The sequence below is a fragment of the Ctenopharyngodon idella genome, chromosome 12, assembly GCF_019924925.1.
Source record: "Ctenopharyngodon idella isolate HZGC_01 chromosome 12, HZGC01, whole genome shotgun sequence".
Classification (NCBI taxonomy): Eukaryota; Metazoa; Chordata; class Actinopteri; order Cypriniformes; family Xenocyprididae; genus Ctenopharyngodon; species Ctenopharyngodon idella.
The window spans coordinates 16,514,122-16,802,479 of record NC_067231.1 but is presented as its reverse complement, the minus strand read 5'-3'; the positions used below and the strand labels follow the sequence as shown (position 1 = coordinate 16,802,479).

At 37.2% G+C, this 288,358-nt stretch overlaps 5 protein-coding genes and 2 long non-coding RNA genes across 30 annotated transcripts; 2 read left to right on the top strand and 5 right to left on the bottom strand.

Annotated features, from left to right (window-relative positions):
• Nucleotides 1-40,726: 40,726 nt before the first annotated feature.
• Nucleotides 40,727-74,514, bottom strand: LOC127524212 (uncharacterized). Of its 2 annotated transcripts, XR_007933019.1 has the most exons (4): nucleotides 74,381-74,514; nucleotides 73,569-73,872; nucleotides 64,763-64,889; nucleotides 40,727-41,673 (listed from the first exon to the last, which is right to left on the bottom strand). It is a non-coding gene; the product is annotated as an uncharacterized LOC127524212 (long non-coding RNA). The 2 variants fall into 2 exon arrangements; XR_007933018.1 differs by lacking the exon at nucleotides 64,763-64,889 and having other exon boundaries at nucleotides 40,738-41,673.
• Nucleotides 74,515-87,086: 12,572 nt separating this feature from the next.
• asb3 (ankyrin repeat and SOCS box containing 3) lies at nucleotides 87,087-97,208 on the bottom strand. Of its 3 annotated transcripts, none has more exons than XM_051915055.1 (9): nucleotides 96,571-97,208; nucleotides 95,571-95,729; nucleotides 95,355-95,467; nucleotides 94,847-94,979; nucleotides 91,084-91,261; nucleotides 90,647-90,853; nucleotides 90,285-90,554; nucleotides 89,985-90,118; nucleotides 87,087-87,344 (listed from the first exon to the last, which is right to left on the bottom strand). In XM_051915055.1, exons 1-9 carry the CDS (start codon nucleotides 96,767-96,769, stop codon nucleotides 87,187-87,189), a joined length of 1,551 nt encoding a protein of 516 aa, XP_051771015.1. In that variant the 5' UTR covers nucleotides 96,770-97,208; the 3' UTR covers nucleotides 87,087-87,186. The 3 variants fall into 3 exon arrangements, with proteins under 3 accessions (XP_051771015.1, XP_051771017.1, XP_051771018.1); XM_051915057.1 differs by having other exon boundaries at nucleotides 95,355-95,461; XM_051915058.1 differs by lacking the exon at nucleotides 89,985-90,118.
• Nucleotides 97,209-97,897: 689 nt separating this feature from the next.
• On the top strand, nucleotides 97,898-102,507 carry chac2 (ChaC, cation transport regulator homolog 2 (E. coli)). Its single transcript, XM_051915059.1, has 3 exons — nucleotides 97,898-98,422; nucleotides 98,561-98,596; nucleotides 99,174-102,507. The coding sequence occupies exons 1-3, from the start codon at nucleotides 98,288-98,290 to the stop codon at nucleotides 99,549-99,551; spliced, it is 549 nt and encodes a 182-aa protein (XP_051771019.1). The 5' UTR covers nucleotides 97,898-98,287; the 3' UTR covers nucleotides 99,552-102,507.
• On the bottom strand, nucleotides 101,140-134,789 carry psme4b (proteasome activator subunit 4b). 4 transcript variants are annotated; one of them, XM_051915052.1, is made up of 47 exons: nucleotides 134,269-134,787; nucleotides 131,651-131,791; nucleotides 130,981-131,097; nucleotides 129,658-129,711; nucleotides 126,711-126,755; nucleotides 126,235-126,384; nucleotides 126,042-126,105; nucleotides 125,881-125,955; nucleotides 124,653-124,775; nucleotides 124,458-124,550; nucleotides 121,234-121,499; nucleotides 120,441-120,627; nucleotides 120,195-120,284; nucleotides 120,033-120,097; nucleotides 119,800-119,950; nucleotides 118,034-118,132; nucleotides 117,879-117,948; nucleotides 117,730-117,797; nucleotides 116,673-116,888; nucleotides 116,394-116,551; nucleotides 116,139-116,234; nucleotides 115,435-115,490; nucleotides 115,263-115,319; nucleotides 115,091-115,146; nucleotides 114,869-114,967; nucleotides 114,721-114,783; nucleotides 114,158-114,253; nucleotides 113,935-114,066; nucleotides 113,612-113,821; nucleotides 112,689-112,825; nucleotides 112,557-112,610; nucleotides 112,331-112,460; nucleotides 111,153-111,234; nucleotides 110,855-111,008; nucleotides 110,695-110,761; nucleotides 110,477-110,602; nucleotides 109,255-109,407; nucleotides 109,052-109,156; nucleotides 106,724-106,815; nucleotides 106,489-106,620; nucleotides 106,101-106,395; nucleotides 105,854-105,982; nucleotides 104,752-104,907; nucleotides 104,497-104,659; nucleotides 103,796-103,929; nucleotides 103,541-103,679; nucleotides 101,140-102,525 (listed from the first exon to the last, which is right to left on the bottom strand). In XM_051915052.1, exons 1-46 carry the CDS (start codon nucleotides 134,463-134,465, stop codon nucleotides 103,545-103,547), a joined length of 5,538 nt encoding a protein of 1,845 aa, XP_051771012.1. In that variant the 5' UTR covers nucleotides 134,466-134,787; the 3' UTR covers nucleotides 101,140-102,525; nucleotides 103,541-103,544. The 4 variants fall into 4 exon arrangements, with proteins under 4 accessions (XP_051771012.1, XP_051771011.1, XP_051771013.1 ...); XM_051915051.1 differs by having other exon boundaries at nucleotides 124,458-124,775; nucleotides 134,269-134,789; XM_051915053.1 differs by lacking the exon at nucleotides 129,658-129,711.
• A 2,181-nt stretch (nucleotides 134,790-136,970) lies between these two features.
• Nucleotides 136,971-213,989, bottom strand: svila (supervillin a). 17 transcript variants are annotated; one of them, XR_007932965.1, is made up of 42 exons: nucleotides 192,905-193,108; nucleotides 188,245-188,305; nucleotides 187,605-187,690; nucleotides 184,079-184,139; nucleotides 183,404-183,552; nucleotides 182,486-183,170; nucleotides 181,681-181,764; nucleotides 175,147-175,923; nucleotides 173,861-173,895; nucleotides 172,365-172,429; nucleotides 171,314-171,450; nucleotides 170,430-170,510; nucleotides 169,172-169,457; nucleotides 164,363-164,762; nucleotides 163,137-163,371; nucleotides 161,798-161,927; nucleotides 158,720-158,764; nucleotides 157,822-157,890; nucleotides 156,396-156,446; nucleotides 155,568-155,736; nucleotides 153,660-153,755; nucleotides 153,470-153,556; nucleotides 153,177-153,354; nucleotides 152,820-152,992; nucleotides 152,002-152,157; nucleotides 150,026-150,162; nucleotides 149,072-149,219; nucleotides 148,785-148,930; nucleotides 147,374-147,549; nucleotides 146,863-147,010; nucleotides 146,536-146,729; nucleotides 146,370-146,452; nucleotides 145,440-145,588; nucleotides 144,767-144,872; nucleotides 143,955-144,162; nucleotides 143,736-143,869; nucleotides 142,688-142,843; nucleotides 142,329-142,472; nucleotides 140,098-140,219; nucleotides 139,145-139,300; nucleotides 138,742-138,804; nucleotides 136,971-137,799 (listed from the first exon to the last, which is right to left on the bottom strand). XR_007932965.1 is itself a non-coding variant. In XM_051915047.1 (42 exons), the coding sequence occupies exons 4-42, from the start codon at nucleotides 184,084-184,086 to the stop codon at nucleotides 137,713-137,715; spliced, it is 6,411 nt and encodes a 2,136-aa protein (XP_051771007.1). In that variant the 5' UTR covers nucleotides 184,087-184,139; nucleotides 187,605-187,690; nucleotides 188,245-188,305; nucleotides 213,825-213,989; the 3' UTR covers nucleotides 136,971-137,712. The 17 variants fall into 17 exon arrangements, 16 of the variants coding, with proteins under 16 accessions (XP_051771007.1, XP_051770996.1, XP_051770994.1 ...); XM_051915047.1 differs by lacking the exon at nucleotides 192,905-193,108 and adding an exon at nucleotides 213,825-213,989 and having other exon boundaries at nucleotides 138,742-138,762; XM_051915036.1 differs by lacking the exon at nucleotides 192,905-193,108 and adding an exon at nucleotides 202,076-202,148 and having other exon boundaries at nucleotides 138,742-138,762.
• On the top strand, nucleotides 193,162-198,947 carry LOC127523897 (uncharacterized). The gene is made up of 2 exons (XR_007932966.1): nucleotides 193,162-193,279; nucleotides 194,759-198,947. It is a non-coding gene; the product is annotated as an uncharacterized LOC127523897 (long non-coding RNA).
• A 9,759-nt stretch (nucleotides 213,990-223,748) lies between the features above and the next one.
• On the bottom strand, nucleotides 223,749-247,395 carry jcada (junctional cadherin 5 associated a). 2 transcript variants are annotated; one of them, XM_051914666.1, is made up of 5 exons: nucleotides 247,217-247,395; nucleotides 237,288-237,482; nucleotides 232,969-233,450; nucleotides 226,854-230,887; nucleotides 223,749-226,178 (listed from the first exon to the last, which is right to left on the bottom strand). In XM_051914666.1, the coding sequence occupies exons 3-5, from the start codon at nucleotides 233,319-233,321 to the stop codon at nucleotides 226,144-226,146; spliced, it is 4,422 nt and encodes a 1,473-aa protein (XP_051770626.1). In that variant the 5' UTR covers nucleotides 233,322-233,450; nucleotides 237,288-237,482; nucleotides 247,217-247,395; the 3' UTR covers nucleotides 223,749-226,143. The 2 variants fall into 2 exon arrangements, with proteins under 2 accessions (XP_051770626.1, XP_051770625.1); XM_051914665.1 differs by lacking the exon at nucleotides 237,288-237,482.
• Nucleotides 247,396-288,358: the final 40,963 nt, after the last annotated feature.

Genomic DNA, 288,358 nt, shown 5'->3' with positions numbered 1-288,358 from the left:
GTCAGTCGATCATTACAGTAAAATAAACTCAGGTTTATTTTTCAGGTTGTTCAGAACCCCAACAAGAAGCAGAAGAGTTTATTTTATGATAATAAACAGCTGGTTATTGTACATATTCCTCAGCTACAGTTTCTACATAAACAAATAAATAAAATACATGGACATGAAATGATGACTGAAATACAAGGAAATGTACTGTCAGTAATACAGCGTTGTCTTGGATAATGGTCATTTTGCAGAAATATTTCACCACTAAGTTCCATGACTGACCAATCAGAATCAAGTTTTGTATTAATAAGTGCAACAGTGTCCACCCACCACTATTCAGCTGCCTTGGTTCTAGAAGAATTTTCCTATTTGAATTTGAAGAAGAAAAAAATTCTGTTTTTCTGAATTCTGTTATTCTGTTTTTTAAAATAGTTACAGAATAAGCCATAAACAAACAAACCAACTACAAGGTAAACAGTGATGGGTAGTAACTGGTTACATGTAATCTGGATTACATAATCAGATTCCAAAAATTAAGTACCTGTGATTACATTAGGCCTATATTATGTTTTAAAATACTCCCAATTAAGACTACACTTTAATTGATTAAAATGTTATTCTCACAATGGCAATAAATCATTCGTAACTACAATTTTTGTCATGTAATTTGGAATCAGTAACCGACAATAAGTAATCTGTAAGTAATCTGAAAGTAGACTACTTTGTAAGTAAGCTACCCAGCACTGAAGGTAAATTATGACACTACAAAAAGATAAAAGGTACAAGACTACCTAACGACTGTAATGGAGAAAGAACTACAATCCTGTAAAACATTGTAAATGACACACACACAGGTACACATCAAGCGTAGTGTCAGTTCTGGCAGGTCACATCAGTCAAGCTCCCATCAGCTGACACTTACCTGATCTACGTCTACCTATAGGGATACGATGCCTATCATAGCATCCCTAGATAAGGTCCATTAAAGGGTTAGTTCATCCAAAAATGAAATTTCTGTCATTAAGTACTCACCTTTGCATCGTTCCAAACCCGTCAGACCTTTATCTTCTGAACACAAATTAAGATATTTTTGATGAAATCTGAGGGTTTCTGAACCACACACAGACTGCAACATCATTGCACGTTTTGAGGTACAAATAGGTAGTAAAGACATTATTAAAATAGTCAACGTGACTACAGTGGTTCAACCCTAATGTTATGAAGCGACGCGAATACTTCTTGTGTGCAAAACAAAACAAAAACAACGACTTCATTTGACAATTTTGAACTATTGTCATACGCAGTTGACGTAGTGAATACAGTGCAGCGCTTCCATGTTCTACGTCCAAATGCCGACTCATTATTGGCCAGCTCCTGCGTAAGCATCACACGCATGAGTCGTGCTGCTCACGTGTACAGAGTCGGCCAATACTGAGGTTCAGACGAGGTTCAGACATAAACACGGAAGCCTGCACTGCGTTCACTACATCAACTGCGTATGACAACAGTTCAAATTGTTATAATAGTCATTATTTCTACGCACAAAAAGTATTCTTATCGCTTTATAAAGTTAAGGTTGAACCACTGTAGTCACATGGACAATTTTAACAATGTCTTTAATACCTTTCTAGACCTTAAAATGTGCAATGAAGTTGCTGCCTGTGTGTGGTTCAGGTACCCACAGATTTCATCAAAAATATTTTGATTTGTGTTCAGAAGATGAACAAAGGTCTTACGGGTTTGTCACGACACGAGGGTGAGTACTTAATGACAGAAATGTCATTTTTGGGTGAACTAACACTTTAAGGATTATCAGCAGCTTTATCATGTTGCTCAGGAGCTAATTAAATGCTGAAACTCTCCAGGCAAAAAACAGTCATCCCAATATGAATCCAAGCAATAAGGGATTTCACGTGAGGGACATGTTCCCCACGCGGAATCTGCATTGAATGAAAGTTTGTTGACTCTTGAACACTTCTTTGTTCACGAAATTTCACAGAGTTTAGCTAACATGACTGGGCCTTTCTGGTTGTTACGGACAACATGATTGTTGCTTAAGACTTTCCGGTTTATATTGACAACATGCTTATTGCTTTTCAGGTATTGGCAACATGCTTGTTGCCACACATGCAGGTATGGCCTGAAACCTGAATAGCCTACACCAGGGGTCGGCCAGAACATAGTCAAAGTATAATTTAAGAAATTAATTGAAAAATGCAACTAGAATTGCCTGTGACAGACTGTTACAGTGTCATTTGTAACTGGTAGTGAGCTGTTACTCTGTGTTAAATCTTGTAGTAGGACAGTAATTAACAAAATGCCACATTTGTGTGGTGGTGTCCAGGTTTTACACTGGATAAATGAATAAAGCAGAGTAGTGACACGAAACCTGGCAAGTATCTTCATTCACCAACTTGCAACACAGACCGCCTTGCACATATGTGGGAGATGCGGAATGGATAAAAATAACTTGAATAAGCCCATTAATGGCATGTCAAAAATAATCTATCAAGCTATCAAAATAATCTGGCTGCAGCCACGGGCCAGATACTATTGCTGACGGGCCAGTTTTGGCCCGTGGGCCACCTATTGCCGACCACTGGCCTACACACTACAATATGAGGACTTTGGGTCCTCATAATGTAGGTCAAACCAGCACACACACACACACACAAACACACACACAAACACACACAGAGTACTCGCCTGTAAACATTGATTTTGAGAGCACATTTTCTAAACAAAACAACAAAATTATATTAGTGAAGAACAGCTTATTTGGATTTTCAACAGACCATCTAGAATTCACTTTAGCCAACTGACAAGAGCTTTGACTTCTTGATCAATTTCGCTCCAGCTGAGTGAAAGACTTTACAGATCACGTCTTTTGTCTTGTTCAATAGCACAAAAACGTGACTATATATAGAAAGCAAATAGGTAAACGACATCGGACCTGTTGGAAACATGACAGCAAAATAATTGGCTGTTTTCTCAAGTGATGTCAAAGACTTTCACACTGAACTGAGAAAGAGTTCTGACAGATACCACATTCTCCTAAACAAACACCATAGAAAGCATACAAAAATAGCGATACACAACAGAAAAAGGGTTGTTTGGTTTACTGAAGAGCTAAGCTGCATGCTCGCCTTCCATATTAGCTGACATTTACATAGTATTATAGATTTTGGCAAGTGTGGGAAGTAGCTGTTATCTGGGTGCAGAACTGGCGGTCTAATTAAGATAAAGTGCTCTTGATATTTAACAGAAAATCCTGCACACATTATAATTATGCCACACATCTACTTCACTGTTACAAATAATATTTTCAATACAGTTTGTTTTGGACTATCGGTGAAGAGTTAATTTAACAGTGGCTTTATGAGACCATTTGCTGAAGACGGTGTTGATGGTGCAATGGAAGATTATCACAACAGCTTTGCTAATCTAACCCACAATTCCATTTTACTGCATGCAGGTTATTTTCCTTCACATTTATTTAAACGTACCATTAGCTTTCCTGTATTTAAAGGAACATCTCCCTGAGGGGTAAGGTGATGTAGATTTTGTGTGACAGGGGCTGCTCAGCACTGCTTTTTTTCTACCGAACACATCTGACTGTGAATCACACAGAGCGATGTTTAGAGGTAAACGGGGAATTCACACAAACATTTTCATTTCGGGAACAAATGATTATAATTTACCTATTTTAGCATGCAAAATGCAAATGGGGGTATCAAAGACTCTTAAAGGGAGTAAATCCCTTGGAATCTGCTCTGCATAATGACAGTTATTTCTTTTTCCGTCGTTAATGGCAACGGCAGAATAGCGTGTGATGTTTGTGTATGCAAGGGAGCCACGATCAGAGATTATTTTGCGTATTTCTCTGCCGAGAGGCTAATCAACCAACAGAAACAGGGAGTCAAATAAGGCAGTGAGTGTGAGGCGTATGTACGCGGGTTGAGTGTGCGAGAGCCTGTGTCAGGAATACAAATGAGACAGAGCCTTGTTTAAATCTATACCGGTTAACGGTTCTCGCGTTCTGGCTTCCCGAAAGCCGAACAGTCAGCAAACAGCTCAGTGCTAAAAACAACAACAATAAAATAGATCTTTTTCAACTGTAACATGATGTGAGAGTTAATTACATATTCAAATCCTCCACATCTATCATCTTCATTGGATTCTAGCTGTATTTTGTTTGTTAAGCAATCATTAGTTTAATTACGTGCAGATGTAGAGTAACCACTGTTTTATTGGGCTTGTTAGTTTAGTTCAGAGATTACAAACACAGCGTGTGGGTAATATGATACAAAAGATGCCAAGCAGAAGCCCGAAGATCCCTCAGTGTATGGAGGAATAAAGAGACTTATTTGCTCTGATGTTTGTCTGCTCTATTTTACTGAAGTACTTTCTCAAATTTCAGTTGCATCAAAAGCTTACATTACATCTAAGAGAGGGTGGTGCTGCCACTATACGATAGGCTTCCTCATCAACATTTTTTGATTTTAATACAGCTTTCTTACTGCTGCTTTCCATTTATAAATACACAGTAAGAAAAAAATCTGACATTTTCTGTCAGGACATTATTTGTTACGTTTACATACTATTTCACATAAATGCTGTTTTTGAACTTACATTCATTAAAGAATCCTTTAAAAAAAAAAAAAAATTAAAAAAAGTATTACGTTTTCAACAAAAATATTTAGCAGCACAACTGTTATCAACATTACTTAAGCAATAAGGTACGAGAGGCTGTGCTGTATCGTGAATAAGTCACGGCTGAAGGGCGTTGTGCAACCTCTTCAGCCTTGACTTATTCACGATACAGCACTAGCATCGAGTATCTTATTGCAGTTACCACAAAATACAAATATTAAAGCCAAGAATATGTAACAATGAAGTAAACTCTTACTAAAAGCTTTCCTTCTGCCGGAAAAAATAGTCCCTGACCGTGAACAGCAACAGAAGTTAAATTTTCACGCCATTAGTTGGCGGCAAATACTGCCTTTATGAGTGTGTCAGTCAGTAGCGAAGACTTTTATATTGAAAAGACTGAATTGTTGTGAACACGGAACAAGATGCAACTGACAAATGCTTTGATTAGCACTGTTAGTCACAGGAAAACCCCTTAAATGTTAAAAGGACAAGATATTGCAGCGGACATTTAAACAGATTTTTTATAATGAACATAGGACTGACCTGAAGGAAAACGCTAAATCTGGATGCAGGTAATAAACTCGCTCACTCTATCTTTTTCTCACAACACTCTTCTACATAATACAGGAAGCTTCAATGAACAATATTAATTGAGAAGATACATTTTATGTGCTAAGAGTGGCTGCTAAGGGTGTTATGTAGTGATACACAGAATCGTTGGGTGAAGCGGTCATAGCCGTATTTTATCGTGAACAAAACAGCTATTGACCAATCAGAATCAAGGACAGGAACTAACCGTTTTATACTAAGAAGAAGAAATGTTTATTATATGTATTATAAGGATCATGTGACACTGAAGACTGGAGTAATGGCTGATGAAAATTCAGCTTTGCCGTCACAGGAATACATTTTATCATTTTTGATAGTTTATTTTTTAGTCTATTACTGTGTACCTAAAACTTTTGGCAACAAAAAAAGCAATTTCAGAATATTTCCAGCGCTACTGACAAACATTCATATAGTATGTTGAACTTTTTGTGACAACATGCCTCAATAGTGAAGCATGTTGTCACACTATATGCGGCAAGTTGTTGCAAATACGGCATGCCATTTAACAGCCTATTATAGGCTTTTCAGTATAAAAAAAAAAAAAGATAAAAAAAACATTTAAACAGTTGAAAACATGTGACAACCTCCCCAATATAAATGTGAAAAATGGTAAATTTTGACATCTAAAAGAGCCCCAAAACTGCAGTAATGACTCTCTTTCTTAATTCAGCCCTGTGTTGCTCACATCCATTCTGCCTGTCCGTTCCTTCTTTATGCCCTTAATCTCCAGTGTGCTGTGTGTTCGATAAGGAGAAGTGGCTTGGTGTGAAGAGACTGGCTCTGCTAAAAGGAGAGGTTAATAAAGGGGCCAAGCCTCCCCTTCCATTCAGTGTCAAAGGCCCTCATCTGTGAGGAATGCCCAGCTAAGATGTTTTAACCGAGAAAGCAACCGGGAAAGAGAGAGAGAGTGAGTAAAGGGAGAGAAAGAGATGAAGAAATTCGGCCATCTTACCATTAACACAATGAAGACACCTCCTTCAGAGTCAAGATGTCTTCATAGATCACAATTTGTTTGTTCACCTGTTTAATATACAAATCTAATCTCAGGAACCGCTTATCAAAAAGAGCATGACTGAAAGGGAGAAAAAAAAAAAAAACTACTATATATGGTTCACCGCCTTTCCGAATCAGAACATAGTGGCTAACAAATTAAACCAATGTGGTTGAGTGCAATATAAAATGTTCCTACATATTCAATGCAGTTTAAAGTGAATGAAGATAAATGAGCACATTTAACATGTCAAGCATTTCCCAGCCGAGACTTCTCATGTCTAGAGGTGCCTTTTGATTTATCATAGGTTTCGGCTGCAATTTAGATTCGACTGCAGATCAGCCATTCAGACAGGATCAGAATGAATCAACATGTAAAAAGACACATGGCGCATGTTTACATGCCTGCATCCACATATATGCACACAGCAATAAGTCATCGCATCAGTTAGAAGCACACCTTGCCGTAGGTCGGAAGCCCAGAGGTCTTTATTATAGCGTGTGCTCATCATTACCATAACAACTGTATTACTAGAATAATCCTCTCCAGGCACAGACACGAACAGCTTTTCATAATCTCACTAGGCTTGGCGTATCTACTAGCGCTACTCCAAACTCCAAGTTTTCCCTCTCTTAATGAACCTGCCTGTTATTGAGGGGGAAAATTTTTTTTAATTGACTGAATCCATTTTTCCCCTTTAATTCTGTGTTTAACAGTAATTAACTAATGTTCCAGAAGGCATGCTAAAGTAGTTCTCTGATACCGTACTAGACCGGTAAACAAACCAAAATTTTGCTAACCAGGGTTAAAAAAAATAAAAAACAACTCAAATACAATGCACCTAGGCATGCAGGCTGCGTCTACAAACATTTGTGAAAGAATGGGTCGCTCTCAGGAGCTCAGTGAATTCAAGAGTGGTACCGTGATAGGTTGCCACCTGTGCAATAAGTCCATTCGTGAAATTTCCTCACTACTAAATATTCCACGGTCAACTGTTAGTGGTATCATAAAGCAATTGGGAACAACAGCAACTCAGCCACGAAGTGGTAGGCCATGTAAAATCACAGAGCGGGGTCAGCGCATGCTGAGTCGCACAGTGCGCAGAAGTCGCCAACTTTCTGCAGAGTCAATAGCTACAGACCTCCAAACTTTGTTTGGCCTTCAGATTAGCTCAAGAACAGTGCGTAGAGAGCTTCATGAAATGGGTTTCCATGGCCAAGAAGCTGCATCAAAGCCTTACATCACCAAGTGCAATGCAAAGCATTAGATGCAGTGGTGTAAAGCACGCCGCCACTGGACTCTAGAGCAGTGGAGACGTGTTCTCTGGAGTGATGAATCACGCTTCTCTGTCTGACAATCCGATGGATGAGTCTTGGTTTGGCGGTTGCCAAGTGTAAAGTTTGGTGTAGGGGGGATTATGGTGTGGGGTTGTTTTTCAGGGCTTGGGCTTGGCCCCTTAGTTCCAGTGAAAGGAACTCTTAATGCTTCAGCATACCAAGACATTTTGGACAATTTCATGCTCCCAACTTTGTGGGAACAGTTTGGGGATGGCCCCTTCCTGTTCCAACATGACTGCGCACAAGTGCACAAAGCAAGGTCCATAAAGACATGGATGAGCGAGTTTGGTGTGGAGGAACTTGACTGGCCTGCACAGAGTCCTGACCTCAACCCGATGGAACACCTTTGGGATGAATTAGAGCGGAGACTGCGAGCCAGGCCTTCTCACCAACATCAGCTCCTGTCCACTACAATTTGGAGCGGTTAAGGCCTGGGTAAAGTTGAGTGCACGAGCCTTTCAAAGAAACTCCTTTGCCCTTGAGCGTGGAAAGACGCGTTCAGCGCATGCACACGCGCACCGTCCGTGGTCATAAAAATTCGGCTGCACGTGGCGACTGTTCAGAGAGTCCAAGCTAGTCCGCAGTCTAGTAAATGTTTCATGCTTGCCTGAAGAAACACCGTGAGACAGCAGAGACTCGGACAATGCAGTACTGAACAATGAACGGTCCATGCACGTGGATTTGGATAAAACAGTTAATCGCTTTGACGCTGCCATTTATCCCTTCACAGTGGCATAGAGCGGACGGGCATGCAGGGCTATTAAATTATTCTTATTATAATCATGCTACTTTTATTATTAAATTAATATTGCAATAAATTTGCCCGTCGATATCATAGGGCATCACCGCATAACCGACGCGCTGCGAGGATAATATATTAGTTAGATAGCTTACTCCTCAATTAAAAACAACTTGTTTAACACTAAATACTTCTGGATTCACGAAAAATACTCTTTTTTTTTTTTTTCACTATAGGCCACAAGAGAAATTAAGAAAATAAATTAGATTCATCTCTCATTGTCTCCAAGAGGATATGCGCCGTTAATGCAGCGTGCCAAAAGCTCAGTCAGTTTTTACTTTCATTTTCTGTAGTAGTGAACTAAGTTTGAGACTTCTTAACCGGCATAATTCTTATGCAAAGTTTGCACATTGTTTGTGTGATATCCACCGGCTCGCCTTCATGGTTTAAAAAGGAAATATTTTCAATATTGCGATGTGGAATTTTTCTTTATCACCAGTTGCTCACAAAATGATGGACACTGATTCACATATCGTCCGCGTCATTTCCCGTGATAATACAATTAAATAAATGAGTAAATAAACAAGTAAACTTAAACTTGTTTGCTTACAATTTCTGCGAATAATTTGCTGATGCAGGTACAAAAAGACGTTTTGTACCTGCAAAAAAAAAAAAAAAACCTTGCCCCCCCTAACTCGAGAGTCAAATGTTGCACATGTATGTATGCATGTATGTATGTATCTCAATCATACTAAAATAACACTGTTGCAAACACTCTGCAGACATTTACAGAGCTCATCTCTAGATGACTGACATTTTTTAATAAACACTTGTTATACTATATATGTCTGTCTTAATTAACCACAAAAACAGCCTTCGAATCTCTTCCAATGGCGGGCGGCGAACAGGCTCATGGGGGAGATCAACAAATGAGAATCTAATGAAAGTGTGAGCTGCCTGCCTTCCCTCAGCCTGGGGACAAAAGCACGAAAGCCCCGAACGCTCTCAGTGAGCCGCAGCAGGAGTTAGAATGCAACAGTGCGGAGTATTTACTTCAAAAAGCTTAATTAGGTCCAAACTCAGTGAGCCACCATGGTAGAGCTGGTACCAAGGGAATAGAGCCTACGCCTGTGCGATTACTTCCTGAGCAGAAGGAACGAAACACCCCACAATAACACTGACAAGAAAAATGCCTCACCCTGATTGGACAGGTGACATCACAAAGACGTAGGAATGACATCAGTGAGTGTTACTATGAAAGATGTGGTGTATTAGAAGTCGCACGGATGGACATACCGCTGATCGTTGTGTGAAAGTTAGATTCCAAGGGAACTGTGGGTAAAGGAGGACAGATTAGCATAGTGAACACTGCAATGCCCTCTACATTTCATCCTGTACCTATCCTCCTGGACCTGGACTCTATTAATCATATTTAGTTAGATCACTTCCCCAGAGCATCTCCATCCCAGGAGGTTATGAGCATGAGAGCAAAGGTGCAAATCTACATTAGACCAGGGAGAGTGTAATTATAACCTAATGATAGCATTTATACAAAATGGAGCATTATGGAAACTATTGCAGTGAATGTAAAGAGTCGGCATCTTTATGTTAGTATGACATTAGCGGATTCATTTTAATATTATTTAATTAGATATTCTTAGGGGGAAATTGTGAATATTTAAATGCAATGGGTCAAAGTGTGAAAGTAGAGGAATTTTTCACATAAGCACCCATTACCCCACCCCCACCACCACCTCTGCTCTACTAGAAGAGAGGATCAGGTGGTGGACTTCCCGTTGAGAGACAGACCCATATGGTGCCACACATCAAGCCCACAGACAAACAACTTACAAAATGTGTGGGTGTGCAAGGATATGAACATTTCTAGATTAGACCAGGCAACTGCATCATAGGCATAGATCTGAGGGACAGTATGACATGACTCTCTCAAGAAACCCTTTATTTGCACCTTACAAGACCAGCCAGATATTTCCTTTAACTTTAAGGGTAAACACTTGCTACCTTGTTGCTCTTGCTGATAATACAGAGATTTCTGATCTTGTACAAATTGGAGGTGAGCTGCATTGATGTTGGAAAGTTATCACTGTAGTGAGAAATCTGAACATTTCTATACTGCTGGTCAAAAGATTGGAATAATTGAAATAAGTCTCTTATGCTCACCTATGCTGCATTTATTTGATCAAACTAATTTTTATTTTATATTATTTATTTATATTATTAATAACTGCTATTACTTATTGTTAATGCGTATTATTTTTAATTATTAATTATTAATAATTAATTTTCCACATTTTTAATAGCATAATTATTATTTTTTTGTATATTTTGTATAATTATTAGTGTACAAATGCACCCGATTAACCCTCAATTAACATATTGGTGTAATAGGCAATTCTTTTACTCTGCATCAAGCTGATGTACTGTGTTTTTCAGTAACACTATTTTAGGGTCTTTTAACTAGTTGCTTATTAGCATGCATATAACTAGAATATTGGCTATTTATTAGTACTTATTAAGCACATTTTAATGCCTTATTCTGCATGACCTTATTCTACATTCTTAATCCTACCCAGTACCTAAACTTAACAACTACCTTACTAACTATTAATAAGCAGTAAATTAGGAGTTTATTGAGGGAAAAGTCATAGTTAATAGTTTATATGTGTTGCCTATACTAAAGTGTTACCAAAATTTCCAGTTTGCATGACTTTCCTAATGTCCCTGATATTTCCAGGATTTCACTGACTGGGAATCTTACATATAGCTCTAGTCTAGCTGCAAAGTCCTTGACTGGCAGAAATAATTGCTAATGAAGCAGTCAAATACAGTAACTATCTAAACTTTCAATATCTCTTTTTTTTTTCCACTTGGATGAACAGAAAAGTGATCAAATTAGCATTGCAGATGGCACAACAGGGTCACAGGTGGTTTATAATAATGGTTTAGTAAAAGTTAGACTCATTTTGAGAGTGCAGCGCAAATATAATATAGTTATAGGCAAATCAGGCAATTAAGCAAATGAAGCAATGCAAGAGGGAAGGACAAGACACTTGGCTCAGATCCACAATGTCACAATTGCACAAAAAACAAAGAAGTTTCCAACATCCATTAGGACAAACCTGGACCTTACTGATATCATAAGTATTATATTTAAATGTTTACTTAATATTAGTATAGTTAGCTTCACTTGTTTGATTTAATGACTTAATTATGATTAAAAAAAACAAAACAACCTATACCACTAATTGAAGCCATGATAACTGCAAAGAGACACATGAATTGATGAACCCTCTCCCACACACACACACACACTATCTCAAGCATTTCATGCGAAAAGTTCTGAGGGCACGACAACCGTTTTAGATGTCTCCCCCATCATAAGGAGGTTTGTACAGAAATGTCAGCATTCTCCATCTCCCTGGATAAAGTGTCATGCCGAGATAAAGCAGTAACTCCACCTACCTCTGATCTATGCCGCTGTTTCTTGCTCTCAACTTCAAACAGCAGCATGGCCCCTGAGGAGGCTGTGTGTGGCCTCTGCATGCCTCAGACCCTCTTGGCCCTTCTGGCCCCTGCATCTTCCCCAGCACTGTCTCAAGAACAGAGAGACAGAAAGCACAGAGCCCACAACACCAATTATCTAATGGGGTGCTAGAGGCCCTGACAAAACAGCAGCAGGAAGCATCGTTTTTCTTCCTTGTGCTTCTTTCACACACTCTCTCTCTCTCTCTCTGTCTCACTTATTCCTTGTCTTTCTGCCAACCTGGGCAAGGGGCTGCTGTGCCATTGTGCTCCAATCTCACTTCCTGTTCATAAAGCTTGTCTTCTATCCAGCTATTTTAAAACTCTAGCTTGTCAAGGTACAAGCTACTCATAATTTCAATAGTTAAAGGTGCAATAGGTGATTCTCTACAGAAGCATTTTTTGTTATACTGGTTGAAAGTCTCATATCCTGATAGAAATCATGTTAAACGGTCTAAATGTATTTTTATAAATATATATCGGTTGTGGAAGGCGTATGACCATAAAATGTTCATCCAATCATTATATTCGGTCCCAATGAAATAATACAATGTCCTACCTGTCTGTCAGCTTTTAGCATTTACTCTCTTTCGAGTCCCATGGGCAAAGCATGCTGGGAAATAGAAATCCCAGTCCAGTTTCAGTTAAACTTAAGTTAGTTTAAATTAAAAGAAATGAGTTCATACAACTCAAAACAATGAAACAGTTCAGTTTACTTGAAATATGTCAGTGCTGTGAACTCAAAAGAAAAAGAAAGTTCTAAACACTCATAACAGTTAATTTAACCGAACTAATTTGTTCAATTTAAGTTTGTCCTACTCAAACCAATTAAGTATTTTGAGCACTAGGGTTTACAGTGAATCGTTGTTAGGTTCGGGTTTGGATTGAATGTTTTTGTACAACTTCGTCATCTTGTACAAATTATTACGACTTTTAATGAAAGTGAGTTGAATTTCAGTGCTGTATTTTTCTAACACCAAAACATTAAGGGGTTTTGAAAGAATAAACAATTAGGGTTATAGCAATAAATTAACAAATAAATTTGCACCAAATGCTGCTAATAAAACTAAAAACCACCCAACTGAGTGAAAAACAATAACAAACAGCACAATTAAATACATTTATTAAAAAAAATAAATAAATAAAAAAACGCTACACAAAGAGTGAATGCATATTTTACATTTTACAAAGTTTTAGGACAGCATGTTTGACTATAACCTTGACTCAAGTTGCATGTACAATAAAACGCATCATGACAAACAGCAATGTAGCATTGTGTGATGTGACACGGTTACCTGTTAGAAAAAGTAGCTTATTACTGAAAAAGTTAAGACATTTTGAAAACTTTGCTGAAAAATGTTTTTAGTTAATTGGTTCTCAACACCAAGGCCCATTATACACAATATTTGAATATGTGATTTACTAGATGAGGATTAGGGATGTTTTTTTGTTGTTGTTGTTGTTGTTTTAATTTATTCACAATTTCTACCCGATGAAATATTTCAGAGCTTGGCATTACTAGAATCATGTAAATTCATCATAAAATGCCCATGGATTGTATTAATTTACATGATTTTTCCAGGTCTTTAAATAAGTTTTAAAATATTCCTCAAATAAGTTTTCCATGACAGTGAGGAGGACTCAGGTTCTTCTATGATGGGGGGAGGGGGGGGTGTTGAGGGGGTGATTTAAAATTAAAAACAGCTAGTGAAAAATATTTTGAGACCCCCTTGGAAGGATGCTGTGGTCCCCTAGCGGGTTGAGAATCACTGTTTTAATTTGTTATTCTCAACACTGCTCCCACCTTCACCAGTCACCCATTAGTTTAGTCAATAACAGCAGTACTAAAAAATGAAGTAAAAAAACAGCACATAAAAAAAACGATTACATTTATACATGAATCATGTTAATGATAACGCGTTTCAACAAAACTTTTATAATAAAAAGATATGTCAAGACACTTTGTATTCAGCGAATAGTCTGCTCCATAGACTGACTGCTGTTTGAGTGGATAGACAATATTAGCAGTATTTGTCCATCTTCCTGAAAACGTTGCTCAGACACGTCTATTTTTTGTTTTCCCAATTTTTAATTTTTTTTATGTACCATAATCATGACTGGCTGTGACAGACTGAAAGGAATTTAATTGAGCTAGCATTACCCTCGTGCAAATTGCGGAGCAAAAAAAATTAGCACAGGCAGCAGTTCGCTTTGGAGATAATTCATCAGAAGATGAAATGCTTAATGCAAAGACCGTAATTTGTAAAGATAAACGTGCATTTCCTTCTCCACGCACTTTCACACAGATTTAATAGAGCTGACAGCGCAGGAAAAAAAAGAAATGGGGAAGTGGGGGTGAGGGAGAGTGGGAGAGAAGATAAAGCCTCTATTTTGCTTCTCCTGCCGTACATTCACCGCTGCTTCTGCGTGCTGCAGAGAGTGAACCGCTGACACACGCAATGAGAGGAAGTGAGAAATTTCACTGCTGACAATGGCCAGACTTGTGATGTATTAACAACGTTTTCACCCTCAACATGTTACTATTTCAGAGTATTCAGCACCACTGTACAAACTAGATAATGAAGAGACAGATGTAAACATATGGATACATAAGACATAGGCGTATTTACGAAGCAAATTCTACGAACAAGGATACGGCGAGATCCTACAGGTCTTTGACAGGGCGAATGAAGTTGTCAAAGGGAAGCCATTTTGAGTGCTTTCTCTCCCTTTCTTCAACATTAACCATTGCCGCCCTCCCTTTTCCCTCTTTTCTTTCCCTTCGGAGAGAACCTGCTCTATGATGTTTGCTATGCACGCCACAGCCGTGACAACGTCTCAATAGCTCAGTTCTCCCTGATGATCAATGGTGTGTCAGAATGACTAACTGAATTAGCTGAGGAGGTATGCCATGTTAATCTCCATCAAAAGGTCACTTTGAATATGAGCATAATTTGCTCTGCGCTGGTTTTGCAGAAAGAAGGAGGAGGAGGAAACTGAATCACTGCTTTTGGTGCCATTCTATTTTTTCTTTAAAGGTCTGAGTTGTGACAAACCGCAACAAGTCTGCGTTTCCTTGTCAACGGCTCAAGATAGAGCTCGGATCTCCAGTCAGTATTTATTTTACTGTGTCATTCTGAGACATATTTCACAGCATGTGGTCTGAAGATTAAAAGCAAACATAGGTTGGATTTCTTTTTGTGTGTTAGCATGCTAAGCTGCTAGAGGGACCTCCATTTGACGATACTGTTATGATATAAAAGCAATGGTATCAGATAAACTTTTCGAACAAGTACACGTTATTATTATTATACTATTCCATATACTTTTATAATAATAATAAAGATATACCTGCACTGCTTTTCAAAACAGAATTACATTATCCTCTTAAACTTAGATCTAACCTAAGTTTAAACGGTTAGTTTACCCAAAAATGAGAATTCAGTCATTAATTACTCACCTTCATGTCGTTCCACACCCGTAAGACCTTCGTTTATCTTCGGAACACAAATTAGGATATTTTGGATAAAATCCGATGGCTCAGTGAGGCCTCTATTGTCAGCAAGATCATTTCCTTTTTCAATGCCCAGAAAGCTACTAAAGACATATTTAAAGTTCATGTGAGTACAGTGGTTCAACCTTAATATTATAAAGTGACGAGAATACTTTTTGTGTGCCAACAACTTGTTTCAACAATATCTAGTGATGGGCGATTTTAAAACGCTGCTTCATGAAGCTTCGAAGCTTTACAAATCTTTTGTTTTGAAACAGTGGTTCGGAGCACCAAAATCACGTGATTTCAGTAAACGAGGCTTCGAAGTGTTTTGAAATCGGCCATCACTAGATATTAAGTCGCTATTTTTTATTTTTTTTTTGCCGCACAAAAAGTATTCTCGTCGCTTTATAATATTAAGGTTGAACCACTGTACTCACATGAACTGTTTTAAATATGTTTTTAGTAGCTTTCTGGGCATTGAAAAAGGAAATGATCTTGCTGGCAATGCAGGCCTCACTGAGCCATTGGATTTAATCAAAAATATCTTAATTTGTGTTCCGAAGATGAATGAAGGTCTTATGGGTGTGGAACGGCATGAGGGTGAGTAATAAATGACATTATTTTCATTTTTGGGTGAACTAACCCTTTATCATCCATGTTCTGTTTGGGGTCTCAGAGCCTCCACGGCCTTTGTAATATCTTTAAAAAAAATATTTAAAAAAAAGTACAATAAAGGATCAGGTTTATACTTCAGGTCTTTTATCTTCTCATTAAAAAATAAAGGAGAAAAAGAATGCTTTCATCATTTCTCACCCTCATTTTCTTCTGTGGACCATGGAAAAAAATATTTTGAGAAATGTATCAGTATTTTTTTTTTTTTTTTTTTAAATAAATAAATTTGTAGTGTGCACACATCCAAACTTGGGAAGGTGCTTGGTCAAAAAATAAATAAATAAATAAAAAATCTAAGATATGGAGAAAAAAAAAAAAAAAAAAAAACCTGCAAACAGCTTAATCAACTTCCATAAAATGTTAATATTTTACAATGTTTTGACCAAACAAAGTTTTCAATAATTGGTTTATGTTTTTTTTTTTTTTTTTTTTTGCTAATTGGATAGCTGGTTAGTTTGCTGAACGCCTATGACTTTTAGCAGGTGTGAGTGTTTACTACGTGAATATAAAATGCCTTCATATGTGTTGCTCTTATTACCTGACAATGACCTTGTTTGGTTGAAATATTGCAGTAAATTAAAGTTTTATGAAAGCAGATGAAGCAGTGTGCAGGTTTTTCTTTTATATTCCGCAGAGAATAAAAAAGTCATACATGTCATTCATGATGGCGAGTAAATGATGCCAAATTTTTTTGATTGAATGATCTCTTTAACTTGATAATATGCTTTGAATGTTCTTCTTGAAATGTTACTTATGTTTGGGGTCTCAGAGACCCCAGATGTGTTTAACTAGGGTCTATTTGACCTCAAACAGACATAATGTTGCTATATTGGATATTGGTCATATTTCCCAAAAGTTACATGTACAGTATTGGGGCTCTCTGGGACCCCAAATATATAAAGATGGTATAGTCCACCTCAGCAGAGCATGACAGTTAATGAATGTTTGAATGTTTATTATCTATTGTGTGTTGACAGGTATTTGATTGCCCTGCACAAACAAGTCACTGCAGATCTATTAAGATTGATTATAATATTAAATAAATTATTTGCTCTCTAAATCTTGTTTTTATAATGTCAGTGAAGCTCCCGTCAGGGTTCAGATGCTAATAAATCACACATAAAGGTTACATAACCATTAATAACTATGTCATCAAACTGCATATATTCAGTGTGACACAGTCAAATACATCAGACTTAAAATAATGAGCTACATCAGGCAGCTCTTTATATTTTCAAATAATGGGATTCCAAAAGCCTTGAAGGCAAATTGAAAGATCCTGTCAGCTCACAGTCAGCTGAGGCTTATATTCAATCTACTGCAAAGTATTAAAAATATAATCACTAATGAAAGTATTATTGGTGCTCAAGGAGTCATCTTATTAGCGCTTAAAATGGACTTGCACTTATTCTGTTCTAATTTGACTGTAGGTAACTATTACTACTGGCGGATTGTGTGTGTGTGTGTGTGTGTGTGTGTGTGTGTGTGTGTGTGTGTGTGTGTGTGTGTGTGTGTGCACGCACTCTAACATGGACTATATTTGTGTGGTTCATGTAGTTTCAATCCGCTTGGCCTTGGTGTGCATGCTTTTCCATACAGAGTGAAACAAAGAATATTGCTAAAGGAGAGAGCAATGAAAAGGGTTACAGTTCATATACAATTCAGAACGGTATTATAATGGATAATTCACCCAAAAGTGAAAATGATCCCATGATTTACTCACTAAACTACACTAAAGTGCAGTTTTGTTGTCTGCTGCTTTAAATTCTCAAGTTCTTTAAAGCATGATTTGCAGCCAATGTTTTTATCATTCATCAGCTGGAAAAAAATGGTTCTGAAAGTGATGCCAATGATATCGTTCTTCTGTGCCGTTATCGTTATAGCTGCGGTGTGGACTCTGCTATTGTTTTATATTTAGAACAATTTTTAGAACTATATCTTTATTGTTATTTTTATCATTATAGTTATCGTCCTTGGTGTTAACAGGCCTTTGGTCAGTGCATCATTAATGACCCAGAAATTGAGAGCAAGGTATACAACTGGACTTTCAGGGGTGTTTTAGAAAGAAAAAGAAAAAGAAAAAGAAAAAAAATCAAACTGACTTTTGACTAAACTCAAGGGTCAATGTGAAATTTGTAAAAAAAAAAAAAAATATATATATATATATATATATATATAAAAATAAAGAAAGTATTTAGGATGGTAAATAGGACCATATTTAAAGATATAAATAAAAACAAAAACATCTTCCTCTTTGAGAGTGTTTTAGCAGCTTGATAGAAAACATGTTAAAAATTGCACACTTCGCACTAAGGTAAAAGAACAAGATGATACCAAGAAAGAAAAAAAACTCCTAGGGATTGTGTGTGTCTGTGTGAATGAGAGACAGAAAAGGACAGAGTGAGAAACACAATAAATTGCAGATTCTTATCTGCCTCACAATAGTGTTATATATATATAACAAAAGTATCGACCACAATACCAAGTCGGTACTGAAATTTAAAAAATGTGATGCTTTGAGCGCTGTTGGGCGTGATAGACGCTTTCAAATTCAAACACTTCCACGTGCTTTCAAACACTCCCGTGCGTCGATCATTGTAGTCAATCACAGACATATCTGATGAGCGTGTGAACACAAAGGCCAATCCGAGGTGTTTACGAATCTGCTCAACAAAGCTCAAAGCATCACATTTTTAACATTTCAGTAACGACCAAGTGTGCGGCACAAGTCCTGGAAAGTGAAGTCAAAACCTTTCAATCACCCCCAGGTGGCTGGATGCAGTATAGCTCATAAACTCCGCCCTCTCCATGTAATGCAATGGGACGTGAGACAAACTAAACAATCAAATTACACTTCAAATAATTTTTTTTTTTCCAATTTTAGGTCACTTTAGGTATCTTTTATCATGCTAATGTAAATTCAAGTGTTCGTTTTTTTAAATAAGTTTGGGTTTAGTTATTTGATGTATAAAAATGGGGGGTTAACGTCATTATTGACAGCTGAGATTGACAGCTTCTCTGAGTGAAGTAGTAACTGAGGCAAACTGACTTTTTTCAGGAGGAGATTGTTTAACTGTTTATTTCATAATGAGTTGTTCTGCAGTAAACTGTACTAACCAATTCTGCAAGAGTGTGGGCAGGCCTTAACTACTGTGCAGACTCGGGTTCCAAGATGTCAGCATCATATTTGGACATTGGCGGCTTCACTTCTCTATAATGGAAGAGAGTGAAGGTGCATTGTCCATATTTTTTACAGTCTAAAGGTACTGACCTGGTATCGCGGTCTATAATTTTGACAACACATATACATATATATATATATATATATATATATATATATATATATATATATATACATATATACATATATATATATATATATATACATATATATATATACATTATATATATATATAAAATATAAATGATGGCATGATCTTTGGTTTGACATCTCATGATTAAACATACAAATGAATAAATCCATACATCATGCTGTTCTGTCATTTAGTTTCATGTGAGACAAAGGTTTGGGAAGATCTGCTCAGACTGTGTGCTGTAATTTTACTCTTCCATCAGAGAGAGAGAGAGAGATAGAGCGAGAGAGCGAGAGAAAGAGAGAGAATGAATTCCTGCTGGGGCTGCTGGGGACAGCAGGCTGGCAGACGCAGCACGTTGTACTGTGTTCTCTTTCATGGTTTTTAATTAACAGCCTGGGAATTTCCAAATTCCGGGGGAAAAGAACTTGAATAAATGAACAGTTCTGTGAGACAGCTGTTCTGCTGTGCCACAAAGTGAGAGAAACGGGGAGGTGAAAAACTCTATAAATATGCCATGCACATCAATCAGCATATTTATCTTAACATGGGAAGAAGCACAACAGTCATGTCAATAAAATTGGGCTTGGTTTTATTTAATATTCAGAGGATTATGTCCATTCTATCAATTTAGCTTCAAAATTGCAGGTGGTTTTGAGAGTCTTTGCCATAGTTGAAAGTACGGTATTGGCAAAGCTAAAACAGATTATCCTTTTGGAATAAAAATTGTCAAAGACAACAGAACATAAAATTTCACAACATTATGTGTGCTGATCACAGACGATCAGCACGCCTTCAACATCAAATGAAATATTGTTGAAATACTGTATCTGTAGAGAAGGGCTGTGCATAAATGGACAAAAAAAAATTCCCCAAATGCTTAAGTATGCTTGCCGAAAAAAAAAAGACTAGGAAACCACTGGCTCCTAAAATATATATATATCCTAAAATTTGACATAACAGAAAAATGATTCACATTTCAGTGAGGGAGTCAGTTGTGAACTCATTAATGGAACTGAATGATCGATTCCCTTACTGAATAAGCCTAATTCAAACCGCAAGCTCATAAGCAAGTGTGAGGCTTCATGAATCTATTTGAGTGAATCATTAAAAAGAACCAATTCATTGGAGTCATAGGTTGTCTGTGAATCAAACATCACATACACCTCACAAGATTATATCTGGCAAAACCACTTTGTTAGGGATGCACACAAAGTTGTCTTGACAGTCTCCAAAGGCCACTAGATTTGAAATTATTGTCATCATAATAATTAACAATCATTTTAGAGATGGGTGATTTCTATTTATAATCCAACATAGTGTGAAATAATTAGTTGGCATTTCAGTTAATATCTTTGTCATGTAATTAGCATTTAAAAAAAATTAAGGCATGAACATTATCATGTATCATGGTGCATAATGGTCTATAAGAATATTTAAATTTTGTTGATTGCTCGCTTATGAATATTTCATCATTTTAATGGCCATGTCTTTCAAAAAGCAAAAGAATAAAAATGGAAAAAGTAACAGCCACGTAGTAAAGAAGGATATTAAACATAGCTGCTTGTTCCTGCCAGTTTTTCATTTCACTTCTCTACATGTCAACATTACCGAACAAACATGGTAAAATAAGACAGGGCTGTATTGAACGCATTGACTAAGGTTTGCTATGACAGACCTCTAGCTTTGCACCGAAATGAAAATTCTGGGCTGAAACTGAAAATGCTTTGCATTGTATTAATATTAGACTTTTTATTGAAATTCCATCATTTTTTAATGATGATTAAAAAATTAAATTAAAACAAAAAAATAAAAATAAAAATACAAGCCACACCTTTATTGAAAGTAACACTAAAACTGGATAAAAAATATATTAATATTAAATATCAATATATTATTCTTTATTTAGTTCTATGCAACAGAATCAAATTTAAAAGATTTATTTTTTGACCAATTATCCAAATAATGTTTAGTCCTACAAAGCTATTATTATCAGAGCATGTGAGCAGAGCGTAACGTGGAGTGGATCAGGGAACGAAAGGATAGCATCATTTTACCAGCGTTGCTCTGTACGGCTATACCACAACAACAAGAAGTAGGGCAATTGCAAACAGAAACAAGTATACTACGACACATAGAAATTTCACGTTGGTGCGTTATTTGAACGGACTTTGAAACCTGAGTGCTTAACACTGTGGGGCGGCATTTATTTTTGGCCGTTTTTCTCTTTCAGCGGTCGAAATTTTGGTGCATCCCTAGTTTGCTATGCAGCCTGTTTAATGGTTGCTCTTTTTTAGTCCAGGTCTTTTTTAACCCACTCTTACACACTTCCCAACTAACAAGTCAACCAAAATACAACAATCTCTGAGAAATGCCAAGAAAGAAAGAAACAAGCCAAGCACATTTGTGTGCAGACATGGGTGGAAAAAGATACGGCCAATATGGCCTCTGTAAACTGCAAAGTGATTTGGAAGGGAATTAGAAAGCTAGCTAGCTAGTTAGATACATTGTTAGATTTGTGGTTCCAAATGGTCATTTGCATTGGCTTGTCACTGTAAGACTCAAATATGAGTTGTGGAGCATCATTTACTACTTTGCCACATTTTAAAAGTTTGAGGTTGGAAAGATTTTTTTATGTTTTTGAAAGATGTTTCTTATGCTCACCACTCACCAAAGCTGAATTTATTTGATCCAAAATACAGTAATATTGTTTTTATTCAAAAATCATTCTAATATTCTAATCTGATGTTCAAGAAACATTTCTTATCAATGTTGAAAACAGATATTCTGCTTAATATTTTTGTGGAAACAGTGATACCATTTTTCAGGGTTCTTGGATGAATAGAATGTTCAAAAGATCAGCATGTATTTGAAATAGAAATCTTTTGTAACATTATAAATGTCACTTGTGATCAATTTAAAGTGTCCTTGCTGAATAAAGGTATTCATTTTTCTTTTAAATGACTGAACCCAACCCTTTGAACGGTATATATACACACAAAGTGCATATGTGCACAGTGGCTTTTTTCAAATCCTTGTGACAAAAAAAAAATTCTGATAAAAAGAGCAATGTCTAATGCAATGAGAAGGGTCTTGAAAAGTGTTATGAAAGTAATTTGAGGAGTTGAAACTGATTGTATAATGAGTTTTAATGATTATTCTTCCATTATATTTTACTCAATTCCTAATTTATGATTATGTTGAAATCTGTAATGTTGAAATGTTCTGTGTCCTGAAAAGGTCATGGGTTACTGCTTTGCAGGATTAATAATGTCTATCAAATCTACAAATACTTACATGATTTAAATTGTGTAAACTATAGTGAATAATCGGGCAGGCAACTACATTGACACTGACAATGATATGAGTGTAAACAATGAAAATGTCTAAGAATGTTATTTATGGATCACATACAGTGGGTACGGAAAGTATTCAGACCCCCTTAAATTTTTCACTCTGTTATATTGCAGCCATTTGCTAAAATCATTTAAGTTCTTTTTTTTTTCCTCATTAATGTACACACAGCACACCATATTGACAGAAAAACACAGAATTGTTGACATTTTTGCAGATTAAAAAAGAAAAACTGAAATATCACATGGTCCTAAGTATTCAGACCCTTTGCTGTGACACTCATATATTTAACTCAGGTGCTGTCCATTTCTTCTGATCATCCTTGAGATGGTTCTACGCCTTCATTTGAGTCCAGCTGTGTTTGATTATACTGATTGGACTTGATTAGGAAAGCCACACACCTGTCTATATAAGACCTTACAGCTCACAGTGCATGTCAGAGCAAATGAGAATCATGAGGTCAAAGGAACTGCCTGAAGAGCTCAGAGACAGAATTGTGGCAAGGCACAGATCTGGCCAAGGTTACAAAAAAATTTCTGCTGCACTTAAGGTTCCTAAGAGCACAGTGGCCTCCATAATCCTTAAATGGAAGACGTTTGGGACGACCAGAACCCTTCCTAGAGCTGGCCGTCCGGTCAAACTGAGCTATCGGGGGAGAAGAGCCTTGGTGAGAGAGGTAAAGAAGAACCCAAAGATCACTGTGGCTGAGCTCCAGAGATGCAGTCGGGAGATGGGAGAAAGTTGTAGAAAGTCAAGCATCACTGCAGCCCTCCACCAGTCGGGGCTTTATGGCAGAGTGGCCCGATGGAAGCCTCTCCTCAGTGCAAGACACATGAAAGCCTGCATGGAGGACTCCAAGATGGTGAGAAATAAGATTCTCTGGTCTGATGAGACCAAGATAGAACTTTTTGGCCTTAATTCTAAGCGGTATGTGTGGAGAAAACCAGGCACTGCTCATCACCTGTCCAATACAGTCCCAACAGTGAAGCATGGTGGTGGCAGCATCATGCTGTGGGGGTGTTTTTCAGCTGCAGGGACAGGACGACTGGTTGCAATCAAGGGAAAGATGAATGCGGACAAGTACAGGGATATCCTGGGCGAAAACCTTCTCCAGAGTGCTCAGGACCTCAGACTGGGCCGAAGGTTTACCTTCCAACAAGACAATGACCCTAAGCACACAGCTAAAATAACGAAGGAGTGGCTTCACAACAACTCTGTGACTGTTCTTGAATGGCCCAGCCAGAGCCCTGACTTAAACCCAATTGAGCATCTCTGGAGAAACCTAAAAATGGCCACCAACGTTTACCATCCAACCTGACAGAACTGGAGAGGATCTGCAAGGAGGAATGGCAGAGGATCCCCAAATCCAGGTGTGAAAAACTTGTTGCATCTTTCCCAAAAAGACTCATGGCTGTATTAGATCAAAAGGGTGCTTCTACTAAATACTGAGCAAAGGGTCTGAATACTTAGGACCATGTGATATTTCAGTTTTTCTTTTTTAATAAATCTGCAAAAATGTCAACAGTTCTGTGTTTTTCTGTCAATATGGGGTGCTGTGTGTACATTAATGAGGAAAAAAAATGAACTTAAATGATTTTAGCAAATGGCTGCAATATAACAAAGAGTGAAAAATTTAAGGGGGTCTGAATACTTTCCGTACCCACTGTACATGCTATGTGTTAAATGTCACATTATTTGCAAGTTACATGAATGCTTCCTGTTAATGTCGCTTGATTCTGTCTCAGTGTTTTTCTGAATCAGCAAATACACGGCATATACAGTCATGTGAAAAAGTTATGACACCCTATTGAATTCCACGGTTTTCCGTATCAGGACAAAATAAAAAACATCATCTAGTGCTTGGCAGGTCTTAAAATTTGGAAAATAAAACCTCAGATGAACAATACCACATGACATATCACACCATGTCATTATTTATTTAGCAAAGCCAAGATGGAAAAAACATGGGTGACAAAGTTAGGACAACCTGTGATTCAATTGCCTGTAGATCCACTTTTAGCAGCAATAACTTGAAGTAATCATTTTCTGTATGACTTCAACAGTCTCTCACATCATTCTGGAGAAATTTTGGCCAGCTCTTCTTTACAATGTTGCTCCAGTTTATTGAGGTTTGTGGGCATTTGTTAATGCACAGCTCACGCCACAGCATTTCTGTCAGGATGAGGTCTGGACTTCGACTGGGCCAGTGCAACACCTTGATTCTTTTCTTTTTCAGCCATTCTGCTGTAGATTTGCTGGTGTTCTTGGGATCACTGTCCTGTTGCATGACCCAATTTTGGACAAGCTTTAGCTGTCAGATGGATGGCCTTACGTTTGTCTCTAGAATACTTTGGTATACAGAGGAGTTCATGGTTGACTCAATGACTGAGGTGCCCAGGTCCTGTGGCTGCAAAACAAGCCCAAAATCATCACCATTCCACCAGCATGCTTGACTTTTGACTTATGAGGTGTTTGTGCTGATATGCTCTTTTGGTTTTCACCAAACTTGGCGCTGTGCATTATGGCCAAACATCTCCACTTTGGTCTCATCTGTCCAAAGGACATTGTTCTAGCAGTCTTATGGTTTGTTCAGAAGCAACTTTGCAAACCTAAGCCGTGCTGCCATGTTTTTTTTTTTTGTTTGTTTGTTTTTTAAGAGCGAAGAGAATTTCTCCTGGAAACCCTTCCAAACATGCCATATTTGACCCATCTTTTTCTAATTGTACGGTCATGAACTTTATCATTTAACATGTTAACTGAGGCCTGTAGAGTCTGAGGTGTCGTTCTTGGGTTGTCTGCAATTTCTCTGAGCATTAAACTGTCTGATCTTGGGGTGAATTTGCTGGGATGTTCACTCCTGGGAAGATTGGTGTCTGTTTAGAATGTCTTCCACTTGTGAATAATCTTCCTCACTGTAGAATGATGGACTTCAAATTGTTTGGAAATGGCCTTGGAACCCTTCCCAGATTGATGGCAGCAACAATTGCTTCTCTAAGATCATTGCTGATATCCTTCCTCCTTGGCATTGTGTTAACATACATCTGAAGGCTCCAGATGCTCAAACTGCCAGAACTTCTGCTTTTATAGAGGTGATCACACTTGCTGATGATCAGTTAATCAAAGGCATTTGATTAGCAGTTCCTGACTGTTACTTACCCTCTTAATTCCTATGTTAACAGTAAGGGTGTCCTAAGTTTGTCACCCATGGTTTTTCCATTTTGGCTTATTTCTGCTAAACAAATAAAGACACGGTGTGTTATGTCATGTGTTGTTGTTCATCTGAGGTTCTATTTTCCAAATTTCAAGACCTGCCAAGGACCAGATGATTTTTTATTATGCCCTGATACAGAAAACCATGGAATTCAATAGGGTGTCCTAACTTTTTCACATGACTGTATATAAGAGTGTGTAATCTTTTCAGGAAGTCTATTTGTTGTTGTGACTCAGCTGACTCCCAGCCATGAATAAAACAATTTATCCAAAGGGCAACCTGGAGTGATGGAGCACTAAAGAGAAGGGAAGCACCAAAGATTCTAGCAAACACTTGCATTGATAGTGTCTTCTTGGATGGGGCACCGTCCCCCAGGTTGGGTTAATTCCACCTGTGAAACAGGTGCCTCAGGTCAGATAAGTAAGTTAGAACATTTCTAAACTCAAGTCATTTTTTATGCAATTTTAAACGCATCTAACATCATTTCATGTTAGATACATTAACATAACAGAAATACAGAAGTATGCTCTTTACATAAGTCTTTGCGTTGCAGAAGCTTTAAATGTACCCAACTGACAAGGACACGGTCACCTTACAATCAACTGTGAATCAAAATAACTATTAGATTAAAAAATCCTCAGTCTAAGAAATTACTAGCTATTCAGTTTGAAGTAACTTTTAAAAGAGGATCTGCAATTCAATAAAACATGAGAATTGGTTGAGAGTCTGAATACTATCATTTGTAAGATACAGTGGGCTCCAAATCTGAGACCACATTGAACACCTGTGATTCAAAATCTAATTTAAACCTGAAAACAAACCAAATTTTAGGAATTTATACCAATTTTTAACCAATTTATAATTTAAAAATCTGAAATGTAAATAATCAAAAATCTCTAGCAGTCACAGAAAGTGACATTTGAACCTGTCTGAATATTTAGAGAGTTGAAATACAGCCATAACCTAATGCTAAAGGCATACTTGGAGTCATCTTGGCTAAAAACACTAGACTAGTTTTTTTGAATTGTCAAAATCCTGCCAGGTTTTATGCTCCTAATCTGCCACATTGACTTTGAAGCATAATTTCCTTACAACTCATATGATATTGATGTTTGTGTTTGCATTTTATTCAGAGCTTGGAATCATTCTGCATTACTCAGCTCCAACACTCAAAGGAAGAACCTAATGCAGTTACTTGCCGGTTTGTAGTAATGACAGAAATAGTCTGAATCTTGACATATACGTCTACCAATCAACAGACAAGGACAGTCCCTTCACTTTACAGTCTCCACTACACAGTGAGTCGCATGATGGATTGAATTTAACCTTCCTGCTGATTTCTCTCCGGATGTGACAGGACAATAAAAGAACTGTGTTTTCTAAAAATCATAGACAACAAATCAACGACAAAAACAAGCCAAAATTGGATTCCCAAATATATTGCTGAAGCCCACTCTTGAATTACAGTCAAAATTAAGTATTGCACTGTGCCTTTAACAGAAAACATATCAGTGAAATAGTCAAGGGAGCGCAATAAACCCAGTGAGGAATATGGAGAATTAACATTCAAAGCTAGTCTCTGACATTCAGCGAGCACTTTGGGAGCGAGTCTGGCTTTTTTCTTTTTCCATGTGTGCAGGACGCAAAGTCTGAGCAAACAGGGCTATAAATAAAATGTTGGGAAACTGCCACCCTACTTACCGGCTCCTACGGGCACAGCTATGGCAGCTTTTAGCTCCTGCAGAAGTGGAATTTGATTCAGAGGGCCGAATCCTTTAAGCAGAAGTAGTAGTAAAGCTAAATCAAATCTTTTATTTATCAGGCTGTTGAATGCAGCAGGACAGGAAGTCAAGAGGTCACAATATACAGTGTTTATTTGCAGCCGTGTGTCAATTGGAGCCTGCGCTTCTTACTGTGAAAGAAATACGAGCCCAGGCACAAGCCGTGTACCGTAAAGCAATCGCAGGAAAGAGCCGCTCGACATTTTGAAAGGTGCTTTGTGTGTGTGGTTGTGTCTGGTGAGCTGACTGAAGCATGCTAAGTTTTTATTTTTGCCATCCTTTTCTAAGCTGTGATTCATGCTGTCTGGAAATGATGACCAACGCTGTCCGCAACACCCTCGTACCTAGAATCCCGATCCCTCCATTAGCATGTCGATGTGCCTGTGTGTGTGTGTGCATGCTGAAAAGGGCAGATATGGTGGGTGACAGGATCTGTCTGGTTGGGAGGTACACCTGCCTTAGTGTGTGAGAGAGATCAAAGTTTCCTCCATCGCTCCTCATAAATCCCACTCACATGTGTCATCCTCTCCTCTCATGCAGCAGATTTCGACATACAATAAAACCCTCATGAGCTCCACTGGAATATATTAAGTGCTACAAGTTGAAGTCAGAACTTAGTAATTATCTTAATTGTTTTTTTAATGTAATTTTGCTAAGGTCATTTGAAACTTTTTTTTCCCCACACAGACTCTCAGAAAACATGGTACAAAAGCTGTCACTGGGGTGGAACCCTTTCAAAGGACCATTTAGGTACTAATATGTATACTTTAGATAATATGTACCTTATGTACTTATGTGCTTATATAATATGTACTTTTCTGAGTGTATACATGTTGTTGGTGTTGCCAAAACAGTCATGATTTAGGTTATATGCCTAAAATGACCAGGAACCTTCAATAGCTTTTTTCTATTAGTAGTGTAAAAGTAATGCATTTACTCTTATCATTTACTCACCCTAATCTCCTAGGTTTCTTTTTTTGTGGAACACAACATAGGAATTTTTGAATAATAATACTAATACTAATTAAAGCTGCAAGCAGCGATGAAAGGGCCCTCGCCAGGCCCGGATTAACACAGTGTAGTGCCCTAGGGTGACTACATTTGAAGTCAAATTGACAACAGCGTCACATATTTGCTCAGATATAATAAATAAGCCTTACCTTTACCTTTTTGTGCACGCAAAATCGTTAATTAATGCTGCCATCACGTGCTATTGGAATTATCGTAAATATGAGCTTCCTAGGTAAAAATTGCACATTTACATATATGTGTAATCATTTGAAGTGTATTGTATGTTTTATACACAGCGAAAATTGCCTGCATTTCACCGAAATTACAAAATCGTCAGCAACCGGACTATCTAGATAGCATGTTTATTTGGTTGTCAGTGCATGGGACACTACATAGGCCTATAATTTTAAGATTTTCCCAATAAATAGGCAAGAATAAACCTGGTGTCCTCCAAGAGTCCTATTCATCCCAACAACAAAGCAACTGAATGCAACAATCATGTAATCATGATTACTTAAGTGGGAATTATGAAATTTCCGATAGCACGTCAAGGCAGCATCAATCCCCAAGGTCCCCTCACTAGTTCGGATTCAATAGCCAGCAGGGAAAGTGCAGACAAGTGCGCTTCTGTCTCTTGGTTGTCCTGAGTTCATTCTTCACTCTTTTAAGTTGAGAGAAGGATCTCTCGCCCTCGCAGTTGGTAACGGGCAGGGTAAAGAACAGTCTGAGTGCAACGAAAACACTTGAAAAAGCTTGATATTGCAGATACTTTTTAAAGGTGACTATGTGTTGTGATATTTTCTCTTTTTTTAAAAATTTACATTTCGCACAACCGCTAAGCTGATGCTGCCTATCCATTTTGATTGACTCCGACTGGGAAGGGGTAAATACACTGTGACCTGACCCAATCACGATTCTTTATATGCATATATTTTATATTATCTCTGTATATATTGTATCATTAACTGTTCATTTTGTATCCGTATCTTTCCAGCAAAATAATATACAAAACATGAAAAAAATTAAAGGTCTAGTCATTATCATAATCACTTGGCTGGTGCCCCAGGGCACTCGCCCAATCCCGTCTATGGATAATGCGGCCCGGGCCCTCGCACCCAGGGCCACCATCACCTGGTGGCCTTAGGAAAACAGTGAATAGTGGGTGACATGCATGTAAGCGAGTAAATATGGGAGAAATATGGCAAAGTCATTTAGACGTGCCACACTTTCTGCTGCCAACAGGTGGCACTTTGACTACAACTGAATATTGCCATGTAGATGACTTTAGGCCAGGACTATTATCAAACGCTAAGTTTGGAGCAGATCAGACATTGCATGCCTGAGTTACAACAACTTCCTTTTTTGTGGCGTTAATTGCATACATTAACACTTAGCCAAGTGTTGCATGATTTAACGTGTTTCTAGTATGTTTGGTACTTCATGGCATATTTAAATGTGTTTCTGGGAGGGAATTACAGTGCAAAGCATGCCATTTCCTGTTGCCAGCAGGTGGCGCTATGACTAACTGAATATTGGCATATAGATGTCTTCAGGCCAGGTCTCACTCAAAAAAATTCATTGTTGGATTTACTTAAAAAAGAAGTGTCAAGTGGTTCCACGCAACTATATTGAGTAATCTGTACACGTAACAATTTAGTTGTATGAACAAAAGAAATACAAGTAAAGCTGACAAAATTTCTTTGAGTAAATACAAATCATTTGAATGTCACTGTTACATAATATTCATATGTGCAGTTTACTTAATAATGTTATGTTTATTACGTAAGGTGAACACATTTATTGAATTAATTTACCTTAATAAATGATCTATTTTCTCTACAAAATGCACTTAAAAAAAGAATTAATTGAACAAACTCAATTGAATTGAGAACAGGAATTCCATATAAGGCTCACAGCCTAAACACAGGCGACACTCTTTTGCATAATGGTAACCACAAAATTCAAAAACATTACAGAAACTCCTCTAAATGTTCAACATAACTGCACATTAAACACTAACAAACTAACAACATATTTCCCTTTACTGAAAAAACACATGAAATAACACTTTAATCCCTTAATTTACTCTCTTAAAGCAGTCCCTTGCAAAGCATGCTGGGAACTATGGATCTCTACAGTTGTCAACATTAATTTGTGCGTTTCACTCAGCAATGTTAAGTTGACTAAACAAATACTTAAGTAAAGCTGACAATACTCATTTTTAGTAGAAACAACGCAGTTAAATTACGTTCATGTAGTTACATGAGTTTTTTAAGTAATGTTAACAAGGATGGTTTGAGTGAAACTAACAACAGTGAAAGTTCATTTGAAGTTTGGGGCAGATCGGACATTGTTTGCCTAAGTTACAACAACTTCCTGTTTCATGGCGAAACATCGAATTTTGTCAGGCAGCCACGGACACGCCCTTCAACGAAAACTCAAGATCTTCGCAATTTCACGTCGCAAAGGCCTTAAGATCAGACTGACCAAATATGATGTTTATCTGATAAAATCATTAGGAGAAGTTCAATGTACAACTCTGAAAATGGCAAAAAATAAATAAATAAATAAATTTTGCAGAGAAAATTCAAAATATCTCACTTCCTGTTGGGTTTTCAGATTTTGCACTCAGGGACTTTTTTGTAGGTATTGAGCTGTTACATGTGTCTACCGAATTACATACCTGTATGTGAAACATAGTGTGAAGGGCACTTAATTGAAAGTCTTGTGCACTATATTTAAAGTTTTCTGACGATTGTTTTGTGTGAGGAACAGAATGAAATTTAGGTCGCTATTCACTGATAATCTTTAGTCCAACGAGCCATTAAGCGCTGCATTGCATTTGAATTTATGGGTTGAACTTAAGAACTGGATCAGTCCAACTCATGAACAAATCATTCAGACAATCATTCAGTTTTTGTGAACTGAATTAATGGACTGACTCAAAAGAATGACTCATCTCAGACATTATGCTTCTTAACATTTTTTCTCTTGGGAGGTAGAATAAAAAAAAAGGGAGGTAGAAAGTCATACAGGTTTGAAATGACATGAAGACAAGTAAATAATTACTTAAGCCTATTTTCCTGATTCATACCAATACATACTAATAAGAAAAGAGAAGTCCTTCAAGCAGTAGTGCTTTGGATCATGCACAGGTCTGGGCCAAGTGCCACACCCCCTGCCCCGCCCCATCAGAGCATGACCTCATTCCACCAGCAAGGCTGCCACCCTCTTATCGGGTCAGCGAAAGCCTGCCGACACGTTTTCACCTCATTCAGCTTCAGTAAATTGAATTTTAAAATACAATCTTCCCTCCGTTCGATATTGATGTGGTGTGATTTTTTTCCCTCCCCCTACTGGAGGAAGGGTTGAGTGTATTTCATATGGGATGGGAGGCTAGAAGAGGGGAGGGGAAGGAGGAGGGTCGGTTATGACACTGTGCATCTTACCTTCACACACATACACAACACATGGTATATGGCCTCACAGCGGATTCTACTTAACCTTTACTGTTCCTGAGGTCAGGCTTTAAATTCACCTTTAAAAGAGCACAATGGCAGCTCCGACAGGGCTCATGGGATTTCTGTCTACAGGGCAGGCCTGCGTTTATTTCATCCAGTGCAGGATGTCACCTCCTGCAGGGGGTTTTTTTCCTGCAGAAATGCTGCTGGCCAGAGTTATTTGCGGCCGTGTGATTGACTCATGAATCTGTTAGATGGGAACAGGCCGAACAGGCTACTCTACCTCACACTCCATCAATCAGAGACAGTGCAGGATCCCTAAGCCGTGTGCGTTCTGTGGGCTTTCAGTCAAACTCACACATTCGTACAGAGGAAATTCCCAACTTCACGAAGGGTTGGAAACTGAAAACCAGTTCTATTTCTAAAAAAAACAAAAACAAATACTAAATAGATGATTTTCTGTTCATCCACAAATCCGCCGATGTGTACAGGGCACCGCAATAAATACCCTGAAAATGTTTCCTGCACTGCAGTGCTATTGTATCTACAGCATCACAACCGTAGACGTTTTAGTTAGGAGTGCCACAATCATTTTTTTTCAAGTTTATTTAGACAAAATAGTATAGAAATAAAAATTAAATTATATTCATTTAACAGTAAATGTAACAAATAAAATTAGGCATCACTAATGTATAGTACGAATAAGAATGGATATTCATTTTGAGATTCAATTCAATTCAATTCAATTCACATTTATTTGTATAGCGCTTTTCACGATACATATCGTTTCAAAGCAGCTTTACAGAGAATGCATATCAACAGTACAATTTGGAGACTGCAGTTAGCTAATAATGTAATAATTTAGGCGATTAACATACAATCACTGTTAGCAATTTAATTGGAGGTAGAAGCAAAGAGCTCCTGGAAAAATGAATTACATATTAACAATAATTAGGATTTATAGAATGTGAATGTGCGTGTTGATCCAGATGTTGCATCTTCTGAAGTCGGCGCCGTCTCTTCCAAAGTTTTAGTCATCTGAGGTCTTCTTAAGAGGCTGGATCCAAACTAAAACTGATGTACTCTCTAGTCACCTCGGGACGGGCGTCCCGAGGTAAAACAGAAAAGCAAATGGAGAATAATTAGCATAGCTGCTGTTCATAACATTAAGCAAAGATAGTCATGTGCAATTGATCTGATATGAGATGGATTATGTGAATGCTTGGCTGAAGAGATGTGTCTTTAATCTAGATTTAAACTGGGTGAGCGAGATTTACTAAAGATTATTATATTATACACCACTACCAATAAAATGTTTCTGATCAGTAAGATTTTTTAAAAGAGATTATGAACTGCTTTTTTTTTTTAAAAAATATATAATGTTCTCTGAGGACAACTTGTAATTTGATTTTTACAAAAAATATCATAATTTAGAAGTAATAGGCTATTTTCTATCCAGATTTTGACCCTCTCTTTGAAACACTTGATAGGCGTGTCGTATTCAAGACTTGGAAGTAAATGCTTATTGCTATGATTGGGTAACAGTTTTGCATATTAAAATAATTTTCAGCGTTCCCCGCCATTACACAGGTGGAATAATTTTGAAAAGTTCTGATGTTGAAAAATGGCAACCGGTGAAATTCGGCAATACACCTCAAATCAGGGTTGTGCAGCGGAGCCAATATCTGTATCTGTAACAATCTCAAAACTATTTGTATCTGTATTCGGATAAAACTGGAAGTGGCCAGGGCTTTAACCACAATTACTTGAGAAGACCTTATGTCTAAATTTCCTTCGCAGTTATTGAACAAATGTGACTTGTATAACTCATAAAATAATTGTAACATTATTGTAACATTTATTTAAATATCTTCTAACTGTCAGAGCCGATAGCCTTGTAGGCAGTGCTTCGAGATGTAGTTCGGTTGTGTTCCGAGTTTGAGCCCCAGCTCAGGGACCTTTCTTGATCCTGATAAATAAGTATTTAAATATCTTCTAATTAAAACAATAACACTGTTACATAAAAAGAAAAATATATATTTGAACTTTGTGTACAGAGTTATTTCAGGACAATCATCCACAATTTCAAATAAGAGGATGTCGGTGTCTGTAAATAGCTGATTAGAGAACATGGAAGTTGAAAGAAAATAGTCAGTGGTTGAAAATTGCTCAAATTGCTTTACAAGTCTTGGCTGTGGCAAAGTTTAGCTACTTGGAGTTAATGAATGTACCATTGCTTGTCGCACTGTCGTTCTTATATTCATCGTTTATCATTTTCAGTAAGGTGAAAATGGTACATATCAAACTATAACAGAAAAAGTAATAGTGACACATGGTAAAAACGTTGTGTGTTGCGATATTACTGTCGGATTCAATAGTCGACACTGCATCATCTTTATTTTCAGTCTCTCTGAAAAGCCTGCATCAAACCGTCTTGTTTAAAAACAAATCAGGCAATAAAATTAAATGAACAAACAAACATGCTGCATCCAAATTCACCTACTTATACTATGGACTAACAGTATGTACTGTTTTTGAGAAGAAAAAGTACATACTTTTGAGTAAGTAGCAAAAGAGTATGCAAGCTTTGGGACATACTACTTCACCATAAGTGCGTCTTTAACGGACGCCCTGTCGCTTAGTTACATGCAACCTGTAACCGTTTATACTGCCCTGCCAATCATCTTGTCACAGTTAAAATCCTCCACATTCAATTAAATTTAATTTCCTACCGTTTCGGAGAGAAATGTAGTCGCACATTGATCTGCCAGTCATGGGTCTTTCATGCAGAGAACTCTCCTCATGTTTGCATAATGATGCATTTAAAAGTTTATTGACCAAACGCATTGTTATAAAAGTTCACAATGCTGTTGCAAAAGAAATATGTGGATAATATTTAATAAATATCTTTTCGTCAGGTTAGGTACTGATTATTAATCACTCAAACCCCTTTAACTTAACCGCTCTGTTTAACCATCGGTCTCGCACATCGTCATGCTTGTAGTTTTTTAACACTTTTTATTTGTGTTTGTAGTTCTAATCGAATCCTCATCCACAGCGCAATGGGTTGTGGAAAATATTATCCGTTAGAGTGTGAACGGATCTGCACTTCGGATTCTAACGGGAAAAAGTAGACCATCCGGGTATCTTTGGAACACTCATTTCAACATACTACGATTTGGAACACACTAATTCTAATTTCAAATACTATTTAGGACAGATAGTATGCGAATTGGGACGCAGTAACAGTGTCTTACTGATGCGATCTGGACCTTTGTTAAAAATAAAGTTAATCACAACTTGGCACTGCAAAATATCTTGTAATCCTCAGATGCATCTTTATCGTTTTGTTGTTTGAGTAATCCTGTGTTTGCTCTTTCGTATTTACTCACCTCCTACTACATGCGTGAAATGGTGGGCGGAGCTAAAGAGGTAATGATGTAGAAGTGGGCATTAATTATCTTCTGCAGAGGCGGTCTTTTGTCGCACTACAACGTTTCACTTAGACAAAATCCAAAACTAGTTGTTTTGGCAACTTGGTTTCAATAAAAGTTGTTTTTGGAAAAACAAGTATGTTTTGTTTTTTGAAATTTACAGGATGTTTTTATAGTACAATGATTTTCTCTGTCCAAAAAAAAAAAAAAAAAAAATCAAGGAAAATTTGATTTCTCAATTCATGAGTATTTTTTTTTTTTTTTTGAGTATTTTTAAATCAACAAGGATGCATTAAATTGTTCAAAAGTGACAGTAAAACTATTAATAATGTTACAAAAGATTTCTATATCAAATAAATGTTCTTTTGACCTTTCCATTCATTAAAAACCCTAAAAAAATTTTTTTTTTTTTTAAATGATCATGGTTTGTAAAAAAATATTAAGCAGCAGAACTGTTTTCAACACACAATAATAATAATAATGTTTCTTGAGCACCAAATCAGCATATTCGGATGACAGAATGATAAAAAAAATGCAGCAATGTCCAGTGGCAAATAAAGCCGACTGTGGATCGTTATAAACACAGTATTAAAAGTGAGAACAAAAAGGCGACCTAAAAAAAAGACACATTTCTTAAAAAAAAAAAAATCAACCAGCTGTGCAATGAGCTGTGTGTTTGTAGTTGAACCACACCTGGACTTGAATGTCAATGTGTGCGAAGAATATAAAAAAAAAATAAGAACAATAATAATAATAAAAAAAACCTTCTTTAAAAAAATATATTTTATTGGTATATAAAACGAATACTGAATGAACAAATGAACGAATGAACATATGAACTAATGAATATCAGCTAATAAGCGATATGGTATATCGTGCATACCATGTTTTAGCAGAGTCTGCATTGAATGTGAATGTGAGAGAAAGTCACCATAGATAACACATCTTTTATATGCAGCCAGAAACAAACATCCAGCACAACCAGTGTTATATATAATATAGTTATGATCAATTATATTCTATAACTATACTACAACAAAAACTAAATAAATGCTAAGAAACCATAACTGGATCAGAACCAGAATCTTTTGATTCCTGGCAATTTTCACATGATGGCAGTGAAAATACTGAAACATTTTCTTCGGTTCTGCTCGCCAGACCTAAGCTCATAAATATCAGCCTTATTTTGACAGCTTCATTACCATATAATTAGTTCACGGATGGCCCATAGCGGTATTAAGTAACACCACACTGTGGAAAAGAAAGGATCTGTTGTTCTGGTCCATGTCACTTTGCTGAGTCGCTACCTTTGCAGAAAGCCTGCCGTCTAGTCTTTGCGTCATGCCAGCTCCTTAAGTAGGGAATAAGTGCCCAGTTATAGCTCTGCTTTACAGCAATACATGTCTGTTGGGGAATAAATCATTTATTGTGATTGGATGAAAACAGCACTATAGACATCTGCTTTAAAGGGCTTAACGGTCAGACTGCCTCTCTCCGTAATCAGGCCAGAGTACCATTTCACCACTTACCGACACAGAGCAGGCACTTGTCTGCAAGAGCCTTGGCCATGTCCAGAGGCAAATAAAGCTGACTGTAGATCGTTATAAACACAGTATTAAAAGTAAGAATAAAAATGGCAAACGGAACAAGACACGAAAAAAAAAAAAAAAATCAACCAGAAAAATCAAATGAAATCACAGACCAAAGGTCTGAAATATCTCACACATAGCTCTGGTCTAGCACTGAGCTGTGTTTTTGTAGTTGAGCCACACCTGGACTTGAATGTCAATGTGTGCTGTGTGAGCAAGCCATGCGTCGAATGAGGGGCATACAGATGAGGCTGCTTCTTAACAACCACAGATAATGATGAAGAATGGTCTGCTTCACAGGGTCGTAAAAGCACAAGGAGCTTTAGAAGCGCCGATAGCAACCCCAGGCAACCATTCTTCCTCCTGCTGTCCATTTCTTTCCATACTTAGCATGCAGGAGATAATGAGTCAACACATCTTTCTGAAAACAAAGAAACAACTGTGAGTATGATAACCAAGATCATCAGACTCTCAGAGGAGCGCGGCATCACGGCTAGACGTGCAGATTGTACGAAATTATCCAAATGGCTTGTGTCAAAGAGAACAGATGATGACGGATGAGAGATGGATAATGCAGACAGATATGTTAAAAATGATCTCCATTTCACAGCTCACATATTAAATGCAAACTCGAAGTAAACTCAAAACGCGAGTATTGGCGCTCATGCATTTCTCTTTTCATTCCACATTCCTTTCTGCTGTGGCTTCCATTTAATACATACATTGAATGCTCTTTCACCTGAAGAATACAAGGCCAGAACGTTTCTCACATGTATTTTATTCCTACACTCACCACAGCCCTGATTTATGCCCGTAAGGCACTGTCACCAAGCTCACCACTGAGCTCCACATCTTTGAATAAAGAGGCTAAACTAGGAGAAGACATGCATAGCAACAGCAAGGTCACCATGGATGAATCCTTCCTACATTATTAATATGAGCAGAGAGAGGAAAAAAAAAAAAAAAAAAAAAGTAAAAGGTGTAGAATATGCATTGAAATGAAATCATGAATGTCCTTAAGCTTCAAGCAACACAACCTTTACCTAATGTTCTCCTGGATTAAAGAAAAAAAAAAAAAAACCTTTTTTTGCTCAGGTCCAGTTTTCAGTCTGATGCAACAGCATATTCATCACCCAACTGATCTACCTCACAGCCCTTTGATTGCATTAATTAAATACTCGTCGCCAAGAGTCCTGATTTTTTTTTTTTTTTTTTTTTTTTTTTGCATCAGGGTCATTTTTGTTCTTTTTCACAATGTCATCTCATTACTGGAAATTCTTGTGATGATTTGCATATAAATTATTACATCTGTAACTACCCCGCTTCCCTTGGTCAACTTCACACACACACACACAGACGTATTCACAAAAGAACTTCATTTTTCACTGATGAAGTGAATCCATTTAATTACATTTTAACCACATGAGTCGTGTTTAGTTACTTGGTTAGTTATTCCGTAAGTCAGTCACTCTGTTGAGGGTGGAAAAAAATATGTTAATCTGGTGTAAAAACAAAATATAAAAGAGAAATGTTTATGCCACTGAGTGCACAGCAAGAATCACTTTCTTAATCAGCATTTTCCCCCTAAAATCCTTAAAATCAATTTACTGGAGAAGAAAAACTGCATAAATATTAATTATTGTTTTCAGAGAATTTGTCTTGTTTTTTGTACCCCATTGGCAATTGTTTTTCTTGTTTTAAGCATAAATGAGCTTTATGCCTAAAACAAGAAAAACATACAAGAAAAATACACTTAATATAAGTTAATATTCTCTAAATATGTCAGTTTTGATTCAAGTCATTTTTTATTCTAAGGATGTTTAGATATTTTAGAAAACCAGTTATGTCCAATGTCTCAAACCTCAGTTGCAGCTGCAACCCAAGCTACAAAAATATCAAAGACACACACATTAAAAAAAAAAAAAAAAAAAAAAAAAAATCTCCTGATGTTCACTGTCTTTGATATCTAGGAGGGAGGTAAGACCACAGAAGAGGAGAGGTCATACACAGGAGGGAAGCCTCCCACTTTTGATGTGTATATCAGTTCATTTGTGTATCAGAGTGTGAAAGAGCCAAAAGGAGATGTTCTGTTGAAAAGAACCAAAATGACTTGAATGGATCTAAATCCACGTCCTCCAACATCTATATACTGATTTGGCTTGCTGCGGTAGTCGGTGTTACCAGTGTCGTTTGCTTTTTTTTTATAGAAATAAAAACCATTTATTTTAGTTGGATAATGGATGCTACAATTATAAAATGAAAGCGTCTGCTCTATACAGCATGAGCTGCACAGTGCAGCAGATCCTTAGCGTCATTGACAAATATCTTTTCTTGTGAAATGTACAGTCAGTAAGGGGAGAGTGGGGTAAGATGAGCTAGTGGGTAAGTTGACCCACTCCCTGTATCTTGGCAACCGTACACTTTTATTGTCATGTGACCGCATATTTTGGAACCACCCATCATTTCTGCCAAACTGTAAAAAGGAGAAGCACATGGGAGGAGTGGAAGACATCCATTTACTTTAAAAACTGTTTTTGGCTTGTCAAAGTAAAATTTTAGCATACCAGATGTAATAGCTGTTACATCAAAGCAAATTTGTCCCATCTAAAAATATTTATGATGCATATTGGTGATTTAGTAACATAAAACCATGCAAATCATTTAGCTAAATTAGCCTGAACTGGTAAGCTAGCCAGTTTTAGCTTTTTTCCAAAATGGCAGCTATGGGGCAAAGTGTGCCAAATGTTGTGAGGTAAATTGAGCCAGCATTTTAACTTGGCTCAGTTAAACTTGAATCAAGTTACCCCTAACCTGGGGTAAACTAATGGTGCTTTTCCACTGCATGGTACTACTTGGCTCGGCTCGCTTTACTTTCAGTTTGCTTTTCCGTTGCAGGTAGTACCGCTTCGAAGTGGGTGGGATTGTAGACTGATCGTATAGTTGCGCCGCCTCTACTGCCGTGGATCTGTTCCTCGTCTACCAACGAGTCTGAACCTCATCTACTGACCACGATACAGCCTTTTTTGCGTGCGAAAAAGTCTTTTAAACAAGTCATTTCACGAACAAATGATACTGCGGTGGCTTTTACTGACTATTTAAATCTAGCGTGCTTGGTGTCTCGTGTTTCAAATTCAATGACGCTGGTAATGACGATTCTCTCTGACCAATCAGCGATCTGCAGTGTTTACACGTCACATTTAGTATCGGTCCGGCTAGCCTTAAAACCTCAACCGAGGTGGTATATTTAAGCGAGCCTTACCATTCCATACCGAGCCGTCCCATGCAGTGGAAAAGCGCCATAAGCCACAGGAACAGTTTTTTAAGTCGTATTTTTAGAACCCTTTGTCATAGATGTATTCTGATCATTTAAAATGACAGGAAACATCCCGAAATTGCTTTAGATACTTTCATTGTACTTCTACCTCACTTTTGATTATCTTGAGGACCACATAAGTAAAAAATGGCTCATCTTACCCCACTCTCCCCCTACCGCCACTCCGTAGGCAGTCTGCGTAGGGCACCAACTCCTGGGGTGCACCATCGCCACCCCCTGATCAAGACCACAAATTCTAAAATGAAAGCAAAAAGCGAGCACACATTGAAAAGCGGTTTTTGCCACAAATTTATTAAACTGTGAGAAAATTTCCTCACCGTGACATCTCTAATACTGACACACTAGGCTCTCATTGATTTCACTCTCACACGTCTGTAAGCCAAAACTCTGACCCTAACTGTAACCATAACTCGCACTTTGTTGTGTTACATAAAGTCTGGTCTATTTTGTAGTTTATTCTGTCCAAGAACCACCCACTTAAAACAGCGGCAGGTGCTGCCACAAAAATAGATTGTCACCTAAAAAAAAACAAAAAAATAAACACAGGAGGAATTAGCAGAACATGCCTATCAGTATTTCTATTTGCCCAGAAGACAGATAAAGTGGAATTTACAATTCTGCTTGCAGGGCTTGACAGTGCAAGAATTTCACTCACATTTGCATCTAAAAATAGTCGCAGTACTCTGCAGTAAGTCTTCTCTCAATCTCCAATGAAATTAACAAATATATATTTCTCATGTTATAATTTGTTATAATTAAATAATACATAAAATATACAATATTCTCTGGACAAAAAACAATCCACCCCATGACTTTATGCTCTATCCTATGCTTAACATTTACGTTCCTAATTAAAGATATGCACATAAAACAGCCTCTGCTGGAGAAGATAAGAACTAGGACTAATTAAAGTGATATTTTGAAGAAGAAAAGCAGGAAGCAATGGCATCTAGAGCAAAGGGTTCACAACATGACAGGCTGTGAGATCTGCCTGTGGACGGACTGTTCCGCAGTGTTTCTGCGTCGGAGAGCGCAGGGCAGCGCAGTGACACAAGCCATCTTGTATATTCACAGGACGGTCCATAGGGAAAGACAGAAGAGACAGGAGACAGGGATTTGGTTCACTGGCAAAGTGGAATTCCAGAGCTTAATGGGCCTGTGTAAAAAAAAAAAAAAAAAAAAATCAGGCTGCCATTCAACAGACAAGTGGAGCGTTGGAGAAAGAGGGGGGAGGGTTTTAGCGAAGGGATGAAGGAAGGGGTGGGAGGGGCGGAAAAACCTAGTACATACAGTGAGCAGAATACAAATTGGAGAAAGTGGGAGGAGAACCATTAAATGGTCATTAATGTAGGAAACAACTCTAGCCAAACTTTTTATTGCACGGTTTATGTAGTCTACAGTCATAACCATTTATAAAGCTCGACATCAATTGCTAATGATTGTTCTCTGCAGATTAGGGACGATGCATGAAAACCACAGAGTGAAACTAACAGTGTCCCTGAACGCACAGCCAGACACCTGAAGTCACATGTCTTCTCTTGAAAGAAGCTGTTTTGTCAGGGTGCGGTGCGGAAAGAGAGTGAGGCAATGAAAAGGTAATGTTCTTTACCAGCTCCCTCACGGATTGACACAAACCAACCCGAGAGACGACGAGCATTCAGAGCTGACATTCTCGCTCTCCCTGTGTCCAAAGAAACGTACTTCCCTGCTCCACAGAATGCTAAAAGAGTATGTCAAACAAGTAGGATATCCAAACACTCAGTATTCATGACACAGTATGTGAACAATACCCGGATGATGAACTGCATCTGCTGAGATTCTGAAGTGTGCAACCAGGAGACACTTCTCTATCCCATAATGCCACGGGAGCCGTTAGCCGAATTTCTCTTTTCAAGTGCTATAGGTTCCAAGAAAGTGGTTACTTGTGGTTAAAATGTACTTGTTTAACAACATCTTAGTACAAAATTTCTGCATCTGTTGATTGTACAGTGTAAGGCTCTACAGTGCAAGTCGCATTTGTAGTCCATGTGAACATGTAAAAATGAACGTGTTTATTTTTTACGTGTGCAGCTCATTAACCTGTGTTTTCAGTATGGACGGTAAGGTCGCTTATGTGCATTTTAAAAATTGAACATCCTTCACGTCTTCCCAATTTGTAACGAGAATTGTTTAGAAATTGGGTTTCAAACAATGAGAAACTTATGGTCTCCTTGAGGGTTTTCACCAAAATAAAAGCTCTATGATTTAACAATTGAAAGCAAAGAAATTAATATTAATACATAATTAATACAATTAATATTACTATTCTAAGTTTACTGTTGAATAATAAGTAAGGAATAATGTCCAGCCGGTTGTTATCTCAGAAACCCCGACAGGGTGATCAGGACTTGTATCAGCCTGAAGGGGTTTATTCTGAGATAACAACTGACTGGGTGTACATTATCCCGCTTATTACATGGCTACTTGCCACATATGTAAATAATTAGGCACAAAATATTGATCCGAGTCTAAATATTTTATTAGCTCTTTAAACGCAAAGCTACCGCGGAGAGTGCAGTTGCTAGCGCGGCAATTTCAAACTAGATGGACATTTAAGGGATATGGTACAGTTACGGTACAGCACTTATTAAACGGCATATCACGACATAAATAATTATGGGGATAAGAGATATTGATCTGAGATGAAACTGTTTTAAAATCGTACCTGTTTGTTATCTTATAATCCAACAGTGTACAAAACAATAGTCGCAAAATTGCAGCAGCTGCGTTTGTATGAAACAAGAGAGTGCGAGTCCACGATACTGGATGACATAATTAAATAACTGTACACAAAATATTGATTATACTAAGTTAATATTTTATTAGCTCACCAAACGCAAAACTTCGACGAAGAAAAAACGTTCTTAGCAAGCGTATAACGCTGCCGACTTCAGTAACCCGGATGAGCCTGTGACATCTGTTTTCAGCGGTTGTGATAACATAACTCCGCTGGATGGCGCGATTGACCAATCAGAATCAAGTATTCCACAGAACCGTGTAATAATACAGAATAATATAATAATAATATTTATAATAAAACATATATTGTTATTTTATTTTATAATATTATTATGCAATTTTGTTTTACAGTACAATTATTACTAAAGTAATATTTCTTAACTGATTTATTTCATAATTTATAAATAATATTTTTGATTATATTTAATATTTTAATTTAATCTTTTATAATATAATATATCTTTTATAATATCTAATATCTATTCTCTATATTCTAATATGACAAAATAATTGCATAATACAAAATATTATTTTGTATTCCATGAAAACAATTGTATAACGCTATCATTGGAGGTGTACAGTATATATTGCATTTACATTACTATGAACTACTCAGTTTGACTGATATATGTAAATGAAAGTAAATTATGAAAATCATAATTAACCCTTTAAATTCCCTTTAGTACTACCTTCACTTTACATTTACATTACAAGTGCTGACATGCTAAATGTTATGAAACTAGTTACACAACTGTCTTTATGGGTTTCTGTTATTCAACAGTATCTGGTTATCCATTATACAACAAGAAACAATATGGGTTCTGTTGAAACACTGTAACGGTAATTTAACACCACTAGTAGATGCTTTGACATTGCCAAGCTTTAGGTCAGCAGTCTTTACAGAACAGATATAACTTTATTAGTTCTGGAGTGGAGGATACTAGATTTTCAGATATGGAGGATGGCAGCAAATACAATCATAGATTGAAGAAGTGGAGACAGAGAAGGAAACCTTGAGGGGAACTGATCATATCTCTGTTGTGTGCGCATCCAATGATGTGGTGCTTCTACCTGTTGGCACTGATTTATTAGCCATGGCCAAATAATAATACGTCGATAACTTAAAAAAAAATATATATTTTTAAACGATTGAAGTAATTAATCACAATTAATTTCCAGTATTTATTTATTTTGCTGTACATTTACCTCCACATAACCTTACATATTTTTGGACTTTTAAAATGTAGTGCATTTAGTTGGAATGCACTTACCATTTAACAATAAATAAATAAATAAAAGAAATTATAAACTTTAAAAACAAATTGAGGTTTATGCGTATAACACCACGGAGAACTGGCTGTTCTTTTGGGTTACGTGAAAAAGAAAAGCTTTTAAAAACATACTTTCTTGCCTGACAGACTCCTATTTTGGGTCATTTTCCATGATCATAAGTAGTTTTGATACATCTGAAGGGTCTTGTGCCATTCTCTGACATTTTTTAGGGATGTATTCTCCCCTTCATCAATCATAAGCCAGCTACCACTATCATAATTGCTGTAATGTGCACACTAAGAATTTTCTCTTTTTTTAAAGTCAACTCAACTCATACTGTACTGTAGATGTGTGTTCCATTTTCACAGATGTGTAAAGACAAGAGTGATAATGAATTTCTTGAAAATACCTTTAGACATCACCGATATTGACATCCTGTGCTATTTACATTGATCAAAGGGTAACACTCTACTGATTCACATAATTTCATGACTTCGAGAGACCTAAAAAAAAAAAAAAAAAAAAAAAAAAAAAAAAGGCAAAAAAATGTACTCTGATTTAATAACAATATATGGATTATTTATTAAAATAAATGTAATATTTTAATGCTTGATTATTGTAATTTTTTAATCTACTCATATTGCACTATTTTCCATTATAATTTGTTTTGTATCTAGTATTAGAACATTTCTGTCTTTTTCTGGCTTTTATTTATAGGAGTGAGAAAAGGAGACAGGAAAAATCTGGGAAAAGACCCGAGCTGGACCCATAATCAGGTCTCCCACACATGCAACACATCGTAGCACATTCAATACCCACTAGGCCACTTCCCCAACAATGTTACAATGTATGCTGTAATTTGTGACCTTTTTAAAATGGTAAAATCAAACATAAAAGCCCCCCAAAAAATTGCACGCCTTATTGTAAATTCACTGCTGTGACATGTTTATCCAGCAGGTAGCAAAGGAGCAAAACAACAGATCAACATTGTGTCAAAGGGACGAGTCCCAAAACTCATACATTTAATAGGAGAAACAGGATTTATCAGCTCTCCCAGCTGTGAGAGAAATAGTGTTAATCAGACTCTGCCAGTGAGAAAATCCCAACTTTTAATTTTAGACAGCTGTTTTTAGCATATTTAAGCAGTGTTGCCAAGAGCAAACCAAACAGACTTTTGGTGAAAAGGGCTTGCTATTTTAGTCCTGTACTGTTCTGCGGTGATGGCTGTGCTTCTAAACCTCATTACAGTTATTAAAGGAGTTCTCAGTCTTAATCCATTCCTCTCCTTTTTTAATTAAGTTTAGCATTACTATGCATGTATGTACCATGCGTTTAATTGTTTAAAGGCTGGGAAACATTAGTGACTTAATTATCAACATATGATCATATTATAAACAGAACGCAAGAAATCCGTGCAGGGACTCAGCTTATATTTATCATCGAGTTTTGAAGAACTACATAAATTATAATACTAATCCTTCTGTTCTTGTTATTGTTCTTGTTGAAAGCAGCAGATGGAAATAAAAATTCTCAACAGACATGTAAAGCAAAAATACCCCACATAGTTAGCTTTACCAGCACATATTACTACAATTTGCGTATAAGTCTTCAGAGGGATATTTGGTATGCGTATTAAACAAGAGAACGGCAGGCAGACATTACAAACCTAAAGCTTTTCATTTTCACCCAAACACTCAACAGAATCATATTTAAAATATGTCTTAGGAAGTGCTTCAAGTAAGTGCCACTTGGGTATAAATGAACTTAGGCTGCTCTCCACTTCTCATATGAGACAGCTGTCCAGGGAGCTTTTCTCTTTGAAAGCTTACAGGGAGAGGGGTGACAGAAAAGCTGAGAGAGAAAAACATAGACCCTGATTCATTAATGGTTAGGGTGAAAATATATCAGGGCTGATCTACTAACGTCTACTATCAAGGATTAAGTGTTTGAGATGCATACATCTCTTCAAGTATGTACATATGCATATACATATGAATACGCATACATGTACAGTATACTGTTCAAATTTTGGGGGGTTGGTAAGTGGCTTATGCTCACCAAGGCTACGTTTATTAGATAAAAATACAAACTCAAAACAAAACACTCAGGACACTAAGGGTACATTTAGAGTACATGACAACAATGTACTAAAAAAGATTTTCCTTTGTGTTTTTGGCGTACATACGACAATGTTGTCTAAAGGATTTCCATTCACACAGATCCGCGAAAACGACTAAAAACGCTGTATTATGCAGCAAGGCCAGTAGTTGGCGATGTCACTTTGTAAAGAAACACGCCTATAGACTGAACACATAATACGCACACGCATGACATCACCGTTTTCATAAATTCACGTTTTTGTAGTTTACACAGACAATAACAGTATCGTTTTCAAAAACGTGCACTTTGGAACACGTTTTCAAAAGTTAGCATTTTCAGGCCCCCAAAACACAGTTGTCGTATAAATGAATGGTCAAAACGCATAAAGTTTTCAGTTTTTAGGTGAAATCTGTGTTGTTTAAAAGGCCCTTAAGACTGGCAAAAGACATGAACAAAACAGCCGGTATACACGTGTGAGAACAGACAACTGAACCAAACAAAACACAGGGCTTAAATACACAAACTAATCAATGAAACAAGCATCAGGTGTACAACATAATCAAATCAATGAGAAACCAAGGAAACAGACTCAAAACACAAGAAACTGAACTAAGACATGCTAAACTCACCCAAAACAAACAGTGGAAGAGAACATTCGTTACAATATTCTGATTTGATGCTAAAAAAGCATTTCTTATTATTATTAATGTTGAAAACAGTTGTGCTGCTTAATATTTTTTGTGGAAACCATGATATATTTTTTTCAGGATTCTCATATCATCAGCATCATCACTAAATACTAGTGGTTAAACGGATCAAGCCCCACGGTTCGGCACGCATGTGATTCGCGGATCAATTGCAAGTTTAACCGCAATAGAGTGAAAGGTTATCATTTGCACGTGTTTTGTCTTGCTAGTTAAATAGACATTACAACTACACATTAAATAGACATAAAACCATTCCAACGCTAAAAGAGCCAAAAGAGGGTTTAGTTCGGTATCGCACGCCACGCTGTTATCGGTGTGCACACAGACGCACATACACAGAGAGAGAGAGAGGCGCGTTACAGATAGCTCGCAAACTCCAAATTGATTTCTCTTTCGCGTCCTAAATGCACTTGGATGGACACATACACGCATTATGTCAGTCAAAATACCCCTCTCGGCAAGTATTCTCGTAAACACATTCGGTTATGTCTTAAGTGAACAAGGTGAGAATTCGGATGTGTATCTATCGGATGTGTGCGTGCATGGGGTCTTACTCTTAAAGTGACAGCAACCTATAAATACCTGCTGTTGTCTTTCATGTAAATCAAACAACATAACACAGCTTTAACAAAGATTAATCTATATTAAATTTATACAGTGTCATCTTACATTTAATTACTACATTTCTGTACATGAAAATTAATACTACAGTTAGACCTTATACTTTATTTTTAACTTTATGATGTATTTATCTATGCTTGGAATTGGTGTACAGTATTTGTTCTTTTTACAGTCTGTTCACTTGCCTTTAATAATGTATTAGTTAGGCTAGTAGTTTCTGCTGTGGTATCGGAGTAGTTAAAGTGGGCTAAGTAATAAATGGAAAGTTACCCCCCACCCCCCCATTTTTTTTTTTTTTTTTTGTGCTGATCCGAAAAATGGTCCGAACCGTGACTTAATAACCCTGATATGATCCGAACCATGAGTTTTGTGATCCGTTGAACCACTACTAAATACCAGGTGGTTTTAATAAAAAAAAAATATATGTAAATATTTCTGATATACAAGTTTGTATATCAATATACAATGTTTGTATGTATGTCATCATAAATTATCATACGTTACCACTAGGCCTGAACGATGCCTCGATTATTAAAAATATTTACAATTAATGAACTGCTGATATAAAATTAAGAGACGTTATCAACAGCATAATGATTTTAAGTTAATTATTAGTTTAATTATGCTTTTTGTTTGCTTATAAAGTTTTCTAAAAAGCATGTCATTAGATTTTTGCAATCGCGTCTCTGATTTAAACTTCAGTAGGGAAGAGTCAAGTTTTGATACAGCGATCCATTTGCATCACCACTTAAAAATGTTTTACTTTAAAGGGATAGTTCACCCAAAAATGAAAATTGTGTCATCATTTACTCACCCTCAAGTTGTTTCAAATCCGTATACATTTCTTTGTTCTGCTGTACACAAAGGAAGATATTTGTTTGAGATAGAATGTTTGTAACCAAGCATATCTCACCCCCATTCACTACCATAGTATTTTTTTTCCTAATATGATAGTCAATGGGGGGCGAGATCTGCTTGGTTACAAACATTCTTCCAAATATATTCCTTTGTGTACAGAACAACTTGAGGCTGAGTAAATGATGACAGAATTTTTATTTTTGGGTGAACTATCCCTTTAAAGGCTCAGCCATTTGTCATTTTTCATATATTTAAGCGTTTTAGAGAAATTTCATAAACTAATATTGAGATAATGAATATCATCAATAGGATGAAAAGTATTAAGAGACATTTCTCTTGATAAAATATTGCAAATCAGCCACCAATACGCCAGTGAAGCGAGCACACACATTAGTGTCCTTTATCTGGTGATGTTAGTAAATCATGGCCATAAATGCACAGAAGGAAATCAAGATCATTCAGACTGAAAGACTGAAACAGGGGAAAGTGGACAACAAAGAGGAGAGAGAATGATAAGTGGAGCATTATACGTGAAGGTTTGTGTTCTGTGTGATCAGTGGTGCATTAGACAGAGGCAGGCAGGAGTGTTGAACAGATGTGTGACTTGGCCAGGCGTAACTGATTTTTGCTGTAATTAATGAGCCCTAACACAGCACTGTTCAAGAGACTTCTCTCCTTTCCTGAACCAGCAGCTCTACATCAGGCTTCAGATGTTACCATGGTGATAAAGGTAGACTCTGTTCAATGTCCATTCATAGGATCATTGCTGGCCACTATTCAGGCTTTATGCTGAAAAACCAATTCAAGAAAGTGAACAAAAGACTGTTTATGATTGTCATATACTGTATTTTCTGTCTGAATGTAGCCTTTTTGAATAAGATTTATTAAATAAATAAATAAATAAAAGTTTTGCATTCATATTTTCTACCTCTCTCCACTACACTAAATCTTTCAGCAGAATTTCATGCTCCCACGCCCTTGCTTTATGTAATCTCCTTTATTTAATTTCAGCTCTAATTTGTCGTCCCTGCTTCATTACTGCCTGCTCTGCTGGTCGGCCAGAATTGTTTTCCTTGCTTTGGTCGATGGAAAATGAGAATGACTTTTGGAGGCAGACTGACATTAGCATCATTCAATATTCACCAAAGGTCTCTCTCCACAGGAGGGGAGAGAACTGGCTGAGAACATTACTGACTCATTTCAGACATCTACCCTGTTTTTTTGCTCATGTCGCCCACCAAGAGATTCTTATCACAATTTTGTGGATTTAACCCTTCTCTAGATCATGGCTTACAGAATTATTTTGGGTTCAATACAAGTCAAGCTGATTCAACAGCATTTCAACACACTAAGAAAAAAAAAAAAAAAATGGTATATGATTTCCTTTGAAACAATTTACACTCAGAAATTGCTAGTAAATTTCACAAATTACTCCAAAGAAATGGCAATTAACACATTGAATTCAACATGAAATGTTTGAAGTAGAAAGACTGAAATAGCATTTTGTAAAAGCAGAAATGTGAAGCTTACAATTATAAAAGCACTTACATTAATTATTGTTAAAACATTTTTTGTATTATCTAAGCTGAAAAGCTGTTTAAAACAGTCATTTCAGAATTTTAATGTCAATGGCTTTGCATTGTTATAGCAACAAAGTTATAAAATTGGCTATAGCTTTACACAGAAAAGGTTAGTAAGATTTTTAGTTCATAAGATTTATGATAGTGAGGTGATGGCCGATTTCAAAACACTGCTTCAGGAAGCTTCGGAGCGTTATGAATCAGCGTGTCGAATCCGCAGTTTCACGTGATTTCAGCGGTTTGACACGCGATTCGAATCATGATTCGACACGCTGATTCAATATGCTCCGAATCTTCCTGAAGCAGTGTTTTGAAATCGGCCATCACTAAATAATTCGTTATTTTGTTTTTATGGCGCACCAAAAATATTCTCGTCGCTTTATAATATTAATATTGAACCACTGTACTCACATGAACTGATTTAAATGTGTTTTTAGTACCTTTATGGATCTTGAGAGAGGAAATGTCATTGCTCCCTATGTAGGCCTCACGGAGCCATCAGATTTAAACAAAAATATCTTAATTTTTTTTTCCCGAAGATCAACGAAGGTCTTACGGGTGTAAAACGGCACGAGTGTGAGTAATTAATGACAGAATTTTTGGGTGAACTAACCCTTTAAGGTTAAAACTCATACCCCCAGTTTCGCAACAAGACTTAAGCTAGTCCTAGACTAAAATGCATGTTTGAGCTGTTTCAATGGAAAGTAACTATCTTAAAATATGCCAGTGTTATTGTTTTGTCTCAAGATGCACACCAATAATGTTTTTTTCTAGGGTACATTTATAAAAGCCACTTAAATACCCTAATTGACCTAAGGTTTAATCCTGGCTTAGTTAAGCCCTGTCTGTGAAACCTGGCCATAAAATGCACTCTGCCTATTTTAGCTAACCCATCTAGTTCTGGCTGACATTGTCTGTTTATCATCTGTCCTTGAGAGGGTCTATATACGTTAAGTCAAAGGTTTAAAAGAAAGCAAGGCTTCATGTCAAAAAGGCCTTCGTCCTTTGCTACATCACATGTCATTATCACAGTGGAATGAAGGTTTAATGGCCTCGTAAATGATGTCAGTGACTAGCATTGTCATTTTTCCCCGGCTGTCGAGCTGGACAGAGTCCACACTGGCACACATGCTCTCAGCATACATCTGCTGTGTGCAACTGGCCCATTAGCGCAGCCCTCAGCTAGAGGTCAAGCATCCCATTCTGGCCACAAAAAAAAGGGGAAAAAAAAAGAAAAAAAGGAGTACAGCACAGACACATGGCCTATCATTCTGTGTTAAAGCTAATTAACACACACACTCTCTCACACACACATACACACAAATACATACAAGCACAGGGAAAATGAGTGTGCACAAATAACTACATCAACTAATTGAATGTACCCTGTCAGTTTTGTGTCAGGCAACATATACATTTATTTCCACAATACATTTATCAGTCATGGCAAAAAGGATTATGATGTGACATCTTTAAATGAGTTTTTTCCCCCATTTAAACCAGTCATATGGTGAGAAATCAAATTTCTCTGTCCCTTTCAAAATAAATATTCATTCATTATATACACACTACCATACCGTGAATTTCAGCAGTCATTACTCCAGTCTTAAGTGTCACATGAAATGATCCTTCAGAAATCATTCTAATATGCTTATTTAGTACAAGAATCATTTTTTTTTTCTTATTCACGGTTGAAAGCAGTTGTGCTGCTTAATATTTTTGTGGAAACCGTGATACATTTTTTCATTATTCTCTGATAAAGAGAAAGTTCAAAAGAACAGCATTTATTTAAAATGTAAATTTTTGCATCTTTATACTATAAATGTTAAAAAAAAAAAAAAAAAAATGTAAACAAGAAAAGGGAAGCAATAAATGGAGAGGGCCTAGCTAAAACAAACAAAGCAGCAGCTTACTAATAGAGGGAACTTCCTTACTAACTAAAAACAGTATTAAGCATTAAGTGCACAAAAAAATTGTCACCTACTCCCTACAGCTTCCAACCATTAAACAAAAAGATACAATCGCTTAAAGCTAAAGACATTTGACTCTGTTGAAAATGATGTTATAATGTTACTCTGTGCATTGTTACTCTGACACGTCCCAGATCCTTGGTTTAAAAAAAAAAAAAAAAAAAAAAAATCACGATTTTCTCACAATTTACAAATAGTTGGAAACATTTGGGATATTATAAGTACTCAACTGAACAAAATGTATAACACTGGCCTAGTGGTTTTTGGATATTTTACTGCAAAAATTGTACATAATGCCTAATATACTGTAGCGAATAAATAAACGTGGGTAGAATCTCACTAGCTGTATCACAGCAATACTAGACAAACGCAGAGTTTACTTTCAACAGGAAAACACACAAGTTTTCACATTCTACAGATTTCAAGATCTCTCAACACTCCGGTAGCCAACAATAAGAAAAGGTAACACTTATGGGCTAACTCCCAGCAGAACATCACACAAGTTCTCACATTCAACAGAATTAAGGATCTCAAGGCAAGTCTGAAGCAGGGGAGAAGTGAACCTCTCTCCAACACTAGCTGTGTCTCATTTCAAAGGCTGCATCCTCCGGAGGTCGCATTCGAAGTTTGCATACATCATTGAGGCTGTATCATTTCATAAAAGAAAGTAGGAAACTCTGAATGCGACCTTCGAATGCGCCCTTCTTTCACAGGAATTCGGAGGATGCATGAGGTGTATCCTTCGCTGCTGCAGATAGCCCACAATTCTTTGCGTCACTGTTAACAACCTTCATTTATTTGAAAAAAATTAATAAAATGGCGGCGTTGGCAGATGTACATACAAGCGAAGATGTGTTTACATGTAAGTAGTTTCAAGCTTGTTTTTGTTTTAAACTTTGTTCTTCTTAATATCCTCCTCCTTTGTCTCTGTAACAGATATCTGTTGTACATACACCAGTTCCTCAAGCATTAACCAAAATAAAACAAGTAAATACATTTTCTTTTCAAATTACTTTATAAATTTATAAATAATTTTCACTCATTTGCTGAGAGCGCAACGACGCTGCCATGAACGCATTGGCATGGCAACGTGATACTTCCCGTTTCCATTCCTGCCTGTGTGTCCTACGAAGGACGTCTCATTTAATTCTGGTTAAGGACACTCCTTATACCACATCCTTCACAGGATGCGTCCTCTGGAGGATGCAGCCTTCGAAATTAAATGAAATGAGACACAGCTACTGTTTCTCCTGCTCTTTTATACGGTTTGGTCTCTGCAGCACACTCTCAATGATGAGCATCAGCTGTGGCCAATTAGTGACTACTAAGCAGGCAGAGTGAGAGAGACAGAGAGGAAAGTGGAAAAAAAACAACAAACACACCTCAATCATGAATATTAATATATTACGTCCAGAGGCCGTAATGTAACACAATGAACCAACAAATCGTGCGGACATCATTTTTGTCCAGGCTGTCATACAAAGAAATTATGAACATATGCAAAAACGAGAGAACCAATGAAATATTAATAACTGATTATGTGCTTAAAGGTGCAATAGGTGTTGTGGGAAAATGCTAACTTTAGCCTGCTAGCATTGAAAGCATAAGTCCCACCTTCCCTGCAAATCGCATCCAAAGACACGCCTCCTCCAAAACATATGAACACGCACAGACCAGAAGCATAACAACCAGAGACAATGTTACTGGATTACATCATGTCATTCACCGGTGAGAAAACTTTACAGTACATTGAGTAACAGTACTACCATAACGAACGTAAACAATTTTTTAAAAACTAACTGGATGCAGCAAATGGATATGTTGGACATTTCTAAAGTGACAGCTGTTGAAAAACTAGCAGCTTTGAGCACAAAATAAACCACATCACTGTCTTTATAACCAGAAAGGTGATAGTATTTCAGCAAAAATACCATGTAAACATTGCCAGAGTATCAAGCGAAGGAACAAGAACAACACAAAACTATCTTTTGTGCTAAGGACGGCATGCACAATACCCGCAGGGAATTGAAGCAGGAAACAAGACGTTTTACTCATTGTCTGTAGCAAGACTCAGAAACAAATGGTCGAAACATCTGGTGGTGGTGGCCTTACGAATCCATGCACCAAAGGTGTGGATGTTGTAGTTTGCTTGTAATAGTTCCCGATTAGATGCTGGGTGCTGCCGTCATTGAGCTAATTAGTAAAGGTACACAAACTGCATACGCTACATATTATGTGTTACTATCAAAACACATCAAAATCGAATAATACCATGTACCTACCTGTCCAAAAGAAATACTACAACCATGGCATCACCTTTCAGACCCTTTGACTCCCGTAGTTGTCTCCAGCGTGGAAAAGCAATGCTGATATTAATTCAGGGTTTTAGCTCTTTTATGATCCAGCCTTTTTTTCCTGTTGTAGCCCTTTCTAAGACAGAAAGACCCTTTCTGTCTTTCTTTTGGTCGATACTTTTCCAGTGCCATTTGTTGTCGGTTCAGAAGGAAAGTTAGGTTGTTGCTGTTTGCCTGTCATTCTCGCGGACCAAACGCAATGATTGAACAAACATTTTATGGTACTACGCCTTCCACAGTCGATATACATTTATAAAAAATACATTCAGACCACTTCACATAGTGATTGCTATCAGGATCAACCAGCATAACAAAAAATGTTTCTGAAGAGAATCACCTATTGCACTTTTAATGTATACTTTTTCCTGTGAGCTTTTTGTTTTTTAATGCTTTTTTTGCATTGTAAAATAAAACCTGTAGCTCTAATCTGACAATAATTTTGTGTTTCATGTTTTTATTCTTCCCTCATATTTAAAATACTTCAATTTAATTTTTTTCTCTCATATTTTGATGGTTTCATTGAACTTGTAGGGTCATTAAAAACAAACATTCCCTCTGGATATCACTTTTGGCCACTGCTGTATACTATAAAAACATCCAATAACTGTAAGACTTTAAAACTTTCTCCCCAGTGTGCAAAAAAAGACCATAGATTGAAACTAAGCTGACAAAAATGTCTCATTCTGAAATCCTTGGAAAAACCCTGAAATTTTATATATAACTGCCCACATTTACATTTCAACACCACCTATTTGGTGTTCAGAAACTTGGTCTGTCCAGTCATAGTAAGGAAATGAGGAGGAAGTATTATTCCCAGAAGAAGCACCAGGGGAACTAATGAATACTGAAATGTGAAAAAGTCAAATTATGTTCCTGCCTGTGTAGAACCTGCTGCTGTACATATCACCTAAAGGATTCACAGGGTTAAGAAAGAGTGGCTGAAGTTTATTTCTAAGATGGTACTTTAAAGGCACAACAGCAAAAAAAAAAAAAAAAAAAAAGTCAGGAAGATGATGGAAAATGGTAATGAAAAACTAAATTATGTAGGTACAAAAACTTTGCAATTTGCAGAAAACATTATAGTGGACATTATAGTAGACAAATGCTAAAAATGTATGATGGCAAGTCCAGTATTTGACAGTGTGACTGCATATGAAGAATGATGGTCCTCACGGAAACATAAACCACAAAAACTGAAATACTTCATGACACAGCAAACATTGGACTGGCGCTTAAGTGCTAAGTAAGCATCTTTAAGCAGCTGTAATAGATTGAGATTTTTTACGATGCTACAAATACAGCAACCTATTGATGATTTGACAGTAAGTGTAAGAAATGCATTGAGAAAACTGATTTCCCGGTGAAGTATGTGACCAGTATTATTATTATTGAAGGATTATTGATATGTTGACAAAAGGAACATAGTCAGATGTAATTAACAAGAGAGAGGTGAGAGAGCGGCTGACATTACTCTGTAGGGTATTGATCAGATTAGACTTTAGTTGCATGTTTTGTACAGAGATACCATTAGTCTACCAAAGTATATAATCTGGGCTATCTGCTATATTCTAGTGATAATTTTTTTAACTATTTGTTTAGTGATTTTCTTTAAGGTCTGCAGTTGGATCCAAAAGTCTGAGACCAAACTGAAAATTTGAGAAAGTTGATGTTAAAGGGTTAGGTTCACCCAAAAAATGAAAATTCTGTCATTAATTACTCACCCTCATGACGTTCCAAACCTGTAAGACCTTCGTTCATATTCAGAACACAAATTAAGATATTTTCGATGAAATCCGAGAGGTATATGACTCATCCATTCTATAGACAGCAATTTCCAAGGTCCAGAAAGGTACTAAAGACATCGTTAAAACAGTCGACGTGACTGCAGTGGTTCAAACTTAATTTTATGAAGGCAACGAGAATACTTTTTGTGTGCAAAAAAAAAAGACTTTATTCAACAATCTCTTCTCTTCCCTGTCATTATCCTTACATAGCTGCCATGGTAAGCACGTGTTTACGTCCGAATGCCTGCTCAGTATTGGCCAAAGCTGATCACGTGAGCAGCACGATGCATGCGTGTGATGCTGACGCAGGAGCCAGACCAATAATGAGTCGGTGTTCTGACGCAGAACCTGGAAGCGCTGAACGTAAACAACGTATGAGAATGACACAGAAGACAAGATATTGTTGAATAAAATCCTTATTTTTGTTTTGTTTTTGCGAACAAAAATTATTCTCGTCGCTTCATAAAATTAAGGATGAACCACTGCAGTCACATCAACTTTTTTTAACAATGTCTTTAGTACCTTTCTAGACCTTGAAAGTGTCGGTTAAATTGCTGTCTATGGGAGAGTCATATACCTCTCGAGTTTCATTAAAAATATCTTAATTTGTGTTCTGAAGATGAACGAAGGTCTTACGGGTGTGGAACGACATGAGGGTGAGTAATTAATGACAGAATTTTCATTTTTGGGTGAACTAACCCTTTAAAATGAATTCGAAATCTTAAAGATTTTGCACTATTTCTAAGTCACTAATCATATTTTGTGATATTGACTTTCATTCAATAAATGCAATGTTTCACTCAAGTTAAGCTGATTACATAATTTACAATGAAAAATTGTATACTGAATTAAAAAATAATGCTAATTTTCACTAAAGCATTTTTGCTACTTCACTAAAGCACTTTCACTCACAGTTTATGGACACTATCATACATACACACATAACTGTTCATTTACAAAGTCCGGTTCTCTAAGTTGTATCCTAAGAATATATTTCTGTTCTTACAGTGAACCAAAATCTTTTCCCTGGACACTTTCAGATTTAACATAAATTTTCCTCTCAGCTGTGCTCCTTCCAGAAGAATAATATTCATGAAGAGCTTCAGTGAAGAGCTTCAGGGTTTAGGCCTAGGTCTTGTCATAGCATGGAGACAGCACTTGTCAGAGTAACTTAATTACATTTGATGACGGATGTATCTCTTTGCTTCTATTAGTAGACCTTACTGCTGCATTTGACACTACAGATCATAATATCCTTTTTCAAAGTTTGAGAAGTACTGTATGTCAGCATTTGCTTGCCTGGTTTATATCTCATCTGTCAGATTGAGCCAGATGAATTCACTCTTTTTCTTCTTCTTCTTCTTCTTTTTTTACATTAGCTGTCAGTAATAAGGACATTATAGGCTGGATGACCAGTAATTTTCTCTTCCTCGTCTTTGATAAAACAGAATTATGAGTCACTAAACCTAAATAACATTGAATAAATCTCACTAGGTTCACAAGTGCAATTTCTGTTTTGATGGTTTCATGTACTACAAGGCGAGATGTCATAACTGACAGTAATTTAAAGGTGCTCTCAGTATTTTCCCTCATTTTTACACAAAGAAAAACCTGACTACTTCTAATAAAAGCAGTAATAAAAGCAGTTAGATCACTTTTTGAGATCACACGACCAGCTGAATACTATACTATCACACAACATAAACCAAAAACACTAAGTGCACCTTTAAATGTTGAAATGCCACTATAACAAAGGAAAAACATCCTTAAATATTAAGGCCTATAATTAAGATGAATGTATTTTAATTGCATATAAAATTCCCATCCATTTGGATTATACATTTGTCAGTACATAATTGAATCAAGTAAAAATAAGATTTATGTAATAGTACTAACAAACTGAATGTGTTTTAAATACACAATAACCAGGATTATATATTTATCAGGAAAAAAAAAAAAAAAAAGTTTAATTCATTTTATGTACATTTTAATTCATTTAATTACTTAATTTTTACTAATTAAATCTTCCTTGTTCCACAGCCTGACATCAGTGTGTATTTTATAAACTCTAAATGTATTGTTTTACTGGTGCTTATGCGTATTTAAATGTCTGAAACCTTAAAAAAAAACATTGTGGCTGGAAACACTGCAAAAGCCAAAGCGTGAAAGCACAGTTGCCAGTTATGTGATGTCGCTGAACGTTCTAAATCCCATATGTGGGACTGTACACCCAGGGGCACAGAAATAAAAATCCCATATGTGGGACCGTACCACTCAAAGGGTTAAGGTTGAACCACTGTAATCACAGGGACGATTTTAACGATGTCTTTACTACCTTTCTGGGCCTTGAAAGGAGGGGACAGAGAGCTCTCGGACTTCATCAAAAATATCTTAATTTGTGTTCTGAAGATGAACAAAGGTCTTACGGGTTTGGAACAACATGAGGGTGAGTAATTAATGACTGAATTTTCATTTTTGGGTGAACTAACCCTTTAAGGGCTTTGAATAATGATCAAATAGATGCAAAAACAAACAATTTCTTGATTTTTTTTTTTTTAGTGTAGCCAAAATAAGGAACATGGTTTCACTATCTGATTTGGAGTAGTGAGACAATACATTTATAACTTCAAATTGCTAAGTATATAATGTACTTCTGACTGGATGCTCCATTGCATCCATAATAAATGGTCTAAAACAGAGCAGCCTTGAAGTTCTTGAAGATCCATAAAGTTTTAGCATGGCAGGCCTATTTTATCCACCCTGCTGGCTACCTGTTCAGCCTCTTATTGACTTAAAAATACTGCTATTGACATGTTCAGCTCTAAACAATCTAGCCCCAGTACCTGAGAGATCTCCCAAGTCTTATAGCCTTTTGCACCCCCTACAGTAACAAAATGCAGGTGTTTTATCACTACCAATAATAGTGAAATACAGAGCAAATGAAGAGCCCTCTCTTATGTGGCTTCTAAACTTTGGAACAGCCTGAGAAGCCACACATCCGGACTTCCCTCAGCACTCATGTGTAAACAGTAATGTATCTAAACAGTGAATGATGCTACTCCAGTAACTCAATGCATCCCTGCAGTGGAATCTGGACTTTTGGCTAGCTCGTCTCATCTTCTACTCCCCTAACTGCAGGGGAGTCTAGCTTGTTCATTATCATTTGGCTAGCATTACAACATTAATGGCTGCGTACAGTATCCTCATTTTATTTTTCATCCTCAAGTATATACTAGTCAGTATAGTGCCTGAGACAGATCAGACATGCAATTATTTGTTATATTTAATAAATAGTCTGCAATACCCCTCACTCAACAAGAAAACTAAGCCCGACTGTCGGCTTGGTGTGTCACAGCCCTTAAGAGTTTCTGTGGAAATACCTGCAAACTGCAACTAACACCCAGATGCAGATGTATGTTAATTTACATTAGATCGCTAACTCTGTTACATATTCATATAATAATCTAATAGAAGTTTTTATATCTAATATAATCCAATTTCATATGCAAAACATCCTGCAAGAAGTCAAATGATCAGAAACTTCTCTCCGAAAGTACAACTCCTTATTGGCTCACACACCTCCTTAGGTTGTGACATCCTCATGCTTTAAAAGATCAGAAGGAAGAATTAGAAATTCTGATGTGAAGACAAGGATGCTGAGCTAGAAATCTTCGAAGAACAACTAAGTTTGCACCAGGCAACGGCCTTGCCTTTACAATCAAAAACCTTCTGCAGCAAGCCGGTTCTCCCTCATGAATACAACTTCAGCAAAGATCAACTGGAACCTCAACAAATTATATCAGAGTATGTCAAGTACATCAGAGTTTGTCTTTTTATTTGATACATTAAATATCACCTACCCCTTTTCACAAAGGTGTGTTAGAAGTTAGAACTAATAAAATTGATGTTTCCTTCAGTCTGTTGGTCTGCTGAATATCAAATACTGCATAATTTCATGCTTTTATTCTTTACTCTTCAGCTTTAAACCTTATATATTAAACTGTGTGTGTGTGTGTGTGTGTGTGTGTGTTAGAATAGTTCACATGTTTAAAATAGTTAAAGTTTTGTTTGTATCACAGTCACACTTGATGTCGTTTGTTGTTTTGCTCATAACTTGGGTACCAATCACAGCTATACTATGTAGTACTGAATTGTGGAGTTAGACAGTTTTTCACCATTTTTGCGTTCAGGATTTTTTGGCAGGCCTGAAATCATGGCTCGACGATGCACTGGAGCCACTGAGCATGGCCCCGCCCCTAACACTATAATAACTAGAGCGCATTAGCATCAGTGGTTCGGCCGCTCAATCATTCACGAGTTACTGTCATTACTGTTAGTTACTACAGCCTACAGTTTGCTAGCTAGCTATGCCTTCGTTGAGTAAACGCATATTACCTGGTTGCGATAATTTAGAAAACAGCTTGAGGGAGCATCCATTCAGGTTGTAGCAGTATTTGACAGTTGAGAAAGGCGGCAGCTTTCCAGCGAATAGGCGTGGTTTCAGCGCAGACAGTGGACATGACCCTAGCATTTTAGAGCAGAGAATACTGGTTATTTTTTCAAGATTCAGTACTTATTTTATTTACTTGACTTTTTTTAATCATTCAAATTTGGCTGGGTGGTTAATAGCGCATTTTTCTGTGGTGTAACAAAGTCAGAACATATTTAATATTGCTTTAGATGGACTTTAATGGCGTTTTTCCACTGCATGGTACGGTTCGGTACGGCTCGCTTAAATAGTACCACCTTGGTTCCAAGCGAGCCGTACCGATACTAAATGTGACGTGTAAACACTGCAGATCACTGATTGGTCAGAGAGAATCGTCACTACCAGCGTCATTGGATTTGAAACACGAGACACCAAACACACTAGATTTATAAATAGACAGTAACAGCCACCGCAGTATCATTTGTTCGCGAAACGACTTGCTTTAAACGACTGTCACACGCAACTTGAAAAAAGAAATGTCTGTATCGTGGTCAGTAAACGAGGTGCAGACTCGTTGGTAGACGAGGAGCGGATCCACAGAAGTAAAGGCAACTATAACGATCAGCCTATAATCCAACCCACTTTGAAGTGGTACTAAATGCAATGGAAAAGCAAACCGAAAGTAAAGCGAGTCGAGTCATTCCAAGCCGAGTAGTAAAACGCAGTGGAAAAGTGCCTTAAGTGTTGTGACTGGATCATGAAAATGAACTTGAGAACCGGATTGGTCTGATTCCTTAAATCATTTAGACGGTTTTGTGAAGTGGATCAACAGATTCTTTGAAGAGCTGGAGCAAATGTCAAGATTTTCAGTTAAGAACAACTAAATTTCTCTTTTTTTTTCTACTTTTTTACATATTGTCTGGGCTTTTGGAGACAGGCCGTTATGGGAGCAAAGTGGTGGAAGTTACAAAGTGGCATGAAACACTTACAGCACCATTTATAGCTAGAGCCACTGACCTCAAAAAACAAGGTACTTTGGGTTTAAATAAAAAAAGGAAGTATGCACTAAAGAAATTTACACATGCCTTTCTAAAAGAAAAGAAAAAAAAAAAAAACATCTACTAGGCCAGTGGTTCTCAAACCTGTCCTGGAGTACCCCCAGCCCTGCACATTTTGTATGTCTCCCTATATCTGACACCCACTTCAGGGCTGCGTCCGAAAACTGGAAAATGCGGCCTTCGAAGGACACGTTTCAAGGTAGGAAGACATCAAGGCATGTCCTTCAGTTCCTGTTTCCTGAGATACCTTGATCTGATCGATTTTTGAAGGCAGCATAGATGTATCCTTTGCTGCCTTTGATATCCCACAATTCTGTGCTTGCCATTCTGTGAAATTTGAGCTAGAAAAATAAAGCTGGCATCCGAAAGATGCGTTTGCTGGTCAGTTTGTGTGTGAATGTATGTTTTTGGCCAACATTTTCCACTTTTGATGTCATTTCTAGCGAGAAATTACTACTGTAGTAATTAAATATTTGTTTAGTTCTCACCAAAGCTCGCACTATTTTGCGGTAGATCATTAAACCGTTACACTGCCTCAAAAGTCTGTCCGAAATCAGTTTCGTGAGGTGCCTTCATGCACAAATGCTGCCTTATAAGTCATTGCCTGATAGGGCAGCGAGGCTGCCTACAAGTCAGCTGCCTAGGTTTTCGGATGCAGCCCAGATCTTGCAGTCTCTAATGAGCTCATGAGCTGAATCAGGTGTGATAAATGAGGAAGACATACAAAATGTGCAGGGCTGGGGGTACTTCAGGACAGGTTTGAGAACCACTGTACTAGGCAACCACCAAAAGAAACAATAATGCAGAAGAAATACATCAATGGGTTGAATACTTTTAACTGACACCAGTGACAAAATCTACACTACTTCCCAGAATAAAGGATCCTTGTGGTGGAAGCTTGAGATGGTGCCAGAATTTTCCGATACAAGATGGCACAATCTCAAGAGAACCTCATCTGAAGGATAAGCATGCACTAGAAAGTGCCAGCTAACATTACACCACCCCTGAGCTTAAGACTGCATGACTCTGTTCCAAAACCCAGTGAACTGTCTATGTAGGCAGTATTTTGAGGCATCATAGGACACAAAAGCTGTGCCAAAAGGCATGGAGCATAATTATGCTGCCTTGGGACCATCACATGTATAATTTACAGAGAAGGCAATCCCACAATCCACTGCATGTAGACAGTAAGGCAGCTCACTAGGTTTTGGAACAGAGCCGATGTCTGATCTTTCAGGCAGGTTTCACAGAGGGTCTGCCAACAGCTCTGCCAGACCTGCCATTCAAGGTTTTGGACCAGCTATTTGTGGACCACCTCTAGGTCTTCTGTCCTTCTTTCAAAATGTTAAAATCAAACAAAAACATGAACAAGCTTAGATGACTGGTACAGCCAATCATCTGTGCATTTAATGCTTTCAACCACAGCAGTCCCACATGAGCAGCCATGGAATACAGCAGTGGGCAGGTGTTCTCTTGGATCTGTCTCATTTACAGTATCTCCAGCCTAGTGCAGATGCTCTTTTAGATGATCATCATTTGCACCACCTTATGGCCACTTCAGTTTATTAAGCCAATTAGGGAAAATAATGTGCAAAGGGAATTAAACGCATTACACTGTTAACTGTAATGAAGTCTTATATGCTATTTTAAATATAATGTCTCAGATTTTCAGAATTGTTGTTTACTATTGCTGCGATCTCATGTGATTGAGACGATGTACTGTAAACATTATCAAACAAGAGAGAGAAACTTTTGAATGGTAAAATATTCACTTATCAAAACAAACAAAAAACTTACTAAGTCATAGGGATATGAAAGACTTGTAAACAAAAATGTTTAATCTTTTAAAATAGTTTAAATTTTTGAAAATTTTAGATATACCATACACACAAGACAATGTTTCACACAATCAGAGGGTTTCAGGAAATCTAGTGGTTACAAGAAGCTAAATGTTTATTTTTCAAGAAGCTAAATGTTTATACTTGTATGGAATTCAGCATAATATATCCTTCAGACCCTTCTGTCCCAACCTCGGCGTAATTATCACAAAAGGTACCATTATAATGCCCGTACATCATTAAGTGAAAGATATTTTCATTTCACAGCTAATTATTGGCAAGTATGGGAAGTTGATTTAATTTCCTGAGGAATAATATTCTAATTGGTAAAGTAGTGTGATTCAATGTTCGAGGTGATATTTAAATGAGGAGGTTTTATTAAACCTGAAGCTTAAACTGAAGCGAGAGCAGCAGAGTGTGTGTGTGTGTGTGTATATGCAAATCGACGTCTGAAATAATGTAATTACGGCAAGATGGTGATCTGCTCTCTCTCTCTCTCTCTCTCTTTACTCTAAATCGGTCAAAGTTTTCCCCCGAGGTTGACATGGCACCTCTAACAGGCGGAAAGTACCGCAAGAGAGCATGGACACCTCTGCCCCGCCAGAGGGCAGCTTTCTGTTCGCCTCTCGAGAGGTCAAGTGTTGAGTTTTATGTGACCACACAGGCCCAGTTTTCAGAGCGTGTCCATGACAAGCTGCGCAGCCTAAGGGAAAGACCAATGGTTCAGCCTCATACTTATGACAGACTGTGGAAACAGTACTTTGCCGAAAAGTATCCTGACTTCCTCTTCCAGACGTCACTTGTCTGTTTGCCAGACTGACAGATACTTTATGGAGTGACCAGACAACAACCCGATGCCTTACAAGTTGGACTTATTTTAGGGTAGATTACTTTACTTATCTTTAAATCAGAGTGTCTCCACCACCCTCTGCTGTGCTGATCCTCAGACTGTGCAGGAGGATCTGGTGGGATTCTGTGAGTCACAGTGTGCGAGAATCACACCACTTTCTTGGACTACATCAACTGTAGGACAAAAAGGCAGAGAAAATGAGGGATACATGAGTGGGAGTTTATGATTTTATTTGCACAGGCAATTAAGGCTATTTTATAAATTCAGATGCTTGTTTGTGTATGACTGTTTCCCCTATGTAGGATGCATAATCGTGAACTCCTCTGTGGCCATCTTGATGGAGGTTGTTTAATGCTGGCTGGCTGAACATTGCTGCAACTATTTAAAGTAAGAAGTTGAAAAGTTCTACATAACGTCACAGCGTGTAGAGCAACGTGTGATGACTGGAGAACATGCGACAGTGAGATGTAATGGTTTATAAATAAACTTAAGGCTGTCGCACTCCAAAATGGCCAGAGTTTTATGCACGCTTCAGCACAGACACATACTACAGTTTGAGAGCACTGTAGAAAATGCTTCTACTTTGCACTTTTAATCTTTTTTTTTTTTCATTGCAAATTATATTATGAGCATGACAAAGAGTGAATTTGAAGATGAATTGAAAAAAAATTCTGAATATGATAGCTTTAAAGTATTAGATCACTTCAGAATAAAAATTTCCTGATCATTTACTCAACCCCATGTCATCCAAGATGTTTATGTCTTTCTTTCTTCAGTCGAAAAATAATTAAGGTTTTTGAGGAAAACATTCCAGGATTTTTCTCCATATAGTGGACTTCAACAGCTACCAACAGGTTGAAGGTCCAAATTTCAATGCAGCTTCAAAGGGCTCTACACAATCCCAGCCGAGGAATAAGGGTCTTATCTAGTGAAACGATCCGTCATTTTCTTAAAAAAAAAAAAAAAAATGTATATACTTTTTAAACACAAATGCCCGTCTTGCACTAGGTCTGCGATGTCCCACGCATTATGTAATCATGTTGGAAAGGTAACGCATGGCGTAGGCGGAATTACAGTGCGTTTACAAAGCAAACGTGCAAAGACTAAGTCAAACGTCCTTTACAAAAAAAAAAAAAAAAAAGAGGTTAAACAACGATGTCGGACAATTTTGAAGTTGGAGGAAAAAATTAAATGGAGTTTTTTGTCCTACCGTGGTACTTCCGCCTACGTCATGCGTGACCTTTCCAATGTGATCATGTAATGTGTGAACACTGTGTGAAAACAGTATGTCCGAACTCACAGTATTCATAAAACAGCAAGTGAAAAGGACCCAGATGACCTACTAATTCCAGCAAGATTCTGAACTGCGGATCTGATGGACACTTTACTATCCCATGAGGCCACGGCAGAGGATTTGTGAATGGCAGTGAAGCAACGCAACTGACGCTGGTAGGTCACTTGACAATTACAACATGGCAAATATAGTATGTCTGGATTTCAGTCTTACAACACACATTCATAGTATATAGAACATACTTTTTGCGGTCAATAAGTAATTACTTATTCAAAAGAAGTGCCTACTCAGAGAGTATAAGATTTCGGATGCAGCCCATGAGTTCAATTCCCGAAAACAGGAAATACATGAACTGTATAGCTTGAATGTAATAGTCACTTGGGATAACCAGTGTCTGCTAAATACATAAAATGAAAACTTACATTATTTTTATATTTTTCATATAAAAAAAAGTTATTTCATATGAATTTTTATAGAAATATTACATTATATTTCTATATATATTTTAAGATATATATTTAAATCTCTAGCTTTAAATTACATTTAAACTACCAGGGGCCAGTTGCATAAACTTGCATAAAAGTCACTATATTAAGACTGTCTTAACAACTAGTTTGACCAACTTGCAGTTAACCAAGGGGTAATCAATGTTATTTTTCAAATTCCAATTACACCAATCTACCTTTTTATGTAACAGACTTTAAAAAATTAGAACCACTCTTCAAGAAAAAAAATAGTGTCTTAACTTTTAAGACTAGTCTAAGTGGTTTATGCAACCGGCCCCAGACTTTCAGTGTGGACTTCAGAGCCCCACTGTACCTATATAATAGAATAATATTCCAATATAACAATGAAAATTAGGGATGCACCGATAGCGATACCAGTATCGGTATCGGCCCGATACCAAGCTCATGTACTTGTACTCGTAAAAATACCCCTGATGCCAGGGCTTGACATTAACACCCGTCAACCCGCCAAATGCGGGTAGATTTCAGCTGTGGCGGGTAAGACAGCCACTCCCACTAGCCACTTTGGCGGGTTGAATTTAATTTCAGCTTACAGCCAATGATCGTTGAAGATCGTCCTATCACAAAATTACAACTCAATTAACGTTACAATTCTTTATCGATTAACTTGCTGTTAGTGAAGGCGGGATAGGCGGAATCACGCTGAATGACACAACAGAAGCGCTTTCTCACGTGCGCTCTCTCTCGCGCGCAGAATAGTCTGAATAGTCAAATACACGCACACACAGATGTAAAAATGTCCGTCATGTGGAGTATCTCGCGTGAATACAGTCGGTTTATGGCTTAAATGGACGAAAACATGTGGGTAAAAACTGGATGTGTGTCAGTACGTCCATGCATTCAGCAGCCCAATTAAATACCTGTCTGTCATTAATGTTAGTCAAACAACAAAAATGTTAAATAAATGTATACATGTTAAATAAACCTACTGTATCTGAAAAAAAAGGGTTTTTTTTTTATTTAATTGTTTTTGTAATTTGCTTCTTTGTTCTTTTATATAGCCTAACAAAAATAACTTATAATTTATCATATTAGCCAATGCTCATACTGCCCACCCCTTGCCCACCTGTACATACCAGCTGATATACAATGTAGTCTTGATTTGGGTGGTCAATCTGCATTTGAAAGTTTGAAAGGGTTTTATATCTTCTAATTAAAGTAAAATGACTCAAAATCAAGTAATTTAAGCATGCCAAAGTCAACTTTAGTCATATACAATGTAATTTCCCAACAGCAAAATTGTGGCCAGTGAAAGTGCTGAGTGGCTAGTAACTTTGGAAAACCACTAGCCACAGTGGCTGGTGAGCAAAAAAGTTAATGTCAAGCCCTGCCCGATACCAAAGACCGATACCTCACAGAATTTGCCGTGCAAAGAAACCGGCGGCAGCAGCAGAAACAATGCCAGCCTCAGAGGTGTGGAAATACTTCAAAATTAATGACGCGACACACACATTGCGAACTGCATGCTTCCAATCACAATTCGTTATCGATTAGTGAAGGCAGGACAGGCGGAATCGCTCTCTCTCTCGCACGCGCTCGCTCTCTTTTTTGCGCGCAATCCCAGTTCTCTCAGACAGCGCGCGATCAGTTCTCCTTGCGCCTGAATGGTCAAATGCACACATAGTTGTCAAAATGTCCATCGTGTGGAGTATCTCACGTAAATACAGTTGGTTATGGCTTAAGTGGACGTAAACATTTGGGTGAAAACAGGATATGTGTCAGTATCCATGGATTCGGTCTTAAAGAGACCGTAGCCTATATTTGTTATATATGTTAATAAAACAACAAAATATGTTAAATAAATGTATACATGTTAAATAAACCTACTGTAAAACAAGTTTATTTAATTTGTATCTCCATAGTATTTGTTGTATTGTTTGTAATTTGTTTGTAAATTTCTTTTTATATACCAACAATTATATATATTGGTAATTATGCCCTTTGAAGGTTATTGGACACTGTGAAATTTGTTCTTTAAGTTTGTGACAAGCACATAAAAATTATTACTTTTTTCATTTGAGTAATAATAAAGAGAGATTAGAGAGAGAGAGAGAGAGAGAGAGAGAGATTAATAAATGTACAGGCATCAGTATCAGCGAGTACTAGAAAAAAGTATTGGTACTCATACTCTGTCCTTAAAAAATGGTAACGGTGCATCCCTAATAAAAATCATAGAAATTATAAGGAATACATTTTTCTTCAATCCAAAGCATCTAATACTGAATTCAAGCGATATATTTTATATGAGAATCGAACCCATTACCTTTCTGTTGCTAGCGCTATGTTGTACCAAGCTGACCAAAATGATGTAAGAGAGAAAACCATACAAGAACCAAATACTGAACTAGAATCACATAACATACAAGAAATACGGAACAGAACGGCTAAAAAAAAAGGTCACACCTTTCTTCTATGTTGGTCTGAAGCCTTGAAGATGAACCATCCATATGCTCCAATGTTTTTACAGTTTTACTAAGAAATCACTGGGGCTTTCGGCCCACACTCACTGGATCGAACAGGCATTTGACCAGGTCGTTTAGAGTATCCAGTGGACTGGGACAGAAATCGAAGCAGAGTGAAGCTATGAACAAAAGAAGGGTAATGACTGCAAGAAACGCACTGACCCCAGACATGCACACAAAAACACACACGCATTTCAACTTTCTCTCACACGCCATAAACTAAAGCTCTAAATAAACCCGCTAATGGATGTTTTAGTCATAGTGGATGTGGAAATTCAGAGGACCTCCTCAGTAGTGCCTAGCTGATGAACTCCATCAAATACACCTCCGGCAAATCTATGACAGCACAAACGGAGGAGAAGAGAGCACCTCTGCTTTCCACTCATATTCCGAGGTGCTGTTACCATGGCAACAGCCTCCTAATATCCTACGGCAAGGTTTCCACGACAGGCTCTCTCTGCACCCATAATCAAAGGCACATATTTGCTCAGTCAAATCTAGATCTCGTCCAATCCAGCTGTTCTGTAAACATCAGTGATGACACACTCTGACTTGATGGGTCACGGCATTCACTTACACATTAGCATATTTTCAGGGGGGAGCAATGAAGACGTCAAATGTCAGATAAATGTCAAAATGCAATAAAATATTCAGCCTTTAAATCTTTCATTTGATGCAAAATGAGAAGCGTGCTGGCTCCACTCCTGCGGTGTAACCGTATTATCTGTAATGTGTTTGAGATATTTAACAACTGAAACACAGGGCAGAATTTAGTGCGCACAATTCCTGCAGAAACACTTAGATGATAATGGTAATTACAGAGGCGGAGGTTCATATTGTTGTCGCCTATGTACCCTCAGCAGTAATGCCCTATGCCTCTGCAAAACATCAAGGAGAGCGAATCAATGCAGTTTAAAGTGCTTTTAAAGGGATAGCTTGATCTGTCATCATTTACTCAAGTTAGGGCTTTCTCCAAAAAAGGAGACATTTTGAAGTAGCGTTGTCAAAAGTACCGGTACTTCGGTACCAAGTCGGTACTGAAATTTTGAAAATGTGACGATACCAGCATTTCTGTAGTACTGGGAGTACCGAGTATCCGGGTATGTTCGGTACCCACTGATAGGGCTGTGCCAGTGTTTTATGTGAACATGACACGAGTGAAGCACAAAGCTTTGTTTACAGAAGAAAAAGGCTAATAGGTTAGCAATTAAATGTGACATCGCAGCCATGGAAACATTTTGGTTCATGCCGAATGACAGATGTACGTGAGTCCATACATTTAAGCTTTGTCGGCTTTGTATTCTGTTTTGCAAATCATGATCTGGTCACCCGATTAGCAGAGAATTTAACAATATTCCATTAGTTATTCCAGTGAACATGGAATCTCTGTTTCTTTTCCCAAATCTTCATTAACGCAGGGGATTATAAACGTTTCTTCTTTCATTCACTTTTAATTAGGCCTATTATATTCACATTCTTTACTGTGAGAAAGTAGAAAAAGCACCAGACAGAAACCTTTTTGCTTGCACGTCAAGTTCTATTTGTGCTTGTTATTAGACTTTATAAGGCGCGTCAAGTTTATTTGTATAGCGCGTTTCACACCATCCAGTGATTTTTAGTTTCTCTTTCTCTGGCAGCGCAAAATCAAACATAGCCTTAATGTCTGATGATAAAACTCGCTCTTCAGACCTTTTACAACAAGTGTCAGTTGCTTGTAACATCAGAAGATAACATGAAGATATTATTAAAGAGAAATGGTCTCTTTCCTGCTTGTGTCATTTACCCACATCCCCACATCCCTCTCAAAGCGCAGAGCGGTAGGCTATGACGCATCTTTGTGTGGAAATAAAAAAACGAATGTTTTTTAGAATAATACTTAACTTTGTTATTATTTAGGTTACCATTATTTACTGATATTTATTTCATAGTTTTACAGGCTTTAGTGTGTCGTTTTACTGAAGGAATAGCTAAAATAAACACACACGTCGGTTTCAAAATGGATGTTTGAGCATTTGTTCAGGCCTATTTATTTTTTTATATTTCAAAATTTATTTCATTGAGGTATATATACACACACACCAACATACACACACGCTCCAAATATTTATATGTATGATTACCATCACATTTAATATGTTTTTAAAAATAGGCTACTTAAATAAAATAGTTCGAAAAGATTTTCCTGTGGTACCGAAATTGGTACCGAGAACCGTAAAATTTTACTGGTATTGGTACCGACTACTGGAAATTTGGTACCGTGACAACACTGTTTTGAAGAATGTCCATGCTGCTCTTTTTCAGACAATGAAAATGGATGGAGACCAGAAAAAAGACACAAAAAAACACCCTAAAAGCATCATAAAAGTACTCTATATGACTTGTGCACTATATTCAAAGTCAAAAACAGAATAAAAACTGAAGTCAATAAAAGCTCATTCACAAAAAAAATCTTGCTGGGCACAATTTTCTCATGCATTTGAGCATAATATTTTGTAAATAAAGTAGTAAATTTATGCTTTTTTGCTCAAACAAAGCACTCGAGTCACTTCATAAAATTAGGGTTAAAAACCAGTGGATTCAAATGGATTACTTTAATGGTGCCTTTTTTACTACCTTTCTTGGGCTTGGAAGTGGTAGTTGCGTAGAATCTCAATGGAGGGACAGAAAGCTCTCAGATTTCATTAAAAAGATCTTTGTGTTCCTAAGATGAAGGAATGTCTTACGGGTTTGGAACGACATGAGGGTGAGTAATTAATGACAGAACTTTCAAAAAAGCAGCTTAGGACTCTTATATCTCACAATGGCTTACCATTCTCTATATATCTCCTTTCATGTTTTACAAAACTCAAGTTAATTAAATAACACTAAATTTTAAATGAAATCAACTCTGCTTTCGGCTCTTATTTATCATAAACTGTGTTCATTTCACAGACAAACTATATTTTCACCACAATATCCTGAAAGCTGATTGACATACTAGAATGGAAAAACATATACACAGTGACACGCTGTGGTGCGAACATGTTGTTTAGCTGTGTTTTAGTCACACTGCCAGGCACCACACGTCTAAAAAGCTTGTCTATGAAAAGGTTTAATAAGCATTCCCAGCTGATGATGGGGACTCTCTGTGGTGGTCCTACGTTAGTGTACATGTATGCATTTCATCAGCAAACCACATCATGTTGAGTGAAGTAAGGCATAGCATTAAACTGATTTCACATGCAGGCACTGCCTGCAGAGTTAAATACCCTTAGTAACCTTGAATAACATGAACATACACATAACACAGTACTTCAAGCTATAAACATACCATTAGCTGCTATTACATTAGGTCAGATTCCACATGGTGCCAGAAAATCATTGAGAATATTACTCACTCTGTGCCTTCTGGCACTGGAGAACATTTCTGGCAAGGGTTTCCTACAGATTCTTTTTTTGCAGCGTAGGTACCCCCTTGCACCCATTTTTATAAATGTATAAATATGTACATACTGCTCTCGGGCCCATGGACAGCAGCTAATGTGTCAAAACACAATCATATGAGAAAGTGGAAAAGGAAATACAAAAATAGCCCAAAAGGACAGCTGTGCCTCACCAAGACTGACCAGCAGCTTCATAAGGTGAGCAAGTACTCCAAGCCAAGATTTCCTGTCCTTTTCAGCTAGACTTTTCAGCTTTAGAAGTCTAACCTGAGCCGCCTGTCACCTCGCGCCCACCCCGGCTTGCCATCATTGCAATGCACCCGACTTCAACATAGCGCCTAAGAACCTTGTGCATACTATTCCCTTGACAAAGACACTAGAGACTCTGTCATGTGAATTTTTATTTTAAAGTGGCTCTCCTGGGCATTTTCACTCTTTGTGCTCATTTTCATTCCCTGCCACATTATGTAATACAAAAGCTGATTTCTTCAGTGCCTTAAGGACTTTCAGCTCTCTCTTTAAGTATAATTAAAGAGATATACTACAGGTCTCCTGATTTAAAAATGTCATTACTAGTGTTACCCCATTTTTGTGGCCAAAAATGAGAATTATGCTGGTAATTTCTGGAAATCACTTTTTCTTTGATGTCATTCAAATGAATGTTTAACACCTTGAAGGAAACTGCACTGAGAAAAAGTGCTCCAGCTAATGAAAAAAGCTTTTTTCGATAAAACAAAAAAGCACCAGAAAGAGCAGATCAGGTACATACATACATATATATGCATAGGCCTATATATCTTTCAATATTGTTAGTTAAGTTTCCCAATAATTGCATCATTCTCAGATGTGAATGAATAGACATTCCCTGTCTATGCAGCTCCAGGGACACTTACTGCTACAGTTAACAGTTAGAAGATGTTACTTATTAAAGCAACTTGGCAACATAGCATCCCTTATTAAAGAAAAGAAAAACAATTTGCCAGAGCAAAAGCACATTTCTGTGATGCTACATCACTGGAAAAAAAAAAATAATAACAAGACGAATACTTCACTATAGATACGGCTTTACACAATAGATAATGCTTTACAATTAACTCTGTGAGATAGCTACATAGCAATTTATCTGTTTAATAAAATACCTACTCACCTGTTGAGTAATAAAAACTCCATCTCCGCGTCGCAAAAGCCAAGCCAATGTTGATTCTCATTTTATTACAAGCTCTGTCGCGTTGTCTTTTTGCCAGCAGACTCTTCTCTGTTCGGCGTTTATTTCTTTTTTCAAACGGGCGATTCCCCGGAGGTTCGAGATGCTCCAAGTCAACTTTCTGGCTCATTGTGACAACAACTAGCCACTGCCCCATGCATGCGTCAAAGTATCCGGAGCAACTTTTCTCAACGGATATGACACACGCATTACGCAATTTGATCCCGCAAAAACCATCCCTGCAGATCTAAAATATAAACACTCATAAACCATAGTGAATCAGGGTCAAAGACAAAATACGTTTTGGAAGGATTGATGATTGGCTCGTTTCGTTAATTTTGAAAAAAAAAGTTAGGCTACATAGTGTAGAGACAGATCAAAGAATGTGATAAATAACAAAACAACAACAATACAGAATAAACATAAAAACAAACTAAGTTAACATTTGGTCGGTTACATGAATTTAAAAAGATTTAGATTTTTTATTGTTTTCATTATTTTCGTGTTCTCATGCTTCGTGTGCCCATTGCTTCGACGTTTATATTCTAAATAATATTAAGTATTCTATACACGTTATACTGATTTAATATTGATAAATTATTGTGGTATAACTGTCCAGCTTTTATGATACAAAATGCGACAGCTACAGTAGCCTAATATATATTGCGTCAGTAGTAGGCCTACACGTCAAACACGGAAAAAATCAAAACGAGAGATATCGACATTAAAAAAAAAAGTAATGAAAACGTTCATACCTATCAAATCATGTTCGTTTGTCAGGGCCAGGCTTCAGTAAACAACGTTGAGTTTTTTTTTTATTACAAACGAATTATCCTTTATGTTTAATTTCCACTTTATGATAGATGATGAGCACGGCGGTCAAACATGTCTCGTTCAATTCCTCCAGAAAGCCAGAGGGCGCCCTTTAAACAAAAAAACAGCCAGATATGAAACATTAATGTGCGGTTATCATATTCCCGGTGCAATTTTTTAAGGCAAAAGTTCAGCAAAACCTAAAACAATACAAAGTTTAAAAAATAAAAAACCCTGTAAAATGTATTAATATTTGAAAACATTTTAATGTTTTAGGCTATTTATGTTGTTTTTATTTTTTAACATATTTCTTTATTTATTTTTAGTTAATCATCTTTTTGTTTTGTTTATCCTAATGTCCCCCCTGGCTGTAAATCTTTAATATCTATATAGGCTATCTCTGGTGCCATATTTAGGTTGTTTCTTTTTGTGCTCATAAAGCCAGAGCTAGAAACATTTTGACAGATGAAACATGAAGCCAATAAATTACGATTGCAAAAATGTGGGGGTTATTTGTTGTTGTGATATTAGCTTATATTATAATAAATTATGAAATATAATAAATTATACCATATATGCTTCATTAATAAGAATCCACATAAGATCAAAATCAGAGTTTTGCTCACATCGTGATTATATTTTATCAAAAAGTTGTATTAACACAATAAATACAGGATGCATTCATTTGTTTTTATTAGAAAGACAATTGTTAAGGGAAAATGGGTAAATCTTGAGTGGAATCAAAAGAATCTACATTGACAGGTAAAGAAAAGGATGGAGGAGTCAGGTAAATAGATGCAAATGAATGATGTGGGCATTACTGCTCAGCGTGACACCAGGCAGATGTTTAGGCTTAGGCAAAAAAAACAAAAAAAAAACTTAAAAAAAATCACATTAAATGATTTTTGACAATATTATATGTTTTATAAAACTCAAGTTACTGTATAATTCTCAGATTTCAAAGAACATGGAAAGACGTGACTTTCTCAATTGTGTGTTTCTCATTTTTTGTCTAGAAAAATATATATATATATATAATTTTTATACATATCAATGTGCTTTAGTTTTTATGTCTTTATTACTAACAGTTTGAGTAACTGAGTCATGTGTAGTCAGAGGGATACATGAGTGGGAACCATTTTATTTTGGGAATGTCATTAATGCACTCCTAGTGAGTTTGTGAATTTTTTACAATGAATTTGGAAACTCACACAGTACAGAAAAAATGTGTTATTTAACAGAATGTGTTCTATTTCTAACTCGCCAGCTAATAAACAGCTTTCTTGGAAAGAACAAAGTTATTCATGCCATGTGCTGCTGATAAACTTTTTTATTATTATTATTTTCATATTTTGTCATTCAGATCTTTGATATTTCCCAGTAACATGACCGCTTTGACTTCTCTCTTGCCATCTATGCACCTACTGTACATCAACAGAAGAACAAACCTATTTTGAATAGGGATTGTGGATTGAAAAAAAGGAAAAGAGCTTGTGTTACAGAATCCATAATTAGAATCTGTTTATTTTGAGGTAGAAAACATTGAATTAATAATACTGGATCCTGCATCAGTTCTATTGGAAATGTTTCCTTTGGCCTTCCTTTGGAATCTTTAATGTTTCTGTCAATCAGAAACTGTTCTTATGCAGGTTAACCAGAGCTATAATCAATCTATATCCATCTGGCACACTTGTCACATCATGTCATAAACTGCATTTTACATTATAGCATATTTAATACATATGCAGCTCTACTCGTTTTCTTTTAAACCACCCTTAAAGTGCTGTAACATAATTATAACTCTGGCCTTCTCACTGACAAGTGAGGACAAAGCTGAGAGTGCAACTGGGCAGAAGCATTAAAATCTGGCACAGATGAAGGCCATAATTTAACGGATGATGACAACTGATTGTGCAAGGCTTCTGAACGACAAGTTGAGGTTGTTTTAATGAGGCATGATTACAGGGTTCTGTATTCCTCTCTCTGTTTCTTTTGAGCATCTCCATCGGAGAGCCTTAGCCCCCTTGGCAAATGTTGTATAGTATATTTATCACCTTTGAAAACCAACAACGAGCTTGGTGATTTTCCAACAGCTAAATATGGAACGCAGGTCAGTTTTCCTTCTCTTGACTGCCAGTTTTAAGGTCCCAGGTCCATAAAGGGGCTTGGTAACACCATAAGGAAGGCCATAATAAACCACATTTCCCACAGTGCAAAGCATCAAAGACTGGTAAAAATGTGGCATAGTTCAAAATGGCCCACTCTTCTCTTGTAGGATGAAAGTAATTGCTTCAAAGGTGTTTGTATGGAGGGGCTGAGCTGACTTCTGGAGGGAATGTCACCATGGCAACAAGCCCAAGACGATGACATTTAGAATCAGTGATAAAACATTAAGCAAGGAATACAGCAAATACAATTACCAAGATAACATTTGTTACATTGGAGGCCAAAGGCAGGATTTGGATCTTTCTACAGTTAAAAGCACGGATGCAGGTTGCAGAGCTGGCGTTTTTGCTTAACGGCCTTTCAAAGCGTCTCGCTTTCATCAGAGCCCCGCTCCGAGTCTGTGAACGGCTTGCTGGGAGCCAAGTTGATTTTCTGCCTTTGACTTTTAGAGGACCTTCAGAAGGCTGCAGTCACACTTTAGCAATGGGTTCCCTCCTGAGGCTAGTCTCAATCAGGCAAAGCTCTGCGCAGTCCCTAGGAACGGCTCCGTGAATTGCTGTTCACCCTGAAGGACCGTGGCTGAGGAAATCACACTAACCGAAGACAAAAGACACGGGCCAATATTTACACAACACTCACATGCGACATTCCCAGAGGGTTCTTACCTGTATGTTTTACCGTTTATCAAAAGGGAACAAAAAAAGCTTTAGAAGATCTTTTGGGTATAAAACACATTTATTAGTCCCTGCAGTAATTGTAATGCGGCACACCAAAGAAGTCTGACGTGAAACGAATGGAATGAGACTGACATCATGAGGTCTATTATATCTTAATGGCCGATGTTGTCAGCAACAACAATGAAAGATGGATGATTGCACTGTGACATCTAGTGGCAACCGGTTGATTGATGGCCTGTCAAACTGGAGATTTCTCATACACAGTTCATGTATGTCACCCATCAGTCTTTTATCGGCATTATTGATTAACACACACGGCAGACAACAACTATCATCCACCCCACACATGTAATTAAAAATGATGGTAGTCACATTTGCATGTATAAATCGATAATCAAATTGATATATTTGGCTATTAATTGCTGTTAAGCTGTGTAGTGCCTTAAGGCAAATTCATGAGCAAACAAGATGTTTCCCATAAATCAGACGATAATAAGCAGACAAACACCACAACAAAAGCTGATCTTCACAAACTCTACAGGAAGTGAGTCAGAAGACACCTTTCAAATTAAGGTTGGAAGTAGCGACAGATCATTTTGTGATGTACAGTACATCCAAATGAAATGGATTATCAAAAAAGAAAAAAAATTGTAGGGTTAGAAGAACTTGGTTCTGTTATTTAAATGGAGGTAGATCTGAATGTCAGCTAGCAGTCAGTTGTAAGAAAGAGAAGAAAGATCAAGTTAAGTCCACTTAATAATCCTTAAGAAAATCTACCCATTTCTAAATATTCTGAAATTGATGAGCCATGCTCATTTTGTGGTCTTTTAAAAGAAACAGCTGCCTATTTACTTTTGATTGTAAAATACAGTAATTAATAAATATGTTCTATTATTTTTTAGCCCTACTTAAACCACTTCTTTGTTCCTAAAGATATTATTTTTTATAATGAAAACCCTGATCATTTAGGCCTATCTTATGAATATGTTGGCAACTTCATTATATTGTACACAAAATTTAATTCATTTGTAAATCTCCATTGTGTCTTACATTATTTATTTTCGATTTCAACTCTCTAATTTCATCCTTATACGCAACAACAAAAATAGTATTTTTTTATTCTTCATGAGTTTATTTAAAGATGTGATTTAACTAATAATACTGAGTTTTACGTCTGTGTATGTGAATCTATGTGTTTATTCTATTTTGATCTTATGTTGTTGTTAGTGTTTTATTGTTTTATTCTGCAACAAAAATGCTAATAAAATAATAAAAAATAAACATTTCAAATCAAAATTACAAATTAAACATTTAAAAACGAAACATACACACATTCTTTCATCTTCAGAACACAAATTAAGATATTTTTGATGAAATGCGAGAGCTTTCTGATCCCCCATAGAAAGCAACGCAATTACCAATTTCAGGGCCCAGAAAGATATTAAAGACATCGTTAAAATAGTCCATGTGACTACAGTGGTTCAAACTCAGTTTTATGAAGCGACGAGAATACTTTTTGTGCGCAAAAAAACACCATTTTGAATCAAAATTACAAAGTAAACATTAAAAAAATTAAACATACGCATAGAATAATTGTTCACAATAACACAGAGATGCATTTAGAAAATAGATGGGGTGAATATCCATTTCATGCCGACTTTAAAGTAACTTATAAGAAGAAGGACAGGAAATGAAAATGTTTGTGGCAACAATACAGTGGTGTAATGTATTTGAGTAATTAGTTACTGTACTTAAAGGAATAGTTCACCCAAAAATGAAAATTATATCATAATTTACTCACCCTCAAGCCATAGGTGTATAAGACTTTCTTCTTTCAGCCAAACACAATCATGTTATATTATATAATATCCTGGCTCTTCCCAGCTTTGTAATTGCATTGAATGGTGCCCGAGTTTTTGAAGCTCCAAAAAGCACATCCATCCATCATAAAAGTAATCCATACGACTCCAATGGGTTAATAAATGCATTGAAGTGAAACGATGGGTTTTTGTAAGAAAAATATTCATATTAAAAACTTTATAAACTGCAATAACTGGCTTCCAGCAACAACCGTACATGCGTTCACAAGAGAGTTACGTGGTTTTTCGCGAGAGGCATCATTTCTTACCCAGAGCCGGCATCATTTCACCCATTAATAATCGCTTTTGAATTTCGCTCGCATTCAGCAGGGAGGGTGTATAGTAACTCGTTTGGAGGGGCATGGCTACGTCAACATCATACATCCTACGTCAGGGTCAGAGGTCATCCTTCCACCGGAACTCAACTCTCTCGTCAATGCGCGTATGGCCATTGCCAGAAGCCAGTGATTATAGTCAGAAGGCATTTATTAAAGGGTTAGTTCACCCAAAAATGAAAATCTTGTCATTAATGACTCACCCTCATTTCATTCCAAACCCGTAACTCCTTTCATCTCCAGAACACAAATTATGATATTTTTGAAGAAATCCAAGAGCTTTCTGATCCCCCATAGACAGCAACGCAATTAGGCCCAGAAAGGTAGTAACGACATCGTTAAAATAGTCCATGTGACTATGGTGGTTCAACCTTACTTTTATGAAGCGACGAGAATACTTTTTACGTTTGTAATGAGTAATGACTCGTTACATTTTGCATGGCACCTAACTTTTTCTGCAGCAGTTTATTTCTGCTACAGAAGAAGTGATATCGCCATCTACAGGGCATTGAAGGTACTATATCTTGTGTATTTTGCCCTTGCTCACCCAAACTTGTCAACAAGGATACTTTACACGAATATGAGTGCATTAGTAGGTATAGTTGCTGTATCGCAGGTGTTTCAGATACGAGATGAGGACATGACCGCAGCCGGTGATTAAGCCGAAACCAGCACATCCAGTGCAAGTAGGCATTGACTTTGAGGTGTTCAGTTTTATTTCGACTTTCGAAAATAAACATGTGATTTCTCTCATCACAAATCAACAGTTTCTTGTTTTTTCACTGCCACGTCTCTTAGGTGTTGAGGACTAGAGCCTAAATTCAACACAAGTAAAATATTTAAGTACTGTTGAAATCAGATACTCTAAGACTGTTACTGAAGTCATATTGGAATTGGTGTCTTGTAACTTGTAATGGAAACATTTTCGCAGAAATGTAACTGTACTTTTACTCAGGTATGGTTTTCATGTACTCTTTACACCTCTGCAGCAACAAATACACTGTAAGCCGGAAATGATTTAGTTATGGATGAATTGTAGAAGTTTAGATTGTTATATTTCACATGCTACTGTGTGGTTAATAAAAGACTTGTGATTATCTCAAATGGAACTGCTTCATAAATGGATACAAAGTAAAATACCAAGGACAAGGATGCCTGTGGCATGCATAAGTAATACCTGCACAGATTAGAAATGGGAGAAACTCATACTTTGATGGTTTGAAATGGTAAGGCATGTTAATTTCCTCTTGTGAGTAATACTTCTTTTTGTGCAACAAAAAAAAAGAAAAGTGAAAAGATTTCGCCTCCCATGGGGGACGTTCTTTCTCAAGATGTTATTTTTGTTCAAATCTCAAAGGCTTGCAGTTAAAGTTTATGAGGGATTGAAAATGGATAATTAGCATTTAAATGATCTAACACTTGTCTTTTTTTCTCCATCGCGGCTGTCACTGTAACCTTCTGTGATGCGCTTTCATCAGATAGCACTTATGTTCGTCTGGCTGGGGAGCTGACGGGGTCTGTGACTGAGTTAAGTCTTCTGGTGTGGAGGTTGCCAAGAGGTCATTTCTTATGGACTCGCAAGTTGTTGAGAATAAGCTTGATAAGAAATGACCGACTGTTCAAACACCGAGATCACATATGAGGTTAAAACCGATTCTTTGCCTGGGGAACTAGAGCAGAGGCGTATCATTTCAGCAGGGTCACTGCAGGTGTCGAGTGACTGTGGAGATTCCTAGCAAACAAAGCACGTGAAGTGTGAAAATTCACCGGTTTGCCTGTTTAATTATTCAGGGAACTCATTAAGAAGAGTGGCCTGCTTTTAATATAGGTTAATTAAAATTTTTATTTCCGAGTCTTTGATAAGGCTGATGTACTCATGCAAAGACAATAACGCACAAAATAGATAAACATGAACGGCTGGATGGAGAGTATAGGACCGTGGAGGATTAGTCTGCGGCCGGAGTCTCTCTCTCTCTCTCCTTACCTACTGAAGTAATCTCCTCCATCTTCTCTTCTGCTGGGCTCTGTACCTCACTGATTAACACAATGTCTAAGTGATTGACTGCAGTCATTATTTAAACGGACATTACCTCACCAGGGAGGTTCAGATTTCTCTCAATCAGCAACTTCTTCACACAATCAGCGACTGTTTCACACCTGGAACACCCATGTGATGAAAGTACCGATCCACACCAATTATTTCTGCTAATCTGCTCCGGTAAGTGAGGACGATGCGGAATACACAACTGACTGAAGTGTCTTAAAGGGATTGTTCATCTATAAATGAAAACTCTGTCATCATTTACTGCATTTCATTCTTCCGTGGAACACAATATGAGATGTTTTGCTGAATGTTCAAGATGCTCTTTTCCATCTAATGAAAGCAGACAGCGTCCAGATGTCTAAAATGAACAAGCACACATTGTACACACACTCTTGCACTATAGCCTGGAGAGCTGGCGATTTCTGGCATCACGAGCGACAGCAACTGTTGGCGATGCAACAAAGTTGAGACGTGCAAGTGAAGCAAATGAAGAGTGACTTTTGGGAGCAACAAAGCCCCAACAAAGCAACATGATCCCATTCATTTTCAATGGAGGGCTGGAGATTTCCGGAGACACGAGGGATAGTGATTGTTGGCAAAGTCCGTTTCAAGGAAAGTTTGTTCACTCGGGCATCCAAGACCAAGTCCTATCTATTTGAATGGGGGAATCCTGAAATCTCAAAAAGTTCTTGGTGAGCTCACAATTAAATAACATATTTCAAATCGGCAACAAAATCTGACATGAACTGTTCCATAAATGTTGTTTCTTATGCTCAAATAGCGTTAAAAAAAAGCTTATTTTTCAGGCTAGACGAGCCAATGCGCATGTGCAGTCCTAAGCACGAGTCTCAGGTTTCTATGGGAACCGGAGCTTCTAACAGCAGCTGCAGTAAAGCAATGACTTTATGGCCACGTACACACTGCAGCTAAATTCGGTTGTCAGTTCACCTTTTAGTGCTTAATCGCGTTCTGTACACACACAGTTCAGTCAAATACGGGAGTGACAACCGCATTCTACAACCGTATTGGCCACGTACACACTGTAAGTTTCTTCGAATGCGGCCTTCAAAAGGATGCAGCCTCTAAATTGTGACCCAGCTATAGCCCCTGTCCCAAATGGCACACTTCATATGCACTTTCGGTCTTGTGGACTTACAATGGCTGCCGCGTGTGCATGTCCGTTAAGTCCATGTCATTTTAGGTTTCAAAAGTGTGCTCGCGAGGGCCCTTTTGTGGTTGAAATGTGCCCTCGATGCGCGCTTTTGCCGAGCCCACACTGAAGCGAGCTCTGCAACAGACTTCTTCCCGACAGTCAAAGCGGCGCTACGTAACAAAAGTGCAGAGTCGTAGGAAGACCGCGAGTGTTTAGGGTTCCATTTGACAGGGCCATAGTCAGTGTTCTGAGATGCGTGTTTAGGACTGTGTATGTACATTGGCTGCTTGGTTTGAAAGTGACTTCTGTGTAAGCCGTGTGTTGCCTAAAGTACATCGCTATACTGACTGAAGGCTGAATGGACCTTTTTAGGTGCATTTAAGGTTATTATGTAATTACCGTAATAAGCCTTCATGTTTTTCCAGTATTATTTCTCCACTTATATCTCAAACCTCATTTACATCTCATTCTATGTGTTTAAACTCGGCCACATGGTCAAACTGAATGCATACTACTGTTTTTTCATAGCTTTATATAGCAGAAATAGTATTAGTACGCGGTTCCAAATTCTGCAGTAGTCTTTTGACTAAAATCTCCTTTAAATGTAGTAAATATTTTGTCATGTCAAATTCATTCTTTTTAGTCAGTTTTAGTATATAATTATAGTATATAGATGTATATAGATATTATGTAATAGTTCACAAAAATATTTTTGTTTTAGTTAAACTTTTTGTCGCTGATGAATGTATATAAAAAAAATTAGCTAAAAACATTTTCATTAGTAATTTTGTTGACGAAATAAACACTGCATGTGAGAATCAATTGCATTTGCTGCCATTGACGTCAAATGTGGATTGACAGGTTCGAGCAAACCCATTGGGTGGCTTCGGAAGATGTAGAATATACTGTATGGACCACTTTTAAGGTGCTTTTTTGGCAGCTCCTGGTAACAAAATGGTTTCAATGTATGCAAAAAGAGCAGCATGAACATTTTGTCCAGCATCTTCTTTTGTGTTCCACAGAAGAAAGAAATAAAGTTGTATGGGATTGGAACAGGTGAGTAAAAAAAAATTTTTTTCCAATGATTCGTGAACTATTCCTGTAGCAAAACACTTCCAATCACTGAAAACATCACGCACCAACAGCAAGTCTTATATCAACACTGCAGTTCTCTTCTATTCCCTGAAACAAATGTCCAAATGAAATGGCCCATTTCCTCTGTCCAGATTACTCCTGACAAAACAAACACACTGACACAAACACAAGCAAACGAATACATAATGACCTGTTTGTGAGGTGGCAAAGAGTAAAATCAATGAGATGAGACATGCAGGACCTGGAAGATAAAACAACAAATTGACTTGGAAAAACACATTAATCTCATGTTCAGTGAAAGCAAACAGAAGCCCATCACCCTTGTTTATTTCCTTGGAGTATGTTAGCAGTGGGTAACAGACTGCACAAATGCAATAAGATCCAGTACTCTTCCATCAAAAAGGCAAGAATTATCTAATCATACTGACGAAAATAAATCATCCATACAGCATCAAAGCTGGACGATTCCCAACAGGTGATGTAATATGCTGAGGCAAAGCAGCCTTAATGCTTTCGTCCTTACTGATTGAAATCTATACAGTATTAGCACGAATACGCCTTGTATGAGATGTTCTAGAAGGTCTAAAGGAAAAAAAACTCCCCTGGTAATATTTTAGCAGATATTTCCCTTCAGCAGGTCGCCAGGCAACTGTGTCCTCATGATTCAGGTCCATGGTGAGAATAGCACAATGAGGCAATGATCAGAGTTCTGTTTCATAGTTGGATGTTACACTGAGAGCCATGGTCAACTACGGATTTTGTGTAATTAACACTTAGAGAAGCTTATAGAATTCTTTAACACATTTATGAAATGCCTGAGCACATGAATGTGAGATGTACCATGTGATTAAACAAAGAGACAGGCAATGTGCAAATGAAATTTGCTCCACTGTGATGATTTTCCCGAGAGCTCAAAGCCTCAAAACCCTGAGCCACTCTGGAATCAACAAAATTCACAGTATGAAGGGTGGTGGCTGCTCAACAATTCGGGCTTTCACTCCAAACGGGTGGACTGGCTTAGGGCTGCACGTCACACTGGCTTTTTATAGAACGTGCACCACATTTCAGGACTGATACATTTTAGATTATGTTGCATCAATTATGTACGTGCTCTATTCTAGACTTTGTTCCTCTGTGCTGCTGTCACATTTTAATTAGGGAGACAAATCAAAGGGGTTATTAGAGCCTGGGATTTAACATTTCTGTAAAATTTTATTGTAAACACCAGATGGTACATGCAATACACACACACACACACACACACACACACACACACATATATATATATATATATATATATGGGTCAATGACGTGATGAATCATTTTTTTGTCCAAAGGCCTTAATAATAATAATAAAAAACAAAGACATGATATCCAAAGTATGTAAGGTAATACAACTAGATCTCTTTTATTGAATCCAAAAGGTTTTAATTATATTTTGCTACATATAAAGGTATTTTAAAGATTTTGAAGTGTCAAAAGGTCATTCGGTTTAACCGTCCAAAGGCCAATACAGCCATTTCATTTGTGATTAAAATATCTTAAAATGTAATAAATGTATATATTTTTTATTCTGGCATGATTTTATAACATTATATATCAACTGGAATTAAAATTACGTGTAGAAGTAGTTGCTTTGTTATGAGAAAGAATGTCTGGAAAAATTAATTTCATTGATGTCATTTGGAGTAACCAATATAAAGGGACCATTTTGGATCAAGTCATGCGGTCAATATCATGTGACAGGATGTGGCATCATTCAGACACCTGCAAAGGACCACATGGTCATAAAGCAAAGTAACTAACTCTCTCTTAACTATTTGAAAAAATTCATGTTTTCACTTGCTCATACACGTGCCAAAACATCAGGTCATTCGCTACAACCTCTATAAAACATGGAAAATGTTGTAATAGGCTATTTTAAAAACTTGTACTAAATATAAAATGTTTGATTGTTCTTTGGCTAACTAGCTAGCTTGCTAGATATCAGCCTGTTAGTCATTCGGTAAAAACGAAATTGTGGTTAAACCGAATGACTTTTTTTGGTGACAAATTTTGTCCATCTTGTAAAAAATGACCAAAGCAGTGTTAATTGATTATAAAAACCACATAATCTCATTGTTAACACTTAATAAAACTTCAAAATAAACAAGGTTTGAAAAACAATGAGAAATTATATTTTTACTCTCTATATTAGAAATGTGTTATATATTTTTTTCTAAAAATATATTATAAAAACTATATCTCTTCAAAAATGAGGTTTGAAAAATAAGAAATTAGAGTTTTGCTTATACTTTTTATAAAAAAGAATGTGTGTGAAAGAACGACAGAAAGTCAGTCAGTCAGTCCTTTGGCTGAATTTCCAAAGCCTGATTGCTAATCAAAGCCGAACTGTTGGACCTGAGCTTACCTGCAGCACAAGAAAAGCTTAATGCACATGATTACTGATGTCTTGCCTTTCCAGAGTCTCCCACAGAGAGGTGGCCTGATTGTCTAGAACAAGGCACAGAGTTGCTGAGACACAGCCTCCGGTTTGCTCTGAATTCAAAATATCAGGGAGGGAGCAGAAATGGCTCCCCTCTTTCGTGTCAGGCTTCTAGGTACTGTGACTGTCAGTTATCCGTGTTCTCCCCCTGCTGTTTGTACATGGTATTCCAAAAGAAACGGCTTGGAAATAAGGAACACCTTGATGTTATATAACAGGATTTTTTTCTGTGTGTGTGTAATGCAATAACGCAAGCACCACGTGGTCTATCCGTAATTAATGTTAAAGAGGTGAAGACAATTTGCCAGGATATGTGAGCTTTAGAAAATAATAAAAATACTGGAACATTGACGTCTGTGTGAAACAGATTAACTGTCTATTCATAAAAGTACGACTCTATTCTGAAAGCAGCAGGGGGTTGAGAGCATCACGCAGCAGCGATACGGACCATTTTAAATTAACAGCGAGCTTTTGATGGTGTGCTATGGGCATTCCTAAAAGGTAACATAAAATGTTAAATAAACAGTATGACTAAAGGCAGATAGTAGCATCTCCGAATGAGTGTGACTGCGTTGGCAATTAACATTCGAAGAGAGTATGCGTCTTTCAGGCAGAGTGACCTTGGAGGCAGACAGAGAGGAGAGCCGCTGAGAGAGAGAGAAGATAACGAGGCAGACCAAAGACACGGAGCAGAGGTGAATTTCAACATCAACTCAGTATGAAGGCCAGCTGTGTAAGAGGAGAACCGAACAGTGAGGATAAATTGGTGAAATTCTCCATTTGTCCTCCCACATTTTCTAAATATCAAGGTAATGAAAAGAGCCAGAGTCCAGCTTCATTGAGCAGTCATTAAAATTTTATTAACATTATATACAAAATACTGCAGTGGAGCAAGTCGAGATAACTTAATTAGCCACAGATGACAGTCAGGCCGCTATGTAAGCAAGCCTGAGACGTCGCTGAACTGAAGGTAGTCCTGAAGCAGTGTGGGGATGGGCAGCTGTTGTATGAAGGAGGTCTTAGATAGAGCATTGCTGCCCACCGATGCCCGCACTGCCAGCCTGCACAGATGAGTGAGGGCAGGGACTGATTCTGGAAACAAGAGCAAATGGTTACTGAGCTGTGGCCACTTACCACATCAGATGGTACATCTATAGAATAGAATATAGTTTTATACAGTTGCAAGAAAGAGTATGTGAACCACTTGCAGAATCTGTGAAAATGTGAATAATTTTAACAAAAAGGAGATGATACAAAATGCATGTTTTTTTTTTTTTTTTTTAGTACTCTCCTGAGTAAAATATTTTACATAAAAGATGTTTACATATAATCCACAAGACAAAAAAAATAGCTGAATTTATTAAAATAACCCCATTCATAAGTATGTGAACCATTGATTCTTAATACTGTGTGTGGTTACCTGGATGATCTACGACTGTTTTTATGTTTTGTGATGGTTCTTCATGAGTCTCTTGTTTGTCCTGAGCAGTTAAACTGAGCTCTGATCTTCAGAAAAATCCTCCAGGTCCTGCAGATTCTTCAGATTTCCAGCATCTTTTGCATATTTGAACCCTTTCCAGTAGTGACTGTATGATTTTGAGATCCATTTTATCACACTGAGGACAACTGAGGGACTCAAACACAACTATTAAAAAAGGTTAAAACATTCACTGATGCTCCAGAAGGAAACATGATGCATTAATAGTTAGGGGTGAAAAATTTTGAACAGGATAAAGATGTCCAAATTTTTCTTATTTTGTTTAAATATCTTTTCTTTTTTTTTTCTTCTTCTTTTTTTTCCATTTAGTATTGCCCTTCGGAAGCAACAGAAGACACTTAAGTGTTTGCCAGAAGACAAATTAAGTACAATATTCCTTGATCTTCAAATTCAAAAAGTTTTCACGCCCTGACTCTTAATGCATTGTGTTTCCTTCTGGAGCATCAGTGAATGTTTGAACCTTTTTTAATTGTTGTGTTCGAGTCCTTCAATCTGTCCTCAGTGTGAAAAGACGGATCTCAAAATCATACAGTCACTGCTGGAAATAGATCAAATACACAAAAGATGCTGGAAAACTGAAGAATTTTTGGAGGATTTTTTTTGAAGAATATTGGGCAGTTTAACTGCTCAGGACAAACAAGCGACTCATGAACAACCATCACAAAACAAAAAAAACAAACAGTCGTGGATCATCCAGGTAACCACACACAGTATTAAGAATCAAGGGTTCATAAACTTTTGAATGGGGTCATATTTATAAATTCAGCTATTTTTTTTGTCTTGTGGACTTTATGTAAACATTGTTTATGTATAATATCTTACTCAGGACAGTACTAAATAAAAAAAATGACATGCATTTTGTTTGATCCCTCTTATTTTCTTAACTATTCACATTTTCACAGATTCTGCAAGTGGTTCACAAACTTTCAAGCAGCACTGTATATTTATATAAATAATATACACAATACATATATACACATATACACACACACACATATATATATATATAAAAAATACATAACATCATTGGTTAGATGGCCCCGTGTGTTGTGATTGGTCTACTGCTTACAGCACGTGTCGGAAACTTAACTCCCATTACCATATCTGAATTTCCGCTCCCGAGGCTTCTTCAGCACTTGCATACATAGTAATAAGAACAGTCCTCATCCTTTGGAAGTGCATGCAAATAAGTTTCACAGCAAAAAAACTGCATCTTCTCGACATGTCGACAACACGACATGTTGCTACAACATGTTGCTCCTCAGCTACAACTACAGCGTTTGAGGGTCAAAGCAAACGTTGTTCACGTGCAGCCAATAAAGACCAAAGGCTGGCATTAGCAAATTTGTTACAAACCTACTTAGATTTGTTGCGGAAGTGAGATTCGTTTTGGCAGTTCAGAATCAATCTTTTCTTTTAGGAGACAATAACTTTCTCTGCGTTTCCACTGCAGGAACTTTCCCCAGGAACTTTGGAGTGGTACTCGGTGTGTTTCGACCAAAGGGACCAGGGTCTAAATGAAGTTCCGGGTAAAAATTTCTCCCTCAGAAAGTCCCTGCTCATGAGGTAGTACTTTTTCAAGTTCAGAAACTTTCAGGGGTGGGACTTGGGCACTGAACATTTTGATTGGTTGTTCACGCAGCATTTTATTTCAACCACCATTTTTGAAAGTCTGTTGCAGTGCATGCAATAAGAGTTGTTTGCTATTCGAATCAACACTGGAGTTTAAAAAATATGACCAATGGGCCAACGACAAGGTTCAGGCTTTATTATGCTTATATGCGGAGGACGAAATCCAGGAGGAACTAGAAAGTCGCGCGCTGTCCTATGTCGCTGGACTATTTGCCTAATCTTCACAGAACTTTAGACCACGATGCAAACGCAGACAACAACAGGTCTGGGGAGTTCCTGGGGCAAATTGTTTTGGGTATTATCAGTGGAAATGCGGCTTTTATTTGTCGTGCACTTTCATCTTTAAAACTCTGCAGACCTTTTACATTCACAAACAGCTATATTACGCACTGCATGAAAGGTAATATTCGAAAAAGCACAATAGCGTCACTTTAACTGTAATGCAGAAACTCGTCAGGAAACTTAATGGACAAAAGGAAATTAACTATTTTGCTTCATTTCATTTTACCAACAAAATAATTGTGAATATACTGCAATATATTGTTGAAAAACACCTGATCAAGGTCATAAAACCCACACATACACAAGTGTACAGGTCATACCAAAATGCTTCCGTGGCGTCCAGGTGCCATCTGTTCGACGGTGAGAGAGAATCTGAAGCATTGCGGAGGGCAGAGTCTTCCAATTAATGAACTCCAGAAAGAAATTAAGCACTCTGTTCTCAGCTTCTTCAAGCCTGCACCCAATTACAGCATAACAGGCAGAAGTGAAGAGCTTAACACAGTGGTTTTTAACTCTGACGTTAATAAAGCATGATAATTTATTAAAAGCCATGCATGGTGAATCCACTCATGATTAAAATAAAAAACCGTGTGGCACAACAACCGCAATGTGTTGCTTACATTTTGTCCTGTAGCAGCAGCATGGGGTCCATTCCTGCTTTGAGCAGCAGGGGGAGCCAAAAAGAGGCACTCTGCAGCTCAGCAAGGGCTCTATTGGCCAGCTCTCCGAGTCGGTCACCCTGAGGGAGGCCAGCATGCTCCAGAATCAAGGGCAGGTGCTCTGGTACATGACCCTGTAATGCAAAGGCATAGATGCCCATGCTCACATGGGCCCCTGCTGCCAAGAGCATCAGAGTGATCTCACGTGTCTGGTGATACTCACTGTCTAAACTGAGAGACAAATGGGGGGGAAAAATGTCATACTGTCCAACTGATTGTGTTTAAAATGAAATGCAGGGCATGAGTGTACATCTATGTCATACTTCCAAGAGTTGCACCACAGAGCCATGTCCAAAGGGCAGCTGTAGCCAAACTGTCGACAGCTCTGGGCGTCTGGACTGTAGCCCTTCTTTAGCAAGGCCCGAAGGCTGTCCGCTTGTCCGCTAAGTACTGCCAAGTAAACTGGACTGACCTTTCCTTCACCCCGGTCACATTCTCGCTCCGTTACCGGAATCAGCTTCTCTAAAATGCTACACAGAAAGACAAGAGATGAGCAGCCAGATTAATCCAGTATAGCAAAAATGATTTCATAAAGGCCAAAGCTACACTCTCAACATCTTCATTTAAAAAGTACAAAAGGTTAGCTTTCAAATGTTATTTATATTATACTAAGTAATTGTCACATTGTGGATCATTTTTTAAAACAAGGTCTTCATAAGCAATTGACAGACCCAGTAAGTCATTGACTGAGCTGCCGTACCTAAGCCGACTGAACTGGGCCGCAGCATGGATGGGTAGCTGCCAGCAGTCCTCATTGCAGTACAGGTTGGGGTCAGCTCCATGGGCCAGTAAGACCTCCACACACCGTACGTGGCCCTCCTGAGCGGCAATGAGCAGCGGTGTGGCCAGATCGTTTGCTTGGCAGTTCACATTCGCCCCTGTGGCAACGACAACCTGTGCTTAGGTGCACGTTCTGATTTTGTCGAGTTAGATGCATTCCTGGGTCAACATATTTTGTTGATCCTGGAACAACATTCCTGTCTAAAAATTTTATCAAAAGAGGTTTTTGCACTGAATAGTTCTAGGAACTCAGTTATAGGAACTAGCCACTAGGATAGTTCCCCGGGAACTAATTTCTCCCCTGGGCCATGTTTTTGGTTGCATTCGCACCGGGAGTAGGAACTCTGAAGCGGCCGACGGCGGCGTCTTTAAGCGCGGCATTTACAAACGCTAAAAACCAGTGAATGGAGGATGCGGAGATCGGAGCTGTGTTTATTGAGTGTCGTGTGTTTCAACAGAGATGGAATGTAAATGGATAATCTACGCGACTGAAAGAGCAAAAAGTGGGGCTAAGAGATGAAATCTCCTATGACAACTTTCAGTATTGCATATCATCGAGGCGGAGAAAAGAACACAACTCTGCAGACAACAGGTAAATGTCATTATCACTGTTTTCCATATTCGTGAAGTAAATATGTTTACACAGCTTTTTAAAAATGCCGGGTGTCGGTGTTTGACATGCGTTTGACAAATCAACATACACTTACGTCACTGATAGTTCCTATAGTGCTGGTTTAGACCCTACTCTGAAGTAGGAGCTAATTTAGTTCCCTCAAAAGGAGTTCCTAGAACTAAAATCATTCCTAGTCCCTGCAGTGCAAACACGGCAAAATCCGGGTACTTCAGCCAATAGTTCTAGGAACTATGAAAAGGTTCCTCCGGTGCGAAAGCCTCTATAACCATATCCCTACCCCTAAACCTAACCCTACCCATATGTTATCCCTAAAATCAGAAAGAGATGATGTGAATAACACGGATGTAGAAGCACCTAACCCTGGTTGTAAGCCTAAACTTGGCATAAACTTGGCCCTCAAATCTGATTTGGTTGATTGGAATGTTGTTCCAGGATCAACAAAGAACATGGTGTACTTGATGAAATCAGGTTCTGCTGCTTAGGCAACCAAACTGTAATAGATGATTGCAGTGTGGCTTTGGCTTTCTTTATTTAATAGGGTATTCACCATAACGAAAAATAATTTAAAAAAAATATAGTGTTAATGCCAAGTTCCTAGAACAACTCAGTAAGAATGTACTCTTTGTATTCATGTTGGTTTCATATGACTTTTATAAACTTCTATATGATTTAAGATAAATTTTAATTTAATGACTATAAAATGTCAAGTAAAAAGTAAAACAATTTCTCTACACCTTTTACAAAACATGGGATAAAAATAATTTGACAATTAAGATTAATTAAATGTGATTTACTGTCAGATAAGTTTCAGGAAAACAAGAAAATCCATTCATAAATAAAATAACCAATGAACAGAATAAGAACAATAAACAACGATAAATAATCATAGGCAGAGTGCGTGTAAGGCTGGTAAAAGCTTAGTCTTCCCCTGGCCACGGACTTGAGACTAGCGTGGAATTTTCTCACTCCAACTGCCTGCTGCTGCTTCTGATAGACCATTTTGATGTTTGCAAACGGCGTTGTGTGGCCTGGTAACAGAAAATGACAGTTCTGCTGCAGTAGCGGTCTATAGAAGCCACGGAATAAAATAAAAAAGGTAATTTCGAGTATATATACTGCATTTTTGAACTTTTTCCCTCAGAATTGAGATATAAACTCACAATTGTGAGTTATAAAGTCCGAATTGGGAGATATTTTTTTCTCTTATGGGGTATATGTCGAACATCATCATCTGACCAAACCGGAAAACATGTCTCATCGCATCTGTTTGTCTGAGAAAATGCTAACAACAGAATGAACTGACATTGATATCTATATACTTTTAAGGTAATCAGCTAACCTAGCTAGTTGTTTTTATTGTGAGAAGAAGAAAAATAAAAACTTATGTGATGGACATTGGTTATGCTCATCTGTCTACTTTGAAGGCATCTTGAGTAAAACAGCTCTATATTTAACAAAGCACATACAAAAGAACCTGTTTTACAGAATACAGAAATGGATCTCGCCAGTTTTCCTCCACTTGTTACCACTGTTACCCTTCTGCCACCACAATGCATGCACAGCTGCAAGTGATGTAACTGTGACGTCTACTCCCAAATGGCCAATTGCTTTTAGAGGGAAAAGCTCCCCACAACTGTTGGTCTAGGATCAGTTTTCTCTATAATAATAGCATATTTGTGACTTGGCAAAGGTTCCCATGAGTGTCTGTGTTTGCGCTCCAGAGTACATCAAAGGTTTCTATTTACAACGTGTTTTTGCAGCGTTGAGCAATGTAGCCAATTGATTTCTTGAATGAAATATCCAATCTTTAAGTTAGAATCCACTTTTTTTTTTCCAGTGTTCTGTTTTTTTTTAACCAGATTGTTAATAAAGAAAATGTTACTTGAATCATATTGTAGTTTTTAAGTTGACTAGTTAAACAGTATAAAAAAAATAAAATAAATAATAATAAAAAAAAAAAAAAATCGAAAACGTGAATCAGTCCATCGTTCTGAAAAAAAAAAAAAAAAAAAAAAGAGATTTTATTTATTTGCCGTATCGCCCAGCCCTATTTGTGAGATTGCGTCATCTCGATGAACTAAGACAGCTTTTTAGTGACTGTAAAGGGACCGCTCTTTGCACGATTTGTAGGCGATATATTATCAATTCAGAATTTGAATAAACTTTTGTTTCTCATCTTTGACCAGCAGCCACATAAACGCTGTAAAGTGTCGGGAGTGACATCTGCCAAATTAATCTATTTAAGCTATTATTATTGTCATGTATGCATGATTTAAATTAATTTAATCATATGATGGCAAAGCTGAATTTTAAGCAGCCATTACTCAGTGTCAGTGTCACATGATCCTTCAGAAATCATTCTAATATGCTGTTTCTGCGCTCAAAAATGAAATATTATTTTGCTTCTCTTCTTTTTCTTTTTTTTTTTTTGGAAACATTGATACTTTTTTAAGGATTGTTTGGTGAATAGAAAGTTCAAAAGAACAGCATGTATCTGAAATAGAAATATTTTGTAACATTATAAATCTTTACTGTCACTTTTGATCAATTAAATGTATCCTTGCTGAATGGAAGGATTAAGTTATTCATTTATTTATTTAATATTAATAAGCAGCAAAGCAGTCAAACTTTTAATGAGGCTCTTTTCATTATGAAGACATTTTTAAAACATTTGACATGTGAGACTTTTTTTTACTTTATGCCACCCCTCCCCCACCACCCAAAGTGTGAACATGAATTTTAATTAAGAAATTAAAAATGTGCTCTCATCATAGAGGACTGTATTCAAGTCTCTGTATGTTTGAATTTAATTTTTAATGCATTCATTAAATACAGATATGAACAAAAAAAAAAAAAAAGTCATTGACCTGCTTATCTGCCTCTGAAGAATGTGTCACTGTAAATAGCACTGTGGATACAGTAGTGATAGCTCTAATGTTGCAAGAGTTAACACTGAACATTGACCAAAGCATGTAATGTACAAAAAGGGAAGCATATGACTGGCTAAATGCAGTTCATACAGGATTAATCATTAAAGAAGTGTTCTCACCAGCATTTGCAAGAATCTCTAAGCATTGGTGATGTCCATATTGTGCAGCAACAAATAATGGTGTGATCCCATAGTCATCCACTGCCTCCAGAGAGCACATGCTCACCAGGAATCTCACAATCTCAGTATGGCCCTGGAAGTGTTATTTACAGATATTTATTTCCTCAATTTCTTGATGAAAGATTGTGATAACTGCTTCAGATGTAGGATTTAAAAGCTTGATTAAATTAGAACACACATAATAGCCTTGGGCTTTTATTTTTTGAAGTGTAATTAAACATTTAGAAGTATAAAACTTATTGATAGAGGTATAAATGCAAAAGAGTAATAACAGGCAACATAAATAATAATTTATTGATGTTCTAAATAAGTAACTTGATGATAAGCCCTTACACTTAAAGGTCGGTAAGGAGAGCTGCATAAGGTATGTGAATGTAGTATTTGTGCATGTTTCCAAAACATGAATGCTTCATAAATCATGAATTAGAATTGTAGATTAAAGAATAACCTTGTAAACAGCTTGATGGAGACAAGACCAGCCGGAAACTGAGTGAGTCCCGTTGACTTCTGCTCCATTTTGCACCAGCAGCTCCACCACATCTTTGTACCCACCATCTACAGCTTGGAACAAAAAATGAGACAAATATATAACAAGACTCCAAAGACGGAAAATACACATGGTAAACATGATCTGTGATGGTGATCCTAGGTACTTTGGGTTTACCTGCAAAGAGGGGACAAGAGAGCTCATTGGTTGTCCTGTTAATGTCCGCACCACCCTTTATAAGCCACTTCACTGCCCGGAGGTGTCCATTCCTCGCAGCAAAGTAAAGAGGAGTCTCTGAGTTATGTGTCAAAGTGTTGACATAGTCTTCGCAATTGACTGAAGTAAAGAGGGACATTGAGATAAAATGTATATCGTACAGTTTAATAATTACACAAACATACTAGTGTCAAAAGAGCTCTGATTGTTGGTCTTCAAGGGACAGTTATTTTAACTACATTTGAATATATGCATATTTAAATCACATGAATGGGATTTGAAAGCTACCCTGCCATACAAAAACCAAAATACAGTACTTACACCAACACTGGAACTGAGAAAAACAAGAAAATATTGTCTGTCCAATGAGGGGAAGATTTTAAGGACTAAAAACTGAAATTTCAGTTTGTTTCTCACACAAAGCTACCATAATACTTAGAATATGGCACACAAGTTGTATAGAGAAAAGTTCTCAAATATTTATGTTGTTTGTCAAGACTGACAACCCCAGTCCCCAATCATTTTTACTTTATGGAAAAGAGCAGCTTACACATTTTGCCTAATATTACCTTTTGTGATTTACGCAAGAAAGAAATTCATACAGACTTGGAATCATACAGGTAGCCTAAATGATGCTAGAATTTCCATTTCTCTGTGAACTATCGCTTTAACGTCTAAACAAGTAGCTCTATTTAATGGTCCACAATGCAACTTTACACAGCTGATTTGAGGCTGCTCTGTGCCTGCTCAAAATTCCGTGTAAAGACGTAATGTTGCCTAAAAGCCTGTTTGTTCTGACCCACCTTAGGCCCTAGTATAAAATTATACTATTAAAATTGCTGTGTAAATGCATTTATGCTACATTTAAACAGTCATTAAACAGTCTTGTGTAAAGACACCTAATTATCACTTCAGAAGCGCTTCTGTACCACCTTTACAGTGTAAATTTGGAAGCTCTTACCGGCTGCAGGGAGGAGCAGCCGCACACACTCCGCTGATCCAGCCGCTGCAGCCTCATGCAGGGCGTTCCAGCCCCGGTTATCTTTTACGTCCACAGCGAAGCCTCTCTGGATGAGCTTCTGCACCCGTCGACCTTTCCCTTCCCGGGCTGCCAGCGCGACGGCTGAACAGGTGTCTCCATAGCACTCCGTGAAGTCCATCGATTATTCCCCTTTAAACACAACACTATCCCTCAAACATTACTAAAATAGTTCATTCTATATTATTTAGACACAGTGGCGCTAGGCTGAGTGCAAGTTGACAAGTAGATCTTGAATTACACCCGCCTTATACTGCAGTGCCACAGGTTAAATCTCTATAACGCAGGAAGTCAAGTGCACACTAGGTTACATCGATAATTATGATAAGCTGGGCAGATAACGGTGCTTTGATTGCAAAATAACGAGTTAAGTGCTGTACCACTTTAAGTTTACTAGTAATCTAGTTCATTTTCCCACTTTGAATGTCCACAAGACAACAAAAAGATAAATCGAAAATCATGATGCCCTTCTAAAACATCTGTAAACACGTAAATGTATGGTGACAGGATCCACATTCTATTCGTTTTGGGACCGAGTATTTTTAACGGAAATTCCGGCGATGCTGTTTTCTGATTGGCTGTTTTAGGGCTCCGGCTGGAACAAACGTGTTTTACTTTGCGTTCCGTCTATAAATAAATTAGCGGAAATAATAATAACAGTATTTAAAAAAATGTCCAATATTTCTTTTGGCATATTCTCAATTGATCCACCCACTAAACCGAAACCAGACACCTCCTTAAAACAGAAAGGGAGGTAATATTCAAGAACTGATAGCTAGCCAAGTCATTTTTTGTTCATTATTCATCATTCAACTCTTTAACTAGATATAATTACGTATAACAGCAACATATAAAACAAAGGCGATGCAAAGCATTGCTTATCTATTGAACAAGCAGGGTTCCAACGGTCAAAAAACCTAGAAATACCATTTTAATTTGTGTAATATAACAGTAAATAAGTAAAAGTTAATGAATAAACGAACGAACGAATGAACAAACAAACAAATAAATAAATAATGAAAATTTCGATTTAACTATTGTAATTTGGAGCTCTACAGATTTAACTTCCTTTATATAAAGAACAATTATACCCATAGGTGTTTATCAAATTGCTACAACAGCTATTGTTATTAGCCTAAAAAATCTAAAATTACTACAGTACTGTATTAAATATGTTGGTGGATATTCTGGTTACCCTGATAAGTTTTTTGTAAGGGTTTAATTTTAAAGCCGGTAAACTGGCTTTTATTTTGAAAAATAATATCTTCCATTATCCAGTTTATTATACCTTCAACTAATGGCGTACAGATTTTAACGTTGATATTTATTATTTTATTATCATTTTTTAAAGAAACCATATATAGACAGTAAAACACTGTTTATGGCAGCTTGTAATCAGACGTCAAGAGATTAAACTTGACACGAGGTATCTTTGGCTGGATCTGTATGTATCTGCCCTTGTCAAGTATGTGTTTCTTTTGTTTATCTTCAGCAATGTTAATTACTGTTTTACGCTCACACCTATGCCAACATATCTAACCAGAATCGTCAGTGGAACGCTGGCATTTAAAAAAAAACGGTCAATCGATATATAAGTGGAGCTTGTGTTCAGACACACTGTGAGCTGGCAGCCGCAAACATGTGGGTTTTTGGTTACGGATCTTTGATTTGGAAAGTTGACTTTCCGTACGAGGAGAAACGAGTGGGCTTCGTCAAAGGTTTTAGTCGCAGGTTCTGGCAGGGAAGTACGGATCATCGAGGGGTGCCTGGAAAGGTATGGACCCGATTATTCCCTATCAAAGTCATACGAGTTGAATCAACAGCAGGTGCCTAGTCATAGTGACCTTTAAGGATGACAGAGCACTTAACACAGTACGATTAACACTTTTATTTCTTATTGATTTTATTTCAGCCTGGGCGAGTGGTGACATTAATAGAGGATCCTGAGGTAATGACTGTCAACCTAATAAATACTGCTAGATTTATACGGCCATTCAACTTTTTTTTTTACTCTTTTTCTATTGCATTGGAGGCACAAATGTTTAGATATTTTGTTTTTATTAAGACATTAGATTAACATCATCTAACAGTAATTAAACTACATTATAATTACCGTATCCAGTACTGGCTAGATTACTTACAAATCGTAGTCCATTACTGAATACAAATTACATGATAAAAATTGTAGTTAGTAACATAATACATTACATTACACATTTTAGATAATATAATTGGACTACTTTTAGATTACTTTTGACCTAATGTGTTCATAACATTGATTTGAATTTTTGCTATCAACATTACATCATGTCAGGGTTTCCCAAACTAGGGTTTGAAAAGGAACTGCACACTGTGCATATATTTGTAATATTTAATAATAGCATGTGAGATGTACATACATTTCATTTCCATGTATTCATTCAGTAGATGTTTTTATCGAATGCCAAATCAAAGTTACACAAGCAAAAAGAGAATAATCCAAACCATTCTTTTTTTTTGTGTTTGCTCACTCCTTTTTCCTCTAGGGTTGCGTATGGGGTGTCGCTTATAAGCTGCCATCAGGCCGAGAAAAGGAAGTGAAAGAGTATCTCGACTACCGAGAGAAAGGCGGGTATGGTGTGATTACAGTTACGTTTCATCCCAAAGATGAAGAACACCAACCAATGCAGGACACATTGCTCTACATCGGATGCTGTAACAACCCAGATTACCTTGGCCCAGCGCCTTTGGAGACAATTGCTCAGCAGATAGTGAAGTCCGTAGGCCCCAGTGGCAAGAATACAGATTACCTGTTTGAGCTCGCCGATGCCCTCAGGCAACTAGTTCCTGAAGACTTCGATGATCACCTGTTCTCTTTGGAGCGTCTTGTGAAGGAGCTGCAGGAGCAGAAGGAGATGGAGTGATCTGCTATAGTCTATGTTGTCCTCAATCTTCTGAAGAACTCGGGAATTTAGTTTTTTGCTCATTTATCAACTATATTGACAGCTGATGCAAACTAAAAGGGATTACCTGGTAAAGCGTTAGATAAGCATTATTTAAACTACTGTTCTGTTTTTTTTTTAAATAGGATTATTTACGGCAGTTTCTTTACTGAACATTTTGATCTACACTTGATTTTGTGACATTTCACATTATTTGTCTTGTGTTAAACATTGATACACGTATCAGGTACATAAATCGATTTCAGTTTTCAAGTCGTTACGTCCATGAAAAGGCAAATGAAGGGATGTTAATTTTCAGAGGCCGGTTTATTTTACTGAGGAAACTTGAATATGTTACAAAGCCATTTCTATTTATTTCTTAATTTCTTACCATCCTTACCTCCAAATAAGCCATGGCAGGGTGAATCTCATGAATATGTTCACATCATGTTTCAAAAAAATAAAAATAAAATAAAATATATATATATATATATATATATATAAAATGAACAAACTGACATGTTCTTGGGATCATTAAGAATTATTTTTGCATTGTGTAACATTTTATATATATATTTTTCTGGTATGTGTGGGTTCATGGGTTCATTATGATTATGTCAATGCAAAAAGTTTTCTTTCATTAAAAACAAAACAAAAAACAAAACTATTTGCCGGTTTTACAGACAAGGCTTAAAGGGATAGTTCACCCAAAAATGAAAATTCTGTCATCATTTATTCACCCTCAAGTTGTTCCAAACCTGTATACATTTCTTTGTTCTGCTGTGCACAAAGGAAAATATTTGGAAGAATGTTTGTAACCAAACAGATCTCGCTCCCCCATTGACTACCATAGTATTTTTTTCCACTACTATAGTAAATAATGACAATTTTCATTTTTGGCTGAACTATCCCTTGAAGACAGTCTTAACTGAAAGCAACATGCACTGACATATCATACAGATATCATATTATACAAATATGTCAGTGCCATTGTTTTGTCTCAAGATGCACACCAGTAATGTTTTTTTTTTTTTTTTCTTCTCTCTCTAAGGCACGTCAATAAAAGCTATTTAAATGTAATAATTGAGGCCTAATTCCTGGCTTATTCCAAGCCCTGTCTGTGAAACCAGGCCTAAATGGTAAAATATTTTGGAATATATTAAACAGAATTTGTGAGATTCACCCAATTTACCACTTTATTTATTACTCTACCACATGTCTGTTGTTGTACTGATAACATTGTGTACTAGATATTTATTGAATTTACTACAATGTTTCAACTGCTAATGTCTCCAAGAGTCTTTGTTTATAATAATTATACTAGCTAAAGGAGCAATGTGTAAATTGTAGTGACACCTAGCGGTGAGGTTGCGAACTGCAACTAACGGCGCACACCCCTCCCTTTCAGAGAAGCTATACGGTGGCCGTCTATGAAAACATAGTTATGTATATTATATTGCATTTCTGTCTATAGATCCTCCCAAATTTTACACACTGCACCTTTAATAGATACTTTGACATATTTATTGAGAGACCCAGATAAAAAAAAAAAAAGAAAGAAATGACAACATTGTGGGGAAAACAATGTTTGTATTTTTAATTTGTTAAAAACAATAATACATTTATTGGCCTTGAGAGTAAAACAAAGCAAACATCTAAAAAAATAGAGAAAAATCACTGCAGTTTTGGCACTAAGCTAAATAATGTTTCTGTTATGTACACTCCCGAATGTAAAACAGAACTAACCTTGGTAGAACCTGAAGCCCTTCCTGGCGCTGTGTGTGATTCAGAGAATAATCTAAAGGCTGAGGCTGGAGTAAATTGTGACAGAACAACAAAAACAATCCTGGTCACTTGCCAATAAAAATGGCTCAAAACATGATCCACCCAGTCATTATTCAGTCAAACTACAAACATGCACACTCAAACCGACATGCATATGCATACGCTGCCTTTCTCCAACACGCACAATTCTCACACTAGATCTGGTCAGGCTGTTCTCGCTAGAAGACGCGTCAGTCGTTTATGCATAGATAAATGCATATGTACAATACATAAATGCATACATACACAAATACACAAACACATAGGACAAAAAAACAAAACCCTGTTATGATGGCAAGTGAGCAGAGAGCTACAGGACAAAGTCACAGCAACCTTCCGACGCACATACCACAATAGCGTCACAGTACTCAGACTTGCGTCCTCATGTGATGATAAAAAAAAATTAGGGCTCAGCCCGAATCTATTCTTCATCGACTTACTGATGCCAGTCTAGCGTAGAGCAACCATAGCCAACATTTTTCCAAAGAGGCGCATGCCGCAAGTCGAAAAGAGGCTCTCTCTATGTCACTCAACCAAGAATCACATGCTGCTAGCTGTAAAATGTTTAAAGACAACAAAATGCTAAAAGATGAAAAATAATCCAGTGAAATGCAGTGACAATTCTAAACAATGGATTCAATCACTGAACCATCTTAACATGCTCAGATCGCTGAGAACCTCTAGTCAAAAGAACATGACGGGGGCTTTGGAGTTGGATTTATGGGGCAACCCGTAGGCATTCTGTCCTTCATCACGCAGTTAATGTCAACACAGGATTAGAGAGGGAAAAAAAAAAAATTCTATCTGTACAACAATATTACAGACTGCAGGCCGTACATCCCTGCGCTGGTAAACCTTAAATATTAAGTATAGTTGAAATGCAAAAATATGGGCTAGATATATACATACAAACAGTACGTACAGAGTATATTTCTTAGTCATTAAAATCGCTCGCTTCGCTCCATACGACTCCTTCATGCCTATACGTCTGTTCTGCTGTAGATGCTGAGATCCTGAGCGTCTGTGTCCTCCCGTCACATCCTCATGAATGCAGAAGATATTTTATTTGAATATAAAGTAAAAAAAAAAAAAAAAAAAAAAAAAAAAACTAAAACCTGCAGAAACTGTCAACCTGAAATGAGATGGATAAAATATCATCAGGTCACGATCATGTAATTAAAGGGTTAGTTCACCCAAAAATGAAAATTCTGTCATTAATCGCTCACTCTCATGCCGCTCCAAACCCGTAAGGACCTTCGTTTTTCTTCGGAACACAAATTAAGATATTTTTGATAAAATCCGTGAGCTTTCTGACCTCCGATAGACTGCAAAGTTATTACCACTTTCAAGGCCCAGAAAGGTAGTAAAGACATCGTTAAAATAGTCCATGTGACTACAGTGCTTCAACATTAAAGTCAAAGCGACAAGAATACATTTTGTGCACAAAAACAAAACAAAAGTAACGACTTTTTTGAACAAGTTCTTCTCTTCCATGTCAGTCTCCTATGCTGTTTACATTGTAAACGCAGTGCAGCACTTCCGGGTTCTACGTCAGAATGCTGGCTCAGTATTGGATGATGCTGTACACGTGAGCAGCACGACGCATGCGTGTGATGCTAACGCAGGAGCAAAGCAGGAGCCAATAATGAGCCAGCGTTCTGACGTAGAACCCGGGAGTGCTGAACTGTTTACGTGAACAGCGTCAGAGACTGACATGGAAGAGAAGAAATTGTTGAATAAAGTCTTTTTTTTTTTGCGCACAAAAAGTATTCTTGTCGCTTCATAACATTAACCACTGACTGGTCACATGAACTATTTTATGGATGTCTTTGCTACCTTTCTGGGCCTTGAAAGTGGTAATTGTGTTGCAGTCTATCGGAGGAACGAAGATGAACGAAGGTCTTTCGGGTGTGGAACGTCATGAGGGTGAGTAATTAATGGCAGAATTTTCATTTTTGGGTGAACTAACCCTTTAAGCCTTTTATAGACTATGACAACAGAACAGAACATATTATTACCAGAGTCAAAATAAGCATTTCTGTGTTTTAAAACCTAGTGAGCAGGCAAACTAGACAGTATTTATTGGGCATCACAGGATTAACTTCCTAGGCAGGTGGTTTGCTTAAATGAGCGTCTTTGTAACATACCAGTCTATGCATAGTAGCAGGGTGACACAAGAAGGTCTGTGAGCACCACGAGCTGGTCGTCCGTGAACTGCTGCTTGTGCTCCAGCCAGTTGTCGTGATGAGTACGGCGGAAATTAGACAGAGTCTTTTTCACGGTCATCTAAATCAGACGGAGAGAGGCTTGTATTGATTTTTGTTAGATTTAATGGGCCCTAAGAGCGAAGCGCACAAGAGGGACACAGAAAGCAATTGTGTTTGTGGTGACGAGCCGTGTACCTCGATAGGCTGCGTGTCGTTGAGGTGTGCACTGAGGTCCATGAGGAGCTGAGGCATCCAGGTCGGGACATCATATGGGCTGGATAAGATGCAAGCGCTGAGTCCCAGCACTCCGGCGTGACGCCGCACCAGATCTGAGGATAGATGAACGTGGATCAAGTACAGCAAAATACACAGCAAAAAAAAATCTTTTTTTCTACATTCTCACAATTCTGACTTTTATGTAAAAAGGTATAAAGTCGTGCGAGAAAAAAAAATCAGAATTGTGAGAAAGTCGCAACTGCCTTTTTTTATTTTTATTCAGTGATGAAAACAAGCTTCTATACACTACTGTGTAAAAGTTTGGGGTCAGTAAGATTTTTTTTTTTCCTTTTTCATTTTTTTGGAAAAATAAATATTTTTTTCGGCAAGGACACATTAAATTAATCAAAAGTGTTTTAGTATATCGTATAGTATAGACAGTATAGTATTACATTGTTACAAAAGATTTTTTTACTTAAAAAAATATGAATAAATTATAACATATTTAATAATTATTGTTTTATTTACAGGCTTTCGTGCCTTTTTGTGACAGGGAATGGGACTGGACTCGGATCGGACTCGTACTTAACCGATTTTGGCTCTTAAATTCTGTGCTTATAAAAGCTAATGACACAAACACAGCAGTTACAGCCCTGCATGTGATGACAGAGGGATCATACCAACTGAAGGAATGGTGTCCATCACAGAGCCCAAGTCTCTTTTCCTCTTTTTGGGCAATCTGGTTTTGCATAGAGCCTCAAAGTGAGTCTGCATGGAGGCATCCATTGCCAGAAAGTTACACTGCAGGAAGCCGCTGAGAGTGGTGGCAGCCATCTCTCTCACCTAAGGCACAGAGATGCAAAGAGATGAAGGTTTAATGAACAAGGGTGCATAAAACTGAATAAATGATGATGCCAGTGTTGCCCAGAAGGTACCTCCAGCTGCTCATCCTCCAGTAGCCTGATGACCAGTGCTCTTACGTCTTGAACAGCCTGCTCGGTGCTCAGTATTGTGAACAGATTATAGAACACCATTATCTGGAGGTACGTTAGCACTGAGAATCGTGCATGCCAAGAGCTGCTGCCAGCGATCTGAAAATGTAACAAGAATCTTATGATTTCACAGCAAACAGTTCTCACTAGAACTGGGTGATATTGGTTGATTGGTAAGTAACTAATTTTAAAATAAATACATTGACAAATAAATTATATAATAATAAAATCTTATTCTTTTTATTATCATTATTATAGGGTTTTTCAAAAGTCTGAAAGCATTTTAAGTTCTTTTTTTCATTGCAAATTATAAATTAACAATTGTTATTTTTGTATTATTTACATATTAAAATTATATTTATTAATATTTTTAATTAGCTTTTTTCATATTTTCAATTTTTCTTCATTTTATTGTAAGTTGTAGTAATTTTGTTATGTGCATTTGTCATTTTTATTAGCTTAACATTTCTATATAGCTTTAATTTTTTACTTCAGTTTTAGTTTCAGTAATTTTAGTTGCTGTGGAGTTGATTCAACTCATCAACTAGCATGTGCCATCATGTTAATCTTTTGTTGAAATCCAGCGTTGAATTGATCCGTGTTTGTGAAGCAGTCTGGCGTAAAATGACGGCATGGCAACAACACCCTCTGTAGTCCTTAAACAGAGAATTCTTTAAAAGAAAATATCTCCCTTTGCATTGAACTTTGAGCATCATAACTTTGCAGATGTTGTTTATGCTCTAATAGCAAAATTACACACTAACTAAAGTTCAAGAGTGAAATCATAATCAACCACCCCTTTAAAAAAAGCAGACTTAATATATATCTATTTTGGGTCTTAATTATGTAATTAATTCCAATTGACATGGTTACATGTGACTTCTATTCCGACTGTGCTACTATTCCAATTACAGTGGGATTATTAGGGTCCATATAAACGCAACTACTGAAAACAATTTGAGTGAAAAATGAGTCAAGGTCAAATTCAGCCTTCAAACTGATGTCCTGTTATGTGGGGTTGTGTCTAGCATGGCTTAGGCCTCACCTCATGTAGCACCGTCAGTACCAGAGGGATCTGCTCAGGATAGAGGAGACCCTGAGACATGAGGGACAGACACGTCTTTGCATCTCTCTTCAGCTCATCATAGCTGTCATCGTTTTCTACGGGAGCAATCTGTAGATGGAGAGAAAAAGTCAGCAATCCACTTAAGAGCACTCCACACAAATGGATAAAAGATGAGATACAAAGAGCACACACTAAGATAGAGATATATAGAGAGAGTATCTGAAACCTTAAAAAGCAGAGGCAGCAGCTGTAGTTGCTGAGGTACTGGAGTAGAGAAGGAGCGCCCCGCACTGGCCATCAGCCACTTTAGAACCGTTTTGAGGAGTCTAATGGCCTGTGTCCTCTCGTCCTGCTCTCCCACTCCGTTCTCTTCCACCACGTGGTTCTGGATCTCCTCGTCCCCCTCAATCAGGGGCTTCAGCTGAGACAAGATCCTTTCGGTAAACTCAGCAATGTGTGGGGACTTAGTAGGGTGAGTGTATGGCAGTGTGACATCAATCATGAAAATGTACGTCAGCACACTGCAAGTGAAGAAATCATGACAACAGAATCAGTGGAACTGCCAGTGTATTTTTAGACTCCAGTGACCGCTCTGACCTCAAACACAGACATACCTGCCGATGCGCTCTCTCACATTCTTATAAACCTGAGTGAGTTTGGGCTCCAGGTAACTCAGCAATCTGTGTAGCAGCTCTGGGACCCTCCACTCCTGCTGTGCCAGACCACCCTGCAGAACATACAGGTGGCTACAAAGAGAGATAGAGACTATCAGGGTAAATATCAGGTATGCATTTAAAGCCTTAATGGTGTCAAAATTGGCCCATGAACCTAAACACAATATACACTTACCAGGCATCTACAAACGATCCACCTTCCCCACTGAGAGGACACTCCATCAGCATCTCGAGAAGCCAGTGTAGCTTTCGTGGATCTCGGCTCTCCTGAAAACATCAAACACCAACAGTTAGTTGTTCTCATAGCTTCTATAGAAATTAAAGGGTCACATAAATTATGGTATATACAGTATATATGCTTACCAAGGCTGCATTTATTTGATGAAAAATACAGTAAAAACAGCATATATTTTTTTATTTATAATTAAAATTATATATAAATAAATATTTTATATATAAAAATAATATATTTTTGTTAAATATATACATGCGTGTATTTATATATACATAATAAACATACACAGTACACACACAAAAAAAACATTTTATTTTGGATGTGATTAATCGCGATTAATCGTTTGACAGCACGTATATATTATATATATGTATGTATGGTGTACGGAAAGTATTTAGACCTCCTTAAATTTTTCACTCTTTGTTATATTGCAGCCATTTGCTAAAATCATTTTTTTTCCTCATTAATGTACACACAGCACCCCATATTGACAGAAAAACACAGAATTGTTGACATTTTTGCAGATTTATTAAAAAAGAAAAACTGAAATATCACATGGTCCTAAGTATTCAGACCCTTTGCTGTGACACTCATATATTTAACTCAGGTGCTGTCCATTTCTTCTGATCATCCTTGAGATGGTTCTACACCTTCATTTGAGTCCAGCTGTGTTTGATTATACTGATTGGACTTGATTAGGAAAGCCACACACCTGTCTATATAAGACCTTACAGCTCACAGTGCATGTCAGAGCAAATGAGAATCATGAGGTCAAAGGAACTGCCTGAAGAGCTCAGAGACAGAATTGTGGCAAGGCACAGATCTGGCCAAGGTTACAAAAAAATTTCTGCTGCACTTAAGGTTCCTAAGTCAAGTCAAGTCAAGTCACCTTTATTTATATAGCGCTTTTTACAATGTAGATTGTGTCAAAGCAGCTTTACATTGATAACTGGTACATTATTTGGCTGCACAGCAGCTCTTAAAAGAATAGTGTCAATGCAGGCAGATCAAAGCACTGTTGAATATCAAATGTCAAGTCAAATGTCAAGTGGCCTCCATAAGAGCACGGTGGCCTCCATAATCCTTAAATGGAAGACGTTTGGGACGACCAGAACCCTTCCTAGAGCTGGCCGTCTGGCCAAACTGAGCTATCGGGGGAGAAGAGCCTTGGTGAGAGAGGTAAAGAAGAACCCAAAGATCACTGTGGCTGAGCTCCAGAGATGCAGTCGGGAGATGGGAGAAAGTTGTAGAAAGTCAACCATCACTGCAGCCCTCCACCAGTCGGGGCTTTATGGCAGAGTGGCCCGATGGAAGCCTCTCCTCAGTGCAAGACACATGAAAGCCTGCATGGAGGACTCCAAGATGGTGAGAAATAAGATTCTCTGGTCTGATGAGACCAAGATAGAACTTTTTGGCCTTAATTCTAAGCGGTATGTGTGGAGAAAACCAGGCACTGCTCATCACTCCAATACAGTCCCAACAGTGAAGCATGGTGGTGGCAGCATCATGCTGTGGGGGTGTTTTTCAGCTGCAGGGACAGGACGACTGGTTGCAATCGAGGGAAAGATGAATGCGGCCAAGTACAGGGATATCCTGGACGAAAACCTTCTCCAGAGTGCTCAGGACCTCAGACTGGGCCGAAGGTTTACCTTCCAACAAGACAATGACCCTAAGCACACAGCTAAAATAAGACCTAAAAATGGCTGTCCACCAACGTTTACCATCCAACCTGACAGAACTGGAGAGGATCTGCAAGGAGGAATGGCAGAGGATCCCCAAATCCAGGTGTGAAAAACTTGTTGCATCTTTCCCAAAAAGACTCATGGCTGTATTAGATCAAAAGGGTGCTTCTACTAAATACTGAGCAAAGGGTCTGAATACTTAAGACCATGTGATATTTCAGTTCTTTTTTAATAAATCTGCAAAAATGCCAAAATTTTTGTGTTTTTGTCAATATGGGGTGCTGTGTGTACATTAATGAGGAAAAAAAATGAACTTAAATGATTTTAGCAAATGGCTGCAATATAACAAAGAGTAAAAAAATTTAAGGGGGTCTGAATACTTTCCGTACCCACTGTGTGTGTGTGTATATTATATATATATATATATATATATATATATAAAAAATATATAGAGAGAGAGAGAAAGACCTTTTTCCCTGAAGTCCATTTATAATGTTTTCATAATCATTTACTGTTGGTTACAAGTAGCCATTCAGGTAGTGAATTATGTGCCATAAAATTTAAAGTAAAGATCTGTGACACATACGCAGGCAGTTGCCACACAGGTACCCCAGTCAGCGTAGGTCTCAACAGTAATATTGGACAGTGCTGTTCGCATCAAAGGAATCAGGAATTTCCATAATGCCTCCACCTGTGTGTGAGAGAGAGGGGTTTCAAACATGAATGTGGCAAAACATCTCAGTGGTTCCCTAATTTTAGCGTATCCCTCGTACTTGCAGCAAGGCTCACCTTCCCAAAGCTCCAGTGCTTGCTGCCTCTAACCAGGCCTGCAATGATCTCAGCCACACAGCGCTGGGTGCTCTCATGAGAGTCATCTGCCAGCCGCTCCATATGAGGCTTTAGAACAGGCAGGAAGGCATCACTGTAGTTCCGGAAAAGTCCCTGTGGGCGTTGAATGAGAAAGCAAGCCATCTGTATTTTGTAATAATTCGTACAGCAGGTGAGAGAGGCAGGTTTATGAGCTGGTTAAAATGCAGAGATTTGCAAAGGTAGATGTGGCTGGGAGCACAATTGTATTTACTGCTCTCCACAAATCATTTACTAAATGCGTCCTCACATTCTGTGCGATATCTTACAGCAGGGGAAACTGCAACAAAACTGCTGAAATCAGTGAGCATAAACAGGATGATAACGATCCAATAAACGCTAAATTTTAAATGTTTTCTCTTTGCTGGGAACCCAAAAATAGAAGCCATGGGAATTATGTGGGGATTGAACATATCCTTTCAACTATCTTAATGTGCTTATGTATGCACTCTAGTGCAGAGGACACTGTAAGCAAATGTCCAGGACAAACAGTGGCTTGTTAAAAGGATGTACAGACACATCTAAAATACTTCTACAGCTTACGTCAAGGCCATATTTTAATTAGAGCCTGGTATGAATCATGTAACAACTCAATACATTGAAATGTATCATAATATAATTATTGGGTTGTGAATGAAACATCTTCACACTGATTGCAGAGTTCACACATTAAAATGACCTGAACTGTAAGAAAATATGAATGAATGCACATCAAAAAGTAAAGAAAATTGATTGAATGAAGGAGCAAAACCAATGCAAAATTGAGATAAAAAGATATGCAATTTGTTTTGGCACAGCATTACTTACAGTTCTAACCATATATACACATTACAATTCAAAAGTTTGAAGTCAGTAAGGTTCTTTTTTTTAACAAAATTAACATTTTATTCAGCAAGGATGCAATAAATTGCAGCCTTGGCGAACATAAGAGAATTCTTTCAAAAACATAAAAAAAATATTTTTTACTGAGCTTAAATGTCAGAAAAATATAATATGTATGTGCAGGTTAGATTATACTTGACTATTTAATATAACAAAATTGTCTCAGTTTCATTGTAATTTAAACTATTTTGTTGATTTATAACCAACTGCTAAACTGTACTTTTATTTCCACATCATGATTATTGTCTTAAGATGCTGGTACCTTGAAGAGACAGAAGCGACGAGGATTGAACTTGTCTTTGCCCTTTCGGTCCTCAAGGGACAGGAACTCAATGAGCTGGTTGATAAACATGGGGTCTGTGAAATGGTCATAGATAATGCGTTCCCTCTGTTGGAAAATAAATGTTTAGCATATGTAGTTACAAGTTCAGCAGTAAAACAAAATGTAGTGAAGTACGGTTGAGATCTGTCCATGTATACCTCACTCATGTTCTCAGCTACAAGATCCTTGGGCTGCTCTGCTGCTGGGGCATATACCATCAACTTCCTATGAGCAAAGAAATAGAGAGAGTGAGGAAAAAAGGCTTGAAGCACAGATTTAGAGTGAATCATACAGTGATCAGAGGCTGAGAGTGTTTACTTTGGCCAGCAGTAGTAGCCCCAGTGTGTCTTTTCTACAAAGCAGAAATTGTCCCAGTCCTGCTGGGTTTTCGGCAGGCTGTCACCATGGTACTGAAGCCAGTCGTTTCCCAGCCTGTCTCCTGCCACCAGCCCCTCCGGCTCGGTTACTCCACCTGCAAAGCACCACATGTGTAATTAGCTCCTTCCACAGATACTGAAACCTTGCAGATGGACCAACAGATGGATGTGAAGTGTAATTTAATCATCTCCTCATTTAATTGTACTATTTATTTGTTTTCACAGGGATGTTTACTCACTTATATCGCAAGGACTAACAGGTATTTTCTTGCGTGTTCTCTTCAGCTGTTTCAGTATGCCTGCCACAGCAGCAATCGCCATCTATATTAGCGAGCATTGGAAGCAAAACCAATAAATATACACATTACACAATGGTTTTAAATAAAACAGAGTACCATACACTACCATTCAAAAATCTGGGGTCAGTAAGATCAAAAGTGACAGTAAAGACATTTACAATGTTTCAAATAATTTCTATTTCAATAAAAACTGTTCTTTCTATTCATCAAAGATTACTGGGGGGAAAAAACATGCATCATGGTTTCCAAAAAATGACTAAAAATGCTGTAGTTGCCAGCAGCTGACAATGTCACTTTGTAAACAAACACTACGCCCTTATAGACTGAACACATAATACGCATGAAGTCACCGTTTTCACAAATTCACGTTTTCTTTTACACGGAAACGATAACGGTATCATTTTCAAAAACTGTACTTTGAAACCCGTTTTCAAAAGTTCGCATTTTCAGGCCCCCAAAGCACCCATTGTCGTGCAAATGAACGGCCAAAACACACAATTAGTTTTGTGTCATGTAAACAGTACCTTAGAATGATTTCTGAAGGATCATGTGACAATGAAGACTATTACTGTGATGGCAAAGCTGAATTTTCAGAAGCCATTACTCCAGAAAATTCATTAAAATATATTTTCTCACCTTGAAATTATAAGGTTCTGACATTTTTGTCAAAATTGAGTTATTCACCTATTGTTATTCTGTGACAACTTATTTACATTATGTGATTTTTTTTTTAAGTTGTGTACATTTTGGGACTTTTTTTTTTTTAAATAGGAGTATGGAATGCAAAAAATTGAAGCTCAGTATCACAAAACTGCTCAGAATGCAGATAGTACCTTATAATTCCAAGGTGGTGATTTAAATCTAAAACAGTTTGAATTATAATATTATTTCACAATATTTTTGTTTTTTACTGTATTTTGATCAAATAAATGCAGCCGTAGTGATCATAAGAGATTTAAAAAAAAAAAAAAAAAAAAAAATTAAATCTTACCGACCCCAAACCTTTGAACGGTAGTGTATATTGGAACAGGTTGGATAGATAAAGGATAACAGGAATAGATAAACCCCTGATATATATGAATTGAATACAACTAACAAAATAACAGCATTCTACCAACCTTGCGAACAACAAGCGCATCATGGTTGAGGCTCTGTACAAAGAAGAGCACCGCAGGAGCTGGGAGAGGATAGTCATCTCTTAGCAGTAGAGACAGGAAGCCAATAGCAATGTGCTCAAACTTCCAAGGCCTGATGACAGACAACATATTTACAAATGAGTGATGTTTTTATGTGAACAGTTTTGTAAAAACAATGTAGCACTTTTAATCATTATTTAATACTTACAAATCCCTGTCATTCAGACATTCCAACAGATCTCTCACAAGCTTTTCATACTTCCTGGAAGACGGAACAGCAAAGATTTACTACACCATGTTAAATGAGTAATAAATGTAAGTCTGTATGTGTAGCACTTACTGCTCTGCATCCTGGTTTTTGTCTTGTTGAAGTGCCAGCCCTTGCTTCAGTTCCTGATCTGTGGGAGTGCCCATGTGTGGAATGGGTTGGCTTGAATCGGTGATGCACCGGCCTAGAAAAACCGCACTCTCAGGTACCTACAGATTCATCCAGGGAAACGTGAGTCTTACGAAACAAGATTGCTGTAGTTTTATACCATTTCTGCAAACTCTCACAGTCAAAAAGTTCCCTTGTCTATTGTCTAGTGTTGTGATGTATGAAGCACAGCTCACACAGCTGTGCTTCATACATCACAACTTTTATACCAAGCAGCTTTCCGTAGGTCAATGTAGCAAATTTGTTGACCAACTTAAACCAGTTGTGAAACCTCCATGGGGAAATCTTTTCCCACTTAAGCAAAATTCCAGATCACATTGATTTCTATATAAATTATTAGATTTTGAACAACAGTAAATATGACTACATCTGAAAGGCCTTGATATGCTTCAAGCAAAATCAAAGAATTAACTAATGTGCTGACATTTCGAACAAAATCAGGCCAAAACGAAGTTCATTTTGTGTTCATTTTGGGAGTTCGAAGTGTCTTGCCAAAGTGAACTCTCAGGAAAAGTTCGCTCCAGCTGCAAAACACCTTTGTATTACCACTGGTCTGTAACGATAATGTAATAGGAGGTGTGTGCTGAGGCGTTCTATAAAAAATGCTTGCCGTTTTCTAATTTTTGTTGTGTTTATTTTGTTACTGAGAGGAAAGCGTGCAGCACATATTTACATATTCATCTAAACGCCGCTCTCAGCAGTGTGGGCTTCATCAGATGTTTGAAAAAGAACTCCGCCGTGAGTATATCTGGGCCTTAAGAGTCTGAATGACACACTACAGTGGCAAGTTTATGTCCAAAATGTACAAAACAGGTGACGCTGCTCACAGTAAAATCGATGCCGATGGTTTCGTACTGCCGGTGAACTTTGTCTGCGAGGTCATCAAAGAGTCTGACGATGGACGGCTTCTCTAGTGACATAGCTGAGCTGAGGCCTGAGCGCACTATGGCAGGCCATGTCTGACCGATGCAGTCCCAATCATGTAAGTTAGCAAGGCACACTCCACAATGGTTCCCAAGCAAGCAGTACAGTGCCCCCTACAGCACAATGAGATAAAAACAATGGTATAAAGTCAAAATATATTAGACAAATGCAGGTGCTAATTATAGAAAGCAAAAATTATAGAAAGCAAAAATTATAGACTGTGGACCTTGAACTGCTGTTGGGTGACATCAGTTCGTGTAGGCTCCAGTAGCTCCAAGACACGAGGAGTAATGTCTCTGCAGCAGAAGTTATAGGTTCCTAAAGCTGTGAACAACACATTTTGGGCCTTGCTGCGGACCTGAGGGGCCAAAAAAAATGAATGTCCAGGAGTACATATCAAATAAAGGGGATGATTTTAATGTAAAATTTGGTGGATGTGGAATCAAGACCTGGCTGTAGGTGCTGGTGGAAAGACGCAAAAGGTCCCTCAACAGGTCCTGATGAACAGTCTTGTATTCACACCCCTCGACCAACAACTTTCTCATCTAAAAGTGGAGAGCAGAAAAAAAAATTAAACTTCCAACTAGGTGTGTTGCAATATACTGTATTGACAATAATTATAATAATCAAAAAATGAAAAATGTATCATGTTAAACTACACATAGGACAAATTAGTACTTGATTCTGCACCAGTAACTATATGATCCAACACAGTAGGTGGCAGTATTAATGTTGGTTGCCACCCATCATAAAAAAAGACAATGGCACAATGATTACAAATGTTGGTGCATTGGCCAAACAGCAGAAAACACAAGATAGTTAAAGATGAATCTGACTGGTAAAATTATAGGGTTTTTTTTTACTTCAAAATTTTTATAGATAGCCACCATAGTATTGTTTGTAGTATTGTGAAATCTTTTGGCCATGATAATAGTTTAGTGAAAATCTAATATTGTGACAACCCCACAATATCTATTACGTGCCAATTCCCTATGCCAGGTTATTAGCATACCTCATGCTGAAGAAGAACTCTGTCAATCAGAAGAGCTCGGATGTGCTGTTTCTTCCCATGAAGCTGGAGAAAATAAGAAGATTCATAAGACAATTATACATTGAAAATATAAAATGCCACAGGAGATTTCTCAGGCCCAACTACATACCCTGTTCTCCATAGACTTCTTTACCAGGGTGAAACTCTTCCAACGAGAGTCAAACTCGTGTTTGTGGGAACCTTTGAAGTGCATTAAGTCACTGATGATCTAAGGGAGACAAACAAGTGTTAAACCCGGAAACTGGCTAATAATTGCTATATGATCCGATACAATTAACAGCTTAAAAAAACAATGATCCACTCATTTTGCTCAAATATCTACTGCGCTCACCTTGATAATGGCGAAAAGGGATTTGGTGTCATCCTCTGAGCGCTCCAGAATGTAATCTACAAAAGAGAATTAGAAGACGCATGGGGTGACTGTCTCAAGAATTATGGGTAATTATGGTGTAGTTTAAGTGAGATTTGTTTGCAGGTAGGTGTGGTAAATGAGGAGCACTCACGAAGCAGCTGTCTCATCACTTTACAGATGGCCTCGCGGTAGTTCTCTCTGGACTTATCTGAAGAAATATCAGCAATGCCTTACTGCGACGCTCTTAACTGTACATTCATCACAACAACACGAAACACAACAGGTTTCATAAGCAGTTTCACCATGATCCAGTTGTGGCTTACCATAGTCAACACCAATGTACAGCTTTGTTTCCTCCAAACTAACCATGCTGGGAACACTACAAAGAAGAGAACGAACAAAGCAAAAAAAAATTATATTCATACTGAAGTACTACCATTTTAACAGTTGGGGTCGGAAAGATTTTTTTTTTGAAGATTTTTTTTGTTTTTGAGTTGTCATTTATTTTATCAACAATACAGCACAAACAGTTATATTTTGAAATATTATTAGAATTTAAAATAATGATTTTCTATTATAATGTATCTAAAAATGTCATTTATTCCTGTGAATAAACCATTACTCCAGTCTTCAGCGTGACAAGATACTTCAGAAATCATCCTAATTTGCTAATTTGGTGTTTAAGAAATGTTTCTTATTATCAATGTTAAAAACAGTTGTGCTGCTTAATATTTTTGTGGAAACCATGATATATTTTCTTTCAGGATTCTTTGATAATTAAAAGTTCGAAATATCTATCATTTTTTACCAATTTTGCCAAAAAAAAAAAAAAAAAACACACCTTACTGACCTTAAAAAAAAAAACCTTACTAACCTCAAACCTTTGCATGGTATATATTTGAAATACTTTTAACAATTAAATGCAAAAGTTTAAACAATCATGATTTAATCAGTGCTGTGTATTTCTTTGCACATCCACAGTTTAGAGGGAACATTGTTCTATATCTCAGTGGGTTATAGGACTTACAGGCCAGTGACTGTGGTTCCATCAAGAGGGGGCAGCATGCTGCCAGCACCCAGCAAACAGTGCTGGACTATACACAGACTCTGAAGAACATCATCTCTGTTTAAAAAGCAGAAATAAGTCAGCATTAGCAAAACCAATTCAAAAAAATTATTCAACACTGTTAAAATCAATACAATACTGAATGATGTTTTTTTTTTTTTTTTTCCTCTCTCTCTCTCTCTACCATTATTACAGAGTGCTTGTTTGATCTCTGACCTGCTCATGTCCTGCTCTCCCTGTGCGTATCTCTGCAGGCGCTGAAGCTCGGGCTGCAGCAGCAGGTCCAGAACATAGAACACAAATGCCGTCTCCTCTGCGCTGGGAACGTGCCAGCGGATCTCCAGGTGCCAAAGGTCCCCCGGACGACCCCAGTCCTGTGGAAAGAAAGGAGGAAGAGAAAAGTCATGGGATCAACAATGATCCAATACATTTGAGAAAACAGAAAAGACATGTGTGATCAGAAGTCTACACATATGTTGGACACATTTGTAGTACCTTAATGGGCAAGTACTCTTGCAGGGGCCTGTTGAAGCCACCAGGCACACTGCAGTAGTCTGTGGGGTAGGTGAGGGCTGTGGAACGCAGGATATGGTGCAGCAGGTTGCAGGCCAGCGTGTAGCCCTGCTTACAGCGCAAGCGCAGGGTCAGCTGCAAAGTCTGCACCAGCTGTGCGCGGTACGGGAGGAGCTTTTCTCCATCCACACGAGTCACCTAAAGAAAGATCAGTGAGAGACTATGAGATACACAACAATCATCTTCTTGTGGCTGTCTTGTAAGGTGACTGATTTGAAGCACTTTTTATAGGCACTGTCTCCATTAATGCTCCATTAATGCTCCCAATGTAAAGTGCAAGTGAGACAAACTTCATAGTTGAATTTAGTTTAAAGGGATAGACCACCCAAAAATGAAAATTCTGTCATCATTTACTGACCCTCATGTTGTTCCAAAGCTGTATGACTTTCTTTCTTCTGCTGAACATAAAAATATATTTTGAGGAATGTTGGTAACCAAACTGTTTGTTCCCATTGACGCCCATTATATGAACAAAAATATAATGGAAGCCGATGGGAACCGAATGTTTGGTTACCAACATTCTTCAAAATATATTCTTATATATAAAAATAAAGTCACACAGATTTGGGTGAGGGTGAGTAGTGCCAATGTAAAGCTAATGACTTAATCTAATAAGCATAAAATCAACATCATACAGAAATACTGGGTGAAACTGTATTTTAATTAGATTATTTAACATCAGTATTTAACACAAGCATAGATAACATGCTTATATTTGTAATTTTTTTTTTTGATTTTAATGAAAACTTTGCAGTGCATTATATGATTGATTTATCCACTTATCCATGAAGAACATATGTGATGCTGATCCAAATTATCTTAACAAGGTATATAGTATTAATGCCTACTGTTAAAAACAGCCTAAGAGTCAGGACAGAGGCTACGATGCCTAAAAATGTTGCCTAGATAGGCAGCTATCATGATTTTGGAACACAGCTTAAGATCTTCAATGTATAGTATGATATAGTGTTGTGTTCACCTCAGACAGCAGCTGAAGGCTCCAGAGCAGTTCTTTATCCAGTTCTTCCTCATTCAAAACATCTTCATCTGAAACACACCAAATCTCAAGTGAGGATGGTGACACACACTCAAGATGAGACAAACAGCCATTTATTTTCTTGTACGTACTGGCAGTTAGATGAGTAATAGCGCTACAGCAGTGTGGTACAAACAGCCTGAGAGACTCAGCAGGGTGACACTGAAACAAAGCACAGGAGAGTCAATCAATGCAGTCTCACAGTCTGGTATCTGTCTGCACAAATTGGAGAAAGGGGAAGTATTACCTTAGCAGCTGCTCTGCACATGTCTGCCACCATCCTGCCTGCAACACGAGTCTCAAAGATGTTGGTGGTGGCAAAATTGAAGACTTTCTCAAGGGCCACCTATAGACAGATAACACCTTATATAAGTCTATTTATGTGCATGAGTATTTCCAGTGCCACAGTCTCAAAAAAAAAAAAAAAAACCCACACTACTGTTCAAAAGGTTTGGGTTTGGTAAGATTTTTTTAAAATGTTTTTTTTTTTTTTAAAGTTTCTTATGCTTACCAAGGCTGCATTTATTTGATCAAACATACAGTAAAAATAGCAATATTGTGAATTATTACATTTTAAAATAATTCTTTACTATTTTAATATATTTTGAAAGGTAATTTATTTCTGCATTGGCAAATCTAAATTTTCAGCATCATTACTCCAGTCTTCAGTCACATGATCCTTCAAAAATCGTTCTAATTTTCTGATTTGGTGCTCAAGAAACATTTCTTATTATTATCAATGTTGAAAACAGCTGTGCTGCTTAACATTTTTTGGAACTTTTTGTGAATAAAAAGTTCAAAAGAACAGCATTTATTTGAAATAGAAATCTTTTGCAACATTACAAATGTCTTGATTGTCACTTTTGATCAGTTTAATTTATCACTTGCTGAATAAAGTATTTCTTTAAACAAAAAAAAAAAAAAAGACACCAAATTTTTGAACAGTAGTGTACATGGGTACTACAAAATAATAGAGAGAGTCAAAACAACTGACTTCATGCAAATACAACAATGCAGTGCAATGTGCTGTCAATTTTGACTGATCAATTAGTTGAGACAACTGGTGAATCAGTCTATAAAAGTCACTGAATCACAGACTGATTCAGTCGGACAACTCACTTCTTCACTAAATTTCAGATTATTCACTAAGCCGCAGATTATTATAAGCCAAAAATGTTAAAAACACAACAGTGCTAAAAACATCTGTTGTCATAAATTCTATATTAATTTTTAAAAAATGCTATTTAAAATTTGCAATGGCGTTTTTCCACTGCGTAGTACGACTCGGGTCGGCACGGTACACCTTGGCTCGCTTCGCTTTTCCACTGCATGATACAACTCGGCCTGGCAAGGCTCAGCTCAGTTAGTTTTTCCATTGCGGTTAGTCCCGCTTCAAAGTGGGTGGGATTATAGACTGTTCGTTTTAATTGTGCCACCTCTGCTGTGATTCGCTTCTCAGCTACCAACGAGAGGAACATCTGCACCTCTTCTACTGAGCACGATGCAGCCATTTCTTGCGTACGACGGTTGTTTAAAGCAAGTTGTTTAAAAAAAAAAGTCATGCAAACAAAAACTACGGTGGTTGTTGCTGACTATTTAAATCTAGCGGGTTTGGTGTCTCGTGTTGCAAATCCAATGACACTGGTACTGTATCTGCCTGTCTCTGTTGATGTTGCTATTCTCTCTGACCAATCAGTGATCCGCAGTGTTTACATGTCACATTTTAGTATCGGTACAGCATGCTTGGAACCTCAACTAGGGTGGTACTATTTAAGCGAGCCGTACAGAGCCATACTATGCAGTGGAAAAGCCGCAAAAAGTGAGCCGTACCATGCAGTGGAAAAGCATCAAAGTGAGCCGCACCGTGCCGTACCATGCAGTGGAAAAGTGCCATTAGATTAGCAAAATCATTCTAATTACTAAGATACGACAACAGACACTTCTACTGCAAAAAACAGTAATATGTGTAAAAAATATTAAAGTGTTAAATCCTATTAAATGTAATAAAAAAACCTTGAATATCTCCATAGAGCACTGTGTCAGAATGGTGCTAAAAGTGGATGAAAGGCCCAGCTCCACCAGACTCTCCAAATGAGTCATTTTCTCTGTCTCCGTCTCCTCGCGCGTCTGCTCCAGAGTGCTGCTGTCAATCAATGCAAAACACCTACAGACACATAAAATAGGGCATAAGCCATAAAAATACAGTGTTTTATACTTTTTGAAGCACACACAACTGAATGACTCACCTGTCCATAAACTGCAGAACAAAGTCTTCGAACTCAGCAGAAGCCGAACACAACTCTCTCTCCATCTACAAAAAGTAAAAGATTTTATGACCAAATACAGAAAAAATAATTATATAAAAAGCTCTGCAATGGGTCTTTTTGCATATTATTTCAGAGCCTCACCTCTGTCAAGTCATTCTTCTCATGGAGGGCTGATGAACAGTCCACCAAAGGCACTAGAGTAGTGAAAGTAGCAATGAACTGGAACGTAATCTTAAAAAAAAAAAAAAGAAGAAGAAAAAAAAAATTCAAGATTTTAAGTCAAATATGAATATTGTCATATTTTGGGTGCTTTATTTCATTAATTGTTTAAAGAATACCATTGTTTAAAGAATACCATTGTTAATGTTTATTTCACTGTTTACCCACCATGCATTTGCTGAAATCATTAGGGTCAACACCAGGCAGTGCTCTCATAAGCAGGGGCAGGACGTGAGCGGGACCTTCGGGATAATGTCGGCCACCACTGAGAAGACTGCGGGCCATGCCAATCATGCAGCTGAGAGTGGCAGTAAGCTGGTGTGGCTCCGTCAGTGTCTCCATAGCAGGATACGTCCTGCAGGGGGCAGCACATTCACACATTACACATGGTGGCTTTTAGTTCATTCCTCCTTTGGGAACAGTCCAGCTCCTGCTTTACATTGGATTTTAAGATGACTGCTTACAAAGCCTATTTACAAAGATTGGATTTGTAAATCCTGACAGTGAATAAAAGAAGCCACTATATGGGCTGATAAAGCTTTAAGACTTTTACTTATTGATTTTTATACTGCAAGTCATAAAACTAAAACACTTACTTTTTAGTTTAATTTTAGTTTAGGTTAACACTAAAACAAACAAAACTAAGCATATATTAACAAAAACTAAAACAAAATTAAGCATATTTTAACATTTAATAAGCTATACATTATTATTATAATATAATATAATATAATATACTAATAAATGTACCAGAATATAAAAAAAAAAAAAAAAAAGAAGAAGAAAGGGTGAATTTATATTTGCATATGCTGTAGCTATTTTTGCTGGTTTGGCATTTAAGTCATCGTCATTCTTCTCAACCCAACCTTTTTATGTAAATTAGTCTGATTAGTCAGTGCTATTTGCTTGATATATTAGTGCCTACATGCCCTGAACAGCTCCAACAGTTCCACACACTCACTTTTCCAGCACAGGTGGGATAACCAGCTCTGGTCTCATCAGGGCAAGGTTCTGTAGGGCCTGAGCTGCGTCCATGCTGCCCGTCTTGCTGAACATGGCCATCAGTACTGGCTGTTTCATGCTCTCCACAAAGTCTGTCACATCCTGGTCAGTGAGTCTGTGATTGGAGGGAACAGGGGTGATCCAGCAGGGTTTCTTATAGCGCTCCCGATGTAGCCGTCGAACCACACTGGCAGGCAGACGCTGTAGAAGCTTCATCAGCTTCATCTGGAGAACAAAATAAGACATACACATGAGCTTGGAATCACTAAGAAAAGTTTATTATTGCATTAAGATTTTCATCCATAATGATTTCATTAGGATTTTCAGATAAAGTTTTGTCCCATGTTTTCTCTAGCACCCACAATAATAGTGATACACTTGTAGTTTCAGATTATTCATGGAAAACCTTGTCTAAAATGTCAGCAGCATCCCAGTCTTTGCTTCACTGTTGCAGATGAAAGTAGCATTTGGCATGTTCTGTTCAATTTCTGTTCAATTAACTCTGGTTAGATCCAGTGTGTGCTTTCTTCCAAGACAGTAGTGCTACTCATGCAAGGAACAGCCTTCAGAACAATAGACTACAGGTTTTCTAGAAAAATTGGATTCTTTTGGTCATTTTAAAACTAAAACTGGACTTTAGAAATTCAGGTGAAATCCATACATTAGCATCTGAAAAATAACCATTGCACTGGGCTTTTCACACTTCTTCAAATACCACAAATGTCTGTCAAAGTTTTCGCTAGTATCGAGATTTTAGGATGATCTCTAAATGACTGTAGAAACAGTTTAGCTGCTAAAAATAGGACTTTGCTTAATTTTTTTGTTATTTCAAAGTAATAATAATAAACTAAACTAAATTTTCTGAGATATGTGCTGCACATCATAGAAGACCATGTTATCATCTGTTAGTCTTAATCTTAGGAGAAAACTAAATAATTTTAAGCTTGTTTGCGCTATTTTCATCTTCCGGGTTTAAATTCATCTTCATGTCTTTGTCACAGGATGTGACATTTTCACATCATTTTTACCTCATAGTACATCGATAACTAATTTGTGTCTCATAATTATTCATGAAACTGCATGTCCTGCATGTCATGACGTTTTGCTTAATTATTCAAGACAGCAAGTGTTGATTTCCTATGACAGGCTCTTCAAACAGTGAGATTGCACACAGTAAGTGAGAGATGCATTAATGGATCAAAAATGAGTGTTTGTTTTTGCCATGTAGGAGATTCTGCATCGCATAAGTTCTATAGATCCTGAGTCTTCGATGCAGAGGCGATTCATCCACACCATGAGTTTAACCGGTCTTTACGGCCCCATTACCATTCAAAGAGCGTATAAAAATGCAGCAAAATAAGCCTCTAAAGTTATTGAAGATGAAACAGCACGTTCATATATATTTTTGATGCAGAGTACAAAGGCAGAGTACAAATGCATCACAGGATATGCATGTATTTGTGTAATTTATGGAGAGCTTACAAACCATGTATAATATTATATACATAATATAAATATCATATATACAGTCAAACCAAAATTTATTCAGACACCTTGAACATTACATTCATTATTACAGTTTATTCACTATAGTTTAAAAAAATGGTAATAAAATATGACAAGAATGCAGAGTTAAACTGTGTCAGAATAAATTAATCTTAATTATGTCAGATAACACTTAAGCAAAACATGGTCAGATCAAAGTGTCTGAATTTTTGGTCCCAAATTATCATCAATTTTATTGGTAGTCCACTGTATGAAGAATTTTTGGGTATGATGTGTCACAATTTACTTTATTTTGCTATCCTCACTTACATAAATGAACTATAGTGTCCTGCACCCACTAGTAAAAAAAAAAAATTATATTGTGTCTGAATAATTTTTGGTTTGACTGTATAATATAATAATGTTCATTTTGTTGCTTGTAATTGTGAATTACAGCATGAATTTGTGTGAAGCTTTGATGCTTTTAACTCAATGAGAGCAAAATAAAACAAAAGATGTTGTTGTGTTGTCAATTCCTCTTCCCCCTCCAATCCACAGCTTACCACTCCCACTTATGTATTATTTTTCAAAACTGTGGAGAGAACTAACTGGTGCTGAAATAGGGGGTTTCATGACCTTTTAAAAAAAATCTGGCATGCATTTTTATTAAACCATTAATAACAATGTTTAAATGATGCTTGAGGAAGCAGAAATGTCAATATCTTTCAAAAACATAAAAATGTTACTGATTCCTAACTTCTGAATAGTGATGCAACCAAAAATATTCATCTGAAAGAGCAAAAAAAGAAAAAAAAAAAGTTTGCTTTTGGCTAAAATAATTTGAGAGCAGTTGCTGAAGAACTAGTTTATCACCTGAGAACAGGACACTGAACAACATACTGTGTTCACTTACCCAAATTTATTATTCAAACTTTATTTTCGGTTCCAGTTTTCTTCACACTAAATGAAAACTTTAATTTCAAAATCATTCGCCGCATAACTACTTTTAAAAAGTAATGAAGCATAAAGGCATAAAAAGGCTTAGTAATACTACTTCCTTCTGATAACAACACTCTTGAATAACATCCGGTTTCAAATATGGAGTTAAGTAATTAACTTTGCTAACTACCCTCATGATTTTGTATGATACTTTACGGAGTCATGGGTAACACTTTATTTTAGGGTCTTTTAACTAGTTGCTTATTAGTATGGATATTACTAGAATATTGGCTATTTATTAGTACTTATTAAGCACATATTAATACCTTATTCTGCATGACCTTATTTCTACATTCTTAATCCTACCCAATACCTAAACTTAACAACTACTTTACTAACTATTAATAAGCAGTAAATTAGGAGTTTATTGAGGGAAAAGTCATAGTTAATAGTTTATGTGTGTTCCCTATTCTAAAGTGTTACCGAGTCATGAGTGCAGAAAAAGGACGCAGGTCAAGGATGACAGATGGTCGATAACTGGAAAGTTGTTACTGGTGTTTCAGAAGTTGGAATGTAGAGTGACCTCACACTGTCTGAGGACCATCTGTCACTACATATCACACTCATACACGTAAACATAAAGCTCAACTGACAACACACACCGCAGACAGTTCTAGACTGGATTCAAGGAGTGGGCTGGACTTTGAGGAGGACAAAGGGAGCAAGATTTCGCATTGCACCATATTGTTCTATTCTTACCAGCCAGCGCCCGTTGTTTGAAGGGTGGTAGAAGGATGCTATACTACTGAAGAGCCCATTAAGCTGTTTCTGGGCCTGGTTCTGTGGGCCGCCCTGAAAAAGATGACAAAGAATATTACAGAGAGTGATCTGCAAACAAATGTACTCTTTAATAATTAACCTATTTATAGGAGGAGTGTGACTCATGAAACTTACCAGCATGGAGGAAATCCAGAGGACCACGTGACCAATATCATAGGAGTTGGTCAAGTATCTGGGAACGACCATTTGGCTGGTGCCAACAGGCAGATTGAAGCTACGCAGGATCCTGGTAAAGATCTGAAACAAGACAACAAAGTATCAGTATACAATGCTCTGATGTCTTTAGATTATCATCTATAATAAGGTTCAAAATTTTGGGGTCAGTAAGAATTTTTTTGGGGGGTATATTTTTACAGACTGTTTTCTACAAAAATATTAAGCAGCACAACTGTTTTTAACATTATCTATGTTTCCATTCAGAATTTTGAATTTAACTTGTGCGTAAAGTTGAAAAAATCACATAAAACATTTGCGAATAAAGCAGCGTTTCCATCCCATGTGTTCAAGAGAACAAAATTGTCACTTCCTGGGAAATTGGCACAAAATATCAGTAATAAAAATGGAAGTTGCTGCAATCGGGGAAGCCACTGTGGCTCTTTTTTCCTACAACATAAATGACTTGCAACTCAGAGCACGCTGACAAAACGCAATAAACGCTGTCATGATATCCTGTGTTTGGATGCCTCGTGTTTGTGAATGCAATCATGTGAGATGCTTCTGGGAGGTCATTATGACAAATCATTCTGATGACAGACTTTAGCCCTGGCATTTCAGAATGAGCAAACCAACATTTGAGATGCTGTGCAATAAAATTGGTCCGCTGGTTAGTTCAGTTATCCAATCACATCTACTGTGGAGGGAAAGTCAACAGTTTTTTTTGTTGTGCATCGAGGGATTAATTCGGTAAATTTGTTTCTATCATAGTTTACGCGCATGTCTTATCAGATATTTTTTATTTATTTTTTTTATGTGCATTTTTAGAATTTATATGCATCTTGGCGTTTCAATCCAGCCTTTTTTTATACCCCAAAATGCACATAAAAATAGGTGGAGGGAAACATAGCTATTGATAAAAATGAGAAATGTTTCTTAAGCACCAAATCAGCATATTAGAATGATTTCTGATGGATCATGTGACACTGAAGACTGGAGTAATGATGCTGAAAATTCAGCTTTGCCATCAGGTATATTACATTTTAAAATATATTCAAATCGAATACAATTTTATATTTCACATTATTACAGTTTTATCTGTATTATTGATCAAACAGACGCCTTGGTGAGCGTAAGAGACTTTCAACCCCAAAACTTTGAAAGGTAGTGTATACAAGCAGGACAGTACCTTGGGAATGTAAGGATCCCAGTTCACATAACCAATGTTGTCATTAGCCAGACGTGCAAAAAGATTCACTAGATTCTGTAAGAGGAAATAGAGGATAGAAGGCTGATGGTGACATAATATTATGCACTTAACAAATGAATTCAGGAATGAGAAGTACTTACACCCTCCCAAGCGGGCAGGTTTTGTACTGAGACCCAGAGATCCATCAGTTCATCAAACCATAACCTAAAACACACACAAATACTCCTTTTACCCAGGGTCATACTTGTTGGCTGCACTTTACGAATAACAAGTAATTTATTATTAGACTGCAACCCTCTTATTTCATTACTAGGTTGCAAAAGAGAGTCTTACTTGAAGCCTTTGTGATGCTGTTCTGGGGGCATGATGGTGGGCAAGAAGAGCTCAAAGTAGCCGATGGCCTTCTGCATAGTGACATCAAACGGACACAATAACGGTCGCCACTCATCAAGCATCTCCTGTGTAGCAGACTCAGGGAAATAACTACGCACACACACAGACACACAAACAAACTTAATGAGAACAAAATCACATGCCATTTTCTCAGATCCATGGTTATTTATTTGTTATGTGAGCTCTTGCAAAACGATGAAAAGTGGTTGTTATATGAACGAAACGGTATAATGTGTTAAGATGGCTGTAATCGGCTCAGTGTGAAAGCTGTGGGCTTGTCTAACAACGTCCTGATTACACGATTCTTTCAACAGCACAACGGAAAGCTGATTAACACAATGTGCAATTTCTTTGTGAAAGGGGTCGAACATTTATAGGCACATTAGTGAATGACAAAGGATTGAAAGAGAACTCACAGTCTGCAGCTCTTGACTAGTGTCTTCAACACATTCTCAACTGAGCTAGAGGGAGTGAACAGGGGAGAAACAGAAAAAAAAAGAAAAAAGAAGTGCATTAATGTAATACGAAAGGCAAGGCTCATTTGAGGTTGAAGCAAAAGATGCGATTAGACCACGTGCAAAGCAGAAACCCAACTACAGTACATTTTGTGAAAGTGTAAATGAGAGATTCCCAACACCAGAGCCTGGGCACATGAGTGCAACATGCCAGGTTATCAGGTTCTCCTCGTCCTTTTTATAACTGAGCTCAAAAACACTGAATACCGACACGCTGCATTAACAGCCAATTCAAATCAGGAAGCTGCTCCTAAATACATATTTATTTTACCTTGTTAAAGTAGCTGCTCCTTAATACATATTTATTTTACCTTGTTGGCCAAGTTGTGTGAAATATTGGCTGTGGATTATGACTTTAAGAACACAATAATGGCACTAAATGCTATAAATAGGGAAAGGTCAGGATGGTGGGATAGTTAATCTGGACAACTAGCTTAAAAATCCTTTTTGTTTTAGCTTTGATATTTTTGGCTGTGGTGATCTTGAGTCCACAGTATTTTTGTGAGGAGTGAGGACTATCATAGTATTGTACTATCAAATGTTATAAATATTTAGCCAAATTATTTGTTCGATATCCATCAGTAACCCTATTGGATACAATATATCCTATAAGGACTCTGTGTTTTTGAATTCATTCTGTTTTGCACTATGAAAGTTGTATTTTTAAGATTGCTTGTAAAAGTTATGATTTGTTCAACCTGCATTCTGTTCCATTCTGATGTGGTCGATCCAGCTGCTTATTTGAATGCAAGAACACGTCCCATATGATGAACGCCTCCTTAAAATGCATAAGATTGGGGTCTACTAGATCTTACTCACTGCTTTCTTAAAGGGATATTTCACTCGAAAATAAATTGTCATCATTTACTCAATCCAAACCTGTATGACTGACTTTATTCAGTGGCACAAAAGATATTTTGAGAAATGTTTCTGCTTTGTTAACCATACAATGGAAGTTACAATGTTGTTTGGTTCCCATAATTCTTCAAAATATATTTTTTTGTGTGTGTATGTGTGTGTTCCACAGGAACAAAGTCATACATGTTTGCAACGACTTGAGAGTTAGTAAATAATGAAAATTTGTGTTTCGTGGACTATCCCTTTAAACAAGCTTGTCTAACAGTGGTTTAGATAACCCACTGACTAGTTGATAATTAAAATATGTTGTCTTCTACATCCCTAGTTCTAAAAATACATCCCCAGAGAAACCTAGCAAGACACGGCAGCTGTTGATCTTCCTCTCAGTGCAAGTGTAAACAAACACCTTCTACATTCAGCACATTCTCTCATTTCGGGCGAGATTAAAATAGAACACAATGATACCAGAACCCAAGGGGAAAATTGGCAAAAGTTGGGTGACCTTGCTCTCTAAAACAGCGAGCCAAAGTGATCTGACCCACATATTCAGCCTGACCTAAAAGAAACAGGACTTTTCAGGAGTTACATTTCCCAAAAGCATTGTAAGCTTCACCCAAAATGTATGGCATTCTTTCTTCTTTGGAACATAAAAGATGATATTAAAATGACTCAGTGTTTTTTGTCCATATAATAGAAGTCAAAGGACTCCAATGTTGTTTGGTCCCCAAATTTCAAAATATCTTATTTTTGTGTTTTTAGTTGAACTGTCCCACTATACCATTGGTACCAGTGATCGTTAGGGCCAAGTCCACATTTGCAGCAGCGTTGCTTCCGGAAGTATACTTTTTCCATTCATTTTTCCCATAGGGATATTATAAAAGTCTTTGTTAAAGCGTTATAAGCTATGAACCAAACCAACCAACTACAAGGTGAATCACAACATTACAAACTTTTATTTAAAAGCAAAAAAGTATTTGAAAATCTGACAAAAAGACAAAGGTTATAAGACTGTGTACTTAACGGCTTTAGTGAGGGAAAGAACTAGAATCCCATTAAGCATTTCAAATGGCATAATCAAATTAAAATCGATGATGAAATATAAAACTATTCATTTAAAAGTTGTTGATTATATCAACGGAAACAATGCATTTTAAGTTCATTGCAAAACATGCTGTACATACACATTTAAGTGCTCTGACATCATTGCTCGCCACGACTCTCTGATTGGTGGAATTTTCTGTACAGCATCATGGGTAATGAAGTTTTTCACCACGAATTCAGCTGTTAAACAATTAAAAATAAGTTGAAATAATGCAAACGGATGGCTTCAACAAAAGCATATACCACTGATTAACAACCTCGTAGCTCACAGTTTGTAGTTCTTTACAGGTTTAGAAGTTACTGTTCAAAAATCACTTTGCCTATGGAGAAAATGAGTGTAGTTTTTACTTCCGAAACACAACTGTTGCATTCTACAGGCTTATGATGCTTTTGGGAAAGACAGCCCTGAATTTTCTTTAATATAAACCCTTCGCCCACCTGTGAAAACAAACAAAAGATTCCTAGATTAACAGAATGAAGTCACAGCGATGAGTCTATCTCATTCCTGGAGGAGGTGTGCTGGAGAACAGTTATTTAAAAAATCTATTTTGTCACTGTGCCACTATAGTTTGTCAGGAAGTTTCTTTAGCCTAAATATAAAGAGATGACTGACACCTCTGAGTCACCAGGAATCATATTTGACAGACAAAGATGAATTATTAGAAACTTTAAAGGGAGCACCTGATCTGTTTGTGAAGCATGTTATTAAGTGGATACGACTAAGCTACTACAAGAACAAAGATCATAAGTACAAACGCAGGTGTAAGCTGTGGTTGGATTTGTCATTTAGATCGTTGATTTGCTTTTAATTTTGGAAACATGCAATTAAACATGAGCGACTGCCCTTGGAAAAGTACAGTGCAACATGTAAAACACGGGCTGTGCTTACCGCTTCCGCACAATATTAAGCATTTTTTGTTTAGTTGAGGCTTCTGCTCGATAACTGAATGTGAGAAAAGGAAAAATGCATAAGCCATCGCTAGACATACCAATAACATCAATCTTACACTTGTAATTGTTTAACAGTAAGGCTGGGACAATAAATTGAAGCATCGCGATTCGTGGATCGATTCTGAGATTTTCTGAATGCATCGCAACTTTCTCTTGAATCGATTCTAAGCTTAGGTTTTAACAGCAGATGGTGCTCTAGGCTAGTTTTTAACCGCACGCTCAAATGCTCATGAAGAAGAGCGCTGAAGAGTGCTTGTGTGTTCTTCTGAGTCTGAGAATGTACCTGCACCTCAGAATGCTTTTATGACACAAGATTAATTATAAACAGCCCACTGCAAACACCCTTGTAACTTGCTTAAACCTTTTCGAAGTTTATGAATGATTATTTTATAGAAGGTTCAAGTGGTGTGTCAAAAGAATTGAAAACAAGCAGAGTACGGGTGTTTCTAAAGCACACAGTGCCTTCTGCTGTTAAAAACTAAGCTCAGAATCGTTTCGAGAGAGAAACGCAACACATTCGGAAAATCTCAGAATCGATCCAGAATCATTTCTCGATTCACAATGCATCGATTTATTGTCCCAGCCCTATTTAACAGGTTCTTCTAAAAAAATACTGTGTGTTAAATGCATATGGTTGTGTTACGAGAGTCAGCAGTGCTCATTAAAAGATCCAAACTAAAATGTGGAAAGATAAATATAATACAAGATAAAGCAAATTGCTAAATGTTAAGCAGCATCAGGGTCCTCATTTTCCATGAACCAAACATGGCACTGACAAGTTTCCCCCCCCCATGACCTCACCTTGCCCTGTACAATGAACCATGTGTCATATCTATATTCACCATACAGAAACACTTTCCATCTCTGCAAATAGAATATGAAATCTACTTTTCACATTTTTTGTGATGATTTTGAGGGGTGAATCTGCTGAATGGGTTTAACTGGTAGCTGAAAACAGAATCAAATTAGCTAAAATATTTAATAAACAAACTTTCGATTGTGGGTCAAGAATTTGTAAAACTTTGTAAATGATGGCCAGATGGCAAATTTCATGTGGGCCTGATCATCAGGTACCATGCTATAAAAATATATATATGCTATTTTATATATATATATATATATATATATATATAAATAAATATATAGCATGGTACACATACATATACAATGTTCCCTGGACATTAGACTTGTAAGCATAGTTCACAGCAAACTTGAATCAGTGAGACATAGATAGAAAGATGAAAAAGACAGAAAGGCCTACTTTGGGAACCAGTTTAGACCAAGATGCTCTGTTTTGGAGTACAGGATACTCTCATAGAGATCGTACAAAGGCCTCCAAGGCAACTCCAAATCATCCCGGGACAGCAGTTCTTTCTTTCTGTATAGTAGAAAAGTGTTTTCAGAAAAATTACATTATAACTAGGGGTGTCGATTTAAAACATTAGCTTAAAAAATTATGCATTAATCATGGTCTGGGGCTTGTGTTCAATTATATGGAAATAAAACCAAAAATATATTCTCATCTGCCACAATAAACTCTTTGAATTATCTTAATTTCCTTTCTAATTAGAATTATTTTGAATAATTAAAGGTGCAGTAAGCGATTTCTGAGAAACGCTGTTGATATTTAAAATCATCAAAACAAACACGCCCCTGCACAGGCGCCTCCCCCATCATGAGTGGACACGCCCCTTATTGCTTATTGGCTACAAGTGCACCTCCCCCATCATGAGTGGACACGCCCCTTATTGCTTATTGGCTACAATTGTGTTTTGGTGCTCGGTTTGATCCACTTTCAACAGCGTTTCTCAGCATTCACTTACTGCACCTTTAATCATGTAATTCATGTATATAAAAATTTTAAACGCCTGACAACAAATCTGCTTCGCTATTCTCAAATATGTAGTTTTGTTAGGGATGCTTTTACATACTTCAGCAAGTTGACAAGGAGTCGTGCAAAGCTCTGCATCATGCTGATCTCCAGCTTGGGGATGGTGACCAGCTCGTACAGAAGCTTGATGAAGAGCACATGGTCCTCCTTGCTGAACTTCCTCCCGTACAGCCGAAGGTACCTAACAAGGGGCAGAGATCATGTCATACAAGTGGGAAACAGAGAACAGGAGAGGGACAGAAACAGCATGATTCACAAAAGAAAAACTTGCATATTCTAGAACAGTAAGTAGTCTACAGAAGGCAAGGCACACCATTTCTAAAATAAATCGTTACTTCATTTCAAGTTTATCTTAAAATCATCACAATTAAGCAATGATAAACAACCCAAAATGAAAGTGGGCATCCACCACCCCAAAACAACACATATTACAGTGAATGTTCAGAAAGCATAAGGGGGAGAAAAAAAAAAAAACTTTTGTTTGGGAGGGAAACACATATGGCCATAAGTTATCTGTTGGAGCAATTCTGACCTTATCACGAACCATGTACGCACAACGACATGATCATGAGACAAACAGAGAGCGCTGTGAGTCTAAGGCTGAGTCAGGCTAGCATGGCACAATTATTGAAAGGGGTCATCAAAATAGATTATATAAGAGAGCCTTTAAAAACACTCAACTAAATGTTAAAAGCTCGCACTTATTCCATTTGAGCCTGTTTGTTGTATACCAGTTTCCTTTTTACCTATTAAACTGTAGCGCCATGGCAAACAATATGTATGGGAGAGTATACATACATATCCACATACATATATATATATATATATATATATATATATATATATATATATATATATATATATATATATATATACACATACAGTACAGTGCAAAACTCTTAAGCCACCACCAGCTTTGTTGTTTTAGCAATGTTTAAATGACCATCCATATTTATTTTTTGGTCTTTATTACAATACAAACAGAAAATATGTACACAAAATGTAAAAAAAAAGAAAAAAAAAAAGAAATCAGAACAAAATGGCTTCTTTAGGCAAAAATCAGTATTTAGTGTGACCTCCTGGACCGTTTGGGGCCAACTGAAGTCCACTATAAGGAGAATAATCTGGGAAAGTTTTCATTAAAAATCTTAATTTCTTTTCGACTGAAGAAAGAAGGGCATTGACATCTTGGATGACATGGGGGTGAGTAAATCATCAGGAAATTTTTATTAGAAAGTGGACTAATCCTTTAAGTGTTAACAATGAGATTATGTGGTTTTTATAATCAATTAACACTGCTTTTGTAATTTTTTTTACAAAATGTGTCACCAAAAAAGTCATTCGGTTTAACCAAAATTTCAGTTTTACTGAATGACACTATTGGTTATACCAAATGTCTAAATGATGACACATCCTGCCAGAAGATAATGACCGCATGACTTGATCCAAAATGTTCCCTATATATTGGTTACTCCGAATGACATCAACGAAATTAATTTTTCCAGACATTTTTTCCTCTTTTTCTCTACACTTCAAAATCTTTAAAATACCTTTATATGTAGCAAAATACAATTAAAACCTTTTGGATTCAAAATAAAGAGATATAGTTGTACTACCATACATACTTTGGATGTCATAGCTTTGTTTTATATTATTATTAAGGCTTTTGGACAAAAAAAAAAAAAAAAATGACCCGTCACGTCATTGACCAATATATATACATAACCGCTCAAACTTTTGAGGTCTGTACACACTACTGTGTACATAATATTAATGATGCGTATATAACAGACAACTTTTTCGCCTTTGCTCGCTCTGCACTCAAAAACGAACATGGACTCAATGATGAATCACTTGAAACCATTGGCGAATCAATCTAAATGAAGCACAGGAGTCATCGGTCTGAATCAAACACGAACCACTCACTACTTCACTGAATCGGCTCGAATGACTCACTGTCACTGAACTGCAGATTATAGTACAAATGTTATATAGCATGCACATGAAACTAATGGAAAACGTTGTGTCATCAAATAAAATGAACCATAAAACGTAGTCATGGGGCATTTTAATCGAACAATATCCCATTTATCTGGCCTTTAAAGAAGCTCTTAAATAAGGTCCCATACTTCTGTGTCTATGTTCAACACGGTGAAAACTGATCGTGAATCACTTTTCAATTGTCAAGAACACTTATTAAATAGACCGTAATGAATAAGGCAAACTATAAAAGCATGAAATAATATGCAATCAGGTAAAGTGTCTTTTCAAAGACTCCATGTCCAACCACTAGTTGCAGTGATGCATGTGGCAGCTGCTTATCCAGCACTAATGTTAGCCTCCGTTAGCTGATTAGCTTAAAAATGAGCTTAACAGTCCCACATTTCCTGCCTTTTACCGACTGAAGCCACTCTGACAAACCAGACCAACGTAATATTACGTTGGATATTATGACAGGTCATTATGGAGTACTACCAGATGGATATGTGATGTTTACATATGAGCAAGGACAGCCGAGTGACTCAGGTAGCACTTAGCCTTTAGCTCTAGAGCTAACGGCTACAAGCTACCGGAGTCACTCAGCTGTCCCTGCTGTTTATTAACAAAACAGATTCAATTACTGCAGCAAAGCCATTTTTAAGTCTTGAATATACTCACGTGGAGAGTTTCCGTGTCCAAAATAAAACTCCTGGCCATAACTCACGGAGCTGGACAGCCCGACCCAAGTTCCCTTTAATCTGGGCCAAAATGTCATTGGATTCGCGGTCTAGTTTATCTGCGTACGGGAGAAGTTTGTTGTAGACGATCTCTTTCTGAGGGACAAAACCTAATATCTCGGCCTGCTCCTTTTTCATATTACGATTCCCAAAATAAATATCCTCTTCTGACGTGTTCGGCTTATTTCCTTCCCCTCTTGACAGAAGTTCCCGTGACAAATCTTTGTTTTATTCACAAAATCCGATACTTTCGCATAAGTGCCGTTATTGTGGAGCGGGATTCTGATCAAAACTTGTTACTTCGACAGATCTCTGTCTTTCTGACCTCTGGTGTTAAACACATTAGCTTCAATCACCTACATACAGAAGTCTCCCCTCACTCTCTTGACACATATTACGAGTCACACGGACAGACACACACTCACATACACACACGCTCAACCTCACATACATACACACCGGCGGGCGCAACAATGAGCCATGAGCGGCGCGCCCCCTACTGGTGCTCACCTGCACATTCAGCAATCACAACAAGGCCCGTGAAAACGTTCAAAAGTGTGAAATGAAATTAAATAAAATAAGATGTTTTGATTATTTCTTCTAGCTTATATATGTTAATAAAGACTTTTTGTCTCTACCCTCTAACTTTTCACATAGTATTAATGTTTTTTTATTAAAATAAATTGCTGCATTTATATTTTAGGAAGGGAGTTTGTAGTATTTTCGCAGTTTTTACATTAGCTCATAGTGTACAGTACATGTGAGCATGAATCATTTAAAAAGAACTAAAGTTTTTGAGTGTGTCACTGCAAAAACCATCCCTTTTTCGCTGTTTCTAAAATGAACATGTATTTTAACCTAAGAAATGCTGGGAACATCCACATAACACAAGCTTTGTTTGTATATTGGGCCCTTCACTTTGTTTAAATGGTTTATCCGAGGCAATGATACTAACGAGATAACTTAAATCCGCTTTGGTTCTTTCCTTGTGCGCTGACCTAGTGCGCTACTATTCACTTGATCTAGTGTCATGGCAGAAGAAGGGAAGAGTGTTCTGTGCAGTCACCCTTCAGCGGCCCTTTCTTAGTTTGATCATGGGCGCCCAGTTGTACAGAGATGTGTGCATTTATGTGCCTCAGTGGGCCTTCAGTCTCACAATTTAATGCAATTTTTCCCACGTTTCATCAATCAAGTGATTTCCAGTTTCTCACAGATATTTAATCTTGACTGAGACCCCAGGGTGAATGAAAAATGATCATATTCATGGCAGCAAAATATGAAAAGATGCTACATTCCCACAGCTCCTTGTGCGACAGTTTCATCAAGGTCATTTATTACCTATCAACCACACACCCTATGTCTTTTCCAACCAACAGGAAAATTCAATAAAGAAATTCCAGCTAATCAGGTGCAGTGACCTTTTAGCATTCAGCCAATCAGATCCTCTGCCTGGAGGGTTATTGCATTCCAGGTAAAGCAGATTTGTCTGCCCTGATCATGGGTGTTGTTAATGAGATTCTGGATTAACAGGCCCACTTGCCAGTCTCTAAAATATGGTGCTGTGTCAGTTGTAACAGAATACAGCACCCGAAATGACCATTAATTGAATGCATAACAAATAAAAGAATAATCACATGCTCATTTTTTTTTTCCAGGTCCCCTCCAAGCTACTATATGAAATCACACATACCTTGCCAGCTTGTATACAAAATGCATGTTCATGTTATGATCAAATGTGTTAATACAAATTGTTTGCAACTATTACTAGCGTACAATGGTTGTACGCTTGCTCCGGAGTTGTTTTCTTAGATGTAGATATGTCATTAATCCTCAGTCGGACAGACAGGAAGCGGCTCCTTGGCCATACAACATGTTTAGCCTTGACTTTGATTGATCATGTGACTTGTAAATCCCACTTGACCCAAGTTCAAAGCCTTCACTTCCAGTGTCCCAGTTGTTCTCTTGTGAACTAATATGGCAGTGCTCATTTTTGTTTATTTGTAACTACTTTCAGTTTGTGCCGTTGATCATGGGCATTCCTAATATAAGTATAGTGATTGATAGAAGGAAGATTGACAAGATTTAGCCGTTAAGATTTAGTTGCAATGAAAATGACAACTTATTTATTCTATATAGAACTATTGCAAATGTATTTTTGTTAATGAGCATCAAGGTTTCGAACAGAAATAAGGCAAATTGGATCATTAAAAAAAGATAATGAAAAGATATGTACTCTTCCCCACCCCATATAATTGGACGTTCTGGGATGATGCAATACTAATCACTCTCTCACTTGTGGAACAGTAGTGCCCTCTGCTGGTCTTTCTAATGTTTTTAAATATGAATATTCACGGAGCGCCCCCTAAAGGGACATGGTAGGAAAAAAATACGAGATGGGAGGAAAAATGTTGTTTTAAACTTTTGCGTTCCCGCGAGAAAAACTTCAGGTTCCTATGAGAAACTATACGTTTGCAAAGCAAAACTATTGGAATTATAGCAAACAGTATTGGAATATAACTTTTCTTCCCATTTCATTCTTTTCCATCACCATGTCCATTTAGGGGATCCGTAGAAAGTTTAACTAGGCCTATTCATTTTAAACGGAAGTGATTTAAAATTAAGGATAAACCACCAGACAAAGTATTTATTATCTACATTATACAGTGTTTATTTGCACCAATATTTATTTATATCACAAATATGTCTTCAAAATGCAGACTAGCATCTGTCTTTATATAAACTGTACATGAAGGCAAGGCACTATACAACGCATAATAGAAAGAGATTTTCTCTTATTCCACAATTTCATTCAATCCTTTTCAAAGAGACACACACACTGTATAGATATACACTCTCCCATGTACACACACGCAGGGTTCTCAAGTTCAAGCATCTGTCTGGAAGGTTAAACACATCTTGAGGTCATTTATGAGAGCAGATATGAACGTACTTACATAAAGTGCTCTTTTGAGCTTTCTTGCATTCAGATAATTACTAAAAGGCTTTTATGTTAAACTGGGCAGTGCATGTTGGATGGTAAATGGCTTCATGTGGACACAGAGCAACGCAAAACAATAAAAACGGGAGGAAAACAAGCTGGAAGCACTCAAAACATTCAACAAAAAAAAAAAAACAATCTCACTAATTCACTGATAGAAAAAAAGAAGAAAATGGGAAAAAATGTGCTACAAGAGGCTGGTAAACCCTTGCCAATCTCAGTCTTTTCTTCTTCCACCAGCTGCTTTTCACCTGCCTGTGTGGTTTGACACAGGTAGATCTTCTTCACTTGCGCTTGTCCCGTCTTAATCAAAAGGAATGAAGGTCTCCACTTGCAAATTCAATCCCAATCAGCAGTTCCAATGCAGTCAGATTTCCTCTAGTTCCTTTAAAACAATCCTTTGGCTTTCTTCACATTCACTTGCTTCCATCCTGGCAGTGCCTCATATTCACTTCTTGTCATCTCCAATGCTTTCTGTAGAGAATGTAGACACATATATACATAATTTTAGGGATAAGGATTTAATAAAAACATGCAGATGACATACAAGTGTTGAATCACAGTCAGGACTCTGAAATGCTGAAAATATGGATGCATGATCACACACACAAACACAACAGCTGTAGGATATTGGTTACAGCCATTCACCAATCCAAAGTACGCCATATTTGTTATCAGCCGATATTAAAATAAGGTACGAGTCAATGTTGGATATTTAATTGTTCATGCTCATTTCAAACTGAATATCATTTTTATACATGATACATGTTGTTTATACATTGTACATTATAAATGTTGTGATACCCAAATTCACATGCATTTTAAACAATTGATTTTTTTTATAAAATTTATTTAGACAATAGTATAGATCAGCCATTTATTGGTTATTGGCCATAACACAAAAATAATTACTGGCTTATTAATTTTACTATCAGTGCATGTGAAGACTGAGGAACACACAGTTTGAGGTCAGTAAAATTGTCTGTTATGTTCACCAATCAGAAACTATTATTATTATCACAGTTGGAAACTGTTGCGCTACTGAATAGTTTTGTGGAAACAGTGATAAATTTTTTTCAGGATTGTTTGATAAATTGAAAGTTCAAACCAAAAAATTGAAACAGAAATCTTTTATAACATTATAAATGTATTTACTGTCACTTTTAATCAATTTAATGCATCCTTTCTGAATAAAAGTATTAATTTCTTTGACCCCAAACTTTTGAACCATGGTGTATATTATCCTGCATACAATATTTATCAGATACACTATAAATCTTAATAAAAGTGAGACCTATCAGTGAGCTATCAGTGGTGAACGGTGACCAACACACTGCTAGATAGGGATGTGATACACACAGTGAGGATGCAGCATTAGTGGGAAAACACCAATGTTCCTCATGAAACAAAACTCACCTTCCCAGAAGCCCCTACACCCTGGCATGTGAAGGGAAAAATTAACCTCAGTCAGACGCAAGACTACACCAGCAAAAAGGGGAAAAGCAGAAAGATGCAGGGAGAGACAGGTTAAGAGAGGCAGCTTGAAGACGACATAGTGGGAGTAGAAGGAGATGAATGAAATAGATGACAGGAAAAATGATAAAATAAAACTAGATGGAACTGAAAAGACAGAACATATGAGCAAACACAGGCAGACAGATTTTACAGAACAGATACAGTTAAGTAATATCCATGTACAATGCCTGAAAATCACATAGTTCTTTAATAATGCATCCAGAATGATAAAGTTAGGCTAATTTACACAACTTAGAAAAAGCTAATGAACCTTAAACCTCAGTGTTAATATGATTTTTCTCACCTCAAAGTCCTCATCTGATAGGTAGATCTCAAGACGTAGAGGGTCAACACCTTCTGGTAGGGGACGGGCTTGTATATCAGCCAATGGGTAAATGGTCTTGCAGAGTCTAGTCAAGACGTCTTCAACAAGAATGATCTGATTACATACTTCAGCCTCCTGTAAATCACAGAAAACAACATAAAGATGAAGTTTACTGATTAGAGAATTGGTGTTCACCATGAGACCAGCATCTACAGTCATCATTTACTCACCCTCATGTTGTTCCAAACCCGTAAGACTTTCGTTCATCTTCGTAACACAAATGAAGATCTTTTTGATGAAATCTTTGAGCTTTCTGTCCCCTCCATAGACAGCTATTTAACTACCACTTTGATGCTTCAAAAAGTTCATAAAGAGATCGTAAAACTAATCCATATGAATTGAGTGGTTTAGTCCAAATTTTCTGAAGAGACACAATCGCTTTATATGATGAACAGATTTAATTTAGGCTTTTTTATTCACGTATAAACGTTTATCAGCTCACACATTAGTTGTGGTAAACGGAAGCTCAAGAGTGCTTGCTTGATGCGCGAAAACCAATAAGGTTCATTCTTGTGTGTTATGCAGCATGTTTGAGCTTCCGCAAGAACCAAAGAGGTTTGTTCTCATGCATCAAGCAGGTTCGGTTGAGCTTCTGTTCATGTTCGCTGATCAGTGTTTATATGTGAATAAATTCCTGAATAAAAGAACAAAAGTCGTACAGGTTTGGAAACAAAGAAGGTGGGTAAATGATGACAGAATTGTCATTTTTGGGTAAACTAACCCTTTAACCTGTAGGTGACTATCACTAAAAGTGTAATAAAGAGCTTGCAGATGTTCTGTTCTTTGAACCATATTATTGTAACTCAGGAAAAAAAAAGGAAAAAAAGAAAAGAAAAAGAAAATTGGAATGTGCATTTAACTTTCTCTCTCACCTTCTCTGTGATCTCAGCAATGTCCTCTCTGTGTTCCCAGCTGGGAAACATGTTAGTGAAGGTAAGAGGCTCAAGCCCTGCGTGGATCAGGTATGATTTTGGAGTTTTCTTCTCATTTTTTTCTAAAAAAACAAAAAAACAAAAGCAAAGACAATCGTGTTATTGCATTATTCTTTTATTGTTTTGTTTTAATAATACTGGAATTAGAATTAAATTACAATAAAATAATAATAAATAAATTAATTATACAACCAAAAACATCTACAGTAATAAAAAGATTACTTTTTATTTTAAATTTTTATTTAAAAATTACAAACCCGATTGCAAAAAAGTTGGGACACTGTACAAATTGTGAATAAAAAAGGAATGCAATGATGTGGAAGTTTCAAATTTCAATATTTTACTCAGAATACAACATAGATGACATATCAAATGTTTAAACTGAGAAAATGTATCATTTTAAGGGAAAAATAAGTTGATTTTAAATTTCATGGCATCAACACATCTCAAAAAAGTTGGGACAAGGCTATGTTTACCACTGTGTGGCATCCCCTCTTCTTTTTATAACAGTCTGCAAACGTCTGGGGACTGAATTTGCTCAGGTTTAGGAATAGGAATGTTGTCCCATTCTTGTCTAATATAGGCATCTAGTTGCTCAGCTGTCTTAGGTCTTCTTTGTCGCATCTTCCTCTTTATGATGCGCCAAATGTTTTCTATGGGTGAAAGATCTGGACTGCAGGCTGGCCATTTCAGTACCCGGATCCTTCTTCTACGCAGCCATGATGTTGTAATTGATGCAGTATGTGGTCTGGCATTGTCATGTTGGAAAATGCAAGGTCTTCCCTGAAAGAGACGACGTCTGGATGGGAGCATATGTTGTTCTAGAACTTGGATATACCTTTCAGCATTGATGGTGCCTTTCCAGACGTGTAAGCTGCCCATGCCACACGCACTCATGCAACCCCATACCATCAGAGATGCAGGCTTCTGAACTGAGCGCTGATAACAACTTGGGTTGTCCTTGTCCTCTTTAGTCCGGATGACATGGCGTCCCAGTTTTCCAAAAAGAACTTCAAATTTTGATTTGTCTGACCACAGAACAGTTTTCCACTTTGCCACAGTCCATTTTAAATGAGCCTTGGCCCAGAGAAAACGCCTGCGCTTCTGGATCATGTTTAGATATGGCTTCTTTTTTGACCTATAGAGATTTAGCCGGCAACGGCGAATGGCACGGTGGATTGTGTTCACCGACAATGTTTTCTGGAAGTATTCCTGAGCCCATGTTGTGATTTCCATTACAGTAGCATTCCTGTATGTGATGCAGTGCCGTCTAAGGGCCCGAAAATCACGGGCATCCAGTATGGTTTTCTGGCCTTGACCCTTACGCACACAGATTGTTCCAGATTCTCTGAATCTTTGGATGATATTATGCACTGTAGATGATGATAACTTCAAACTTTGCAATTTTTCTCTGAGAAACTCCTTTCTGATATTGCTCCACTATTTTTCGCCGCAGCATTGGGGGAATTGGTGATCCTCTGCCCATCTTGACTTCTGAGAGACACTGCCACTCTGAGAGGCTCTTTTTATACCCAATCATGTTGCCAATTGACCTAATAAGTTGCAAATTGGTCCTCCAGCTGTTCCTTATATGTAAATTTGACTTTTCTGGCCTCTTATTGCTACCTGTCCCAACTTTTTTGGAATGTGTAGCTCTCATGAAATCCAAAATGAGCCAATATTTGGCATTTCAAAATGTCTCACTTTCAACATTTGATATGTTATCTATATTCTATTGTGAATAAAATATAAGTTTATGAGATTTGTAAATTATTGCATTCCTTTTTTATTCACAATTTGTACAAATGTGTCCCAACTTTTTTGGAATCGGGTTTGTACTTTTAGCCAGAGAGTTTAAAATCATGATGTAACAGAAATAGCAACAGAAAATGTCTTCCTTATTGAGCCTTATATCTGAGTGAAACTGAAAAAAGAAAAAAAGAAAAAGAAATGTAGGATGGGAACTTGGTTCTATCCTTTGTTTGTTGATTGAAAGGAGGCAGATATGATGAAAGCTTGCAGTCATTTGTAAGAATGGGACAGGGTTTAAGCTGACTAAATGATTAGACGAGTCCAGCGTACGTCACCAGAGAGATTCACTTATACACAATATCACTCTTGTTTCTTTCCTAAAAAGATCATTAAAGACAAGCATGTTTTTTTTAGGTCACCTTTGCTATATTGGAGTACAGTTTCCATGGCACACTTCCTATCAGAGTCCCATCGTATGCGAGCTGATCCCGTGCTCTCACTGTCCTGAGGCCACCAGCCCTGCCACAGGTAAACTTCATGGTGATTATCCACCAAAAACAGGGCTGAAAGACAGTCAAACACAAGAAGCGACATCATGATACTGCCACAACCATACCTCATGATTTTCCAATGAGTGTGAAGAATCAAGTTTCCTTAATACATTATGCATGTAATGAGTGTAGGAAAGCCTAATGAAAATGTAACTGACACCCATCCAGAATACCTAGCAGTTAACAAGCAAGTTACACCAGACAGAACTCTTAACAGTGTTTAACACCTGGCTGAGTAGCTGTATACAAATCCTCCTGTAGGAAAGGCATCGAGTTGACCAAATTTGGTTCTCTGGATGGATACGCAAATTCCACTGCCACAAACTCTCCTGAAGCACTGCTTAACTGGAACAGCCGAGGAGTGAAGTTGAACTTTCCCGGATCTGAGAAACAAGACAAAACACAAATCCAGGGTATCTTCAGAGTTTTTTAAAATCAAATTTAAGACCTTTAAAGTCTTTAAGACCTTCACAAATAAAATAAAGTATAGTTATATATAGTATAAATATTATTATATTATCGACCGATATTGGATTTAGCTGATGATTTTTAAGAAAAACAAAACTGTGCCGTTTATGTTAAACTAAATGTTGGATACAGTTTATTGTGTAAGCAATATACCGATAAATACCCAGAAAAAAGTATGTATAATGCTTAACTTTTAATTATATACAAGCCTGAAATACACTGGGACTCTTATTTTGAAATGTCTACGCATTACTACTCCCAGCTGCTCATTTAAAAAATATGAGGGAGATAAAATATGCAATCTTACAACCATCTAAAACATTACAATATAAACACCAAAATAAACATAGTCATAATTCATCAACAGAAGTTCATAAGCAATCACTTGACATAAATGTGAGCTTTGAGAATATGCAACAGCGCCACGCTTTTACTTTCAAACTTGCAGCGCTCACATTTATTTAAATAAATCATAGCCTTTTGAAGTTCACATTTGGCTGTATAGTGATTCCTGTTTTTCCGACTACAAATTTAATACCTCTTAAAATAATATTTAAAACTTTTGTACCATGTAATATCATCTAAAACTTTTTATGACCTTGAATTTGATCAAACTGAATTTAAAGTGCCTCTATTATGTTATTTTAAAGGTTCCTGTTCATTAGTCTCTCTAACTCCCTCCTTTCCGAGAGCTCCTCTCTGAGAAATAGGTGCACTTTAAGACTTTTTAAGGACCCTTGGGAACCCTGTAAATCATCTCCACATCAGCATGAACACAAACACACAGATGCACGTTTCTTGACTCACCCTGCAGCATGCAGTCATACGCCTTTCGATCTCTCCTTCCCAAGGCCTCCCAGAAGCCTTGTGGTTCAGCTCCCTCATCACACTCCTGGATGGACACTTTACTGCTGCTGTGAAGCCCCGCCTCCAGAGGACACCTGGAATCCAGAAAGTCTCTGTCAGTTCACGTCGCGCGTTTATGTCAAGCATCGTTGGTTGGTTTGTTTGTAAGAGTTGACTCACTGCTCTTTGATTTTGTTTGCAGCGGTACGGCCCACATCACGTGTGTGCGTCTGTGCCTTGCAGCCGTGCCACAGGTACATGCTGGCTTTAGGGATGTTCAGGAGGATCAAAGAGGTGCGAGACCGTAGGCTGCTGCAGTGGCACACCACCTCCAGCAGATGGCCCTCTATGGGTTTCTCTCCTCTCACACAGTATAAGCGCCAGTCATCTGCACATTAAAGAAATAGGGTCAAGCCCATACAAGTGGTAAAGACTATAGCTACGGACACTTGGCATGTGCAAAATTAATATTGGGTCATTTAATTACTGTATTTGCATTATTGTAAGGGTAGGTTTAGGGTTGGGGTAGGTGTAGTCGTTAATAAAACACAATCTGATAAGTAGCAAATGAATTTACTGTTATTTTATCGTGAAATTTTGCCTCTCTTCTGGCCATTGCTGTACCCCTTTTAGACACAACCTATACATGTGGTGCTCACTGGAGAGCCAAATGGGTCAAATGTGGAGCTTGAGCTAGTCCAGGTCCACCTCTGTGGATCCAAGGGGTAGAGTTTAAACTAATTACAGTAGGTTTAGAAATAGGGTTAAGGGTGTGGTTGGAGCTTCTAGCTCCACCGATTAGGTCTAGAGAAGGGGAGCTGGATGTTAAGCTCCACCCATTGGCTGTGCAGCGAGCAGTCTCTCAGTCCATAAGTTCAAAATATGATTTTCATGATGTATTTGTCTTTTGATTTAACTATTTAACTAATCTAAGAAGGTTATGGAAAAATGATGCAAACTAAAAATGTGGTAAAGTTAGCAAAAGAGATTACTTTGTAAATTTTCTTCCTCCTCTTCTCTCTTTCCAGCATGAACAATCATTCCTCCATTGAAGCACTGTAGGAAACAAGGCGGCTCCTTTCCCTGCTGTACCTGGACCTGCAAAATACACATATTAAACAGATTATATATTGTTTTTATGCTAATATTTTAGCTTTTTACATTACTGTTAAACTGATAAAAAAAATTATTGAACACTACCCATTTAAAAGGTGAGTTCATTTACATGTTTTTTTATAAGAAATGTATACTTTCATTTATCAAGAATACATTAAATTGCCATCACAGGAATAAATTACATTTTAAAATATATTGAAATAGAAAAAAACAAATTTATTTTAAATTATAATAACATTTCACAATATGATGTTTTTACTGTATTTTTGAACAAATAAATGCAGCCTTGGTGAGCATAAGAGATTTGTTTTCAAAAACATAAAAAAAATCTTACAGACCCCAAACCTCTGAATGGTAGTGCAGGAAATGCTTAAGAACATCCTAAAATGAGTATTATTCTTTCTTTTTTTTTCTTCTTTCTTTTCTTAATGCCATGCCAGCTTCTAAGGCTATATTCATGGCGAGAGAGGTTTAGTTAAAAAACTAAATAAGATGTTTAAGATTCAAAATGAGTATTATAATAAGTATAAAATAATCCATAGTAAGTACCTGAGCACCTCTCTCCTCATCCAGCTCTACAGTCATCAGTGCTGATGTTCCCTTCTCATTCACCGTGGAGTTACGACCTTGCCAGAAGAAATAAGAACATTTCTCTTTCCCTGGACCGATGACCCGTTCTGAATGCAGCCTCTTGCCAACTGCACCAAAAAAAAAAAAAAAAAAAAAAAATCAGAGTTTTGGATCATGGGCAGTCAAACAGCCCAGCAACAACATGTTCAGACACACTGTATCTTATGGTTTTATACAGTGAGTGATCATATGAAAGTATATGGTTTATGGCTGTTTATAGATGATTGTACAGTGGGGGGGGGACAGTGGAGAATCAGACCATGGATAAGCAGTTTATTATAGAATGAGCATAAAATATTAAAAAGGTGGAAATAAAGTGTCCAGAAGATGAAGTGCAACAAACAATCCTCTCTCCTATGCACCAGTGTTATTTTAGTATTATTTATAAACTTTTAGTATTTATTCACATTTTTAATCAACATTTATTTGTATATTTCATTTTAATTTTAGCTTAAGTTGGAGTAATTTTGTTGTGCTTTTGTAATTTTTTTTATATATATCTCTATCTATATCTCTATCGATCTATCTATATCTATCTATCTATATCTATATCTATCTCTATATCTTTATCTATATATATATATATCTATATTCAATTTATTTTTCTTCAGTTTTAGCAATTTTAGTACATATTTAATTTAGTTACCAAAGCAATGTTTCTAATTTCTACATTTTTTTTTTAAATCTAAAAATCAATCTCTCTCTCTCGAGCCAGGGACCTTGTTGCTGTGAGACGACAGTGCTACCCACTTTTTAGCTTTATTTCAATTACCTTAAATGCTTTTTAACAGTTTTACTTTTAGTTAACAAAAACAACACTGCTATGCACACCTTCAACATATAACTCACCAGCTGTGCTGATCATATACTTCCATTTGACAACGTATGTGTCCCCTTCATGGAACTGACCAATGCTCTGTTTAGGTAATCGACTAGAACAAGTAAGAGAGACAGTGTTTGTATATAAAATCCATTCATTTAATAGTTTTACCATACAAAAAATGATTCATCCTACCTGTAGTCAAACTCTAGAATGTGCCAGACATCAACAGACAATGTGCTGATCTCAAAATTACGCCCCTCATCACCTTCCACCAGTCCATAACCTCGTCCGACATTGACTCCATCCAGAACGGTCTTGACTGGTGTCCGTACTGTTGACAACATCAGTGACGCATCATAGGGCCGACATTCCCCGCTCCGAAGATCCTAAAGAAATTAACCAACCCATTCCGTTTTAAGATTTGCTACATTTTTAAATATAATCAGGAGTATCTAATGTATTAATACTTGCTTTTCAGAAAAGAAAGGTAGAGATACAACTTATTCTGTGCAAACTTACCTTGTTTTCAACAACATGTGAGTCACCATTCTTCTTAGAGGATTTCTTGGTGTCACTCCAGTCCAAAAACTTCTCTTTAAAAAGAGTAGTCTCATTGTGCTGAGTTAACCTGCCAAACACAGCCCAGTCTGGTCGTCCCTGGCCTTTCCTATTAAAAACAGGTTCAGTAAAGACAATAATTATTTTTATTTCATAGAGATTTCATAAAAAGCAAGGATAAAACTTTGTGAGAACAGAACAAACCCATTAAAAAAACATGAACACAGCACTCTTATTTTAGGAGTGTCACATCAGGTCTCAAATTCCGCTGGCAACTCAAGTCTGTTTATGAACACTGAGATTACTAAGCTGTTGTTTTGACAGGTGTATCAAGTTAAGCAACAATAACACACTTCTGACCTGAGAGGCCTCTGTGAATGAGCTTTAAAAGGTCACAAGTGCCAAAACTTGATCTATGATAGAACAATAGGCATCAGCAGAGCCTCAGCACATATTTAGCCCTGTTTTGTACCTGGGTATAAGTGCGTTGCACTCTCCAGGGTCCAGAGGATTAATATCACAGTTGGTGTAGTCAAAGGTGCCATTCCACAGGTGCTTTGCCAGCTGAAAAGCCACTTTTCTCTGTGCCAGCGTCACCTCCTTACCATGCCATACGTAGACCTCGCTACCAAAATCAAACACCAGCACCTAGATGTCAAACAAAAATAAAAAGTTGGTTCACAGTTGAATTAACATTTCCCTTACTTTAGTTTATATTATATAGTAAAGCACTTAGCAGAGTTGCACAATATATTGCTGACCATATTGGTATGCAGGGCTTGACATTAACGCCCGCCAACCCACCAAATGCAGGTGGATTTCAGCAGTGGCATGTAACGCAGTCACTCCTGCTAACCACTTTGGTGGGTTAAATTTTATATATAGCCTAAATATACATTTTTCAATTGTAGTCTTTTAAAAAGGCATCTGAAATAATAAACGAAGAGAAATGTTGTCAAAAATGTTGATTTTTGATACATATCAATACTGAAATACGCTTCCAATACTCATTTTCCGCAGAATAGACACATTATACCAGCTGCGCTTTCTCGCTCTCTCATTTCTCTGACAGCGAGTTGACACACAAACCCGTCTCCCCTCACTCACTTGTTTCATTTGCTCCGGATGAATATTGTTGAGGTTACAGGGTTTCATTTCGGAGTGGGATCCTGCGTATTGCACATAATTGTACTAATTTCTGCAGATTTTGTGCTCACACTCAAAGTTTGTGAGCATAAAGCCGCCTCTCAGTACTGAACTGAGTTGTTTTTCGCTGTTTACATCGATTAAACGGTCAAAAACACACAAAATAATGTCAAAATGCCGTCTTGGCGAGTATTCACGTAAACACAGTCAGTTATGTTTTAACACATGTGTATCAGTATATGGATCCATGTGTCAGGTCTTAAAGTGACAGCAGCCTAATATACCTGCTGATTTATGAGATAATTATAAGATAATAAAAATATCGACTGTATATGGCAGTTTTTCCCCATGGTTTCGATGTCAAAATTGTGGCCAGTGAAACTGCTGAGTGGCTGGTAACTTTGGAAAACCACTAGCCACAGTGGCTGGTGAACAAAAAAGTTAATGTCAAGCCCTGTTAGTGTGTAACGTAATGTAATTTTCAGATATTAGCCTGAGTAGGCTGATATTTGAAGAAAATATCAGGGTTATTTTATTTTTTAAAAATCATACCAAAAATTACTAAATATTCTAAAGCAAGTTATTCACCTTTCCTACTTCAAGTATGCAAAACTGTAGACTGTATCTTGATTAAAGTGTAAATAAGTTTAAATTAGTCACAATCAATCAATAAATCAATCAACCAATCAATCCATCATTAATCAATCAATCAATATGTATGTATGATTTTCAAGTACTTCTTTAGAGTTAAGCATGGAGCAGCGAGGGACTCGACCCCAGTAGTCATCATCAGGAACAAGTTTGTCCTCCATGAGCCTATAGATGCAGTTGGTTTCTACGACAGCAGTCTCATAGAACTCATCTTCCTCAGGAGTGCCAGCAGCTGTAGGGTACAGATGGCCATATTAAGAAGGACTGCAGTAAGTAAAGGTCATTATATGACAGCATTCCTTATTATTTTGCTTGTGTACAAAAATAAAACTGTTCAAAGAATTGTCAGCAGATGAGAACTAGAATCTCTCACCTTGATAATTGGCTTGGCCGCCGAGAATCTTCCAAAACTCTTTGGCAGCATGAGTGTGAGTGTTGGCACCTTCCTCAATTGTCTGCACATATGAGGCTCTGCATCCCAGGTCATGCTTGGTCTGAACGAATGTGGCCAACTCTGCAGCCTGCACGATTGAAGATTCAAACACAAAATTTTCATTTGCACTATAAATATAATGTCTGTACATGTACAAAACTCATCATGCTCATTAAATTATTACAATAAAAAAACTTTTCTATACGTTTAAGACAATGAGCATCACATTATAGTAAGGTAAGATGGTAAGATGTAGGTCAAACTCAGAGTTCAATGACCTGCAGTCTAGATTTAACAACAGAAGAAAGTTGTGTGTGAGAGAGACGCAGGAGCTTTTACAATTCATCTCCTGCTTCCTGTACAAAAATACATTTCCTGTGTGGTTAATTCTGTTTATTTCCTGCACGTGGGGGACTCACCAATCTATGAATAGTACTGAAAACACCAAGGCAGAGTACAGGATATGACATGTTTAAATGTAACAAAATCCATTGAGAACCAGAACATAATTTTGATATGGGTGACTAATATTGACATCTAGCACTAACAGCTAGTGTTACTTTGGTGTTATTTATATACTATTATAGTATTTATTAATAGCTTGAATTAACTTTATATTTAATAAATAATAATTAATTTATAATAAATTTATTTATATATTATATAATTTATTTATAATAAATAATATTTAATTGTATTTAATTTAATATTATATTTTCCTTTTTTTTTATAAGCTATTGTCATTTCTATTTGTTTTTTTTAAATAGTTTTATTTAGCTTTAATTAGCTTTAATTAATTAAACAATAGCAACACTGCTAACAGCTAGAGATTAAGCAACGTTAAAGTGATAGCGTGATGTGTGTTTGTTGGTACATGCAGCAGGACACACTCACTTTGGCCTTCTCGATAACATTTGCAAATTCTCCAATCCAGATGAAGCAATGATGGGGTGTGATCAAGAGGAAGCAGTCACCACTGTTCAAAGAGGAAGCTCTGGGCTCAACCAGTCTGGTCTGAACGTGCCGACGACCTAATTAAAATTCATTAAAAAAAAAATCAGGATAATAACAATGTGCATCACAACCTAACCCCCTAATGTCAGGAGAAAAAACAGAAAAAGTCCTTTGGCTGTACAGTATTATCTTGGTTGAATTTCAAACTCAGAAGAGAATTATGTTATCATACAATACAATATTATATTGTAATGTTCTGGTAAGTAGAACATTACTACAGTTGGACATAATATGCTGTTGTTCTTGGACTGCTTGCATGTTGTTCTCAATTAAACCTATCTGGTTTCTTTCTCTCTGTTTTGATTAAGGGAAATGTAGAATGTTGTTTTGGGAACATGCAGGTGGGGTTAGATTGAGAGGGATGCCTTATGAGGAATTGGTATCTACAATTCTACAACAGCAGTCCCCATAACAAAAGCAGCAGGGGCCTCATATATAAACGCTGTGTACGCACAAAGGCATTGAAATGTGCGTACTCAATTTTCCATGCACATATTGGGATTTATTAAAAATAAACTTATCGTAAATGTGTACACACCGTACAGGCACTCTAGATCATGTGTACGCACTCTTTTACTGGAGTGAGCGAAGTAATGAAGTAAACAGAATGATTTTAAACTCTCCTTAAACTCTCCTCTACTTTCCATTTGAACATTTCCATTTCCACATTTAGTTAAATATGCCACTAATTTCAGTGCTTAACTCCATTAATGAAATCATTATCCAGAAGTTACAACATTTTTTACATGAATTTAAATAAAAATGTGTAGTGGATGCACTGCTTTTGAACACTTTTCCTGTGACATGCTAAGTTTTAATGGTTTGTGAGGATTGATAAGATATGCACATTTTTAAAATATTTTGTCAGTGATGTGCCGAGTCAGACAATAATTTACAATGCAAAAATAAGGCCTATCTGTTTCCATTAAAAATATGTAAACATCCTAAAATATATGTTTACCTTATGGGCAAACTTTTAAAGATTTGTTTAAAACAATTAAAAATATTATTTGACCCGTGAAAATAGAATGAGAACAAAAATAAATAATCCATATCTAATTTTTTTTCTAATGTCTTGTACTGTTAAACATGGTATCATGTGGATGGGATTATACATGAAAATGATGTGCAGATGACTTACGCATAGTAGCTGTAAGCTCCATATATGGTTATTTTGGGGAGGAGACGGGGTGGAGATGCATAAACGCACAATCATCTGCTGACTGGGTTTTATAAAGGGAATTTTGCACAGGTTCTGAATCTAGCTTTTGTGCATATGCACTTTTAGGATGAAATCTACAGAAAGTTTTACACATGAGGCCTCTAGTCTAGTCATGAGGACAGAAGTTCTCCCTATTACTTTTAAATAAACACCACCATTCATGGCTGTCTCACTGCCAAATAAGTACATCTCTACAGGAACACAGATACAACACACACTATGGCCACGTTCACACAGCAACAGAATACGGTTTTTCAGTTCTGCATTTGGACTGAAATGATAAGACTTTTCAGTTTTACAGACAATGCCATCTTTGATATTACACACTCTCGCTGTGGTTACTGGTAAGAGAACCCGTTGCATGTTCATACAGACAGTATTCGAGACACTACAGTAAGTTGCTGTTTGAACTGGACATTTCAAGACTCACACCTTTAAGTAAACGCGGTTGTCAATCCCAAAAAATGACAGTGTAAACGTAGCCTATATGGCTGGCTTCTAATTCATATCAAACATACTTCATATCATAAAAGCTGTGCCCAAACAAGGTCAGAATGGATGATGAATATTGTTGACCTCTAAAAGGAGCCCTCTACTTCTATCACAAACAGCTGTTGTTGTCACTGTCACTCACCTTTGACCTGTATGAGCATGAGTTTTTTATAGGGCATGGCACTGTTGTTGGAGCTCTGCTCAGAGGCATTCACACTTCGCAGACTCACACTGCTGAAGTTTTCCTTACTGGCCAACCCAGCAAGAGCAACCTCAGAGAAACCGCTGTTCTTATTCACTATGAAAGAGAGAACGAGAGAAAAAGAATGAGAGAGCGCAACAGTATGAGCTACAGCATACCACAATCATTAACTACTGTTAATTACATTAGGATTGTTTTGTGTTAGTTTGGGTGGGTTGTTTAAGCCAAATTAATTAAGGCACTGATTAATTTGAATCCCTTTGCAGAATTGTATCTTTTGTGTAGAAAAATATTTCTAATTAAAAGTTGCTGTTCATAAGTTTTCAACCAAGTAAAATAATTTTCTAGTTTTATTAGTTGTATTTATTGTAAATAAAATAATTATGCTGTTATGCTAATTGACATCTTCATTGTTGTTTTTTTAGTGCCATAATTATATATTCTCCTAGTGTTTCATGAATGGCTTTCATGAATGAACACGGAGTGAGCCAAAATGACATTTATAGACTTAATGTAGAAGTACCCATTCATTAGAGTGTCAGTTTTATGTATTCATTTAAACGTTTACACAATGAAGACATGACTCTTGTCAGCATCACACTGACTAAACAGCAGGAAACTGAACTGAAATGTAGGTCAGATACACTGGCTGACTGAAATAGGGTCCCAACACAGAACTAGATTATAAATGTGTGAATACTGGCAAAATGTGCATATACTGTGTTCATGAACTGACTACTCCAACTCTTATCACTAACTCTTTTCCTGTTTCATCCTCTTGCTCTCCAGAAGGCCGATGTTTAGCCTCTGCTCTGTGTATTCGTGTCTTATGTCCTCCCGAACAGCCAGCATTTTCAGAGGGTTTCTGGATGACTGCACGTTTCTGTTGGGCCGTACCGCCCGCTTGTGTTGCACCATCTCTGAGGTCAACCTAAAAATACATACCAGAGACAAGTTATCAAATAATGTTTCAGAGCTAGTTCCTCAATCTCAGTCTTGTTTATTTTCAAGTTGTAAATAGAACACTTAACTGTCAATAAGACAAAATATGGCTGGTTAGTTATTGCTACAGAGATGATACTGAAATCTAATAGCCACACTTCGTTTGGCTTTACCTGGGCAGCTCCACTCCAAAGATGTCATCAAAATCATCGTTGATTTCCACTCTGCTGGTAATCTTGGCTATATCCTCTGTGTGTCGATAAAACTTATCGAAGGTCTCATCATCCAGAGTCATGACCTCTTTAACAGACTTCTCTGTGACTGCAATTGTGGCCTCCTGAAGTCCTGAAACTAAGAAATGTATAGGAATACATATATTAAGAATAAACTGAATAAAATATTAAGCTGATACAGAAGAAAATATTTCATCTCTAAGGTTCATTACACATTTTCTTATGATACCAACCTTTACCATTGAGACGACCAAGGAATGACTCCAACTTTTCCAGCTTCTTATCTGACTCCAGCTTCATGTCTTGTCTGACTTCAATCTCTACAGAAGAAAATACAGCAGTGATAAAAAATATATACTGACAGACATAGAAGAAAGAGGACAGGAAATCTGACACAAGCTGAGTACAAGTATGGTTTCTCACCTTCGTGTGGCTTTGAGATTGTATGGGAGGCATTCTTGTTTTTAGAGGACAGAGGGGACTGCACTGGATTTGTGAGAACAGAAGGGGCTGCCAAGCCTGGGAAAGAGAAAACAGAGGGGAAATTTTTCTTAACTGCTCATTGTTACAAAGCAAAACCATTTTCAACATGTTTTCCACACAGTACAACAAATACATCATAAAGGCTCAAACTGTGTCACTGCAGTGAAGCAATTATATATATATATATATATACACATATATATATTATATACAGTGGGTACGGAAAGTATTCAGACCCCCTTAAATTTTTCACTCTTTGTTATATTGCAGCCATTTGCTAAAATCATTTAAGTTCATTTTTTTTCCTCATTAATGTACACACAGCACCCCATATTGACAGAAAAACACAGAATTGTTGACATTTTTGCAGATTTATTAAAAAAGAAAAACTGAAATATCACATGGTCCTAAGTATTCAGACCCTTTGCTGTGACACTCATATATTTAACTCAGGTGCTGTCCATTTCTTCTGATCATCCTTGAGATGGTTCTACACCTTCATTTGAGTCCAGCTGTGTTTGATTATACTGACTGGACTTGATTAGGAAAGCCACACACCTGTCTATATAAGACCTTACAGCTCACAGTGCATGTCAGAGGAACTGCCTGAAGAGCTCAGAGACAGAATTGTGGCAAGGCACAGATCTGGCCAAGGTTACAAAAAAATTTCTGCTGCACTTAAGGTTCCTAAGAGCACAGTGGCCTCCATAATCCTTAAATGGAAGACGTTTGGGACGACCAGAACCCTTCCTAGAGCTGGCCGTCCGGCCAAACTGAGCTATCGGGGGAGAAGAGCCTTGGTGAGAGAGGTAAAGAAGAACCCAAAGATCACTGTGGCTGAGCTCCAGAGATGCAGTCGGGAGATGGGAGAAAGTTGTAGAAAGTCAACCATCACTGCAGCCCTCCACCAGTCGGGGCTTTATGGCAGAGTGGCCCAACGGAAGCCTCTCCTCAGTGCAAGACACATGAAAAAACACCTGAAGGACTCCAAGATGGTGAGAAATAAGATTCTCTGGTCTGATGAGACCAAGATAGAACTTTTTGGCCTTAATTCTAAGCGGTATGTGTGGAGAAAACCAGGCACTGCTCATCACCTGTCCAATACAGTCCCAACAGTGAAGCATGGTGGTGGCAGCATCATGCTGTGGGGGTGTTTTTCAGCTGCAGGGACAGGACGACTGGTTGCAATCGAGGGAAAGATGAATGCGGCCAAGTACAGGGATATCCTGGACGAAAACATTCTCCAGAGTACTCAGGACCTCAGACTGGGCCGAAGGTTTACCTTCCAACAAGACAATGACCCTAAGCACACAGCTAAAACAACGAAGGAGTGGCTTCACAACAACTCCGTGACTGTTCTTGAATGGCCCAGCCAGAGCCCTGACTTAAACCCAATTGAGCATCTCTGGAGAGACCTAAAAATGACTGTCCACCAGCGTTTACCATCCAACCTGACAGAACTGGAGAGGATCTGCAAGGAGGAATGGCAGAGGATCCCCAAATCCAGGTGTGAAAAACTTGTTGCATCTTTCCCAAAAAGACTCATGGCTGTATTAGATCAAAAGGGTGCTTCTACCAAATACTGAGCAAAGGGTCTGAATACTTAGGACCATGTGATATTTCAGTTTTTCTTTTTTAATAAATCTGCAAAAATGTCAACAATTCTGTGTTTTTCTGTCAATATGGGGTGCTGTGTGTACATTAATGAGGAAAAAAAATGAACTTAAATGATTTTAGCAAATGGCTGCAATATAACAAAGAGTGAAAAATTTAAGGGGGTCTGAATACTTTCCGTACCCACTGTATATATATATATATTATATATGAATACGTGCATTTTTCACTGACCTTTTTTAACCATACGGCCAGCCACTGTAAACTGAGTGGAGTCATTGGCTGCTCTGTAACCTTTGACCTTCCACGCATCCTCTTGTGCGGTGATGAGTTTCATGCGTTCCTGAATAGACATCTCTACTCGATCAATCCGCTGGCTCTCCGCAACCTCACTTCCCATCCTCTGAGATGCCAAAGGAGAAACTAAATTAAGCATCTGAGCATTTACATCATTGTCAGGGCAACTTTTTTCACACTTCTGCAAGTTTAAATGGTAACACTTTATTTTACAGTGTCCTTGTTACACGTTACATGTAGTTACTATAGTAATTACAATAAATTGTGCATAATTACATGCAACTAATCTTATTCCTAACCCTATATTAAGTGCATGTAGTTAATTATTATTACTCAGTACTAAGATGTATAATTACACTGTAACACGGACACCTTAAAATAAAGTGTAAATAATTAAATATCTTTACCACTTTAATCTAAAAAAAAAAAAAAAAAAAAGTGATGCTTAGTGAGAAACAACACCTTATAAGAGATTTAGTCAAAACAATAAATCAAATACAATTGTGAAGTGTAAATTAACACATTTACACACTGAGCTGTTTTCCTAATATTAACCAGCAAACAAAACTAAAGGCCTAAAATAAACAGAAGTTTTATATATAGCCAAAATAGCTAGTAACGGACTCCAAAAAAGACACCCCAAAAAAAAAAAAAAAAAAAAAAAAAAACCACAAACACACAACATATATTTACATACATTACAACAACAGTCTCAGTGTTGTGTTATGGAGGAATAGTGGATGTGTGTTTGGGGGTGAGAGGCACCTTCCGTCTCCAGGGGTGACGCTCATCCACCTGCACGGGCAGGGGGGTAGCCTTCACACGGAGGGAAGAGCAGGAAGACAGACGGGAAGAGAGAGGGATGAGAAAAGAATGGAAAGAAAGGATGAAATGTGAGAGGATGCATCCTAGACTAGAGAGGCTATTAATAGAAAGAGGAAGATGATGCTTCACTTGAGACCTCACCGCTGTCCTGTTAAAGACTCCTCATTTAGATTTACAGTCAATAATTGTTTTTTTATAATTATATAGGATTATATACGCACCCTATATGATAATGAAGACGGGTAGAGTTACATACAAAGCAATTGAAAGATCAAGAGTTTCCAAGAGTCAGAGGGACAGTTCACCCAAAAATGAAAATTATCCAATGATTGACTCTTATCCAATGAATGCCTCTCACGTTTAAACAAATAGGGCTGGCCAACAACTCAAGCTCCTCTTCTCTTGTATTGAAATCCTCAGATATTTCTCTTTAAAAATTCACGTTTTAGACTTCTAATTCATGACCGGTGTTTTGTTTTGCTCTATCCTTAGCGTGTGGTATTTTATAATAACACTCAGATTGCCTTTGTCTGAAAGAAGATAGTCATATACACCTAGGATGGCTTGAGGGTGAGTAAATCAAGGGATAATTTTCACTTTTGGGTGAACTATACCTTTAAAGTTGTAAAGATATTAAAATAAAGAAAACAGACAATGTTCAGAGAGTTTTATGGACTGAACTTCAGCCACTTCATGGAAGAAGACAAGAAATTGTCAAGACGACAAGAACAAAGCAGTCAAGGGTGCTTATCAAATTAAATCAAAGAAATACAAGAATTTAATTTCTTAGACTTCAAGAAATACTGTAAGAGTCCTACAGACTAATTAAAGAGAAAATGAGTAAAAATTTTAACATTTTGTTTTAAATACCTTACGAAATATGTACAATGTAACTGTAATTTTGTGCATAATGATTTAAGTGATATATGTACATAATATAAAATATACAGTGAAAAAGTAACAATTGTTTATTTAAAGCAAAAAGTATGTGTACTCTCATACTAGTTTTTTAAAAATAGTGAAATGATTTTCCCAGAAGCCTGTGCTTGACATCACATTTGTTATCTTTAAAATGTCTTTTTTTTTAATATAGTTCATTTTTGTTACCATTTATGTACATTAAATTTATGTTACCTGTAAGTATAATATACAGTGAAAAAAAAAATACAAGTTTTGAAATGCCATCACGTAATGCTTGAAACACTGTCCTGTATTTTGTATGGTGGATTTATGGAAACCTAACAGTTTTTACCATTAATTTAATAGGATTTTGTACAGTGTAGAAATTAAAAATGGAAAAAAAAAAAAAAAAAGAGGCGGGTTATCAGTATCAGAGAGCTTACATCGGGTGGGTGTTCTTGCTCACCTTGGGGAGGATTGCTATTTGATCCAGTGGTTCAGATGCACATGAAAAGGAGGAGGAAAAGACAGGATCCTACAGGACAGAGAGGGGAATCAAGACAAAAGATGGAGAGGCATATGACAAAGCAGGAGGGAATGAAAAGGAAGTCAAGAGACAGACATCCGGTAGGTTACAATGGTCTAGTCTTAGACACATTGCCACATCTAAATAACCACAGGACACATAACATCAATGTCATTTGCTAGAATGTTATGGCCAAATCTAGAGTACAGCACTCAACCACCAACCTCGTACAACCACCCTGAATCTGATGATACTCAAATCATTCTACAAACTATCTGCTGTCAATCAAGCAGCTTCAAGAGAAACCACAATGAAAAGTGCAAGAGAAATTGGTGGGCAGATACAGTATTATAAATAAATATATTACAGCTCATAGTTTAAATTTTAATCAATAGAAACTAATTAATAGAAACTAAAATTGGGAGTAAAATTTAAAGCTAACTGACTAAAGCTACCTAAAAGGCTGTAGCCTATCTATAAGAGTGGTTGAACAAGGAAATTAATACCACACCACAACTGTGAAGTCACCACAGGGTAAACTGACAAAACCACCAAAACGGCTGTTAAAATAAAACAGAAAACACTTTTTGGCATTGCAATATTCATACCGTCACCATAGTAGCAATGTAAGAGGACCAAGCAAATAAAATCACCACCATATGCAACTGGCTCATCCTGAGTTGATGACAAGGTCAGGAAAACCAGGACAGCACATGGACATCACCATTATTACAAGGTCAAGGATTAATTAAATAAAAACACAAAATCATAACCCTCGTACACTGGCAATACCCGTGCTAAGCATGTTAGCATAGCGGCGAACGGCCAACAACCTTACCCAGAGTTGATCAGACACAGCAAAGTCATCTATCATCCCATCATCCTAGAGAAAGGGGTGAAATAAACAGGGGAGAAATGACCCCCTACTTAAAGCTTGGATATTAAACTTTACATTGAATCTGGTTACTGTGAGGAATAAATAAGATGCTAACTGCATTAATTATAAAGAATATAAAATAATAAATTGATATTATTGCAATCTCATTTGTTAACTCAGTATAAAAAAAACTGTATAAAATGTAAAAATGTCTTTAAAGTCAATAAAACAGAAGTAGCGACATGAATGATATTAATAGGGGGAAAAATGCAGGGCAGGTTCTATCCATCAGTTGTTGATTGGATGGAGGTAGATCTGAATGCAAGCTTGTGTGTCCTACTCGCACCGCTTCAAGAGGGATTCAAACCAGTGTCACCAGCATGGGAGGCAGCCACACTAACAAGGAAGTCTATGGCATCAGTCGCTAGCAGCGTCTCTTGAGGACAGGGGAGTGAGGTTTATCTGCACAGCTCTTTACTAGCTGGCCTTAGTTACACTTGTAGTCGACCGTAAAAAGGGTGGGGTTTAAGCAGAGTAAATGACTAGAAGTCTGGCATATATTACCAAAGAGAATTCTGTCGCTACACCGGAAGAACGAATCATATTTTAATTAAAAATTATGAGGTTAAAAAAAAAAAAAAAAAAAGTAACATTCATTGATAAATCATTCACAATAAGATCAATAACATTTAGAAAATAGTGCGGATTTTCATTTCATGCCAACTTTAATTTTCTCTTTTCCTTCATTACTTAAGAAATTGAGATTCATTACAAAATCTGATCTGCCAGATCAGCAGCTGAATATTGTATATAATGATAGCCAATTCCCTTTTCTGAACTAGCATATGGTAAGTGATACATTACAACACTCACAACCAGCAATTAAGTGACTGAAAAAGTCTTCAGAATAAATCCAAACAGAGAAAGGCACGTGAAACCTCACCCCATTCCCCACTGCACTAGAGAATTACTATCAAGCATGCAAAGATTTTAAACTTTTTTTTATTATAATAAATAATATTATAACAATAAAAACACAAAAACATTCAGTAAAGAAGTGAACTGGGAGAAAGACAGATCCATGCAAGTTAAGAACACATACTGTATCAAACATACTAATAAACCAGAATAATATTGCTACAAAGATGATTATACACATGCACGATGACCAACTGACCCCTACTATCCCTACTAAAAACAAAAAAGCAAAAAGATCACCTATTAATGCTCTAGGACTAATAATATTTTCTGATGTCAGTCACTATAAATTAAGGGTCCATAAGTTATAGTCTAATTTGATCATTTCCAAACATGATAAACAATGAAACAGTCACAAAGTCTACACCATTTAAATTAGGGATGCACCGAAATTTCAGCTACCGAAAAGTTTCGGCCAAAACAGATATTTTCGGTTTCAGGCCGAAATGATATTGGAGGGCCGAAATCAGTGACCATAACAGACGTTTAATTAGAGTTTCTCCGATGACAAAGACTGTGTTCAGCATCTATTTTGTGCACACAATGTGGATAAGCTACAACAGTTAAACATGTCAGCTGTGTGGACACTAGCTCTGGATTTATTTCTTATTGGTAATGATAGTCTTTGTTGTTTCTTGTTGATGCACTGTGTTAACAAACCTTTAAAAAACATTTGCAGCGTGCCTGCCATCCAATAATCGCAAAAAGCTTAGTTACTTTTTCTACGAAGCAAAGTCTCAACTTTAAAATTCTGTCGGTTTTTACGAAATACAAACAATAAATGTAGTTTTGGACCTCTTTAATATGGCGTGACAGATCGCTGTAGCGCAGTTCAAGCAGCAGCACAGATCAAGCGCACATGAACAGATAATCTCATCTCCTCTTTACTACATCACAGAATAAACATGGGTGAACATCAGAAGGTATGCTGAAAGATACATTACAACTTACTGGATGAATCCTGTCTCATGTAATCGCTCAATCAGTGTTTCAACTGGAGAAAGACGTCAACAAAGCAGCTTATATGCTATGCAATGTCTCCTATCGTCATATTTACCTCAAGAAAGCTATTCAATGTCCATAAACTCATTAGTTAGCTAGAAAAAAAATAACTCTAGAGAAGAGCATTTTGCTAAATAAATGCACGGTATTAAATATGCATAATATTTTTACCTGTAAGAGTTTATTGTCTATTACAGTTTATTGTCACTTAAATGTTTAATTTTTAGAGTTATTATAAAGTGAATATAAAAACTGCCTTATGTTCAATTTAAATGTTTGTACAACTCAGTTTTAGCTATTTGAGTGTTGACTATTAAATAAGTTTGAACAAATATATGATTAATTTATTATTTATTTTCGGTTTTCGGCCAAGTGCATCCTGCAGAATTTTAATTTCGGTGCATCCCTAATTTAAATTAAATGTAAATGGGGCAGCTTGCACTGAGCAAACAGAATTAGTGCAAATTAGTGTTCTTGAGAAACAAATATTGTGAATACAACCAATGTACCTCCAGAAGAACATGCAAATAGAAAGGACAGAACAGAGAGAAATGATACAGACAAAAATACAAAAATAATGGATAGCACACACCCTTCTCTGTTTAGAGCAGGGATGTCCAAACTCGGTCCTGTAGGGCCACTGTCCTGCAGAGATTAGCTCCAACTTGCCTCAACACACCTCCCTGGAAGTTTCTAGTATGCCTAGTAAGATCTTAATTAACTGGTTCAAGTGTGTTTAATTGGGGTTGGAGGTAAACTCTGCAGTACAGTGGCCCTCCAGGAGCAGGATAGCACACCCCTTGTTTAGAGTTACTCAACTGCACAAAGTCTATTCTCTTCTGAAATGCTGAACTGTGCAACAAATGCAAACAAAATGACTTAAATCACACAATTAACCAGTTGCATGATATTTGCATCGCCTAGAGCTGACAGTACAAGATGATATACAAAAAACCTAACACAACAGCTGTTCAATACGCATAATATACGAAATTAGACAATGAACAGTGACCTATGACCTGTATGGTCAGGTGAGACAGTTCAAGGTTCAGAGGTTACCTTCTTGAAGCTCTGCTCCACTTCCCATAGCTGGGCGTGTCTTTCAGACACAGCAACCTGCACCACATCCTGTTTTTTATTTATCCTGTTCCTCCAGTCTTCCTCTCCACTCTTCTTCAAGAGAGCCAGTCTGCAAGAGACAGAATAATATGAATTCTTGCAGCCTTCTTAATTCCTAAATGCATTGCCTTGTGAACACATTTGAGTTTATGATCTAAAAAAATATTTAAAATGTTAAATGCTTGAAATTAATTTTGTAGATGCATTTGAATTTATCCTACTTTTGAATTTCTTCACAAAAATATTTATTTACATTTTAATGGATGAAAAAGACCCGATAGTAAAGAAAAAAAATGCCTATTTACGGTATGCAATTTCATAACTATAATAACTTTGCTATTATTCTAAAATAATGGTAAAACAAATGATGGTATATCCAAAAAATGGTATATTAAATAAATAGGTGTGTTAAAACTTTTGGATTGTATAACCAAATTCTGAAAAACCATGACAAACAGACAATTATATTGTAAATATATCTCTGTGGAAAAATAAACAACAACAACAACAACTAACAGGCATTTTTCCTGCTCATTCACACACATTTAAGTTCCAGTGTGGGTACATATTTGTATATGCATACAGATGAGTGGCTTTCATCATGTCATTATTAATCAATTTAACCAGCTTGCATCAGCTTGCTTCCTATGGCAGCAAACAACTGCCCATCAGTTACACAATACTTTGATCTCGAAACTGGACACAGCAGTACAGATCTGACTAAAATAAACAAACAATCCAATGAATGCAAATACAGACCACAAAATAAAGTTACACTGAACTGTCCCTCTTCATCTGTATGCTTAATATCAGACCACAACACAAGGATGCAGTCAGGCAGCACAAAGACATTACCGCAACATCATTTCTATCAACAGTGAACTATTTTTAAGTCAAAAATGTTGTATAAGGACTTTAAGCATCTGATACATTTCCATTTCTAATGTAATTTTTATCCTAGCTCTCAATCTAAAAGGAAAGGACAATGCGCCTATATTCAATTGACATATATTCAAAAGACAACCTACTTTCCACAAATAGAGTCAAAGTGGAACACACACACTCTAAAAAGTCTAAGCCAGCCTTGTTTTATACAATTTTCAATGTTTTGCTTTATACAAAGATGAAGGAATAACTGTTTTCAATATACATCTATAGTTTAACATACATTTTCCTATTCAAAGGACCATACAATCATAAAACATTCTGCTGGCTGACTTCCAAAAAACCCCCAAAAAAACAAATCACAAACTATATATCACAACTTTCATACACTGACCTCTCTTTGATGGACATCTGCCTGGCAGACATGATGTCTGAGAGTTTTTCTCCTTCCTCTGTTTTAAAGTCCGTCTCCTGCTCCTCTTCTCTCCTGTCGTCCTCTAGAAGGTGTCCGGCTGACACTGCGTGTGTCTGTGCGTGCGCGTGTTGTGCAAGAGAGCCGCTCTGTAATGAGGATAAGCTGTGTGATACAGCTGCCGTGGCACGTACTGTGGCTGTGTGCACAGGAAGATCTGTTGAACACAGACACAGGAAAGGGTTAGAGCAGCTCCAGTGATACGATCAGCCCAGTGACAGGCGGAGCCACGACAGACACCCACAAACAGCCAAACTTTGTCACACACATTCAGCCCTGTCAAGAGCTGATGCTCACGTAAGCATGTGAATACACACACAGTAATGAATTGCTAAACAGGAAGTGAGTGTCAGTTTCAAATCATAAAGGGAAGCTTTGTTGCTCATGCTGTGCACCATGTGGCTTACACAGACATCTTTTGGTCTTTACAGAGGGAGAAAACTTAAAACCACCAGTCTGCATGACAGACACAAAACAGGAAGATGCCACAGAAGAGACGCACATTACATCCTATCCACACCTATCTTTTTGTAATGTCACACTGATATCAGCACAGAGCACATGTCCAGCTGACTCTGCAGGAAACCATCATAACAAGCTATCTCTGATAAAACAAAGTACATGACTGTATGAATTGTAGACTACAATGGGGTAAGATGAACTTTAATTTTCACTTAGCCACATGTAACTAAATGTAAATGTTTCAATGTTTTTTGTTGATGGAGATTTGCAGGCACAGTAATTAATTACATGCATATTTTTTCCTATTTTAAAGTGGAAAAGTAGAGTTAAGACACTTGGGGTAAGATGCAGAAAAAAACATATTGAGCAAATATCTGATGATATTTGGGGCCTAACATTAGGGGCTCATCTTATAAGTGAGGCAAGATTAAATTAAAACTAAATAAGCAAATGTTTCCATAATATAATAAATATAATATAATATAATATAATATATTTAAATTTAAATTAGGTCCTGTTCATGCATCTTTGTATACATGTTACTATTTACCAGTAAATCTTCACACACTGCTCTTATGAGAGCATCAAATGAGTGACTAAGACATGTACAGAAACAGGTCGAGGAGAAAAGATAATAAAAGTAATAATTTAAAACACAATCAAACACACTGTCAAAATTCCTCTACCTGACATGGCTGCCTTTGACTTGTGCTCTCCATCTGTTTCTGAAAGGTCTTGAGGGGTCACCAGAGCCTTATTGTGCCCTTTAAGCTCCTCCCAGTCTCTGGCCGGCTGAGCGTGTGGTGTCTGTTTCATGCTCTCTGGAGAGGGTAGCTTCCTCTTCCCCATGCTCAATACCAGCTTCTCTCCTTGGGTCGCCGGGGACACATCTGGGCTCTGGTGTGTCTGGATCTCTTGGGCAGGTTGAGGGTGGTGAGGTGGGGAGAGGGTCTGCTCATAGTAGGCAGGGCCAGATACACTGGACATGGTCAAGTGGATGTCCCCAGCATGTTCAGTGGAAACAGTGGAGGATCTCAGGGCTGAGGAAGAGGTGGACGCAAAACGAGCTCCACCCGCAGGCTGCAGCTACAAGAGGACAACAAAAGAGAGGGATGGAGGACAGGAGCAGATGGTATTATAGGAAATAGAGTAGAAGGAAAGGATGGAAGGATTTGAGAGTGAACAGTGTGAGAAAGAGAAAGAAAGATAAGAGCAAGATGGTAGGTTGAGGGGAAAGTGAGAGGGATGGGATGAGATGAGAACAAAAAGTGAGTCAGCATGGGTAGGAAACAGCACATTCACCAACAGTTCATCAGAACACATGTGTCAATCATGCTGACTAATCAGAAGCTGACTTAGTGCATTTCCTGTAGCTGAAAGACAGGCATCAAATCAGCCAATAACAAACCCATTCACAAAGCCATGCCTTTATACACTGAACCCAACTGTTCCCATCAGGCACTCAGAAACAGACACATTGAGTTACAGACACGATCAATAACATTTCAACTCTACTGTGTCAGCAGAGCATTAGGCAGAGCTGTAGTGTGCATTCAGAACAAGATCACTGACTTCCAAATGAAGTAATCATTCAGCAAATTACGCTGACACATTTGTCCTGCTCTCTTAAAAACACACAAAACCTCCCACTCATTCATTGGGGAGTCTTCACAGGAAATGACATCAACTGAACCACAACAGACTTCCCAAGAGAACTGCTTGGTCATATTATGCATGCAGTGTGACAATTTAAATATTCATGTTATAGTAAAGATAGTAAGGAACAATAATGCAGAGGGGATCAAAACCTGACATCACTCTACACTCTAAAAATTAACTGTAAAAAACAACAACAAAAAAACCCCAAAACATTTACACATTAAAATATAGTTTTCCATTGAAACAGCAATATACCATAAAAAACAATGCATTCTGGGTAATATTATTTGTCATTTTCGAGAAAGAAACCTATAGGTTACCTTCTCGAAAATGACAAACATTACCCAGAATGCATCGTTTTTAATAGTATATTACTTCTGTATATTACACTGGATTCTTGGTAATATTAATTGTCATTTGAGAAAGTAGCCTTTAGGCTTCTTTTCTTAAAATGTCAAATATTACTCAGAATGCATTGTTTTTATGGTATAATAATGATTCAATGGAAAACGGTATTTTACCGTGTAAATTTGTTTCCTTTTTTTTACAGTGTATATACAGTAATAGTAATTTTTGCTCTTTTTTTTTTTTTTGGCTGGTGTATATTTTTTAGCTATGTGGTACTTATTATTATTTAATGTAGCAGACAAATTCTTTGAAAATTAAAGGTACTTGTTTTGATTGATTTTCTCTTTTCACTTTACGTTTTTATTTACGTTTTACTTGATTGACGCAAACCAAAAAAATATATGATTGTACACAAGAAAACTTTAATTTAGGGCATTTTCAGGCTTTGTTCTGAAACAGAGATGTAAATTGTTACAATGTAGCATTTTCTTATTAGTCCATTTTGCTTCAACATTTTAAAGCATACCCAAAATGTGTTTATTCAAATCACATGGTATGTAAAACTGTCCTCTAATTGGTCCTGAGAGGACACCTGTTTATGTTATGAGAGTCCTCCCATCACATATATCCAAATGTACAGTGTATAAGCCTTGATTCTTGTTCAAATTAGTAAGTTACACAGTACATGTAGAGTATATATACACATTCACACATACACTGTCACTTGCAGTGCCTTTGTACCTTATTTACCCCTAAATGGTACATATTAGTATCTTTTGAAAGGGTACTGCCCCAGTGACTGCTTTTGTACGTTTTTTTTTTTCTGATATATAAATAAAACAACACAGCATCATCCCAATTATCAATATGTCATTACCACAATCATTAAACAAAGACAAAACATTATATCTGTTAACATTTCTCAGTTATATTTCAAAAGCACAAAGACTGCAAAGCCTGTACTCAAGTTACCAGCAATCTGGAACTACACTCATATAGCAGCACACCAAGGAAGATAACTGTAAGGATAATGATAAAGATATAGTTTTAAAAACCATTCTAAATTTAAAAGAATAAAAGAGTCCACACAACCACTATAACAGCACATAGAAACAATATCAATGGAATGGAATCACTTTCAAAACAATTTTTTTCATGCTGATGAATAAAAACAAACAAACAAACAAACAAAAACAAAAAAAAACATTGGCAGCCAATCAGAATCCATCCTGCTTTAAAGAACTCAAGCATTTAAAGCGGCAGACGACAGAGCTACAGTGCAGAATGTTATCGTGTGTTGGTGTAGTTATTATTATAGTTATCTTTATAGTTAGCATTCTTGGTGTGAACAGGCCTTTAAAGACTTGGGGTTGTACGATTTACATGTAGCAAGATGCTTAAAAGAAATGCCTGAATTCAGCCTACTGGCACATAGGGACATATGCTGAAGCATTAGAACAACTGCTTCTAAAACACAGGACAATGGTTTTACTGCAGGCAGTGTAAAACCTTGGGTTCTATGAAACATCTATGATTCTAGAGGACTCAGGCATCCTCACATGTTCCAGATCACTCAGATCCTCTGAGAACTCCGATTCCTCGTTAAACATCTCAGAACCAGAACCATCCTGCATCAGAGACAAACCCTTTTAAATGCTGAATCATGTGTGTGTCTGTGTGTGTAAGAGAGTGAGAGCCATGTCCGTTGTGTACCTGGCTGTTGATTGTTCAATCGACAAAACATTAAAAACAAAAATTGTGAAAATTTTTCGGAAAGACTTTTTTCAACATTTAAGCTGTAGGGATAAACTACTTTCATCATCCCTCACACACTCATTTTCACTTTTTATACAGTCAAATTTAAAATGAATTGCGCATTTAATGAGATTAGACTTTTTAATTCCTGCTTGAGAGTTTCTTAAAACATTCTGGATATCCACATTAACTAATTTCAGAACATTAATTAATTAACTTCAGTTTAGACAATAGTTGCATCCAAATATACATACTTCCCTACTATAAGGTAGGTGAAAAACAGTATGTGAAAAGAATCCACAGTATTCATAAAACACAGGCGAAAAGTAGTGAGGCCACAGGATAGGATTTGTGAATGGCAGTGAAGCGATGCAACGGACGCATGTAATACGTCTGGATTACATTCATACTATATAGTACTATATAATTCATACTATTCATACTATTTTCATACTATCATACTACATTCTTTTTAATGGTTATGACGTGTTAAAAACAAACAAACAAACAAAAAACTATAGTACTTATAGAGTATGTGATTTCAGATGCAGCCTATGACTTCTTAATCCTACTGAAAATCCTTTGAACTTTTGTTAGGCTATGTCAGTTTCTGCCTGACTTGCGTTGGAGCTTCATTGTTTTTGGTTGTCTTTTCTCTTCACCTCCAGTATTTAACTGAACTATTGGCCACTAAATGGCCAAAAGTACACTCTAAAACATTTTGGCTTGTTTCAACCCAAATTTTGGTCAAATATGTACAAACCCAGCCACTGGGTTAAATTTTTAAATGAACTCTCTGGGGTCCGGGGTCGGCGGTCGCACTGGCGATGCCACTTCGTTTTTTTCTTACCAGTGAAAGAGTCTCAAAATACTCCGTCGATTTTGGACATACAGATAAGAGTTATTCATCATTCAAAACTGTGAAATGTCTTCTTTTATTTGTGTACACGCAGTAAAAACAAAATATTTTTCTTCTATGCAAAATAAAGAAAACTAACATGATGCGTGATCTTCCATCTCTCTTTTAATGAAGTCCATTCTGATACTCCTCAGAAAATGAACTGTAACTTAGAGAACACTTTTCACACAAACATGAGACATATGTCTAAAGAAACGTTGAAATATCAGGTTTTAAATAATGCAAGTCAAATCGAAAACAAATAGTCTCTGTTTATGTAATCTGTTTGAAAAGAGAGAGATGTCAGTCATTCACGAGTCACTTCATTATCCACTAATGCGGCCACACCCACGGAGAGCGCGCATTATTCAAAGGCAAATTCTGAGGCGATCCATGTAAACAGTCAACGATGCCTGCTTTTTCATCAAAAAAAAAAAAAAAAAAAACGCATCAAGTATAGTCAGATTCATGTACTTTTCATCGTTTTGAGATGCGGTGAGGAATAATGCTGGAAAAATTTACATCAGAGAAAGAGAGCCAAGGATTGTGAATGGTAAGTTCTGTATTCTTAAATTCTTTACTCTAATCGCGATATAGACTATATGTGAATATTACATTTTTAATCCACAGGTTGGCTTTGTCCATATTTGACCCATTTTGGGTCGAAACAACCCAGCATTTTTTAGAGTATGTGCACACCCAAACACCACACCCATAAGTGCTTAATTTCATGATTTATATTACATGAGGAGTAAAATGAACTGATACAATTCTTATTTGAGACATGAATAAGCATGGTTTAATTGTTGAATAAAGGGAGAGATATGGTATGTACCTGTTCAACCTCTCCAAGTGTGATTGGCTGAGTCTGGTACCGGGTGTTACTTCTGCGTGCACGAGTGTCTCCTCTGGCCCGAGGGCCATGGCTGGATGGCTGTGCTAGGCGATTGAAGAGTGCCATCTTCTCTGCCAGAGTGAGCGTGGAAAGGTCTGGCTCCTCTTGGCCATCCTCCCCTGGAGATGCATGGTGAGCCCGATCCGTCTCCGCTCCCTCCTCAGCCAGCCGAACCTCTCTGGCCTGCTCCCTCACCATGGACTTTTGCTGAGACGATGCCTGCAAGCTGTATGACATCCACACCAGACTGCTCAGGAATACTCAGTGTGTTTAATATGAAATTCATTATATCACCTGTAAGGCTGGGTGGCATGACTGTATTTACCATGTGCAATAAAGACAAAACAACACAAAACAACATCATTTTATCAAGTTACATACATTTAAATTGAACACACATGCATGGACAGACTACACAAGCAATAGTGAATCATGTAACAATATGAATAAAGTAGTGTAAATTTAACCACATGCAGAAAAAATGGCAATATTTGCTCATTCAGCAATCCATTTATCCTCACAAATGAATAAGCATAATTATCTTCATATTAAGATTATAGTAGCATATGCAGACAAACATGTCATGCAGTTTATACAGTCAATATGTTGCTGATGAAGCCAAAAACACAAAAGTGGTATGACTCGAATCCTTTCCAGCAATGTGTTATAATTTCACAAGCCATTAACACCTAGTTTTGATGGATTCTTACTATTTCATAGCTAAAGCATTACTAACAACTCCCCCATGTATACAATTCAGTAGCTAATATAATATAAAATAATATCCAGATGCTTTACATATACTGTAGTGAAGATCAGGATCAGTTTATTTGTAGTCATGAAATAGTGGATGTGCTAATTCCCACTCTTAATTCCAAAGGTAAGTTTAAGCATGATAAGTGTTCTGTGTTGGCCTGGCAGTACCACAAGAGGGTGCTGCTTCTTAATTTCATTTGTCTTCCTACATAAACCTCAATCTTTTGACAAGCAAACTTATATAGACACACACTACCCTTCAAAAGTCCATCATGCAGGTGAGATGGTTGAGCACTTTTCTTGTGGTGCACAGATCTACAGAGATTCTCTCAGCATGCTCTCAATGACAATCATTAGTACTGATAAGTGTGACTATGCCTGTATTACACACACACACACACACACACGCTCATCTGAGTGTTTACATGTGTGTTCTGAGTACCTGAATTTGGTCACAGAGCTGTTGACTACAGTGTGACTAGGAACACGTGCTACAGAGGTTTGGCCAGGGTGGCCAGGGACACTTTAAACCGCACAGAGGAGGAGGGAAAGAAACAGAGACAAAGGAAAAAAACTGAAGGAAACTGAAGAAAACAGATCATAACTATACACCACATGAAAGAAAAAGAAGGGATAGACATATGAAGGAAAACATAGCATTGAGAAGAATGTACATACTGTATAACATCTTGTTCTGAAGCCATATTAATTTGTTGATTGACACTGTTCAACATTTTAGTGGTCAGTAAGATTTTATCTTTTGAAAGAAATGAATACTTTTATTCAGCAAGACACATTAAATTGATCAAAAGTGTCAGTAAAAACTTACATTGTTACAAAATATTTCTATTTTATATAAATGCTATTCTTTTGAACTTTCTATTCATTGATGAATCCCCCCAAAAAAAAAAGTGGTTCCAAAATATTAAGCAGCACAAATGTTTCAACATTGATAATAAGAAATGTTTCTGGAGCACTAAATGAATGATTTTTGAAGGATCATGTGACACTGAAGACTGGAGTAATGGCTGTTGAAAATTCAGCTTTGATATAACAGATTTTAAAATATATTAAAAAGAAAGTTATTTTAAACTGTAATAGTATTTCACAATATTACTGTTTTTACTGTATTTTTCATTAAATAAATGCAGCCTTGGTGAACATGAGATTTCTTTCAAAACAAAAAACTAAAAATCTTACTGACCCCAAACTTTTGAATGGTAGTTTATATCTTGCCAGATGTAAACATTTAGATTTTTTTTTTCTTTCAACTTAAAAATTGCCTCACTTTCAATATCTAAAAGGTCACATACAGTGTGAACTTACGTAGCAGCAATGACCACTTCCTCTGAGGTGACTGGCTGAGTGCGGGAGCGATCCTGACCTCTCCTCAACCTCCTTTCAACGGCAGGATTACGGCTCCATACCTTCAGAACTGAACCATCTGAAGTCTTCTCCAGCTCCTAAGAAATAGACTTCATTAGAAATAGCTTTACACAATAATAAACTTAAAAAAAAAAAAACATTAAAATATTGCATTTGACTTTAAGGAATTTAAGTAGCTTGTTCAGGATATCAGATCAGAAATTTTCCTTCTGCTCAGGTTTCTACTGGACTCACAAAATTGTTTTTGGTCACATTTTCTTCTTTCTTAGTATTTGGAGTTTCAAATATCATATTTCAGGAATGTGCATGTGTGTATGATTTGAGAGTTGTGGGGTAATGGACTGAGGTGTGTCCTCTTTACACACTTCTTGGAATGCCAAATAAATAAACATACAGACAAGTTCCATTCCAAAACCAAGAGAACTGAAAGCTTAGGCAATAGGCTTTATGCAGAATATCACATGAACAATATCACATGAACAGAAAACAGGACTCATCGCATCTGTTAATCGGAAAAACTGTTAACGGCAATACGAACTGAGTACTAGTACTGAGAGCTAATTCTTTTTATTGTTGGCATTTTATTTGATTTAAATAGGTTAGTGAGAAGGAGAAAAATAAAAAACTTTTTGATAATCTGCATATGCAACAGACATCCTCATTGCTCACATTTGAAGGTATATTGAGTAAAACGGCTCTATATTTAATGAAGCATACAAAAGACCGGAACCAGAAGGGATGCGAACTGTTTCACAGAATACGGAAGTTTGTTGTGCATAACCTTGATTACGCACCAATGGCATGTTCCAAACCCAGAGGCTATTCTTATTGTGTGCTTCACATTTGGGCCGATATTTGTGTGGTATGCATGAGTGACCATTGGTGGTGTTGATACCAATGAAGAGTGTTTCAAATAAATCACCAGCAGAAAGAGAAGCAGCCCTCTTCAGGGTTTGGAACAGAAGTACAGACACACTCAAGCACCACATACCCTGAAGAGAGAGCGCTTGGCAGCTACACTCAGTTTTGCTCTCTCATCTAGCTTCTCTTCATCCACTGGAAAAACAGAAAGTAGAGAAGAAAAAGAATGAGTCAAGCTTTTTCATGAGAAGTATTTCATTAAACCCTATGACTTTCAGAGGACAACACAATGCTAAACACATGGTAGAAAGATTACGCAAGCAAGTTTCAGCTTCTTTACTCTAATTTCATGAGTTTAACCTTAAAAGGCACAACAGTGCAAAATAAATGCCGTACATCTACCAAATGCAATGTATTACATTCATATCCGTTTTAACAAAGCATAGCATGATCTATATATTGTAACACTGAAAGGGGTCTCAAATTCATCATTTAATTTTTAGCCAGAGGTCCACTTACAATGCTGAATCAGTTAAGTTACACTTTTCATAGTACACTTAATTGTTTATATACAAATGTCAGGGAAAACAATGACTCTTGAATGTTTTTTTTTAGTTTTTTTTTTTACATATTTCTTGAGGCATTGCCTTGAGTAACACACTACTGTTCAAAAGTTTGGGGTCAGTAGGATTTTTTTTAAAGAAATTAATATTTTTATTTAGCAAGGAAGCATTTAATTGACTGATAGAAGTGACAGTATTTATAATAAGTAATTTTTTAATATTTATAATGTTACAAAAGATTTCAATTTCAAGTAAATGCTGCCCTTTCAAAGAGTCCAAAAATGTTTTCTACCATCGATAATAATAATAAATGTTTCTTGAGCACCAAATCAGCATATTAGCATGATTTCTGAAAGATCATTTGACACTGATGACTAGACTAATGGCTGCTGAAAATTCAGCTTTGTCATTACAGGAATAAATTACATTTTAAAATATATTAAAATGGAAAAGTTATTTTTAATGGTAATAATATTTCACAAAATTGCTGTTTTCACTGTATTTGATCAAATAAATGCAGCTTTGGTGATCATAAGAGACTTACATTAAACATGTGAATGGTAAATATATTTGTTTCAGTGAACACTTGAACATTGCAAAGCAAATCGACATTGCTTACACATACAGTAGGGCTAGAAAAGCAAAGCAGTACTAGTTTTAACAGTTCCAGAGGCCCTAAAAAGTAGGTCTGTTGCTCTCTGGAGTATTTATGGATACTCCGCCAAACTGCACAGTCAACTGCTTCTGTTTAGAATTATATTTAAAGTCACAGAGCCATGTATCCATAAGCTTTTCCAAGCGAAAATGTTTCCCAGTTCAGACTCTGATTAACACATAAATTATTGTATGTAATATCAACATGTCTGTTTATACTACTGCGGTGCACAGATATGAAACAAATGCAAAAGTTTTTTTAATGTTTTGGCTTCATCCTGCCCCATCACATAATAAATATAAGATAGCATCTAAAGCTTGCTAGAGTGACTTTCCATTTTAAAATGGCATAATGTTGAAAAACAGATTTTGTAGTGTATGCAAAATAACAACAAGAAAAAAAACTTACCCTCAGGGCTCTGTGGTTCAGGGCTTAGGCAAGACCTAAAGAGAACGAAAATTAAAGTCTTACTAATAAAGTCTTACAATTAAACAGATTGCTTAAGATTGGAAAATGATTATGTCAACCAGCTGATTTGGAAAAAAAAATGCAATAGTATGAGCAGACAAATGCAGCAGCATATTTAGGAAAAAGAAAATCAGGAAAATACGCAAAGCAGCTAGTGGGAAGGCGCAGAAAACACAATCAGAACTGCTTAATCCACAGCGTTAGACAGAATTATAGATTTCGCCACATGCCACAGAAACAGAAGAGTGGAAAGAAAAAAAAAAAAAAAAAAAAAAAAATACAAAGAACCTTTCATAAAAACCACTGACCAAAGATTTGGATTAGAATCCACTACACATAAAAACATTATAGCATTTTATATAGTACGTCAAAAGCTCATTCTAATCAGTGAATTTGTAAATACAGTGCAGTTAGAAAAAGAAAAGTACTTGTCCTGACACAGGTTTCTGGGTTATTACCAGGTTAAACAAAAACATTATGTATTAGATTACATCAAGGGTCATTTTAATATGCACTCCAATCTAACTCCACAATACCGTGCATGAATCTACTCATGAGGCCTACCGGTCCGACTGTTCACGTTCAGTTGATGTGATTGGCTGAGTTCTAAACCTCTCAGATGTCTTTCTATTCTCAGTAGGACATATATACCGCAAAGGGCGACGAGATGACCGATCTTTGACTCTCTCACTTCTCCAGGGTGCCTCTGTGACCACAGGCAGCTCTTCTGCCCTATTACGTCACAAAGTATGACTGAATGAGGCAGCATTGAAAAAAGAAAGTTGCATAGGCATGACATAAAGCGCAAAACGCTAAAGCTTTATGAACTATTCATATGAGCATCCTCATAGTGGGTTAAATTAACTACTGAAAACCCTACAAACATCAAAAGTGGTTAATTATTCTGTCAGCACATTTAGCATAAACATCCAAAATTGTCTCTACAAAAGACAAGGATGCCAAGCAAAGGTGAGACAAAAGACAGGCAGAGATGGTTAATTATTATTGACACTGCGCACTAGACAAGCTGAGCAGCATGATAGCTGAAGGAACAGAGCATTAAATTCTGCTGGTCGACTCTGAATGAGCGATTCCTCTGTTATATTACACATCATTTTCCTTCATTTAATTCTCCGAGCAATTACATTATGAGATTTTGATTGTTAATCGTCAATGTTAGACAGGTTAGTAAGTCGATACATAACAATAAATGTACCACCACCTACAGCTCGGCTTTCCGGGGACTCGCAACACTTTCCAGGTAGGTGTGGCGGAGTTGGGCTACTGAAACCCTGGCATCATGGGATGGGTGATCGCCATTGGGCACAGCCTCTCTGACTGGGTCCTGGATAGGGTTCTGTTGAAAAACTGTCTTTTGGACATTTCCAACATCCAGGGGTTTGGATGAATTTGGCATATATCTCCCACTCGAGGTCTGAACTGGGGCGTAGCAGATAGCGTCAGCCCTTTTATGGGCCTCTCGAGCTCTTGCTTGCATAGACTCTGTGGCCTGAAGACGGGACACATGCTCTGTGTAAACTTCCCGCCTTGACCGACCTCCACGCCACCCTCTGGGGTCATCTGCAGCACCCTCGCTCCTGATGCCTGGGTTTATCTCCACGTTGTCAGCACTTCCACGGCACGGGTCTTCCGTGCTCCGTTCTTTCCGTCGAACCTCAGAGGGTAAAACGGCCTTCCTGCTCCGCAGTAGCCCCTCTGTCCTCACATCCTGTTTTCCCTCTATTTCAAGTACTTCCTGAAACTCTTGTTTATGCCTGGAACCAGATTCGCTACCCATAGAAAAGTAGCTCTGGCACCCCAGGTCATGGCGTTCCTCTTGTCCAGGGTGGGTCAGCCGCTGTTTGGCTGGAGCCTCAGCGAGGGTCCGATTGTGAGGGTGATAGCGAGGGTATGACTGGGGAAACTGGTTGTACGCAGGTACCTCTGTTGTATGACCCCTGTGAAATGGCTCGTCACGGGCCAGTTTCTCCCTAACTCGGATTCTTCAGAAGAAGAGAAAAGGATTGGTTAACTTAGAATAAAATGAGTTAAATATTCACTGACTGTGCAAAAGAAAAAGACAAAAACCAAACTGTTTTACGGGCCTGGAAGTGAGTGAAAGCGAAAGAGCCTGATCCAACCAAAACAACCCTTAAGCCACAGAACCAGTTGAAGCATCTCAGTATGGTTTGTGCATATTAGAATGTGGTTAAAAAGCAACCTTGACAGTGTTTGGAATAAAAAGACACTAATAGTCAAAGTGGACGTCTTCAGTAGCTGGAATAAGGAGAACCAGAATCAAGTAGCAAAACACAAGAGCCATGATATCCGAAACATATTGAACATACATCATATTGAAACAATCTCAAAATCGGGGTTATAGTCAAAACAGCCAGGGTAACTACTTGATGCCAAAGATTGTTAAATATGATGTTTCTTATGCAAGGGACCCCCATTTCTATAATATAAAAGCAGCTGTATTTTCATGTATAATGAGCCATTTATATTGTGTGAGGAAAATACAAAATAAGCGAAAATATAAAGATTAAATGAAGATTTAAAGAATTAAATAGCTTTGATAAGTGGTTTTATACTATTTATATTCATATTACAAGGCCAAATGAAATTCAAATATTTCATGGGAAAGTACTATCTGTAGTCTTTGATGTATAAATCTTAAGAGAAACAGTTTCAGCTTAAACAAAATATTTTTTCTCCCAAATATTCTGTGGACCCCAATCACCTTGCAGCATCCCCAGAACGCAGTTTGAAAACCCCTTCTTCAGATGACAAATGACTGAAAATCCAACAGATTGGATTCTGCTTGGAGGATTATGCATAAGTATATTTATGATCTGCAGCAAAAGCCTCAAACCATTTTCAGCATTTTGATACATAAAGGAGACTCAGTTAATTTCACACTACACAGCGTTTCGTTAGAGAAAGATGAGAGAGGTTTGCTGATAAACAAGCTTAGTTTGCGATGACTGGTTCTTTAGGTTTAGGTCAGCAGAATCAATGCTCTCAGCAGGGGGAGGCAAAAGACTTTCTCATCCAAAACCTTTTGCAGTTTGTGCACTAACACTGAAGTGAGACTTAAATCACAAAGAAACCTCCTATAATGCTTTTAAAAGATGTCTGTTTATTTCAGGGTTACTCTCTGTATCTACCTCTTCTTTTCCACCCATTCACCCAAGTTAAAACTCGATTTCCATCAGCTCAATACTGTTAAAAACAGAAGTTAAGCAACCCAATCATACTCTACACATCACATCCTTTTTTATGAGTTGTATCCCACACTCCTCTAGCTGCTAAAAGCTGTTTCTCATGACCAAATCTTGATGGCTGCCATCTATACACTCACACTTCAGTTTTACATATGGTAACATGCACTCTGCTCTGTTTAAGTGAAAACATGCTCTGCACTCTGTAATTGTTGAGTCATGTGAACTGTTTTCAACCTCCTCTAAGTGGACTGCATTTTCAAGACTAAATTAGAAAAATGCCTGTAACAAAATGCAGCCAAAAATGATGTTTGGGATATGGTTCATGAAGAGGGGGAAAAAAGTGGTTGAGCTGTGCAGTAAATGCAAATATAAAGACAGAGGAGACGCAATTTCTGTTTGAAGCTATGAACATGATATTCTTTTAGACATATGCAAGAAAGATCCAAAGGGGAACCAAACACAGGGCTTTTTAAATAAATAAATAAATGATAATAAACTAGATGATAAACTCAAAAATCATCTACATCTCAAACTTGATCACTATAACAAAAGGAAACTGTATTTTTGTACTTTTATTTTTAGAAGGTTATGCTAATGCAAATACTCTGCAGATTCAGGGGAGGAGGTGGAGATGGAGAGCCCATGCTTCGCTTTTTCTCTCCACACATCTCTTTTATCTATGTCTGGGTTTGTCAAAGTCAGCAGACATTAAGTGACAAGGAACTGCAGAGGAGGAAAAAGCCGACATAGTAAATAAACCACTAGACTAGTAAAGTCTGCGGAGGAACTTAAAAGAATATAAAGTACAGGAATGAGAGAATAGGGGCAAAAATAGAGAGAGAAAACTGATGCAAAATGGGAACACAATTTGCGTGTGAAATAATTCCCAGAAAATGTGGCTCTGGTGTTTTGCATGACTAATCAAGTTATCACGCTCTCCATTTGGCATATTGAGCTAATGCAGGCTGAATGATCTACGTTTACATTCTTGTCGAGTTTCATGACTCATAGCTCAACAATTCTCTCACCACAGTATCACAAACACAAACTCAAGTCACGCTTCATTCAACCAGGTACTGAAAAGCAATATGAGAACAAAACCTGCCATATAGGGATAAACCACAAACACACACACACTCCATGTCATTGGACAGTGGACTGTGACTAATGTATATTAGAAAGAGTTAAGGGTAAATTGCAACAAAAGCGTCTGAATGCTCAGTGATCAAATTCAAACCCACACAGCACTCGTTAACAGTGTGGATGGGATGGGTGATAGAAATGTGCGCGAGGATGGCCATTTTGTTACGAGATGATGGGCCCGACTCAAAACCACACCCTGAGCCCTCTACCTTGCTGGTTCAAAAGTAATACATATCATAACATCTTTGCATAATATATTCACTTCTTTTTAAATGCACTACCATTCCAAGTTAGGAATGGGGTCAGTAAGATTTTTTTTAATATTTTTGAAAGTTTTTAAAATGTTTTGAAATGCTCAACAAGGTTCCATTCATTAGATCAAAAATGAAGTAAAAACAGTAAAATATACTCTAGTCTTCTGTGTCACATGATCCTTCAGAAATCATTCTAATACACTGATTTGGTGCTCAAAAATATTTCTTATTATTATCAGTGTTGAAAACAGTTGTGCTGCCTAATATTTTTGTGGAAACCGTGATACATTTTTGATGAATACAAAGTTCAAAAGAACAGCATTTATTTGAAAAATACATTTTTTGTAACATTATAAATATCTTTGCTGTCACTTCTGATCAAATTAATGCATCCTTGCTGATGCATTAAATTAATCAGAATGAATTTCTTCAACCCTAAACTCTTTGAATGGATGAATGCATATATATGAATGAACGGTTCGGTACGTACAGTTGAAGTCAAGTTTACATACACCTTGTAGCATCTGCAAAATGTTAACCGTTTTAACAAAATAAGAGAGATCATACAAAATGCATGTTATTTTTTATTTAGTACTGTCCTGAATAAGATATTTTACATAAAAGATGTTTACATATAGTCCACAAAACAAAACAAAAATAGCTGAATTTATAGAAATTATCATGTTCAAAACTTTACATACACTTGATTCTGAATACTGTGTGTCATTACCTAGATGATCCACGACTGATTTTATGTGTTGTGATGGTTGTTCATGAGTCCCTTGTTTATCCTGAGCAGTTAAACTGAGCTCTGTTCTTCGGAACAATCCTCCAGGTCCCGAAAATTCTTTAGTTTTCCAGCATCTTATGCATATTTGAACCCTTTCCAGTAGTGACTGTATGATTTTGAGATCCATCTTTTAAACATTTAAAAGATGGAAAAACTATTAAAGAAGGTTCAAACATTCACTGATGCTCCAGAAGGAAACACGATGCATTAAGAGCCGGGAGGTGAAAACTTGAATTTGAAGATCAAGGTAAATTGTACTTAATTTGTCTTCCGGAAAACATGAAAGTATTTTCTGTTGCTTCTGAAGGGCAATACTAAATGAAAAAAAAAGATATTTAAACAAAATAAGAAAAATATGGACATCATCCTTTTAAAAAGTTTTCACCTCCCAGCTCTAAATGCATTGTGTTTCCTTCTGGAGCATCAGTGAATGTTTGAACCTTTTCTAATAGTTGTGTTCGAGTCCTTCAGTTGTCATCAGTGTGAAAAGATGGATCTCAAAATCATACAGTCATTGTTGGAAAGGGTTCAAATACGCTGGAAAACTGAAGAATTTTCAGGACCTGGAGGATTAACAACAACCATCACAAAACATAAAAACAGTCATGGATCATCCAGGTAACGACACATGGTATTCAGAATCAAGTGTATGTAAACTTTTGAACGGGATAATTTTTATAAATTCAGCCATTTTTTTTGTTTTGTGGACTTTATGTAAACATCTGTTATTGGAAATAGCTTATTCAGGACAGTACTAAATAAAAACTAACATGCATTTTATATGATCCCTCTTATTTTGTTAAAATAATGAACATTTTGCAGATTCTACAAGGTGTATGTAAACTTATGACTTCAACTGTACCTCGGTATTGAAGTCACGGTTCGGTACAGCAGGGGCGAGAAAAGTAAACATAAAACTGCTCTTTTTATATTAGATATAAACATCAATACTCAAATAAATAAATAAATAAAAAACCATGTAAATTGCACAAGGCGGGTTTTGCATTAACCTCTAAATATATAGTGCATATATTTAGTGAAATTCTCTCCTCTAGAGTTCATTTCTCTAGTGAACTAACATGCAGTGGACACTAAATGACTTGCCTGAGGTAAATGTAATACTACGTGAGATATTATTCTCAAGCTGTTTTATTGATGTCTTACTGTAGTTGAAACACTGTTTGAAAGATTACATGAAACATATCTATGCATAGATCGTCTGTTCTTCTGCGCTTTTTCCTGTTGTGGCGGTCATAGATATGTATACATAGATACTACAACGACTGCTCCAGACATGTTTGCGAACCAGCCATCTTGCAACGGTCAGCGTGTCGTCACTCACAGTAAGAATCAATGATGCACACAACATTGCACAGCTTCTGGTTGTGAAACCGCCGAGATTTTAATTCCCTAAGAAATCGGATAACCATTCACAGCTGAGAATATGTTGGTTTGTGTTTTTATTTGTATTAACTCAATATTACAGGTTTTTACTATGGCACTTTTTAATGTCTATTTTTAGTGTCTATGGTTGCAGACACTCAGTCAACTTGCTTTCGAATGTTCACAGACCGGCTTTGACCGTTCCAATATGGCGGACGGCTGTATAGCGGCCCATTGAAGCGGCCACTAACAAGGCATCTATGTATACATATCTATCTTTGCTTTAAGAAAACAGTTGTATTACCGCGTGCGCCCTCTTCTGTATTCGTCGTCTGACTGTATGCACCGAACCACGACGTCCGTGACGTGACCGTTCGGGATGAATACATGTACCGTTACACCCTTAATACCTTTATTTTATATTAAATTTTTTTTAAAACACCTTTTTAATTTTTCTTGTCATTGGCCTTTCTATCAGAATCATGAATCCATGGTTTGAAAACCCTGGACTACAGCAAGAGAGAAGAGTCAAAATGGAATTAATTTCATCAACTTTCTGATGCATATTATTTACAAAAATGGCAAGAACTGGCTGACATTGCATGACTGACTAGCAATTTCTTGGAGTCAGTGTGCATACTGTTTTTATTAGCCCTTTGTAAAACCAGGTTGCTACAATGATCACTTCCAAATATTTGCTTAATTTACAACGTTGTCTCAGTCTTCCAAGCTAAGTGTGGTCCCTAGCCAGAATAACCTGTAAAGTGGAACAAACAGACTATAATCCAATAAGCCAATAGAAAACACAAGGCTCCTATCATATTGTCATTCTTACCTCACATTCCAGCAAGGACGTTTATAAGACAGGACTTGAGGGGGTTTGAGATAGGGCCATGAGGTTAGGCGGGACCACTGTTAAGTGAAGGGTGTCAAACACACCCATAAATCCCAAATGTATGGTACCTGGAAGGCCAGTTGATTGGAGAGAGGGTGTCTCCTTCTGAATCAGTCTGAAGTGACCATTGGTTGGCTGACTGGCTACGGGAGCTAAATTAGTTAAGAAACACCCATGAGAGTGAGCCACTCAACGGTTTATGTGTGTGTGGGGGAAGAGGGGGGAAAAAAACTTAAAAGAAACCAGGATCCTGAAAAGAGAGTAGGGCCTCAAATAAGTTATGAAAATTGAGACTGGCTTGCTGGGAACTGGGTTTTAAAGGCCAAGTCCTCATTTGTTCACATTAACTAACCAATCAAACTTTATACTGACATTATGAATGTGTTCTGGGTCTTTCCTGAATATCATTCTTTATCATATTCATTTTTAATTTTTTTGGCTTGGCTTAATGTTGGGAATTTTAATTCAGCTGGAATCTTTTGTTGCTTAATTTGGCACGCACTTTAAACCCAAAGCGTCACACAGAACACTGACCCATGCCATAAAGAAACAGCTGCCAAAGGACAGTAAAGGTCAATGCTAATGGATAATGTGTCATACTGAACAGAGCCCACCCATCTTAAGGGAGTTAGGAGAACACTCCTAACAGTATGCGAGCCAAATCCTGCAAAATGCCGGCTTTCTTTTGGGGAAAATACCTGTGAAAGACAGATTTAGGGGAATACCAGCCAACATTCTTTCCAAAAAAGGAAAGAATAAGAGAAGAAAATTAAGACACTGACATATTAAGATACTACTTGATGACTGTAAGATGGAGAAACAAAAAAGAAGAAAAAGAAGAAGAAAAAGAAGAAACAACATGTTAAGACTCACCCGTGTCTTTGAAGGATGTTGTGAGCCTGCTGCTCAATAAACAGATCACCAGGAGATGCTCCCTGTTTGGGAGATGGCATCATGGCCTTTCGGCCTGTATTAGGCGAACTGGGAACCCCCATCGCTCCTGGTTCCCTCCCTGGAACCCTGGCAGACCCTGACACATCCATATATGCAGATGGGTCAGGTGCAACCCCTCCACTTCCATGCAATCTATCCCGCTCTTGTGCCCTCCTCTGGTTCTCCAGATTCATCATCCTCTCGCGCTCAGAGATGGAGTCTGTGCGTTCTCGGCAGTACTCTGGATCGGTGTGAATGTGAGAGCTAGCCCTATCTACATGATGGCTGGTGGTGTAAGCATTATGCTCCACCCTGTCTCCTCCTTCTACCTTTGACCTGTGTTGTTGGTCGGAGCCTTCGGGCTCTCTGGAGGTTCTGGAGTAGCGAGCGGTATAGTCGGTTTCTGTCTCCTGATCCAGAGAGATGCCATAGCGCTCTGCTAGTTGACGGCGCCGTTCTGCCTTGTAGCGAGCAATCCTTTCAGCTTTAGAGTCCGGCTCTGCCACATGAGTGGAGCCAGTGGTGTAGACAGACTCCGGTTGTACCATGTGGGTTCTGGACTGAACCTCTGCACTGTGCGGATTGGGGAAGTTTGGGTCATTTTTGCCATAGTGCTGAAGAGAAACTACGATGAGAGAGACAGGAAGACAATGCATAGTTTACACTGAATCCATTTGCCTAAACCTTAAGCTAACTTTAAGTAACCAAGCACCAGCTAATCAACCCAAACCTATCATCACATGTGTTGATATGCACCATATAATTTTTATTATGTTTAGTTTATATTATTTCTCATTCATGTTATAGGGGAGTGAACAAATCTATTCAAAGTATAAAAATATTAAGCACATTTCTCACCTGTACAGGGGTCACAGGTGTCTGCTGCACGGGTATATCTTGGGGTGTCCTCCTCTAGCAGTCGATTGGTTACTAGACCGCCACAACCTGGGATATTTTGGAGAACTTCACTATCGATTCCCTCCAGACGCCGTGCAATTCGCTCTTTCCTATAAACAGAAGTGGTACAGGATTAATAAGGATAATTCTCAATCTGGGATTTTTTTTTTTTTTTAAATGAAAACATATTTGCAATTCAAAATATATTTTATTTTTAACAAGGCTTCATTTATTTGGAATTAAAAAAAAAAAACAAAAAAAAAAAAAAGTAATACTGTGAAAAAAATATTGCAATTTAAAATAACAGTTGCTATTTGAATATTTTTTTAAAATGCAATTTATTCCTTTGATTACAAAGATGAATTTTCAGCATTACTCCAGTCTTCAGTGTCACATGATCCTTCAAAAACATTTATTATACATTAATTATTTTGGGGTACGTAAACTACTTTAAGCTTGATGAAGAGCATGCAGCTTGAAACGTTGTGCGTGTGTGGTGAGATGGAAATTAAAGTGTTTTTTTTTTTTGGCAATAACAGCGTGCAGATAATTTTGTGATTTTGTTATTCTTGCCGGACACCTGCAGTAACTGAACTTTGGCTGTGCATGCTTTGTGAGACTGATTTAACTTCTCACCTGTTCATGTCCCAACTCTGACTCGTGCTTATACTCTCAAAACGCTTCCTTAATTCTGAGACTAAAGAGAAAAAGAAAGGCAAAGTGATGGATGGGTAAAAGAATGAGAGACAGAAGGAGGAGGACAAACAGGATAAATCAAACCATTACAAATAATGAAAAAATCATGTATTTGTGATATTTCTACTCAAATGTAAACCAAAGCAATCAGAGCTTACTGCATACTGTAAGGTGCACAATGTTTCACCCCACATGAGCACAATTTAAAGACTGTAATTTTACATAATTCAGCTTTGCTGTATTTAATACCAAGTCATGTTTCATGTTATTACACTAACCCTGCAGTCTAGTAAGTATAATGCTATGCCCTTACAGTGAGACAATTCCAATAATAGTCAAGGTGATGAAAGTCCAGTGTGTTATCTGAAACAAAAGCTGCTTAGACATCTAACATTAGCTAGGAGAATGGCTGACTGAGTTTCCACAAAAGCTAGCCAATCATATGTGCATAGTCGGTGAGTGTTGTTCCAGCAGTATGGAAATATGACACTCAACTGTGTCCTGTCACTAGGTGACCAGAGGGGACTCATCATGGGCTAATGTGTACACATGGTTCCAGTGCTTCCTCAGCTAAAAGCAATTCAAAAGGGATTCAAAGCAAAGATCTGGGTGGTGCAAAGAAAAGGGCAGGATTTCCCTTTCTGTTTCACATAGTCCAGTAAGGCTGAAGTGCAACTAGCTGTTTAGCTTAAAGGCACAATATGTAATTTTTGCCACTAGAGGTCACGTATTCAAAACAATAACAAAGCCGTAGCTTGATCACGGTGTGAAAGAGTGGGGAATGATAGTCGTCTTCGTCTTCACCTCCACTGGCAATGGAAATCAATCCGACGGGACTCACAAATCATGTTAATGGATGAGGTAATGAAACAGTTTTATAACCATTAAGTTTGATCACATGATTTTATTTCATTCTAATAAATTAGCCGCAAGTAACGTAATGTTTAATGCTAAATTACTACTCATACATGTTACTTTATTATAGTCTAATTAAATGGTGAGGAACGCAGCACAGTTTTACATGTTCAAAACAATCATACTAAAGTATATTTGAACGTACCTACAGCATTTGAAAAAAGGCTGACTTACTGTTTATGTATAACACATACTATATTACACTGCCATAGACTTGTTCACCACTTGTTAAACATTGTCAGGAAATGCCACACTGATAGTTTTTCATGAGACTCACTGTTGCCATGGTTTCTACGGCAGTAAAAGCAGAAACCGAGGATAAAGTGGACATGATGCCATTGACAAGCAACGCAATGAGGAGGGATGTTACACTGGTTAAAACTGCAAATTTATCTGGATTTAAACATTGTTGGAAACTTTTGGGATAATGCAAGTACACAAGTGAACAAAACATAACACTGTGCTAGTGGTTTTTGGATATTTTAATGCAAAAATCTTACATACTGTGCCTTTAATTCTATAACAGTTCATTGGAAAGATGTGTACAATTTTCAAAGAACAATTCATCATTCATTTTATTTTTATTAATTTAAAGAGACATTTACAACGAATTGAAGAAAGCACAGCATGAGTGTGTCCAGGTTGTCATGTTTTAAATCAAGTTCCACTTGGAAAGGGAGGGAAGAATAAACAGCAGTGTGAATCTGACATTAGAATGACCTGATTCTAACAAGCCAGGATTACACAACACTAAAAGCTGCATGCCAGCAAAGTGAATGCGAAACAAACATTTAAAAAAAAAAAAATAATAATAAAAAAAGTACAAAGTTTTTACCCAAGACTAATCACTGTCATGAGCTTTTCTGAAAGGTTAACACCTATTGTTACCTCCATATTTATATTTATATATATATATATATATATATATATATATATATATATATAAACAAACAAAAATAAACAAAAGAGAGAGATTAACACTGTTGACCTCTGATCAGATTGTATTGTGTGCGTGTGTGTCTGCGTGTGTCCATTCCCACAATCCATTTTACTTTCATAACAAAAAATATTTTTCAGACTGACTTGATTTCATCCATCAGGAATTAACTGGGTGGTGAAAAATATTATGTACCAGAATGAAGCCAAACCAAATGTAAGTTTGTTAGGAAATGTCTTAATACCTATTTCACTATAGGGTAAATATCCAATAGCATGTGTAGCCTAATAGTGACATCAGCAAAAGAGAAACTAAGCCAAAGTTTTTCTTTTGAATAAAATGCACAATGAATCATTTACAATAAGAAAAGGAACATACATTGAGAAAGGAAATATGGTCAGTTTTGTTTTCTTTAAGCATTATTTTATCTATAAGAGTTAAAAACATCATTAATGTCAATAAAAAACAACAAATCTAATCAGAGACTGACCATGTATACTAGCCTAGAGTGGTGCATGGATGACGTCAGAACTCAGAAGACTAAATCGCTACTGATTCCCTCGAGATTTTCCTATGGGGTTTTATAATGGGATTTTTCAATTTATTAGTAAAATAAGGTCTGTAGTAAACGTGACGATACTGTTCTACAATGTAAATTACACACACCCATTCTGAAAACACAAATTTTAAAGCAGTTATGTTTATTTTTGAAAATGTGTGTTTCTAATAAGTAACTAGATAAGAGTGTAAGTGTGTGCAGTTTACGTGGTAAAACAAAACGTCAAAGTATCGTCAACTTATGTTTACCACAGGCTTGATTTTACTCATAAATTGAAAAACCCCATAGGAAAATCTCAAAGGAAAGACTAGCGAATTAGTCTTCAGATTTCTGACATCATCCCTGCGCCACTCTATTAGCATCATTCATAAAACTAAAAGACAGAATGTGATTTAAAAAAAAAAGCCTTTTAGAGCTTACCAGAAGCAGGCTGCTCATGCGAGAGTCCCACAAAATCCTGTTCAACCATTTTTTGGACTAGCTTACAGCACAAATACTTTTACAAAATATCTTGGCACTGTCTTTCACACAACTATCACATTTTCAGGCCAGTAAGCAAGACAACTTGCCCAACAACAGGTGGCCCCTAGCAGACCAAATATAGGTCATCAGCGTCCCATCCCCCCAACCCATGTGTCCAGCACCCATCAAGACAATGCTAAGTGAAATAACATACAGTCTTGAAGCAACTTGTGAAAAATTTGATCAAGGCACTATGACCAGCATTACAGACTTTATCACTTGCTATTTTAGCAGACAGTTGTTATCTAATGTGAATACAAAATGTCTCATGAATATAGCCCTCTTAAAATTAAGAGGGCTTAAGAACCACAGTGATCATTTAGTGTTCAAATCCTCTTTGGGATTGAACCCGCAACCTTTGTATTAAGATTCTTGACCATTAGGATAACACGCCTCAATTTGAAAAGTGCAGAAGTCAAATGAACCTTGTGTGACAGAGCTCCTGCCTGCTGGTTTAATGAGAGTCGAGTATTTAACTAGTATATAATAGCCATGATAAAGAACCACACACCGTTGATGTATTTTGTACTTACCCTTGGGTGTGTTTCCCAGCAGACTGACATCTAATTCTTTGTTGATTCCCTCTTCTTTCTCCTCAAGCGAAAACTCTTTCTGGAAGCTGGACAGAGTGAAACCAACTTTAAATCTCAATATATTTTGCATATAACATAACAGTAACAAGAGGCCACAGTATTGCCTGTTTTTGTTGAAGCAGCACCTGAAAAAGCATCTTATGCTTGGCAGATATCACACAGCTCCATCTTCCCAAAAATGTGTAATCTTCACTTAAAAATTTAATTTTTAAAACTGGAAAAAGATTTAGTAAGAGTATATATTTTCTGACAAGAAATAAGGCCACAGCATATAAGAACAGGGAAAAAAAAAAAAAAAAAAAAATTAACTGGGTGAATAAATATCACACATTTTTCTAAAAGTGCAGATACATCCCAGTGTTCAAGTGAATACACAATTTTAAAAAGCATGACTGCATCTGTATACAACAGATAAACACAACATAGTCCTCTTTAATTTGTTCAAGCCTTATACAAGACATTCAAAAAGACTGAGTTTGTGTTGGTGTGGATCTTTTCATTTAAACTTATATAACTTGGGTTTTGATTTACTGTATAAGCATTCCATGAAATTATTATTACATAAAAATAAGGATCTTACCTAAGAGCTCTCCGTTGTAGTTTGGTATTGCCAACTTTAGGGGCTGTTTCTCCTGTGAAGCCTGTGCACACAAAAGACAGCATAGCCTTCAGACTACAAATACTCCTGCTGGTGACAGGACTGATCAGCAAAAGATGTTTTAAAGGCCCCATGTGAAGGGCAGGAACGAAAACAATAGTATCCATTTCATGGATATCAACATGGTGCTGTGTCCACAGAAGAACAGCCTTATTTCTGTATGTACACATAGGTACATCTGTATGCACCGCGTCAACTGCCTGGGCCCATGTGCTGAATGCTGTTTCAACAGTTTTGTTAGTCAAAGTGACTACCATGTAATGCACAAAGTCATCTGTATTTTATATCTGCATCCATAAAATTAATGCACAAAAACTCCTAAGTGGAAATGCACCATTGTTATCAAAAGTAAGGATATAAAAAGAATGTAGAAATACAGTGATAATGAATTGTGCCCAGTACTACTAATAATTATTCATTTTATATTATTAAGGTAAATAAATGGATAATATAAATAAATAACATCTTTATTATTATTATTATTATTATTATTATTAAAAATAAATAAAATCAAAAGTGTTGTGAATGTCAAATAAATTGTTTTATGTTTAAGTGCATGCAGATACTCTTACTAGGTAAATCTAGGGCAAAAATTAGTAGGTTACTACTAGAAATACTAAAATGAAATAATAAATAAAATAAAATAAAATAAAATAAAAAGATTAGAATAAACTTTATTTTATTATTTTTTAATTTTTTAAAATAAAATAAAATAAAAAATAAAACAAAATAAAATATAACCAATATGGTGCCAATATACAAACATCCCTTCAAAAACAAGAAAGAAAAAATAAATTCTCTTTAAAGAGATGAATTTAACTGAATTTAATGAATTTTTTGTTACAACATTCACATGAGTAACGCAATGAAATGACTAATACTGGAGATCTGAGCCTCACAGAGGGATTGGAAGAGCAGAACATGTGTTTCCACTTTACCCACGGATCAATAGCCTGACCACACATTCATCCACACAGACCAAACACCCTTTTTGACATCCAAAAATTCAATATTCAAATATGTTAATCCACGATAAGGACTGTGGTTAGATGTCATTTCCTCCTTCACTCTCTACAAACACCATTTAAGAAGAGAAAGTGACTGAGAGTGCCAACTGATGGACTCTGTTTTGGTACAGAGTGAGTTTTCACAGCTGGGACGAGTATCTGCTAAAAACATTCCTCACTGCCTAAAAATCTCCTCTCATTTCAGTCACAGGGCCTGCGAACGAGACATCAACTGAAGGGGGATAGAAAAAGAGAACAGGAAGGTTTTGGAAGGACTAAGAAACAATACACTTATAAAACTGGGTGGAGGCAAAATGATGTGGGGATTTGCGCAGTTATTACTGATAGAAATTGTTTTTTAGCTCAAATAAAAAACAAACAAACAGTGAATTCACAACAAATGACAGAAGCCTCTCTGTTCTGGTACCCTGCACGGAGTACATCTTCCTGTACCATATGTTACCAATGTTTTATTGTTGCATCTGGGATAATTCAACAACAAAGCCATTGCCATTCAGGCAAACTAGTGATTAATGACGCCGGCGTTAAAAACAAATCGTTGACAGATTTTCCAATGTCCACACAGTAAATTAACACTACAGGGTAAATGAAAAGTTAATGACAATGTTTCCCAGGAGCAGGAACAAAAACACAAAACCATCAAGCAAACTGACAGTTAGCAATGCAGATAAACTAGATTGATCACTAAAATTATCCTAAGCACTTATTATGTGCATTGCATAGTCTTGTTGAGAGCACCCACCGCTAACAGACATGAATGGAAATCCAGAAAATTGGCTCTGTGCCCTCTTAAGTACAGATGCTAATCAGACACAGTCAAGTGTGACATTTTCAGCACTTTAAATGGCATGCATGTTATTCCACAGCCCTGTGACACACCAACATACCTCTCTGATCTACGAGTGTCACATTGAGCTGATCACAAAGCTCTGAAACGTGTTCAGGTTTATTTTATGTTCCATCATATCACACACCTGTTTTTCAGCACAGTCAGTAACAAATAATATGGTGACTGATAAACTTGCATGACTATAGGGTTCAGTCATTGGGGTCTGGCATTAGTCAGAGTTAAAGCACATGGAGGTCATACAGTTGAAGCAAGTCAAAGCCTGTTTGGTCATGTGACAAGATCATAAACCCAAGGCTCTCTGGCATCTAACGTTTGTCACAGTTTATGAAGACATGTTTAAAACCACAATGTAATTATATAACTTAACTTAGAATATTTAGGTATATACAAGTATAACTTTAATTAATTTAATATAATAATAAACTATGTAATTACATTTAAATTGATATGTAATGTATACAATTTAATACAATATATGCATTCAATGTTTTAATATTTATCAATAATAAAATACATATTTTGATACTTATTAATAATACTACATTATTCAAAAGTTTGGGATCAGTAAGATTTTAAAAGTTTTTAAAAGAAGCCTCTTATGCTCAAGACTGCACTTATTTTTACAAAGAAAATACAGTAAACGCAGTAATATTGTGAAATATTATTACAATTTGGATTTCTATTTTAAAATATAATTTATTCCTGTGATTGCAAACCTGATTTTTCAGCAGCCATTACTCCAGTGTCACATGATCCTTCAGAAATCATTCTAAAATGCTGACTTGGTGCTAAATAAACATTTTTTTAATTGTCAGTTTTGAAAACAGTGGTGCTGCTTAATATTTTTATGGAAATAGTGTTGTCAAAAGTACAGACAAAGTCGGTACTGACATTTTAAAAACGTGACGCTTTGAGCACCGTTGAGCAGATTTGTAAACACCTCTGATTGGCCATTGTGTTCACACACTCAACATATATGTCTGTGATTGGCTATAGTGATCAACGCACGGGAGTGTTTGAAAGCACACGGAAGTGTTTGAATTTGAAAGCGGGAACGTTTGAAAGCAGGCATCTATCAGTGGACCAGTCCGCTCACAGATGCCTACTTTCAAACACTCCCGTGTGTATCTGTGTAAGCCCTTAGTGAAGAGTGTCATTGATGACTATTTACAACATGTTTTTGAAGCGTTGATCATTGCAGCCAATCACAGACATATCTGATGAGTGAATGAACACAATGTCCAATTAGAGGCGTTTACAAATCCACTCACAGCGCTCAAAGCTTCATTCAGTACTTTTGACAACACTATATGGAAATGCTTAATATTTTTATAGAAATTGTGACACTTTTTTCAGGACTCCTTGATGAAAAAAAAGTTCAAAAAGACAGCATTTATTAGAACCAGAAATAATTTGTAATATTACAAATTTCTTTACTGTCGCTTTTGATCAATTTATTGCATCCTTGCTTGTACTATCTTGAACGATGACTGAAACTTTGTATTACTGGAACTTTTTTATAACAGGAACGTGTTTATTGTCTTCTTAAGATGAATTGCTTGTTGTATTCCTCAACTGTAAGTCGCTTTGGATAAAAGCGTCTGCTAAATGAGTAAATGTAAATGAAAAAAGTATTAATATCTTTCCAAAAAAAATAAAAAGACATTCTGACCCTAATTTTAGTGGTAGTAAATATGTATAATAAATTGTAATATTACACTTAAATAAAATTAAGAAAGCAAATTGACAAATCATTTCAAGGGATAAAACTACATGAAAGTCAGCAAGTAGTACATGCTAGTCATGAATTCAAAACACACTTACAGGATGAAACCTGTTAAATAGGAAAACACGAAGCCAAAATGTGGCAGTCCGGTGTTAGTGTAGCACTTGTCTCAACTAATAAAGGATTAGTCTTCAAGAGGAATAGGATTAGCTAGTGTGGACACAGGAAGTGTGCCATTGTGTATATGTATGGCATCACTTAAATCATGATTTTTAATGGCGTTTTATGTTTTAATACCAGCTAGCTCAACTCTGAACATTCTTCAATGCCCTTCAAAAGAGTGTAAAACTGTTATTTACCAATGCACAAACAGAGAGGGAGATCTTAAGAGTCTTAAAAGAGACAGCTGGTGTCTGCACTCCAGGAAAGGGCGAATTAGGTGACAGGGAATCTCTAAAACCCATTCATACATTTACGCATTAACCCATTTATATTTAAAGCTGTTAAAACCACTATAAATGAAAACAACATTTTAATGAAAACTATAAAATAATTTGATGCATAAAATGCATGTTTAACAGTGCAATGCTGGACACAAACACCTGCTATAAATGTGAAAATGCACCATTTAACTAAGAACACACAGGATAAATGAAAAAGCATGTGCCGTTGCGCAAGTGCACAGTCCAAAACAAAACCATTAAAAGGCAATACTGTGAGTCAAACTCCCTTAAGCTAACAGACCCAACTACAGACTTCAAACTATTGAAAGCATTCATATCTAAACCACAGTATGCAAAAGAGACGACACTTGTTCTGCTTCAAAATGCCTCAGTGCTCCTCTTTTTGAGTCAGCGAGTCCCTTGTCCTGAATATTTCTGTCCTTGGAGGCTCTAGCACCATTAAAACTCAAGCAGCATTAACAGAGATGTGGTGGGCCCGTCCTGTCTTGTCCCACCCCAACTGCCATTTACTCACCTTGGCACAACTTGACATGGTTGATATAGTTGGAGATCCAAGGGTTCCGGTACATATTGATAAAGTAAAACAAGGGGTGGATGACAGATAAGAAAAGAAAGTGACCAGATAGGTGGGGGGAATTGCGAAGGACCAAAGAGAGGAGGAAAATAGAAGAGAGAGAGAGGACTGCAGAGAGGGAGCAGTGTCTGAACTGCAAGGTGATGCAGAGTTAGCTGCAGCAGTCCTGGGACAGCCAGAGAGGGGAGGTGGAGAGAAAGAGAGAGAGAGAAACGCTGCGAGAGGAGGAGGAGAACAGTATCTCTCCAACACTATGACACTATGCTGACGGAGAGCCTCTTGCTGTCTGCATGGCTACTGCTAAATGCTAGCAAGGTAACTACTGTGCTAATGCTACTCACTGCTAATCAGATTAACAATACTGAGGCTGGGGGACGAGGGGAGAGAGAGAAAGATATAAAGAAAGGGAAGAGAGAGATCGAGGACAACGACATTAGTCAGACAGTAGCGGTTGTGTGCACTAGCAGCTGCATACAGTAGATGTGTGTTTAGCTTTTAGGACAGCTGAAAGGGTGAGAAAGTAAGAGAAGACAAGTGCCTCAAAGGAACAAGAAATTCCTCTCATCTCTTAGCAATGACATATGCGTGGTACTTAGAGAAGGAGAGAGTGGAAAAGCAAGATCTCTGCCATGGGGAACATAACTTGCCAAGTCATATTGTGCTAAGTACTCAAAGGAGGGACAAAATAATAGACGATGTGTGGAGTAGAAAAATCACTTGATTTATGGACTCATCAGGTCTTTCCCGTTCTGTTTTCCCAATATCAACAGAGGATGCTGTGTGTTAAATAGGTTTAGATTTTTCATTTTTACTATCCTGGTCCCTGTACTCTAGGGGGAAAAAAAGCTTCATTGCTTAAATTTCTTCTCAGGATTACTGGTGAGTTTCAAAAGAATGACTCTGACCGTGTGCACCTGTTAGCTTCGGGGTTCAAATGGGATAAAATATCCATACGAGCAGCCAAACTCAGAAATTCTCATGTAATAAAGTCACCCATCGATGAGGACGACACTGACTGCTGAAGAATGGAGGAAAAGATTATGATAGTATAAAAAGAGAAAACAAATAATGGATAGTGGAAGAGAGTTAAAGCCACGTAACTTAAGTTATGATTTCATATTTTTATATTTATCACCGTAATTTAAAATAACTTTTCTATTTACATATATTTTAAAATGTAATTTATTACTGTGGCAAAGCTGAATTTTCAGCATCATTACTCCAGTGTTCAGTGTCACATGATCCTTCAGAAATCATTCTAATATGATGATTTGGTGCTCAAGAAACAGCTTTTTTATTATTATCAATGATGAAAACAGTTGGTGCTGCTTAATATTTTTGTGAAAATCATGATAATTTTTTTTTCAATTTCCAAAAACACCATTTATTTAAAATAAAAATCTTTTATAATATCATAAATGCCCTTTCTGTCACTTCTGATCAATTGAATGCATCCTTGCTGAATTAATTTAAATTAATACTTTAATTTCTTTCAAAAACAAAACTTACGGACACCAAACTTTTAAACCATAGTTTATAATATAGATTTATAAAGATACTTAAGTTACTTAACTTAAAGGTGGACTCAGTATTATTTCAAATACACTGTTTGGAAGTCGGTGTAATGAAAAGAGGGGTGGGTTTGTTTGGGATGATTTAAAATATCAACAGTGTTCAACAACGAATTTGAGAAATCGCATACAGCACCTTTAAGTAGTTAAAGTAACTTAAAAAAATATCAAAGGATCTTTAAATATTGTCTGAAATATCATAATTCTCCTCTCTTTTTATAAGACATGCATGAACCAAAACGGTTCACAACGCAAAAGAGTTCCCAGTCTGACCCAGAGCATTTATGGAAACTATGTAGCAAAAACGAAATGTTCATTCAAAAATCTGTGACAGCAAATACGCCAAGGAAACACCCTGGATGGATGGCCAGTTCACTGCAGCACACAACAACCATGAACATATCCTGAAAAAATAACAGGATAAGTTGACAGCAGTTTTGGGGAATGGCAACTGTATTTACAGATGTGACAACACACTCTCTAAATCAGGGCTGACAACCATATTCTGCTGCTGTGTAAATGTAGCCCAAATGGACTAACATAAATGGACTATAAGGAAAAAATGTATTGAAAAATGGACACTGGGACACAACAAAACGGACACAGGGAGGCAGTGTGAAGACAGCGAGACATTAGAGAATGAGAAACGTGCCAGTGTGGAATGGAGGGAGAGTACAGAGCAGTGGAGAGAACTAACCTCAGTATGCATTCGAGCGAGCAGGGCATTTGAGCACTCATGTACATGCAGAATGGCATTTGCCCTGCACTATTTCTGGCCTATTATCCTGACTGCAATGTTTCCACTGCAATACTTATAATCCTTATACACAAACACACACCCTTAAGGAATGCCTGAGACCCATCAAAAATGAAGAATGTGTCAATGAGTGTCTCAAGTGGCCAGAAAACCAGCTGCTGTTCTTGACACAATTCAAGATACTGATGTGCCGTATCTGATGGAGATAAGATTCACCACAGACCATGATCTGGAAATCAAAGACATTCCAGAGACTGAACTAATATCTAAGATAATCAGCACTTGAGTTTATGTCAGGATCTAACTAAAGGCTGAACAGGGATGACATCACTGTGTGACTCTCGAAAAGGGCATGTGCACTGCCTTGTCATTATACATAAATGTAATCTACTAGTTCCTCAGAGGCCGGTCTGCTTTCTCAGATGACAAATACCACAAATATGACATCATCCCTTAATCCAAAACACATCATCTAATGACACCATCTCATGCACATGTGCTCATTATTTACAGCTCAAACTGTTGGGCTTGGTTTAACACCATCTGCACGCTACAGTAGTAAATAAAGATTAAAGTGGTAAATGGTGACAATAAACTCAAGCAAACAGAAATAGAGGAATTATGAGACAAATTAAGCCAAAAGGCCATGTAATGGGTCTAAGCTTAAATCCAGATTTTAAAACTCACATGTTAGTTTCCCGTGTACCAAAACATTTCAGAAAAAAAAAAAAAAAAAAGAAAAAAAAAAAACAGGACTTGGCCAAAGTTTGTAGATCACAGAACTTTAGCATCTACCATCTATCAAACTGTAATGTCAAATGTCCCGGCAGACAAATCACCCCTAATTAGGGTCTTTTTAGGAACAAGGATCACGTAATCAATGATCTTAGTTACAGTAATAACAAATAATAAATTAAAGGAAATCTGCTTTCAAAAAAATGGAAACGTGGGAAAAGCGAGGGAAAAAAAGATCCGTTTTAACAATTAATAAGATGGAAAGGGTCAAATATGACTAGCAGAGAACTAAACCAAAGAGTTTGTGTTTCTGGGCTCTCTTGACAAAGTTAACATACTATAACTCATGTTCAGCTTGGCCCTGACTTCCCCACATATCAACTTTCAGAGTGTCTCATGCCAGAAAAACAAAACCTGGCAAGGAAGTTTAAGCTATTCTGACTTTTGGTTTTCTAATAGATCTAAATTATCTGCTAAATGGAACCAGCCAAGTCTGAAATATTTGTATGTCACAAGGTGATGCCTTATCTTGCACTGGATTATACAAAGAAAGATTAACCGCATCTCTTTAGATTGGTATCTGTCTTTTTCCTTGCAGTTTGAAAATTAGACTAATAGAGTCCAGTTTTTGATAAATGTATATAATGTTTTCTCTGCTACATTCAGAATTGAAATAGAATAACCTTACCACAGTCTACAGATCCAAAAGAGCTCATTCGCTAGAAGCCATTTCAGGTAGCTGTATTGAAACTCACTGAAGAAAAAAAGCAATGCTAAACTTAATGATGAACGTCAATGTAAAACAGAATGAACTGATTAATTGCAGGAATCTTCAGGCACATCAAGATTCCATTTATGTTCATGCTAAGAAACCTGAATCATTAGGTGGAATGTGAATAATATGCAAAGGAATCACACTGCATCAGCTAATCAGTGTTTCACTTCACCCCTGTAATTGATGTAGCAGAATGAAATCTCAGACTGTAACAGAGGAATGAACCAATGACCCATAGCGGCATTCTGCTCCATTTAACCAGTATGACTTTTACAGTGCTTGATATATGATCAAAGTCCTGAGATTGGGAGGTGACTGGTAAACACTCATGGAGTCTGGTTTCAACCACTCATTGGTCACCTGATTTGGGTCATTACTATGCAGTAGGAGGTCAGAAAACTGTCCACTCATTCCACATCACATTTACCTAAAATTACCACTCACGCACACACACATCTCTATCCTAAAAAGGGAATGTGTTTTCTGAGTGGCTGACTCTGGGTCACCGCTTCTTTCTTTCCTTTGTCTGAATGGCTGGGCGGTGTCAATGATGTGGCTGCACCTTATGTTGAAAGCAATAGAAGGTTATGTTTGTGTGCTTAGTGCATAACCTTCACTGAGTATCTAGGGCACCAATGACAAGTAACCTTCTAAATGAAGCCAACAGGTTCAGCCATGGCTTTCAAACCTAGTTTACAGAAAATATAAACAAGTTTAAATATAGTATATTCATATACAGAAGACCAAAAAGTATTGTGCTGTAATGTACACTATTGTTCAAAAGCTTAGGGCCAGACAAAAACAATACTTCTATTCAGCAAGGACACACTGAATTGGTCAAAAGTGACAGTAGTGTAATGCTACAAAAGATTTCCAAACCTTTTTTATTATTATTATTGATTTATTTATTTATTAATTTATTTTTTAAAAATTATATATTATATATAGATAGCGCGCGAGTACTAAATTAAATTCTCTTTTGCCTCTTCTAGCGCTGGAATGGTTTAAAATCTATTCAATATGCAAACTAGCAAGACAAAACGCATGCAAATTATAAACTTTCAGTCTATGGCGGTTAAACTTGAAAATAATCACATGCGTGCCGAACCGTGTGTCCTGGTCCGTACGGATCACGGATCAACAACGGTCCGTTTAACCCCTAGTCAGAATGTCATCTTTGGCTGTTCAGTGTATCACAGAATAATCATTATTTTTAAGAAGCTGTGTCAAGTTAAAAATGGTTTCTAAAAAGCATCTGAAGTGTCCTGTGTTCTGTTCTTTGCGGTAACTGTCTTTTGAATACAATAATGTGTTCAGATGTTTTTAGTCTTTGCCATCACAAGAGCTTGACACATTTCAAAAATGCTCTGAGCTAAACAATCTGTTGTGAATTTTGTTATACAGTGACAGAGCACAGAAAATTATCCTTAAGCCAGATAATAAGTCATTGTTAGACACTTAAGCTTAGCTAAAGCTAGAGAGAGTATATTTAGCATAAGGCAGTTAATTTACAGCTAACACCTAAGCCTGTCATACTATTAAGAACTACAGACACAAATACTCAACCAGTGGAAAATGATATTGCGGTGTGGAAATGGAGTTAAGATATTTACATAGCTTAAAAGCTTATCCAGCAGTAGAAAATGTGTTTGCACGTCCTAATCACATCTGACTGCATATGGGTATGCTTAAAAGCCTAATTTCCTCTTCTGACCTCATGTTGTACAGAAAATATTGTTTGTAATGTGTATCTGCCATTTGTGTGGGTCTATTTTGGTCAGAGAAGTGATGGAGAGAGAGCAGGTGGGGTCACTGAACAGCTGTAAAGCATGAGGCACTGTTATTTAGGCCTACTGCCTGTACACATATACACGCACAGATACCATTAAAGGATACACAACATAAAGTGGTCACTGGTCAGAAAAACAATATGGCTGCATCTGATATCTAAGGTCAATGACTTCACACGTAGTGTTTTTGTACAAAAGCACCTCCTAATGAAACAGGCTTTCAAGGCACATCAAGTTTAATGATCTAGAAGACATTCAAGTGAGCTTTAAGCAAATATTATTTAGGTGACTACAACATGTATTTCTCTGTACAAATTAATAAGTTGACATTTATAAATAAATTTACTCCATCAGACACTACAGTATGTCTTTTTCTTTCCACCAACTGCCGAACTGCACACACAATGGGTAGCGAAAAACAAGTTGGATTTGAATATGCCTTGAAGGCTTCCTATTTAATTTAATTTAATTTAATATAAATTTTTCAGCTGTCAGACTTAACCTATATTGTTTAGATGAGATGTGCAATGACACTCAATGGTCTTATGATGTTTAAAAAGCATTTATAGCAACACTTCACAGTCCAATAAATACAAATAATTTGCCTAGAATGAATGCAGGAATGAGTCATTGAAAGTTTGTCAGGGATGGGAGGTAACAAATACCCTTTAGGATACAAGACCACTCAATTCAGCAGTCTACATAAGCACTTTCTGCTGTCTTTCTGCGTCTGTCTCTTAACAAAGATCACTCAGTCTTAATGGACACTCCTCAGTCTCTCTGCACTCTCGGTCACTGATACTGACCCACTTTACTTACAGTTAAACTAAACCAGATATACTGGGATTCTGGCTTCATTAAAACGTACACATACTAGCTTAGAGGACACAAATTATTAAAAGCCCATGCTTTTTCATATTTCACTACTCTAAAAGTCTCAAAAACTTTAAAGAACACATACTGAGTTAAATGTGAGAATGAAAAAAACAAAAAACAAACAAAAAAAAAAAAAGATAAAATGCATCCAAACTACTTACTATAGCAGTAACGCTTTTCAGATGCACCTCACTGAGAAAAGTGGACTACAGTCACTGCGTTTCAAACACGAAAGGGTTAAATACAGAGTAATACTTAGGATAGATGTATTCGCTGCTCTTCAGAAGAGATGTATCAGCTCTGGAGAAGGTCAGAGAGCGAACAAGCAACAGGAAGAGGGGAGGACAGCAGAGGGCCATGTGGTACTGGCATACACACACACAACCAGACAAGATCCCCTTCACTGTCAGTCACACCCCCTCTACAGGAGTACTGTGAGGCAGCTAAAGCTCCATGTCAAGACGGACATCAGAGGTATTCAAATATAGCACGGTACTTTCCCACCACAGCCATGCCATAGCAGGCCTCACAGACTGACAGGGAGGAGAGTAGTGGAAACGAGATCCTGTGACATGAAAGCTCAAGGACAAAGTGAAGTTTGACACACTGATGTGATGTGTGAGTCAGCTAAAGCATGAATGCAGATCGCAGTAATAAAACACTGCAGGGATACAAGGTTTTATATCCCTGCTTAATATTTTTGTGGAAAGCTTGATACATTTTTTTCAGAATTTTGGAATTTGGTACACTTTATTGTCTATTATAAATGTCTTTAACATTGTATTTGCCTTTATCAATACAATTTAATGCTCCTTGCTGAAAAAAGTATTAATTTCTTTACATAAAACATACTTCTGAACCCAAACTTACTTTTGAACAGTAGCACATACTTATTGGGTAAAATAAGTTATTTTCATTTCAACATTTACTCAACAAATGTACTGACAAAGTTGTGAGTAGAATTTGGAACTGACAAAGTGGAAAGATAAACTGCTGTTTGTTGTTAATCTGAAAGTGGCCAAATATTGGGTGATTAATTTTCCAGGCCGATATACTTTACAGTATAGGTTTAAATCACTAGACTGAAACTAACTGCTGTACCAAGAAAAAAAATAAAAAATTATTCTGCTGCCTCTTAGATCAAAGCAAATGTATAACATATTGTGAAAGGAAGGTGTCCAAGTTGTTTCCTCTCTAAACAAAACTAATGTGCTATGTACACTAAACCGAGAGAGGGATCTCTGGAGTTAACGTGATGACAGTGTGCAGGACAGAGTCTAGGTGTCAGCTTGAGATAAAACAGATCATGGCTGTTTAAGATTACCGCATTCTGTAAGAGTGAGGAGTAACAAGGGATAGCAAAAGAGTGTTTGAGAGATAAAGATATCACACAAATAACACAGAAAAAAAATGAATATGGCCGAGATACCCACCTGTGCTGAGCTCTTGAAAGAATCCAGAGCTCCATCTAGTGCCGCTTCTCAAACCCTCAGACACACACACACACACACACACACACACACACACACACACACACATTTTTCTTTTCTTTTTCCTTATTGTCCTCACTTATGCAATTAGGTCAAGTAAACAGTTCATCATCAGTAACCTTTGAGGAAAGTTAACTTTGGACTGAATTAGTCAACAGCCTCTCCAGAAACTACTTGAACTGTCTGTAGAACCTAGCAAAATAAATAAATAAAAACTTCCATTTGGGGACATAATTGTTCATAATATAAATTTTTTTCGTAATAAATTAACAGCAATTCAACTGATAATGGCTTAATTCAGTTAGGCAAAAGCCAAGACATATCAGTGAAGTTCAGCCTTGTGCATATGTTTTTTTTTTTTGACATTAATTACATTTTTTTTTTTTACCATACCAAGTGGCAGGACAGTTTTCCGGTTACTTGTTTTCAAGTAAGTTCTGTTTTCACTTTCAGTCCAATTACTAGTGTCTTTACATGCTGTACCCATAAACCAGTAGATAACAAAACTATTTTACTGACCCGCAAACTAATACTCTCAAACCACTGCTAAATCAACTGAATAAATCAATACATAATCGATCGTGTGCACACAAACAGGTTTACAAAATGTAGCTTGGAAGAAACAAACATTAATCACTATGAAATCAACAGGTTATTCTGCTTTATGTTCTTGGCTCAAAGCAGGACACTCTCACACAATTCAAAGTACTAATATGATTATGTATTTTTGCAGGCAACCTTGGAGCCCTGAATAAACATTTCTCTGGCACTAGAAGAAAAAAAAAAAGAAATATAGGATTACGCAAAGCAAGTTTGGCTGATAATGCATATTTATAGGCGAGCGGGAACAATTACGAGTTAAACTCCAACAAAAACAAACAAATGCTTACATATGCCTCAATAAAATGGGCAAACCCATATGAAGCTCTATAACACGCAACTCAATCCTCCTCACTGAAATGTTTAACAAAATAAGAAACAAACGATAAACAGCACAAGATAGAAATTTCTGGAGAAGCATTATGTGCACAAAATCTTGTCAAGATAAGCAAAAATATGCCAGCAGGGAAACAAAAAGAAAGGAAAGATAGATACATTGAACCTACAAGCACATTACCTCTCCACATGCTCTCTCCCTTTAGCATTTCTCTCTTTGCACATGGACACCAGAGTGAAACCTAGGATCAGAGACGATCCATCCTACAAAGACTGTAGTCACTGTAGAGACAGGCATGCCAAATGGGATGGTCTGGGAAGGACAAGACAGCCCAGTGAACTGAGAAGCACGTGACAGGACAATGTGCCCAAACCATGATGTGGTTTCTTACCATGCAGAGCAGCTTTGATAGCACAGAGTGTTTTTGTTATAGGTTAACTCTTTATGACCGGTAAGATGCAAGAGAGTTTTAGGGCAGCAGGCAGAAAACAGACATCGGACCTTGCCAAAGCTGATCCAAACCAGGGGCACAAAGGAACAACAAAAAGCTGGCCAATTCATCAAGAACTCAAATGAATGGAGATAATAGTTCATTAGTGCTGCAATGTGGATAGAGGCACAAATCATCATGAAAAACTTTTAATGAGGGTAACAAGTGGGTCACGGAAGAAAAACATTTCGTATTAAATATCATGGAACGATGCCAGCTGGTCCATCTGGCAAGACACACAATCAATGTAGCCTCTTTATTCGTTAGGACATCTGCATCTTCCTGTGAAACTGAAAACTCAGTTCTTGCCAAAAACAACCAGATCTAATCTGTGAACATGTCTGATGCTTATTATTAATAACAAACATAGAAGGATGTTAAACTTTACTCTACAATACATTTAAAACAATAATCATAAATGAAATTGGGAAAGATTTTGTAGGAAAATGTTATTTTAGGCATAACAGATGGATAGAGGAAAAAGATTCAAATGACCAATTATATCACAGATGTCAATCTGTTGTATCTGGGCAAAGCTGACTTGAGTCTTTTGAATTGATGAGAAGACATTCTTTGAGAAAATAATAATCTACAAATATATGTTTTTAGCATGACTGACTGACAGGTACTGTTGTTTATTATGAATAGCAATACTGATTTTCTAAATATTTAAGTCTGATAATTAAAAAAATCAATTCTGCATATTCTTTATGATTTTTTTTTAATTTTTTTTTTTTTACAATATTTAGACAATCATTAGACTACAATACAATTTTGTTGCGTGAGAACAAACATTTATCAGCTGTCCCACATAAAAAAAAAAAATAAATAAAAAAAAAAAAATCACATGAAGTGCAAATATTGGTACTAAACTAATTATAATTAGTGCCAATTTATATTGATTAAACAAGATTGTTTGATTTTATCACGAGTCACAACAGTCACATATGACAATTTCGAGGCCATTTAGCCATTAAAAACGTAAGAAATAAACACAAAAAGTAGTATTATATTCATTTATATAAGCTATTATCCCCCTTGTAAGGGAATATAAAGTTTTTTCCCACCCACAAATGTTTTGTGCTTAAATGTTAGCAACCTATTCTATTTCTAGCTTAAGACAGGTAAATTATATACAGCTTGACTTTATTGTATGCACAGCAGGGGGCGGGAAAACAAATACAGTTAAATGTGGCATCACTGGGTATCTCTGTGAATGCTTTTCAAAAGGCCAACCATTAGCAACAGAGTAACAACAGAACAGGAATGGATAATGAGAAAGTGTGAGAAAGACATTTGTATCCACCCGCCCTCTTTCCATGTCTCTCCTCAGGCAATTTTTCTATCTCCGCTACTCCATCCATCAAATGAAACTTGGAGACTTATCTCTCCATTACTGCATTATCTGACAGACATATTGCGCAAAGATAATGCCTAATCTTTTGATAAGCATTACTGGCAGAAAGACAGTGGTCTCATAAAACTGTAAAGTGTCCAATTTCCTGTGCACACATTGAGAAAAGTGCCCTATTTCCTCTATTCTTTTGAGCTACTCTAGCATCACTAGTGAACTGAAGTCAACATGATTCCAATGTTTTACCAAATTATAGTGTTCTGGCTTGTATGTTGAGGACAGTTAGTAGAGAACTCAAACATAGTGGGGTCTGAAAGTCTGAAACCATGTTGAACACTTTTGAACCTAAAAACTGTAAAAAGAATCCAATAGAAGCATTTTCACTAGTGTCTCAGACTTTTAGAAAAAGTACACATTATTTACATAACTACGTAATTTACATGTACATTGTTTTTTTGCATACATGTTAGTATAAACAAACTTTAATATGGAAACTATGCAAAGCTTTATGCAGAAGCACCTGGAGACACAACACTCTTTTCTGAATAAAGTGTCATATAGCAAGACTGGAATCAAGGAACTTGTTTCCAGTAAAAGTGTATTTACTGCATAACAAAACTGAAAGTACACTGGGTCACTGACAAATAAAGAGCTTTAAAACTACTGATATTTATACAGTTTGTTTAAATGAAAGGTTTCCAAACATAAAATTATGCCATAGTATTTTATTTTGAATTCTTATTAAAACACAATTTTATATAGTTTTCTTAGGGCTTGTTCACATAGAACGAGTTTTTGCTTTGAGAAACGCGAGACGCGGGCTGTGGAATGGGGGAAAAAACGCAAGGTCTCTAATCTGGAGACGAGATTTTTTAAAAGTTGAACTGATGAACCTTGAGCGCCGCATTTTTAGAATGACGTGTCATGCTCGAGACACTGCAACAGTGTTAATTTCGTTAACGAAAACTATGACGAAAAATGTTCGTTGACGACCTTTTTAAGACGAGACGATGAGAGACGACACCAATGTCATTTAACGATAACGTGACTAAAACAACACATGCAATATCACTGACAAAAAAAGACGAGACTGAAATGTGGCTAAAAGACTAAAAACTCAAAACTCTTTTGAAATCACTTTTTGTTTTTGTCGAATAAAGGAGACAAAACAACATAGGCCTACTGTTTTTATGAGCGTTCATGCTTACGGTTGCCAGATTTCCAGAATTTAAACCCCCAATCAGAGCTTTTCTGTAAACACAAATTACCTCATCTTTTGCGGTCAAAACTGACTGCATCCATGCCAGCAAATCGCGCTACATTAGTGCTGTTCTCGACAGTATATCTTTGTAAAAGTGGGGATTTAGCATTTACTAGCATGAAGAACAAATATAGACACAGACTGCATAGAGATTTATGATTAAAACTCTCTTTGATACAAAATCATTCCCTTTGGCGAGTTATTATTTTTAATGTTGATCATATTATACAAGCAAGAATGCAATGTTTCCCGAATATCCACACAAATTCAAATGTGACATTGATTTTATACAACATTTCAACAAACAAAAGGGTAATATTAAGTGATGTACATTTTAAACAGTATTGTCAGTATTTTTGCTCTGTTTTGCAACAAAAGCCACAGCAGAACTGCAGTACACAAGCTGTTTCGTGAATTAATCTGCGGCTTTGAACGAATCAATGATTCATTCATAAATACAGCCGCTTGCTTTGATACTAAAAGAATGAATGACTCGATGATTCACTCAAAAAGACAGTAACTTACCGCCACCTACTGGTGGTTTTAATGTAATATTTAAAAGTATTACTTCGTTTTTATCATTATTGTATTTATTGAATTTTTTTTAAGCATTATTTATTTTATAAAGATATTTATAAAGGTAAAAAAAATGCACTGGAAAAATCGATTTAAGAGGGAAATATTGTCCCTTAATGGAAAAGGTGTAACTGCAGTCTAAGTGGAAAAGAGAGGGTATGCAGAAGGATGTTAAATCCCTCAGGGGGTACGACACTCTAGAAAGTTTGAAAAACCACTGAAAAGGGATATGTAGAATTGCACAAGTGCGACTGCTAAGAGTGCAATGTCAGTACAACCTTGATTCAAATTTTTCATAAGCTTAAATGAATTGGTCTAAAGATAAAATAGCTATCAAAATTAATGTTGGTAACTGTAGCTTGACTAATGAGTAAGACTTGACAAAAATGCAATGACTTTTCATCGACTAAAACTAGACTAAAATATGAAAGACAAGAATGACTAAAATGTGACTAAGACTAAGGAGCATTTTCATCTGAAGATAAAGACTAAGACTAAATAAAAAATGGCTGCCAAAATTAACAGTGTGCTGCAAAAGACGCAAGCGCAATGGTCATACATGTCCGTCTAGTGTGTGTGTTTTTTTTGGTGGGGGGTTTAAGATACCAAAACATAAAATAATATTTATTATTTGAATGTACTGTACTGAAAATTAATTCAAACTAAATAGGTTTTATAGAATAAAGTGATACATGTCATGGATTTATAAAATTATTTTAAAAGGAAATAATGCACTTTGACCCAAAAATATGCACATCATGACATTGACCCATATGTAAATCAACACAACCCTTTACATCGCAAGTAAATAACTTGAATATTCCTCCTAAATTTCATGCTGGATGCCTAAATAATATCTCTCCAATTGCTAATTGTTAGATTTCACTTGCTAGATTGAGTTAGAGATGTTACTGTAGCTCATTTAGGAAGGTGTAAAAAGAGCCTTTCAATATTTAAATAAAGCAAGAATACAGCAAATTGGGTCGTAACAATTGCGTTTTCCCTCTCCACATTTACAGAGCACTGTTGATATTAATGATTTGGTGCTACTAGCATACAGGGTTGAATATAAAATCTTACAGACATTGTCAAAATACCACACAACATGAGTTACGAATTCTTTAATATGGGATTGAGACTATTGGCATTCTACTACATACTGTACATAAAAAAAATGAATATTGAAGATAAAGATTTTAAACACGATGGGGTGGTTCTCTGTTACTCTAGCTAGCCTATATAAAAACGTGTGTGTGCGCGCGCAAATTAACATGCACTAACTTGGGTGGAGGTCTTGATCTCCCTCCAGATCTGGCTTTTTGCACTCTTACGAAGAAAATTCTGAGGGGAGCCTTAATTGAAAAATCATGTTCGCTCTCTTTCTCTCACTCAACCACAGGCTGAACCCATAACCTCTGCAAAAAACTGCCTCCTTTTTTCCTCTGTGACATCCACTGTGCTTAAGTTTAGAGCCATTTGCACGGGCAATAGTTTGCAGCTGATAAGGGTGTATAAATCATATCACCAACTCCTGATCTATCCGACATATCGATATAGAGTTGCATTTAGAGTGCATTTAGAGTGCACAACAAAGCATGAAGCAGGCAACCAGGAGAAATAAGATGCGTTTGTTCAAAGCATGTTAGTATTTTCTGAAGTGTGTCCTCATGACATGCAGGGATTACTATAGATAACCTCAGGTGCATCCAATAAAAAGCTTGGATCAATCTCCACTTAAAACAATACCAATAAAAGATCTCATTCTCATTTGGTGTTTCTTGGCTAACTGATTTCATTGGCATCATTTACTTCAAGCTACAATAAGTTACAGAAACAAAAAACATCCATGTAAAAGTTCCGCTAATAAAATTACTCCTGACTACCAGCCAAAGTCGAACGATTTTTCTGTGAGCAAAAGAAAGGCTAAACTATCCAGCCAGGAAAAAATTGACAACTGTGCCTGCATATTCCACATTAAGAAACTAACCAAATGCAATTTGCAAACCACACATAGTTTAACAACTGTCTGGAGTTGTTAACTTCCATCAAGAAGGCACCAATGTTTTAAACAAATGCAATTACATAGATTTAAACCTCCTCAAAGCATCTCAAATCAAATAAGCAAGCATTCAAACAGCTGACGGTGCATATAAAGAATCAACCTAAAAGCACTGCTGTCTCTAAATGAAGTCACAACGGCAGCAAAAGGAACGAGTGGAAGGAAAAACAAAGAGATGACCCTTCCTAACCTCTAAACGGATGTGCTTTTTCTGCTGTGACCCACTTACACAAACACATACATAAGCAAGCAAATTACTCAAGAACAGTTGTGGCCCCCATTAGAGGACAATGTCTTCATTAGGCCTTAGAAACAGACTGTTTTTCCCAGCGTACTCCGGGATTCACGTGGCACACTGCCACAGAACATCCTGAGCGATCAACACATCTGGAATCCTCATGTAAGCACTAAGTATACGTTTTTAACTACGTGTTTCTGGGCCGAAGGTATGTCAGTGTGTAAATATGGTGCTAACTAAAGTCTGTCTATGGTCAGGAGCTCATGTGTATGTGTGTGTGTGTGTGTTTATACTTTGCTGTGAGAAGCTTTAAAGGGGTCATATCATGAGGAATCAGATTTCTCTTGAACTTTCCAGGAAGAGTTAAATGTACTATGAAAACATACTGTAACTATCACAACTCAAAACTTCCTCCCTTGTGGGGAAAAAAGATCATTTATTGAAATTAAGCTGCATGTCTTCTGCTACTTCTGTAACTTTTAAACGTCAGACAAATAAACACATCAGCAATAGTTTTCAGAAGCACGACCTGCCCAAAGACAGTGATTTTATATAGAGAAAGTTGGATAAATACTATTATTCCTAACAACTACCTACTGCTCTGCCTTCTGAAGAATCACAGCATTATTTTTAACAAGATCCCTGATCAAATTCCCAAAGGTTATGTCCAGGCAAAAACTTTTAATGGAGAAAACAAAGACAAAGACACACACACCAAGCTTCAGTATGGCCTACAAGCAAAATGCAAAAGCCAGGTGCTTGTGCTACAGTTCATACAGTTTCACAATCTTTTCTCAAGAGTGAGGTCCACGCCTCAGGATCCCCAGCTGCTCCTCATCCCAGTGCAGGGGGGAGATTTGAGGCCCCACACCGGTTCACGCTGCCTTCAAACCACAGTGCTGGGTTTCTAACAATGATGTCAGCCTCTGTACTTATGCAACAGGGTCAACCATTAGTCAGAAAGAAAGCAGGAAGGTCTACAGAGAAGTTCTGCTTTGGTATAACACTGGGATTGTGTAAAAGAAAGCTCAGGGGCACTAGAAAGGGAACATCAAGCATTTTTCTCATTAAATGTTCTCATTTTTGATTATAGAAAGACCAATTGTATCTGTAACTTTATATGAGCCTGTTATGTTTATATAATATTCCAGGCAAACTTAAAGGAAATATTTATTTACATGGTCTCATTTTATTCCAGAGGTTTTCAAACTGGGGTCCAGGGAGTGCAAGGGAGTGAAAGGGTCAAGTCTAGAGAAAAACTGGGATTTTTTTTTTTTCTCCGTAAATAAATACATAATACAATAAATAATACAATTGAAATAAGTAAATAAATTAGAGTAAAATAAAAAAATTTGATGAAAATAACAAAAATAATTTATTAAACAGATTAAAGTAAATTAAAATGACATTAAAATTAAACATTACTATAATGAGAAGAAAAATATTATAATTTGACTTAACAGATACTAATTTTAGATTTATAATATTAATTTTCAGTGTATGAATTTAGTGTTTATAAAAGATGACTTAAATTTTAGGTTGGGGGTCCGTCACACAAGGATTGTCATATTTGGCGTCCGCGGCATCTAAAAGATTGAAAACCTCTGTTTCATTCCACACAGCTCCTCAGAGACATTGTAGCATTGTAGGGTAACTTCAATAGTAATACTTAAAAAGGAGAGAGGAACACAATGACACAATGAACTCAATGTTGTATGTACCGTCTTCCTGGCATATGATAAAAATAATGACAGCCTTTGTGAAGGAAATCACAATATTAATCAAGGGTAACACAAGAAGTACTGTTGACGAAATGAAAACAATAGTCTCACTGGGCGTTGTGGTGCTCTCTCCTTGTGCAGGCTGGAGCAGGACTACAGCCTCTATTATCTTGTTCTGATCTTTATTCTGATTAATAAGTAAGGCCCTGACGGTTATGTCTGGTGAATGATGGGCACGGGTGTTACTGTGTCAACGTCGACACATGGTCATACCCCCCTTAAGCAGACATATGGTCTGAGAAGTGTGTGTGAACTGAAACATCAAAGCAAAATAAACTGATGTATTACACGTGCATTTTCACATGCAAAATATTTTAGGATGGACTTTTATTTTTAAGCCATATATTCACAAGTACAATAAAAGAGTTTTGTAAAACATTTTAGGTCCAACTGTTAATTTAAAACAAAGAAGTGAAAAAGGAAACTCAGGTGACAACTGAAATACCATAACGGTACCATATCAGTAAGTGAGCAATATTAATTTAATTCAGCATCATTCAATCAGGGGTTTTATTATTAACTAAAAGTAAAACGGTTAAAAAAATTGTTAATTGAAATATTTGAATGCTACCGATCCACAATCTGATTCTGACTTGTGGTGCAGCCTGAATCATAATCACACTCAGTGGCGTAACTTTGTTTTAAAAAGTCGGTGGGACAGGAGGAGGATTGCTAATACAGTGATATGTACAATAATAATTGCAGAAAAAAATAACATTACAATGTCCAGAAATCAATTTCAATACTACATTGGGTTTAATTATTGACATAGAAGTCATGTTTAACGTGATAGTTTCATCCTTGTATTGTTAGTCCAAAGATTTTTCACATCAGTGAATAAATACATATATTCTAATGAAATACTTATGTGCCTTAATGGTCTGGTGGTAGAACTTTTGTTTGGCGTGTCTGGGTTCTAATCTGCCTTCGTATAGTTTTTTTTCTCATTAAAACTAAAGATGTTCATCAGTGATTGTTCGCTGGCCGAACGAGAACTGGCCCCAGACTGAGCCTTGTTTCTCCCAAGGTTTTTTAAGTAATTTTAAGTAAAATACCTAATACAGGTTTTTAGGTAATTCTCCCAAGGTCTTAGTTTGGGACACTTCATATTCAACAATATTATTGATTTCACTGCACTGACACTATTGGATGAGAACTGAACTGAGCTGAATGATGACATCAATGTTTTCTGCAGAACTGCTTTATAGATTAAATGAATTTAATAATTGATGATCTTTACAGCAGAACTGAATCAACACTGAAATGACTTCAGCTGAACAATGACACTTTTCTTTTAGAGCTGCTGTACAGCTGAAATAAACTCTGTTTGCATCACTGAATCATTTTCCTGTTATCTCTATAAAGCTGCTTTAAAACAATCTTTATTGTATAAAACGCTATATAAATAAAGATGATGACTTGAAATAAAGATTATATTATATTATATAAATATTAGATAAAAAACTAAAGTTAGAAATCTTGCCTTGGCAACTAACTGAAATAAGTTGAAGCACTCATTTGAACTATAAAATAAACTAAATCTGAAATAAAAATAAATTAAATCTACAAAAAATTAGTAATATAAAAACAAAACAAAATTACAAAAAAAACCCCACTAAAATAAGAAACTGAAAAAATTATTTAAATGTTATTAAACAAATAATGTAAACTGTTGAATTTAATCTTTAGCAAATCTCAAAATAAATATAATTTCTTTCATACTGTACTTTATAATGTTGTGAAACCTAAATTCACTTTTAATATTTAAAATCACTAACAACTTTTATACCATCAAAGTCTGGTTTGCTGGGTCTCTAATTCAAAGACCATTAAAAAGTTAACCAATTAATACAAATTATAGTTTTAAAATGATTTGAAGCAGAAAAGGAATGAGCTTTGAGCAGAACGTATACATCACAACAGTCACCTGACTCAAGGACCACAGACATCAAGTGAGGTTAACCATACGCTTACTAGGCTAGACATCCTGTTCTGTAATCCACATCATGCTCCTTCCACTGGCTGATTTTGCAAAAATATAACAGATAATGGAAAGATAGCTTTGTTATGAAATATAAGAGCTATGATCAGTCACAAGGCAAAGCTCCCCTGATCATCATTGTGATGAAAACAAATATGGATGGACAGCATGATCCTATGACTCCAGTTTGGAGAATGAGATCTGCTCATTCCTGCTGGTAAAAACCTTTGCACTTGTCTTATTAAAATGCACATTTTGAAAAAGACAAGACTAGGAATAATCACAGATTATAAAGATAAAAGCACCTAGATAAAAAAAAATAAATAAAAAAAAGCATATACAATTTCATATAGAACCATTTTAGCCTACTTTCTCCCTGATGGTGAGACGGACATGTCAGTAAGCATGCTGAACATCTTTGGAGTATAAAACAGACCATACATTATTGGGCCAATTCTTTCTGTTTCAATCTACACCAATGTCTAAGCCCTTCGTTTCCCTCACTTTCTCTCTAGTTGAAAATATATGCTAATAGCTGCCAGCATTACAAAATCCATTAAACTCAGATTTTAAAGGCCAAGCAGGAAATCGTTAAGACTCAGGAGGGCTTCCAAATGCAACCCATGCAAACAAACCCTGAATACAAGTAAGGGAACTGACTGCTCTTATTATTGCTGTGCCGCTGTCCTAAACCTTTAACCTGCCTACTAAAACAAATAGAGAAGGTAAATTAATGAGCTTGAGCTTATTTCTTATAGCCTGTATAAATGCAAAACAAGTTTACATAATTCAAAAGAGATTATATACTTGCATTTATTACTATTTGGTTTACAGTAAGGGCTCTTTGGCATGGGTGGATCACTATCACAAATGTAGCCTAATTTATCAACCATATGCATTTAGGTCACCATCTCTAATAAAATCTTTATGTGACGAAAAAAAGAAATGTAACTTTAAGGAACTTGGTTTGAAAAAAAAACAAAAAAATAAATAAAGATTTTAGGTTAAAACTTGAAGGTATAAGGTAAAGTGTATCTTAAGTGGTCAACTTTTTATTGATTTTTTTTTTTTCTTTTTTCAAATACCTATATTACATATAGCCTCTAAAACTGCTTGCCTAGTTCTAAACTGATTTTCTAAATTATGTTTAAAATAGTTTTAGATGTTATAGCATCTCACACCCAAAACAACTTCCCATAACCAATTCAGGCCAACTACCCACATGTAAAAAAAAAAAAAAAAAAAAGAAAAAAAAAAAAAAGTTGTTTCTGGCAGAACTAAATAGAAAAAGGAAGCACAAAAGTCATAAGGTTGCATCACTGGTGGTGTTATACTGTATTAGATCAATGCAAATGAACTGGATCATAAAAAAATTCCAGTGCGGTGCAACAAAGACTGGTATTGTTTTGTTACTGTGTGCTGACTGTATGTACATAGAGCTGTGTAAAAAGACTCTTAAACTACAAATACTTTTACTTTCCATCACATCTTAGAGCATCAGCCATCAGGTGTTAATTTCTCTCGTTTAGAGAACTGCATCTCCCCAGGAGCGCGCTTCATGACCGCGCACCCCAGCTGGGAAACATGTAGCGTATCAAGTAACGGGAGCGACCCTTCCTTTAACCACAATAAAGGACAAACAGACAAACACTGGGTACGCATTACGTGGCGCTTCGTAACCTCACCCTATACCTACCTTACGGATACACTTAAATGTTATTACTTCAGTTCAGTTCACGGTCAATTTTGCACTTTTCACGTGTGAACACAACTATCATTCAATTACTGGCGTACGGGAGCGCGCATCCTGTCCGCTGTTATATTTTAGTAACCTTGGTGTGACTCCTGAAACAATTACAAAGTTATAGGCCTACTGTTCAGCTGCATCGCTTAAAGTGAAACTAAATAAATACATAATACAACACCTATGATTCAAAAATACTTCTCTCGGAGACCGCTTAACAAACTGACAAGAACAAAAACAAAACACCAACAGGTTTGAGGAGAAACAGCTTTGGCTCATTACCACTATTTATTAATTACTCAAGAGTATTAAACACAAACCTATTTATGCTTTGTTTGTTGTTCTGGTAACGTTAATTGCTAAAAACAAGACAAAACTCACTTGGGGAATTGCGCACAAGCGAAATCCAACGAAATGTTTGCAAACAATTAATTTAACAACTTACCCACGGGGGACTTGTTATGGATGTTTAGGAGTTATTTCCAAACTGTAGTTCGTTTATACAGAAGCGTCATCAAAGAATATCTCAACAAACATATCTTGACAAACGAATGAGTTGCCTGAGTGCAGGGAAACCGCGCGCGCGTCCCTCTGTCATTCACGCTCGCTAGAGCGCGCCTCGAACTTGCATTTGTCCTCAGCAGCAGCTTCCGGGCGACGTGAGCTTAATCTTAAAGGCATAGTTGATCCACCAAAAAAAGAAAAATCTGTCATAATTTGAACACCAGACTTTTAAAACCTGCATGGCTTTCTTTGTTCTGCAGAACACTAGATGTTATACAAAATGTTAGGGACTTGCATCTGTGTTCCATACAATGAAACTGAATGGTTACTGAGGTGACTCATTCTTTCTAACATCTCTGTTTTTGTTGTTTTGTTTTTTGGATTGGAAAAACATGAGGGTGAATAAATGATATAGCCAACATTCATTAAAGTGAAAGTTTACATTGGAAATCATAACAGATATAGCAATTGTTCCCTTATCATCAGCCTTTCCATTATTCATTATTTTGAATGAATATACTAACTGTCAGATACATTATTGTGGTTTGCAACCAAAATCCCTACAATACAACTTCAGCTACAGCAATAAAGACATCGTTGTACTCAGAGAGCTGATGTTTGAAAGACAATGATTGTTGGTTGGCGGACAACATGAATTGAAACAGCATGCCAGCGTAACAAATTCGAAACAGGGAAAGCATGTGGTTACCAAGTATGAGACAATGGACCCAAAAGAGCTGAGACACATTACTGGAGCCTTTCCAACATTGGTTACTTGTCATTCACTAGACCTGGAAACCTCAGTGCATTGATTCCAAGAATAGTCCCTCTGGAGAAGCCAGAGGTCATGAATACATTGGTGTTAAATCTGTCCATCTAGTTTATGAGTTAAACATCTGTTGGATTATTTCTCATAACAAACTGATAAGTTTGTCCTCAATATCAGTCCAATGTATTCTCTATGAGTAATTAAAGGCACAATATGTAACTTTTTGCCACTAGAGGTCGCTTATTCAAAACAAAGGCATAGCTTGATGACGCCTTGATTTCGTGGAATCATGGGAGGTGTCGTCTTCACGTCTACAGCCGGTGGAAAAGAATCGGGACAAGACTCGGGCAGAAATCATTTTCATTGATGAGATTATTAATGTTTCTGTAGTATGAAGCAGAGCAGGGCCAAGTGCTGTGCGAGCAGAAACGAGGCAGCTGGAGCGATTGCTAATTAAGATGAGAGCGACACATGTCTCGAGAGCAGCAGAATGTTTATTATGCCGCAGCCGCTGCTTTCGTGTCTTCCAGTCAAACGTATTTGGGGTAAAGCAGCACGGTTTTATCATATTAGATACATTTGTGTGTTGAAAGTTGTTATAATGCTACTCTGCATTCGCTAATATGAGACACTTAATGCAGTTGGCTAGATCGATATTAGGCATGATAAAACATGGTACTCATTGTAAATCAAGAAAACAAGATTTAAACAATAAGACTTACTGTGTTGAGCTATGTAACATGGTTACTTTTCTGTCAATGAATGTATCCATCCAAACAGTTGCTCACCTGTCTAATAAAACACATAATATATTAAAGCGTCTTTGGTGTTTCCATGGTTTCTACAAAATAAAACCAGAAACCGAGGGTAACGTGGGTATGATCTCATTGATAGGCGACGCATGAACAAAATCTTAATTTACTGTAATTATGAAGTATACATATGAGACATGTGATTTCACTAATATAAGAACTACTTTGTGTGGAAAAACTAAATTCTGCTGTAGAAAACTGTAAATAGAGTTCTGTGAACCATCATTTTACATGCAGCAGGGAAATTTGATTACAAATCCATTTGGAATTTTGATATGTAGGAAACAGATGTGACCTGCATCAGCGAACTTGTTCTTTATATCTTGATATTGCATTTCAAGACGAAGCATGCAGACTAGCATCTATGAAAATTATGCATGAATATGAAAAAATGTTATGTTCTAATCTGGCTTGTTATTAACTAAAACTACTAAAATGTTATTATTGAAAATTTGAAATTAATAATTATAATAAAGCTGAAATAAAATAAAACATGAAGAACATAAACTTATAAACACAAATTACGAATTTAAAATAAGTTTAAGTTGAAGCACTAAAATTACTACAAGTAAAACTGAAATAAAAATGAATGAAAATATAAAAATAAAAGCTAATTCAAAATATTGATAAATACTAATAGAATAATATACGTAACACTGTTTCTAATGTTATCATGAGCAGACAACGATACAGTAGGTTGAAAGTAAGTAAACAAAACACATTAATGAAACAACAACCTTTTGATTTAAAAAAAAAAAAAAAGGATTTGTAAGGTCAGTTCTTGTTTTTCAGCCAAGGACTGATCAACAATGCTCTTTTGACTCAGGCTGTTGTGATGCCACCAGTGTACCATAGTGGTCAAAGAGGTTCTGTTCACTGGTTACAGCTCATATCCTCAGTGTCTGATAAAGAGGCATATGAATGAAGTAAATAGACAGGCTATAAGACAAACACATAGAGAATCTGCGTCAAATAGACTGACTGTTACCACAATGTATCATCTTTATATAACCCCAACTCTAAAAGTTTATAAGCCTTCCATTTGGTATGAACCAGTTGTTGTAACTCTTTCAAACTTTTTCATATTTAAACTTCCACACAAACTAAACTTTCACAAGAACACATAATTGTTACTATTTTCATACAGAGCAAAGAAACAATGCTTTATGCATAATTATCACACATACAAAATACACTTTCACTAAATCATTATTATTTTAATTTCGGCAGTGGTGTAAAAGCCTGAAAGAAAATTACCCAGTTTAGGATTACAACAAGCAAATGTTATGAAGAGGAGAACGCTATCAAACAGGGTCAGCTGTGTTAATTATACAGCAAGAAGACCTCTTTATCCTGGCCTCTGTGGATCTGAAGACAATTTCAGTTATGAGAGATTGTGACAAACTTCCAACTCTGACACCAAAGAATATGTTAATATAGTTTAATTAAATAATTTATTAAGCAGCTCATTTGTCATGTTTAAGTTTTAGTGCCTTGAAAGATGTTATGATATTCCTAAGGCGTAGATAATATCTATTGAACTAAACAATATCAGGTCTTATGAAATAAATAAATTGATCAATTGATTGATTGATTGATCATTATAGTATAGATCAGCAGGGGAAAAAAACAAGCAACAGTGAAAGCATGAATACTGTCCACTGTGAGCAACATAAATATGCTGCGACATAAATATAACAAATATGAATTATTCAATAGCTTTTTCCACTGTGATAATCACTGTAATGGCCACTTGAACACAACACTCTGTACAGCCCAAGCTCTGAGGCCTTGTTTCTTTTTCTTCTGAGGCCATGAGACAGAAAGCAAAAGATGGATGGTTCACAAGGGGCAAGGAGGAACAGATCTAAACAGAAAGGAATGAAGAAGCACATATGGAGAGTGAAATGAGAGTGACAACAACAGAACTTATTACATGGGCTAGTGTTGATGAGTCACTGGGTTAGAGAAGAGAGCGAGAGCCATATATGTGAACGATAGGAGGTCTATTTTGCCTACAACAATGAATCTCCATGCAGTACAGATTTATGGGAGCTAGATGCTATTAGATCAGACATAACTTGGAAGTGTGAAGAAAAAAAGCCTATTAAAAACTTAATGGACCCAGGTTACACCATACTACAGTATCCAGATAATAGGAAAAATGTGTCTTTTGAGAACGAAAACCATGAATCATGGGTTCAAGTTGACTGGAGAATTACAAAGCTTGATATCTTGTTGACCGTTTGTCCTTGGCAGTTTGCATGCACACTCATCTCCAACTTTATGATCTATTAATCTCACATGGCACAAAGGCTTTGGTTCTCTTTTGTAGAGAAAATGAGATAAGAACTGTAATTAAAACTGGACCTTAAATTAAAAATCCCAAGTCCAAAGCTTCAAACTAAGCTTAACCTTTAAATCGATGAGTTTTGAAAGAGGTAAAAATTTGTGAAATTACATGTAAGTAGTCCTGAGTGACATTAAGTATTGCAACACAAATGTACAATGAGCAAAGCAGACTAAAATGACTGAATTTGTAACGTCACATGATCTTTTTAATAATACAAATTGGGAAAAAATGTATCTATAAGTGTTTTATTCTCATGCTGAGTAGAGTCAGATATCATAGCTGACAAAGCATGTGCTAACCTAGAAGAGAGCAAAGGAAAATAATACAAAGATGTCAAATATGACCACCCTCCTCCACCCATTGAGTTAGACATCATAATAACATTATGGCTCAACTATAACATCCCCGTGGCTGTATTGTGTTTATGTCAAACTGTCTTATTCAGTTTCTACTTTCATATGACTCTCAGATATGCATTATTTAGTCAATCCCATTGAGAGGCTGAATACAGAAAGATCTCATCCTGTATGTGGCCTCCGGTTACTCTCACTAAATAATTTAAAGCCATCCACCCACTCACTCATATAAACAGAAAAATTACAGAAGGAGAGAGAGAAACTGACAAACTGACCCAATAATAGAGCGAATGTGTGAGAGATAAGTGACCCTCTATCTAGTTTAAATAGTTGAAGGTATATTGGTGATCTATTAACAGAGCTATAGCACATCCAACAAAACAAACCAAAATGTGACTTCAACTGTAAATTTAAGTTATAAGCAATTACATTCACAAAAAAAAATATTGAATATATTTTAAAATTTAATTTATTCCTGTGATGGCAAAGCTGAATTTTCAGAAGCGATTACTCTAGTCTTCAGTGTCACATGATCCTTAAAAAATCATTTTAATATGCTGATTTGCTGCTCAAGAAACATTTCTTAATATTATCAATGTTTAAATCAGTTGGGCTACTTTATATTTTTGTGGAAACTGTGATACATTTTTTTTTTCAGGATTCTTTGACAATAGAAAGTTCAAAAGAACAGCATTTATTTGAAAAATAAACCTTTTGTAATATTATATAGATATTTACTGTTCCTTTTGATCAATTTAATGCATCTTTACTCAATAAAAGTATTATTTTTTTTCAAAAAAGAATCTTACTGATCCCAAACTTTTGAACGGTAGTGTTTCTCACAGCTGTATGAACAAGAAAACTTTGGCCCACACGAACGACTCAACCATATACCATCCATTTTATTAAGCCCCGGGTATACTTCGGCCGTCCGCGTTCGTGCACCGTCCGCATGACGTACTTTTCGTCATGCTCAGGGCTCGCGGCCGGCCGCACGCAGACGGTGCGCGTGCAACAACGCGTGCGCAAGCAGGACAGAAGAATCCAGTGGGGAGCAACACGCACAGTACTGAGCACAATGTGCAGTCGTCGAAGAAGAGTGTGTAACGAGCGATTCAAAAACAAGACGAGTAACTCAGAAGCATGCCTTCTCCATCGTTTTTGTTTCTTGTTCTCTTCTGAACTATGTTGCAATGGTGGTTGCACTATTTTTCTTCTCCGATCCTGCCCAGCAAATGTCCCGTTGATGACACAATATCAAGAGTATAGAAAAAATTGTACTGCGCATGTGTCGAACTCGGTCATCCGCGCGCATCCGTGGTTTAGCATCCTTTGAAGGATGTGCGGACGCGACTGCGCGTGAGACGCGTCCGGGCGCGGAAAGTGAACCCGGGGCTTTATTCCCCCATTTTATACAAAAGTTCAATAAACAAAAAGTTAATATTGAATATCAAATTATTGTCAATTACTTTGTGTATTTTGCTCTATCCAGCAAAAATAGTTAGTGGTATTTCGTTCCTAAAGGAATCAGCATTTTTGAATGAATTAGTTGAGAAAATGATTCAATGACTCACTTAACCATTAAATTGTTTAGTTGCTGAATGGATCAATGTTTTTTAATCGATCGGTTAAAGGAACACTCCACTTTTTTTGAAAATAGGCTCATTTTCCAACTCCCCTAGAGTTTCCGTTTTCGAATCCATTCAGCCGATCTCCGGGTCTGGCGGTACCACTTTTAGCATAGCTTAGCATAGTTCATTGAATCTGATTAGACCGTTAGCATCTCCTTAAAAAATGACCAACGAGTTTCAATATTTTTCCTTTTTAAAACTTGACTCTTCTGTAGTTACATTGTGTACTAAGACCGACGGAAAATGAAAAGTTGCAATTTTCTAGGCCGATATGGCTAGGAACTATACTTTCATTCTGGTGTAATAATCAAGGAAATTTGCTGCCGTACCATGGGTGCAGCAGGCGCAATGATATTACGCAGCGCCTGTGACCCCCTGTTTGCACAGGGAGCGTGCCTTGCAACCATGGAGACATTTGTGAGAGGCGCTGCGTAATATCATTGCGCCTGCTGCAGCCATGGTACGACAGCAAATTTCCTTGATTATTACGCAGGAATGAGAGTATAGTTCCTAGCCATATTGGCCTAGAAAATCGCAACTTTTCATTTTCCGTCAGTCTTAGTACATGATGTAACTACAGAAGAGTCAAGTTTTAAATAGGAAAAATATCGAAACTCTTTGGTCATTTTTGAGCGAGATGCTAACGGTCTAATCAGATTCAATGAACTATGCTAAGCTATGCTAAAAGTGGTACCGCCAGACCCGGAGATCGGCTGAATGGATTCGAAAACGGTAAAACTCAACCGTTTAACTCTAGGGGACTTGGAAAATGAGCCTATTTTCAAAAAAAGTGGAGTGTTCCTTTAAATGATAAAACGGCTCAGTCATAAAAATGGTCACTTGCTGTCACCTACTGGTGTAACTTGCAAAAGAGTCACTGAAAAATCCTCATCACTAACAAATCGACTGACAGTCTGCCTGGGACAAGCAAACACAGACAAGCAAAGTGATAAAAACAGTGAAAAATACCAGTGCTTTTGAACTGTTTTATCTGCAAGAAATGTGAGAGCCGGAAATAACTATGTATCTTAAGTTAAGATGCTACTGATAGACACCTTACAGGTATGTCTGCTGAATTCAGCAGGGGGTAGGGACATAAAAGACGAAGAATTAGAAAAAGTGAAAAGCATAAATGGTTTATCCCTCCATATTTCACACAGACTCCAGCTATGAGATAGGTCATAGGACTTTCTCTGTGGGATATATGATGGGTTCTAGTTGACTTGGGTGGGCTAAGCTCATAATTAGGTGGACCAAACCCTCCTGTGGTGCCGGGCTTGATTCCAAGCATGTTTCTGATGGAAAGAATTACCAGTCAACAGCACACTTTTAAATCTTTTTACTTTGTGAAGGCTGCCAACTAGAATGTCTGCCATCTGTCCTTGTCACAAGTACAATCACTTTAAATCTTATCCAGAGCTTGGGACAAAAAACCACACCGTAATCCAACATAAAATGCATTTTGGCAATGAATTGACTGAATCACACTGGACAAGCTGGGTAGGATAGCAAGGATTCCGTTGCATGATCTCGATCTGGATTGAAGTACTGAGAGTATAAGTAGTTCCTCAATTGCCAATGGTGAGTGAGTGCACTGAGATTGATCTGAAAGGTCGGTTAGGTGGTGAGATCAAATGCATTAGACAGACAATAAGTGGCTTTTTTCTATGTTGGTCTAATTGGAATGAGCTCATGGCCGTTTGCTGCCAGCTGAATGCTCAACTAAGGGGCAGTTGTGGAAAAGGCCACTGGCTCTGGTTCAGTCCATGGAAGGGTAATTCTTTAGCCTAACCTTTTCTTTCCGTAACTTGAGACAAACACACACACACAAACACTCATCAACTGACAATTTCGCCTGTGACTGTAATTGAAAATGGCTGGTGATTTATGTTCCTGACCTTTTGAAATAACACAGACAGGCATGAGAAGGGGGCAGACAGGCTGACAGAGAGAAAGCGGAAAGATTTACAATGAGCCACTCAGGGTACCATAGTGATACTCAGACTATATGCATTGAGGGGCCTGGGGGCCCAAGTTTAGCCTCCTTTGGTTTGGGAGGCCCATGACACTCTGAGATAAGTCTTCTTAATAAATTAACTGTTTGTTTAAGTTTTGTTTCCTGTGGGTTACCCAAACCTGTATCTAGATTAAAGGATTAGTTCACTTTTAAAATGAAAATTACCCCAAGATTTACTCACCCTCAAGCCATCCTAGGTGTATTTGACTTTCTTCTTTCTGATGAACACAATAGAAGTTATATTCTGACACGTCCAAGCTTTATAATGGCAGTGAATGGGACCAATGAGTATGAAGCTCAAGAAAGTGTATCCATCCATTATAAACGTACTCCACACGGCTCCGGGGGGTTAATGAAGGCCTTCTGAAGTGAAGCGTTTTGTAAGAAAAATATTCATATTTAACAAGTTATAAAGTAAAATATATCTAGCTTCCGCCAGACCGCCTTCTGTATTCAACTTACGAAGAAAGCGTAACCCAGTTCAGTTAACCCACTTCCACAGTTCAAAATGCTTACGCTACATCCTACGCCTTCCGTATTCAATTTACGGAAAAAGTACTTTTTTACTTTTTTCGTAAGTTGAATACAGAAAGCGGTCTGGTGGAAGCTAGATTTTTTACTTTATAACTTATTAAATATGGATATTTTTCTTACACAAATGCATCGCTTCGCTTCAGAAGGTCTTTATTTACCTCCCGGAACCGTGTGGAGTACATTTATGATGGATGGATGCACTTTCTTGAGCTTCATACTTTTTGGCCCCGTTCATTGCCATTATAAAGTTTGGACGCGTCAGGATATTTATTAATATAAATCTGATTGTGTTCATCAAAAAGAAGAAAGTCAAATACATCTATATGGCTTGAGGGTGAGTAAAGCTTGGGGTAATTTTCATTTTAAAGTGAACTAATCCTTTAATATGGTGCATAGAGATGCACATATACTGGTTTGAAATTCACATTTAACGCACATGTAAAGCTATAAATTATGTAAAAATGCAAATTTTAGTAAATTTCACTTAATTTTTGGACTTTTTCTTTTTACTTTGCCTTCTTGTCAAATCTTGGAAAATGCAATATTGATTAATTTAAAGGCACTGTTCACCCAAAAATGAAAATTATTACAAAAATAAGATATTTTGAAGAATGTTGGAAACTAAACTGTTTCTTCACATTAACTTCAATTGTATGGACAAAAAGACAAAATACAATGGAAATCAATGGGAACCGAAACATTTAGATTATGAACATTCTTCAAAAAAACATTTTTTGAGTTCAACAGAAGAAAGAAATGCATTTGGAACAACATAAGAGTGAGTAATAGAGTGGTGCAGGGATGACGTCAAAACCAGGAAGACTAATTCACCACTTGTTCCCTTGATATTTTCCTGTGGGTTTTTATAATGGAAGGTTTTCAATTTATGACTAAAATCAGATCTGTGGTTAAAAATAACTTGACAATACTTGGACATTTTGTTCTACAACGTAAACTGCACAAACTCACACCCAAAACATTCTTATCTAGTTACTTATCAGAAACATATGCTTTATAAAATAAACATAACACATTTTTGAAATGGGTGTATGTAATATACATTGTAGAACAAAACGTTCAAGTATCTTCAAGTTTTATTCAAAAAAATTGAAAAACCCCATTATAAAACCCATAGAATTAGTCTTCCGGGTTTTGATGTCATGACTGCAGCACATCGGTGACAGAGTTTTCATTTTTAGGTGAACTGTCCCTTTAAGTGCACAAAACATTAAGCATAAAAAGTTTTAATTTCAAAGTAAACATCAATTTTAAATAACAATGAATGTTTGATGAATTTCAGCTTTATCACAATATTGCCAAACTTCCAGACTTCTGAGTGAGAGTGAGGAACAAAATAAGTTTAAAATAATGACTCAAAATACAGACTTCTGAATAATGAGAAAAAGGGTTTCTTTATTACTTGCCATTTGTTCAACAAATGTGTTTGATTATCGTTTATTTGTTTGTTTCCAGGAAGGATTCATCTTTATTTACACATTAATTAAATGCATTGAGAAAGAGAATCATCATATTTTTTTTAGTAGTCCAAACATGTGTTTTGTTTTATGCATGACTCTTTATAAACCTGTTAAAGAGGAAACAAGCTCTCAGATTGTTTCTCCTTTCCATGTTACACATGAAATTAATAGATGAAAATAAAACAACAATCCATGCAAGGAGTTTATTAATGAGCAATCTACTATAATGTACAAAGGAGTTTCCTCTCAAACATTTCATTCACATTCACCCAATACTTCAAAGACGCAAGTACTGAAGTGCACAGTAAACACTCCCCTTTCTGTAAAATATTCAAAAAATAGCTTGTTTTGAATTTAAATATTGTTCAAAGCTTTTTTAGCAGGATAAAAATGTGCACAATGTAATATAATGAATATATATTTAATGTAGTACCAAACGCAGTTGTATGCAAAACATTTTCCTGACCCCAGTTTACATTTCTTATCTCATGCAGAGAAAGCAAATCAATTCCAACCCAATACAAAATAATCATGTACAGTTTCTGTATGAAAATAGAAAAAGATATTAAATGCCATATACGTTATATGCAACAATATAATCATCTGTTTTGAAAAACAAAATGGTACAAAATGGTATAAACAATCAAGGACTACTTACAACAATAATTTGATGCCAACTTACAAAAAGTAAATGTGATTAATGCTGTGTCTTATTTTTCCCTATCCACTGACTACAGAACATCTACTTGCATGAATTCATGGTTTATAATAATTATGCTTATGGCAAATATCAATAGTAATATTACTATAACATTATGATATTTGCACCTTTATCCATAACAATAACTATATTCAGAGGAAAGGGAGGAGTTTTTGGCAGAGACCACTATTTCCAGTTTTTGGATGCGCTAATTACTTCATTTTAACTTTAATTCATTTTAGTGCACTTTGGACTGCATTTATAAAAAACATGTGATGGAAATATAATTGGGAAACTGTTGTCCACCTCAACTATGCAAGTACAGAGTCATAACAGAAAGTAACCAAGCAATTACAAGGGTAAACTAGTTAACAAGCACTACATCTGGTATGTATACTCACAATATGAGTAAGCTTTCAGAATTGAGATGGATTTAAGATGCAGAATACTTCATATGTGCATAAAGAAACACATATAACACTTTCTGACATTTGTGCAACAAAAAGCACGCCACACGGCACAATAAAATCATTCATTGCCAGAGTAATACAGGATAATAGACATTCAGATATGATATATCCATAATGATTGTAAGCAAGCAAACAAACTCACAAGGTAAAATAAAAACACTTTTTCGAATATATTTTCAACTGTACAGATTGTTGATAGCTTGATAAAAATAAATACATTTTTCTTCTTTTTTTTGGATTGCATTTTGTGGTGAGATGATACATTATCAGATTGCTATTCTGAAAAGCTCAAACTGCATATGAGATATGAAAACTCTTAAGTGAAGGGAGTAATTTTAAATCAATAACTATGGAAACTAATATCACTGCAGTTAAGATTAAAGTTGCTGGAGAGCAAGATTTCACACAAAATATCCTTAAATCTTTGCCTCTGTTCAGCTTTCTTCTTAGCTGCCTCTTTTGGGTAAAAGCAGCCTATTCCATAATTTAAAAAAAAAATCTGATTTTGTATTGCAGTTTTACCACAGTGACATACATGGTTTCTCCAACCTGTAAAACGGATAATCACACTTTCCTTTTAACATTTCTTACAAAAATATTTATCTGTGATTAAAAGCACAGTGTAATGTCACTGATTCGGCTGCTACCTCGCCAGTCCAGTTCATTGCTTTGTTACATCAAGGCCTCTCTCTCCTTTCTCTCATTGGTAATACTGCAGAAAATGAGAAGTGCAAGCTTTTGTGTCTTTCTTGTCGCTGTTGGCACAATGACACTGTGTTCTGTGAAAGCCCAACAGAACTCCAGCATATGCTGGTGCAGAGAAACTTTAGAAAATTATTAAGTCTATACAGACTGATTTGTAGCTATTTGTGTAATGTCTGAGCTTTACTTGATATACATTATACATTCATATATCATTGATAGACATCTTAGCTATTCCAGCCATCAACAGGTCATAGAGGTTCCCGGAATTATTAGTCTTAATAGGCGGCATGAAGTCCATAGACCTGCTTATAAACTTCTGTGACTATTTTTAATAGAGAGTGGTTCTAGCCTACATCATGTCCAGTTTTAAACGAGTGTTTGTTTACAGCGTGTATTCAGGTAAAGTCACAAGGTTTGTTCTGACAGTGTCCAAGTTCAGACTCTCTCCACACGACTTGGGTCATATCCATCTGAAGACAAACACAAATTATGTTAATCACTTTGACTCAAAACCATAACATATATGTTTACTAGAAAAGCAGTGTAATATCAGTTTAGTATAAACTTTTTTTCTGAGAAAATCATTTTTACTTAATATAATATAATATAATATAATATAATATAATATAATATAATGTAATATTTGTTGGTCCATTTTCTATTCTCAGCTGATTTGTTATAGCAATGAGTATAAATCAGACCACGCTTCCCTCTTGTGGTGAAAACACTCATTGCTCAATGCCCTCAAGTATTAAGTCCAGTTACTGTGGCTTTGCAGCTCATAATTCTACAGAATATGCCAGGAAAAAAACAATCATTTCCACTGGAAGTTGATTGTCTGTCCAGTTTTTGCTGTATACAGCACTAATACATTTAACGTGTCCTATGTCATGCAATAAAACATATTGCTGAAGGTGACCTCTCCTTGTAATGGACTTCACATAACAGACTTCACACAAGGCAAAGCAATTACAAACTAAACAAGTTTGACCATTTGTTTGCCAACTGTTATCAGTATGTTTATTAGGAACTATTAGGAAGCTTAGATGTATCTACTCTTTCATGAAACTAGGAAAATCTTTTTTTATACAGCATTTAATTAAAAATAACAAGAATGTTATCAATGTTGAGTTTAGTGTACTGACCTGAAATAAACAGCTTGTCATCATCCTCTATTGTAGACATTGTATTATGCATGTTGAATCCTTGTGGCAGAGTGATCTCTCGCTTTGCTACCATGCCACTACGGGGTTGTGGGATTGGACGTGCCATAGTCTTTGGTTGCTGCCTTGATCTCGCTTGTATCAGCTCTTCAGCTAACACTTCCTCCTGAACCGTTTCCTCATCCTCTTCTTGCATATAACTGGTGATGTCTTTGTTTTCGCCGACTGCATTCTCATCATATTGGTTCTCTTCCACTAGCGTTTCATCCACTTTAGTTGATTCTTTTAGTTCTGCTCCCTCTTCTTCCAAGTCTGTCTCTTTGGCCAAGGTGATCCTGGTGATAGTTCTCACAAATGACTGAGAGCTTTCTTCTTTTGCATAGACATTGTACTCCAGGGATGCTTGATCATTTGTGAATGAGGGGGACAGTGGAGACGAGCAATATACCTGCAACTGGTCCTGTGGCGCTTCTGTTATCTCAGCATTAACTGTCTCCTTCTTGTCTCCCCCACCTACACTAAGAGTCAATTCCTCATCCTCGGCAAGTGGAAGCGACAAGCATAAATTACTCGGAGGAAACTCTGGGAGCTCCAACACTGAGGAGACCTTCTGGCTATGCTTCTCAGCACTAGGTAAATCTCCAGACTCCTCTACTAGTCCTACCTCTAACACATCTCCATGACTTTCCATAGACCTATCTGGCACCTCCTCAAACTCTCTACTGACATTCTGCATCACCTCATTTAAGCGCATCTCTTTGGTTTGTGTTGCCAAAGCTGGAGCATCTGTGGTTATCAAATTTCTTTCTACTGGTTTCCCATCAACCTGATCAACAACCAAGGCTTCAACTGGCACAGCAATGCCGAGAATCCTGGCAGCCCGCTGTTCAATGGATTCATTTTCAGGAATGCCTTTGGCACACTGGACTTGGTACAGATTACTAAGGTCTTCGGTCTGCATATTGCTGGCCTTCTCTTGACTCAAAAGAGTCTCGAGATGTTCATCTGCCAAGGTCTTTTCATTACTCCAGGTCATATAATCTGAATATAAATTGTCATCATCATCATCCTCATAATTAGCCTTAAACCTACAATGAAGACTCTTGATCACATGGATGCGTGAGGACCTCCCTGATCTAGTAACCTGATCTGTGCTTCCTCTCCTAGCTTCCTTTTTGAGGGCTTTGAAGTTGAAGGCATTATTATTGTTCAAGCTTTGAGTACCTTCGGCAAACTCAGGGCTGTGCCTGCTCAGATCTCCGCTACTGTCTGATGATGTAATCTGCAAGGTCTCACACATCTCTGAGTTATCTGAAGGGCTGGTTAACATAGGTGACTCAGGACTTAGGCATGTCGGGGATCCAGACGTCACAGTGTCTGGAACGGCAGTGTATACTGTTAAACCAACATCCTTAAGCAAGGACTCCTTTGGCACTGGGATATCCTGCCGATGTATCACTGGATCTGTGTCCTCCATTTGCAGAATCTCGAAGTTGACATAATTATCAGTTTTGGTGACAGGTATCTCTTGTGTCTGGCTGTCCACCTTTGCCTTGGACAAAGAACTTTTTGTTCCTTTGTATTCTGGATGGCCTCTGTTCCCTGAATTGGACATTACATTTAAGTTATTGCTTTTCAGTTGCGACTCTGTGACCTGCACTATATGTGACTGCTGATCAGTTTCTTTCTTCATGTGAACTGGGGTGGTTTCATGTTTTGTATTGTTGACCTCTCTGCTCGTGTCACTCAGCTCCAAAATACTGTTCAATGCCTCATCTAGCTCCTCTATATTCTGGTCAACATTTGGATACTTCCCAGTATGATCCTGTATTTCCTTATTAAAAGACTCAAGCTCCCCAATTGCATCCCATTTTCGTCTGTTCACTGGCTTTAGCAAGAACTGTCCAAAAACTTCTTGACCATCTGCTGTTTGCTTAGTCTTTCTCAGCAAAGGTTGACGGTCTGGAGATGGTGGAATTGATGCTGGCTGGGATAGAGTCGGGCTTCTTATATTTGAACTACTTCCAGTCCCAGTTCTGGAAAATGCGCTGTTGCTGGAAGGGTTGAGATCCTTTTGACCTATCATAGGATATCCATAATTGCCACTACAGTTGGTTCCATCATCATTATCCATGAATGTGTAACTGGAGGGATGGTCATTTGCAGGAGGTTGGGTATTTCTGGAAACTTCTGGAGAGCCTGTCTGAGTTTCCTGGTTTCTATACTGATCTCCAGGCCAGGATCCTGCATAGAACAATTCATTTTCTTGACTTGGATCAAGTGACCTAGTATCTACAATCTCTTTCTTCAAAGGGGAACTTTTAATGGATAGGGAGCTACTGGACTGTATTTGTGTCTCTTTGCTTGATGTTTTCAAAAGGTTTTGGTTGTCATGCTGCACCACTGTTTTCTCTACTGAATTAGTCACTTTTTGATTGTTATTTGGGTCAGAGACACTTTTGTTTGCTTGCATACTAATAGGGACAGAAACCAGGCAAAACATTGTCTCTTTCAGCTTCTTCTTTGAGTTTTTCTTGTTCTCAGCCACAGTTTTTGCCTCAAATTTCTTTACTTGTGTCACTGTCTCAATCAAACCCTGGTTTGAGTTGGAGTTTTGATGCGTTGTCATCTGAATAGCAACTATATTGCCATGGGCAGCTGGATGCCTGTTGCAGTTTTGGTCAGGTATTGTGTTTGAATTTTCTGTCTCCTTCAACACTTCCTTGTGCATACTGTCCTCATTAACAGAGTCACTAATATTGCTTTTACTTGGTTCAGTGCGGTCAAAGGGTTTCTCTGTGGGAGAAAAGGCACTGTCATTAGACTTTTCAGATATGAGGTTGACCGGAATCTCATTTCTGATGTTTCTGATTTTGTCTGCATCCGTCAACGAGTTCCCATCTGTCCCTGCTCCTGAAATGTGTCTGACACGGGGGTCATCAAAGGGAATGTACTGAACATTACCCATCCGTTCTTCACTATAGCCTGGATACGCCTGTCTCCTGCAGGGCATACTTCTTCTTCCATCTCTGTAATGGTCTGGCCAAGCCATCCCAGTCTGCCTGATAAACCATTCCTGCACTTCTGTCATGGCAGAGCCCTGCATATAAGGGTCACCTCTGTACTGGTGGTTAGCCATTGAAATAGGATAAGTTCTGTGACCCCCTTTAACTACAGGCTGCCTCCTGTAGGATGGAGGAGGGATATAACCAGGGGGCTCTACACCAGAACCACCAAGTTCTTGTACAAAGTACTCTTGCCTTGAGAAGGGCAGTGGAGTTCTGTCTCTGGCACGAGGAACGAGCTCCCCTGTGAGCATCTCTGCGCTTCCACGCATCTGCTGGTGCACTTCGTAAGATGGAGGTCGGAGAGGTCGGCTGAATCTGGGTTTTGATAGTGGTGCGGACTGTGCGCCTGATCGGTCAGTCCACCGCAGCCTGCTCTCTTTCTCATTAAGATGGCGTCCATGAGGGTCTCGTGTGTGGTGACCGTTTAACTTATAGCTCCCATATGAATCTTGCCCAGCAGTTGGTATGCTGAAGTACTGGAGGCTTTCGGATTGCAGAGCCATTCTGGGCAGTGACTGAGACTTGTTTTTGGTTCTGGGTGGAACAGCTCCTTCTGCAGTTCGTGGCCTACGTTGCTCCTGTGCCACCTCGTTTTCAGATGGCTGACGGCTCATGCTGGTCATTGGACGCCACTCCTCTGTTCCCAAACTTTGGTACTTCCTTTCAGCTGCAATTCTCCACTGGTGGAGAGCCATCTCTCTCTCTCTGGCACGTGCGCTCTCTGCACGCCGTTGTCTTTCACGGTTATGTTCCTCTGTGCTTAAGGCGGATTCTGGCCTCCGCTGCATGCCCTCTGGTTTGTTGGGAACCCCTCCTCCACTTCCACGTGGGTCCCTAAAGTCTGCATAATCCAGAAGCACACTAAAGTCTTGACCTCTTCTCCGCCAGTAGGACACATCCTGCTCAGATCTAGGCTGAGAATGTATTCCTCTGTGGGTCTCAAAAAACCTGCATTAAAAAAACACAGATGGAATATGTTATATTTGATAAGCCATACTTTGACAGGCAGTATTTATAGGACTTGAGGATTAAGGGATTTAATGTACTTCTATAACTTTCTTGTTTATATTAAGAAATATTAATAACATTTTGATTTATTATGTCAGTGGTCCCGACACAAAAATGATAAATACAAATCATAAACTGCGACTGACAATAAAATTGTTCATAGTTATATACAGTATGACAAAATGAATATACTTAAAGGTTGAAAGTGGATCGAACCGAGCACCACAATACACATGTAGCCAATCAGCAGTAGGGGGTGTATACACTCATGATGGGGAGGAGAGAGAATGAGCAAGAAGGAGATATGGAGAAAGACTGTAGAAAGAGAGATGGCTGGGAGACATTACAAAAAAAGAAAAGGTCAAAGAAATTTCACTGGAAAAAGAAGGGTTATGATCAGGCAAGCATTTTAGGAGCTGCGTTAATATTCAAAAAGCTTTCCAGCGCTGGAGGCCTGAAGGCCTGAAAACGGACACAGAGGATGTGTTGTTTCTGCTCCATACATGAGTAACCAAGCTGTTGTTGTAATGTTAGCTACAGTAACAGGATAGTTTTGAGTGTCATTGTTTGTCTGGAGCTGGTGTGCTGCTGGCGACAACAAACAACAAACTCTTACTTGTATATGCTTTTGTGTACTGTATGTTCGTTTTTTTGTTCTTCCTTATCGTTTGTTCATCATCTTTGCTTTATTTTTCACGAAACTTCGCTTCAGCTATGATAAAGTGACATCCACTCTTACACCATGTGTCTGTTGATTTCAAATATCAACGGTGTTTCTCAGAACACATCTGTGTTCAAATCCCATTATGCAAGCACACAGGCAACATCACAGTAAACTAAAAGAAGGAGGTGCATGTTGACAATGATGTCAACAAAGCAGAAGATCTCAAAGGGCCCAATAAACTTGGAGGCTTTAATGGTGCAAACACACCAAAATAAATTAGCATTTTCTCTTAAGCAGGAATATAACTAGCTTGTGTGGTGCAAACCGCTGAGTCAGCACTGAAGGTCTGTTCTCTCATCCAATATCTTGGCAGCAGAGAGCATATGATCTGCATGTTAAACAATTCTGACCTGCACTCATGGAAGGATAATCTAGCTTAGTAACAGTCACATCAGTGGAGCTGCTTCCTGCCCTGAACTGCTGAGTCTCAAACCATGTGACATGCAATTACTTGAAAGCGCAAAGATGCACTATAGCTTGATAGTATGTCAATAATTATGTCAGAAGAGATCTATCTATCTATCTATGACATTGAAAATCTATAACACAAGGACATTATGACTTACTAACTGATGAATGTAAGAAAAAAGAAGCATTCTCATGTAATCTTTTTTTTAGAGAAAATTAATCTCTGAAGCTACTCTGCGACAATGCGGCTGGCAGAATTCAGATATTCACATTTATATTCATCATGTTTTATTAATAATGCTGTTATATAAGAGATTGTTATAAGGAATGGAATATTGATCTGACAAAGGGCTCATGGGACATGTAGTTTACTGCTGGCTCTGCCTGCAGACCAGAGCATGCTCAGTAGGGGGTGCTGCGGGCTTTCCGACAACATTGGTGTTTATACCACTACAGTCCCGTGTGAACTGAGAGGAAATAAAAACCGCACTGCACTAAACATAGTTAATGAATTCATCAGCTACAGGGGGAGTGAGGTAGGAGAGAGTGCAGGGAAATGAGTGAGACTGAGGAAACGGAGTACATGAAAATGTAGGAAGTACAAAGAGGATGACGTGAGGATGAAAGAAAGTGCAAACAAAAAATAAGAAATACAGAGAGAAATGTGACAGGGGAGGAATTAAAAAAAGAAAAAGGGGAAAACTGGGATCTGTCCTGGTGCAAAAGGGAAGTCCTTGACAGCTCCTACCTTTACGTAACACTCTTCATCATGCAAGACAGCCTAAACCTCAGATCAAAGGAACGAATGAAAAAAAAGGAAAGCCAGCAGCAATACAAGAATGAGGGGAAGAAGACGAAGAGGTCAAAAACAACTAATAGCACAACTCACCCACTGTCCGTGGTCAGACTGTCTTCTGGCAAACGTCCATCTCCTAGGTTACCGTTGTCCACGTCTTGTGTCCTCTGCTTCCTGACCCTGTTCTCGGCGTCACCGGGGAATCCCCTGGCAGGAGCTTGTCTGATGCCTCCACCGCTGTAAACATGGTCCCCCTCGTAGCCATTCACGCCACTGTGTCCTTTCCGCTTCTCAGCGATTTCACACCGGCTGTCGCTTCGTGACGGCAGACATTTCTCATAGGTTGCAGGGTGGGGGGAAGACGAGTGTGAGACGGGGACATTGTTGCTGTTCCTTTGTGGGACTTTGTATCCATGAGAGATGAGAAGGTCTTCCACGCTGTACATGGCTAAGCGGTGTGTTTATGCTTTTAGTGGTGTGTGTGTGTGTGTATGTGTCCGTGCAAGTGTCAGATGAATTCCGCTCCTAGTCCAGATGAGGCAAGCTCATGAACAGCTGCACAGGAGAGGCCATCGCTGTGAAAGAAAACGGGACAGAGGGGAGGGAGAGAGAAAGAGAGAGAGACACAGATGAAGTTAAAATGATTATCTCTCACAGTCTTTTTCATAAGAGGATTGCTGCTCACAGCCAAAACAAAAAGGTCCTATCTTGCCACGAGAGAAATGATTCTTATTGCTGTCGGTCTGTCTATCCACTGACCCAGTCTTCTCTTCTCCCACCTGCCCCCTCTTCTCTACTTTCCTCTGTTCTTTATCCAGAAGGAAAATCTCTCCAGATGACTGACTATCTCATGCTCAGAAACTTTATATTACCTAGGTGTGGAACATTTAAAAAAAAAAAAAAAAAAAGAAATTCTTGAGCCATAATCCCGACTTTAGCAAGCAAGTAGTTGTTATAAAGACTTCATAAGAGGCCATTTGTGTCATTTAATAATTTTAATAAGATAACAATTAGCAATTTCATCAATTGAAAATATAAGCCTAAGCAAAATCTAAAATGTAATTATTTGAAGTATCTCCAAAGCAGTTTATATATATATATATATATATATATGTATATATAATATATTTTTTATAGATATTTGAATCTGTGTGAATCAACAAGGATAGAAAAACCTGAAATCGCTTACAATGTGCACAGAACTTCGCCTATGAGGAAAACGGTTTAATAAAACTATTAAATAATGTCTTAATGAATATATAAAAATGCAAAAAGGTTTGTGTGAGTATTAAGTTTAGGGTTAAGGGACAGAAAATATCAACTACATTATTTAAAATCCATATTACAATGATGGTAATTCAGATTGTGATGAAACCTGATCTCAAGAGATCAGCTTTATACGTTAACATTAAACAGTAGTAGGCCGACTGGTGTAGAGAACAGGCAACCAAAACAAAACCTGCCTTGAAAAGGCAGAAATGGAACTAAGTCTGAGCAAGACTAAGGAAAAATTGGTTACCTAAACTGTCCTGAACACACACACACTCAGAGAGAGTAAGAAAAAAAACAAGATTGCCTGCAAACCCCACCATTATAAGTATTACAGTTATTTCATTGATCTGCTGAGGGTGAAGTCCAAATGGTAGCTTAGACTTCCACAATACCTGAATGTTCTCACAGCTTTGTATGCTGACTGATTCTGTAATCTCCCTAAAACAAGCTAAAGCAGAATCTTTTATGGAGAAATACACTATTTAGTTATAAAATGCAGTCAATGCACAATTATCACTGCAATCAATAAAACACCCCCAACCTTGCTAATATAAATTAGTAATTTCCATGTTACATTTTTACATGTTAGTCACGGAGAAGTCATGGATTGAGATTTTACTGATGGCACTGAAACAAATAGGCACGTCATACCACATCATACCACAATTTTCACAAGATCTAAATGATGTTTGTCAGAAGTTGAAGGAAGCAGTTAGCAGAGGTATGACTTTCACATTTTCACACTTTCCAACCCAGATACTCCAGACTGATCCACATTCACCATTAAAGGCCCTTAGAGAGAACTGCCTCTCACAGCATCATCTAGCACACAGAGGTCAAATAAGGCACCAAAAATGATGCTTTTTTATTTTCTCTACCTCTTTACGTCTCCCTCACACAGACAAATTTAGCACAAACAAAAAAAAAAAATTAGGGAGGTAGAGTTCCCATCTCTACTTGCCCAGGGAAAATTCTTAATGTGAATTTGATCAATGCTATCCGTTAACACTAGCCATATTTTTCAGAAACATTTAGTCCACCTGCAAGCACACACACACACACAGGTTTGTTTTGCTATCAAAGTCAGGACATTCCATAGGCATAATGATTTTTATACTGTACAAACTGTACATTCTATCCCCCTACACTGCCTACTCCTAAACCTACCCATCACAGAAAACATTCTGCATTTTTACATTTTTAATAAAACATTGTTTAGTATGTTTTTAAAGCTATTTTAAATATGAGGACTCATGAAATGTCCTCATATTTCATGTTTACATCATAATACCAGTGTAATACCCTTGTCATTATACAAATTTGTGTCCTCGTAAATCACAAAAACGTGCACACACACACACACACACACACTGTACAGCTTACTAATCAAATAATTACATTTGTGTCACTGATCATGTGAAATCCTTTGTACAGTCAATCAGATGTTATTCAAATGAAGCAAAAGATGGGTCAATTTATCCTTGCACATCATTATTTTTTCATTCATGTGGCATGGTAATCTTTAATTAAAAACATTAACAGTCCCTCCCCCTCGATGACATCTCTTCTCTGATGACGTGTGCACCGGATTGAGAGGTGCGCAATAATCCCTCCCCTACAAAAAAAACCTGTCACTCACATGACATCACAGCAACGATCCACACGACAATGATCCAATTAATTCCAGATGGACAAAATCAAGTCACGCCCAATTTTTCTCGTGCGAGAAGCTGTTTCACACAGATTAACATCACAATAGGGAAGAAAAGACCCTAAATATATATGCCTTCATCCCATAGCAACACAATAAAATTCAAAAGCCTAAGACTTGGGCAAAAAGTGGAAACAATTCAAGCCAAGTCCATGGAGACTCTAAATGGCATAGAAATGTCTGCCTGCTTCAGAGCACAGCTGAAGTTTTCTCAATGACAAACTGCCTCTTAGAGCATGAGTAAATTCATAAAATTGCAGATACGTGATCTAGACTACTTTGCTTTTTTTTTTTTTTATTAATGACCTGCTTTTATGGCTAACACATGTCACAAGCTAAAAATGAACATAAGCACAGGCAGACCAGTGATGTCATGAGGCTGCTCTGAGCCAAAACGCCACAATAGCAGTGAATCATTTAATTCCACTCTGATATTGAGAACTTTAGGTTTCTTTTTCCAGCAATAAATGCTGAGGACCACCTCTTTGTGTCACCCACTTTGTGTAAAATGTCTTATTTGCAGCTAAATGCTAAAGATAAAACCCATAAAGGCTGTGGGCCTCTTACCTCAGAGGAAACTGAACTCTTTTCCTCTATAGACCACAAGGTTTGCCTGTGGAGCCAGCACTGCCTTTCCTCATAAATGAATCACACATTTTTAGATCTGGCCTGCCTCACCCCCCCCCACCAGTCCTGCGGAGCCCAGAGCTGCCGCCATGACAGTTTGGTGTCAACTCTTTATTCTTGGACTTAGTCAGATTTGTGGTATGTGTTTGTGAAAGAAAAAAAAGATCAAAAGAGAAAGCCCAGTAAAAAAAAAAAAAAAAAAAAAATTCACTCCGAATCGGATAACGTACTTAATTTTTGCTTGAAGTTTTATAAAAATGATTCTGCAAAAGTGTGATTGAGATGTACAGCAAGCTTCATTGATTGGGAGTTGAGTAAAAAGTGGAGAGAGAAGATAAAATGGTAAGATGGACTTGTCAGTGGAAAAGGAAAGTCAGCAAGTCATTACATTTTGATGAGGACAATATTTTAAAAGACAATATTTTGTATTTGAAATAACGTAAATCAATGAATCATGCACAATAAGACCAGGGACGTGTATTAGAGAGTAAATAAAGTCAATTTTGATTTCATGTTGACTCTGGAGTGACAGAACAACTCCGATGAAGCTCATGATGAACGACCTCATCAGACTAATGTCTCCTCATAGATTGCCTAATAACTGCCATAAACGTGCACGTAATGGCCGACGCAGTATTAAGCCTGAGAGCACAGCCACTGAACCATGATACGGCATCATCTCATTCACTGAGTCAAATGTAAATAGGGATTCTGAGTGTCTGTGGTTAACCAAAATAATATGTTTTATAACAAACAATACAATGTCCACCCTGTCCTATAAAAAGTTCTTTCAGAGCCTCACCCCTTCATTGTTCAGTCCATCCACAAGGAACTCCTACACTGTCCCTTAACAGGCACGTGTTAGCACTGGACAACAGGCTCTTCATCGTAAACACTGTGACATCATCACTGTTGACCTCTTCTTCCTGAGGATGTGTGCACGTTTCAAGGGACAGGGGCGGAGGGCTTGAATAAGCCTGACAGCCAGACAGTGATACTGAGAGGAAAGAGCCAAAACAGAAGGAAAATCTTCATCAGACTGGATTTTGGGATCTATAAATCTTCATTCTGTCACTTGTTACTCACAGGCCTTTTCCAGAACTTTACTTTGTTTGGTTCTAACAAGTACTCTTTCTGATTCTTATTCTGGTATAATGTGCTGGCAAACCTTTACACAATTTGTCCAGTTTACCCATTAATTCATCCTTCTTAGGACCTCTTGTAGGATGCGGGATATGTTTCAGTAGTCTACATTCTCTGCTATGCAAACCAATATACTGTATGAGATTGTGTTGTTCAGACAAAAGTTGTGAGATTTTGATACCCATGTTTGTCACTAAGACACTTTAGAGTTTTAAATCTGAAGTGGATTTCCTCTATAGTATATATTTTTAGAGTTGAGATATATTTAGTCTGAGTTAGGCTCAAAGGTATAGTTCACCCAAAAATGAAAATTATCCCATGATTTACTCACCCCTCAAGCCATCCTAGGTGTATATGACTATCTGCATTTAGACGAACAAAATCGGAGATATATTTAAAAATATCCTGGCCCTACCAAGCCTTATAATGGTAGTGAATGGGGGGGCTTCAAAACAGGATCGTTGGAAAAATGCATCCATCCATCATAAATATAATCTATACGGCTCCAGGGGGTTAATAAAAACCTTCTGAAGTGAAGCGATGGTTTTTTGTAAGAAAAATATCCATATTTAAAACTTGAGGGTGAGTAAATCATGGGATAATTTTCTTTTTTAGGTCAACTATCCCTTTAAGCTAGGTTTTGGTCAACAGTAAAATAGGGTTCTACTCCTATGAAGATGTGCTGGTCTTTCACATTTACATTTAGTAATTTAGTAGATGCTTCATATATTTAATAGAATGAAAGTTCTAGTCATCAAAAAATCCTGAACAAATGTATCACAGTTTCCACAAAATATTAAGTAGCACAACTGTTTTCAACATTGATAACATTTAGAAATGTTTCTTGAGCACCAAATCAGTATGTTTGGTGCTCATGTGACACTGAAGACTGGATTAATGATGCTGAAAATTCTGCTTTGCCATCACAGCAATACACTACATATTAAAATATATTAAAAAAAGAAAACAGTTATTTTAAATTATAATGATATTTCATAATATTACTGTTTATTTACTGTATTTTGATCAAATAAATGCAGTCTTGATGAGACTAAAAAAATTAAACAATAATGCAGAATTGTAACTGCGAATAATAGAGGAAGTGAAGAAAGATTTATTTAAAGTTATGGATTAATGTTGTGCTTGTGGATGATGTCTATGCCTTCAGGTTGTTTTTGAAAGGATGTGATGGTCATAGTTGCCATCAAATTATTCATGCCTCTCTTCTCTTAGTGACAGACCTAATCTGCATCTTTTGAGGAAAAAACATTAAACAGCTCTTGTTTTGTTTGAGCTGTGGTCATGGAGATGACCATTTTGCTTTCTTTGAAAACCGGGTTTTCAAACAATAGCCTACAAGTATGGTGTCACTGGCGGCACTAAAGAAATGTTTTCAAAGTCTGGTAATTCAATTGGCAGGAGGACCAGAGGATCATCAAAGCAGGAAGTAATGCTTTTCCAGCCTGGAACTAACCACAGTGCCAAACCTACAGTACAATTCAGTTCTCCATGTGTTCTACAACCCTGAAAAAATACTACATTTATAATTTACCAAAAGAGTACTGAGTTTAGTTACAATAGACTCTGTAAAGATCTAGATCTACAAGCCATCTTTATAAAATTTGTTCCATCAGATTTTAAAATTTATTGCTGGGTTTATTTACTCGTCATTTAAACCTAACTAAACCTTTAAAAGCATAAAGTGCTGTTTTCCTCCTGTTTTTCAAAATGTTGTATGAATACATGAACATACTTTCAAGGTCAACTGCTGCTCTGTCTTGTGCTATTAATGTGGCAATTTAAACCGAACAGAATGGTCAGCACTTGAATGAAACAAATCAAAATTTATATGTCTATTAAAATATATGCCTGTGACTGTCACTAATGGGTGATATTTTTCAATGTCATTTGAGACATTTGTGATTTGTATGCCCAATCTTCTTGTTTATGACAGGAAGCACAAAGGCCTTGAGGGAAGATGAACCAAAATCCAACAAGAACATATAACCTAATCGAGAGGAAAAAACTGTTATGTTAGGCCTTGTAGCAGATTCAATGATTTGACCAAGGACGTCTACAAATGCACGCTTATAAAAAGCAACAATTAAACAACACAGAGTACAACTTGTTCATAGTCTTAACACTGATGATAAGTATGACTTATTCACAACAGGGTTTCTAATAAACTAACCCACATGGCTGTACATAATTAGAGTGAGGAGACTTGACTTATACAGAGACGACAATGACAAGGTTTATCAGTTAAAAACACTCTGATCAAAGGACTGGCATACACAAGCATTCTGCTAATTACGGTCTTATCCTGCCAAAGAATATGATCTCAAATGAAGGGGAAGAAGCTTAAAGACGTTTCAACAAACACCACTGTGTTAAACAGCACAGACAGGAAAACCTGGTGACTATAGACCAGGGCTATTCAAGTAGTTTCATTCAAGGGCCGGATTATCAAATCAAAAAGTTGAGGAGGGCCGGGGTTTCTTATTGGTAAGAATTATTTTATCTATAATTATTATAGGCTTAAATGAAAATATTCTGACAGTGAGACTTGGTAACCACAGGTAAAACCATACATGGCTACTCACTACTGTCAAATGATATTATATGTTATATAGGCCTATAAAAACGCCTAAACACAGGTAAAAACTACACACACCTTAACAAAGAAAGGAATTATATATTCCCCTACCCACCTAATAAATATATTGCAATATAAATGGCTATAACATGGTAATCAATATAAATATTTCACATTTCCACAATCCATGGTAACTACAGTTCATTCATGGTAAATGTTTGTAAGGGTGGTGATTTGGGGATTTAAAAGTCTTCTATCTTCATTCATGGCACGTTTCTCCTGTTTTCCTTATTGTTGGGAATGTTAAGGCTGTTTCATCCGATTTAAAACTAGTTTAATCATCGAGTGTTTTGTGGTTTGTAACCGAGAGGTGTGTGTCGAATTGAAACGTTTCTTACTGGATGTCGCAACGCTGTTTAATAATGGTGACCGGGAATAAACGCAGCTCCTTTAAGTTTTCGTTCCGTTATGCACTGGGCCATGTTGCGTAGTTCAAAGTAAATTAGTGAAACGCCTGAAAACAGCGCTATTTGTTTGGTATTTGTTGTTACTGACCGAGAAACAACTTCAGATGATTCAGTGACAGAGCAGTCCGAACGAATCCAAATTGTTTCAGATCGTTATGTAAGCGCGTTTAGCCAATTCACGGAAAAGAAAGAATCGACACAAAAGAATGATTAATTCACAAATGATTGGTATCGGTGGTTCAGTCGACAGAAATACGGAACACACATAATAGCTGCTAAAATATTCACACGGAAAACGTTTCTCAGGTCAGTTGGAGGAGCGTGCATGGTACGAACAGTGCAGCTGCAGGCGCCACTGCGGCCACCCAACCCGATCACATGAGAATGCGTATCAATAGTACGTGCGTGTAATCTCACATGATACGCACTTTATGGCGTGCATATAATACGCTTGATAGTCTTGGGTAGGATTAGTGGTGTGGGTGCCCTTGGGCCGGACTTGGCCCGCGGGCCGCCAGTTGAATAGCCCTGCTCAGACTATCACTGAAACTGCAATAGCAAAATAAAAGCCTACAGTTTAGTATTAACAAATAAATGCCAAAGTAATGACACTTAAAACTGAATAGCCCACCTAATACCACCAGTATTTAATAGTGCTATACTTCTACTCATACCCTTCAAACCTTGAACAGTGAAGAAGGTTGCTGTTATAATCATAGGAAAAAAGCTGACCAGTGATCCTTATCGGTTTCTATTCCTCCCCTGAGCTTAATCATCTCAGGCTAATGTATTTGACCAGAGAAATCCATACAGGAGCATATAGTAAAGTTCAGCGGTCCATCTGTTTTCCATATGAGTTTAAGGCCTCTAATGTATGACTTCATCATATGCAAGAGCTATATACCAATCCTTTACCCTGCATCTCTTTTAATTACTATTTGGCCGCTCTTTCATTGCACAGTTTCATCTGCAGATGGTTGCACTTTGCTTGTTAAATGTTTATCACAACCAAAAAGCTTCTGATCTTAAAACAGTTAAATTGTTGATCCCCAGCTTTCATTACTATGCAATATATAAGGAATTTGTAGGGGAAAGCTTGTCTTTTACATAATATTGCACCCTCGAACAATATGCGTGAACTCAAACTATTGTAAATCATTTGGTAGTTTAGTAGTATATCAAACTTGTTTCACAGTTTGTCTGCTTGATTATGGCAAAAACATAATCACGATTATTTTGGTCAAAATTGAAATCACAATTATTTAACACTAGTGGTTTAACGGATCACAAAACTCACGGTTCGGATCATATCACGGTTATTAAGTCACGGATCGGATCATTTTTCGGATCAGCACAAAAAAAATAAATAAATTGGGGGGTGGGGTGTAACTTTCCATTTATTACTTAGCCCACTTTAACTACTCCGATACCACAGCAGAAACTACTAGCCTAACTAATACATTATTAAAGGCAAGTGAACAGACTGTAAAAAGAACAAATACTGTACACCAATTACAAGCATAGATAAATACATCATAAAGTTACAAATAAAGTATAAGGTCTAACTGTAGTATTAATTTTCATGTACAGAAATGTAGTAATTAAATGTAAAATGACACTGTTCACTGTATAAATTTAAAATAATCTTTGTTAAAGCTGTGTTTTGCTGTTTGATTTACATGACAGACAACAGCAGCAGCTATTTTTAGGTTGCTGTCACTTTAAGAGTAAGACTCCATGCATACTCACATCCGATAGATACACATCCGAATTCTCACCTTGTTCACTTAAGACATAACCGAATGTGTTTACGAGAATACTGACTGATTTTGACTGACATAATGCGTGTATGTGTCCATCCAAGTACATTTAGGACGCGAAAGAGAAATCAATTTGGAGTTTGCGAGCTATCTGTAACGCGCCTCTCTCTCTCTGTGCGCGCGAGCCTTGTATGTATGTGCGTCTGTGCACACCGATAACAGCGTGGCGTGCGATACCGAATTAAACCCTCTTTTGCCTCTTCTAGCGCTGGAATGGTTTTATATCTATTTAATGTGTAAACTAGCACGACAAAACACGTGTAAATGATAACCTTTCACTCTATTGCGGTTAAACTTGCAATTGATCCGCGAATCACATGCGTGCCGAACCGTGTGGGGCTTGGTCCATACGGATCACGGATCAACAACGATCCGTTTAACCACTATTTAACGCCATATGATCAAAGTCTTATTTCATGATATGTGTAATTTTAAATATCAGTGAAATTTCACAATTATCGATACTTCAGCAAAAACTAATACTAGATTAACGAATGTAAGTAAAAGGTCCTCAAAACAGTTAGAGAAGACAAGTAAACAGTCAGCAATACAATAAGAACAAAGAAACTAATTACAAACAAAACCAACAAATAAATACAACAGAACAAAAATACAAATTAAATAAACAATACTTTAGGTTTTTCAGGAATATGTACTAAAGGTGGTATTCAGATAGGCTATGTAATTGAATAAAGTAAACAAATGTAAAATATAACACTGCTGTATACTTTAAAAATAGACTAATCCTTATTAAAACTACAAAAGTTATTCATTAAAGAGAAGTGAGTGATTTTATCTTTGTCTATTGTTATTTGATTAACATTAATGACTACAGCACATTTATTAGGCTGCTGTCACTTTAAGAGATGCACAGATCCAATATACTGTTACACATGCTTTTTCTTTCTCAACTGTTTACATTAATTTAATACATAACTGAATGTGTTTACGAGGATACTCACCAAAGCGGCATTTCGACATTTTTTGTGTGTGCGCTATTTGGTCATACAGGCGCGTATCCAAAGCCCACAGTATACTTTGCTAACGCGCGAATGCAGAAGGCCGCCTAGGGAACAGTATCTCTTTCGCGGCTTAATGCACTTTTAATAACACTGTTTAGGAAAGGATGGTGCGCTGGGCGGAATGTGGCAGCGGCACAATAATCGTTTAACGTTAATTATCTTTTCATAATCGTTGGAAGCCGAAATAGAAAAATCTATTATGATTAATCGCACAGCCCTAATTCACAGATTTTCAAATTCAGTGTCACAAATTTGGAACTTACGGTATCTTCTCCTGTTCTCTTTCTGTTTTGTTTTTCAAAACAGGCAAAAATTAAAAACAAACCTACTTTGATGTTATCTATTCTTTGAATGAGCAATGGCCAAATATTTACTATGAAATAAATCTGATTACATTCATGATCTGCATGGGAACCTGTGTAAAGATTTACCCTATGCTACTACAAAGGAGATTGTGAGAACATTCTCTGTTTTCTGAATGAGGAAATTCAATTCATTAATCTCTATTATGGATGAGGACCTGTATGCTCTATGCATATTCACAAATGAAACTACATAACATCAAAACACCGCACCACTGTAAAGTACCCAAAATTCCACTGAAACCTAATACATCTGAATGATGACCTGAGCGGTTTTTAAAATTAGGAAAGAATAATGTCATCAGTCTGTTCAGTAATGAACAGCCCTCACCACTTAAATGTGACCAACTGCATGTGTGCATCAGCGGTATCAGCACATTTCCACATTTCCAGGAAACAGACTCCAGCCTTTTCTCCACGTACCACTAGATAAGTGATGCTGTGATTCAGCTCTCTTCCTCTTCTGTCCTTCCATTGCCCTCCCTTTTCTTTAGATTTAAGAATACTTAAGTAGACTATTTTGGATGTACATGTTTCTAGTTCAGTGTCACTTGATGAAGATAAAGTTCTGTGAAAGAAAAACCACATCTTGAGGTCAACCAATATGGATTTTTATGGATAACTATATGTGAAATTGGCTAATACATTTTAATTAGAGTAACTGCCTACAAAATAGGCATGATTTATATAAAATAATCAAATAATCAAACAAAGGGGGTACTGTGGGGGGAAATTTGTGATAGACTAATATATTTAGCTATCTTTCCCTCATATTACACCTTTGTTTGATCATTTGATCCTTTTGGCCTCAACTTGACCTATTCACATTTTATTGTGGAGTGACCATTTGTTGTATTTCTTCACCTTTTACAACAGCTTCCAACATGCACAGCTTTATATAACAAATAGCCTACATTCTTGCTTTTGAAAACAAAGATCTGTAAACCGAAGAGAGATATGCTTGATTAGGTCCTTTCCAACAGCCTCTAAACAGGACCTTGGCAATCAAAAGACCTGTTGTACATTGTACCAATTCCACTCTGATCACAAAACGAGGGCTCATTTCATCACATAGATAAGAGCTCATTCTAAACCAGACTCCTCTGCTCTGCTGGCATCTACACAAGTCAAGGTCAAAAGCACCACCAAAAGGAGCCCTTCAGTAGCTTCCCAATTGAGTTGGAGTTACTGTACCATCCGCCGCAGAGTTGTTGACCTCGCACCTCACTGTTTGCATCCCGCAAACTGACACAGGTCGCTTCCTCTGCATGTGAGACACATGCCCTTTGATGTTATTCACTATAACCAGCCGGTGTCAACACAGCAGGAGGTTGTTTTGTCTGAACAGTTTAACAACAACTGCTGACACAACCAATAGAAGCTGCCAGATCTCCATTCACATAGGGTAATATGTGAATAACATTGTTTTCAGAGAGGTCGACTTCATCTTGCGCCACCTAAACTGTTTTTGTTTTGTTTTGTCCCCAGTCAACTTTACAACTTTTATTTTTTAGGTTTTCAATGTTCCTTTTGTTAATAACTACTATAACAATAACAATAAAGATATAGGGTGAATTTAGGTTGAGTGGGACACTTTTTCTGAGCAAAAGTGTCCCAATCAACCTGAATTCACCCCTATTTTTAAAAAACATTCTAAATTTAAAAGAATAGCAGAGTCTGTGACACAATGATAACGGCACAGAGAAATGATATCGTTGGAATCATTTTCACTATTTTTTTTTCTAGCTGATGAACGATAAAAACATTGACAGCCAATCAGAATCCACCCTGCATTAAAGAGCCCATTTAAAGGTGCAATGTGTAAAATTTGGGAGGATCTATTGACAGGAATGCAATATAATATACATAACTATGTTTTCAGTGGTGTATAAAGACCTTACATAATGAACCATTATGTTTTTATTACCTTAGAATGAGCCATTTCTATCTACATACACCGCGGGTCCCCCCTCCACGTCAAGTCGTCATTTTGTGCCGGCATGTTTCTGCAGCAGCCCTAAATGGACAAACACTCTACAGAGTGCGTTTCATCCCTATGTTGTTCTTCTAAATTGTTCGTGTTTTTAGAGGCAGCTTGCATCGTCACTACGTTGAATATGCACGAAGAAAAAGTAGTAGTAGTCGTCTGGTTTATTAGAAGCAGACACCGTTCTTTGTTAGAAGTAAGAAGAAACCTCATTGCTTGACTGGCTAACATACTCTCCAGTGTCTCAGACGACGACATCTTTGACTTGTGTCAGCCAGACGGCCACCGTAGCTTCTCTATTTTGCTTCGAAAGGGAGGGGTGAGCTACCGTTGGTTGCAGTTTGCTACCTCACCGCTAGATGCCGCTAAAATTCACACACTGCACCTTTAAAACAGCAGATGACAGAACTGCAGCGCGTGCTTAAAATAAACAGAACGATATCGTGCGTTTATGTGGACGTGAACGGGCCTTAACTCTAGTGCCAACCGATGTTGTTATGTTTATCTCCTGACGACCGCGATTTGTGTTGGCCAGTGTCTTTTTACCGCCAGGTGGGAATTCGCTAACTTAAAACCAAACTTTTATGGTTGTTGAAAAGTTTGAAAATGTGATTAAAACAGAACCTGTTAATATTTAAAAAGACTTATGCTAATTAGGAGGTTAAACAAAATCCCCACCCCCCCATCTTTTCAAAATATGGATCGCGCGAGTGACACCAAAATGCATGGCGTGGGTGTATAGTGAACCATGCATGTTGTTTTAAACATTAAAAAAGAAACAGTTGGTGGTTGCTGTGGATTTGAGCACTTCTGAAATAGGATACAGAGAATCCGTGTGCACATAACTTGACATCAAAGTTATAATGACATGTTACGTGAAGCTCATTTCTCCTCTGCACTACACAATCTGCTCACTTCACCCTTTACCTCGCTAATGTAGCACACATCTTGCGCACTGCGCCCGACCCCTAACCACACAATTCACAGACAAGCAGCAAGCTGTCTGCCTTCTGGACTATTTTTTTTTTCCACAGCGGAAAGCAACAAATTAGCTGATAATCATCAATGCAATTTATCTCAGTCCACAATATCATTCCAGCGGTATTCGTGGTCATTTATTCTGTGATAGACGCAGGGGCATTAGCCTACGGGACGATAGATGCACGAGTCCGTTATCTCACAAGTTCATCCCTTAATAGACGCTTCATTCCCTGCGTTTATTGAACGGGTCAGTGTTACTAACGTCAGCAGCTGAAATCGCGTTTAATCGCCTCGTCAATAAGCCCATTTTGAAATTTGTTAATATATTTCAGTAAAACGTAACGTCCACGTACCTTAGATGTGCTCTTTTCGAGGACCGTGTTTAGTTCCTGATGTAGTGTGTTGAATCCGCTCTGTGCTGAGCATATCTGAGGGAAAGGTTGTGCAGAGGAGAGGGAGAGAATTGAGCTCAAATGTGTCTTGTGTGGGTCGGCTGGCGAGGGGAATGGTTCCTCCCAGCGTGTGGGTAAACTTTTACTGACGAGACTGTAACATACCCCACCCACCCCATCCCATTCCACTATTACACAAACCCATACTGAGGCTTATTCATGCTGGACATATGACCTTTGATAACTACAACTGTTGATTATTGATGGAAAATGCATAAACAAACATTGTCAATCAAGTTTTTTACCCTGCTGGGGGAAACCCCCCAATTTAAACCAGCTTACGGTTTAGTCTCTCAGCATGTCCCAGCTGGGCAGCCAGACTAAAACCTATAAACAGACCAACCTGGGAGTCGGAGACCAGCTTAAGAAGCTTTAAGAGTTTTTAGTAGGAGATACACTTTGAATTAATAATATTTTACCATTTTTACCTTTTTTTTTAAAGTCACCATGAAATTCAAATGGGAAATTCTTGTTTTTTTGTTTTGTTTTTTTGGCATATTGAAGTATTTCTTATAAATTATCTATTTATGCATATGCTTTTAAAAAAATCGTGTGCCCTCAAAATCTTTAATCAAAAAAAAAAAAAAAAAAAAACATCTCTTCTTTGATGATGTATTTACTGGCATCACGAGGGCGGGACAACCTGTCACTCACATGACATCACAGCAATAGAAAACCACAACGATCCAACCATCCAATCAATTCCTGATCGAAAAAATCAAGTCCCACCCAACAATTTTTCATTCGAGAGCCTTTCCACTTGGATATACATCACAATAGGGAAGAAAACTTTGGTTTCATGGCGACTTTAAGTAAATGGTTCAATACTCTCAAAAATGCATTTATAAAAATAAAAATAAAATCTGCATATTTTCAGTTTACTTTGTACATAATAATACACCTAAAAGTGCTTCATCTTTACTTTAATTATTTTAAATAAAACGTTAATTCATAATGTTGTAAGATACTTTATTGTCATTGTACAAGTACAACGAAAAGCAAAAATAAAACTGTTCATTTGCATCTATTCATTTTAATGACTAGCATTTAATCCATCTGATCTTAACAGTTAATCAACAAATCATTTAGTATATCTATTATTTATTATATTAGTACTGAAAAAAATAGATGCCCGAAACAGTATTGCCAAACATAGTGACTTCAGATTACAGTAGTGTCAATATATTGTTTACCATATATATTTACAAAGTGTGTGTAAGCATTTGCAATTAATTAACATACAGTATAGCAGAACAGACTGCCAAAGAGAGGAACCAATCAATGCCTATGTGAACAAGAGGCCCAAAATGTGGAGATGGAGGGGCTGTATCAAATCACTGTACAGTGTCCCATGTGTCAAAAACGAAAATCTTACTATGTGGAAGCCAGCAGATTACTATAATTCATCCCTGATTTTGAAAAGGTCAACAACAGTATTAGTTCAGTCATACTTTATGAGAACAGCACTGTAGTAAACCATAAATAGAATTATCTAGTGTACTCTAAATTGGCACAAAACTTCATGGCGGTTTCATAACACATTGGATAATGATTACTTGATCAATTATTAATACATTTATTGCTTTAATCCTTAAAATCAATGCATTTTAGTTGTTTGTTTGCAAACCTTCAATGATTCAAGTCAAGTTCCAGGAAAGTGTGGGCTAAAATATTTCCTTGGACGCTTCAAGTAGTTCAGTAGCACACACACACGCTCCCCCATACCTGAATGTTTTCGTGGCTGACCATTCTCAGATGGAAAGTGGTTTGCTTTGAGCAATTTAAAAGCACAAAAAGGCTGACGGATCTAATAATATTGACACAGATGTTCCATATAACAGAATCCACACAAGGTTTTTGGAATGGGAGTAGGTTGTTGGAGTTTCAATACACGCTCCCATTTTACTTCTCTTATTGATATCACCAGAGTTGATCGAAGCTGTGGTTTACTTGTGTTTCCAGTGAGATCGGTTTGTTTAGTGAGGTCACCCTACACTTACACATCTGCAGAAGTAACTCTGAAGGTCATGGACCAATGTTTGTGATAATTCCAACAGCCTTTAAATTACCTAGTTGCTGCTTATCTGCTTCCTGTAAATCTAGCCATTGTTTAAGTCTGCCTCCCTTCCACTAAAGTTCGGATAAACAGCATTAAGGAAAGCCATAGCTTGTACAAGAAGAGGTAGTGTCCGGTCTACCAGTGTCTGTTTCGCGAAAGAAAAAACACACAATACAAAGGTACAAAAAATTCATTTAAAGATATGTGGAAATTCTTCCAAATACCTACTGCGATTGAATAAATCAAGCCAAACCTACACTGTAAAATTGTTGTTGTTGTTTCAACTTAAAAAAAAGTAAGTGCCTTAATATTTTAAGTTTAGTCAACTCAAATATCCAAGTTGTCTCTTAGTACAACTTCACATTTCAAGTTAACTGAACTTAAAATTTTAAGGCAGCACGAACACTTACTTTTTTAAGTTGAAACAAATTTTTTTTACAGTGTATATAACAATTAATGAACATTAGTGTGCCTGGAAACCATTATAGTAGGAGTTATAAAAAAGTCATATCTTAAAATATTTTAAGTCTCTCATTGAAAAAAAGAGCATTTTTACTTCTGTGAAACATAAAGGACATACCATCATTATAAAACAACCTATTATTAGCATAATAAATTATATTAAATAGCTACTGGATGTGTGTAGTATATGTATTATCTTAATTTCTATATGACGTACAGGCTAAGTGATTACTAATTAATATCAGATGAAGTGTTGAAATGTTTTGCTTAGCCAGTGTCAACGGGAGCAAAGGGGAAATGCTTGGCAGCCTGAAACAGAACACAAGGTAATGGGCTTTGGAGGACAATCAATCAGCTGTGATAGCTAGCATAGCTCCAGCCCCTTTAGCTCAATCATACACATACACAACTTGGCGTGGTGAACAGAGAGATTGTCTACCACTCAAGGTTTCAGTGCCTCTTGGCCAATGTGCTTCACCTTGGACTGTCTGCTCAGCTCTGATCTGGTTCACTTGGCATTTACAGCCTGTCAACTAGAAACTGTCAGACAGATTATTTAATTGGCTTCCAGTTAATCTGTAAATAGATCAAGGGGGCGCCTTTATAAATATGAAGCATGAAAAACTCAACTGCTTGAACAGACTATATCATATATTGTGTTGAAGACTGAAAATTCCTATCTGCAATTAACATGAAACACAAACTAAACACAAGAGCAAATAGATTAATCTCAGCTTTACATTTTAAAGATAAAGTAGGTGTTTGCGGGCTGACATACCTTACAATACTGTGGCTCTCCCGTAGACATCTTATTATTCTGCCAGACTGAATAAAACACCAAAATACAGACTTGTGGTTTTGAGTTGGAAAACATTGCAGGGGTTTGCTAGTTCCTTAATTGCATAAAAGAAAGTTTCCAAACTCAGATCTTCTGGAATAACCACTAGTGTTCATAGACATATTCTTAACATTCACTGAAATCAGGCTCTGCACTTTTTGGGTCCAAAGTGAACCTATAATTTAGAGTGACTATTTTGGGAATTGCAGAGTGGCCTGTGGTGACTGGACCCATGCCACCTCAGAGCCAAATACCAGGTCGTGGAGTTATCCATTCCTCAAACTTGTTTGACCGAAACGGGTTGACTGTCTCCACATTGATTGCTGTTGACACACAAGTCTGTTAAAAAGGAAATTGAGAAACCAGGGAGAACATTTTTTAGATATTTAGGCCTAGATGATTTGCATACAAAGTTGAGCAATGATTGAAGGCGGCAATGCTGTTATTGTTGACAGAACTGAAACTGTGACACAGTAGGCGTTAAGAACACATGGAAAAAATCATTGTTATTTGACTGGAATTGGAGATTTAAATCATTCCAGTTAAAAGGGGTCATTTGATGCTTTTTTTAAATGTTTTCCTTTTCCTTTAGCGTGTAATGTATCTGTTTGTGCATATAAAAGATCTGCAAGGTTACAAACCTCATAGTCTCCCACAAAGGGATTTACTCTATCTAACAGAGAACACTGCTCCAGACCTGCCTACAATGTTTTGGTGCGAAAGCAAATCCCCTTTGGTTTGGCCTTCCAAAACTGGATGAAATTAGGAATCAGTGGTTAAGATTTATTACACACACACTGGCTGTTCAGTACAACGCTGGTAACGCACAAGTCGTACTTTTGTACAAGATGGTTCCGATCGATCTGGTTGATTATATGCATATTCAGAATCTGACTCTGGCTCAAACTGATACGGTAAAAATGATGACAATAACTGTTTGTTTACAATTGCTTTAAAAGTATTGGAAGCTGAAGCTCGCGATTATGGTAAGGGGTGATGGATGCTGGTGTCTTGGCCAATCACAACACACTGGATCATCTGGCCAATCAGAGCACTCTGGACTTTTCGGCTAGAGGGGCTTTGTACAAACTGGAACTCAATCAGCGAGTTCCATACAGAATAGAGATACTGCAATTATGTTCACTATGTGAATTTTTTTTGAACATTAAAGGGTTAGTTCCCCCCAAAATGAAAATTCTGTCATTTAATACTCACCCTCATGTCGTTCCACACCCGTAAGACCTTCGTTCATCTTCGGAACACAAATTAAGATATTTTTCATAAAATCCGATGGCTCAGTGAGGCCTCCATTGCCAGCAAGATAATTACCACTTTTAAATGCCTAGAAAGGTACTAAAGATATATTTCAAACAGTTCATGTGACTACAGTGGTTCAACCTTAATGTTATGAAGCGACTAGAATACTTTTTGTGCACCAAAAAAACAAAATAACGACTTTATTCAACAATATCTAGTGATGGGCGATTTCAAAACACTGCTTCATGAAGCTTCGAAGCTTTACGGATCTTTTGTTTTGAATCAGTGGTTCAGAGCGTGTATCAAACTGCCAAAGTCACGCCCCCCAGTGGTGAACCATTGAAATCTCGAAACACTTATGATATAACAAAGCCGCGTTTGCTGAAATCACGTGACTTTGGCAGTTTGATACACGCTCTGAACCACTGATTCTAAACAAAAGATGAAAAAAGTCTTACGGGTGTAGAACGACATGAGGGTGAGTAATTAATAACAAAATAAAAACCTATTCTATAACACCCAATAAACAAAATAATGAATTTGTAAAATAGCATCATCTGACCCCTTTAATATGTTTTCTTAATTCCTAGCTATTAATCACTTTCAATGGCACTTTTGGTATATGTTACTTGAACGTCCATCATTGGAAACTCTAAATAAAGCACAATACTGCTGTTGTCTGAAGAACAAGCATTGTTCACTCCACATCTGTTATGGTGCTTCCATTTTTATCTCATGTACTCAATTTTTCCTTAAGGTAAAAAAACAAAAACAAAAACAAAAAAAAACATGTGGGATGAGAAAAGTCCCTGATTAATAGAACAAGTCTCTAATGACCAAACTGAATTAAAGCAGTTGTATGCAATTTTAAACCAACACAAAAAAGAAGTGAAAGAAGTGGTTAAATTAAATTAAATATGTATTTAATTGATCATATTAATATTTATATTAATATATTAATTATATTAAATATTGTTTAAATATTTTTTTATTTAAATATTGAATATCACTTGAATAAATTATACTTCAGAATATATTAAAACAGAAAACCGTTATTTTAAATTGTATTAGTATTTCACAAAATACTGTTTTACTGTATTTTCGATCATATGTTAAAAAATGGTGATGTACAGTATATGTCTTGTACATATTCATTCATATACCTTTTTATTAATGTCTATTAATGTATGGGTGAAGGAGAAAAATAACAAAAACAAACAGAAGAAAATGCTAAAAAAAAAAATGTGTGCATAAAAAAGGAATACTGTATAAACAGGATGTAATGGGAATTGCAAGAATTAAAAAATCAGATCAAAATAATTTGAGCTGCATATTAACACCAGTGTTTGTCATAATTATCATGATTAGACCTTCTCCTATGCAAAGACTCATCTTTCTCAATCTCAAACATGGCAGATCTATAAAATGACTAATGCTTTGGCTACCACCTGTGCTGACAAAGAGCAATCCATATGCTTGAAAAGATGCATCACTTCAGCCACAAAAGTGGTGCTGGGTGCAGACCAGGGCATCAGATCAGAGACTAAAGGCAGGACCTAGTTTATGTTTCCACCTCAGCTGTGGCATCTGGATATCATGAGGTAGGATGGACCACTGGTGTGGCAGAGGGGTTGCATTAAACATATAAGGATCATGTAGAACCCACTCACCTCTGGACTGCCTTTGCGAACAGCTGCCAGCTGTTGATATTAGGGCTCATGCTGATCTACTTTGATGTAGCACCAGCCCACAATCTCATACTGAGAACTTCTGTTCAAGAGCATTCTATAATGAAACACATCAGGGAGGTGTGGAGAAGGCTTAGTTTGAATTTATAAAAGGAATTCAAGAAAAAAAAAAATCTCAATTGCAGTTGAATTTCCAGCTGAATGTCACCTAATTAAACATTGGATTGTATGTCTAACGCACACAGAGAGTGAAGAATGGTAGAAAACTTAAAAAAGCTGACCTAGATCCTCAGCACACTTTGTCATGTCGTGTTAAGCGCACAGACACATTGAACTGAGAGCTAAGAGAGTGATCGAAGTCCTCGGGGATTCGTCATCTGCCACCATGAAATTCCGTGCCGGTGCACGTTCTTACATAACTGCCATTCCGCCGTGGAATATGAAAACCCAACTGCTGTCCTTGATAGACAAGCACTGAACATCAAAGGCATATGCATGAAAATGTGCTATTTGTATATATGTGCAAAATAATCACAGACTCTCTGAAACTAATACACCTCCTTATCGTCATCCTGTCAGATGTCAAGATGAGCACTTTTTGACATATTTGTCAATATCTAAGTCAAGGAAAAATCATAAAAAGGCCTGTTCATTTAGGGAAATGAAAATAAGTAAACACAATCATCCTAGTGGTGAAAGGAGTCTGGAATGGGAACAACAGCCACGTGCCAGTGGCTGATTACAAAATCCTTCCTGTTTTTATAAGCAAGCAATGCTGAGCATCCGACAGCAGTTCGGCCTGATGTAAGCATAGATGGCTATCAGACTGACCAGGCAGCACAGGTCAGTTAATATATCCCACACAGTGTCCACCTGCCAACATTTAGTATTATATTACAGTAGAAGCTGTAAAATTGGGGAGGTTTCCAAATCCAGTGCAATCTAGAGACAAAACAAGTTGAGTGCATGCACTCTATGAGCTTTCTCCGCTGGTTCTTAAAGTTCTTAAATTGTTGCTGGATATGGATAAGTAGTGTATGGAACATAGAGAAGGGTACAGGTGAGAAAATAACAAATATATAATGGTAAATAAATTTGAGTAGCCATCGACTTTCATAGCAGGAAAAAAATAGTATGAAAGTCCATGGCTAACATCAAATGTCTGGTTACTAACATTCTTCAAAATATCTTATTTTGTGTTCAACAGAAGAAAGAAACTCATACAAGTTTGAAACAACATGAGATGAGTAAATGATGACAAAATTTTCGTTTTGGGGTGAACTATCACTTCAAAGGTAAGCTAAAGGAAAAGTATGTAATTTCACTACATGCACCAACAGAATGGCAAAATATATAACAGCAAAAGTATCTAAAATACGAAAAATGAGCATGAACATATGTACGGTGCTGGGTAGTAACTGATTATATGTAATCTGGATTACATAATCCTAAAATGTAATACTTATTAGATGTTACATTTTAAAATACATTTCAGACTACAGTTACTTTTTTATTGATTACATGATTACTGAAAATGGACAAACCCAGTGGTTGGGTTAAACGTTTGACCAACATGCTGGGTAGTTTTATTTAACTCAACTATTGTTTAAAAATTACTATATTGCTTGCTTAAAATGAACCCAAAGTATGTTGGAAATGAACATTTATTAATATGTTTAATGAATAATAATTAAACAATAATCATTTATTAAATTGCTTATTAATTAATGTTCAACTTTTGATTATTATTGTTGACTCTAGTAATTATGTGTCTGATTTTTAATTTCCAACCTATTTTGGGTTTATTTTAAGCCAGCCATATAGACATTTTTAAACAATAGGGTTAAATAAAACTGCACAGCACGCAAACATTTAACCCAACTGCTGGGTTAAAACAACCCAATCGCTGGGTTTGTCAATTTTCAACCCAACTTGGGTTGTTTTTAACCAAGCAATTTTTAGAGTGTAATTATTCTGATTTTTAAAAGTCTTCCTAATCTTTTAAATTTTTCTTTCTAAAAAAGCCAATTTCTTTCATATGTTCAAAAAGTTTTCCAGTTTTGTGGAATTGCACACACAAGAACAGTTAGGACACACAGCTTAAACAAGTAAAATATTTTTTAGTGTTTTATTTTGAATGTTTTAATTTAGAATATATTTTTTTATTTATTTAATATTTTTAAGATTTAATTATTAGCTTTTCGTCAATTTATGAACCCCCTGCAGTTACTACACCAACCTCAGTTTGAGAAATTGAATGCACTTCACGTTGTTGATTACAAAGTGGAATAAACATTTTTTTTTTTTTTGCATTTTTATATTAATATGTGACAAAATTATACTATTCAAATTAGTTAGCTCACAAAAGTACTCGAAAAGTAATCAGATGATATTACCTAAAATGTGTAGAATATGTAATAGTTTACATTACATTTATTCATTTAGCAGATGCTTTATCGAAAGTGACTTACAAATGAGGAATTAAACTATTTTCATCATCTTATTTGTATTCAGTAATGGATTACAGTTTGTAAGTAATCTACCCAGCACTGACATTATTGATACATGTTGTTATGGCCCAGTTGAGCAGCTCAAGTAAACCGATTGCAAATCCTTGTAGTGCTACAAAAATGACACTTTACCTTTAAGAGCTTGTGTGTTATTACTCAGAACGTGACAAGGCCATGTTTCATAGCTTAATTTCACTTTGCATGCAAGCCACATCCATTTTATGAGATTTAACAAGACTTTGCAGTGTGTGTGCTTGTATCTGGTTCATGCCCTTTGTTTGTGTGCTCTGACGTATGGGTGCGGAACACCATCATGTTTACAAGCCAGTCTGGATCCCCAATACCACTGCACTGTTAAAATACACTCACTGCCTTCTTTCAACTCAAAAGCTTATTAACAAGAACACACACACACACACACACACACACACACACACACACACACACACACACACAGAGACTAACTCACTCACCCACTTTTTAGCAGACTGTGAAATACAATCATTAAGCTCTGATCTGTCTTTCTGAGCTTGACTGCTGTAATAATGAATATTAATAATAATAATAATGCTATTTGCCATCTACAAAAGATATTATACGTATACTGCTTTGTCTTTTATATATGTTGTGAGACAGTATCTGTTAAGAACATAAAAGTAATGGTGTAAATGTTTACTGTACAGTCAAACTGACCGAGGCTGAACGCGAGTGATATCTCACAGTTCTGTCACTCCCTACATACAGGTTAAAGGAAAGCAGGATAGAGAAAGAGAAAGGGAGGGTAGAAGGACAAGGGGAAGAAGAATAGATAGTGAGCACAGGGTGAATAAGGGAGTGTATTGTGAAGGACTTGAAAGCCAAAAGACATTAAGATAACCGCCATCTGGAGCCTAACAATGTTCATTTAAACAAAACAGGCACACAAAAACATTGCATTCCAAGTCGGTGAAAAATCAAGAATGTTACGTTTAAAAATAAAAAACACACATTGGAGGACTTTAGCACAGCTGTGTGTTTAGAACGGGAGATAAAATTCCAGACCGTCAAGAGGGTTGATGACACATGCTAGTATGACTCGCTAATAACCCCGTGGCTTACTTGCACTGAACCGTATGTTACCCGTGACAAATGGGTTTTCCTCTGGTGAACTGAACCTTGAACCTCAAGACATCACCATCATTCCTTCTGTCATCATTAAATGAATAAAGAGAGAAGGAAAGAGCATGAAGTCTGCCTTCACTTTCAGAGAAACAGTGTCAAAATAAGTACAGAAAAAGAAGCAGATATCCTGAGTGAACATCAAATATTCAGAGATCAGAGGTCTGACAGTTTAAAAGATGCATGATACATGTGCGCACATAAGACGTTTTTGAGCGAGGCTTCATTTGGCCATGTGCCTAATTTTCAGGAACTGGTCTTTCTGCAGCCACTGTTTTCTTTTCCTGGAAGTGCTCTTACCAAATAACTTGACTGTAATTCTCCAAATCCACACCCAAACACTCCCTCTGAATCACACTCAACATACGTGAAGCATTTGTAGTGTAAGTGTATGGGCTTTACATATAGTATGTGTTTCATCATGTGATATATAATATAATATAAAAAAATATATATTATATATATATATATATATATATATATATATATATATGGTCTTAACTTTATTAACTAATATTATATAATATACATAAATATTTTGGTGACAAAAAAACAGAAGACATTTTGGCCCACTTAAAAGAATCTGAGTTTGGTTCAATATGTAATTCGCCGCTAGAGGTCACTTATTCAAAACAAAGGCGTAACTAGATGACGCCTTGATTTCACAGAATCATGGGAGGTGTTGTCTTCAAAAAGAATCTGATGAGACTCGATCAGAAATCATATTCATGGATGAGCTAATGTCCACATGCAGGTCAAAGTTTGAACTAATTGTTATATACTTGAACTAGCATATTGTATATGACAATTTAGTTCAAACTTTGACCTGTGGAGGGCAGTAATACACTTAGCAGCGTCTACACTGCCGGAATTCTAATAGAGAAGAAGAAGAAGAAGAGAGCTTGTTCAATTCACGTGATTTTTTTCCCCAAACCAGTTCAGCGGAAATCCCACCCTTGTGCCGATTCTAAACATTTCATTGGGCATGTCAATAACAATAACGATTGCCTACACCCAACCCTGATCCCTAAACCTACCCGTCACTGTAACCTCAGCCAATGAAATTGGTTGCAGGGCGGGGATTTCCGCTGAACCGTTTGGGGAAAAAAATCACGCTGTTCAAGATGAGCGTTTGTGGTTAAAAGTATATTATTTTTTATTTTTTTTTAGAAAATGGCCGATCGTTTCGCAAGATAAGACCCTTTTTTCTCATCTGGGATCGTGTAGAACACTTTGAAGATGCAATGAAACTGTAATTTTGACCTTCAACTTTTTGGGGCCAATTGAAGTCCACTATAAGGAGAATAATCCTGGAATGTTTTCATCAAAAACCTTAATTTCTTTTCTACTGAAGAAAGAAAGACATAAACATCTTGGATGACATGGGGGTGAGTAAATTATCAGGAAATTTTAATATGAAAGTGAACTAATCCTTTAAATAGGACTAAATCACTAATCATATATGGACATTTATGACACTGACCATGCGAAAAGCTTTGAAAAGTTCTTGCTTGAGCAAAATAATAAAAAATGTTATGCGGAAAACAATGTATTACATATAAAATGCATTAAAATACTAATTTAATTGTTACTGGTCTCAGACTTTTGGACCCCTATATATATCAGCAGGTCCATTTCAAAACAAACCAACAAAAATAGCTTGCTTCATTCAAAAGATATTTCATTCATATAGTAGACATTAGCATCGGTATGCATCACACATAGTCAAGTTCGTAATAGAATAAAAATAGGCCTTATGGTAAACAGTGAGTCCCCCCGCCCCACGGCACTCAATCCAGAGAGAGTCTTTGTGTTGGGAACGTGCGGTTGACTGAAATATGATGAGATAGACAGTGTGTGGGGGGAGAGCAAAAACTAAAGACAGCACATTCGCCTGCTCAAGGACTGTCATAACTCATAGTCATTCTCAGAAGACCATGTCAGACATTAATTTCTCAACTGCAGTGTAAAGAACAGCTGGGAGAAGTTTAGAAAAGGGTGTGTGAGCGAGATGGAGAGATAGAGATAGAGATCAGAGCAATTCTACCTCCTTAGTGTGATCCTAATCTAAAATAATATCATCGTTATAAATAATCGCTGCTTTAAAATCATCGTGTTATAAATTTTTCTAAATAACACACTTTGCCCCAATAAAGATAGTGGATCTGAGCTATAAGACTTGCCAATGTAATCAGCACTAAAGGAGTGATTGCTGGATTGTTTTGAATGTGACTGAGAGGGAGAATATGTTGCTGCTCCACTTTAGTCCAAGTGCAACACGCTGGTCTGCGGTCTGAAACCTCCTCCAGCTAAGCAAGACAGTGTAAACAATGAAGAAAGACGGAGAGACAGGGAAAAAAAAGACAAAGACTCCATCCTGACATCTTACCCCTTTGGCAAAGTTATAAAAAGGGCCATTTTTGTTCTAAAAAAGAAATGGAAAAAAACGTTTTATGGAATTTTATATTTGGTGTGCGTTTAAAAGCTCGTTTAGCGTGGCATGAGTTTATGGACTTTCAGGGCATCGTCTGGTTCAGAGGAAGAGTTTTCTCTCTATGCTGCTCCTGCAGGTCATAAAACTCTCTAGAACTCCCACCTATAAACATCCACACAGGTAGATCAAGAAAAGCCTTCACGCTCTAAACCGAATAAACAGCGCTGTGTGGTAATCACACACACATGGGCAGGTTGAGCTGTGGGAATGCAGCTCTTAAAACCCGTAGGATTTAGGAAGTCCTTGTAAAACCTGATCTCTCACACACAGATAACAGTAAGCGGTGCTATCTATCACATTTTAAACCTTCTTAATACAGCTTTCACATGGCACAGGCACGCTATCTAAGCCTGCATGGATTCATTCAAGCATCAAAGCTCTGGTTCCAGCTGCTAAGAGGAGGTTAGCGCTGTTCGGTGGTTTACTACCGTATGCCGTACCATATCAAACATCTAATTATAAAGGTATTACTCTGAAGGGTCTCATCGATGATCAAAACCACACGAAACTGAAATCTGCAAAGTAAGGACATTTATACGTTATTTCATTTTTTTATGTTAGGGGGTCTAAGTCCCAGGAGTGTGCATAGCTCTGATGCCAAGCTTATATTATAGCTTTTGAGTTTATACTCCTTCAGACCCACCTGCTGGGTCGCCCAGACTACACCACAATGAGCTCCTGCCAAACTGCAGCCAGACCACCAACACACAGCCTAGCATCACTGCTCTTAGATGGATTTTTCCCTTTCTCTTTCTTTTTTTCTCTTCCTCTCAAAGCAGCTCAGGTATTTAGGATGCCGATCTTGAATAATCAAACTGAAGTCTGGTCCACATTGCAGCACCGTCCACTTAGACAAGACGACAGGATCTGATGGACGCATAACATTTGCTCGTTTTTATGTGATATTATGTGAAATTGACTATATGACAATACTTAATTATATAACACAAATTCTATAATTCTATAATTAATTAATTATATGAAAAACTATTAAAATAATTGTGCAGCAGGCTTCATGATAGGTTGAAAAAAAAAAAAATCAATAACAAGTTAAAGAGTTAATTCACCCAAAAATGAAAATGATGTCATTTATTACTCACCCTCATGTCGTTCCACACCCGTAAGACCTTCGTTCATCTTCAGAACACAAATTAAGATATTTTTGATATAATCAGTGAGGCTTGCATTGTCAGCAAGATCATTTCCTTTTTCAATGCCTAGAAAGGTACTAAAAACATATTTAAAACAGTTCATGTGACTACAGTGGTTCAACCTTAATATTATAAAGTGACGAGAATACTTTTTGTGCGCCAAAAAAACAACAACAAAATAACGACTTTATTCAACAATGTCTAGTGATGGGCGATTTCAAAACACTGCTTCATGAAGCTTCAAAGCTTTACGAATCTTTTGTTTCGAATCAGTGGTTCGGAGCGCCAAAATCACGTGATTTCAGTAAACAAGACTTTGTTACATCATAAGCGTTTCAAAATTTCATTAGTTCACGTGACTTTGGCAGTTTGATACGCGCTCCAAACCACTGATTCGAAACAAAAGATTCATAAAGCTTCAAAGCAGTGTTTTCAAATCGCCCATCACTAGATATTGTTGAATAAAGTCGCTATTTTGTTTTTTTGGCGCACAAAAAGTATTCTTGTCGCTTTATAATATTAAGGTTCAACCACTGTACTCACATGAACTGTTTTAAATATGTTTTTAGTACTTTTCTTGACATTGAAAAAGGAAATGATCTTGCTGACAGTGCAGGCCTCACTGAGCCATCGGATTTGAGGGTGAGTAATAAATGACATAATTTTCATTTTTGAGTGAACTAACCCTTTAATAAATTATATCATATATATATATATATATATATATAATCAGGCATAACATTAATCAGGCATAACATTATGACCACTGACAGGTGAAGTGAATAACACTGATTATGTCTTCATCACGGCACCTGTTAGTGGGTGAGATATATTAGACAGCAAGTGAACATTTTGTCCTCAAAGTTGTTGTGTTAGAAGCAGGAAAAATGGGCAAGCGTAAGGATTTAAACGAGTTTGACAAGGGCCAGATTGTGATGGCTAGACGACTGGGTAAGAGCATCTCCAAAACTGCAGCTCTTGTAGGGTGTTCCCGGTCTGCAGTGGTCAGTATCTATCAAAAGTGGTCCAAGAAAGGAACAGTGGTGAACCGGCGACAGTGTCATGGGCGGCCAAGGCTCACTGATGCACGTGGGGAGCGAAGGCTGGCCTGTGTGGTCCGATGCAACAGACGAGCTACTGTAGCTCAAACTGCTCAAGAAGTTAATGCTGGTTCTGATAGAAAGATGTCTGAATACACAGTTCATCACAGTTTGTTGCGTATGGGGCTGCATAGCCGCAGACCAGTCAGGGTGCCCATGTTGACCCCTGTCCACCGCCGAAAGCACCAACAGTGGGCACGTGAGGTCCTGCCATCTATGTGGATGTTACTTTAACACAAACCACCTACCTAAGCATTGTTGCAGACCATGTACACCCTTTTGTGGAAACGGTATTCCCTGGTGGCTGTTGCCTCTTTCAGCAGGATAATGCGCCCTGCCACAAAGCAAAAATGGTTCAGGAATGGTTTGAGGAGCACAACAACAAGTTTGAGGTGTGTCCAAATTCCACAGATCTCAATCTAATCGAACATCTGTGGGATCTGTGGGATCTATAGAGGCCCCACCTCGCAATAAATATCATAATTTTTATTAACTTATTATTAAATCATGATAGAAAACTAATAATAATGGTAGAAAAAGTTTTTGGCGATTTAAAATCTTCCAGAAGTAATAAGTATTGATTATTTTACAGACAAAATTTTGAAAATAATATAAAAATAGATGATATGACAATAATATGATTCTACAATTACATTAAAAATTTATTTAAATAATTGTTCAGAAGTCTTCATGAAAAGTTGCTAAATAAATAATTAAACAAACAAACAAATAATGAATTCTATGCTCTATCTACTCAATAAAACTGTGGCAACAGATTACAAGCAATATTATTAATTAAATTCAACATATAAGAATTGAGTTAGAATTAATCAAATTAGTTCCTTTTAAAACTATTTCAAATGTGTAAAATTAGCAAACACCATTTCAAAAACCACAAACTGACATAAAAAGCAAAGAGTCAAACTGTCCAACTAAATGCAACACTGATCACCATAATTGTGACCAAACATTTTCAATAAAATCAACATAAAAAACCTCTGTTAATTCTTGTGTTTCTCTTTCCTTCAGTTATACTGCTTGTTATCATTAGGTGTCTTCAATGTTGGCAATAAAAAATAAAGAGTTCTTAAATCATCTTTGACGTCTCTGTTATTCAAATATTTTTGTTTAAATTTTACTCGTTATAAATGGTTGACATTTAAGGAATTAATTTGATTATTTCTAACTCAATTCTATTTGTTAAATTTAATTAATAATATTGCTTGCAATCTGTTGCCAAAATTTTATGGAGTAGATATAGCTATAGTAGATATAGATATTACTTTTTACAGTGTAATTCAATAATTAATTAAATGAAAATTAATTTAAATACATAGTACAATAAAACAAATAAATAAATAGGTAGGTAGGCAAGTAGGCAGGTTGACAGGTGTAGATAGACAGAAGAAATGGGCAATTTTTATCAATCCAAAAGTGTTAAGTATTGATTATTTTACAGACACAACTTTTAAAATAATTTAAAAATATAACATATAAAGTTTAAGCAGAGTGATTAAAAAAAACTGTGTATTAGAGGTTTCATAAAAAACAATAAGACCTGTGATTACCATTTTGTGCACAATATGCATCAGTGCCATCGAACGAACTGTGGGCCTACCATCTGCTACTAAAATTCCAGTGTGAGATGAAATACTGCATTTATTGTCCTAGAATGGCCATGGGAACAGGGTACAATGAATCTTCAGATTAAACAATTTGCAGACACAGTGTGCCTGTGTGTACGTGAGAGAGAAAAAGAGACAAAGATAGAAAAGAGCAGACATAAGTTCTTAATTATTATAGGGAACTACTTATGGTCAAAATATGCAAAAAAACAAAAAACAAAAAACAAAAAATTTTTTAAGGCAGAATTCTCTACATTAGCACTTACAGAGGTTTTCCATTATCTACAGTATCCATTTGTATGTGCATCTACTCTCAGTCCAGTCCATCTTTCCACTTCTTAAAATGACCTCAGAGTAACACTCCCCTCCCATTCTCACTCCCATTCCGACATACTCGCTGTGGGAATAACAGCCGGTGAGTGCCCCGAGCCTGGGAATTCTTCTCTGACAAAGTGTGACTTTTACATAACTCTGAGCTAACAATCTCATCCCCTCCCAAAAAAGACTCCTATGACCACAGAATTCCCAGTTCGCCTTCAACCCGTTGTGTCTAAATGTTGCTGCGTTTGATAGCATGTTTGCATTCCAACAGATAATGAGCAAGGGAAATGAGATATCTGCATCCTTATCATCAACACAGATACCAACCAAGAAAACACAACACTATAAATAGAGCCAATCACAGGACAGTAGCATAACTTCTCCTTAACACTGAACCTGAAACAAGCGTTCATTTTAATACCTGACATTCAGTTTCTTAGTTTAAGAAGTACAAAATCTGCTTTGCTTTATTCCCTCAGGGAAACCCCAGCTGCAGTCCTTGAGGGCCACCCATTAACCCGCAGTGATTCTTTTATCAACAATAATTGACCAACAACAAATTTAAACTTGATTGCAGATCATTTCTAATTGTTATTTGGATGTAATTAGGCTTATTAGTAGGTCTGGTTGTAAAAACAATTTCTTGAAGCAATCAAAGCCAAGATAAACAGTGAGATCTATTGCTCCTTCTCACCCATTCCTATCTCCATCACTATGTTCTTTTTCGTAGATTATGTGTCTTTCATCTCTCAAACCAGACCTTGGAAGAAAAAAGAGTTGTAGATCAGTGCGAAATGCATGTCATTGCTGAAGCATGCAATAATCAACCAGAACTCTCCACACAACAAGCCCGACCAGGCAAGAGCACATAACACTGTGATCTCTGTATTAACCTCTGAACTTTTCTAGCCTTCATCTTTAACCTCTCTGGTTGGGTCAGGCCTGTGCGATGGTGGCCAGGCATTAGGATTACTCATGATAGAGAGGTAAAAGACACAGAACATACAAGGACTGGTTGTGTGCTTGTATAGAGAGAGAAAAACAAAGTATACCAAAGTTTGGAGTCTATAAGAGTTTTGAATGTTTTTGAAAGAAGTTTCTTGTGCTTACCAAGGCTGCGTTTGATCAAAGATACAGTAAAAACAGTAATATATAATGGTTTTCTATTTTAATATATTAAAATATAATTTATTCATGTGATGGCATTTGAATTTTCAGCATCATTACTCCAGTCTTCAGTGTCACATGATCCATTAAAAATCATTCTAATATGCTGATTTGGTGCTCAAGAAACATTCATTACTATTATCAATGTTGAAAACAGTTACTGCTTAATTTTTTGTTGTTTTTCAGGATTCTTTGACAAATAGACATAAAAAACAGTATATTTGAAATAGAACTACTACTGTATCTACTGTAACATTATACATCTTTACATTCACTTTGATCAATTTAATGTGCCCTTACAAACAAATATATTCATTTCATTAAAGCTGCAGTCCGTAGGTTTTGCCTCTTTGTTGTCATCTTTGTTTGAAACCTGCAATTGCAGTTATTTGCGGAATTATCATCTGTGCATCAGCATGGCTCCTCAGAGCGGACGAATCTAATGTTTTGAGGAGAATGTGTGGCTGTCAGTCACCGCACTGTATTGGAAGTATGACCAAAATAAGAATTTTCACCGAAAAATGTCATCTGAACAAGTGAGTAACAAATCTGCCACTTTTGTTCTGACCAACTGAGAAAAAAAAGTATTACAATAAATTGCGCTAATCGATAATAGATTTTAATTTCTCTACAGTCTAATCATTAATGTTAATTTGTCATACCATACAATCCGCCATCAAAAGTATAAGATTAATTATTGCAGCTATAAATGATCCGACACCTGCAGCATCTTCACATGCCATATAGCCGATTAGCTGGGATCTGTTCTTTATGTGAACAGACGTGACATAATGACGCAAAGACGAATGCCGGCATGCTCGAATTTCCCGCAGAAACCTACCAGTACCACTTGAATTAGAAAACATTATTACAAACTTACCGTTGTGAATTGGGCTAAGGTAAGGAGAACACTGGCTGGTTATGTACTTGCTCAATAATTGATTTAGGATAATTTTTAACCAAAAAACTTTATTGACTGCAGCTTTAATTCAAATAAATAAATAAAAAAATTCTTACTGACCCCAGGCTTTTGAATTATAGTGTTCATATGCATCACAGGGTTCTTACAGATGCTCTAAATGTAGTCTATCAATGTGGTCTGCAGCTGCAAATTTCCATTCCGGAAACCAGAAAATATCAAGGGTGCATGAGAGAGAGAGAGAAAGAGCATGATTTGCATGGAAAATGGTATGACATGGAACATCCTCCTAATGAAACCTTTCAAAACATAAATCTAAATCAAACTAGCACTGACAATGAAATTTACACTAAGTTAACTAGATTATCATTTCCACAAAAAAATACCAGTGCTTACATGGTAGGACAAAGTAAAGTTGTAATACTGTGGTTAAATAGATGTAGGAAAGTGATGATTCAGTATGCAGATGCATGCAAGAAAAGACTAATTGTAATTCAGTATGCAAATATTGCAATGAATCATGGCTGAATTCAGTATTAAACATTCTATTTCAAACCTTTATCTTTAAGGGATAGTTCACCCCAAAATTCTGTCATGATTTAGTCACTGTCATGTTGTTCCAAACCTGCATGACTCACTTTCTTATGTGGAACTCAAAAGATATTTTGAGAAATGTATCAAGGCTTTTTTTTTTTTTTTTTTTTTTTTTTTTTTAAGTCAATGGGCTCCAATGCTGTTTGGTTCCCAACATTCTTCACAATATCATCTTTTTTGTTCTGCAGATGAAAGAAGGTAATTTTGGAACAACATGAGGATGAGTAAAGGATGACAGAAGTTTCATTTTTGGGTGGACTATACCTTTAAATTAATGGAGACAAAAAATATTTTAATGAAAGTTTAATGAAAGAATTTAGAACTAATTATAATTTCACTGAAAAGAAACTTCTAACCAGAGTGGTTGAGGAATATCAATAATGTGCTGCCTTGCAAGCACAGTAAATTCTCAGTTTTAGCTGTATCAGTGCTGTGTGTATGAAATCCACATACACACACAGCACTGATACAGCTAAAACTGAGAATAACGCTGGAAAAACAATAAAATTGCCAGTTAACAAATGCTTTCCGTACCGGACCTGAGGTCATTAAGGGCTCCAGAGAGCTGTTCACTTTACTGGACCTGAGATTAATCAGAGCCATGGGGTTCTGGCTGCTCTGGACATCCTCACCAGCCAAACGAGAACAAATCTCTTTCATAATACCTTATTTCCACAGAACACGCCTATGTTTTGATTCCTTTGCCACTGGTGAAAGTGAGCCGTCTTAAAAACAGACTCATAATTGAACGCTACCAGGACATTTTTGAGATTCTTGATTTCATGATACATGTTTAATTTTTAGGTTTCTAGAAGACAGCGGAATAGTAATCTTGTTACATTCACGCCTTCCCGGACTCCAGTTCCCAGAATCCTCCTGTTCCGCACACCTGTCTTCACTTCCCTCATCAGTCTTCCCGCCATCTCCCCGGATTCCCTGCACCTGTTGTACCTTGTCAGCACTCCCTTTAAGTTGGACACTTTCCCTACACTCCTGGTCTGTTCTCTTGTTTACTTAGAGGTGTATGTTGTTCCTGTGTTCCTGTTATTGTGAATAAACCCCGTTGTTATTGTGGATCTCCATGCTCGCCTCATCTTTCAGCATACGCCTATAACAGAAGAACAGACCTAAACCGCTGGAGATCTACAACTAAGGATGAGACTATTTTACATTTCTGAAGTTCCTGCTTCTCCCGTGCCTCCAACACCAGCTTCGGTCTCGGATCGCCTAGCTGGGCTCCTGCAGGACGGTCGTTCGCTGGAGAGGTATGTGGAGGAGTTTGTCGAGTTGGCTTATCTGACGAATTGGCCGGATTCCTGTTTAAACGCCCTTTTTCTGGAGGGGCTGGACGAGAGCACGATCCGTTTTAAAGAACCTGCCGGTTATTTTTCCTTAGGCGATACAATTAATCTGATTTTGTCTTTAAATTGTTCTAAGTTTGTTATTGCAGAGGTTCTTGATAAATCGTGCGATCCTCATCCAGTACCCCCAGAAACACGGGCGGCCTGGCCGGTTCGTCAATCTCCATTTTCCTCCGCATGCCCCTCCAGTGAGCTTTTCCCCAGTGTCCTGCGGGACCCAAAACCCTGTATGGCCAGAGAAAGATCCTCCGCTGGGCCCAAACGGCCAAAGAGGAAAAAGAAGGCCGTACAGCCCCAATCTCCTGAGATTTCTGCCTCCGTGCAGCCCCAGTTTCCTGAGAATTCTGCCTCCGTGCAGCCCCAGTTTCCTGAGAATTCTGCCTCCGTGCAGTCCCAGTTTCCTGAGATTTCTGCCTCCGTGCAGCCCCAGTCTCCTGAGTTGTCTGTCTCTATGCAGCCCCAGACTCCTGAGTTTAATGCCTCCATGCAGCCCGAGTCTCCTGAGTTGTCTGCCTCCGTGCAGCCCCAGTCTCCTGAGCTTTATGCCTCCATGCAGCCCGAGTCTCCTGAGTTGTCTGTCGCCGTGCAGCCCAAGATGCCAGTCCTGGACACGGAGGACTGGTTAATAGACTTTTGGGCTGAACCAGCTCCCAGTCCCCTCAACCTTGTTTCAGCCTTCCATGTGCCCGCTCCATGCTCCGCCGAGCCAGCTCAATGCTTCGCCGAGCCCGCTCTAGCCCCGGCTGCCGACGAGTCCGCCCCGCTCCAGCCTGTCACGAGCCCGCTCCAGCTCCAGCCACTGCCGCCGAGCCCGCTCCTGCCGCCATGGCCGAGCCCGCCCCAACCGCCGCTGAACCCACTCCAGTAGCCCACGAGCCCTTCGAACCCCTGAGTCTTCCAAAGAATTTTTTTTGGGGGGGAAGGGTACTCGTGGGTGGGAAAGATGGGGGTGGGCTCGGAGACCTGCCATGGCCGACCACGGCCTCTGACCCGTCTCGGCCACCTGAGACTCTTGACCCGCCATGGCCGCCTACAGCTCCTGACCAGCCATGGCCGCCTACAGCTCCTGACCAGCCATGGCCATCCCTAGCTCCTGACCCGCCATGGCCATCCCTGGCTCCAGACCCGCCATGGCCATCCCTGGCTCCAGACCCGCCATGGCCATCCCTGGCTCCAGACCCGCCGTGGCCATCCCTGGCTCCAGACCCGCCATGGCCGCCCACGGCTCCGCACCCGCCTGCACCCCCCGCACCTGACTGTAGGTCTCCAGGGCGCCCACCCCCCCGTTGTTTCATCTAAGGCGTGAGGACACGCCTTCCGGGGAGGGGGAGGTAATGTTACATTCACACCTTCCCGGACTCCAGTTCCCAGAATCCTCCTGTTCCGCACACCTGTCTTCACTTCCCTCATCAGTCTTCCCGCCATCTCCCCAGATTCCCTGCACCTGTTGTACCTCATCAGCACTCCCTTTAAGTTGGACACTTTCCCTGCACTCCTGGTCTGTTCTCTTGTTTACTTAGAGGTGTATGTTGTTCCTGTGTTCCTGTTATTGGGAATAAACCCCGTTGTTATTGTGGATCTCCATGCTCGCCTCATCTTTCAGCATACACCTATAACAAATCTATCATTGTTATGATTTAAACAGATTCCTCTGTAGCTCATCTGCTAATATTCTATTGATAATTCATCACTCAATGATCTAGTAATTATGCGGCAGAACAAAAATTAAAAATGTAATATTAAAATTTGATGCCTGCTACAGGTCTCAAAATAGTTGGGACGGGGGCATGTTTACCATGGTGTAGCATCTCCTCTTCTTTTCAAAACAGTTTGAAGACGTCTGGGCATCGAGGTAATGAGTTTCTGGAGTTTTGGTGTTGGAATTTGGTCCCATTCTTGCCTGATATAGGTTTCCAGCTGCTGAAGAGTTTGTGGTCGTCTTTGACATATTTTTCTCTATAGGTGAAAGATCTGGACTGCAGGCAGGCCAATTCAGCACCCGGACTCTTCTACAACGAAGCCATGCTGTTGTAATAGCTGCTAGTATGTGATTTTGCATTGTCCTGCTGAAATACACAAGGACTTCCCTGAAAAAGACGTCATCTGGAGGGGAGCATATGTTGCTCTAAAACCTTTATATACCTTTCAGCATTCATAGTGCCTTCCAAAACATGCAAGCTGCCCATACTGTATGCACTTATGCACCCTCATACCATCAGAGATGCTGGCTTTTGAACTGAACGCTGGTAACACGCTGGAAGGTCTCCCTCCTCTTTAGCCCGGAGGACACAGCATTTCTGGACTATGTTCACATATGGCTTCCTTTTTGCATGATAGAGCTTTAGTTGGCATCTGCAGATGGCACAGTGGATTGTGTTTACCGACAGTGTTTTCTGGAAGTATTCCTGGGCCCATTTAGTAATGTCATTGACACAATCATGCCAATGAGTGATGCAGTGTCGTCTGAGGGCCTGAAGACCACGGGCATCTTCGGCCTTGTCCCTTACGCACAGAGATTTCTCCAGTTTCTCTGAATCTTTTGATGATGTTATGCACTGTAGATGGTGAGATTTGCAAAGCCTTTGCAATTTGACGTTGAGGAACATTGTTTCTAAAGTATTCCACAATCTTTTTACGCACGCTTTCACAGCTCTGCCCATCTTTACTTTTGAAAGCCTCTCTAAGACATCCCTTTTATAGCTAATCATGTTACAGACCTGATATCAATTAACTTAATTAGTTGCTAGATGTTCTCCCAGCTGACTCTTTTCAAAATGTCTTGCTTTTTCAGGCATTTGTTGCCCCTGTGCCAACTTTTTGGAGACCTGTAGCAGGCATCAAATTTGAAATGAGCTCATTTAGTGGAAAAAAGTGTAAAATTTCTCAGTTTAAACATTTGTTATGTTATCTATGTTCTATTGTGAATAAAATATTGGCTCATGTGATTTGAAAATCTTTTAGTTTTCATTTATTCAAATTTAAAAAACATCCCAACATTTCCGGAATTCTGGTTGTAAGAAAAAAGATGCAAAAGCAAGTCCTCTCAATCCCTCAGTCTCACACAGCAGTTCTTTCAACATAAAAGCCTTTTCCCAAAGACTGCAGTAGTCATTACAAGCGAGAAATGTAATTTTTTCTCCCCTGCATTTCGAAAGAAGGAAAGAAGGGAGAACCAGTTATGTCTGCAGTATCGTGCAAATCAAAGCCCCCTTTAATTATTATTTTAACTCTCAGGGATTTTCCTCTCCCTCCTCAGTATCCACTGAAACACCACTCTCAAACTTAAAAGCTCACCAAAAACTGCTTTCTTTCATCACATAAGTTCAGCTCTGTCTTTCTATTTCAAGGCAGATATTTAGCCTGGAGGAATCTGAGGTACCTGAATAAAGCAACTTTAGAGAGGACAATGAAAAGACATGTGTTTGCTGAGAGACAGACAAAAAATCACCCAAATTCTGCCATTTACTCGTGTCGTTCCAAACTCATATGACTTTCTTTCCTCTCTGGAACACAAAAAGTCAATATTTGAAGAATATTATGGCATTTTTTAATATAACAAAAGTGAATGGTCACTGGGTCTGTATGGCTCCAAAATGGCTAAAACAAACAAACAAATAAATAAATACAAAAACTTAAACATTTTGTATGTGATTGTCTGACATAAAGCTATCTTATAGCTCCCAAAAACTAAAGACTAGAACAAAAGACAAAAGCTTTTATGATACATTTTTCTCTCTCTATTTTTTTTTTTTTTTTTTGTGGCATATTGGAGCTTGACAGCTCCAGTCCCCATTCATTTTCATTATATTTAAAAGAGTTGCCTGGATATTCTTTAAAAAAAAAAAATCCACTAAAAAGAGAAAAGCATAAAGGCTTGGACATCCCAGGCTCATTGAAAACGTGCCTGTGGTGACATTTCTGCAAAAGTACACAACAAAATCACCCCCTATACCCTCATTCATCATTTCCTACATTAATCTACTAATATAGTCCATTTGAAGGAGTAAATGAAAACAAGTGAGTGATTTCGGACACTGAGTTTTATAATGTTTATTAATTTTTAATAATTATTTGAAACTTAGTAATGGAAACATTTATCTTGAACTCTGTCATGGAAACTATGTACAACCCTTAATTAAACAATGTAATAATCAATTAAAGGATTAGTTCACTTTCAAATGAAAATTACCCCAAGCTTTACTCACCCTCAAGTCATCCCAGGTGTATATGACTTTCTTCTTTTTGATGAACACAATCATAGAAATATTAATAAATATCCTGATGCATCCGAGCCTTATAATGGCAGTATGCGTTACCAAAAGAGTCTGAGCTGAAGAAAGTGTCTCCATCCACATTCATCCATCATAAACATATTCCACAGGGCTCCGGAGAGTTAATAAAGGCCTTCTGAAGTGAAGCAATGCGTTTGTGTAAAAAAAAAAAATCCATATTTAACAAGTTATGAAGTAAAATATCTAGCTAATATCTAGAGTGCGTAAAGCTTGGGGTAATTTTCATTTGAAAGTGAACTAATCCTTTAAAAAGGAATTTATACCTGTATGATATTACGCTGTACCCACATTGAACCAGCGGTTTGGAAAATAGAAGATGATACAGCTGTGTGCGCCATCTTCTGGCAAGACACGGGAATACATTTGACACGACCCTCACAGTGCATTATGGGTGTTCTCTAGCCTTTGAGTGTACATTGGTTGTACACTAGTTAGTGGGGTGCATTATGGGATTGAATGAGTGCACTCGATAATTTCCACTATGGTTTCAGACACCACTACAAATGGTTGTTCCCTCAAATAGTGCTCTATTTAAGGGTATAGGGGGCGATTTTAGACACAGCCGTTGTTTCCTTTACATTTTGCGACACTTTCAAATTGAAATGTCCAGTGAGTGGTGCTCAAAGCATGTTCCGTTTTATCCAAAACAGATGAACATGAACCTGCCAGTGTTTTATTACATTAGTTGTTCGGCAGTTGCGAAATGAAATGTCTGGCGAGTGGCGCTAAACACCTAATGCTTTGTTGCACTTGAAAATAACACACACTTCCAATAAACCCTACCCTCTAAACCGATAGTTTGCAGAAACATGAGTTAAAAACACATTGGCTGAAGCAACCATGCCATTTTAGTTTGCTTCTACAAGTCTTTGAGCTGTATTATTGTATTGTATTATTGTATTATTTCACAAATCATGCACTATATCAATGGTGTTTTGAGTTCATAATATGGTATTGTGCAAGGAACCGTGAAAACAAGTCTTTGCGATAATCTGCTACTGTAATTATTTTGTGAGAACAGGAATAAATGTTACAGTGAATGAGTGAGTAAATGATGACATACAGTTAATCTTCAAGTAAAATACTTATCTAGAAACAATTTAGATTGCATAATCATGTCAGTTAAGACTACACCAGTCTTTCTGTCCTCTACCTCTTATGGGAATTCTAACACCACTTTGGATGTAATATTATTAGTTCTGTCTGCCACCTCAACTCACTTCCTGCAGACTCTGAGACTTCAATTTCTGTTCTGATTTATTCCACAGAGACTATTACAAATGGCCTGTTGTCTGCAAACAGCATGTGTTGTAACACCAAATGACCTTGCAATTATTAGAAAGGGCTAAAAGGTCATCTCAGAATCAGTGCAATGTGCGTTCTGATTGTTCGTGACAGATTTTCTTCTGCCATAGCAAAGCATTGGGATGAACTCATTCCATCATTTCCACCTCTCACCCTCATCACTTCTCCACAAGTGGCCATCCTGTTCCATTTCACGCTCTCCTCCTTTCTAAATCACTCAATAACCTCATCTTTTTCCAATCATGTCAATCTACTTCTCTTTCCTTTCCATATCGCTTTGATGACCTTTGCACCACCTTCATTTGATGGCAACTTACTGAACAGACAGTTTTGGATCTCAGCAAATGGGGGTCGGGCTGTTGATGGCCCCACACCTCCGTCTCCCTCCGTTCTATCAACGTATGTGCAGATTGGAGGGAGGGTGGAAAATTCCTGAGCTGTAAGCTAGCTGCACTCCTGGGCTCCCTCCCTCCCAAATTAAAGGCATGTGTGGAATCTCTAGCGGAGGCTCTGACAGCAAGGAAAGAGGGGAATGGGGAAAAGGCGAAAGGGAATTAGATGATCCTCGAGAGCGTGGATGACCAAAAAAAGGGATACATAAAAAATAGGAGTTAGATGAGAGTGTGCAGAGAGTGATTTTCTCTAAGGATATAATGTACAGAGGATGAAAGAGAATAGCAGAGATGGTTAGAAGAACGAGAGAAAGGCGAGAGTGAAGGGTGGAGTCGCTCCCTGGGGAAGGAGCACATGTGCTTCCTATCCAGCGCTCCATGTGTATCTCTCCTTTACTCATTTGTAAGGCCCCCCCCCCCCTCTCTCTGAGCTCCTGGAGTGGGCGGAAGAAAGGGTGTTCGAAAGTCCTCAGCACAGATGCGAATAACCCAAATGCCAGTTTAATAAAAAGAAAACAAACTCTCTCCTGCTTAACCTGACTCACCAGAGGGGGAATTAGAACAGGGGGTCATGCAAGATTGTCCCACCCAATCCCACCCTCTTCCTTGCCATTCCCTCCTTAGATAAATACAGATGAGGAGAGAGATACATCTCATTTGGGCTTCTCACTGAACCTCCTCTGGAGACAAATTGCTATACTAGTGGTAAAGTAGTGACACTTCATGAAGTACTGTATGCTTATACAGTGGGTGTCCAAAAGTCATGTGAAAATGGCATTATTTTCTAATTAAATAAATAAATGTTTTATGCTTGATTATGGCAAAAATCATTATTTTGGTCAATAATGAGATCACAATTATTAATCACTATAATTCAGTGACTCATGGATTTACAGAATATTTATTATATACAGGGCTTGACATTTCAGCATTGTCAATGCACACCACACATTTCAGCAATGGTGTGTAACGCAGTCACTCCTACTAGCCACTTTGTCAGGATGAATTTTACAATATAATATAAACATTTTTCAATTGTAGTCTTTTAAAAAGGCATCCGAGATCTCTCCGACAGCGAGTTGCCACATGAACCTGCCTCCCCTCACTCGTTTCATTTTCTCCAGATGAATATCATTGGTGTTACAGGGCGTGAATTTCGGTGTGGGATTGCGCAAATTTGTACTAATTCCCAGAGATTTTTCACACATACCCAAAGTGTGCGCACAAAAAGCCATCTCCCAGTACTAAATTGAGTTATTGTACAGTTTATTGCACTTAAACAGTCAAATACACACAAAATAATGTCAAAATAGTGGGCTTGGCGAGTATTCACATAAAACACAGTGAGTTATGTTTTAAGTGAATGTGAACAGTATAACAGTATAATGGATCCATGTCAGGTCTTAAAGTGACAGCAGCCTAAAATACCTGCTGCCAAATTATGAGATAATATAAAAAATAAATATATGGCAGTTATTCTCCATGGTATTGATGTCAAAATTGTGGCCAGTGAAAATGTTAAGTGGCTTTGGAAAACCACTAGCCACAGTGGCTGGTAAGCAAAAAAGTTAATGTCAAGCCCTGTATATATACTGTATGTACGTATATATATATATATATATATATATATATAGTGGCTTTGTATGTGAGGGGTTGAAAGCACACCACTGTAAAGGAAAGGGGGTGGGCATAATTTAGAAAACAAGACAAAACAACAAAACAACAGCATCATTGCAAAACCAAACACGCAACAATAATCATTTTATATCTACTTTGTTTTCATAATCATTAATGGCAAAATTGTAATTGAAAATAAAATACGATTAAATGCCAGCCCGTTTTATTTAAAGTTACATTATTTGAAAAATTAAATATTTACGTGCATAAGAGTTTCTTAATATAGCATGTCCTCCTTTCACTTTAACGACAGCAGCACTCAAGCTGACATGGACTGATGATCATGTTATCCAGCATGATTTGAGAATGTTCACATCTTCTGCTGGAAGCAACAACATCTGACCTTTTGTATAGAGGTGTTCACATGGTTGACAACACAATTTTTTTTTTCTTTTTACATTTAATTAGTAACCTAGAAATAGTGCAGAATCATATTTATTTTTAATTATTAATTTTACGCTATGTTGTTTCTCTTTACATAAAATAAAATTGTACTTTATTTTAATGGGCTCCACTGTATACGAGCTGTTCTAACAAATTGTGCATTTGCACATACTGCATTTGAGCTACTTAATGAATTCTTACACTATAAGATGGCAATTCAGTACATTTAGTGAATTATATCCTGGCCCTGTACACCCTGAGGAACCGGACCAGAGATGAAACGAAGAAAACTACTGATTCTCTGTATTTGTGGCACCTTACGAACCTATTTAAGAATCTTTTTGACAACAAGTGAGCTTTAGTCAACTATAAATGTCGCTACCACAAGGCACTGAGGAGGAAGACCAGTAATTAATGAGTTTAGCTCCAGGTTTACAAACAAGATGAACATCACAAGAGCCCAGAGAAATCATAAACCTTTAAATAGCAACATCATCATGCAGACTCAACGGTTCTGGCCACTGGCCCCATGGCTGCTTATTTATGCTATCGCTGTGATTATCTCTTATCTAACAATAAAAATAGCATGCTTGCTTCAGTGGAGTTATTTCTAAGGAACTGTTAATAATTCTGTTATTTTTGCTCCACTGAATGATAGAGAAGGAATTTAGGACACATCACTCTATGAATTTTCCTACCATTTCCTTGGACAGGTGACCTCTGTTAGAGGTGAACTAAAAACGGCCTGAGGGAAAGGACGCAGAGACCAGCTCATCACCACAAAACTAATGCCAGACGTCAGGATGCACGTGTAGAGCATGTGCCGTGTGACCTTGCACAGGTCAGCAACATAGCCTTAAAAAGGTGACCTTTGAACTTTGACCTTTAAAAAGCCATAAAGTTTTGACATTAGAGTGTTTGTTTACCTAATCAGGTCACTGAACATTCTTGCAGCTGTCAAGACCTCTCAACGGACTCTCTTGGATTCTGAGCTCATTTCCTTTCACTTTTTTCCCCTAAACTGAAAATAAAATGGAAATGAATGTGTTTTCACTTACTGCTTCTTATGTTGGTCTTTCTATTTTAGTTTTATGCTGACAGCATCGAAGATGTTACTGTCCATATGACATCAGCAGATGGGTTTTTCATTGCCATGCCAGACATCATTACCCCATTACAACCTCTTATTAAAAATGAATTGACCTGTCTACTTGTGTGCATTTGTCTGTATTTAGATTCAGGCTGAATCAGGATCTAATACTCATTCAAGGTTCAACCTAATGCTAATATAACTGGTAATTAAACATACACAAAAACAAAAAAACCTCCTGGATGGACAGTATTTTTATTTTTTTTTAACAGAGGACAGTGTGAAGCGCACAGAAATGCCAAACAACCACACACAAACAGTTGAGCACAAAGAGAATGCTGGGTCTTTACATGGGGGTGGGATAATGGGGAGAATCCCTAACAAAGGCCATTTTGACAGAGTGAGCTTTGTTTGCATCAGCCCACAAATTCATCCACTCCAAATGAACTCGGCAGAAATAATAGGACGTTAAAGAGTGCTGGCCCTTGAAAAATAAAGCTGTTCAGCACATGATGTTGACCTTTTGTTATTTAACCCAAACCACTTTAATCCTACCCCCGTAACAAAAATAAAGTTTATAATGTGCCGAAACATATTACAAAGCTCATTTTTATGTCTTTTATTATATTTAGCTTTTTCCTCCAGGTTTGTTGTTGTCAATTTATAGCACATACAGTATAAAAGAGCAGTGTTTGTTTGTACTAAACTGTCAATTAAAGACATTTTAGATAAGTGTTGTGTTCAAATGCTACTCATATTGTTTGCACACGTAGCATTGCAGCCATGCAAATAATCTAATAAGGGACCATTCACAGAAATTGCATTTTTGCATTCCACTGCACTGCTTTTCCATTGTTTTTTAATGTAAACATGACATGGGGTTCTAAACATGCAACACAAAAACGCGTCCCCCCACGTCTCGTGTTTGCACAAAAACGCATTCTGTGCCCTTAAAAACAGCTGTCTCTCACTCATGTTGTAATATTTCGAAGTCAAATTAATTTGAGTGAATCGGTTGTTTCAGACGGTCAATGCTAATCAAACAAAATTTTTGTAAACAATTCTATTTATATGGACTGTCCAAACGAACCGATTCACTAAAGTGATTCATAGAATCAATTGAGGCCCTGCATAGAAGTGCCTGCAATTCATGCACACTCGCACTACCGCATACGGACACACACACACACACACACACACACACGTTCATTTACACAAACAAACTACTTTGAGTATTACAGGCTTTCTTTTTCACAGAGATGAACTTTATCTTCAGATCAATGAGGCTCAGATCAGTGAGGCCTATAATCAATCAGTTTCAAAAAGAAATACAAAACCTGTCCTAATTGAAAGAAAACAAGTTGACAAAAAGATTGAATGCAATATTTGGTGATAATATAGCTTAACCAGAGATTTACAAGCAATTTTTAAAAGGCCGGTCATTTTTGACCGGGAACACAAAAGGTGTTACAGGGCTTTCAACACCGCATAAGGTTTTTTTTTCCGTTACCTGTTTTGTAATCAGAAGTCCAGTCAGAATCAGTGCGGCGCTGGAAATGATGTACTCTTCTGACCTTAGCTTTTTAGTACTGTGAGGTCATCTCATCTCCTTTCACTCCAAGCTATCCACCATTCACCTAAATCACGTTAACAAAGAACCTAGTTACTGCCTTGCCAAATATAGACTAATTCAGAGTCCATCTTAAGACTGAAATTTAATTTCAAACTGACATCAGTTCATTTACAAGCACACAGTGCCACTCCTGTTCCAGCCGTATGGCAGGATGTGCTTTAAAGAGGTCATGAATTGAGAAATCAAATTTTCCTTGATATTTTGACATGAAAAGGTCATTGTACTATAAAAACATCCTGTACGTTTCAGAACTCAAATCTTCCTCATTATTCCAAAAACAGCTTTTATTGAAACCAAGCTCTGAAAATGACTCGATTTGGGTTTTGCCACATTATGACGTAATAGTGCGACGAAAGACCACCTCTGCAGGATCAGATCAACGCCTACTTCTACATCATCACATATTTGGCCCCGCACACTGGCACGTTAGTGAGGAGAGAACAGAGATACAGGATCACTGGACTAAAATAACATTACACTGTAAAGGATCCTAATGCTAGGAAAGTATTATTTATGTATTTTCAACTATGTGAATGTCTCAGTAGAGCAATATTTGTTTGTTTGGTACATTTCACTATTGATTCCATGGTAAATCAAGGACAGTAATGCAACAACATGTAAGTAACCGTACTAATTCTAAAGCCTGATCTGTGACCAGTGTTTTATGTAATGATTTATAATGTTCTTTGTCTCAGAATCGTTTATTGCTGTTTATGCGTCAGTAAATCAAACGACTAAACGGTCAACTTCATATTGTTTCCCTTAGTAGCATGATAATAATGTGAATTATAATTTGTTTAAATTATATACAGAAAGCAATCAAAGAACCCTCCCTTTATAATCACTGGAGTTGTCAATCACACAGTGTGAGTTTAACATTGACTGAGTTCTGGACTTTTGCCAAAACTCCTGTTATAATCAAAGATGCTTTCTACACTGCACAATGAATCTCTTATTTACATAGTGTTTGCACTGTTAGTTATGATGAAAGCATTCGTGAGTGCAGAAATCGAGTTGCAATGATGAGATCACTGCATTCATGCGCTAAACAGACATGTCTATCATCGGCTACAATGCTAATAGCTTACCTTTCATGTGACGGGACTAGATCTAAATATAATGATATAATCAACACTTTTTACGAATAGTTAATCTCGACAGCTGCAACAGTAAAAACATATTAAAAATTTGATAGAGTTCCACATGTAATACTTATTTCATATGCAAAGATGTTAGGCAATCATAGCAGTGGGTGTTTACATTGAAGTCTCACAGCAGACACACACCTTAAAACAGAGCGTTCAAATCAGAGGGCTAAAATCAGAGTAGAAAATGGCATTTCATTTCTAAATTATGACAATTTTTGATGTGAAAATCATACCAACATTAAAAGATTATTATTAAAAAAAAAAGCAGTTCATGACCCCTTTAATTAAAAAAATGATGTGCCAGAAATGCAGAGAAACATTCTTGTATTTATGGCAAAAAGATTTTAATAATTCATAACCAAATCCTCAATTAAATGATTAATTACAAAGATTACTGTCAACTCTGCTCCTATTAATGCATTAAAATGGTTTTAAGGCAGATAATCCTAGGCTCCCGTTTGCTAGACACAAACGCCTACTTGCACACCTAAAGAAGAATTGTAGAAAGAGGATAGTGGGAGAAAAATGTCCCTATAGTTCTCCAAGTGTGAGGTGAAGATGTTTAAAAGATGAAAAGAGGAATAGGATCCTACTGTTGTGTGTTTCAGTAATGAAATAGGGAAACAGGAGAGCTGCTGCTTCTCTCTAATAGTTTTAGCAGAGACAGATCATAGAGTTTATGGTTCCAGGAATGGATGTCATTACATATGGATTCACCACTACTGATGGAACCCAATATTCATGGAAAGGCTCATGCTGATGCTCCAGAATGTTTGAGAAAGAAAAGGGAGAAGGTATAAAATTCTAATTTACTCAAACTGATAGCAATCAAATGCCCATGTAATCAATTTCATGCATGTGGTTCTAGTTTCCATGGTGTAATAAGACACACATACAGTGAGAAAAACTGGTGGCTAAAACAAATAGTCTCAGGCCTGAATAACAAAACTTCCATTTCACAATTTCCCCTTTTTCTAGCATCAAGAAACGCATCAACAAGTTCCCTACCCTATATCATGACCACAAATCAGCACTCAGAGTCACTGAACTCAGTACAGTGTCTGACAAACTTTAAGTTTATTACTCACCCTGCACAGTTAAGACCCCCCAGAAATGCAAAAATTGGTGACTGGGGAGAAATCCTGACCTCAGGCCAGTAGAGTAAAGTGAAGGTTTAGGGTTAAAGGTGCAATATGTAAATTTTCTGTCCGCTAGAGGTCGCTAGAGGCCTATTCAATACCAAAGGCGTAGCTTGATAACACCAAGTTTGAGCACAGAATCTTGGGACATGTGGTCTTCCCCTCACAGCCGGTGGAAAATAATCGGGATAGGACTCGGGCAGAAATCATGTTCATGGATGCGATTATTAACGTTACTGTAGTATGAAGCAGAGCAGGACCGAGTGTTGTGGGAGCTGAACGAGGCCGCTGGAGCGATTGCGCAACACACGCCTCACGAGCAGCAGAACTTTTATTATGCCACAGTCGCCGGCGCCGCTTCCAATTTTCCGGTCATGAGTATGAGGTAACGCAGATCTGTTTATCATATTAGATACATTTGAGTGTGTTGAAAATGTTACTCTGTGCGTTTGCTCGGCGGCTGCTGTGAAACACGTGTTGCACACCGCAGTAAGCTAAATCGATTTTAGAATATCATATTAAATGCTGGGTGGCTTGTGTTGCTAAATGGCATGCAATTAATTTTAAAACGTATTACTATTGTTACAGTACAGAAGGATCGCAGACAGGAATTCACAAACAAGGTTGTTTATTGACACCAGTTGAGTTGAACAGCAGTGAATGAGAATAAAACTTAGGCAGTGAAGATGAATGGAGTGCAGAATGGTGATACTGTCCTTTTGGTGGTTGCAGCAGTGGAGAACTTGAATGACGCTGGAGGATCTTGACGCGGAGGACGGAGAACACTCACACACAGACGGGGAATCACACGAGGAGAACAGGAGACGCTGGAAGCAGGTGAGTAGATCGCTTGGAGTCCTGATCAGTACTCTGGTGACTCGCTGCGTTGTGATTGGCTGACGGTGGAGCCTGGCGTGTCTGTGACAACTATATTACTGTTACTAAAAATAAAGCTGCATCTGATTATGCTATGTTAGCTACTTCACAAAATAGTGTTTTTCTCTGAGGCATGGTAAAGCATGGTACCCACAAAAAAAAATCAAGAAAATTAGATTCAAGCAATAAGACTAAACATTAGTTTTCTGTCTATAAATATATCAAAACAGTTGTTCCCTTGTAATATATTAAAGCGTCTTTGGTGTTTCCATGGTTTCTACAAAATAAAACCGGAAACCAAGGATAACGCGTGTATGCCGCAATTGACAGGCGACTCCTCACACGTCCCGGAGCCTTGGTTAAAATTGCAATTTTCTCAAGATTTACAAATAGTTGGAAACATTTGGGATATTGTAAGTACTAAAGTGAACAAAATATATAACACAGGCCTAATGGTTTTTGGATATTTTACTGCAAAATTCTTACACATTGCACCTTTAAGTTAATTTCTGTGAGCATTAAGTGCATAAAAATCTAAATCAATGAAACAGTGCACATATCAAAGCAAAGTTTTTTTCATGCAGGAAGAAAACAAATCCAACACAACCTTTTTCAACAGTGGTGATAATAATATAAAATGTTTCTTAAGCACCAAATCAGCGTATTAGAATGATTTATGAATGATCATGTGACACTGAAGACTAGAATTATGGCTGCTAAAAATTCAGCTTTCCCACACAGGAAAAAAAAAAATACACTTTAAAATATAATACAATAGAAAATGGTTATTTTATGTTGTAATCATATTTCACAATCTTATTGTTTGTATTTTGATTAACGGGGTCATATAATGCCACTTTTACAAGATGTAAAATAAGTCTCTGATGTCCCCAGAGTGTGTATGTGAAGTTTCAGCTCAAAATACCCCACAGATATAGTGTGTTAAATTTGTCACTTTTTGAGGGCGAGCAAAAACGCTCAGTTTTTGTGTGTGTCCCTTTAAATGCAAATGAGCTGCTGCTCCCAAGAAGAAGGCGGAGTTTCAAGAGCTTGTGTTAGCAGCGCTGATTACCTCAGACTCACTGAAAATGTCAGAAACGGTTCAGCCTTTTATGTTCAAACCGGAGTCGGACAATGATGGAGAGACTCAAGAAGAAGTGACAACATGTAGAATGCAACAGGACGTTTCTGAACGGTTAGTTGATGAATTTATGTAGCTGATGTGGATTTAACTATCTTAAAGTCATTGATTAGTCATGATAATCTATAAATCGCTCATGTGGGAACTTTTGTAAGATGCCTACAGAGCCAGAGAATATATGCTGCATGAAGATAGAACAGGTATAGTTTAGTTTAATTACAGTTATACCTTGTCATGTTGTCATTTTGCTTTTATGACATGCTATTGCATTTGTGTTACGTACTGTATTGCAATAACATGGCCTCACCCCTTTGTTGCGTGTTCTCGGGGGCAGGGTTTATGTAAATCTCTAACAGCAACTAACTAAACATACTATCTAAAGTTAAAAAAGTGAAATCATAATCAACCATACCTTTAAATAAATGCAGCCTTTGTGAGCATATGAGATTTTTTTAAAGCATTTTTTAAAAACACACACACACACACACACACACACACACACACACACACACACACACACACACACACACACACAAACAATGATAATATACAAAGAAACCCAATCTCTGATCCCTTTTCAAAGCTGGCAAGACACAGACACAAAGAGCAGAATATGTGTTTCTAAAGTGTGTGTGTTCATTTGTGCAAGGTCCAGTTAGCTGTTTTCACCCCTCATTAGTAACAGTAAACTGACAAGTTTTAAACAGAGACAGGCATATTGCAGTAAATGGAGGCCTTTCCAGACACCCATATTGTGTTAGTGCTGACTGTGTTGCAGCCAGGTCCTCGGCACCAGAACAGTAGACGAGAGAGAAAGAGAGAGAAATACCATCGACCAGCATAGCTCTATCGTTCCACCGAGGTCGGGTTTTGGTGCCAGGCTCAATTAAGCCTTGCTGAGGTAGAGAACTAAAACAATGGGAATTGTGGGTGTACACAGAGGCCCATTCTGATAACCGAACTTCGGTGTGTGTGTGTGTGTGTGTGTGTGTGTGCTCGAGCTAGCTAAAAACAACAACAGGGCAGGACTTTCCACCAGTTTACTGAGCTAATGCTATTGGCTGGCGCAGCGCTTCCGATAGGGAAAAGAACTGTGTCAGAAGCTTTCTCAGATTCTCTTGATCCATGAGGTGCTTTGGGAAAAATCAGCAGCAAAAGGAGGAAAGGCAAAGAACAGATTTACAGACATTGACCCCTCACTGACAGGGAAAGAATGAGAGAGAGAGAGAGAGAGAGAAAGTGTCAACGTGTTTTGGTACTACAAATGGCAAATGATTGGCACAAGCACTGCGGAGATGGAAAAGACTATAGCCACTCTGGACAATGGACTCGAGAAGGAAAAGGAAGTTAGATTACGCCTGGGTGTGAATGATACCAAATGAGGAATCATGTGATTGTAGTCACACATTAATAATCTATACATATCAGTTGTGGACACATTGAAGAGACACACAAGTGTCAAATCACTGCCTGGAAAGGTGTAAAATAATATCTGGAGCATTTTATAGATATCAAAGGCTTCAAAATGGTAAATTGCACCTAACCAGCAAAATCCTCTAAAGAGGTTGTAAATAGCACAGGTTTTGACTGAAATTCCACTAAGACGGCAAAGCCAAGACCATTTTCATTTCATGTTGTTTTTCCTGCAAATCCCCCCTGTGTTTTTCAAACCCTCAAGCCACCTTTCCGAAATTCTTTCAGGCTCAGGAGAAAAACCTAGAGCCAAGAATAAGTTGAGGGAGCAAGAGAAAAAATGAGAGTATATATTTTGTACATACTCAAAAGCAAACATACTCTATGGGTAGTACTAAGAACAGTTGGAGAATATGACAAACACATCGCCACTGGAGCCAGGGTCATAACAATCATCATTTCAGGAAATAATCATCATATTTGAAAGGAGTTTGTTTAGTTTGTCAGCAGGGTGAAGAAAAAAAACTGTAGCGCAACCTGACAAGTATTACACCCAGTGGAAGCCTCAGAGGCCGAACAAACACACAGGAGGTTCAGTTCCCTGGCCGACCCAAAATAATGGTTTATATTGGTTATATTTCAAATTACAAAATAGATTGATCGAAACACGCTGTTTAAAAGTTTAGGGCCAGTAAGACCTTTTTTTTTTTTTTGTAAATAAATTAATCCTTTTATTCAACAAGGATGCCATAAATTTATTACAATTGTCAGTTGACTTTTACATTGTTACAAAAAAAAAAAAAATGTATTTCATATAAATGCTGTTCTTTATATATTTCTATTCATCAAAGAGTCCTGAAAAAAAAAATATCATGGTACGATTTGTTTCCACAAAAAAGATTAAGCAACACAACATTTTTCAACTTTAATAATAAGAAGAAATGTTTCTTAAGCCCCAAATCAGCATATTAGAATGATTTCTGAAAAAACATGTGACACTGAAGACTGGAGTGATGACTGGAAACATTATTACAACTTAAAATAACTGTTTCACAATATCACTGTTTAACTGCATTTTTAGTCAAATGTAGACTCTGTGAGAATAAGAGTCTTCCTTCAAAAACCTTAAGGCAACCTTACCGAACCCAAACTTTTCAAAGATTAAATATTTAATTCTGACACCCCTGCTTGGAAAAATACATACAATATAGAATGAACAAAAGTAAATTAACTGAAGATACAATTAGGAACTAAGCCCACTAATTAAGAACTTACTTATTCTCTATAACAGAGAATCACCAAAATGCACATGAAAAGTTGAGAAGGGAAGGGAAAATTACTAAATTGCAACAAAAACCACTGAGCAAAGAAACCTGAGGTCCAACCTCAGACGGTCATCAGCTTTAGTTCAGATGGTCCAGTTACATCGATAACAAATACATGCAAACAACAACAACAACAACAACAACAAGACATTTTAGTGGGAACAACAACAATATTAACAGCTCTGCATGTCTTAAAGGGATCATTCAAAATGAAAAATAACCCCAAAATGAAAATTTGCTTTTAATTTACTAACCCTCAATCCATCCAAGATGTAGGTGACTTTTTTCTTCAGTAGAGCAGTAAAGATTTGTAGCTGAAACCGTGGTCCTCTGTGATTCATATAATGGAAGTCAATGGGTGAAGAAAAAAAAACAGAAAAAGAAGCAGACAAAAAATTAATACCCTCAGCTCCTTCACGAGTGCGAGCTTCCTGTCACATAATGACGTATGTGCGGTAGCACAATCACATGTGAGCTGACACTGTGTTTGTTTACAACAGAGAGGGAACACACATATGTTGTATTGTTCATCAAACTGGTACTTACTTATGCTTATCCTGGATGCCGCAACCTATATAAAAAAATTAAGATTATGTTCGCTTGTGCGATCTCAGTCGGGAAGGTCGACTTTTCACAGATTCCCAACGTCTGAGCTCATACTTCATTATGCGACAGGAAGCTCGCGCTCCAGACTGCCGTGAACGCACTCAGGACCCTTTGCCGAGGCTGTGGACTAGAAATAATAATAATAGTGTAAATAATGTTCAGTTTCTGGCATAGACCGATCGTTTCGCTTCTTAAGACCTCAATGTATTGTCAGAAGCCGCGGGTATAAATTTTGTTTTGTCTGAATATGTTTTTTTTTAATCTCAAAGTGACTTCCATTATATGAATCACAGAGGATCAAGGTTTCAGCTAAAAATCTTCTTTACTGCTCTACTGAATAAAAAAGACATCTACATCTTGGATGGCCTGAGGGTGAATAAATTAACAGCAAATTTTTATTTTTTGGTGAACTATCCCTTTAAGATGTCATTGTGTGTACTGTGACTGTAAGAACTCTTATGAGATATAGAGAGATGAGTGAGCAGATAAACAATTGTAAACAGGATGATGCCACGCACATATAAGCTCATAAGGATTATTGACTACTTATTACTTCCTCTATCACTCTATCCTTCGTCTGTCTTAAGAGCCCATGACCTTCCTCATATTCTCATACAGCCACTGAAGTTCAAACACACTTCAGATGGTTTAAAGTCTGTGTTGTTCTCTGGCCCTCAGTGGAGGTGGTAAGGTTAAGAGAAAGGGTTTCAACTATACTTTACTCTTTGACCTGTGACCTCATCAAGTTGAGTGGTAAAACAGTCATGCACATTACAATAACTAACCAGCACTCCCAGGAGACTTCACACTCTTTCATCCTCTCCCGCTATTTTGCTTCCCTTAGCAGTACTTGTCCTGTGATACAGGCTCAAAATGTATTTCCTCTCTATTTGCCAACAATCTCACTATCTGTTTCCTGCCCTCCCCACCAAAGTGCTGTAGTTCTTCACCTTTCCCATGCCGTCATCCACCCATCTTCTCACACTACCTTCCAGTTTATTATGGAAGTTAGTCTTATATTAAAGGCAGGGTAGGCATTTTTTTTATAAATACTTTTTGTTATACTGGTTAAAACTCTCTTCACATCCTGATAGCAATCAATAATAGAAGTGGTCTAAATACTGATCATGTATATCTTCTGTGGAAGTCCCAGGACCAAAAAATGTTCATCCAATCATTGCATTCGATCCAAATTCAATGATAGGGACGTCCTACCTGCCTGTCAACATATGTATTTCAATATCTCTGCGCACCCTGCTCGCGCAGACATCACACGTCATCAGCGTGTACAACTCCGCAAGGCCTTAGTGAAGACAGAATCACCAAGTGCCACAAACAAACAGCAGTCACCTTTTCCTCCTGAACCAAAACAACGAGCTTGTGCTGCGTTTACACCATGTCGTAACTGTTCAACGTTTATGCGTTTCTTTGTCAGCACTATCAACACTGAAATGAATCTGCAGCAGTCAGGTGGTACAAGTAAGAGCTCTGTAAGTTGTTTACATTCATTATTATTGTAATGTTATGTGCTTCAAGACATGACAAGGTAATTTAACGCCGTCTCTCATCTCGTGACGCTTTGCAGACTCTGCAAGGCGTGGCTTTGAAGAGTGCTCTGAAGGGAGGGTGGGATCTCATTCTCAAAGCTAGCTTGCTATTGCTAACCTCTCCAAAATTGCTTACCCTACCTTTAAAGGGTTAATTCACCCAAAAATGAAAATTCTGTCATTTATTACTCACGCTCATGCCGTTCCACACCCGTAAGACCTTCGTTAATCTTCGGAACGCAAATTGAGATATTGTTTAAATCCGATGGCTCCATGAGGCCTACATAGGGAGCAATGACATTTCCTCTCTCAAGATCCATAAAAGTACTAAAAACATATTTAAATCAGTTCATGTGAGTACAGTGGTTCAA

Excerpts from the sequence above, each read along its gene's own strand:
- jcada (XM_051914666.1), bottom strand. The coding sequence starts at position 233,321 with ATGTACAGCGTGGAAGACCTTCTCATCTCTCATGGATACAAAGTCCCA. Across the intron at positions 230,888-232,968 it reads AGTCTGACCACGGACAGTGG|GTTTTTTGAGACCCACAGAG; the intron begins GTGAGTTGTGCT and ends TTTTTAATGCAG. Across the intron at positions 226,179-226,853 it reads TGACAAGCTGTTTATTTCAG|ATGGATATGACCCAAGTCGT; the intron begins GTCAGTACACTA and ends GTTTGTCTTCAG.
- chac2 (XM_051915059.1), top strand. The coding sequence starts at position 98,288 with ATGTGGGTTTTTGGTTACGGATCTTTGATTTGGAAAGTTGACTTTCCG. Across the intron at positions 98,423-98,560 it reads ATCGAGGGGTGCCTGGAAAG|CCTGGGCGAGTGGTGACATT; the intron begins GTATGGACCCGA and ends ATTTTATTTCAG. Across the intron at positions 98,597-99,173 it reads CATTAATAGAGGATCCTGAG|GGTTGCGTATGGGGTGTCGC; the intron begins GTAATGACTGTC and ends TTTTTCCTCTAG.
- svila (XM_051915034.1), bottom strand. The coding sequence starts at position 192,959 with ATGTACCGGAACCCTTGGATCTCCAACTATATCAACCATGTCAAGTTG. Across the intron at positions 187,691-188,244 it reads CTACAACGGAGAGCTCTTAG|CTTCCAGAAAGAGTTTTCGC; the intron begins GTAAGATCCTTA and ends CACTCTGTCCAG. Across the intron at positions 148,931-149,071 it reads CGGCCAAGCCAATTATCAAG|CTGCTGGCACTCCTGAGGAA; the intron begins GTGAGAGATTCT and ends TGTACCCTACAG.
- psme4b (XM_051915051.1), bottom strand. The coding sequence starts at position 134,465 with ATGAAAAAGGAGCAGGCCGAGATATTAGGTTTTGTCCCTCAGAAAGAG. Across the intron at positions 111,009-111,152 it reads TGTTAGTCCTTGCGATATAA|GTGGAGTAACCGAGCCGGAG; the intron begins GTGAGTAAACAT and ends GGTGCTTTGCAG. Across the intron at positions 109,157-109,254 it reads AGCACTGGAGCTTTGGGAAG|GTGGAGGCATTATGGAAATT; the intron begins GTGAGCCTTGCT and ends TCTCACACACAG.
- asb3 (XM_051915055.1), bottom strand. The coding sequence starts at position 96,769 with ATGGACTTCACGGAGTGCTATGGAGACACCTGTTCAGCCGTCGCGCTG. Across the intron at positions 95,468-95,570 it reads CTCTTGTCCCCTCTTTGCAG|CTGTAGATGGTGGGTACAAA; the intron begins GTAAACCCAAAG and ends TTTTGTTCCAAG. Across the intron at positions 87,345-89,984 it reads GACGCCACGGAAGCATTTTG|AATCAGTCCCTGCCCTCACT; the intron begins GTATGACCTGTA and ends TCTTGTTTCCAG.